This window comes from Thermobia domestica, chromosome 3 (genome assembly GCF_964235325.1).
Source record: "Thermobia domestica chromosome 3, izTheDome1.hap1.1, whole genome shotgun sequence".
Classification (NCBI taxonomy): Eukaryota; Metazoa; Arthropoda; class Insecta; order Zygentoma; family Lepismatidae; genus Thermobia; species Thermobia domestica.
The window spans coordinates 67705680-67908796 of NC_137456.1; the positions used below are offsets into that span (position 1 = coordinate 67705680).

Sequence of the window (203117 nt, forward strand, 5' to 3'; positions counted from 1 at the left end):
ATTCTTGGAACGATACATCGATTCCAAGAAAAACTGCATCTTGCTTTCTTATGGCTTTTACTCTATACAGATCAATATTGAAACCGGAAGTTGTATAGGTTTTATCACTTCCGGTTTCAGTAAAGAGTTAAGGATAGAGATGAAATTCATTCTTGGGACGCTTAATCGATTTCAGGAAACCAGTTATCGTTATCTATTACCATTTTTGTTCCATACTGATCAACGTTGAAAACTGGAAGTGGTTTATTTCTACCACTTTTACCCTGTGCATCCTGGCCGAAATTAATGGTGATCCATCAAATAGTTCTTGAGTTTTTGTGACTCCTGAACGGACGGACAAGCGTACAACGGTACGTTGTATACTTATACTTGTATATTTGTATTATCTTCGAGCAATAGTTGGTTTATAAATAAGTACAAGCCAGTTTATTTTATAGAGGAAGAAAATAATATAAGATTAATATAGCTATAAATTTTTAATATATAATTCAGGGGCGTCATTTAGGGGGGCAGGGAGGGGCATTTGCCCCCATGAGTTTCAGATGTATATATATATTTTATCAATAGAATAGTAGTAAATCAGTGAAACACGCGAAATTTTACTTATATCAAGTCCGATTTTACTTGCCCCCCCCCCCCAAGCAAAATCTGAAATGACGATCCTGATATAATTGAATTTTGTTACGAAGAACGACGAACTGAAGGTTGTTTCCATAGAAACAAACAAACAAGATATAATGTAATGTAATGTCATAATTTCGCTATTATGTTGTATATGAGTTAATGTTTTACGAAGCTTGAAAAGATAATAAAAGATTTGAGAAGGCAATTTAGAGTCTGTCAATTTTTACTAATTTACGAACCAGTGCGTTTATTGTGATAGATATATATTTTGTTATACGCGGACAGTGTAAATACAAAGGAATTTTGGTGAAACAAACTCCTTAAAACAAAGCAAAAAAAAAAAACGTTTTTTTTTTACTTTATTAGTCATAAAATAAAATACATTTTTAATTTCACTGTTTTTGACGACAAAAATGGCATTAATTAAATATATAATAATGAGAATGAGTCATGAGAGCTTATTGTTGCAATACCAATTGTTGATTGGACACGTTGAATAAAATAATAATGAAATCCATCTACGATGAGAACTTATTGAAGAAATCTTTCAATTGGTCTCTCGCGCCATTCACTTGTTTTTCAAAACCTTCCATGGCAGACTGAAACAGAACAAGTAAAGAATGAGGTAATAAGAACATTATATTATTATTATTATTATTATTATTATTATTATTATTATTATTATTATTATTATTATTATTGTATTTTATTATTATGTATAAAGCTCCATGAAATGTGGTGCCAATGTATGGAATGAGTAATGAATGGTTTATTGGTGTTTAGCCCCCATTTTCAGTATGAGACAGAATCTATCATTTAGAATGGCATTTGAACGACTACCTGAGATGAACCCGGGGCCATGAAGATAGGAAGTACATGTGTTAACTATTAAGCCGCTAAGAGTACTAAACTAAATTCAATGATTGCAAGTCCGCGGTGGCTCAGTGGTAGAGCGTTCACCTGTGGTGCATGTGGTCCTTGGTTCGATCCCAGCTCTCGCAAAGTAAGCTTTGTGGTGGACAAACACCGTGTGTGTGGGTTTTCTCAGGGTTGTCTCGTTTCCTCCTATGTTCTTCATTCCCCCATTTCATTCATTTCTCATCATCACCGTCTCCTTTAGCCTAGCTGGCATAAATGTGAGACGTAAAACTTAAAAGAGAGAGAGATTTCAATGACTGAAGGATGTCTCCCCGTCTGCCTAATGGCCTTCCAGCACCTTGTAACATTTTTTGACAATCTAATCTAATATTTACGCAGAATGAAAATTTCTGTTCTGCCTAATCTTCGCAAATAAAGATATTTAGATATGAGGGAATTTTATTAGTCATTCCTTTTTCCCGTCACTTGAAGTTCTTTCCCAAGCCCCTTGATTTTGTAATAGACTACTAATGATCCGTACAGCTTTCAGTTTTGATTAGCTTTCTTTTATAATTCCCTAATTCGTTTTGCTTTGTTATGTGTATAAATTGTAATATTTAAAAAAATGGTCATATGTAATGGGTATAGACTATAGCTTTTCTATTATTTTGTATCTTACATATTTTATATATTTTATATGACTAGCATTTATTTTTTGTTTACAATGTCAATATTCTTGATTACGATTAATGTCAATATTCTCGATTACGATTTAATCTTGCAGTGTTATTTTGTATCCAAATGTATTCATTTGAAAATGCTAACAGTACGCGTATGATTTTGGCACGCAAGACGCAGAGAGCTGTGTCATTTTTCTTTCTCTGTTATATCTTAAAAGTTTGTGTTATAAAACGTTTCCAGAAATAAAAATCTTAAAGTCCATGAAAATGAACTTTGACTGCAATTGCTTATTAATTAGCATTAAAGCTCAACGTTAATTACCTTTTCCAAGCCTTAGTTAAATTTTTATCTGCAATAATAAACGTGCTGAATTAAATAATGAAATTCTATCCCTGAAAAATTGGTTACAATGTTTCTAGGAAACGAAATTGTAGGCCTATGTATGAAGTGTTATATATTTAAGTATCCATACGCACTAGTATAATTTGAAGGTAATAATATTAAGTTAATACGGTAACAAACATAACATCTAATTAACTTGCTATGCAATGATGAGAATGGAGCGAGTTTGAAGATCGTGTGGGGTTATTTTACTTCAGTCTTTAGCTGAAGAATAATTAATGTTATTAAACATATTATTATCCTACTAAGTAGCTGACGCTGTAAAGACTAAATAAACTGTAATGATATTATAAATAGATAGCCAATGCAGCTATGACTTCATTTAACAGCTTTATATTATGATATATAGCTAGTAATAAATAAATATTTGAATTAATAATCTACTCATTCCATTGACCAACATTATTGGAAATTAGAACGTTGATGCTAATTGCCTATCACAATCACATTTCTGTATATATATGATTGTGATACGCATTTGAATAATATATATATCGCATACCCGGTGAAAGAGCTTTAGAATTCAAAAAGATGGGAATTTTGAGTTATCATCGCTCAAAAGAGAATAGAGAAAGAGAAGCGAGCTCTATCTGGTGGTATTTTTGCATAAATGAAACTAAACGTATTAACCCCTAGATGGCAGAAATACCAGTCTTCCAGGGAGCGAGTTTGATAGAATAACAAACTTTAAAAGTCATGTTCCCAGAAATGTGTATTTTTGACTTGTAACAGTCTTCCACAAGGTGTGCGATCTAGACCTTGGGTGTAGAAGGTGATAACCCACATATCACAAAAATTTCAGCTCTGTGAATGAACAAGGCGACAAGCCGTCTGTTTAAGGTGAAACATATATAGATGGCATGGAAGGGCACGCTGGCAGGCAAATCTAGCGAATTTTACACACTTATAAGGTGACAACTTGTAGTTCATCCACAGAACTAAAATTTTTCTGAAATGTGGGTTATCACCTTCTGCACCCGAGATCTAGATTATAATGGGACGTTAATTATCCCGTTACTTCCCGCACTGCACTATATTACTTGCCTTAAAAGCACTTTGAGCGTCTTGTCCAAAGTTTTGAAATGTGTCCGATGTTTTTGATGCAGCGTCTTGGAATGTCTTAGAAACAGAACTGAGTAATCCTGAATCGGAAGACTGAAAGAAAGTAAAAGTAACGATAGTTGACAAAAATAAATAAGTAAATGAAAATACACCTTGTTTTCACATAAAAATAATTTTATAACTGAAGTTTAAAGAGATAATAATAATAATAATAATAATAATAATAATAATAATAATAATAATAATAATAATAATAATATGTGTTTTCGAATAACCTTCAAAGAGATACTTTGAAATATTAATATAAATTATTCAATATATATATATATATATATATATATATATATATATATATATATATATATATATATATATATATTGAATAATTTATATTAATCATGATATATATATATATATATCATCCCGCAATACATGGTATGTACAGTCAGCGACAAAAGGTCTTTCGATTTGGTAAAATTTATTTTGGAAATAACGGTGGTATAGCTGGAACGTACAACGGTGATATGGCTGGAACATATAGAAAATTGCATTCTTTTTAATTTACTGAAAACTGTCCTCAATTTCTCCTTCCATTCTGAAGTTATTTATGAAACTAATTCCATCAAACGGAAATAACTTTTGTCGCTGACTGTATAAACATGAGTTATAACTAATTCAATTATTACTTTCTCTCTTAGTTTTGGAGTATATCCGTAGGACAATAAACTAAAAGAGTTAAAGAGGAAAGGTCAACTGTCAAATTTGTTAGGAGTTAGTTTTGACTTATTCTCTTGGATTCAGCTAGGAATACAGATTGACGTGAGGAAACGTTTCTGAGCTATAGTACATTGAAAGTAGGTTAGTATTCGAAGTATAGCTTCTTGTGTTGGATAGTCTGCAATCATCTTCCTCAGTTCCTCGATTACTCACGATACCACATATTGTCCTTAGAGGCAAAGAAGCCAGTTACTGCTGTTTCCATCTTCTGGTAGTTGGTGAGGCATTATGATTTCAGGAAGTGCGTCATACACTGAAACAGGCAGTAATACGAAGCACCAGGGGTAGAAATATATGCTGAGTGTGGCATCAGTTCAATACCATTTTGTTGCGTTTCTCAAGCCGATTCTGGTCTAGAGTTATCCTGTTCCAACAGAACGTGCTTTCGGTTCACCAATGTGCGGGATATTATGGCATGGTGCAGCACTCATCCTCCCAACTGTTCGTAATAAAGATCGGTATTGATGTTACGACCGTTATTATCGAACTCAAAGTGAATTATTCCTCATAGTTCCATCAAACACAGAGTACGTATTTGTGCTCGAAACGATCCTGTTTGATGACAGGTTCTACAAGTTGATCCTTGTTCAACCACTGTTCTCTCATATTCCGATTTTGGAAAAATATTCACTTTTCGTCACATGTAACAATCCGTTTCAGGCAACGCAAATCACGTGGATATTGCAGCAGTTGTCACTTTCCTCTAGACCTGAGCTCATGTGATACAACAGCAGCTTCTGATGGTTTCCTCAAATTCGTGGATGTTACGCACTACAGTGGACTGAGACATGCCAGGTTTGTTTGACAATCATCGTGTGTTGCACTGCTGGTGGATGGATTTTGCTCAGTGGTGTGTCGTATGGCTTCAGAATCTGTTACCGTGGGACGGCCGGACTTTGACTGATCTGCAACATCTTTATAGTCTACATAACATTTCTGGAAACAACAAGTTGCAGCGCTATGGTTCACTGCACTTTCCCCTTTCGCATGACAAATGTTTTGGATTGCTGTAGTCTCATTATGACCAAGTTCGAGCTTGTATGGTAACAGTTTACGTATCAGACATTAATAAGCATTTATCATCAATGCAGCTAAGCTCTGAGTGAAGATTCTGACGGAGTGTGGCTTCGGTGTTGAAGAGTCCACTTGCCACACTCCTCTTGGACCAGTTTGATCTTGTACTTACGATCAACTAAGGCATAAACACGCTCCTGTTGTTTGGGTTCTGGAAATCTTGCAAAATTTATGACATCCTTGTACTAAATATGGTTTAAAACAGTGTTTCTTAAACTTTTCTTGTCTGATAATATACTTTATTGAATTTCCTCAACATCGTGACACATTTAGCTTAGGTTAGAAGTTAGTATTGTTGATGTTATCGTAGGGGTTAGTTGATACAATCTGTTTCAAAACTGATTTTAACTTATCGTTAAAGCCATCAAACGTCTGTGAAGTTGTCCCGCCCACCTAATGAATTTTTCTTTTTCTTATCTACATCGTTAGTTTATCGTTAGTTTACGTTAGTTTTGCTAAAATTATCGTTAGTTTTGCAAAAATGACGATTTTATTCGAGAAATAAATGGGCAGGCCAACTTCACGGTTCCCCGCCCACAAACGAATTTCAAAAGTTTTTCATATCACATCGTTAGTTTATCGTTAGTTTACGTTAGTTTTGCTAAAACTATCGTTAGTTTCGCAAAAATGACGATTTTATTCGAGAAATAAAGTTTCCCGCCAACTGTGAATTAGCCCGCCCATATTGAATTCTCATAAAATTCCAACTCATATCGTTAGTTTATCGTTAGTTTACGTTAGTTTTGCTAAAACTATCGTTAGTTTCGCAAAAATAACGATTTTATTCAAGAAATAAAGTTTCCCGCCAAATGTGAATTAGCCCGCCCATATTGAATTCTCATAAAATTTCAAGTCACATCGTTAGTTTATCGTTAGTTTACGTTAGTTTTACTAAAACTATCGTTAGTTTCGCAAAAATAACGATTTTATTCGAGAAATAAATGGGCAGGCCAACTTCACGGTTCCCCGCCCACAAACGAATTTCAAAAGTTTTTCATATCACATCGTTAGTTTATCGTTAGTTTACGTTAGTTTTGCTAAAACTATCGTTAGTTTCGCAAAAATGACGATTTTATTCGAAAAATAAAGTTTCCCGCCAACTGTGAATTAGCCCGCCCATATTGAATTCTCATAAAATTCCAACTCATATCGTTAGTTTATCGTTAGTTTACGTTAGTTTTGCTAAAACTATCGTTAGTTTCGCAAAAATAACGATTTTATTCGAGAAATAAATGGGCAGGCCAACTTCACGGTTCCCCGCCCACAAACGAATTTCAAAAGTTTTTCATATCACATCGTTAGTTTATCGTTAGTTTACGTTAGTTTTGCTAAAACTATCGTTAGTTTCGCAAAAATAACGATTTTATTCGAGAAATAAAGTTTCCCGATAACTGTGAATTAGCCCGCCCATATTGAATTCTCATAAAATTCCAAGTCACATCGTTAGTTAATCTTTAGTTTACGTTAGTTTTGCTAAAACTATCGTTAGTTTCGCAAAAATAACGATTTTATTCGAGAAATAAAGTTTCCCGCCAACTGTGAATTAGCCCGCCCATATTGAATTCTCATAAAATTCCAACTCACATCGTTATTTTATCGTTAGTTTAAGTAAGTTTTACTAAAACTATCGTTACTTTTGCAAAAATAACGATTTTATTCGAGAAATAAATGGGCAGGCCAACTTCACGGTTCCCCGCCCACAAACGAAATTCAAAAGTTTTTCAAATCACATCGTTAGTTTATCGTTAGTTTACGTTAGTTTTGCTAAAACTATCGTTAGTTTCGCAAAAATAACGATTTAATCGAGAAATAAAAGGTCCCGCCAAATGTAAACAATTACATAGCAGGCATACGCCTATCATGTTCCCTCAGATACAGTACATGAGAATGTGTCCAGTATATGCCTTATATACTTCTTACGTATGCCTGTTATGCAAATGTGCTGTTAGGGTTTACATTTGGCGGGAACTTTTATTTGTCGAATAAAATCGTTATTTTTCGAAAGCAAACGTTAATTTTAGCAAAACTAATGTAAACTAACGTTAAACTAACGATATGAGTAGGAAGTTTAAGGGAATTCAATATGGATTGGCTAATTCACAGTTGGAGGGAAAATTTATTTCTCGAATAAAATCATTATTTTTGCGAAACTAACGATAGTTCTAGTAAAACTAACGTAAACTAACGATAAACTAACGATGTGATAGAAAAAAGTTTTGAAATTCATTTGCGGGTAGGGAACCGTGAAGTTGGCCTGCCCATTTATTTCTAAAATAAAATCGTTATTTTTGCAAAACTAACGATAGTTTTAGTAAAACTAACGTAAACTAACGATAAACTAACGATGTGATATGAAAAACTTTTGAAATTCGTTTGTGGACGGGAAACCGTGAAGTTGGCCTGCCCATTTATTTCTCGAATAAAATCGTTATTTTTGCGAAACTAACGATAGTTTTAGTAAACTAACGTAAACTAACGATAAACTAACGATGTGACTTGGAATTTTATGAGAATTCAATATGGGCGGGCTAATTCACAGTTGGCGGGAAACTTTATTTCTCGAATAAAATCGTTATTTTTGCGAAACTAACGATAGTTTTAGCAAAACTAACGTAAACTAACGATAAGCTAACGATGTGATATGAAAAACTTTTGAAATTCGTTTGTGGGCGGGGAACCGTGAAGTTGGCCTGCCCATTTATTTCTCGAATAAAATCGTTATTTTTGCGAAACTAACGATAGTTTTAGTAAAACTAACGTAAACTAACGATAAACTAACGATGTGACTTGGAATTTTATGAGAATTCAATATGAGCGGGCTAATTCACATTTGGCGGGAAACTTTATTTCTTGAATAAAATCGTTATTTTTGCGAAACTAACGATAGTTTTAGCAAAACTAACGTAAACTAACGATAAACTAACGATATGAGTTGGAATTTTATGAGAATTCAATATGGGCGGGCTAATTCACAGTTGGCGGGAAACTTTATTTCTCGAATAAAATCGTTATTTTTGCGAAACTAACGATAGTTTTAGCAAAACTAACGTAAACTAACGATAAACTAACGATGTGATATGAAAAACTTTTGAAATTCGTTTGTGGGCGGGGAACCGTGAAGTTGGCCTGCCCATTTATTTCTCGAATAAAATCGTTATTTTTGCAAAACTAACGATAATTTTAGCAAAACTAACGTAAACTAACGATAAACTAACGATGTAGATAAAAAAAATGAAAAATTCGTTAGGTGGGCGGGACAACTTCACAGACGTAGCCATCAAAGTAAAAATAAATCGTTTATTTTATTCATTTTATCATAAAAATAAAGTGTTTCTGTTTTATTCATTTTCACATAAAAGGTAGTGTTTCTGTTTTATTCATTTTTACGTAACAACAAAGTGTTTCTGTTTTATTCATTTTTACATAAAAATAAAGAGGGGTTTCTTTTTTGTTCATTTTTACGTAAAAATAAAGGGTTTTTGTTTTATTCATTTTTACGTAAAAATAAGGAGGAGTTTCTATTTCATTCACTTTTACGTAAAAATAAAGAGGAGTTTCTGTTTTATTCATTTTCACGTAAAAATAAAGAGGAGTTTCTATTTCATTCACTTTTACGCAAAAATAAAGAGGAGTTTCTGTTTTATTCATTTTCACGTAAAAATAAAGAGGAGTTTCTATTTCATTCACTTTTACGTAAAAATAAAGAGGGGTTTCTGTTTTGTTCATTTTTACGTAAAAATAAAGCGTTTTTGTTTTTATTCATTTTTACGTAAATTAAGTGTTTCTGTTTTTATTCATTTTTACGTAAAAATAAAGTGTTTCTGTTTTATTCATTTGTACAAGATCCTACATGAAAATAAACTGTCACAATTATGGATGTGAAGATCGGGATCAGATAATATAGCAATTCGCACACAAGATAGGCAACAATGTTGGCTCTTAAGGCGGAACCGAAGAAGTATGTGTTCAAATTTGGAGGGCGTCTTCCTCCAAGTGCTGAATCCTTGAAACTTACTGAAGAATATATTGTGATGGATGTAAAACCAAACTCATGGCCTAAGGCATTAGATACATTTCGATTTGAAATTAAGAATCAAAGCAGTCTTCATAGCTTGTTTGACGTGCACCAATTCTTCATTACAGGGTCACCTGAAGAGATCCTTTTATATGGTGTGATCATACTCTGTTGTTAAACATAGGAGAACCATTATATCCAAGGGCGCCCATCAGGGGGGCAAGGTGAGGCGCTTGCCTTCCCTAAGAGGAAATCGTACTTGGGAATATCGAAAGCCCAATAGAATTTTTACATTAGTTATAGCAAAATTTGAAACTATATTTGAAACCTCGCTTATATTTGCCCCCCCTAGGAAACCACAACATGGGCGCCCTGGATTATATCTAACGGATTTTGGATGAATTCAATGCTGATGACTCATCATTGATATCGGATAATAGCATTAATGAGCTATAAGAATATGCTATTCTTATCTTTACCTGTACGAGCTGTTCCACAAAATAATACAAAAGCCTCAAAAACTTTATTAGTTATTCGACCTTCTATAAGTGCAAAATGATTCGTAATAATCAGGCACTGTCATGCAATCCCTGTATAACAAAATACATAATCGAACTTTATCACATCCTTTTAGTGACTCTCAAAAAGGACCAAAAAATATTCCATCTCTAAGGATTATAACAAATCCAAAATCAAGTACATTTTGATAAAGCTTTACTTATTGTAAATTGTTACACCACTCAACACCTATGTAGTCCCAACTAGTGATGTAAAGGCCTGGAAAAAACTGGAAATTTGGGTAAAAATCCAGTTTTCTACCGTTTTTTTCTCCAACTTGGAAGAAACAGAAAAATTGGGAAAATTGAAATTTTTAAATATTATGTTTTTAAAAAGAAAACTATTTTATATTTAGTAGTTTACACTTAAGATCATTGATTATTTATATTTCTTGTATTAGAATAGGGAAATTTTGTGGCAACAAATATATTTGTACCTCTCCTTTAAAGTTAGCAGCGTGATAGAATGGAGTTATCTCTACAAAAGATACTAAAGTATAATCTTAGTTAGATTAATTAATATAGACGCATTTAAATTATCTTAAGTAATGTTATAAAGTTACCGTTTTATAGCATGAAAGTGTTAAAATAAAAGGGACAGAATCATTTTAATTTAATACCAGTATGTTAAAATGAAATATATATTTTATGGAGATACGAATCTTCCTTTTGCTATGTAAAATTTCCGGGAATTTTGAAGCCATTAGAAAAAAAAATCTTTTATTCGGAAATATTGGCAAAACCCGGAAAATATAATTTAGAAACTATTTATTCGCCTGATGCTAATCTCATTTGCTGTAACGTCTCTGAAGCATATATACAACGTATTTCGCTAGCAGGAAAAATACTTAAAGCAACAGCTTTTAATTTTAGCTTTTAGTTTTCTGATTTACAAAAAAAAAAAAAAAAAAAAAAAAACTATTATTTGTATATTTTTCGAACAACTCAAAAAGAGAGATGATCATATTTACACATACATAAATACACCGCACAAGTGCGTAAATTTGAGCAGCGACAAATATATTAAAGAATTTAACATGTGAAATTTCCGTTCGTTATTATTAAAGACTAGCAGAATACCCGTTCTTTGCACGGGGAGAATCCGTTTCATTTTGGTTATAAAGGGCATCATAAAAACCGTCACCAATGAACTTAGGGAGCCCAAAAAGTATGAACTGGACACTAGTATCAGTCATTTTCAATTACTTTTACATGTCACTCTACCACCTTTAGGAGTACTAATAAGGGCTGAAATTGGATTTAAACGGCATCGGAAGTGTTACTGTTCATTTCAGCGACCCCAAAAACTATGGATTCGACACTAGTATCAGCCTTTTTCAATCGTTTTATATATATCTCCTCTTGCCCCTCCCCTAAGTTGCGGACTTGAATTTTTATTTAAACAGCATCGGAAGTGTTACTGTTCATTCAACAATCCCGAAAACTATGGATTTGACACTAATATCGGTCATTTTCGATCATATATATATATATATATATATATATATATATATATATATATATATATATATATATATATATATATATATATATATATGTCTCCTCTCCCCATCCCCCAAGTTGTAGTGCTGAATTTGAATTTGAGCTTCATCGGTATATATCACTGTTCATCTCAGCAACCCTGAAAACAATGGGTTCGACACTAAGATCGGTAATTCTCAACATATATCCACATTTCCTCCAAGTTGCACCTTCAAAGTCAAATGGTAAAATCCATCCTAGGCTCCAACCTCATCTATGTTGAAAATTTTTATCGAGATCAGTCTGGTGGTTCAAAAGTTGTTAAGTTACAAACATAGTCACTTTCATTTTTATATATATAGATAATTTGTCACACTGGAAAACAGGTATTTGTTTACATACAAGTTTTTGTACATAAAGTTTATATTAAAGAATGTATTTGAATATTAATGATAGTAATTATATGTCTAAGTGCACGAGTAGGGTCTATTTGTGAAATTTACCTACTGCTCTTTCTTTTAAGAAGTAATTTGGTTAAAACTAACAAAATTTCACTAGATTAAAGAGTATATTAAGAAATCAGTTTCATTCAAGAGCCCTATTTGTTGTGTGCATGCAACTGTAAAAGTTCTGTAATTAATGCACATTCAGAAGTAAACGACTAAAAGGCACATAAAGAAAATGATTGCAGACTATTAATTTTCATAAATCAAGAATAATTACAACAATTTTATTTTCGAATGTTTTTTTTTTTTTTTAATTCACAATATTGAAATTTCCCACCTTTCATTTTTCACGCTTTCGAAAAAGAAACGGTTCCATTACTAGCAAAACTAACATAATACAATACAAAGATTTTTGTTATTTCCCAATTTTTCCAATTTTTCCGGAAAGAATCTTTGGAACCATTTTTTGTATAGATTTTTTGTTCAAGTTTTCGGTAACAATTTCAAATACTTGCTTGCATTTTCGCCAGTCCCACCTCCTCTGCAATCACCTGGAAACTTAAACGCCTGTTTTTTGTCTAAAAGAACTTTCAAGCGAGCCACATTTTCCTCTGTTTGTGATGCGGACGGCCTTAGCATTGTTCGTCCTCGACCACCTCCCTTCTTCTTTGAACGCCGTGTAGCAAGTGTAAACTTTGATGCGGGACATCACTTTCTTGCCGTAAGACTCCCGCAGCAAAGTCTCCTTAAACGTTTTTCTTTAACACAAACATTTTTTTTAAACACAAATACTTTTTTATTTTTATTTTTTTTCTTTTTTTAAAGGAAAAACAAGTGAAGGCCTAATAATGAGAAATGATATAGAAAGATAAATTATATAACATCATAAAATATTGCAAGGATCCCCACATCACAACAGACGCACGTGTCAGCTCAACACGTGCTAATGATTACAAACAACCTAGCAGACAACAGGCCAACACGGAAGACACCGAGGAATATCGAAAACAGACGGACTTCACGGAAGGACTCGAGGAGGACAAATAAAAGGAGGACCACTGAAGGAGGAGACAAATAAAAGGAGGAAGGGACATTGAATTAGAGACACTTGTATTTATTATATTATATTTTGTAATAAAACTTGGTGAAGGAGAAAAGACATCCGGTCTATCATTTGACTCTACCAAACATTACAATATCAATAGAATTAAACAGAAGTAGATAAGAAATCAGATAAAAATATAAAATAGAATAACGGCAAGGCATTGTCGGATCTAGTCTGGGCCCGGGGCGCCTAGTCCCCCCAGTTTTTTGAGTGACAAAAATAATTTAAGCTATTATTTATGTATTTTTGAAAGATGATAGTAAACTCATGATATACCTATTATAGTCTTGGTTCTGGCTGCCCTCCTCCTGGTTTTTACCTTCTAGATTCACCACTGCGACAAGGCATGATATTTCCGATTGCCTAGTCATCATTAGCGAACAAATATTTTAGTTTTGGTGATAGATATTTGACCTTGACTTTATTTACCATGCAACTGAAAAGAAAAATGGCCACCAGACTTTCTGATCTTTCTGCTGAATTCAGTCCTAAAATTTCGTGCCTTGATAGTGATATATTGAAAATAGTGAACATTTAATTTACGAATATCCTACATAAATTGGTATAAAGATTTAGCAGTCCTTTGGTGAAAGACAAGACAATGTTATTGTTCCCGTTGCCAAGCACCATAGTGACTTTGAGGTACCATACTTTGTGCAGAAACCGACCCCAAAAACGCGACCATGCCATTTACTGAAATGTACTGAGTGATATTCAAAGTTAAATCAATTGACATTTGACAAGACGAATGAAATCTCAAGAACAGGGACGTTTTTTGCTAATTTAAAATAACCTTTGTCTCTAATAGGGACCTTAACAATCCATTTGTCCCTCTCATGGCTATGAGAAAAAAAAATGTCAGAATTGAAGGATACAGTATTATACTTACTGTTTTCTCTTCTCCCACTTAATATTGCACAAGATTAATTTGACCATTTTGCATCGCACATTGCGTAACGAGTAAATAAATAAATAAAAAATTAGAAGGTATGGAGAGGAAGGCAACAGGGTTACAGGAAATGTACAGGGTTTTTACAAAAATGCGGAAGAAGTTTATGGAGGCTGATTCTTTCCCAAAGGACAGAAAGTGAAAAGAAAATCCGTTTCAGTAAATAAGTTGGCCATGAAATATTTGGCTTAGCCGAACACAATGAGTTCAAAAATGAAATGATTTCTTTTTAGTTTAGCGTCCCACGATTATGCCCTTTAAACTAAGAGAGACGATGATTAAGACAAATGAATGATGATGGAAGAATTGGTGGAATGAGAAAGTGGAAGGAAACAGGAGTAACCCAGAGAAAACCCACGAACACGATGTTGTCCACCACAAACTTATTTGACCGGGGTTCGAACCAGGGACACCACGAACCAGAGATAAGCAGAGCCACCGTGCCCCCCGTATTTAAGAAAGGTAAGCTTCCAAGAAACATTTTTTCCTTTAAATCTCTTACAAATGAAATAGTGCCCGTGACAATTTCTAACCAATGCTACCTGTTAAAACTGCAATGTCAAACATTGTTCGCTGAGCATCTAACAAGTAAAGTTGCCCACGAATATTAAGAGTCTTCACTACAGCGAAATTAAACTACCGCTAATTTTAGAGTTTTTCTGTAATATCTTCAAAACAAATAAAAAATATTCGAAAAGTGGAAACGTAGTGAACTAGACAACACGATTTTGCATGTGATACCGTTATCACAACTCATCTATCTGCTTTCGATTTGCAACTGGAGATAGATTTAGCATTTTTTGCGGATTCTGTAAATAGCGGCATACGAAAAGCAGATAGGTGAATTGTGGTAAAGGTATCACATGTAAAATTGTATTGTCTGGTTCACTACGTTTCTACTTTTCGAATATTTTTATTTGTTTTGAAGATTTTACAGAAAAATTCTAAAATTAGCAGTAGTTTAATTTCGCTGTAGTGAAGACCCTTAAGGGTTGTCTCGTCTCGAAAAACATGTTTTGCTTTTCGTTTCGTCTCGATTTTCGAATATTTTTTTCACACCTCGTCTCGAATCCAGGAAAGCTTTCCTCGTCTTGCCTCATTTTGTAAATTCATGTACACAATTTATGATCTGATGTTCGGCTTTCACTCAGAAGTTATCAGAATCATTTCGTGCACTGTTAAAAATGATTTCTTAAATTTGAGAAACCGCTTCTTATCTGTGCACCGAGACAATATTTTCTTAGAAATGAGATTTGGCAATTCTCATTCAAAGGAAAGTAACAGTATATTTTTCATTTCGCTTTGTACAATCTTAGATCACTTCTCATTAATGAGAGTTTCAAACTCTTGTTTCTAAGAAAAGATATTCTCGGTGCACAGATAAGAAACGGTTTCTCAGATTGAAGAAAGTATTTTTAACAGTGTGTCACGAGAGGTTACGAAATGTGTGATATAACCATATGTAAACGTTATATATTATTGTAGTATATTGTGTAATGACTTGTGTATCTTTAAACGTTGGAAGTGTTCTTCATTATGTTCGTACAATGAATTTATCAATTTATAGTTTTTTTTTTAAAATATTATGAATCATTTAATATCAGAACACTATTAGAGACATATGACTCGTCTCGTCTCGTTTTCGAGACAAATTATTTCTTCTCTAGTGGGCAATACTAGCTCGTCTCAAAAATATATGTTTCTATTAAAAAGGTTTTTTCTTGTCTCGAAAATTTTCTCTTGTGGACAACACTAGTCATAACCGAAATCGGAACCTATAAAACTCAAATGAAATATGTACTTGAAACCAGGAGTAAAAGTGCGGGGAACGCGGGGGGACGCCGTCCCCCATCTCGAAAAATTATGTACTGTGTCCCCCCAGTTCCTAAAAAAATTACAATAGGCAAAGATAGGCAGGGAGAACGGTGTGGCGTCATGCTGCTACCTACCGTTCCCCCACCTTTTCAGATTCACTTTTACCCCTGCTTGTAACCCAGGGATTCATTGAATATAGTATTTTCTCCATAATCCGGTAACTCATGGTAGACAGAGTGGATAGTAGAGTACTTATCTCTGGTACGAAAAATCGTAGGTTCAATCTAACTACGATGTCATCTTTTAGATCAATTATTTTCAACTAGATAACCTGTGACGTCATAATTTGCAGCTCCCATTCTCAGAAGCACTATAGCATGAGCAGATGGCAGATGCATCTTGTTCTATGCTTCAACAAGGTAGACAGCGTGTGGCAACATCACAAACCTCCCATTTACTATAGCGTATAAAGGGAACTCAGAGCACCGCCATAAATTCTATCCCTTAGCACAAGTAAATCGCATCAGTAAAGTTTATATAACATCAACAACAACGAGAAAAATGACGTTACGAGATACCTAGTCCAATGGTAGCTACTATTCATCTACATTTAAAAAAATGCTAGGAGTATTGAAAAAGTCCAGTTGAAGTGGATTACTATCTGTCTACAACATTGCTTATGACCAGAGTTTGGACTTTTAGGGCCAGTTATGGCGGATATGGTGGCTCAGTGGTAGAGCGCTTACCTCTGGAGCGAGGGGTCTGTGGTTTGACCCCCGGCCAAGTAAGTTTGTGGTGTGTCTGTGGGTTTTCTCGGGTACCCTCGTTTCCTTCCCCTTTCTCATTACAGTAACTCTTCCATCATCATTCTCTTGCCTTAATCATCGTCTCCCTTAGCTTAAAAAGGATTAACGTGGGACGTTAAACTGAAATATTTCATTTCATTTCATTTTTATGGGAGTTTTCAAGTTAAGAAGCGGAAGAGAAAAAATGCTTTAAAAAGGTAAGGGGAAAAAGAGGCCAAGAGACAGTTCAACTTCACTCTTATTGAAAATAATGTTAGAAACTACTTATATCTCAATATAGTTTACTATACAAGAGATAAGCTCTTTTGATATTTCGAGTTGCAAGTGTGTTATTGTATGAGTCTTGTTGATGTGTATTTTGTCCACAGTGTCCCTGAATACCAGACAGTGTATCCTGGTTTAATAGTTTCAATGATTCCCTAATCCAATTGCTGCTCAAGGGCGAAATACCTCGGTTTATTCCTTTTGGCATTGCTTATACTTCTCTAAATTGCGAAGCTGAAAATTTGCAACACTAACAGTAAAAGACTACATTACAATAAAAGAAAGAAACCAACTTTGAACTAAGAATAATTATACGTAATATTACATAAATTGACAGTAACAATAGCAATGCCCCTATATAAGAGTTGCAGTTTCTATTATTATTTGTACAGCTAGAGTAGGGTTAATACCTAGGTAGATAATAAATTAATTAAAATGAAAAATATTTTTGATTAAAATCATATTTTTTTTAGAAAATAGCAGAGAAAATGAAATTAAATCTTTCAGTTTTACGTCCCACGATTATGCCATCTAGGCTAAAGTAGACAGTATTGATGAAAAATGAATGCAATGGTGGAATAAATAAAGTGGGAGGACAAACAGGAGAATCCCAAGAAAACTCACGCACACGGTGTTTATCCACCACAAATTTCACTTGGCACGAGCTGAGCTCTAACTAGGGATCACACGAATCAGAGGTGAACGTTCTACCATTGAGTCACCGCGGGGAAGAGGATTAGGGGCATCTTAAGGGGATAAAGGAATAAAGGTTTTAAAAAAATGGGAAGTAGGTGCTGGAAAATTACCTTTCATCCCATCTGGAGATATTTCACACATTGAGAATTTTCTGAGAGCTTCTTTTTCTCGTCTCTAATAGAAAAATGTGTGAACCTAAAAATCCTAACCCTATTTAGACCAAGTAGATCTACTAAGTTACAATCAACCGTTTCTTAATTACGAAAGCAAAATGTTCGTTTTTCTCCGTTATCATTATAATAATAAAATTTTAGCTCGATTGAAAAATATCAAATGTATTGTTAGACATTTACTTGATATTGTTGTGGTGTTTTAATACTTACACTATCACCATCTGGTGTAGGATATCCAAGAACCAAACTCAGAATCACCAAAAATATCACAACAGATAACTTCCTCATGATGCTTTGCCTGAAAATAAATATTCAAGTAAATTTAATTAGAGAATTATATAACTATACGGGATCTGTCCGGAAAATAATGTCATACATTTTATTGTGAAGCGACTGTACGTTGAAGCATGCTCTATCCGCCGGAATCGATAATGGTGTAAGTCAACTGCCATGAATGAGTGTATGTTCAGTTCTCTCCGTGCTCTCGGAGGGAAAGGACGAGATTACAGAACAGCTGTTAACGTGAAAGCAGCCAGTCTTCCATGATACCTTCGCAGATTGGAAATCCCACTGGAAAAGATGCATCGAAATAGGAGGGCAATATTTCGAAGAATTTTAATGTACAGGTATCATTATTCTTATTATTATGTAAATAAATGTTTTTTCTTCATGTTTATAGACTTGGTGACATTACTTTCCGGACAGACCTTGTCGTTATACAGGGCGTTTCAAAACATCACCGACAACGTTTGGGATGTGATTCCTGACAGCAAGATAAGACAAAAAGTATCGATCATTTTGGGTGCACAAATGCTTCCTTTCGGAGTTATAGGCTGCCGAAATCATGAAAAATTGAACTTTAAATATCGATAGCTCTAAAGCTATGGAAGCTACCGCAGTCGGGTCAAGACTTCACTTAGGAAAATACTTTCTGCCCTATCCAAATATCCATGTTTCAGAATCCTGTGGTACTTACCCAACAATTTTTATAGAGGTAGTTGGTGAGTACTTCAAATTATATGGCAGTAGCCAAACTCTCTCTATAAAAACTGTTGTGAAAGTACCGCAGGATTTTGAAATATTGATTTTTGGATAGGGTACATAGTAGTTCCTAAGTGAAGTCTTCGCCTGACTACGGTAGGTCCCATAGTTTTGGAGCTATGGACTTTCAAAGTTCATTTTTTCATGATTTCGGCAGCCTAAAACTCCGAAAGGAAGCATTTGTGCACCCAGGTTAGTCTATACTTTTTGTCTTATCTTGGTGTCATGAATCACCTCCCAAACGTTGTCGGTGTTGTTTTGAAACACCCTGCATAGTCATAGTAAGTTCATATTCTATCACATAAACTAGAGAAAATTTATTTCCACTAAATGAAAAATCAGCGTTACCAAGTTCAGCAGATTGTTCCGTTGGGCCATCATCATACTAACAACAAAGTATTACTAGGAAACGGATTCCAGGTGTTCTAAGTTCCTTCACATAATAATATGTCAGTTCTCCATGTCATTTTTTTTATATGCCCTTACACAGGGCCGCACGCAGGATGTCCAACGGGTCCGGATCCGCCCCTAAAATTTTAAAATTCTACATACATTTGAAATTCACTTCCTAGAACTCACTAGTACAGAAATGATCGATGTATTGAAAATGTGATCTTACACAACCCTCTTTTCCTACAAAAAAAAATCTAGTTCTATAATTTTCTCTGTTGAGAATATAAATGGCGTTACTTAACAATTAATTATCATGTATTAGCTTATAGATAAAGTGGATACTTTCAAATATTTAGGATCAATATTAACAGACGAAAATCATATTCACGAAGAAATTAAATGTCGACTAAAAGCAGGGAATTCGTGTTACTATTCGGTTCAAAATCTCTTGTCGTCGCGAATTCTGTCGAGGAATTTGAAGCTTAAAATATATAAAACGATAATCATGCCTGTTGTTCTGTATGGTTGCGAAACATGGTCGCTTACTCTGAGGGAAGAACATAGACTGAAAGTATTTGAGAACAGGATCCTGAGAAGAATATTCGGACCCAAGAGGAACGAGAATGGGGAATGGCGAAAGCTTCATAACGAGGAACTACATACTTTATACGGTTTACCCAACATTGTTAGGGTCGTCAAGTCTAGGAGGCTTAGGTGGGCAGGTCATGTAGCTAGAATGGAAGAAAGTAGAAACGCTTTCAAAGTCTTGACTGGTAGACCCATAGGAAAACGACCATTAGGAAGACCTAGGCGCAGATGGGAGGATAATATTAAGATGGATCTCGCAGAGATAGGAATACAAAGTAGAAACTGGATCCAATTAGCTAAGGATAGAAGTCAGTGGAGAGCTTTTGTGAACGCGGCACTGAAGCTCCGGGTTCCATAGGCCATAGAGTTAGTTAGTTAGTATTAGCTTATAGAATAACACCGATTCAATCCTACATGGACATAGTGTCTTGTGGAATTAAACCCCTTCTAACAAGAATTTCTGAGTCCGCGCCTGCCCTTGCGTTCCGTTCGAAGAGCCTGCTGAACTTAAAACAAGTTTTTCATTTGACATAGAGCGCGCCTTAACCAGTGTGGAGTCCAAACGGCACCAGCTCCAACTCGAAAAAACAAAAAAAGAATCCGCCATTTTTGATTGAAAGCCAACTGTTTCCGACAAGTTTTCTCTCTTTCCATACTATTTTTTTTAAATATTTACTCCAGTGGCGGTTCTAGAAGGTAAAAACTAGGTTGCCAGCCAAAACCCAAACTACGATAGGTAGCGTATATCATGAGTTTAATATAAACTTATAAAAAATATATATGAATAATAGTTTAAATTATTTTAGTCATTCAAAAAACTGGGAGAGCCTAGACACCCTTGGTCCCGACCTAGATCCGCCACTGCTTTACTCACACTGTTAAAAATGATTTCTTAAATTTGAGAAACCGTTTCTTATCTGTTCACCTTGACAACATTTTCTTAGAAATGAGATTCGGCAATTCTCATTCATAAGGAAAGTAACAGTATATTTTCTCTTTCCGTTTTATACAACATCATCTACTTTTCTTCATTTCTCATTAATGAGAGTTTCCAACTCTTGTTTCTAAGAAAAGATATTCTCGGTGCACAGGTAAGACACGGTTTCTCAGATTTAAGAAACTATTTTTAACAGTGCATAATGGTAAAAAGGATTTTTTTGACAGATCCTGTATAATAGATACAAAGATAAATTATAAGTCTAATTTTCCATGCAGTGGATATGTCTGGTGTAGTTCACAGGAAATCATGAGTGACCAAGAATTCTTTTATGTTATTTATTACTGTATTTCTAAACTATATTATGCATAAATATGAGAAGTATTGTAGCATAAAGGTGTACACTCGCCAGACATTTGCACACATATAGCAGAGATAAAATAGTAAGAGAAAGTGTGATTTAAAAAAAATAACGTGGACTTAATGTCCCCAAAATATGCTCCATATTCTTTGTAACCCTTTATTCAAACTGGGGGTGCGGTGGCTCAGTGGTAGAGCGTTCACCTCCGCTGCTTGGGGTCCCTGGTTCGATCCTAGCTCGCGCCGTGTGGACTTTGTGGTGGATAAACACCGTGCTCGTGGGTTTTCTCGGGGTTCTCCCGTTTCCTCCCACTTTCTTCATTCCACCATTTCACTCATCTCTCATCATCACCGTCTTCTTTAACCTAACCGGCATAACCGTAGGACGTAAAACTTAAAGATTTCATTTCATTTCCTTTATTCAAACTGAGAACGGTAAAAAAAAAAAAAAAGCTTTCATTTCTGGTTTCAGCATTGGTCATGAAGGCAAAAATAGTAAAAAGTAACGAGAAACTATTCTGAATATGGATTCAGTATCCGAAGTACATTCACCGTCAAAAGTTCTTCTCGTTTGTTGAAAATTATTTTAGGAATAACGGTGGTATGGCTAAAACTTACAGAAAATTACATGATTTACGTTTTTAATTTACTGAAAACTATACTCAAATTGTCCTTCCATATTGAATTTATTTATGAAACTAAGTCATCAAGCGAAAAATAACTTTTTCGCTGACTGTACAAGTTTCGTCTTTGATGTTATCTGGAAGTGATTGAATTCCCGTGGAAATTTACCGTGCTTTCAAAGTATAAAATGAAACTCGTCTGTCTTATTCCCTACATTTTGGGAGTATGCCTACAGCAGGTATGGTCAACGTGTCGACCGCAGTACTGTCATTTCAGACTTTATCACAAGGAGGTGGACAAGATTGTCCATCGACATAAATGTTTCACCTTTTTTTATTAGTATTTTAGTATACAAGTTATTAAAATGCATATGATTCTCAAACCCAGGAAAAGCAGTTGCCCTCCTGCCCTCTCCAAATGACGTCTATTTGTCTAATCGATTATTGTTATTATCTCATGATTCCCTCTAGCGGGCTAGTAAACAGACAAATAGACTCGCCACTTATTTCTGAAATGACAAGTAGCTCTCAAATCTAAAAAGGTTGACCATCCATGGCCTACATATCATAAAATGAGTTTTTTTTTTTTTTTTTTTTTTTTTAACGTATTCCAGTCACTATTCTAAAGTAAAACTGGAAGAAGACGGTTTCAGCCTCTAATCGGGGTTACTTTGCACAGGTCAAAAATACCTCTTAGATAGGAAATTATTACTACTGGAACCTCCTGCATTCTAAATTTAGGTAAATTTCCTATTAGGTAAATGCCGGAATGAATTTCTTGGAAAATAAAGTATGAACAGTGGCGGATCCAGAAGAATAGTTTGAGAGGGGCTTCACTCATAAAGGCTTTGTTTACTTTTAGAGGGGCTTGAAGCTTATACTCATAGGAATGACTAACATTAGATTTAAAAAAAAAAAGAAATCATGCAATTTAGGTGGATTTCAGCCTGAAAGTCCCAAACTCCGTAAATCTTCCACTTATTACGGTTGGGATGATATTCTTGGACATAAGGAATAACCAAGGCAAATCAGTTCACGGGGATTTATTTTCTGTTCCTCAGTTGGCATTTGTGTGGGACATACGCTAAACCATTGGAATGTAGTTCCTGTGCCGGTACCAGAAAATACATAATTTTCTTCACAAATATTGGTAATTCATACTAAGTATCGATACCAATCAAGGGCGCCCATCAGGGGGGGCAAGGTGGGGCGCTCGCCCCCCTTAAGAGAAAATCGTACTTGGGAATATCGAAAGCCCAATAGAATTTTTACATTAGTTATAGCAACATTTGAGACTATATTTGAAACCTAGCTTATATTTGCCCCCCTTGGAAACCACAACATGGGCGCCTTTGTGTAGAAAGTAAAATGTATAAATACTGAAGGGAAAACTTTGCACAGAAACGTTATATTCGTATATTAACATACTTGTTTGTATGTTATGCAAAGTAACCCCAACTTATGGGGTTACTTTGCACCAAAGTTTATATTTCAATAACTGTGGTCATACTGAATGTTTACTAATGAACTAGCACTAATGTTTTCCAAATATATATAGCAATTATATATTTAAAATACAATGTTCTAAATCATTACGTTTGTAAGTTACATGCAATTTTCTTTAAAATTCCTTAAATCGTGTGCAAAGTAACCCCGTCTTACGGTACATCATTGTATAATCTAAACTAAAATTTGAACGTAGGCCTAATTTCGAGTTGAATTTCAGTTCACAAGTCTAGTGGAAAAATACATCAGTAATTTATCAAGAATAAAATTAGCTCATAAATTTTATTCAATAAGTGAAAACAAGCAGTATATATTACCTGTAATGAGTACCGGTGTGTAAAGAGTTTCTGGGTTGTTAAAAAACTTCAAGTCGAAAAGGAACGTATCCGAACGATGTCCTCTGACCAATGCCACTACAACGATTGAACTTATACGCTGCTTCTCATGCAATAAATAGTGGACATTGCTATAGGTGACGCCATCAGACACAACTTAGGCGCGGAGGGAGAAATGATAACAAATTGTTGTTAACAAGCCGGTAGCTGTGCAATCACAGAAGATAAAAATTGGATCCTTGTTGCTCGTGGTAATACTAAGAGGGTGTGTTGATGACCTTATGAAAATCTCTAACCTTCATTGCGTTCTTGGGAGAAATATATCATGGACTATATTTTTGGTTCAAATTCTCAGAAGTTATAACAGTAGGGGGTTTTCCCATTCAGTTTTTCGTATTATTCCAGCCATGAAGATTTTTTTTTTTTTTTTTTGCATTGTTCTAACCTTGAGGAAGACAAAATAGAAAGAAAAAGGATACCTGATGCCCTTCTTCCAGCCCTTGAAGCATCATTCCTTCTCAAGTGAAACTAACTTCCAATTTAAACTATGTTGATGTCTCTCACGATGTCCAGTGACCGTGACGATTCAGATCGAAGTAAAAACTTCCTATTTCCGTTGCTTCATTCATGATATCAATGAATGGCGGCTGTATCACCAAGTTAAAAGAAAAGTGGTAATAAAGCTTAGGAATTAATTGAACACATTTCAAATTCTGATAACGAAGTTATATTAAAGGGAATATTCACACATAAACCGGATTCAAAACTTGTATAATATGCACTGTAGAATACTTTCCGTACTCGTTGTGTTGGGTTCAAGACCCATTGTGGAACTTGCCTCGGATACAAATGCGAGTTCAGCGCAGGAGACTTGAGTTCGATTTCCACCGGGATCCCATTTGGTTCGGATTTCACACGAAGCTGTAGGTCCACGTCTTATATAACTCGCTGCTGAAGGGGATGCTAAACTTCAAACTCAATTTGAAAAATCCAAGAATATCTTCATTTCAAGCAATAGGTCTCGTCTAACATAAACTCTTAAGATTTATACCTAGGCGCCGACGCACGAAAAAGAACATTAGGGAAGGGAAGCTGCAGGGTTCCCATGAGATGAGACGAAGCACAATACTTGTGACGTGACAAAGGTCTTCTAATGGAAACATATACACTTTTCGAGGCGAGATATCACTTTCACGGCAATTTTCGAGACGAGACAGTATTAACACTTGCCATATAGGTAACCGTAGTCTCGTACTTTGTCACGAAAATTATGTCGCGACTCATTTCCTGATCAGTTCAAACCCTGCTCCCGCCAAGTGAACTTTGTGGTGGACAAACACCGTGTGCGTGGGTTTTCTCGGGGTTCTCCCGTTTCCTCCCACTTTCTTCATTCCACCATTTCATTCATCTCTCATCATCACCGTCTCCTTTAGCCTAACCGGCATATCCGTGGGACGTAAAACTCAAAGATTTCCTTTCATTTCTCATTTCCTGATTAATTCTACTGATTGTTGTCGCTCACTCGGGATAAGATCTTTTGCTAGGTAACTCTGCACTTTCATGTTCTATACTCGCTTCGATAACAATTCTCAGAGTTCTTACTCGAACAATGCATCCTTTTCTATTATTTTTATCTAGTGGTAATATATTCGGTCTTTTTTAAATTTCAGTTACATATAATTTTTCTATTATCGCACCGAAAAAATTATTGCGCCAATTCTTTTAATACTTTCGTTTTCCTCTTCAATTACAAAACACGCCTCCCACAATGATCTACACCATATTAGATCAATAACAACTAAAAATGCAGCAAACAAATGGATTAACATTTACTGCTGCACTTGACTTGCAACTCGACAGTAATGCAGAAATCCACCCACGTCTGACCCGCTAACGATTTCTCACCGTTTCAAATCCGTGTAAACAGAACAACAGCGCAAGGGCACCGATCTTGAAGGAGCCAGGCCCTCCCCCCCCCCCAAAGCTCATGTAGGCCCCCTATTGTATTTATGAATGTACAATATTTGGCATAATTTGAATGCAACTTGTTTTAAAATCCTTATATATATATACCTTTTGCATCTGAATGCCCCCCCCCCCCCAATTTACAAAGAAATCGACGCCCTTTCAACAGCGGTTCTATAAATCTAACTCATTTATTCATTACACAGAAAAACAAGAAAATTCTTAGTAAATAGTTTGAAAGTGAATGGGTATTGATTTACCTGCACAATACATTGTGAACATTTTCTGTAAAGTTACAACGAATCGACTTCAAACGTGCTGGTATTCCATGGTTAAGTTGTAGTGATGCAAAGCATGAGAAAAACGATTGATATTCCAACATTCAACAGCCAGTTAAATTAGAATTCGCTACTATGCTGTTCGTTGCCCAGGGACGTACACAAAGGGTGGGTCCTGGAGGCTCGGACACCCCTAAAATCGTGACTTTTCTGTAAAGTTTTATCTAATTTTAGGGGTGATCTTAGAAATTTTAATATAATTTATTTTCATATTGCATTTGGACCGCTCCCGAAATAAAGTCATCCATACATGCCTGTCGTGGGAATTATTTTCTTCATAGCGTTGTTGTATTTGTATTCTTGAACAACATACTACCTATCAGCGCTGTAACTTAGATTTTTTCAGGGTGGGACAAGCATTAACACGTGTAATTGTGCCCGCAGAAAAAGTTGTTTTTCTAATTCTTGGGCCCCCTCTTTCCATCTTACTCTTTATGGGCCCCGGAGAATGTGGGCCTCCCGCACACAAGGTCTGCGGGGCCGTTAGTTACACCCCTGGGCCCGTTTCATACATGACAAATCAATTAAGAGGACAATATTGACAAATCTCAAAACCATACGAACAAATATTATTTCTAGGGCCCCTAATACTAGACATTTTTTTACTGAAGTGGGCCCACGACTCATTTTTATTTTAGTTTGCTTTTGTGTGCTGTTTTATTTATGTAATGTAGTGAACGTGTTTTATGCTTCATTTATAATTTCATGTTCGTATCGTATATTATGGAATAAGAAAATTTTGTCTTAACATGGGCCCCCCTCTAAGGGCGGGGAACTTCCCCGGGGAACCTCCATGACCCCCACAAGTTACGGGCCCGCTACTTATAAAAGTCCCAGTGATCTGACATGTGCTAAGCCCATCATTTTGTAAAAAAAAAATATGGACGAAGAGACACCTTTTACGTTTTTTTTTTATTATTATTATTATTATTTCTCTAACTTGAGAAAAAATAACTTGAACCGATTTGCAAAAGCAAGAACATTTCCTATTAAGCAGAGTTTTTAGCTTATACGCAGGGTTACTATTCGTAAGAATGATATTCACTTCCCGGAAAAATTAACTTTAAAAATATCTTATAGTAATCAGTTTTATCGGAATACTTTTTGGATTAACGGCCAGCATGGATCTGCAAACGATATTTTGTTATTAAAGGTGAATTTTAGGAGATTTCTTAACGATCGGTTCTCCTTGAACTACATCTACGAGTAAAACTGCTTATATTTTGAGCTTCGTTATTTCTCTTCAATGAAACTGCTAATGCTGTTTCTTTGTCTTTTAAAACAATTCGTATCCTCCTGTCATTAATATCAGGGCTATACCAAAGGGACCCAAGGAACCATTGCCTCTCAGTAGCACCATTTCAGGTTTGGTTTCGGGGCTAAGAGTTGGCAAGATTCTCTGTTATAGAAATACATAGTTTCAAGTTGTTCATTAGTATATTATTATAGTCTTACTATTGATTAACGTGTATGTATATACATATATACAGCTGAAACCATGGGCGCCCGAAAAAAATTTCTTGGGGGGTCCATCTCCCTGGTTGCTATATTACGTTTGGTAATTTTTTTCTTTGTATTAAGAAAATCTTAAGAAATTTAAGTTGTTTTCGTGAGTCAGAGGGAGGCCCGGGCTCCGCCCTGCCACCACCTTCGGGCGCGCCATGTCTCAAGCTCAGGAGGGCAATTGTTCCCTGCCCTTTTCAAATGACACCCCTGTGGCCTCTACTCAACTAATGATTTGAAATTTAAAAAAAAAAAAAAAAAATACTCACAGCTCAAAAGTGCTAACATGCTAACGTGGCATAACACTGAAGATCACAACATTATTGCAACAATATATTTAGTATTCTCTATGTATGTTAGTAGAGTCTGGGGACGAAGCGGGTAATGGAATGAAGAGAGTATTACTAAGATATAGTAAAACCAACTGGGAACACAATGATTGTTTGCATTTTTTAAGTCGACTAAAACCAGAAGCTAATTGATGTGTGTAGTCGAGTTGTTTCTGAAATCTGGTAAACTCCGTATGCAGCAGGTATCTTTCTATGTGGGTAGAGAGGTGAACATGTATCACTGCCAATGGCTCTTGTAACTTTGGAATCGTGAACGCTAAGTAATGTCTATCAATTGAGAACAAAGGTACTGTCATAGAGTTATCCAGGAAGGATTTCGATCCTACCTAGGTAATAAGATGTAGTGACAATTGTCTTTAATACGTACGTTGTATCGTAGAAACAGTCTCAAAACAAAAAACATGTAATGGGGTGAAGTGGGTAACCCTTGATCGAGTGTTGTGGGTACAGATAGTGATGACTTTAGCGGGTGACCTCAGTGGCATATCTTGCCAAGGGCCAAGGGGCCTAATTCTCCCCGTTTTTTGAGTGACAAAAGTAATTTAAGCTATTATTTACATATTTTTGAAAATTAATAGTACATTCATGATATACCTATCATAATATGGGGTCTAGCTGCTCCCCCCAGTTTTTGCGTTCTAGATCCGCCATTGGGTGACCCAGAGATTCCTTCTTGAGCATATTTATGGTCATGCTCACGTACCGATAGGTTACTACTTTCACTCCCTCCTATATTGAAATCCTGACTGGAGAAAATCTTCCGAAATCCTCAGTGGGTATGAATAGAAACACCTGATGGAAACGAACTAACGTGTTTCAACATACCAAGTCCTTGGCATCATGGATATTGTGTTGATGTTGATGCTCACAAAGATGAATTCGTTTGTAAAAAGTGTTGAAAGTGAGTTTACATATGTAGTCAATTGATGCTTAATTGCTGTCATTGAAAGAAATTACTAATTGAAACCTTGAAGAAAAAGGATAGAAAAGCCATTTTTCTACTTTCCAAACAAGCATGTTTTTATTTTACTTCAATCTATCACAATGTACCTGCCGTTTGGCTGACAGATGGAGTTGGAGGTCCACAAAAAGGGTTGTTACGCCACGTTTTTTTTTTTTTTTTTCCTGTATGGTGAAAATAGACTATATCTGGGCTTTTACATTTCTATACATTATCTGGCAAAGCATATAGATTGTTTTCCATTAAGATAGCATTTTTTATAAAAATGAACTCTTTACTTTATGTCTAAAAATGTATTTTCCTAGATTCCCTAGAGTTCCTATTGTGTTTAAACCTGAGTAAAATAAAGATCTTAATGTTACATATAACAATCTAGATTACACAGAAAAAGATTCTAAAGTTAAATTTTTGGGATTTGAACTTGATTCAAAATTAAACTGGTATAATCACATGGAAATCACGGCAGCTAGTGTAACAAAGGGTATATACATGTTGAGAAAATTTAAGAAGTTGCGTTAGTTTGAAAATCTTACGAATTATTTACTTTGCCCAAATCCACAGGTTTCTATCATATTGTACTATTCTTTGGGGTGGATCTAGTAACACTTATAAGCTTTTAAAGCTGCAAAAGAAAGCTGTCAGATTGTTATGTAGTCTTCCTTCTCGCAGTCACTGCAAACCTACCTTTAAGTTACTCAAAATAATGACTCTTACTGCTATTTTTGTTTTTCAATGTTTAATGTATGTAAAAGAGAACAGAAATTCCCGGTATCATTCATATGACAAAAGATACAAAAATAATGTAGTGACAGTGTATTACAATTATACCAAAACACAAAAAAGTTTTATTGGCACATCCGCAAAATTATTCAACTCTCTCCCTAAAGCACTGAGAGATGCCGAAGTGGGTACTTTTAAAAGTAAACTCAAATCACTCTTATTAGATAATCCAATATATTATATAGAAGAGTTTTACGCAATTACAAAGCAGTTAAAGTGAAATATAACATAGCATTGAAGAACTATGAGAAAAATGAATAGACATGTATAGTAGTTATCTATTGTATTGTGTTATAATCGTTATTCTTTGTATTGTATTGGAATTACAATCGAGAATTTATATACAGTAGGGCGTCGATTATCCGAACGTCGGTCAACCGAACGACCGCTTAACCGAACTGTGTACTCGCTCGCACCTGTTACTCTCCCACCCTACCGTCCATCATCCCCCTCACTCCCAAACCAAGTTTCCCACAGTAGTCGCCGCACTGAGCCACCGCTGGCGGAACATTGCTTCTAATGGGGCCTTCATAAGGCGCTGCTGACCGGCCAAGCCGCCAGTCGCTGTGTTTCAACAATCAGCACACTTCTGTCGGTTTGGCACTGGCTGTAGAAGTAGTGGCAGTATCAAAGCTGTTCACAGCAACAGCTGTGCCAGCTTAGAGTTGAGGTGTGCCGCTCCGCGCATGGCAAATAAACATGTACAGTTCGATTATCCGAACAAAGCAGTTTTCCGAACACCCATGTCCCCCAATTACTTCGGATAATCGACGCTCTACTGTATATTAGATTATGTATTACAGTTATATCTTTATATTTAACTAACTAACTACCTCTATGGTCTATGGAACCCGGAGGTTCAACGCCGCGTTGACAAAACCTCTCCACTGACTTCTATCCTTAGCTAACTGCATCCAGTTTCTACTTTGTATTCCTATCTCTGCGAGATCCATCTTAATATTGTCCTCCCATCTGCGCCTAGGTCTTCCTAATGGTCGTTTTTAATTGGTCTTCCATTCAAAACTTTGAAAGCGTTTCTACTTTCTTCCATTCTAGCTACATGACCTGCCCACCTAAGCTTCCTAGACTTGACGACCCTAACAATGTTGGGTAAACCGTATAAACTAATATTATGTAGTTCCTCGTTATGAAGTTTCCGCCATTCCCCATTCCCGTTCCTCTCGGGTCCGAATATTCGTCTCAGGATTTTGTTCTCAAATACTTTAAGTCTATGTTCTTTCCTCAGTGTAAGCGACCATGTTTCGCATCCATATAGAACAACAGTCATGATTATCGATTTATATATTTTAAGGTTCAAATTCCTCGACAGAATCCGCGACGACAAGAGATTTTGAACCAAATAGTAACACGAATTCCCTGCTTTTAGTCGACATTTAATTTCTTCGTGGATATGATTTTCCTCTGTTAATATTTTCTATTGATCCTAGATATTTGAAACTATCCATTTTATTAAAAGTATTATTTAATATATATATATATATATATATATATATATATATATATATATATATATATATATATATATATATATATATATATATATATATATATATATATATATATATATATACTAGCAGCGTTCACCCCGCTTCGCTGCGGTCACCCCGGAACGCAATAAACTTTGTTACTTAGATAATTTTTACTTTTTCGCTTTCAAGTGATATGATAAAAACCATAGAAGATTGCAGTAAATGTTAACATTATATCGCCTGTCATTTATGTTAACCCGCCCCGCTTCGCTGCGGTCACCCCCGAACGCAATAAACTTTGTTACTTAGATAATTTTTACTTTTTCGCTTTCAAGTGATATGATAAAAACCATTATAACGCCTGTCATGTATGTTAACCCGCCGAGTGACACGGTCATGCGGGTTGCATATAAATACGTTTTATTTTTATACCTATGATGAACTAACAAAGGATTTGTACGTAATGGACACCTGAATGGTCAATTATCTCAAGACACTGGTAATTGAAAATTAAAGTGATATGATAAAAACCATCTAGGGTCCAAATCCTAATAACCCCCCAAAAATAAAAGAAATTGGTTCAGCCGTATTAGCGTGATGAGCGGACAAAGGATTTGTACGTTCACTTTTATATATATAGACTAGCAGCGTTCACCCCGCTTCGCTGCGGTCACCCCAGAACGCAATAAACTTTGTTACTTAGATAATTTTTACTTTTTCGCTTTCAAGTGATATGATAAAAACCATAGAAGATTGCAGTAAATGTTAACATTATATCGCCTGTCATTTATGTTAACCCGCCCCGCTTCGCTGCGGTCACCCCCGAACGCAATAAACTTTGTTACTTAGATAATTTTTACTTTTTCGCTTTCAATGATATGATAAAAACCATTATAACGCCTGTCATTTATGTTAACCCGCCGAGTGACACGGTCATGCGGGTTGCATATACATACGTTTATTTTTATACCTATGATGAACTAACAAAGGATTTGTACGTAATGGACACCTGAATGGTCAATTATCTCAAGACACTGGTAACTGAAAATTAAAGTGATATGATAAAAACCATCTAGGGTCCAAATCCTAATAACCCCCCAAAAATAAAAGAAATTGGTTCAGCCGTATTAGCGTGATGAGCGGACAAAGGATTTGTACGTTCTCTTTTATATATATATATATATATATATATATATATATATATATATATATATATATATATATATATATATATATATATATATATACATATATATATATATATATATATATATATATATATATTCTGTATCCATATTTGTAAATAATCTGTATGCATGTTAATCTGTAACTTTAAGATCTGACGATTGTAATGCTTTGCATGTCCTCTGAAGTTTCTGCAATAAAGACGATATGAATATGAATATGTTTAGCAGTAGTAGAGTCTGTTATTATAATGTTATTATACTGTAGCAACTTCACCTCATAGGTTTATCCGTTTGCCCTTACTGTTGGGGTCGAAGTGGGCAGTGTTGCCACACTTGGTACAATTGTACCAAATTCAGCCCTTTTTGTCATTCATCGGCCCGTTGGTCAGCCCCTTTTGTGAAAAAATTGGTACAATTCTACCCAATTCAACACCATTTAGCAAATACTTGTCACATTTTCAAAAGTGTCAGTAAGACTTTCCTTACATCCCACGTTCCGTGATGTTGCACAGCACAACGCTACGAACTTTGTGTGGAAAGTTCGTAATTCGAACTATACCGGAAAACAAATGAGACTAGATGAGCGCATCCGTGCCGCGCATGAAGAAGACGAGAAAAAAGCAGTATGAAGGAAATTTTTGGTTGAAATCTTAAAAAGAAGAAGAAGAAGAAGCACACACACGTTGAATCAAGTGCTGAATATTCCGAAAACCAGGTGTGCTCAAGTAAATCTATAATTTATGTCATTGCAAAGATTCTACACCAAAACAATAATAATACAAAAGATATATTGACGTAGTTGCAGGCTTACCGGGTTAAGTTATTTACCCCAAGAAAGTTTTATCTATTTCCTAGGTTGTTCGGGGTCCTTCTATTTGGATGTTTTTAAAAAGAGCGCTTTCTTGATTTGGACTCTTGAAAGAGGGCGGGGGGAGGGAGTTCTAGAACTTTAAATCTTTTAGTTTCATGATATAGAGCTATGTATTGCGCTGGTATAAAATAATGAATTCAGCACTTTTCAATGTTTCAATTTGGTACTATTTTTCAGCCCACTCCAGAGCTAGTACTGTGGCAACACTGGAAGTGGGTAATACTCATATCCGGTGGCGGCGATTGGACGTTAAAAGTGGATGGGCAAGACATGATCTGAATATTTGTATATCAATGTTAATATACAAATTTCCCTGGTTGAAACTATATATATTAATAGGCCATTTCAGAAAAGTGGGGGGCAACTGCCCCCTTTGGCCCCCCTAATCGCCGCCCATGCTCATATCTTTAGATCCATATTTGCATTATTTCACTTGTGATAGTTAATAACTGAATGAACACAATGTCTGTATGAAAAAAAACAAAGTTCCCAATAGATGCTACCTCTATGTTATGTTATCTTGAAAGCATCTTCCAATAGAAATACTTCATCCTATTTACTACATAAAGTTTAGGTATTCTCCCGTTGAAAATAACCTGAAGATAATGTTCGAGTGCAACTCTTAACAGCTTCTGTAGTCATTCATTATTTAAAATTTCAAAACATAACATTAACGGTTTTCTTCATATGATGTAATAAGTTGATAATAAGGCTGCGTAAACGGGAATGCGGCGTAGGATCGAAACTGCGTAGCATCGAAACTGCGTACGATCGAAAAATTCAGCTCAAAACCTGTTTCGATCCTACGCAGTTTCGATCGTACGCAGTTTCGACGCTACGCAGTTTCGACGCTACGCAGTTTCGACCGTACGCAGTTTCGATCCTACGCAGTTGCCCTGAAATAATTTAAGTTTTAATCATGCGCTCAAAAAATATATTTTTTTTCTCTCTCTTTAATTTGTTTAACCTGTGCAGCTATAAATTAGGGTTATATTCATGGACTCCACACGACCTAAACTGCGTAGGATCGAAACTGCGTACGGTCGAAACTGCGTAGCGTCGAAACTGCGTAGGATCGAAACTGCGTACGGTCGAAACTGCGTAGCGTCGAAACTGCGTACGATCGAAACTGCGTACGATCGAAACTGCGTACGGTCGAAACTGCGTAGCGTCGAAACTGCGTAGGATCCACACTGCAGGTAGGATGGACAAGTTACAGGCGTATGGATTGAGAATCAATTATGATTTGTAATGATGACTATGTCAGAAGTGTAATACTAACTTTGAAACAGCTTCGACGGAATATAATGTAAAATAGTTATGTAATATGAAGAATTTAAAGTAATGAAGAATATGATGTATAATGAATATTGAAGGATAATAATAATAATAATGTTTAACGAATATTTCGATTGTAAAGATATTATTTCTAAAGGCTATCACAAAGTTAGAGAAACAAAAGTCAGATAAAGATTCATATGTTGTTCTGTGTGTACTTGTCTGCGTAATATGAATGAAAATTTATATGATTTTATGTACAGCTTAACGACCTAATCACCAGTTATTCATATGTATGTCAACAACATTACAATATTGTACTTCGCTTTGGGAGTTTCTCATTTGTACGCTGAACCTCAAATCGATTTATAATTGGAACACGTACCCGTGGGGGTAGGAGCATTTCAATGTATTCCGTTACATTTCACAAAAATATTTTTAACCGTAAAAGATTCGAAATTAAACTACTATTCAAATAGAGAATAAAATTACGAAAGTTTACAACTATTACTGGAAATCAATGCTGTCATCCATTTTGAACATTTTAAAAGAACATAGTTTCTAATGTATTGAAATTTCATTTCTTATGAATAGTTTGAAACGTTGTAAATAGTTGTAAAGAACCTGCAGAAAATTCGTCAAAATCCTCCTACAATGGGGAAGCCGTGTTAGACATGGAGTTAGTGGATGCAGATGGTGGCATTGGAAAAGTCCGGGTCTCCCGAGCACAGTGGTGATATCAGAAACCGGGCCCCAGCCATGAGGCTCCAGAAAAATGGGGTCCCGAAGTTTTGGGCGCGGGTTCTTTCTATACGCCTATTAAACATGGAATTGTATGTGGGTGGGTGGTGAAGTTTTTAAATGTTCGGGTCGTCTGAGCACAGTGTTAACGTCAGAAATTGGGCCCTTGTCTCAAAGGTCCAAAAATGGTGTCCCGAAATTTTGAGCTTGGCTTCATTATATTTTTCTTTTAAGCATGGAGTTATTGGATACATATTGTGGTGTTGGAAAGCTCCGGGACCTGAGACTCCAGAAATGAGATCCCAAAAGTTTGGGTTCAGGTCTCTTTTATTTGCCTATTTAACATGGTGTTGTACTATAGTGTTAGCGTTTGAAAGGTCGGGGTCGATTAACGAAAGCGGTAATGTCAGAAATTGGGCCCTGGCCTCGAAGCTCCAGAAAATGTGGTTCCGAAATGTTGGGCTTGAGTCCACTCTATTTCTCGTTTCAGCATGGAGTTGTTGCATACAGATGGTGACGTTGGAAAGATCCGATTCCCCTCAGCACAGTGGTGGTCAGGAACCGGGCCCCCAACATGGGGCCCCAGAAATGGAGTCCCAATGTTTTGGGCATGAGCCCCTTCTATACGCCTATTAAACATGAATTGTTGTACGAAGGTGAAAAACTTGTATCTTCGTAAAAAAAAAAAAAAAAAAAAAAACTTGTATCTTCCTTATAATTATTAGATAATAATCTCAGCTCCTAAACACGTATAAAAGATACCGAAGTTATATTTCAGCAAAAAACAATTACCATAAAACATCTCTTTGCATGTGTAATGACTGAAATGTATTATACTTTGCTTCCCTCCCAAATAAATAAATAAATAAATAAACGATTACAGTCGATAAGCGTAAATCTGGCAGAACCTATTTTCCGAAATCTAAAACAAATCACGCAGATTGTTTATTGCTTGTTCGCGATTGTCCACATCACATTTTCGGTTTTTCATTGTATGTAATTAACTATACCATAACAGAAATTCCCGCTACGAACAAATTACACGTTAGGTATACGCCTATGTGTCTCGTCTCGAGGACTTCCGGGCCGCAGTGGCTTAGTGGCAGAGGGTTCACACATGCTGCGGGGCCCTGGTTCTATACCAAATTGCGCAAAGTGGGGTTTGTGGTGAACAAACACCGTGTGTGAGGGTTTTCTTGGAGTTTCCCTTTCCCACAACTCTTTCATTTCACCATTCCATTTATTCTCATCATCTGCGTCTCCTTTAGTGTACCCAGGATGACAGTCGGACATAAAACTTAAAGATTGCATTTTCATTTTCACATTTGGAGACCCTGTATCTGTGTTCCTTGAGTGCCCCAAATGCTAAATAATAATGGGTTGGAAGGCCCATGAAGTTTAGTACCTGGTACACTCATTATCTCAACTTGCCCAAAAAGTTAAGGGCTCACGTTAAGTTAACGCCCCAAAACTTTGATTTTCACACCTTATTAACTATATTGGCCCAAAAGATGAAATTTGTTAGCCCATCGATCTTTATCTCGACTAGCCCAGAAAGTTGGGAGGCTCTGGTGAAGTTAGCCCCCAAATTTTCGGCGCCTATATCACATTAACTATGGGAGAACGAAAGCTGAAATTTGGTAGCCTATCCAGCCCGTAGACAGTACTATGTAGGCCATTCATTCTCTGGACCAGCCCAGAAACTTTGGGGGGGGGGGCTCACGTTAAATTAGAGCCCGAAATCTTTGGCGCGCATATCTCATTAACCCTTTCGGGACAAAATCGATTTTGGGGTTTTTGGTAGACTTTCAGTTAATGATTTATTGCCCAAACACTGTTATCCCGATTGTTATCGTTTACGTCTTGTATTTTAGAAGAGGGACATGGCTATTTTTTGGTGTAAGTTAGATTGCAGTGTTGCTAACGGGAGGGATTATTGAAAAAATGTAGGAGTGAAATTTAAAAAAAAAAAATCCCTAGCCGAATTTCATGATTTTTTCTAGCTGGGAACACCGAAGCCACAGGGGTTCAAGTCACCTAAAAAGAATTTTCTGGTATGTTGACAAGGTACAGTAAAAACCTGAAGTCGCTGGCTGCCATACAAAGAGAGAAAGAAAAAAACTCTCTCATAATACACATCAAATTTTGGCACTTCTTACGCGTCAGAAGCAAAAATCAGCATACATGGTGGTTCAACGTCTTCCCTAATTATTCAATCGTGCTCCTCTATGGTGCGTTTTGTAGGCCAAGAATGATTCCAGACAGTTGTACGTTGGTTTGAATATAGCCAAGGACACTGAAATAATAGGGGGGAAAGGATAAACTTCCCAAATTTTTTACAAACAATTACAATTAACATTTTCTGTAGCTGGCAACATTGCTACCACTCAGAAGCAAACAATTTTAAAGTAATCTTTGGCCCACCAATAATATATTCAGCTAGTATCATGATGATATCTCTCAAATTAAGAGGGAGAAGGAGTGCGCCACAGCGGCCGGAATATTGGTGTTCAACTTAACATGGGATCTCAACCATTTTTTAGGCAAATCACGGTTTCATTTCATTCTTTCGCAAAAATGTCTCAGTAGCGCACTAAATATGATGCATCTCATTTTAAAGGTGCAATTTGAACGCTGTGCGTGATATTTTCTTCTTATAAATACAGATAATTATAATCCAAATTCCCATAAGAAAATGATCAAAATCAGACGGAAAAGTCTTCTGTTTTTTTACAGTAAGGAAAAGAGCTAAAAACTCCGGACTTTTTGAGAATGGAGTACAATCTTTGTATTTGTGCGCTACTGTACTATTTTTTCGCTGTTTCCAAAGACATCCATTTCACAATCGATGAGAAATTATATCCTTCATAATTGAATCTACAGAAATCAAAAATCAGATTTTTTCGTGTTCACGTACTTGGCCGTATAACTGCTAGATGGCACTATAGTCATTCCTCATCCCACTTTCCTTCTCAGCGGGAGCCAGTCCTTTTGAAAATCTACTTTGAACTTCTTAACAGGGGCGGGAGGAAGGAAATCATTGTGAAGAACGGGAACTTCAAACACGAGGAATGGCAAAATTTATGACCTCTTTGGTTGATGGTTTCTGTTTCAGCAGTACAGTGTGTTTGTAGATGGTTTCTGTGAGAAGAAGTAATTTGTGTTTGTAGCGATAAAGTCAACCTTTCGACAAAAATTTGTGAAGGAGAAGCCGACAAGAGACCAAAGTCTTCGTTTATCTATTCCAAGAAAGAAATGAAAACTTTCTGCAGGACTAAGAATATACATGCAAGAGAAAAAATAAGATACATTATTATAATCTTTAGGATAGATTAATTCCCAAAATATTCTTTGTTTACCTGTCAAAAAATCAAGAATAATATGGTATAAAGCTCTTTCATCAGCTTCCATCGTACAACATACTAGACACACACATTTATACACATACATACATGTATATATATATATATATATATATATATATATATATATATATATATATATAGTGGCGGATCCATGGAGGAGGTAAACCATAGTTTGCCTCTTTATCCAGAGTAAACAGGATTGAAGCCCATTTTATCCAGTGTATACCTGAGCGTCAAGGGGGGGGGGGCTATAGCCTCTATAGCCACCCTTGGATCCGCGCCTGTATATGTATATTATTTACAGTGCCGGAGTTACGTGTAAGCGAAACAAGCTATAGCTTAGGGCCTCGATCTCTTGGGGACTCCAAAATCTAAAGAAAAATTGGATTTCTAAAATATAAGAAAATTTTAAAAAATAAAGTAAAATTTATATATACGTAGCAACCGTGCTTCCTGCTGTGTAGCCTACGTTCGTGTAATTAATAGGGCTCCTTCTACGAGTCTGCTTCCTAAATTATCTCTAGTTTCTTCATTGCTGTATGTAGGGTGCGTATGTTCATCTGGACACATAAAGGACCCCATTACCTTCAACAGCTTGGGGCCCCACTAAACCTAAATCCGACTCTGACTATTTATGCATGTTTGCTCCCTCTTTTTTCGAAGCAGTGCTTCTTTGATATTGCTTCCAATTTCGGCAGGTTTTATCAAGGGGGAAAGAGTCCTTACTCATTCCAGGCATTCAAACTAGGGACTGGACTACTTGCTTCCAACATTCTGTCCCCCATGTTTCCCGGTCTGAATCAATTGTCTAAAGCCCATAAAACATTCAAATTCATATGTAGATGTTGCTCATCAGTGTCGACACCTAAATATTTCTCAATCAACGGTAGGGGTGTTTGGTATCCTCAATCTGTCTCCCTCTTATTAGCGGAGCGGTAGTAATATTCGGTAGTAATTCTTTAAAAAAAATGTTTTTTAATGTATGTAGTAACGCATAGGAAACTAAATTTTAATATACCCTAGTAGTATAGAAACGTACCATACGGTACCTTACCAAAATAAACACCCTATGCCAAGGACGCAAACATTAACAATAATAAAAAAAAAGATAATAATAAACATTTTAAAGATATTCTTTCATTAATCAAGTCGCACTTAAAAGTTTAAAAAAAAATGTTTATGCGTGACTAAAAAAAAAAAAAGGGATGCGCTCTCATATAGGCTTACAGTTACTTTATAAATTCTTAAAATGACGCACTCCATTTTTTTTTATTTAGTCTTGTATAAACAAAATTATTTTTAACTTTTTAGTGGGAATTTATTAACAAAAGAATTGTCTTTAAAAGGTGTCTTATCTTTTTTTTTTAATTCGTTGGACACCTTTTCCAAATCCTAAAGTGATATGCAACCAGGGATACCAGGGCTGGTTAAAGGCTAGTATTTATTTTAGGATAAGGAAGTTGAAAATAAAAACATATTAAAATTTGCTTTTAAAATAAATAGATATATTGCAAAGTATGAAAGTAAGAATGGAATATTGTATTGTCACCGGACTTACATCGCTCTGCAACAGTTCTTAGTTCTATGACGTCAGGAAATAAGTTCAATTTATACGAACACTTATTTAATGTTTGAAACAAACACCTGTTACATCCTTGTACACTCATGTCCAAAATGATTGTCGCATTTCTATAACTGTCTTCTTGTAAAAATATCATGTAATAATGATTTAATACTGATACTATGTGTACAATCGGGAAATATATGTGGTAAATTTCATAGGAAAATACAGTAATTATAAATACGAAGATTAGAATGAGTAAAATAAAATGTTGCTAAATGGACACGAAAGTTTTGTTTTCGTTTTATTGTTCTTATTTACTGTTCTTTTGACATGAAATTTGCCACATACATGTCTTTGCCGATTGTACGCATACTAACATTATAAGAAATACCGGGTGAATTCGTTATCAAATTATATTCCTACAATAACATATTTATAGACATGCGATAATAATTTTGGACATGAGTGACACATCTTTTAATTATATTGTTAATGAAGTGATCTATTTCCCCCCAATAAAAACCAACATCAAGCAGGGCATGTGCTCCCTCCTGTCCTTCTATGCCGGCCCCCAAGGCTGAATGTAGCATTGCGGCTTTTTCCTGTTATAATAGGAAAAACTCAGGATGGTCAGCAACTGGTATCGAACCCAGGACCATTCGAATGTGAAGGCGAGAGAGAGGGTAAATCTGGTGGTCATATTTTGAAAAGAAAATAAGGAAATGGATTCCACTAAAAAAATGATTCACATTGTCAATACATTTCAAATCTTTGTCTGGGTTTTCTGCCTTTCAATTCCAAGTTAAAAAAAACAAAAAACACGAAGGCCCTAAATAAATTAGAATATCGACTCTCCCGTGTGTGTGTGTGTGTGTGTTTTTTTTAATATTGGCATGGTTCTTCATTTTATATCAGATTCTTCCCGCACTATTCTGTTATTTACCATAGGTAGAATCCTTTGAGAAAGAGACAGGCGACAAGTGTTTTAGTTCTCTATGGTATGTTTGTGACCGTTGTAAATATTTGAGTGGCTCTCTGACAGGGAGCTGACGGCTGATATCATGTTGGTCCCTCTTATTTATTTGTTTCTGCAGTTCTGTTTCTCTTTTAGCCAAAAGAAAAGAATTTCACTCTTCTGTCCCATTTACAGCCGTAACCATCCCCCTCCTACGCTGTCCAACTTTGACCACATGCAGGGGAAAACGAAGGAAAAGGACGGGTGCATTTGCTTTGACGGCATTTCAGCGACAACCCCATCTGTTGCCAAAATAAGGAAACACTTTGAACTGCAAGGAGAAACTGTATCCTCGATTTGTCAAGGTCACTTGACTCCCACCGGCTCTTAAGCATGTAATTTTAAAAAGTATATCATTTTTCCTAGAAAGTCACTATTATCCTTAAAATTATGTAATATGGTATACTGTAAGACCGGAATTGTAGTGTCCCCAATTATCCAAGTGAAACTTTTTATAGTGCGTTGTGTAAGTCAAGGATGAGGCTTCCAGAATCTGGTATGTTCGTTCCAATGTAGCCAATAGAAGAGAAGGAAATAAGAGGCAAATTTTAGAAGGGAAAAAAGAAAATTTTTACCAAAAAAAGTCTGGAAATAAATAGTTCTATGGCTGGAAATACTGCTAAGAGACAGATGCAACTACCTTCAAATAAACCTTAGCCCACCACTAATATATCCTGAAAGTATCATGTCGATATTGAATAAACGAAGCTAGTAATTAAAAATTAATAGATTATGGTAAATATAAAAGTGAGAAAAATCAAGGATTAGAACCTTAATACGAAAATGAAATGAAATGAAATCTTTTAGTTTCACGTCCTACGGTTATGCCGGTTAGGCTAAAGTAGACGCTGATGATGAGAAATGAATGAAATGGTGGAATGAAAAAAGTGGAAGGAAACGGGAGAACCCCGATAAAACCCACACACACGATGTTTAGAACCTAAATACGAATTTATGGTGCGCCTCCTAATTACGCAATTGCAACGATCTGTGCCCAAGTTTGTTCAGTAAGGACCGATGTTTGACTGACGTAGTTCACTTGCGCTCGGACGTATAGGTACGGAATTATAAACATAAACTTCGAAAATTGACAAATCTGAAAATACTTTATCTTCGCATTGAATTTGGACCCCTCCTCCAAAGTAAGTTCATGCGTATGGTACGTACCACCATACTACGATTTTTAATTTCAGTAAAAATCCCTTTGTTTTCTTGCCCCCAGGATAACTATATACTCTGCCAGTTAATATGTTTAAAACATTTGGAGTGATGTATCGTCATGTGTATAGATTAACCTCTTGCACACAGAGAATGTTTCTTTTCCAAGATTTAAATAAAACTGAAATGTTTTCCATTTCCATACAGAATTCAATTCACCTAAGATGTCCAAAGTTCACCTAAGATGTCCAAAATTCAATTCACCTAAGATGTCCACAACAATTTTTATGGAGGTAGTTGGAGAATACTTTATATCATAGGCCCGTAGTTAAACTCCCTCTATAAAAATTGTTGTGGAAGCACCTAAGGATTCTGACATACGCATTTTTGGATAGGGCACATACTAGTTCCTAAGTTAAGTCTTGACCCGACTGCGGTAGGTCCCATAGTTTTGGAGCTATGGACCTTTAAAATTCCTTTTTTCATGTTTTTGGCAGCCTATAACACGTAAACCGTCGCTTGTAGAGGGATAAATTCTTAAGGTCTTTTGAATTTGGCTAATCAGAGTGCTCCTTTAACCCGCGTATATTCGACGATAACCGTTCGGGATAAAATCTGCTCGCCATGTAGACCTAATTTTATTACAAAATGACGACTGTCTATTTACTTTATTTTGTAGTTCTTCCATATTCACTTTCAAATGATCGGCGCCAGTTGCCATCTAATAAAGTTGATGCGTTTGTTGCTTCTAGTACACAACCGCTTTGAAAAAGAAGCAATAAATGCATCAAATGTGGGAGATGAATTTAGGACACCAAAATGGTACATGCCTAGCACATCTTGTGCTATTAGGGTTTCTTCAGAAACATTTTGTAAAACAATTGAAAACACATCGCGCGGTTTGTATTTTGAAATTTTGCGTGTACTTGGATTTGTTTAAGTATTTCTTTCTACTGTGTTTGCCTGTAGCTTCAGTTCATAAGCCTTTATAATTAGATACCCAACATATATGGCAATCACGCAGAAAACAACACCGAAGATTCTACACTTGTGTTAACACACAGGCTGTGTGTTATTTCAACTAGCGGCATTTGACACACAACTCCAAACGGAGAGTGAGTTGTTCTAACCACTTGTTTGTGTTATATTTTAACACAATCGTGCTAACACATAGGCATGTCGTTGAAATAATACAACGATTTTTTACAGTATAGGCACTTCCAGTAGAACTACAAGGATTAAATTTGGCAAAGTTTTTAGCCTCCTGGGACTATATAGAAAATTTCCAAAAGTGAATATTTTCCATTTTTAGCAGCTTTAAAGAGACAAAAAACTGTGTAATTTAAATAGACTTTTTGGATGTACAAAATCTCATATTTTAGGTACCGTAATTGAAATCGGAATAAAAACTAGGAATTTTGGTATGTTAGTAGGTTTATGAGGCGCGAGGCCGTAGGATGAGAAATTTTGTATCTGGCGACAAATTCCCACCTACTTAAAACTAAACTGATTATATAAACATTCAATTTTGCCAATTGCCAAGTTCATAAAGAAATTGAAAATCACAGCAACTGGGTAAGTAAGAAAATGCTAATCCAAATGTCAATTGAAAGAAACGGAAGTCTTTTAAGTAAATATTGGCAGCAACGCATTCTAATTTTCCAACTTGGTCAAAAGTTAGCAGGGTTGGAAAAAATACAGTTTAAAAAAAGAACAAAACGCGTGTTTAAAACATGAAAAAAGTGTTTAAAATGTTTTAAAGATGTTTTAAAAAAACACACAAAAAAGTAAAAGTACATGTTTTAAACATTTTGAACAGTTTAAAATATTATTTTAAACATATTTCAAAATCGTGTAATCACGTATTTATTAAGACTTTTTGCTCTTTCAACCGATCTTTTCATTTATTTTATTCTCTTTAAGACTACACAGTGTTGGGTACAGAACATTTCCGTATAGATTAGTAATTTTCAACTTATTTCATATAACGACCCCTTTTATTACACCCTCTTGCCAGTGACTCTCATACAGTAAGTATTTTCTTGGATATAGTAAGCTTTTAAGGTAGATTTTAAAATTTACCAACTATAGAGGTTTCACACAATCTATGAATATACATGGCAAAACAAAAGTCCTCACCATCCTTGTGCGTTGACAACGGGTTGAGGGAGAATGATGAATCTTGGAAGTGGTCTGACACATCAGATGGTGCTATCAAGCATCATGGCGAACATCTGTGCTTAGTATTCGAAATTTCAAATGCAAATGGTGTCATGTTACATGAGGGCTAGAATTTTACCAGAAATGCTGTTGTGCGGTTATTTTAACCATAAAGAAAATCATTTCGAGTTACCGCTTCTAAAAGTTTTGTAGTTATGCCTTTAGGGGCCAAGCTAGCGTTTCGTGGAGGCGGGTGAGATTTTTGTTGCAAAATTTGATTACTACTTCATAACACTGGTGCTAATAAAATTATTTTATAATAATAGGGCTACGTTTTCGAAAAGTAATGTTTGAAGCACACTTCATATTGTGCTAACTTTATATTTTCTGCAAGTCTATGTAATTGGTTGTTTTTTGAGTCAAAAATTTATTGACGAAAGGTAATATTTGGGGCGTTCAGAGTACAATAGATCCAAATCCATTTTCAATAAACTTCAGTTTTCCTCAGCAAATGAATTCTATTTCAAAAAATAATACTTCGCAGTCAAGAATCCAAAACAAATGTAACTAAAACCATGCGAAAAGGCGTGGGATAGTTTCATATGACAGCCGCTAGTAAGGGCGTCAGTGGAACAGGAGGGCAACCACCCTCATCCGCACCCTGCATTTCAGATTTTGGGGACGGTAAGACAGTTTTAGAAATCTTTTGATAAGCAAAGTCCAACAGAATAAGCCTGAGGTAATTACACCGAATAAATACGAAGAACATACAGATGATTAAAACTGGGAAGTTGCTTAGGTCCAATTTTCTGAATTTTAAGCAGGCCCGAAACTCGAAAGTAGAGCCACCTTTGAAATCCTTGGGTAAAAAAATTATACAAGAAAGCAATATAGGCCTGTAGCTCCTTACGGCCAATGATCAAAATCCGTATTTATTCGGTGCAAGGACTTCAATTTTTAAATGTTGGACTTTGCTAAGCAAAATGTTTCTAAATCTGCATTACTGCCCCAAAAATCTGAAATTCAGGGTAGAAGACGGATGATTTCTAAACGAACGCCCCTATCTAGCGGCAATCATACAAAATTCTAGATTCCTTTTTTTCAGGTAGTTTTTCTTTCTTTCATCTCGGATTCGTGGTTGTGAAAATATGACATTTTACGTCGATGTATTCTTTTGGACACATTCTGCATTTATGTAAAGTAATTATGCATCATTGACTATGACATTCGGAGCTTGACTTGTTAATCATTCCAACGCTGCAACATACACAATACAAGTATAATGTTAATATCTTAAATGTATGAGCAAGGAGGGGGAAGGGAAAATTAGCTCTCCTCCCCATTCCGTCAACGCCCTTGTCTAGCGGTTGTCCTATGAAACTCTAGTCCACACGCTTTCCCGTGGTTTTTGTTTCATTTATTTCATACCCTATGCTACGAAGATATTACGTTTGCTGAGCAAAAGTGAACCTTTCTGAAAATGAACTTGGGTCCCTTGTGCTCTAAATGTTGAGTTGAAGCCAAATTTATCCTGCAACCCAAGTTTGTTCGAAACATATAAAATTAGTTTGTTTAGTTTGATTGATTATATCTTGCATCAGTAGCAAGGCTATATTAGACAGGGCTTTTTGTTTAAAGTGGGATCTGACCCACTAATTTTGAAATTTTACGTGGGATCGCAGTCAAAATCTATACAGCAAATTCCGACGCCTCGTGTCTCTATCCTCAAAAATTAATGTTAAAAGACTGAATATTGCACCCTGTAGCGTGGTACATACATACAAACAAACAAATTGAGATCAAATTGTCCCAGACCTTGACGTTCAGCACTAACGTTATAATAAGTATCCCACTTGGTTAGTTACGTGATCGACTGCCATACCTTGCGTTTCTCACCTGGTCTCTTCATACAAGCTATGCCAAGTTGTAAAGTTTCAAAGAAAATTTAGAACTGTGGTGGGGAAGAGGTACGAAATAAAATTTTCATAATATAATGAAAAAGATATTGTTGATACAAAATTAGTTGTTACCTGAAGTTTCCAGTTGCATCTCAGCCACACCACTGACGTTAGATTCATCAGAAGCAATTTTCGGATCAACATTTTTACCATTTGTTTGGGTTTCCATTTTTACCAAGCATTGCATTTTTTATAATGATTTTCGTTCTTGGAACTAAACCACCCATTTCTTTCTTACACGTTTTGTGACAAACTCGTTTGATCGTTTACTTACCTGATTGAGTTTGAGTTACTTTAATAAATTTGTATCAAATCATGTCCTTCTTTTCTTCACGCATAATCCATGTTAAACGATTCCATGTTGTACGGAGACAGAACTAACATGTACTGTACAAACGAATGCTTGCGATATTTTAATTTCAGAACCTCAACGTCGCAATGAATACAACACAACAGTTTGTTTCCGTGATAATTATTTTATTTATTTTTTAATATCAGTTCTATAAGTAGTCCAACCTTCGACTACGACACTTTCTCGCAAGTTAACTGAGAAGCATTTAAACAATACAATATACGTTAAAAATAAGGGGGAAAAGAGACAAAATAAATTGTAGATCACCACATTGACCTGCTGTAGCCACGAGAAATCAAACCATTCACATGGGAAGAAAATAGTCTTCTGATTGGGGAGCACTTTTGGACAGTTCTCTTGCTCTGGAAGATTTCCTTTTTTTACGAACATAAAATAAAATGCAAATAAACATATGTTTAAGACAAGTCTTCAAAATAAACGTGTTTAAAACAAAATGTTTAAAACATAAACAAAATTTGTTTTAAACAAAATCAATTGTTAAAAAAAAGTTTTAATCATTTGTTTTAAATATTGTTTTAAACAAAACAGCCCTGGAAGTTAGTAAATTTGGGACGAAGCCCAAACTAGCAAAAACTTGAACTAATTACATGAACCTTCGATTGTGCCACCTGCAAAGTCTATAAAAGAAGTGACAATTCACAGCAACTAGGTAACTAAGAAAATGTTAAGCTAAGTCAATTGAACTTAACGGCAATCTTCTGAACAAGGAATTTGCCAACTTGATCAGAAGTAGTGGCTTTTGGGGGGAGGATTCTCCTTTCTCCCTGCTGAGACAAGACCTAGCTTTTTTGGTCCTCCTGAATAAGTCATAGTCCCCCAAGAAAAACTTCCTGGGTACACCCCTGTATGATTATTTAATTATATTTGTCACTATTTTATTTCTCAGTTTCGTATCTATGCACTTTCGATCGTACGCAGTTTCGACCGTACGCAGTTTCGATCGTACGCAGTTTCGATCCTACGCAGTTTCGACGCTACGCAGTTTCGATCGTACGCAGTTTCGATCGTACGCAGTTTCGACCGTACGCAGTTTCGATCGTACGCAGTTTCGACGCTACGCAGTTTCGGTCGTATACAGTTTTGATCCTACTCCGATTTTTCCCTATATAACTTCAAAAAAATACTATTACTTAATATTCTGTGATTATAAAATAATTGTTTTTTTATTGTTCGATCATAAGACCTTATCTGTTTTCGATCCTACGCCGGTTTTAGTTTCGATCGTACGCAGTTTCGATCGTACGCAGTTTCGGTCGTACGCAGTTTCGGTCGTACGCAGTTTCGATCGTACGCAGTTTCGATGCTACGCAGTTTCGATCCTACGCAGTTTCGATCCTACGCATGTAACCCGCGTAAACAGAGGTAAGCAGGTAGGTAAACATGTTATTATTGTGTTCATTTGTAGAAAGTGCAAGGTTTCCGAGAGGGCACTCACATCTCAGGACGGAAAATTTTTAATCAATTCTGTTAACGTTACAAATTGTATCTATAGTAATCACAGAGGACTTCTTCGAATACATATACATGTACAAAATAACTACAATTAGATTTAGATTATATTAGGAAAATCCCACTTATTTAATTGCTTACGTTAATTATTTATAACTGTTTTTTTTTTTTTTTTTTTTTTTTTTTTTAAGATAAATTTTGACGTGTCAACCTTGTGAACATTTGAAATCAGTGTTTGGGGATCGATGAAAGCATCAATTATACAGGATGATCCGAAAGACCCGTCACACTCCTTTCGTATTTATGTATTTTGCGATGAGGTAAAGTTGTGGATCAGAAAAAAGAATACAATCTGATAAAAGACGAAATAGTAATTTAATTCAGAGTGTCTGTGTGCAAGGGCGCCGATCTCTTTGTAAATTTGAGGGGGGGGGGCATTCAGATGCAGAAGGTATATGAGGATTTTAAGACAACTTGCAATCAAATTATGCCAAATATTATATATTCATAAACACAATAGGAAGGCCCACATGAGCTCTAGGGGGGCCTGGGCCCTCCCAGCCCCCAGGATCAGCGCCCTTGTCTATGTGGACACCACAATTTTCGCAACAAATATTTATGCCTCTTCAGCTACATTCTGAAATTCTACGCAGAATAGAACTCGTGATCGTGGATTATGCATGCCAAACAGATTCTTTTAGTTCGTTAGTTGTGTGGTAACGCATACTGGCAACTTGCTGTTTGATATAACCTCACAATGTATTATCACATGATAAAAGATCGGGATTTTGAGGAGGCCAGTCCAGAGATTCTGGTAACTTTGGAACCCACATCCAATCCACTTTGTTCAGATATTCTCGCAACTGAATAATGAGCTGGTGTACAATTTCGCTGAAACAAAAACCAATTGATAAGCCTTTCAGCTTGCAGTTGAGAGACATACCAATCTCGCAACATAGTGCGGTAGATTTGACTGTTGAAGTTCAAGGTGTTTCGTCCTATACATGGGTGTAACGGGACTTTTAGATCTATCTATCTATCTGTCTATCTGTCTATATATATATATATATATATATATATATATATATATATATATATATATATATATATATATATATGTGTGTGTGTGTGTGTGTGTGTGTGTGTGTGTGCCAGCTGATATGATCGAGTGGTAACTTGACCATAGCAAGACCTGTCTTTCGCGAATTCGAGTCTCGCTCAAGAGACACATGGATATTATGTGTTTTCATTTTTCTATTCATTATAATTATTCATATCTTTCACGCTAAAGAAGAAAAATTAAAGCACGGTGCTTCAGTGATAGAATGTTTGCCTCTGGTACCAGGGGTCCATTAATCGAGCTCAAACAATGTATGTTTGTGCTGAGCAATGTTCTATTCGTAAGTTTTCTCGTGATTCTGCCCATTTCACTAACATGCTTATTCTATTAATTGTATTAATTTCATTCTATAATCATTCTCTTCCATTAATCATCCGACTAATTTATCCTACAAGGTCTGTGCGACGTAAAACTGAAAAAAAATCATTGTTTCAAAAGAACGAAGGCGTGGTACATAAAACTTTAACCTAGTGTATATATACACAGTTTAGTTCAAAAATGTGTTTCTGAAATACAATTGAGACAGTCCTTTAAAAAAATGGTGCAAAAGCAAAGGGTCTAGAAATATGTTATGAAGCAAGATAAAATCTGATAAGCCATAAAGTAATGATGGTGACCACCTTGAAAGACACTATCGTCGATAGAGTTTAAGATTCTTTTTTGTTCTATACGGCGGTCGAAAAGTAGGTATACACCCATGCATTGATCAAGTATAACATTCTACCTTATGGGTTTACTTGCTTCGGCTTTTCAAGCTTAAGGTATAAGTAAAAAGGTTTTAAGAACAAACAATAAAGAAACTGATGGATAACAATAAGAAATGATATGAAATACAGCGAGCTGATCAGTACGGGACTGTATACCTGCTTTTGGGCCATCCTAATATTCTTAATTTCCCATTTTGTATTAATAAAATTGCCAAAGTGAGATTAATGCTTGAACTGTTTAATGTTTCTTTCTATACTAGTTAACATTTTTTTTTACGTTGATCTGGGTTTTTATAGTTTCATTTTGATTAAAATCTGTTTCCTAAGTGGTTATATTTTTTTTCGCGAAGAATAACGGATGCGCTGTTTGAAATGGATTTTTAAGTTGGATTTTTATAATTTCACTTTGGTCCCAAAAGGGGACTCAAAGATGTCCAAATTCAAATATTTTCCATAAACTTGTTCTTCCCGTGCGAGTAACGAGCGTTTAGCTAATCTCCCTATATACAGGATGGTAAGAAACTATTTGAACAAACTTCAGGAGCTGATTCCCGACACCGAAGCCAGGAAAAAAGTCCTCTGTAACTTTCGTTAGTGAGGTATAGTTTCGGCGATATAAGGTGCTGAAAGCATGGGAAAATGAACTTCAGAGGGCTGTGATTCCAAAAAAAAAAAAAAAAAAGCGCAACATAGAGAGTGCGGTTTAGAACACGACACCCGAAGTAATACCTGATCAATTGAAAAATGTATGTTTCAAACCTCTGCAAGATGTCTGCGAGGTATTCAACAAATTAACTTAGGGATTCCCTATAACCTGGCAAGTAATCCCTATGTTCGTTTGGGCAATCCCTCGCACACATCTTGCGGAAATTTGAAACATACATTTTTCAATCGATCACGTATGACTTCGAGTGTCATGTTCTAAACCGCACTCTATATGTTGCGCAGTTTTTGAATTACATCCCTCTGAAGTTCATTTTCCCACCCTTTCGGCATCTTATATCGCCGAAACTATACCTCACTGACGAAAGTTACAGAGGATTTTTTTCCTGGTATCGGTGTCGGGAATCAGCTCCTGAACTTTGTTCAAATTGTTTCTTGCCACCCTGTATAAAGGAAGTCTTCCTGAAAGACTAACGTATTGATCAACACCCAGGACAAACTGCTTAAGCTAGAAATTTGAAATTTGGACAGAACATAGGATGTAAAGTCACACAAAGGAAGGATTTTTAGAAAATCAACGGGACAGGAGGAAAGAGGGATAGCAATTCTTATATTAAAAATATTCCTGAAGGTCAAAAACATGAAATTTGGTATATGGACTTCTCATTTAAAGTCTGTGCCAAGTTAAACAAATTAATGGCTAATATAAAATTAGTTTTAGGGCAATATTATGAGAAATTAATTTGTTTGGCTTGGCACAGATTTCACTTTCTTCTAGATAATGGTAATAAATTATTTTCAGCTTTTAAGCTTTTATTATTATTATTTTAAATTTATATCAATATTTATATTTATTATTATGAATAGCTGGTATTGTTATTGAACCAATATTGATATTGATCAACACTAATATCATCTCTCTATGACTTACGGTTCCCGAGATGTCTCCTTAAATCTCCCGAAATCGGAACTTTTTTTTGGCCAATACCTCGGGAACCGTAAAAGTGACGCGAAAAATCCCATCACTTCTTTGACATACTTTTTGATGCTTTATCGACTGGAGAGCTCAAAACTGAAAAAATCGAAGAAAAAAAGACACACACACACACACTGAGAGAGAGAGAGAGAGAGAGAGAGAGAGAGAGAGAGAGAGAGAGAGAGAGAATTCAGTAATGAACTTTTCACATTCTTTGAAAATATATATTTACAAGTTTCTGAAATAGAACAACCACTGAATTCAATGATGGGACAAGTTAAAATAGATTGTCGCATTTAATAGCGGCAATGAGCCATAGGCTCTCAAATTATGAAGTTGGCCTGCCACTATTCACCATTCAGTAGTATCTTTCCTTTTGTGCAATTTTATAGTCTTATTTAATGCAAATTAGGCATGGACCAAGCATGAAACTAAGAATGCCGCGATTCATTGTGTAATCATTTGTTCTGCTTTAAGGTTTCATAAATGAAGAAGTAAGCATAGCGAAACAAACAAAAAAATTACGTAAGAAATAATTAGTTTCGCTCACACAGGGTGGTCTTCTCATTTCACACTAACACGACACAATTCGAGGAACGAGTGAGATAAAAGAAAAAAAAACACAGAATTCTTATTTTATTTTTCTTGGTATTTGTAAATTCATTCTCTTCACAACATATATACACCAAAAACGCCTTAAATTGCTTAAGCATACTTTGAATTGTATACTATAGTAAGGTAGGCGTTTCTTTCTTTTCTTATCTTTTTTTTTTTTTTTTTTTGAGACCTTGAATTTTTCATCTGATTTGTTATGGCATTAGTAATTTTCCACATTAAAACGTAAATAAATTATTTTGATTCTAAATAATATTCCTCCGCCTAAGAAATCCTTGTCTCTGAATTCAAAGTGGAACTACTTTCAATTCTTCTTCGTTGTCTTATCCTCACCTTCATCCTTATACAGGGTGTTTCAAAAGTCGCCTGACATAGGGGAGGGTCATAATAATAAGTCTCCTGTTATAATCAGCGTGACAACAAAATATATAAGTGGAAACCGTCTCCAAATATGATCTTTTCAATCTAAAGTGAAGGATTTTTTTAAATCGGACGTTTCGTTTGGGCTGTGCACTCTTTATGCGACCAATGTTAAATGAGAATGCAACGTTGCCACTTACCGGGAGGTGGATAAATTTTGTAAGAGTATAGTGAATGGGGGCATGTTTGAAATGGGTGCTGGCCATCTACACGTTAGCGTAAAAGACAGTATCTTCATTAACTTATGTTGTGGGTACCGGTAAATGGCAACGTTGCATTTTCATTTAACATTGGGCGCATAAAGAATGTACAGCCCAAACGGCTCTTCCGATTTAAAAAAAAAAAAAATCTTTACTTTAGATTGAAAATATCATATTTGGAGACGGTTTATACTCTTACATTTTGTTCTAACTCTGATAATAACAGTTACCCTATGTCAGGGAACTTTTGAGACAAGTGTCTCAAAAGTTCCCTGACATAGGAAATGAAATGAAATCTTTGAGTTTAACGTCCCACGGTTATGGCGGTTAGGCTAAAGGAGACGGTGATGATGAGTGATGAATGAAATGGTGGAATGAAGAAAGTGGGAGGAAACGGGAGAACCCCGAGGAAACCCACGCACACGGTGTTTGTCCACCACAAAGTTCACTTGGTGGGGGCTGGGATTGAACCTGGGACCCCAAGCACCAGAGGTGAACGCTCTACCATGGAGCCACCGCGGCCCTTCCCTGACATAGAGTAACTGTTATTATCAGAGTTAGAACAAAATGTTAATATATATATAAAGGTATTAGTTGTACCTACCTGTTTAATGGAGAATTAAATTGACGTGCAAAACAAATAATTCCATAAATGAAATGAAACGAAGACTTCATTCCACCATCTTAGTTTCATGCACGGAAAGGTTTGTGATTGATTTTTTTTTCTTGAGTTTAACGTCTCTTTCAGCAGCGAAGCTATATGAGACATGGACCCACAGCTTAACGTGGGATCCGAACCATCTGAGCTCTCGCCAGGAATCGAACCCAGGTTTTCCATGCCAAAGGCGCTAGTACTACCCGACACCACGAACGTGCTCTGTACTAAAAGGTGATGGATGATAAATAAAATTGAAAATTATGAAAGAATGAGATAAATGAAGAATATAAAGATTCCCGAGAAAACTCACATTCAACAGTTATAAAGTACACATAGTATTGAATATTCTGTAAATATTTAAAGTGTATTTACAGTAGGAGCGCACTCACCGAGGGTTCGGGCCCCCCCAAAACTTCCTAAGTCAACATACATTTACACATTTTTGGAATACAACTATACTATACTTGTTTAACAGGAAAATGATTGGAAAATCTGAAGAAAACACCAGAGGTGCAAGAAGTGTAGCCAAATTCGTCAGCCTCAAAAAGTGTTGAGATGAGGATGGATGAGCCAAGTTCCTTGGCCAGTGCATCTGAAACGAACATTGGAACTTGACGCGATTTGTCTAAGTTATTCGAATACAGTAAGATATCTGTTCCTAGCTTCACCGCCTTGACATTTCTGCTCTAAGGCTGGTGGTGGGCTTCAAATCCACCACGCTGAGAAGCACCACACCTAAGGCTCGTCAACATCATTTTTCTTGATACCTCGTGGTAGATTATAAGTTTTCCTGGTCTAGGATTCGAACCACCTACCTTACTGCAATATATACGCGCCTTAGCCCACTCTAGAAGTTGATATTCCTAAGGTTAGTGGTGTCTACAAACCCATCACCAATATCTCTAAGGGTCCTTAACATCATTTTCCTCAACAAATTTTCTTTGTTCTACTCTGATCCGTAAGGGTGTGTTTCCATAGGATATTTTTATGACTTTCGATTTCTTGATGTTGATATCCGTTCTACTATTAACGATATTGTCCATCATCTCCTGTAGTCCTTCGGTTCTAGTTATAACAACCCTGTCACCCGCATACCTGACCTTGTTAATGATCTCTCCTTCAATCTTGAAATCTCCAGTTCCCATCAATACTTCTTTCTTTAAACATTCACTGAAAATGTTGAATAATTGAGGTGACATACTACATCCTTGTGTAACTCCTCTTCCAATCTCCACACTATAGGCTTCTCCTTCTTTCAAGCGTAATTTCACTCGTTGTCCTCTGTATCTTCAATTGACTCCAATTGCTTTAAGTATTTTCAGAAGTTTGGTCCAATCTATCAGGTCGAAGGCTTTTTGCCAGTCAATGAAAAAGCGCGAACACAATTCTTCCTCTGAGTAGTACCTCTAGTCATTTCTCCTTTCCAGAATCCAAACTGATCTTCTTCCAACTTCTCTTCTATCTTACCTTCCAGTCGCCTATTCAGTATGCGCGCAATAATATTTTAAGTGTGGGAAATAAGGCTAATGATTCTGTGGTCACTGCATTTATTTGTCTAATTTTTCGTTGGTAATGCAACCATTGTAAAATCTAAAAAAATCCTTTGGACATTCTGCACTCAGGTATATGTTGTGAATAAATGAAGTCGGTACTTTCATTGCATTGTCTCCTACTCTATTGAACAAATAAGCTGGTGTGTCGTCGTCGTCATCTCTAGTAGTCTTCTTCTTCTTCTTCTTTTGCATATCCTTGAAGGCATGTGCTACATTACTTTTCCATAAACTGGTTCCTTTTTCTTCATCATCAACTTATTCCTCTGTATCGATAGCAACATCTTTTCGGCGGTTCTTCTGGTCATATAAATTCTTTATGTAGTCCTCCCAGATTCTAAGGATTCTTTGATGGTCAGTGACTACTCGAACTTTTTTATCTTTGAGTCCAAATATGTGTACATTTTGTTAGTTTTTCCTTCTAGTTCTTCTGCTTTCTGATATATTGAATCATACCTGCCTCTCCGTTGAAGTTCCATTATTTCTTCATATATCTCTTCCATGTACTTCTCTCCAGCCTTATCAATTTCTCTTCCTGCTTCTTTATTTAGCCTTCTGTATTCTTTGAGGTAGTGGTTTTTCCTTTCCGTGTTTCTCCATGTTATTAAACCTTGCTTCAGTTACCCGCAGTTTCCTTGGTGCTCTTTCCATCTTGTTGTTGTGAAATGTATCTAATATAGAATCTACGTAACTTACACCAGTTGTTTTTTTTACGCTGTCTATCATACCGTCCATTGCACAGAATTTTTCTTCTCTCTCTTCTTTCATACTCCTGTCAATACTTTTTATTCGTTCTAAATTCCATTTCGATATCTCCTCCCATTTTTCTTGATCGGCTTTAGCCATATTTGCATTTCCATCACTAGGAGATTGTGGTCCGAACGAATGTCCAAGCCTGGTAGTATCTTCACTTCTCATACATTACTCCTGAAATGTTGCATGACAAGAATGTAATCGATTTGGTAATTATCTTATCTCCTGGACTCTTCCACGTGTACAGCTTGGTTTCTCTTTTCTTAAACCACATATTTGTCATCATCATATCATGTTATTATATCATACTTAAAATTCAATAAGTATCTGGACCCATGCGTTTCTCCTACCTAGTCCAAATAATCCCACTATGCTGTTGAAGTCTCCCATTATTATGACAATCATCTTACCTCTTTCCTCCTGATGAAATATATATCTTTAATCTCGTCATATATTATTTCTATTTCATTGTCATCAGGGTCGTTTATTGGCATATGCAATTATATTATTGCAATATCCATTGGCTTTGCACCTTAGCTTCACAAACCGTTAGCTGTCATTACAGCATTCCACTTTGGTCACATTTTTTGCAATTTCGTTTCACATTGCTATCACGATACCATTCTTGGCCTCAGAGCTACCTGAATTGATTATAGAGTAATTTCCCGATACTATCTCATCTTTTTTGACCATCGCATTTCACTCAAACCCACTATATTCATTTTACATTCATCTATTTTCACTTTAAAATTTTCAAGTTTGTCTGCCCACAGTGAAGTCCGTACGTTCCAGGTTCCTATGCTGAAATAAAATATATTATTATTTTCTTCTTTGATGATTTTTCCCAGGAGTAGATCTCATCTGGAGATTTAAACGAGGGACTATTTTGCCTCCGGAATGTTTTACCTCAGGAAGAACCATCATTGTATTTATTCTCCTCATTTGTCCCTCGTGAAAACCAAGTAATGAGGTAATTTCCTATAAATTTCCTTTCCATATCTTCATGCCGTTGACCTTGTGGTTCTTCCGCCTTTTAGGGCGGTTTCCCATCCTAAGTACAAGAAGGTGTCCTAACTTTCACTCGCTCATCCGTCTTCTGAGACTACTCATGACACCTGTAGAGGCTGACTCCTTATTTCGGGAGTCTCAGTTGGTTTTCTACTGAGTTACCCACTCTCTCCCACGAGGAGATGTAGATTTGAATTTTCCTTCGTTTACGATGTGGCCCGAAGCCATTACTGAAATCTCTCCAGTACTTTTAGAAAACCGTGACCCATGCTGATCCATGCGTAAATACGAAAGTTCGATGCTTGTCAGCCATAATAGCGTCCCGATAACAAGAAGGTATCCTGACATCTACTCACTCATTCGCCCTCTGAGAAGGCTGTTGTCTCCTGGTGGAGCCTGACTCTTTATTGTGGGAGTCATTTGGTCCCTAAGGCATTGCCTGCTCTCTCTCTCTCTCTCTCTCTCTCTCTCTCTCGAGGAGATGTAGATTGGGATATTTCTTCGTTTAGGACGGGGTCCGAAGACATTACTCAAAAGGCAGTACTTTTAGAAAGCAGTGGTTCGTATTAGTCAATGCTTAAATATCTTGCTTTGTTTTTATTTGTAAGGTCGACACTTGTACCCACAATAACGTCCTAATAACAAACAGAAGCTCAGTACACCATGTTTTTTGTATTCATTACGCTAATGCTTGTCTTTAAAACTGACCATTCATTTCTTGTTATTACTAGTCTCTTTCACATTTGTCTTTCTTCTCTTTACTTTTTATATCTGTTGATATTTACTTTTGTCTAAAACATAGCAACACGGTATGTAGTGGCGATACGTACAACAAAGAGTACCATTGTAAAGAGAATCCTTTAACATCTTTTCAAACTAGAATAAATATGCCTCCTAAGCTTTCCATCTTATTTGTCACTCATGAAATACTCCCAATAACACTCAGAACAAGCGGTTGGTGAGTTGAGCTTTGCATATGTACGTGTGTTGGCATCTCTGTTCTTTAGAAACTTTGCATTGTCAACTCCTTATAGTAACAAATGAATATTTCTTTTTAAAAACATTGGAGTTTAGCAGATAGGCATATCATTAGAATTATCTACTCTAAGAATGAGTAACTTCAGTTTAATCTAACGATTTGGAACAGAAAGTGTGTATAAGGAAGTGTATTGTTTCATATTTATTGGTTGTTTAGTGATTATAAGACGTTGAGGAATGAAGTTTCTGAAATTACGCCAAATTCGATTTTAAAACAAAAAAGCTTGTGTAGTTAGACAATGAAATCTAACTACTCTAGAAAACAAAGTAGAGCTGTACCTGTGAAAACTCCAGCAAAGTCTTTCGAAGCTTTATAAAAGTCTCAAGACGCTACTTCAACAAACTAGATGTGAATGATGTCCGGTGAATTTTGTCCTACCACCAGAGTCATGACAATCTATGGTTACCGGTACCGCTAAGCACTGAGGCTCCCGGACGAAAGGGTCCTGCAACCACTGTCTGAGGCTCATTGTTGAATATTTAAATTAGCATGTTATTCATTTTCTGTACGTAAGATACATAAAGTAGATTATAAAATGTAATATTGGCTCAAACTTGATTTGACATCTCCCCTTGTTTAAAGTGCAAGTAATGTTCAAAATTTTAAAATTATTTTAAAAAGCTTCTCCTTTCTCATCTCAGCCATAGGTTGGTGGTCAACATGGAAACTTTTTTCTCCCCTGGGAAGTTTTTTCTTATACTTTGATAAGGTCTCTTCTTCGTAACTGCATCAAGATATTCTATTCTTGGTCTTCCTCATCCTGGTTTTCCTTCTGCCTTTCCTTCTATCAACACGGTGATCCAATCAGAGTGCCGAATAAGATGGCCAAGCATGCTGTTTCTTCTTTTTCCTATCATCTTAACGATCTGTCGTCATTCATTAGCTTCCTTTACTACGTCTTCATTTCTTTTCCTTTTGGTCCATGTACAGCATTCTGCGCCAACAACACATTTCAAATGCTTTCAGCTTGGACATTTCAGCTTTTCTCAATGCCCATGTCTCTGACCAGCAAAGCGCTACGCTCTATGAAAGAGTCTTAATAAAGCGTTTATGAACGTCCAATGACACATTTCTTGATGTTAGCAATACTCTTTCTCTATTGAATGCTTGTTTAGCCTTGCTATTCTGGAACTTACGTCTTTTTCACTTCTTCCGTCCGAGGATATTAGACTACCTAAATAGCGAAGATATTTAAAAAGTAAAAGGATTAAAACAGCTCGGATTGCAGATCTTGCACAGTATCTTGCAGATAACCAGCTTAGGCTGGGCCTCTGAACGCAAAATATTAAAAGTCATTGAAACAACGCCAAAACTAATCATTACTAATTTTATCATGATAATTATTAAAACTTTATATATAATATGTCTTTGTTAAAATCGAAAGATCCAGTAGACTTGCTCTTTTTCTTTCTTTAACGGTATTATTACCAAATCAAAGCTTCCAAACCTTTACCCAATGACTGACTAATGTGACTAACGCAAAAGCAAACCTATTTTTTCGTAAGTTCGTAACTTTAAAATGTCTTGCTTTGTTAAAGTGTTTCAGTAGCAACTTTGCAATATGGAAGTCGTTTATCCCAAAGGATGCATTCAGTATATGAAAACAATCTACGTTTTGCCTGTATATCGTCCCGGAGTTCACTAAACAATAGGGGGTACGGTCGTACCAATGTTGATTTCAACCCTGGAGCTTCCACTGTCCAGGAGGGAAACAACAGCATGAAGTGCCGAGGGTAGAAGGCCACAAAGAACTACCCAGGATACCATAAATAGATTCAAAAGACGCTTTGTTGCATGGATGGGAAAGGAAATTGTCTATCGTGTTTCAAGCTTCAACTATTAGATCTTCAAAATAACTCGCTGATAGAGAAGAGGTGTCACCAATACCCTCCCGCACCGGGCCTTGAAGAAGATCTGTCACATTAGATTACGAAGGTAGACCCAATTTGAAAGGTGTCATACGTAGGGGGTAAAATCAATCGAGTCTAATTTGATGGAAGGACTTTGCAAGAGAATCAGGCAATTGTGGTAGTGGTGACACCGAGCACATACCAATTACAAAGCTACTGATGTGGGGCCTAGAGTTGCGATACCAAGCTGTGGAGTCAAGAGTTGTGGAGGTTTAGTTACAAAAAAAGTCCTTGTGTAGGTTTATGAGGAATTTAATGGTCCCATAGAAACTGAAATTTTACAAATTCTTGAAGAGCAAATAATTAATAAAATAAAGAAGAAAAGGCCTGGGATTATGCAATAAAGGAGCAATCTGAGAAGCAGGTCTCATTCTGTATCAGTTTACGTCAATTGTTTTATATTTTTTTTTTTAATTTGCTATATTCGAGATTACGTACTGATTATGCTATTTGACATCACAGTCGTTTTGTCTTTTGCAATCATCTATCCTCCACATTTTTTCACTGTGCTACCGGTAAGTGTCAACACAAGACTTATTGAAAACCAGAATATTGTGGATCACATTATTACAGAGCTGCTGCCACGTTTCACGGTTCGGCAGAGACACTGCAGATCGTACGCTTCTTTGTGTATTCGTCAGACATAAACACAATCTCTGCTTTGAAATACGCTGAACGATGACTCGTCCAACTATATCACTCGTTTCCAGCCATCAGCATTCCACGTTACATGTTCAAGACACCATTGCCATAATGCTAAAGCGATATGATCCCTTATCAGCGGTTTCTCCCGTGCAACCCGCTCCCGTATGTTCATGTCATATAATTGTCAGCGGAATGTGATTGCTGACAGCTTGTGGGAGGTGGTTCTTGTGTTCCGCACAACAATTCTGAGTAATAATCCACTTTTAATGCTCAGTCAGTGGGACTTATCACTGAAGGTTATCTCCCGACCTCCGATCCTCTTCGCCGATATAGTTTTGCCGTGAGTTTTGTAGGCTGTCAAAACTTTGGACACTGTTCCATGCGGCACATTCAACACATCTACTCCTTTTATTACATTCGCACCACATAACAGAGTATTAACAATTTTCCCTCTTTGAAAATCAGAGAAATCGCACATTTTACATTATAACGGTCTACTTAGTTCACTATACACCGCCATTCCACTGCTCCCCACCTAGTATGAAGTTTGCTGTAACTCACTGGCTCTGCGGTCGTCACTTCACTGTTGTCAACTCGAGACATCTGACTTGTTTCCAACTACAGGCATTTGTATTATTTTCATAACCATTAGAATTACTACAGTTCATTTGACACATCTTGTCCCTTCTGACAGTTGCTTTCCTCTGTCTTTTTTTTCTTCCCGCACGTGGTCACAACAATCAGACAAGAACCGTTGCTATGGTAACAGCACGTTCAGCCAATTGTAGTGGCTCATTTCTCTCGCTCTACAATGGTAAACATTCTACCCTTTCCGCACGTTGCCACTTTGAATATGAACAAATGCAAATTGTTTTAGTTTAAATGTCAACATGAGTGACGGACCTGCTAGTTATTGAGAAAAATCTTTCTAGTTCTCTTAATTTTATAAAACTGAGATTCATGTTTCAACACCAGACGGAAAAGCTGGCAACACAGCATTGAGCACCACGTGAGCGCAGCGAGCTGTCAGAAGGGCACTGTTGCCACACTTGGTACAATTGTACCAAATTCAGCCCTTTTTGTCATTCATCGGCCCGTTGGTACTACGCTGGCATTTTCAGCACCTTTTGTGAAAAAATTGGTACAATTCTACCCAATTCAGCACCATTTAATAATACTTGTCATGTTTTCAAAAATTTCAGTAAGACTTTCCCTATATCTCTTTCTTTTGATGTCTTTCAGGGAAGGTTCTAGGACCCTGGACCTCTTTTACATTTTTTCTTTTTCTTTTCTTTTCTTTTCTTTTTTTTTAACAAATGTCAGTTTACTTACCTTATATTCTTCTTACATTCTATTATTCTCCTTCGGTCGTGAAATAAGCAAAAATAAGATGCAATAATTTATATTTTAATATTTTATTATAACGTACTGTTTACACACAAACTCGGAGATGATTGTTTTCTTCCTCGTTTTATATGTTTTTCATATATGGTCATAATACCGTTTTAATTTATTGGTTACTTTGAAATAAAGGCGCGTTTGATTTCCTTACAATTGTGCAGTACGTACCGGAAATAACTGTTTTCCCTCTGATTTGCAGATCTCTGTTATACTTCCTACGTGCAAGAAAAGGTTCATCTACTTTCAAGGTTGTTCGGGTTCCTCCTATTTGGATGTTTTTAAAAAGTAATTTTTAAAAAGAGTACTTTCTTGATTTGCACTCTTGGAAAACGGTGGGTGGTAGTGTTCTAGAACTTCACCTCTTTTAGTTTCGTGTTATAGAGCCATGTATTACACTGGTATAAAATAATGAATTCAGCCCTTTTTGTTTCAATTTGGTACTATTTTTCAGCCCACTCCAGGGATAGGACTGTGGCAACACTGCAGAAGGGGCAAGTAGTATCAATTACAGTATATTCCGCAATCCCCAAATATTCCATAACCTCCTCCTTTTTGCTATCGTAAAATAAATTCAACACAAATTATCTTCCTTGATTCTTGAAGTTTGAATATCTAATAGTACATTATCGAGACTGCTTTTCTGTTTACTGATGGTGCTTCTACAGACAAGTAATTGCATTCTAGATAATGACTTGTAAATAATTTAATTAAAATAATTAATCTAAAGCCTCACACGGTTGTGCTCGTTATATTAAAGGAAAGAATTATTGATGAAAGTGAATGATAGTAAAGAAATTGATTTAATGAGAATGTAGAAGAAAACGGAAGAAGGCCGACAAAACCAAAAGAAGAAAGGAAGGGCATGCTGTCCACCACAAAACTTAACATAGCGTGGAACCAGAAGTGACTACTCTATCGCAGAGCCAATGTGTACCTGTATTATTTGTAATTTACAAATATTAATAGGCCTTTAAATTCTCTTGTGCTGTGAGGATGGATGGATAAGATTTTGGATGGATTCCTTCTTGTCGAAATACACTACAGCATCACTGAAAGAACATGTTTCTGTGTTGTATATCTGAAATTACCTCTTAGTTTATTTTAAGATACTAGAGGGCACTAATTTTCAAATGTTTGATATTGTTCATAGTTTTAATAATATTCAACAATTAAAAGTAAATGGTTGAGTACGTAATAAAAGAAAACATTAAGTTTCTGGCAAATTCTCTGAACTGAAGGCAAATTTTATTAAGTTGACAAACTTTCCTCAGTTGTATGAAATGAATCACAGGCATATGAGAAATTTTTAAATGTTTACTTTGAAGAAATTCTTCTCACTTAAGTGGTTCCATTTTGCTGGTATTATGGGAGCCAGGTTTAAAACATCTACCTTATGAGTACGCTTACAGACCACAACACCTAAAACCCTTCCGAACAGAAATTCATATGCTCACTTACGTCCCGGAAACAGGACTTCCTTCTCTGGGTCATTTCAAGGCACTTGGCGAGATAATCATAACACATATGTAAATATTATCCTGTGAACATCACATTAAAATCCAAGGGAAACTTCATGCATATTTCATCTAATTTTTAAGTTTCAATTGCAAGCCAGAATGTCTCGGAACCTGTGGGAGACGTTCCTGGACATGTATGAGACGACCCGGTTTAGCCGTACAGATCCGGATTTATATCATGTTCTCCCAGGAATTGTTCAAGGTCTTCAAATGTCCCGGTTCCCCTTTGAAGCATAAGTTAATATCATTCGCGCGTTATATATATATATATATATATATATATATATATATATATATCGATATCTATCTCTCTCTCTCTCTCTCTCTCTCTCTATATATATATATATATATATATATATATATATATATATATATATATATACAGGGTGGGCCATTTTAATCAATCCACGGAAATATCTGAAAAATGATAAAACATAGAAGAAATGTTTGAAGTACACGTTATATATTGCTAAGGGGGAAAACCAATTCCGCCAAAAGTATCCCTCCCCGCCCCCCGTAAATGGGGGTAACGAGGGGTAACTTTGAAATGTCAAATGGGAACATGGATCGAGTAATACCTCGTTCGAAAGGTCTTGGAAAACTAAGTAACGCTGTACCAAAAGATGTTTCATATGGAGCACCAGTTTCAAAATGGCCGCCATGATATAGTTCGGAAACTCCAGTACCCGTAGTATGAAAACTATGGAAGGTAAATGAATGGAACAAAATTGAAATACGTAAATATCATAGGGCATATTGAATGGTGTGGTCCCTGTGATCCCAGTGGCCTCCCTGAAGGGGTCTTGGGGCCTAACTTCAAAATTTTAGTGTCCGACCGGACAACGGTTCGGGCGTACGCTTGACCTACCCAATGCTGTTTGGAAGGCAGACTTCATGGATAGAGAATTGGTGCACTGAGTTAATACGGATGGCCTTCATCATTTACATTTACATTTTGATTAACTATTAGCACTCATGTCATATTGTGAGCTTCAGGGATGAAACGGTGCGTACGTATATCCCCGAAATGCTTTCCGAATAACCAGCACGCATCGCATAAAAGTTTCTGGTACGACGGAGATTAGCAAATTCACACTTTTGTAAGTTCCAGCAACTGCATTATTCGACAACTTCTTTCGTATAACGTTCCTTCTGTTTTCGCATCAAATCATACTCAACCATACAGATATGCATTACCATTCAAATAAAATTTCACCTTTTTTTAGTCACTACAGCGTCATCCTTACAAACAAATGTTTCAACCACACCATACCTATTTGTAAGGTAGCCTTAATTTGCGAATTAAAGTAGAGTTCTCATTTGAACTTTCACTGTTACTTTCCACCCCACTCACATATAGAGCGCAGAGAGAATATTTTGCAGGACTTGGATTTCTCTATATATATTATGGCAATTTTACTCTAATATTTTTATCTCTGCTGTATTATTCTCGAGCCTTGGAACGCCTTCGTGGTTTTCCTATTTAATATTTGTTATTTTCATTTATGTCTAACCGTATTCATGCTATGGGCACTAGACGTTTTCTTAAACACAGTCACCATGTCTTGGCGATCATTTTGAAAACGGTGTCTCATGTCGAAAATATTCTTACAGAAGCTGTTTGATATTAATTTGTCTATGTAACGTGATGTTACTCGCTTTACGTTGTTATTTGAAATTTTCAAGTTGGCCCCGGAAACCTTTCAGTTGGCCCTTGGAGTCACCCCGACAACACCTCTCGATGTGCCTTACGTCAGTTAGCTACTCCAGTTTTTCTTCTGTTGATTTATCTCCAATCGCTTTCATACTACGGGTACTAAACCTTTTCTCTGACATGGATACTATGTTTCGGCGGCCTTTTGCGATCACTGCCATTTCACCTCAATCGTTTTCTCCTGCAAGATGTTTGATTTTGCATGATTTATCGAACGAGGTACCACTCGACTCATGTTACTATTTGAAATTTTGAAGTTAGCCCACAAGACCCCTTCAGGGAGGCCACTGGGATCACAGGGACCACGCCATTCGATATTTCCTATCATATTTACGTATTTCAATTTTGTTCCATTCATTTACCTTCCATGGTTTTCATACTACGGGTACTGGAGTTTCCAAACCATATCATGGCGGCCATTTTGAAACTAGTGCACAATATGAAACATCTTTTGGTACAGCGTTACTTAGTTTTCCAAGACCTTTCGAACGAGGTATTACTCGATCCATGTTCCCATTTGACATTTCAAAGTTACCCCCGTTACCCCCATTTACGGGGGGCGGAGAGGGATACTTTTGGCGGAATTGGTTTTCCCTCTTAGTAATATATAACTTGCACATCAAAAATTTCTTCTATTTCCGTGGATTGATTAAAATGGCCCACCCTGTATATATATATATATATATATATATATATATATATATATATATATATATATAAGACCTGTACGGGCCGAATTTTCGGCCCAAACCAAATCCAACCCGAATGTACAGTACCTAGGCCTAGTAGTCCAGTAAAGATAGGATTGAGAAAGGAACAAATTAGTGACAAGCTAAAGATTGGTATGGAAGTAGGGGGATATGTTAGGAATAACATACTAAAGGTCCCCTAAAATCCCACTCTAGCTTTTCCCGCAATTTTGAAAAATGTCCGCCATCTTTAGACGACGACAAGGAATTTATGGAAATCGTCACTCTTTATGTTTATTACCCTAGCCACCGTTCTAATTATCACAAAGCCATGAATCATATGTGATTGGAAAGCTTGAAATACACAAAATCTAAGTGTATAACATATATGCCCATCGTGCTAAATTTCTAGAAGAAGAGGAAGAAGAAAACAGCTTTTTTATTTAAAAAAGATATATTTTCAGAAATCATGAGAAGTTTGCAACACTCACTGTTATTGTACACCAACGAAACAACACCAACAGATGACCTTGATATTTATCTCAATCATAGCCAACAATGACACAAATCGGTACAATACAAACCGAGAAAACAAATATAACTAATGTTACTTTCTGACCTCTTTGTACAAAAGTGCATAACGTGACATACACTTTCAGGGTTCTAGTCACCTTCTTTTATCACATAGGACCAAGAGTTATATATCATTGGAAATATTAAGAAACGTAAATTCGAACGAGGTAACACATACTAATCAAGCCCAATTTGTGTAAGAAACGGAAAATCCAAAATTTCGGGACAAAGCGTGATTTTCACATAAATTCTTTAAAACTTGCAACACTGACAATTATCGTATGTTAACAAAACTCAGCCATCGTTTTTACTATCATCATTATTAAATTTACTTTTAAAATGACCAACGTATTCCCCAATGGAGTAAACTTTTATGACACATAGTTTTACATCAGTTAAATATAGCACAACAATTATTTATTGACAGCATTAGAAAGTAGCAGAAAGTAGCATTCTCCTATTCATAGGAAAATCGTAATTCACACACTTAAAATCACTCAATTACAATAGTCATTTAAATGTATTTTTTTAAAATGTCTTGTTTAAACTAGAATGCAATGTTCCTCCTAGTATTCTTCAAATCCACTTAATATTTACATTAGACGTTAGTATGCACTTTAAGAACATTTTTTGTAACTAGTCCATTCGGACTTATTTTATTAGAAATCATTGAGGTTATCGTTATCTCGTTCATCTCCATGGTTTTCATCATTTGGTTTTGCATTCACACATCCAATTCCTGGACAATGACATAAATTAGAGCAGACAATTCCCGGTTTCCGACAACCGTACATACTTTCACAGCCCTTTTTACAGTTACAGGATATTACACGGAGCGAGTTCCTTGGTCATTCTTGCTGGTACGCAAGTACCTCCTAATGCTGTCCATTCATATTCAGTTTTTCGCATGTCATTGAGGAATACCTTAACTCAAAAAACCTACACTGTCAAAGAATGAATGGAATATACCACTTTTAACGTACACACGCAATGGTAATGGCCTTTCGGATTTAATCATTTAAGATATAAGATATCTTCGTGTTCTGAATATCCAAAATGAAATCCACCTTCTGTACGATGTAACATGGATGATTCTCAAGTGGTTGAAGACACCAACTTGCCCGAATTGGAATGGATTTATGCAGCTGTTGACGAGCAACAACCATAAATACTAAACATATCAAGTAGTATTTCAACCTTTCATCAATCTTCAGCCAATAAGCATGGATGCTGTATACTCGGCGCTTATGTTTGCCAGCAAAGAATGTTCAGGAAAGAAGCAAAAAGAGCGTGCTTAGTCACGTTGAATCAACCTTTGTACTCTAAAGCATGTGACATTGTAGCAGCATATAGAAATTCTGGTGAATTACCGTCAGTGGTTGTTAGACTTGGGGATTTCCACACTATGTCATTTATGGAAACGGTTGCATATATAATGAAAGGTAGTGGCATTGAAAAACTTTGGTCTTGTGTGTATGCTAGTAACTCCATGCCACAGATGAAGTCAGGCCATTTTTTATTGCTCGTGCTTTGCGAGCTCATTTTTTTAAACACAGTTAGCAATTGCAATATTTGATGTATATTTACTGAATCAGACGCCACTGAGGAGTTTGTGCGTCAATTGCGATGTGTTTGTATTCCTCTGATGACTGAAGAAGATATCGATACTGATATAGTTGTTCAACATTCAAACATAGTCAATCAAGATTGCAAATGACCTGAAATTATTCATTGACGCTGCTGCAGAAACAAGCCGAATCTGTAAGTTATTCGCTCAGTACTTTCAGCTTGTAGAAATTACGCGTCTTTTAATTCGAAAGAACTGGAGACTTGAATCATCATCTTCACTGCATGTGAGAAATGTTACCATACTTATATGCAGCTGGGCATCTTTTGTATGCCAAATACGCACATCTGTACTTACAAGAAATGTTACGGTTGAAAGATGAAATGGACCTTCATGAGTTCCAGCTATTTACAGGAGACGGTTACTTCACTATTCGTAGGAAAGATATATTTTGGAGTGTTACATTGTCTGATATGACGATTGAGCAGGTTTTAGCGAGAGCAATGAAGAGCAGCGGTGGACTGATCCATGGGAGAGGCATGACTCATAAGATAATATTTAGGTGTGTGTGTCAAGTATGCCAGTAGCGTGCCACTTACGAGAATGTCTTGAAAAATTATTAAATAAAGATAGGCATGAACTTCACACTGGTCGGCATGTGGACCTGTACCAAAGCGGTCAATCGCGTGATATATTACATCTAAAGAAATTCTTGCGTTTGTTTTGCCAGCATTCTCCTTTTTCTTCATATCCGGAGCTCTAGTCCCTGTGAAGAGCATGAGATAGGTGGGAGGTGCTTTCAATACCCATCTCATCCTCTCACCACAGGAATGTACGACATATGCAAATATGTAAATGTTGTAAATAATTAATAAAAATTTAGATTAGCCAAAATAAAAATATAAAAAAATAATTTAGTGTCGGTAGAGCCAAAATACCAATAAAGTCAGAATTTACATTCCTGTAAACATGAGTTCTATATTAACGTCCCATTGCCCCGTTAGGGACAGTAATGCTGCTTGAAGCTCTGACTTAGATAAGATATTATCTTAATATTAAGAAAATGTGAATTTATCATCAAATTGCATTAGTTAAATCTGGCAGACACAACATATTCTGAAATGCCTGAAAAGTAAAAAAAAATTACAAGTTATTTTGTACTCACCCTGCGGCTAAGTATTCAAATAAAAACTCCACACACTTTCTAGAAAATGCACACATATTTATTTTTAATTTCAATAATGAACACACAACAACACCACACGCAATATATAGATAAATACACACTAAATATTCAATAGATATATTTTTTTATCAACTTGATAACTGCTTAAATGTGTTTCTTTTTTATAAAAAAAAGAATGATAAATAGAATACAGATCTCTCTCAAATTCGATTGTTCACTGTCACTAAACCGTTTTAAACAAGATATTTCAATTCACAGTCACTGTAATTACACTTCACTCCAGATGATTCTCCGGGAGAGGTCCAATTATCCTTCTTTGGGAGTCACTGTCTTTAGATGTTATCTTCTATTGAGAATAAAGTTTCAGTTTCAGAGAAACTGCTGATAAAACACATTGGCATCTTTAACACAGTTTTATACCTTCCGTTTAATAAAATAATTCAATGATGTCAAAATGAAGTTCAGCTATGAACACATAGTGTTTTCACTTTTGGGACGCAAAACTGATATTCGTTTACTTGTCGGACATTTTCAGTTGTAACTTTTATGTCAATAAAGATTAATCACTTTATCACCAAAATAAATGTAGTTCTTCATTTTAATTATCTTTATATAACAAATATCCAAATAACCTGTGTTCCATTATTTACTGCTGAAGTTATGTATGTATGAACACTATGACTTCAACTCTCAGTTTTTATAAGTCTAATATGTCTAATATTGGCGACAGTCGATCTTCAACTAACTGAATGTTTTACTCTCATTTGCTTTTGTTACACACACTAAAGCTAGTTTTTTTTTACCAAAACTCGCCTCTTTCGCGGCTTTCAAAAGTTTTTTTTTCATTGTCAGAGTATAGCGGGACTTTCTTTCACAATAAGGGTTGCTTGCGAAAGGCCTGACAGGTGTATCCCTCTAGCGGTTACTGTTTCTTTTTCGAATGTAAACAACCTCTCTCAGTAACCGATATTCTTTTCTGTTTACATTTATAATTAATGATATTACCGATTAACGACTCACAATTGACATGTAACAAAAGTTGAAAACCAATATTTAAATACCCTATTTTACATTTCTAAACTTAGGTGGAGTTGTCATTGTTATAAAAAAGAAAAAAAATACAAAATAACTTGGTGGTAGACAATTGTCTTCTGCTACCCTCCATCACACTCCAAGGCATGCCGGGAGTGCCAGAATCAACATACTGAGTTTAAAATTAAGCAAAGAATAGCAAACTGCCAAAATAGCTATTCTACAAAGAAAATACGGTAAGGATCGCGATTCTATATACTAATATAACTTTATCGGATCTGTCCAAGAATTGTTATCGGTTGGAATTTTTATTCAAAAATACATTTCATATATCAGTACCTTCTGGTAACCCTGGAACAATATGAAAATTGAATTGATGAAGGTTCGCTGACTGGGCACTCAGAACTGTTGAACCACCCCCACCGGAGAGGTAGCGGTTCCATTAAAAGTGTGAAAATCGCGGTCAGTGAAACAATTTCTCACGTATTGTATTTGAAAATTCGTATCTAGGTGTGTATAGTTCAACAAAAGATTGCTCAGCGACTTCCTGTCGCCAATTTTGTTTTGTCCATCCTTAGAATTTCTTTCATTTTCTTATAATATATTTCTATAATAGTTATAACACATTAAGAGAATCTAGTTTATAGTATTTTCTAGATACTATAGGTTGGCAATATTTGGTACTGAAGAGGTCACTAACCTCTATCTCCCTGAAGTTTCTAAAATCATATGGAACTTTCCAACAAATATACAAAAGAAAAGCAGTTTTCTGTTATGCCACTAAACTTAATGAAATTTTAAATAAAATAAAATAATATCAGAATGATTGCTTGAAATCTAATGTATAAAGAATAACTAAACTAATTAAATATATATATTAAATCTGAATATAAAATTTAGATTGCATATGAAAATTTTATGAATAATAAAAATAAAAATAAATAAAATATCCCTGTTAAGCTTGCTCATAACAAATCCCCCTTTTGAGAAGGTTGGGATATACTTGTGAAAAGATATCACAACGTTCTCACTATGCTAATTTAACATGAATAGAATTACCTAGAGTGAATACTATATATGACACTTTTGATTAAAATTAATAAAATACAACTATTCTAAGAAAATTTAAGCGTATGTGTATAACTATCTATCTATAGACTTGTATGAAAAACTATATTACTAACAATACTATATATAGAAATATGCTTTAATTTAATGTGATTATGAGTGTCAATATAATTATATAAATACTAATTAATTAATATCTACCTTTCCATGATACGTTGGAGTTACCATCTTCAGAATTTATGTTTCTGCATTCTCCTTTTCAGCTGTATCATTTTCTCGCATGTTATATTTTTTTAATAGAAAAGAATTTCTCTTAATTATCTCCTTGCCAGTCTTGAGGTCTGCAAGTGTATAGACATTGGTATCTGTCTTGTGGACTACTTTCCAGGGGTATAATATCCTCTTGCGGTGAACTTCCATTACAATTTAAATTTTTCTTTAACAACTACAGTAGTATAGCGGATACAGGACATCCGAATATTCTTATTTTTTCATTTCCCAGAACTCGATCGAGTGCTCTGATGCACGATGACAGACTTGCTTTAGTTCCAAAAAGGTAATTTCATGAAACAGTGTGATATTCATTCATATATGAAATTTAGAAAGTATTGGTCATTTTCCCTGTTTGATGTTATAATTAACTGTAACCACCTTCAGTATCTGATGATCTTGTATGCGAGCCGTCTGTGAATTTCATTTCGAATTTGATTCTGAAATTTCATGGGAAAATTGTACATTTTTGACCTAATGGGTGTGGGATCAGTTATTTCAATACAGTGTTCATACCCTTTGATTGTTCCAGGTCTCTCGTCAAAAATATCACGATGTTTAATTAACAAAGAAGCTAACATGGCCTTTTGATCATTATTAAGTTCTACATAAGCGTTTACATGTTCGTGGATTTCTTCTACAGTGGTTTTCGTATCCACCCGTAACCATTCTGAGGGTGACAATACTCTTTCTTGCAGTTCCTTGATTGTTGGAAACTTTCTACGCTTCAACTGTGGCTTGGGGTCAGTCTCATTTAGCTGCTCCCTTGAATTGCCATAAACCATTTGCTGCAATTCATCATGTCTCTCTAGTTCACTAAAATTCTCTACCGTGATTGCATTATCAGCATCACAATTAATTGTCTCCTCTATATATCTCAATACTAAATCTTGGTTATCTACTTCCACGTCTCGAAAATTTATTTCTACAGTGTGTGGCTTATGTAATACTAATAATCCTCTAGAATAATCTAACACAGCATGTGCTTCTACAAAGAACTGAGATCCAAGGATTAAATCACGATTAAGGTTTTTCACTATGATCCCTACTGTGTGAAATAGTTTCCCATTAATGTACAATGCTAACAGAGTTTGCCCCAATATGACAGCTACCTTTCTACCAAACGCAGAAGTAACTTTCATATTATTACTTTTCAAAAAAGGTGGTGCGGGATTACTGTCCTTAACTGTATTCCAAAGATTTTCACGCAATGCTGAGATAGATGATCCACTGTCCAGCAATGCATTGATTGACTGCGCATAAATTATCACATTAATTTCAGGTAAATGTATAATATTGTTTCGAGTCACAGGCTCGTCTCGAATATCAAGCAAATCATCAAATATCCCGTTTGCTTGTTCAAATACTGGTTTACTAATTAACACACTTTTACCATCTTTTAATACTAACTTAACTAAGTTATTTTCTATGTCACTACTTTGATCAAAATATTTCTTTCCTATTATCTTTGTACATGTGACACAATTTTCTTTTTCTTCTAATGACCTATATTCTAAAATCTTCAATGAAGTTTCTTTTTCATTGTGTATCACACTACCATTATTACTCTTTTGACTGTCATCGAGCACGCACTGGGGTTGAACCACTAGTTGGATACTGGGTTCGTTATTTCGGATGTCAAGTATCAACTCTTCCTCAGTGCATGCTGGAAATTCTCATTGTTCATTGCGATTGTTTTCCCTTGCACTGGTTGTATTTCCTTGTGCTGTGTAAGTATTGGAAGTTTGTCTGCTGTCATATGTTTCTAATACTTGAATTTGTTCTGTGTCATCATATGTGTTCCTGTTATTATTATTATTACTACTACGGCTTTAAAAATTTCTTGAATTTACACCCCGTGTACCTCTCTGTGGTCTCGTGTTTTGATGAGATGCGTTTTGAGAATTGTGTCTGTTATTTCTGGATGATTGATTTTCAGTATTTCGGCCACGCCCTCTTGAGGTCTCTTCATTTGCATTGGAATTTCTTTCAGTCCTTTCTACGCGACCTCTTGCATTTCTAGTGTAAGGACCACGGTTTTGTCTGTGAACACGATTATTCCGTTGTGGCTGAGTGGTCTCGTGTTGTTCACGTGTGACCTCTAGCATATTAATGCTCCTCCTCTAAGGGACATTAATCCTATCGTGGTATGAATACTGAACTTCAGTCACAAGCGTGAGTAATTCTGAAATAGTTTCTGGTTTTGCGGCTATTATAATTCTGAAAAGAGAAGGTGAAAGTTGGCGCGGAAGAACGTTTAACAGGATTTTCTCTTCAAGGGGAGGGTCTAAGACCGCATTTAAGTGTAGCAAGTGGAGCAAGTACTCGGATGCGCTTTTGTGTACTTTTGGATTGAATTGACTTGTCAATATGTTTACTCTTAAAGCAGCTAATCTTTCTTGGTTCAAATATGTGGCTTTAAATGCTGTTATAAAGTCTGAATATGTAACAATCTTGCTTCTCATGACTTTAAAGCATTGTAAGGCGCTACCTTTTAATGTGCGGGAGATAAAGGACAGACGTGCTTCAGTGTTGACACCAGTTAGTTCAAAATAATTATCTAGGTCAACAAGGAAGCTATAAGTCTGTGCTTCATCTTCTAATCCTTGAAAACATGGTAACTTTAAATCTCTATGTAAAAAGGAATTCATAGCCGTTGCCAAGGCAACCTGACTATCCATCTGAGTTAATGACTGTGCAGGTGGTGAGCTTATTGGTTGGAACGTATTATCACCTACTGCCCTTGAACATGATGGCAATTCCTGCTCTAATTGAAAGGTTACACTGTCTGACCTATTGCCATTGCCTGTATTTTCATTATTGACATGCATTCCCCTACATTCTACGCCTTGTGTCCTATCTTGTAACCTACTTATTGAATTACATAATTCTTGCACTTTCTTGTTGGTAACATTATCTAATGCAATAAGTTTTCCTTCTAAATTTTGCACTTTTTCTATTACATCTTGTTTGAACACAGTATTGGCCTCACTAATTTTTTCTCTATATCTTCTTGCAAAATGACCTGTCCTGCGATTACATTTTCTAACTTATCTTCAAATTCTGATCTTGTGTGAACTATTTCATTTTGAATAGTGTTATTTTTCTCTTCTAATGTGACTAATTTTGAACCTATTTCTGTTCTAACACTTACAATTGAATTTTCAGTGGCCTCAATCCTATCGTTTACCTTTCCTAATGCACCATCTACTTGATTCACTGTTTTCTCAAGATCATTATGTAACTGTTGCTTTGTATTTTCGAGAGCTTTAGATAGTCTTTCTTCTAAATCCTTGTGAGCATTTTCAAAATCCCTACGGGCATTTCTAATTTCTGTATTTGTATTCTCTAATTTTTCTTCAACCTGCAAAAGTTTACTTTCTATTTCTTTTTGGCAAGCGTTCGTTTGATCTAACTTAGGATTTGTACAATCTATTTTCCTTTCAGTATTATCAATTTTCTGTTCTATTTCCTTCTGTGAAGCAACAATAGTTAATTTTATAAATTCCATTAGATTTCTCATTTCCTCATTATTAACTCCTAATGGTTTTACTACTGGATTACTTGGCCTAGCTTTCCCTTTATCTCCTGTCTCTTCTTGACTACGTTCTACTTTATCACCTTGTGATTGCCTAACTTCTAATGTTTCTCTCCTATCACCTGTTGATACTTCACCTATTTCTTGGACATTTATTATGTCTTCCTCTGAAGGACTCAACCTTTGTGCATAATCTAAGAATACCATATTTTCATCCATCTTTCTCTTTTGTGACCGAGTCAATACCATTAACTTTCTCTAAAAATTCTCAAAATTATCTCTAAAATTCGATTTTTGAAATCCTAAAAAAATTATCTCCCCCTTTATTGTTTACATCTAAAACATAACTTTTGTATCAATGAGCTTCATACTTAATTATGTAACAATTCTTGGACCAGATATGGGAAAATATTTTCGCGAACAGTTAATTTTGACTTGTGATGATAAATTCTCATTTGCAATGACAGATGCAGCATTTAGTCTAGCAACACGCTGGAGTGATTGTATGTAACACAATGACCAGCGTAATCAAGCTTACACGCATGGGCGCCAAATTCTTGTGAAGAGCATGAGATAGGTGGGAGGTGCTTTCAATACCCATCTCATCCTCTCACCACAGGAATGTACGACATATGCAAATGATATGTAAATGTTGTAAATAATTAATAAAAATTTAGATTAGCCAAAATAAAAAATATAAAAAAAATAATTTAGTGTCGGTAGAGCCAAAATACCAATAAAGTCAGAATTTACATTCCTGTAAACATGAGTTCTATATTAACGTCCCATTGCCCCGTTAGGGACAGTAATGCTGCTTGAAGCTCTGACTTAGGTCAGATAATATCTTAATATTAAGAAAACGTGAATTTATCATCAAATTGCATTAGTTAAATCTGGCAGACACAACATATCCTGAAATGCCTGAAAAGTAAAAAAAAATTACAAGTTATTTTGTACTCACCCTGCGGCTAAGTATTCAAATAAAAACTCCACACACTTTCTAGAAAATGCACACATATTTATTTTTAATTTCACTAATGAACACACAACAACACCACACGCAATATATAGATATACACACACTAGATATTCAATAGATATATTTTTTTTATCAACATGATAACTGCTTAAATGTGTTTCTTTTTTATAAAAAAAAGAATAATAAATAGAATAGAGATCTCTCTCAAATTCGATTGTTCACTGTCACTAAACCGTTTTAAACAAGATATTTCAATTCACAGTCACTGTAATTACACTTCACTCCAGATGATTCTCCGGGAGAGGTCCAATTATCCTTCTTTGGGAGTCACTGTCTTTAGATGTTATCTTCTATTGAGAATAAAGTTTCAGTTTCAGAGAAACTGCTGATAAAACACATTGGCATCTTTAACACAGTCTTATACCTTCCGTTTAATAAAATAATTTAATGATGTCAAAATGAAGTTCAGCTATGAACACATAGTGTTTTCACTTTTGGTACGCAAAACTGATATTCGTTTACTTGTCAGACATTTTCAGTTGTAACTTTTATGTCAATAAAGATTATTCACTTTACCACCAAAATAAATGTAGTTCTTCATTATAATTATCTTTATATAACAGATATCCAAATAACCTGTGTTCCATTATTTACTGCTGAAGTTATGTATGTATGAACACTATGACTTCAACTCTCAGTTTTTATTAAAAAAAAATGTCTGATATTGGCGACAGTCGATCTTCAACTAACTGAATGTTTTACTCTCATTTGCTTTTGTTACACACACTAAAGCTAGTTTTTACCAAAACTCGCCTCCTTCGCGGCTTTCAAAAGTTTTTTTTTTTCATTGTCAGAGTATAGCGGGACTTTCTTTCACAATAAGGGTTGCTTGCGAGAAGCCTGACAGGTGTATCCCTCTAGCGGTTACTGTTTCTTTTTCGAATGTAAACAACCTCTCTCAGTGACCGATATTCTTTTCTGTTTACATTTATAATTAATGACTTACAATTGACATGTAACAAAAGTTGAAAACCAATATTTAAATATCCTATTTTACATTTCTAAACTTAGGTGGAGTTGTCATTGTTATAAAAAAAAAAGAAAAAAATACAAAATAACTTGGTGGTAGACAATTGTTTTCTGCTACCCTCCATCACACTCCAAGGCATGCCGGGAGTGCCAGAATCAACATACTGAGTTTAAAATTAAGCAAAGAATAGCAAACTGCCAAAATAGCTATTCTATAAAGAAAATACGGTAAGGATCGCGATTCTATATACTAATATAACTTTATCGGATCTGTCCAAGAATTGTTATCGGTTGGAATTTTTATTCAAAAATATATTTCATATATCAGTATGTTGTCTTATATTATGTAGTAATATTTTCTAAGAACTGGAAACACTGTTTCTATGAAATTTAGATTTCATTTGTTATTCAAGATGGAAAAGTGTTGAAGAGAGAAGGTGCATAAGGCACGTGGCACGAACATTTCTTCCAGAATTTTTAAGTTAAGTTTGTTATTTAAGTGCAATGAACACAATGCAATTATTATATGTATTTTGTGGTTTATTTTAAGTTTTAGTTAAAAACCAGCGATTAGTAAGGTACAATAAAAACTAAAAAGAAGTATTAGAAGTTTCCATTGTTAGACGACAGTCCATTACCAGTTAAGTAAATCGCGAACGTTTAAGAACATAAGCATAAACAGTTTTTTCTCCTCCAGTGCCGAATGGAGGAAGTGTTGTGCCAAGAAAAAGAATAAGTGAATCATTCAAACATTCATATTGACTATGTGTGTGTAAAGACAGTGAGTGTTAAGGAACTGAAGCAAAATTGACCTAGTGGACTTATCACGTAAGCGCCCACGCATTCAGCTGTGCATTGCAATCTGAAGAAAAACAAAGGCGACATATAGCAGTCACGTAGCTAAGTATATTTTTTTGTTTCTTTTTCTTGTGTAAAGGTCTGTTGTTATAAGGACTTCAGATAGAAATATCACAAGCAATGGATCCAAATACAAATTCTCTTATAAAGGCAAGAGGCCTAGCTAAAGCTTCCCTTACAAGAATGAAAACATTTGTTGAACAATTTGGAGCAGACGGTGATGTAATGCAAATTAAAGTTAGGTGTGCACGTTTACCCAATATATTCAAAGAATATGATGAAGTACAAAAACAGCTTGAATTAAAGGACGAAAACAATGAATACACATAGGATAGAGAGTTGTTTGAAGCTTCTTACTACGATACTTTCGCAAAAATGACGTCAATTGTTGAAACAGCTGAGAAGGCTAGTAGTAGCAATAGAATTTCGTCAGCTGATTCAACCGCGAATACAGGGTGTCTAAAATTACCAGTCATAAAGCTACCAACATTTAAAGGTCAAGTTATAGATTTCAGACATTTTCATGATACTTTCAGTAGTTGGGTTGTAAACAATCAGAGTTTAGATGATATTCAGAAATTTCATTATTTGTTGTCCTCATTATCAGGTGAAGCAAGCAAATTAGTTGAGAATATACCAGTAACAGGTGAAATTTTCAAACTTGCTTGGGAAATGATATGCAAGAGGTATAATAATCCAAAGCTAATAGCAACTGCTCATGTAAAGGCATTGTTTTCATTACCGACTGTCAATAAAGATTCAGTGGTGGACTTAAGGACATTATTAAATCAAACTATAAGTAATGTAAATGCACTTAAGGCGTTACAGTTAGATACTCCTTTGGAGGATATATTGTTATCGCACCTAGTTTTGGAAAAGCTAGATGAACAAACACGTAAAGACTTTAAAAATCAAACAAATAGGGAACAGTTTGCTAGTTTAGAAGAACTTCATGTCTTTTTAGAAAATAAATGCCAGGCCTTAGAATTGGTAAAATCAACGCAATCAAAGTCTCATCTCAGTAAATCTAATGTTGTTAAGGATGTAAAAAATGCTAGACAATCTTATGTGAGTACTAATGTTTTGTGTTCGTTTTGTCAACAAAGTCATGCGTTACACAAGTGTAATGAGTTTCAGAAATTAAGTGTATCCAAAAAATTAAGTTTTGCGAAACAGAACAAACTTTGTTTTAATTGTTTGAAAGTTGTCAACCATGTAGCGAAAGATTGTTCGCTAAGTGCATGCAAAATATGTAATCTCAAGCATAACACGTTATTGCATAGTGATTTTAAGAAGTCACAGCCTAATCATGCTGCAAGTGTTGAAAATGATTCTGTTACGGAACCTGTAGGGGAAAAGTCAATGTCTCAAGGACAGGAAGTTGTTAATACTAGTACTTATTGCTCTGTGAAGCCTAAAAGTAATGTGCGTGTTTTACTTTCAACTGCAGTTGTTCAAGTTAAAGATTGCAATGGTAAATTACATATGGTTAGGGCTTTGCTTGATAGTTGTTCCCAGTCTCATTTTGCAACAGAATCTCTCATTCAAAGGTTAAAATTAAAGAAATTCCCTATCAATGTTCCTGTACAAGGTATTAATAATGTAAGTTGCAACGTTAAATACGGAAGTAAGTTACAAGTATTCTCTGCCGTAAGTGATTTTAGTGTAGATGTTGAGTGTTTTGTATTGCCCAAAATAGCGGGAAATTTACCTGATGCTGATATTGACATTAAAGAATGGAACTTTCCACCGAATTTACAGTTAGCGGATCCTAATTTCAACAAGTCTGGTAAGATTGATTTGTTGCTAGGTGCTGGAATTTTCTTTAGTCTACTCAAAGCAGGACAACAGGTGCGTCCAGGAGCATATCCAGTTCTCCAAAATACAGAGCTAGGATGGATAGTTTCAGGACAATATCAGATACCAAAGCACAACAACTTCACGCCAGAACATCGAACATTTTTTTTTGCACAACAACGATTATTTAAGCCATCAGCTGCAGAAGTCTTGGAAAATAGAAGATATTCAAGAAACTCCTCTATCCAAAGAAGAAAGGGAGTGCGAAGAACATTTTATCGCAAACACTAGAAGACATTCAACAGGACGCTTTATAGTGAGACTGCCATTCAAACAAGAAGTGACCCAGTTAGGTGATTCTTATAAGACAGCTGTTCAGCGTTTACAACAACTAGAAAAAAGGTTAAATAGATGCCCCAAGTTACGCACAGATTATGTGGCATTCCTTGAAGAGTATGAAGCTTTGGAACATATGAAGGAAGTGGAAGGCAACTCTAATATTACTCAAGGATATTACTTGCCTCATCATCCAGTTATTAAGGAAGCTAGTACTACTACGAAGACTAGAGTAGTATTTGATGCATCCGCATGCTCAACTAGTGGCATTTCACTGAACGATGTTCTCAAAGTTGGTCCAACTGTGCAAGACGATTTGCAGTCAATTATATTAAGATTTCGCACCTACCCTATAGCTTTTACTGCAGATATAGAGAAGATGTATCGACAGATTTTGATTGATGAGCGTGACTGTAAATTCCAGAAGATCTTGTGGAGAAGATCAGAAGAAGAACCCATTAAGGTATATGAATTAAAGACTGTCACATACGGAACAACCTCAGCGCCTTTCCTTGCTACTCGCTGTTTCCAGCAATTAAGTGCAGAAGAAGCTTGTGAATATCCGAAGGCAGCACAAATTTTCAAGAATGACTTCTATATTGACGATTGTATTTCAGGGGTTGAAAGTTTGGAGGAAGCTTTAAAGATAAAGGACGAATTAATACAAATGCTACAAAAGGGTGGTTTTTGCTAAGAAAGTGGTGTTCCAACAGTACTGAATTATTGGAATCCATCTCTGAAGAATTGAGAGAAACACAACTTCCATTACGCTTAGACAATAAGGGTCAAGTCAAAACATTAGGATTACTTTGGCATCCAGCAACTGATCAACTTCAAGTGATGAATGGATTCACTCTAAATCAAAGGTCGAATAATAATTTAACAAAACGCTAGATGCTGGGTATTATTGCTTCAATCTTTGATCCGTTGGGAATTGTTAGTCCAATAACAATCGTATGTAAGATAATTCTTCAAGATCTGTGGCAAGCAGGATTGGAGTGGGATGAAACACTTCCTAAAGAACTACAGCGAAGATGCAAGACAGTACTTGAATTCATTCCTTCATTATCAGATATCAGTGTAGACAGAATGGTTCTTCAGTCGGGTACCTTGATAGACATTCAAGTTCACGCTTTCTCAGACGCTTCACAAAAGGCTTATGGGACATGTGTGTATTTAAGATCTGTCAACAAGGATGGTGAAGTTACTTCGAAGCTATTATGTGCTAAGTCCAAAGTGGCGCCCATAAAGAAGATTTCCCTGCCTCGCTTAGAGTTATGTGCAGCAGCGTTGTCATCAAAACTTGTCAAGAAGGTAACTAAGGCATTAAAACAACGAATATCCCAGGTATACATGTGGACAGATTCTATGGTGGTCTTAGCATGGATAAGAGCAAGTCCAAATAGATGGAAAACATTTGTTGGCAATCGAGTTGCTGAGGTACAAGAAGTGGGAGGAGAATGGAGACACGTCGCTTCAAGTGAAAATCCTGCAGATATTATATCAAGGGGAACAAGTCCTGACAAGATAATACATAATAATTTGTGGTGGAACGGTCCTCAATGGTTACAGTGTTCTTCACTTGATTGGCCTAAGATGGAGCCTGCCCCACTCAGAGAGATTCCTGAACAGAAGAAATTAAAATTAAGTTACTTAGTGACAACTCAAGACAATAGTATGATCGAAAGATTCTCTACTTTGAACAAACTTCAGAGAGTCTTGGCTTATTGCATGCGGTTCTCCAAGAATGCTAAAGTAGAAGCATCAAGAAGAAATGTAGACGCTCTTACTTTGGAAGAAATTGAAGAAGTTTTATTCAGACTAATACGAGAAGTTCAAAACTCAGTTTATGCTAAGGAAATGGCTGATCTTAAAGAAAGTGGAAGAGTTAGCAATAAGAGCAAACTCTTGTCTCTCAATCCTTTCATATGTGATCAACAATTACTAAGAGTTGGTGGAAGATTAAAGATGTCTGAACTTGAATTTGATGCTAAACATCAAATCATTCTACCACCAGATCATCACCTAACAAGACTAATTATAGAACATGAACACAGGCAATTGCTACATTCTGGATGTAAGTTAATGCTAGCATCACTAAGGCAAAGGTATTGGATACCTAATGGTAAAAATGCCATCAAGAAAGTTATTAGAAGGTGTATTACATGTCAAAGATTAAAGGCTTCTGGATCAGAACAATTAATGGGACAACTACCAAAACATAGAGTAGAACTAACAAGACCTTTCACAAATTCTGGAATTGACTTTGTCGGTCCTATTTATATCAAAACTGGTACCAGAAAATCAAAAACAAAGGTGTAGTGCTTCATTGCAGTGTTTGTGTGTTTAGCAACAAATGCTATCCATCTCGAAGTTGTGAGTGATCTTACTAGTCAGGCACTTTTAGCTGGTTTGAGAAGATTCATATCTCGTCGAGGTAAATGCAAGCATATCTATAGCGACAATGGAACTACGTTCATTGGTGCCAACAAGGAACTTCAAGAAGTCGCAAAGTTGTTGCATACAGCTGACCATCAAGAAAGGATTAAGAATTTTGCAACTACTGAAGGAATCCAATGGCATTTTATTCCACCATATTCGCTCAACGTCGGTGGTCTTTGGGAGGCTGCAGTTAAATCCTTTAAATACCACTTAAGGAGAGTCATGGAAATGTCATATCTCACGTTTGAAGAATTAACAACATTAACCACACAAATAGAAGCTTGCTTAAATTCGAGACCTCTTGTAGCATTATCCAATGATCCTAATGATCCAGTAGCATTAACTCCTGGTCATTTTCTTATTGGTCAACCATTGACAGCACTACCAGAACGTGCCTTACATCAGGAGAAGATTCGTTCAATTCAAAGATGGCAAAGGATCCAACAACAATTTCAACAGTTTTGGAGAAGATGGTATATGGAATATTTGTCACAACTACAAGGAAGAAATAAGTGGAAGAGAAGCTGTGTCAACATACAGCCAGGTCAATTGGTGGTTCTCAAAGAAGATACCTCCTCTATCGTGGAAATTGGGAGTCATCACTGAAGTGCATTCTGGACCTGACGGTTTGGTTCGAGTGGCTACAGTTAAAACTTCCAATGGTTTATATAAACGCTCAATTAGAGGACTTTGTGTTTTACCAAATAAGGATGAATCGTAATGTCATCACATGTTAAAGTAGCCTATATTTATTTCCTGGTTTAGTCTATTTTATTTGTTGTTAAGTTGTTATGTAAAGTTTGTTTTCTTTTTCTTTTTTCTAAAAAAAAGGTCACTAGCCCTTTTTTGGCGGGCGGCATGTTAAGTTTTATATTATGTAGTAATATTTTTTAAGAACTGGAAACACTGTTTCTATGAAATTTAGATTTCATTTGTTATTCAAGATGGAAAAGTGTTGAAGAGAGATGGTGCATAAGGCACGTGGCACGAACATTTCTTCCAGAATTTTTAACTTAAGTTTGTTATTTAAGTGCAATGAACACAATGCAGTTAATATATGTATTTTGTGGTTTATTTTAAGTTTTAGTTAAAAACCAGCGATTAGTAAGGTACAATAAAAACTAAAAGGAAGTATTGGAAGTTCCCATTGTTAGACGACAGTCCATTACCAGTTAAGTAAATTTCATTTCATTTCATTTCATTTCATTTCATTTATTTGCCTGTTTCATTAGCCTACAAAGCATGAGAAATTCTCATGTAAGCATTACAGTTGTCAGAAAGAAAGAAAAAAAACATACAATATTATCAAGTACCAGAAGTATACATCATGCAATCTTTCTAAAAAATACAAAAGCACATAATTAGGTAACTGTTTCTACCACACCAGGCATGTACTCACGGGTAAGTATCTGTTTCCAAGTCTTCGGTTAATGAGTCATTTAAATATTCTTTAATTGTGTAATAGCACTTTTCAGTGAGTAGATTATATAAAGTCTTACCAAGAATGGAAACATTGGTCATATTTTTCAAATACAGAGGAAGTTTATTATACAATCTGACACAATTCATGTACACGGTTTTGCTTATATTAGCATATTTTTGATGCATCACAAATATGTCACTACCTTGTCTTGTATTGTGGCTATGAACATTTTTATTAAAGATAAAAAGATGCTTGTTTTTCACAGTAAAAAGAATAGATTTATAGATGTATAAGCTGGGGAGTGTTAAAATTTTTGCTTCTATGAAAACCTTTTTACATGACGATTTTGTGGGTAACCCAAAAATTATTCTAATCGCTTTCTTTTGCAATCGGAAAGTGCTTAAATCGCGAACGTTTAAGAACATAAGCATAAACACAGTACCTTCTGGTAACCCTGGAACAATATGAAAATTGAATTGATGAAGGTTCGCTGACTGGGCACTCAGAACTGTTGAACCACCCCCACCGGAGAGGTAGCGGTTCCGTTAAAAGTGTGAAAATCGCGGTCAGTGAAACAATTTCTCACGTATTGTATTTGAAAATTCGTATCTAGGTGCGTATAGTTCAACAAAAGATTGCTCAGCGACTTTCTGTCGCCAATTTTGTTTTGTCCATCCTTAGAATTTCTTTCATTTTCTTATAATATATTTCTATAATAGTTATAACACATTAAGAGAATCTAGTTTATAGTATTTTCTAGATACTATAGGTTGGCAATATTTGGTACTGAAGAGGTCACTAACCTCTATTTCCCTGAAGTTTCTAAAATCATATGGAACTTTCCAACAAATATACAAAAGAAAAGCAGTTTTCTGTTATGCCACTAAACTTAATGAAATTTTAAATAAAATAAAATAATATCAGAATGATTGCTTGAAATCTAATGTATAAAGAATAACTAAACTAATTAAATATATATATTAAATCTGAATATAAAATTTAGATTGCATATGCAAATTTTATGAATAATAAGAATAAAAATAAATAAAATATCTCTGTTAAGCTTGCTCATAACATCCCTAAGCACTGGCATGGTATGTAATGAAATGGTCAACTGATAAATCTAAGGAAATCGGATTGGCTGCTATGGAAGGAATGTTTGGACAGACGTTTGGAAATGTGGAACTTAAACAAAAAAGATAAAGTCATCCCACTATCCGTAATGCACAATGTAGTGCGTATCCGTGATGAGCTACTGGCTGTAAACACCATACTTCAACTGAATCATATGAGTAGAAGTCCGAAAAAGAACTCCAGCAGTGTTTTGCTTAGGAGCTTGCACCCTATTCACTTTCTCTCTTCACAGAAATGTCCATGAGAAAAATGAAAAAGTCCGCTTTGTACGACATGTTTGAATATTGGACAAATTTTAAAACTCAAATTGAAAACACTGTGTACGTTATATAGTGGCTGGCTTCTACACCATGTTGTTTGGCCACAACATGGAACATACCTTGGCGTGTACAACTCGTATGTGTCCTATGTACTCACAAACTCAGGAACAAAAGCAACAATTATTTTTTATGGGTATTGCACTGAAAACTGTACAACAGCCGATGAGCGGGAGCAACGTGAGTCAAAGGTTCAATCAGCTTTGGTGTTATTCACAAATGAAACTGCATTATTAACAAAAAAAAAAAAAAAAAAAAAGATAAATTCTTAGGTAATTTAAAAAATAAGGATTGTTTCGCCCGTGAGTTGATGGTTCATTTGGCACAAGCTGGAATTCAAACCCAGCAAGCAAGAAGTGATGCTGATGCACTTATAGCTAAAACTGCTGTAGCCAAGTCTTTAAATCCTTGTAGGCACGTCGTAGTAATTGGCGAGGATGTTGACATTTTAATCATTTTGCTTGAATAAGGTGCGTGATCAGTACGACATCACATTTCGAAAACTTGGACGTGGACAAGACGTGGATAAAGAATTTAGTACTAAGAAGTTGTAAGATACACAGACAAATATACTAACTGCTTTGCTCAGTTACCATGCTTTAACTGGATGTGACACATCGTGTGGTTTGTATCGACAGACAAAGAAAAAGCCATTGCGATTACTTCAAAAACGGGAAGATTTATCCGATCACTTGAAGTTTTGAACCATGATAATGCTAGTGTACACTCTATGAAGCTGGCACATCATTCCTACTAACACACTACGATTCTCCAGCAATAGTAACCTTACTGGATGAATTCCAGTATCATTCATACATCCTTGCAGTAAGTCGCTCCCCATTCAGAACGAAATACAATTGGCAACATTGCCACCCACCAGTGATGCTGCGAAACACCATATCATCAGGTTCAATTGTACCGTGGAAATGATTTGCGAGCGACTGAATATGAATGGAAAACATTAGGAGGTATTCTCGTACCAGCAAGAATGACCAAGGAACCCGCTCCGTGTAATATTCTGTAACTGTAAAAAGGGCTGTGAAAGTATGTACGGTTGTCGGAAAGCGGGAATTGTCTGCTCTAATTTATGTCATTGTCCAGGAATTGGATGTGTGAATGCAAAAAAAAAAAAAAAAAAAAAAAAAAAAAAAAAAAGGAGATGAAAACCATGCAGATGAACGAGATAATGATAACCTCATTGATTTCTAATAAAATAAGTCCGAATGGACTAGTTACAAAAATGTTCTTAAAGTGCATACTAACGTCTAATGTAAATATTAAGTGGATTTGAAGAATACTAGGAGGAACGTTGCATTCTAGTTTAAGACATTTTTAAAAAATTACATTTAAATGACTATTGTAATTGAGTGATTTTAAGTGTGTGAATTACAATTTTCCTATGAATAGGAGAATGCTACTTTCTGCTACTTTCTAATGCTGTCAATAAATAATTGTTGTGCTATATTTAACTGATGTAAAACTATGTGTCATAAAAGTTTACTCCATTGGGGAAAAACGTTGGTCATTTTAAAAGTAAATTTAATAATGATGATAGTAAAAACGGTGGCTGAGTTTTGTTAACATACGATAATTGTCAGTGTTGCAAGTTTTAAAGAATTTATGTGAAAATCGCGTTTTATCCCGAAATTTTGGATTTTCCGTTTCTTACACAAATTGGGCTTGATTAGTATAAGTATTACCTCGTTCGAATTTACGTTTCTTAATATTTCCAATGATATATAACTCTTGGTCCTATGTGATAAAAGAAGGTGACTAGAACCGTGAAAGTGTATGTCACGTTATGCGCTTTTGTACAAAGAGGTCAGAAAGTAACATTAGTTATATTTGTTTTCTCGGCTTGTATTGCACCGATTTGTGTCATTGTTGGCTATGATTGAGATACATATCAAGGTCATCTGTTGGTGTTGTTTCGTTGGTGTGCAATAACTGTCAGTGTTGCAAACTTCTCATGATTTCTGAAAATATATCTTTTTTAAATAAAAAAGCTGTTTTCTTCTTCCTCTTCTTCTAGAAATTTAGCACGATGGGCATATATGTTATATACTTAGATTTTGTAGAAATAATAAACACTTCTGACCAGAGTATATACACTTGTTTATTAAAAACTAAATTCCAGTGTAACAGTTTCGACAACGTAACGTTGTCTTCATCAGACACTAACTCTTGTCTAATGAAGACAACGTTACGTTGTCGAAACTGTTACACTGGAATTTAGTTTTTAATAAACAAGTGTATATACTCTGGTCAGAAGTGTTTATTATTTCTTTAGTGAGTCCAGAGTCGTGATGGATAGAGTTAGATTTTGTGTATTTCAAGATTTCGAACCATATATGATTCATGGCTTTGTGATAATTAGAACGGTGGCTAGAGTAATAAACATAAAGGGTGACGATTTCCATAAATTCCTTGTCGTCGTCTAAAGATGGCGGACATTTTTCAAAATTGCGGGAAAAGCTACAGTGGGATTTTAGGAGACTTTTAGTATGATATTCCTGACACATCCCTCGACTTCCATCCAATTTTCCGTTTGTTACTGATTTGTTCCTTTCTTGTCAGAAAAATAGGCTATCTTTACTGGACTATAGTCCAGCTCGAAAACTTTGGAACATTTCTGGCCCGAGTCCGACCCGGACCGATAAGTTTTATAAGTTCTTGGCCTAAGTCTATTCTCCGTAATAGCGAAAATGGAGCAGCCGCTAAGCAACTCGAACTGTAAATGTTGCATTGTTTGTAATATCTTTCACTCCACACCTGCGTGAACATAAACTTAATGTTAGGTTTTATTCCAAATATTATTTAACGAAAGTCAGAGGCAGATCCAGAAAGTAAGAACTGGGAGGCAGTCAGAACCTAGATTATGATAGGTATATCATGTTTACTATAAACTTTCAAAAAGCTCAAGTTATTTTTGTCGCTCAGAAAACTGGACGCCTAGGCCCTCCCAGCACCGGACGAGATCCGCCACTGACGAAAGTAAGTAATCATTAAAGAAATGTAACATAGCTTGCGATGGAAAAAGTGTTTAGAACTAATAAGTGATTCTTATAGATTTCGGGGTGCTGATTTCAATGGAATATAATCGAAAAAGCTCTATCACGTAAAGATTTTTCCATAAACTCACATCTTGTTATATATATGCTTTGGCTCTTTTTCTAAACGGCGTAGAGAGCACATTAAATACATTTTTGCTAGATGGCAGGAGAACTAATGACAATGTAGTTTCCAATTTACAAGGTAAACGAAACAAATATAATATGCTTCTTGTTAATTAAAATTACTTTTGCTAAGCAAAATTCAAAAAATGAAATGAAATGAAATCTTTAAGTTTTACGTCCCACGGTTATGCCGACTATGCTAAAGTCAGTCACCACTCTTGATCAAATGTGCTATAAACTTGCAATGTTCGTAAATAGTTCCAATGGGTTGTCGGAATTTATCAGATTTGTTTGGTTAATGTTTGTGGGAGAATATTTAATGAAGAAATAGCTATTCAGCAAACTTTGTCAAAAAATGGATTTCGTTTACTTTGGTATGAAGCTAGGTGACCAATATAAATCCTGTGTAACCCACAAAGTGTGTTATCCATGTGGAGAAGAGCTTCAAAAGTGGTGGAAGAGCACAAAACAATATTTTCGTTTGGTGTGCATATGATCTGGAACGAGCCTCAAAATCATACCGACGACAGTTCTTTGTGTTCGTGCAACATACAGGGGTTCAAGAAAGAAAATAAGAAGCACATTGTTTATCCAAATCCACCTGTTCTTCCACATCCCGGTTTGCATTGCTCAGAAATAACTATTCCAGCCCGTCCAGAAACATTAGAGGATACCAACTTAAGTTCTGAGGAAGATGATGATCAGGATACAGACGAGTTTGAAGCTATTGCAGGAAACAGTGAACCTGAACTATTTAAGCAGGCAGAACTCAATGATTTACTTAAAAATTTGGGCTTTACAAAGGAATGGGCAGAGCTACTGGGTTCTCGACTGTAGGAAAAAATCTTTTACCACCAGGTACTTTTTTTTCTTGGTTTTATTCCCTACCTCAGTGAAGAAGATAGCCTAGTATATTGTTGCAACGTCACCGAACTGATGAAGAAGTTGAATATAACATATGAGGTTAAGGACTGGAGATTGTTCATAGACCCCTCGAAAAGATGCATTAAAGTGGTGTTGCTACATAATGGCAGTATATACGCCTCAATCCCAGTCGCTCACTCTGTTTTTCTAAAAGAAACTTACGAAAATCTATATGTAATCCTCACAAACTTAAGTACAATGAACATGGCTGGTAAATATGTTGTGATTTAAAAGTTATTTTCATGATTCTAGGACAACAGGCAGGTTACACAAAATATCCATGATTTCTCTGCGAATGGGAAAGCAAGAATAAAGTTCCTCATTAGACCCAGAAAGTTTAGTCAGCTCGAACATTCCTACAACCTGGAGATAAAAATATAATACCGGAAAGTTTAGTTGATCTTAGTGGAATCCTGCTCTTGCCACTTCATATTAAACTTGGCGTCATGAAGCATTTGTAAAAGCTCTTTCAAAAAAAGAGAACATTTTAGATTCTTGACTGAAAAGTTTCCAGAACTTTCAGAAGCTAAATTGAAAGATGGTGTATTTATTGATCCAAACATCAGAAAACTAATGAAAGATAAGGAGTTCGATGATACGATGACCGTTCCTGAGCAAGAGGCTTGAAAAGCACTTAAGGAAGTTCAAAAATTTCTTGGTTACTTTAAGGACCCTAACCTCAAACCAATTGTAGAAAACACGTTAGTAAAATTCAGATTTGGGATGCTCAATGAGTTTAAAACTGCACTTCCTTAATTTTCATTTAGACTACTTCCCGGTGCAGTAAATGACGAGCAGGGAGAGCAATTCCGTCAAAGTATCAAAGATATGGACCGATGGTAGCAGGGAAGATGGAACGTCAAAATGCTAGCAGATTACTGCTGGATACTTCAGAGAGACTTTCCACAACCAGCCCACAAAATAAAATGCCGAAGACGGAGTTTTCACTCAAAAGGGCAACGTGAGGACCTGTAAACATATTTGTTCGAGTTTTATTTAAAAAACTAAAAGGTAAGTTTTGCATAAAGTATGTTCATAAAGTAGGAATATATATATAAGCTGATTTTCCTTGCAGCTATGACTCTCTATTACACAGAAACCTTACGTTATACAGAAATATAAATGTTATTTTTTGGAATTAGCATACCAAAATACATAAAGATCAGCAATTAACACATTTTAGTGACTTTAATTTTGTAGCCTAGTTTAATTAATCTACCGCATCACGGTCCGACTTGAAGAGTGAACAGTGTCGGCCCAAGCCCGGCCCGTGCAGATGTCTAATATATATATATATATATATAATCCCGATTTCTTTGGCTCAGGGGTATTAGTAGTTAAGAGGGCAGGTGAAGCTTGAGAAAAACATGCTTTTTTTTAAAAAAAAAATGTATACTAATATACTAATAGGAAGACAAAATTGTTAGATCTACTTTAATGGATAGTCTTTCCCCCCTAGCGGCAAAATCTGAAATGACAGTACTGCATCAATAATCGAAACTCAATTTATTTAGCAACATCTATTTTATGTCACTCAATTTTAGTGAGCGTTGGCTTGTTATTTAATTAATACTGGTATTTCACAAGAAGAAAGTGCACAACTATGACTATCACAGAGAAAAAACGCACGTAGTGTACGTAAAAACGTAGGTTACATGCCTATTTCCTGTAGTTTTTGGACTTAAGAGTCTTCATCCCGGCGAAATTAAAATACCGCTAATTTTATAGTAATTATGTGATATCTTCAAATAGATAAAACATAATTGAAATATGGAACAAGAGCGCCCTAGACAATATTATTTTGCGTGAAGTACCGTTATCACAAGTCACCTAGTGGCTTTCCGTTTTCAGCTGTTTAGAAACGCGAAAATAAATGCCGATTTTCAAAATGACTCGAAATCGTAAGCAGATAAGTGAGTCGTGATAACGGTTTCTCATGTCAAATATTTTTGTCTAGGGCGCTCTTGTTCCACATTTCGATTATCTTTTATCTATTTGAAGATATCACATAATTAGTGTAAAATTAACGGTATTTTAATTTTGCCGGGGCAGCAAATGTATAACTGAAACCGTATGTTTTATACATACTTTGCGTAAAAGTGTTTCGAATAAATGTAATTTCCGATACGAAAGAAAGAACTGTATATAGGCTGTAAAGGTCTTATATACAGATGGACGTATATAACATATAGCTGACGTAGGTAACATACATATATGTATGTAATATTCCGAAGAGTGTTAGATGTTAGATATCCTGCAGCGGCATCTAACTAATAAGTGCGGAAAGGACAGTACGTAAGTAGCATAAGGATAACGCATGCTTCGTACAGATTTCCGCACTAAACATAATGATTCCGTATATTTACACAATATATCACTGTCCGGATAACGGATTTTTCTCAGTGTATACTGTAAATTTTCATAGAACGTCCCGGATTTTTAGTTAAAGAAGTGTGTAGAAGGTTGCATAAGTAGCCACAGAACTTGGCTTTCTTGAAAAAACTTTGGAGTACCTTCGAGTTGCATAATCGCGTATGGAAAATGATTCATATTGGCAATAGCCTTAGATATAAATTCAAAATCAACATAAAATCTATTATTTACATAAAGAAACCAAAAACAACTATGCTATTGCTATTACGAGTACTTCCAGCTATAAGACATGACATTAATACTTCTAAGAAATAACTTACAGAGAGATATGCTATCCACAAAAAACCCCGAATTGTATGCAAGGAAAATAATGGAATTTCCATACAGGTATTGAAAGCAAGCAATAAACAGCGTTAACAATCCATGAGGAGAATTTCAAAAATGCTTACATTCACTTTATTTCAAAATATGATCTCTATCTCAACTTCCAGAAGATTTTAATCATCTCCTGAATATGTTTGACATGCTTATCACTTCCTAGTGTGCTAGGGAACAATAACTGATTCTTTTAAGTTTTCAAACACATAAAAATGTTTACAGTTTACAATACAAGCCCCACGCAGAAGCTTGATCTGTTCCATACTTCCTTTATAATTGATTTTGAAAAGACGAAAGCTTATATTGCCTATTGTGAAATGACTTCGGTCAATATTTGATGCTAAAAAAAATAGTTCATTCAACACATTAGTGATATCAGCATGAGAAAAAAAAAAATTGGTTTGAGAGGGAGGATTGAGTTGAACGTTTCATTGACTAAACACAACTATCCTAAATACTTAAACGTTCTCTTATTTGGATCCGAGTCCAAGGTTGTTAAGATAACGTCAATTTATCATGTATGTACTGTACTGTCTTCATCATGCATCAACTACACGTATGTTACTTTGCTTGTATATACAAGTGGAACACTTACAATTAGATAATTGTCCTATTATCATATCTATTAGATAATCTAACTTATTTGTTTTCATTTGCCTCCTTTGATCTGGTGGTTTGCAATTCTCTAAACGTAATTTCCGGTTATAATGTTACGGTAGTACATTCCCAAATTCTCTGGCACAAAAGAACAGCTATGGGCGTCCAGATGACTCACGTTCCACTGATTGATGCATGGTAAGAGCTTCGGCATGCAACACACTTATTTTCGCCTTTCTAGACTGCACATCGCTACCTTTTAGTTTAACTAGTACACCAATTGCTTCACTGCATGAGTTGAAACAAAACGTATATATATACCTAGGTATACAGGGCTAGCATAAATGATTCATGCATTTTGAAAAGGCTATATTTCCAAAAATATTACAGTACATATATGAAAGATATATGAAAAGAATCACAAACTCACCAAGTTTATACACCATCTATAAATGTTCAATATGTGCTCCTTTGGTGACACGACACACGTTCAAACGATACTCAAGCTCATTCCATACATTTTGTAGCATAATCCTGTCAATTGTCTGCACTGCAGATCTGATGCGTTATTTGGCTCGACTAAGGATTGCGGTAGTGTGGTGGTACGTAAATAAGGTCCTTATTGTACCCCATAGGAAGAAGTCGTAGGGCGTTAAATCAGTAGGTCTGGGAGGCCAGGTGCTTTTCCCTTTAAATAAGCAACCAGTGTCCTTGAATTGCCGATACCACCGCAAAATGCTTTGTTTACGTGACGGTTCTTTACCATACTCTCTTCTGAAAGCGTGTTGCATAGCTATAACAGATGAACATCTAGCATATTCAAGCACACAATACTTTTTTTTTTTTTGGGGGGGGTTTCCCTCCATTTTCGACAGGTACTAACCTCGTACTGCCGCACTGCCACACCTGATCGGAAAGATAATGAACTCATGATGCAACATAGTACAAACTTGGTGAGATTGTGGTTCTTTTCATATATATTTCATGTGTGTACGTGTAACATTTTTGAAAATAAAACCTTTCCAAAGCGAAAGAATCGTTTATACCAAAACCGTATATAATGTCCCCACACGGAATTCAAACTGAAATTACATATACTAAAGACGAACGACTTACTTTTACGCCATGAAAATTAGTTCTCCTCGATTATCTTGAAAACCACACATGATAATTTACTTTCCATAATGTCATCTTTTTCAGCTCGATGTGGGTTATCGGCTGACATATAGGAGCATGTCCTATATTTGAACAATAGTGTAGTTAAACGTCTTCATGTTAACACAATCTTTAATAATTATAAAACAGTGTGTCTGTCATAAGTTTTTCACATAGAAATGATCCATCTAAAACCACCAAAATTGGTTCACAGTTAGATTTTCAACGAATCAAATCTCGTACGAAGCCTTTTTTCGATTTTTGGCTGAGAACAATCGGGGGATATTAAACGTTATGGACGTTTCTTTTCTGGTTATTTGTGAAAAACACCTTGTCCGTATGCACATTATTTATCTCTGTGTTGTGCGGGTTTACATAACAGTATAGGATAAATGCGTGGGGGAGGAAGTGGTTGTGGAAACATTCTTCTTCCTGTATTTTTATCCCAGGTTAGAATTAAGATCCGGCAACAAAGTATTAATTATTAGTTATGCTGTCTCTAACTTTATGTACAGTTTGTTTCAAAATTATTTGAACGGTAACGAATAGTTTCATGAGCGTTAAAACTCTCTCGATGATTAAAATTGGATTGAAAGATTTAGCGAACACATTCTCGAACTCTGGATGGTCGTAGTAGTTCGAAATTCTCCCGCCAGGTAGCAGATTGACAAGTTGCATGGTGGCTGCCAGAAAAAATGAAATGAAATTTTTGAATTTACGTCCCACGATTATAACGACTAGGCTAAAGGAGACGGTGATGATGAGAAATGAATGAAATGGTGGAATGAAGAAACTGGGAGGAAACGGGATAACCCCAAAGAATCCCACCACAAAGTTCACTTGGCGGGAGTGGTGGCTGTCAGAGGATATTACAAAGACATATGTTATAAAATAGATGATCTGCCCATACAAGAAAATCGTGAAGCAATACGTCACAGTTTCGTTACCCCCACTCTGTCCACTCCGCCCAATATGATCGCAATGTTCTGAGCCAACGTTCGTGACGGAAACGAGAGTAGCGAATCAGACTCGGCGCTCTGAGATGCTCGGTTGTTTTTTGGCTTCATTGAGTTACTAGGATGAAGATACGTATGGACAGATCCTCTATTTTATAACATCCTTGGTTATAAAGGCATCTGTCTTTTTGGAGATGCCTATAAAAGCGACTGGGCCCTTTCCAGAGGATGAACATGTATTTTGACGTAGGGAATTGTTCGGACCGTTTTATAGTAAGATCCCTCAATGGTGTTATATTAATTTGCAGGAAATATTAGGGTCCCTAGAACGTTCAATTTGAAAGAACTCAGATGGGTGATTCTGGGTTTAGGAATCTCAGTGCTCTAATGGGATTCTATGCTCTTTTAAGATAGGATTTGAAAGGGATTATCCATGAGTTGGGATTTCTTTGATTTAGAGAATTATTTAGGATATTTAGATATTTTGATTTTAAATCCTATTCCGTTTATGGGCATTGGATTTCGTTTCTGTTCTGAGAGTAATTAAGCTCTCTATTGAGTTTGGTCTATAGTGAGATCAGCTGTAGGTGATTTGTATGAGGAATCCAGTGGTCCTGGGTTCATGTCTTCTCGAAAGACAGGTGACAAGTACGTCCTGTCTGATAGAATGTAATAGGTCTTGCTATTGAGTAACAGAATTTAAAGGCCTATTTATATCCTTTGTTTGTGATATGCCTATAAGATTACCTATTCCGTAGTGAGGAACATATTTCCCTATTTGAGGGAAATTTCCTACCCAAGAGCAAAAATATCTCTTTAATATGATTTTAGATATAAGGCTTATTTAGTAGCCCAGCCTTATTAGGATGTGTTACGATTAGGTATGAAGCCAGTTTCTGGATCAGGGGCGTCATTTAGGGAGGGCAGGAGAGGGCAATTGCCCCCCCAAGACTTTGAGGAATACATATACTTTAATAGATTGTCTACTAATATACTAGTACAAAATGTGAAAGTCTTATGTCGGTGGTGATCTTGCCCCTCAAGCGAAGTCTGCAATGACGCCCCTGTTCTGGATGAGTGCTGAAGAGACTTTTAGAAATTAATAGAATACTGGAAGGTCTGAAAATAAACACAAAGAAAATATGACCCACAGACCCAAACGTTAGATAAGTATTAGTAAAATTAATGTTCGATTTCTAATAACTTAGGGAAAGATTATGAACTATAAACTCCAAAGGGAGCTAAAGGTTTACTTTCATTATGAGATCTATCTCAAGTTAACCTCAATTACAGAAAGAATCTTCAATTAGTCTGATCTTTTTTAAAAAGTAAAACTTTAAGAGTCAAGATTTCGAGATTTTTAATTAACAGGATATATATATATATACCGTATATATATATCTTCAGGGGTAAAAGTGGGGGGACGGTAGATAGCTGCATGACGTCACGCTGACCCCATGACCCCACAGCCTATCTTTGCCCATTGTAATTTTTTATGAACTGAGGGGAAGCCTTACATATTTTTGGAGGTGGGGAGACGGCGTCCCACTGCGTTCCCCCGCACTTTTATTCCTGTATATATATATATATATATATATATATATATATATATATATATATATATGTGTGTGTGTGTGTGTGTGTGTGTGTGTGTGTGTGTGTTTTGTTTTTGAATTATTATACCTAGGCACTATATATACTTAGATATTCTCTAGGTAATGGGATATCTATACATTTATATATCTACACGGTGTATTATATTTTCCCTATTAAAATATAAAAGGTCATATAAAAAGTCTCCGCGGATTTTTGGTACATTTTTGAACAAAAAATTTCTTTATTGAAAATCAATTTTAATCAACTACATATTAACTATTATTATCTATGACATTTTGCCATTATTCAGGTAGCTGTAGAACTTTGGTGGTTTATCGTCTAAAATGTTGGCCAAGTGATTTTTAGCGGCGCTTTGGTCGGCCAATTTGTAATGCGCCGCTATTATATAGCTGAGCGACGCATTTCAAAACATTCCTGATGATGTTTTAAGGGATATCGACCGTAAGGGATTCGAAAATTAAAAAATCTAAAAGAAAGTACAATTTTTCGAATCGATTTTGATAAACAAATTGGTATAATATGTATAGTGAAAGAAACATTTTGTGAATAAATAAATAAATAAATAAATATGTATTTTAGAAATATATATCTTTAGAAATATGTTAACCTCGGATCGAACATCGAAGCTACACTACTGTGGTTTGTATTTTATATTTTGAGTAAAATTAATCTACCAAATAATACGATATGCAGTTCCATAGAAAAAAAAGAAAGAGTAGCCAATAAATTGTTACAGCCCTCTATAAAATATAATGGGACATGATTTTAATAATATAGATAGCTATATAAATATGGAAAATGAATGCATATATAAATAATATAAAGATATGTGATGTTTATATGTTAATTATAATATGTAAAATTAATGAAAAGGCTGTTAGAAGACTTCAATTAAACTATATATATTAACATGTTGTTTTATTGAAAATGCATAATCAAGTTGATATTACAAGGAGTCGTAGGCTGTCATGTACGTTTGATATGGATACAAGAGAGGATAGTATTCTTTACTGTGGAAAGCATCATCAGCACAAAGAACCTAATATATGAGAAGCTATGGAATTGTAATACCTTTCTACAGAGTAGTGAAAGTGGGTGTTTTACAATTTTTTTACCATCAAGAGAGTTTTGCAGAGACCGAAACAAATGGTAGCCAGACGGTGCAAGGTCCGGGCTATACGGTGGATGTATCAAAACTTCGCAACCAATTTCCGTCAATTTGTTCTTAAGCATGAAAGATGTGTGTGGCCGCGCATTGTCATGATGGAACACAACTCCCTTTCTGTTGGCCAATTCTCGGATAATCTTTGATGACTCGGAAGAAATTGACGGAACTTGGTTGGGAAGTTTTGATGCATCCACCGTATAGGGTCTAACCCGGACATTGTACGGTCTGACTATCATTTCTTACGGTCCCTGCAAAATTCTCTTGATGGTAAAAAATTGGCCGACTGAATTGCCGCTGAAAATCACTTGGCCAAGTTTTTCGATGATAAACCACAAAAGTTCTACAGCGATGGAATTATGAAGCAACCCGAAAAATAGCAAAACGTCGTAGATAATGATGGTCAACATGTACTTGATAAAATTGATTTTCAACAAAGAAATTTTTTGTTCAAAAATGTACCCCAAAAATCGCGGAGACCTTTTTATATGAGCCTATATATGTCTCTGGATTATGATTTGGACTTCTTGTGCTTGCGATTGAACTTCTGAATCCAATGATTGTTTGTGAACGGTTGCATAAGCAGCAAGTCAGAATTTCCTGAGCAATGCATGATCAGAATAAGAAGTTCCGAAAGTGGAGAAACAGTGCCTCAATCTTGTACTTTAGTAGAGTTAAAAAAGACAAAAATCAAGACAAAAATCTAATACATAAAATTGACAGCGGGTATGTTTACGACTTCGTAATTCTTGAACCACCCGACCGATCTCGGTACAATTTTCAACATAGATAAGGTTCGGATCTGGGATGCTTCTTATCTGGGGTACAACTTAGGGGAGGAGATATGTAAAGATACATAAAAATGAAAGTTACTACCTTTGTGACTTAATAACTCTTGAAGCATCCGACCGATCTCGATCAAATTTTCAACATAGATTAGGTTCGGTCCTGGGTGTTTCATCATTTCACTTTCATTTCAAATGGATAAAATTTAGAGGAAGAGAAGGAAGAGGAGGGGAGGAAGATATATAAAAATAAATAACACTTAATAACACTTAATAACTCTTGAACCACCCGACCGATCTCGATAAAATTTTCATTCAACATACATTATGTTGCTCCTGGGATGGTTTCTATCATTTCATTTTCAAGGTGCAACTTAGGGGAGGAAGAGATATATAAAAATGATCGAAAATGACCGATAATAGTGTCGAATCCACAGTTTCGGGATCGCTAAGATGAACAGTGACACTTCCGATGCCGTTTAAATACAAATTCAGCCCTCCAGCCAGGGATGTGCACAAGAGAGTTCGAGCGAGTTTTCATTGAAATTCGACTCGACTCGAAACATACATCTTTGAGCTCGACTCGAAAAATTTCCTCCAACTCGACTCGAAACTCGACTCGAGTTTCGAGTGAAGTCGGGCCAAAACGAGCCAAATCAACCCAAATGCTGTGTATAGTTTCAAGTAGACTACTTTCTTCAAGTATCCTATATAGATAATTATTATCAGCGATACTTACTACTACTACAAGTTATTATTATTATTATTATTATTATTATTATTATTATTATTATTATTATTATTATTATTATTATTATTATTATTATTATTATTATTACAACACCGTGTATAAACATGAAAGATAAGCGGATTGTATCTGAATACTAAAAACTAGTTGACTGCTGACCTCGGTAGTCGTGAAGTCTAGGAGGCAAGGACATTGTTTACGATGTTCTGGGTTTGAGTTCCGGAGGAGCAAGTATCCGGGCTCGAACCAAAAATCGTTAGAAGTTAGAGGGCGCCGGCTAAACATGTTGAAGGGTCTTCAACATCTCGAGTGGCTCGGACCACAGCTCATTCACTATCGAGCCGAGCCGACAGCTCACTGAACCGAACCGGCTCCAGCCGAAACAAACCGAGACAAAGGGTCATCTCAACTGAGCCGGCTCGACCTGTTCACTCAGTTGAACCGAGCTGAGTCGGTTAACATCACTACCCTGGTTGAGCTTTTGCTTCGGCTCAAAACTTTTACCGTGCAGGTCTCAGCCTTGGTGGTAAGACCTGCAGTATATATTTATATTGCTGCTGTTAACATTTGAGGCTGTCTTGTTATAAAAATCCATTGTCTTCTTGTTAATCGAGACGAAACGAGATGCGAGCAGTATCCCATCTCGTGGGCAACACTAAAAATATTCTACATTCCCTCTTACATTTCTCATAACTTTCGCTTTCCAGTCTAGTCAAGGCATAATTCAAAACGAGTTAAAACGAGCTAAACGAGAGAGCTATTTATCAAACTCGACTTGGCTCGAAACTCGACCTCAAAACAGTGACTCGGCTCGGAACTTGACTCGACAAAATTACCTTTGACTCGACTCGAATTCGCTTTGAGTTTCGAGTCGAGTCGAGTTTTAGCTCGACTCGTGCCCATTCCTACCAGCAGCTTAGGAGAGGGGGAGGAGGAGATATATATAAAAAATGATCGAAAATGGACGATATCACAGAATACTTCAATAATAGTAAAAAGTGACTAAATAGCGAAACATATTACTAATTTTTTCTTATCGAAGCGGTTAAGTGACGCTTCAAAATAAGTTTAAAATAAGTTCTGATGTATGATATCAAGAACTAAGAAGAAACAAAATAAAATGAATCTGAATATGCGATTTCCTAGTAAAATGGGGAACCTCTTTTTTTTTTTCTGGTGGTAGAACGTCGACTAAAAGCAGGGAATTCGTGTTACTATTCGGTTCAAAATCTCTTGTCATCGCGAATTCTGTCGAAGAATTTGAAGCTTAAAATATATAAAACGATAATCATGCCTGTTGTTCTGTATGGTTGTGAAACATGGTCACTTAGTCTGAGGGAAGAACATAGACTGAAAGTATTTGAGAACAGGATCCTGAGAAGAATATTCGGACCCAAGAGGAACGAGAATGGGGAATGGCGGAAACTTCATAACGAGGAACTACATAGTTTATACGGTTTACCCAACATTGTTAGGGTCGTCAAGTCTAGGAGGCTTAGGTGGGCAGGTCATGTAGCTAGAATGGAAGAAAGTAGAAACGCTTTCAAAGTCTTGACTGGTAGACCCATAGGAAAACGACCATTAGGAAGACCTAGGCGCAGATGGGAGGACAATATTAAGATGGATCTCGCAGAGATAGGAATACAAAGTAGAAACTGGATGCAATTAGCTAAGGATAGAAGTCAGTGGAGAGCTTTTGTGAACGCGGCACTGAACCTCCGGGTTCCATAGGCCATAGAGTTAGTTAGTTAGTTTTTTGGTGGTAGAACATGTGCAATAGAAAAATTTAAGATAACATAGAAGAAGAAATGCCAAAATAGTAAGCAAGGAGAGTGAAAAATACTGTAGAAACCAACATTAACCTTGTTTAACTTTTACTAATTATATTTTTTCAGTCTTTTCAGCTTTTTTTTTCAGATTATTTGATTCTGTGTTGCTGTCTGCTGTTTATTTTGTATAAAAAAATGTAATAAATAAATAAAAAGAAAATAGAATATGATGTAAAATTAAAAGGTGTCATGCTAAGAAAAACTAGTAAGTCTCGCCTCACTCTGCCTGAAGGCTAAAACACTGAAAAAAGGAGAGAAATCAAACGAAAACATCGAAGTACTAGAGAGAGAACTAGTGTCAAAGAAATAGTTGAGTCTGCCCTAATGAAAACCATATGAAACGCCTAAGGCAGGGGAAAGTGGAGACAAACAATGAAAGAACAAAAATAAAACATTAAAACAATGTTTGAGATCTAAGACTTAGGTGAACAGGTGTTGTCAGCGACACTTGTGATATTACTTGTCTCATTTCGAAAACGAGACGAGAATTGCTATGTAAAAACGAATTTAGAAAGGTACTCCTCGACTCGATGGGAACACCGTAATCTAGTGATTTGAGCGTTCGACTTATGTCCGCGTGGTTCCGGGTTCGATTCCCGACCGGAGCTTCCCAATTTTGGCGTCAATTCAGCGTCGTGAGGCAAACTGGGAAGACATGTGAAAAAAATACGTGACGGCCACTAGGTTTAGAAAGCTCCTGATGCGCCTGTTAGAGACCACGTGCTCGCCCCTAGGGTGGACGTAGCTTCAGCCGGTCGCTAGCAGATGGCGCTGGAGTAGGCTTAGGCTCACAAAATGGACTGTTACGACAAGTGGTTTGGTTTTTGACTCTTCGAATCAACTCTCGTTTCGTTTTCGAAAGGAGAAATCTCTCGCCTCGTTGGCAATGTCATGTAAGCATGCCCGTATCCAGGGGGGTCTAGGGGGCGGGCTCCCCTAAATTTTTACTCGCCCCATAAAATTTTCACGATAGGCTTGCAAATGAACTATAATATGGTGATGAACTATAATATTGTTGTATCTGGCCCCCTCTAACTTCAGCTCCCCCCCCCCTAAATTTTTGGGCTGACTACTGGCCTGCATATAAGCCATGTTTTGTGCTATTATAAACTTATATTTTCTTCTTCGCACAATAGTTCAGTATTATCTGTTACTATACTATGGTGTCATTCGTGAAAATACTCCGCCACTGATAACAATGGCCTACTTACAACAATGGAATTGGAAAGTAAATAAGTTTTTGGTGTATTAAAATGTAATGGAATTCGTTAGGTAGTGCACAGATCACAAACATCACCACAACCCAACTCGCTTAGCAAGAAGCAGGAAACTATTTTTGATTTCGTTGTATGATTGGTTTTATTATGGATCTACTTATGTGAACGTCCATGAAGTTGGCTCAACCACTTTCTCCGATTCGAAAAATTTTCGCAACAGAAATTAAGTGCTAATTAGTTTCGGATCGCCAGAATTAGTGCTGGCCTCTTTGAGAAATTAGAGCCTACCAAAATTAGTTGGGCCAACTTCACACTGGCCCAATCCCTTTCTCGAAATCGAGAAATTTTCGAGCCCCAGAATTAGTGCTTGTCCAGTTGAAAATAGCTGGGCCAACTTTACGCTAGCCCAACCACTTTATCCGAATCGAAACATTTTCGCGCCAGGAATTAGTGTTGGATTAGAGCTCATTAGTGACTGATTTCCAAAATTAGTGCTATTTTTTTTTTTTGAGAAATTAGGATCCAGCAAATGTAGCAGGGCCAAATTCACACCGTCTTAATTTGACACAAAAAATATTGAAGATGTAGACATTCTTTAAATAGGCATTATAGACTATTGCCGTTTATTATTAGGATTTATTTTTACACATGCATATAGTACAAGGTGGGCACGATGGCTCAGTGGTACAGCCCTTATCTCTGGTGGGTGGGGTCCCTGGTTCGATTCCAGGCCAAGTAAGCTTGTGGTGGACAACACCGTGTCCGTGGATTTTCTCTGGTTACTCTCGTTTCCTCCCTCTTTCTCATTCCACCAATTCTTCCATCATCATTCACTTGCTTTAATCATCGGCTCCCTTAGCTTAAAGAGCATAATCGTGGGGCGTTAAATTCAAAGATTTCATTTTTTCATCTCTTTCATATACATGATTGGACTTGCGTAGGCACACGTACCTAAAATTTATTTTAGCGTCTACAACCTGCTATCACTCTTTCTCTCATTTCTTAACACAGAGGACGAGCAATATGTACTGAAGCCAAAACACTCTCGGATCATTTTGCCTTGTAATATGCCTTCCATTAAGTGTCGTTTCTGTGTGACAATTCATCGAAAGACTTCCGTCCTCATTGCTCAGTGAAGAACATAAAGCGCTGACTTTCTAACAATTACCGTAGCATTTACATAATAATTAATACGTTTGAACAAAAACAGCTAATAGTAGTAATTGCTTTGTAAGAAATATGCGTAAAATGCAATTTGTGTCTTCTACAGTAAAACAAATAGCTATTCTTTCAACTTTCGCTGTGCAACTAGGTGAACCTTTGGTATGTGACATAGCAAGCACGTGATATGACAGGCAGCGCTACTAGTTTTCACTATAAGGGAGGATCATTTTATCTTGAGGGTTCATATTATCGACCTTTCTCCTACATAGGATAAATTCGTCGAAAAACGTCACCGATCCAATGGTTATCTCTAGAGCCGAGGAATTTACGTAGGCAACAGACTGAATGCTCTGTTATAATGCAATGAGAATACAAAAATATTATATGCACAAGAACAGCAACGTACCAATAATCTGAGTGAATACAAGATGGCGCTATAACCAGACGCGTCGGAAAATAACACAACTATGTTTTTAATTACATGAGAAAGTGTTATTGCCTTCAGTAAGTATACTTTCAAATGCAAATTAATTAGCGTTGTTGACAATGCTCAACACTCAGAATGAGTGGCAGAGATTGTAACTCAGTCACATGCAGCGTTACTCATCATAGTCAGATAACATTGCTTAACCAGCATGACACAATACGTACACGCCAAATTTAAGAATGTTACCTGAATTACAAGTTTAGTGAAACCTAAGATCGCATTCAATACATTCAATCCAATTTTTATACCTCCTGTGATCGTAATAATATTCCTTACAGTCCGCTAAAACAACTCTCTATCTTCTTCTTAGTTCAAGATTATTAATTCTCCGTGCTAGAAGGTAAAGGTCAGTTTTTGTAAATATGACACTCGTTGCCAACACTTCCTTGGTAGTTAGAGAACTACCATGACAAACCTGCTCCTAATTATTAATATTTTAAGATAAGCAATAGCTCATGCATGGAGTAAGCACTGGGTGATATTGATGGAGATTCAGTAACGGATCGTGTACCTCAGTGGCGGCGCTACAGGGGGGCGAGGAGGGGCAACCGCCACCCCAAATTTTTCTTGCCCATCCTTCGCCCTCCTATTTTTCTATGTACAACCGGTGAACTCATGATCACGAACTGCTGCTGTAGAATTTGCCACTGAAATATATATGACATTGAAATCTTTGTTATTCATTGACATGTTTACAGATATAGAAGCTATCTTTGTACATTAATGCTGGTTCTGATCCTTAATTAATTAAGGTCTTTTGAATATGTCTAACCACTGACACTGAGTATTTCATGTTTTCATGTTTTACGTTGAACATTTTACAATCTCTTTGTACTTCTGTGAATTATATTAAAAATACATTGTCTGAGTGTGACATCAACATATCGACATAAATAACTGTATTGCACAAAGTTACGACAGTACATCAGTGATAAGTGAGCATTTAGGAGATGTGCAAAATCTCTAACGGCAAGAAATACCTGAAGCTTTTATGTTCACTGTTACAACCACAGATTAAATTTTATGATAGTGGACGTATGGCGGGAATAGAAGTTGACGCTTTCTTCACTGTTCTTTAGCAGTTGTATGTCTTAATATCTCATTCTACTGTACATTCAGTTTTCATTCAACTACAGAAACGACACGCTTCCAAGGTTATAGAACTAAAACGAATCTCCGACACAAGATGGATTTGTCAGATTTCATCATGTATTATTATTATTAAGTATTCTGCCTTTTGGCAGGTCCTGAGACTAATGAGGGTTTTTTTCCTTTTCTTCTTAATTTTCAGTTTGGGCCTAGAAATGTTTCTTCCACGTTTCTTGATTTTCAGCTTCTTCTTTCAACTCCCAATATTTTCTTCTAATTTTCAAGTCATCGATCAATTGTGTTCTTCTTCTCTCTACTCCTCGCTTTCCTTCCATCTTTCCTTCTATGGCGGTATGAAGAAGACAATTTCTTCGCAAGATGTGTCCAATCCAATTGGAATTCCTACGAAGGATGCTGGTTAGAAGCGTCCTCTTCTCTCCTATTCGTTTTAAAACGTCTTCGTTTGTTACTCTTTCTGTTCATTTTATCTTTTCCACCTTCCTCCAACACCACATTTCGAAGCTCTCTAAATATTTCTTCTCTAACTTCTGTAATATCCAAGTCTCTGAACCATAAAGTCCAATACTCCATATACTGTATAGCACTTGACCAATTTCTTACTTAGTCCAAGTTTAAGGCTACTAGTTAAGAGTGAGCTTTTCTTGTTGAATGCTTCTTTGACTATGGCAATTCTCGGCCTGATCTCTCTGGTGAAATACGTGTCTTTCGTCCAAATACTTCCCAGATATTTGAAATAGTTGACCTCTTCAAGTATCCTTTGTTCTACTCTGACCCGTAAGGGCGAATTTCTACTTGATATTCTCACGACTTTCGATTTTTCGATGTTGATTTTCATTCCATATAGTTTCCCAGTGTCAACTACTTTGTCAATCATCTCCTGTAGTCCTTCGGTTCTAGCTATAATAACCGTATCATCTGCATACCTGATCTTGTTCATGATCTGCCCTCCAATCATGAAATCTCCAATTCCCATTAATGCTTCCTTCATTAACCATTCACTGTAAATGTTGAATAATTGTGGCGACATACTACATCCTTGTCTGACTCCTCTTCCAATCTCCACACTATTGGTTTCTCCTTCATTCAAGCGCATCTTCACTCGTTGTCCCATGCACAGGTTGTGAATGAACCGTCGGTCTTTCCAGTTGACCCCTATTTCTTTAAGTATTTCCAAAAGTTTCGTCCAATTGACCCTGTCTATGAAACACAAACACAACTCTTCCTTTATGTCCAGAACTCGTTCTGAGATAATTCTCATCAACCCAGTGGCATCTCTGGTGCCTTTTCCTTTCCGGAATCCGAACTGATCTTCCTCCAAAATCTCTTCTATCCTATTTTCCAACCGTCAGTCCAGTGTGCGCGCAATTATCTTTCTAGTGTGGAAAATAAGGCTAATGATTCTATGATCGCTGCACTTCTTTGCTTCCTTTTTCTTGGGTAATGCAATCATTGTAACATCAAGAAAATCCTTCTCCACTCAGGTAGCTCTTGTTAATAGGGGAAGTCAGTACTTTCAACGCATTGTCTCCTAATCCCTTGAGCAAATCTACTATGTCGTCGTCTCCATTGCCCTTTCTCCTTTGCATGTCCTTGATGGTTTGTACTACTTCACTTTTCAATATACTGGGGTTCTTTTTCATCATCATCCACTTCTTCCTCTGTTTCAAACGCAATATCTTTTTGGCGGTTCTTCTGGTCTTACAGATCTTTTATGTATTCCTCCCAAACTCTCAGAATTCTTTGGTGGTCATTGACTTCATGACCTTGTTGATCATCTATTCCAGATGTGCATATGCATTTGTTGGCTTCCATAATATATAGCTGTAAAGGAAACATTTCCTATTATTTTGGTAAGGTTGCATCAAATGGCTGGAGATAAGGACTCAGAGAAGAAATTGAAAGCTCGGTCACTAATTGAAAGACTTGATTTTATTTTCATCTTTTGCCTTCATTTTTTCTGCGCCCCGTGAAGGACATCCTGAAGATCGTATCAGATTACCTGCAAAAGTCAGACTGATCTAGCAACAACAATTACGATTGTTGAAGTTCAAGTTTTTCATTTAAGTGATCTCAGGAAAAAAAAAGTATGGAATATTTTATGAAATTTTACCAAAATCAAGAGCATTTGCGGAATATAATGGCATTTATTTTTCGGCTATATACAGGCCCAAAACCAACCACAGAGGTTTAGGAGGGTCATGAATATGTTAGGAAGGTCAAGTCATTAAAAATTCTCTTACAAACATCTAAATTATGATTTTTGCTCTAATAATAGCATTTTGTATTCAAATCTGGAGGGACCACGAAAAGTTTAGGGGAGCAGGCCCCCACTAGCTCCTCCTCTGGTTGCGGGCCTGGCTATAGAGCTACCTGCTGATCGTGCTCGAAAACTCACCAAGAAGTTTGCAACCTTTGTTACGGAGCTGAAAAGCAGAGAAAAAAGAAATTTTAGTACTGACGACGATCTGAAAACAATGATTTATTTTCCCATATTAGACAGAATTATTAGTGAACTAAAAGCCAGGTTCACTGATATTGGTTCGATTCTGAAAGGAGTAAGTGCTTTGAATCCCAGTAGTGACTACTTTTTTAAAACCTGTAATCCTTTTGCCGTTAGCAGCACACTATACTGTAAATGCGACGTAGTGACTGGAAACTGAGGTCAAATTGCTTTCAAAAGTAATTAAAAGTTGTGAAAAGGAAAACCAAATCAAAGTTTCCACCTTGTCGAAACTGCTGCTTATGCTGGAATCCTATAAGCTCGCCTTCAATGAAATTCACAAACTATGCATAATCGCAATGTGCATTTCTCCATCAACAGCAGAGTGCGAAAGGACTTTCTTTTGACTAGGAATCCTGAAGTCGTATTTCAAAAACACGATTGGTGATATTAAGCTAACTTCATTTGCTGTTCTTTCAATTGAAAAACGAATTTCTAAAGTTCTGGATTTGCAAAAGTTGTAAAAAAAAAAAAAAAAAAAAAAAAAATCGCAGCTATACAAAAAACAGAAGAATTTTGTTGTAGCTAAGATCCATTCCAGTTTCGTTAGGTATTTGTTAGTTTTCACTTTTTTATAATTGCCATTACAATGAATAGAACCTTATATAAAAACGAAAAAACTTACAGTAGTGGACATTAATGTTTCTTTATATGTAATTGCTTTCATAATACTGTTGCATGCCTTATAAAATTCATAGAATGTTATCTCTTGTTTCGAGTACATTCCTATCCAGAATGATTGTCGCATAGGAAAAATAATTATAAATACGAATATTAGACTGAGTGAAACAAAATGTTGCTAAATGGACAAGAAAGGTTTTTTCGTTATATTGTTCTTATTTACTGCCCTTTTGATACGAAATTTACCACATACATGTCTTTACAGATTATACACATACTAACATTATAAGAAATACCGAGAGAAATTGTTAGCAAATTATATTCCTATAATAACATATTTATAAACATGCGACAACCATTTTGGGCATGACTGTGCATTTTATTAGCATATAGGCTGAAGGTATACGTGCTTCTAACAATTACAATTTACTTTTCTGAATTTGTGTGGTATGCTTCTTTCAATATTTGTTGTAAGTTTATGTTCCTGTGTTGTACTTACATTAAAGTGTGTCCAGAAACATGTATGTCGATGTTCATTTGCTACCTGCAAGCATAAAGCTGTGCAGTCAGAAATAAGTTGGATTAGTAGAAGTTCAGAATTATATAATAATAATAATAATAATAATAATAATAATAATAATAATAATAATAATAATAATAATAATAATAAAAGCAAAACAAATGTGGTTACCTCGCCTCCCCAAAATATTTCTTGTCTCCCCTCTTGCTCCCCCTACTGTTACGAGCCTAGCGCCGCCACTGTTGTACTTGTATGCGTTGTTGAGGGGTGCTCTTGGTTTGGGAAACAATTTGGGACGAAGGTGTCATCGGGAAAACGTTTCTGTTGAAAATGTAGATGCCTATAGCGCTTAAGCCAGAAATTGTAAAACCAAATCCAATCTCTTTAAACGAATTAATTTTTTATTTTAATTCTAGCGCCTGGGGCAATCCAGAACGGCTACCAAGTTTTCGTATGGACTTTTTTTTTTTTTTTTTTTTTTTTTTTTTTTTTTTTTTTTTTTTTTTTAGTGCTTTCGTTTCACAATGTTCCAGTCCAGCTAGTAAGTTGGACATATATGCTGCACGTGCGATGATGAAATCACTTTCAGACTATCTGGCCCGAAATTTTTGACATTTTCTTCCCATTTGGAAAATAAAATGCACAACACATGAGACTTTCCACATTTCATAGCCACTTTGGCAGAAAATACGTTTTCGAAACCTATTATTTTACATTACCTATTAAATGAAATTAATTTATTTCCCGGAAAGATGAGGACTTTATTTCCCGGAACGGTGAGGACTTTATTTCCCGAAATAGACTTGAGTTTCGAATATACTGTACTTTCCAGTCCTAAGACAGTGGTTATTCACATAATATCTATGTCCTACTCTTACGTATCGACTATTTTACTTAGCAATATTTGGAAACTTGTCATTACTCTTTCGATGTAATGAAGATCTGGAAATGCTTTCCACTTCATTCCCACGGAATGAAGGCTTTTTCCACTGATACACGGCTTTTACCACTTCTTTTCCTCAACAAATGTTTCGTTGATCACTGTTCCTTGTATATTCAAAGACACATGCTATAGTATACCACACAACTATGAGTGACCGACTTACGACATATGCATTCATGGTACCAGCGTTTACAGTTTTAAGTGGCGTTAATATCCGACAGGTGTTATTTGCCGTAGTTACCCTACAATTTATTTCTTAATTATTTTTTTAAGAAAAATAATAAATGGATGTCTTTCTTGCTATTGTTCGTGAAAATGGTATGTGAATCATTGAAAAAATAATCTAGCACTGAGCACTTCGATCAAGAGTTGGAAAAGTAGCTGTTAACTCACTTTCCCGTGTTTTGTGTTTACTGAAGTTAACTGTTTTCAATATTAACTTCGGGGAGGGTACGAGAGCTTAGTGGTAAAGCGCTTACCTTTGGTGCTTGGGGTCTCTGGTTCGATTTCCAGCCAACCGATTTGTGGTGGACAACATCGTGTCAGTAGGATTTCTCGGGGTATTTGTTTCCTCCCACATTCTCATTCCACCAAGTCGTCCGTCATCATTCATTTGTCTTAATCATCCGTCTCCCTTAGCGTAAAGAGCATAATCTTGTAACATTAAACTGAAATTGTTTTCATTTCATTTCATTTTTCTCAACATTAACTTTAATACGTAGACCCCTCGAGCAATAACGAGAATTTGGAAATTATTTTTTTTATTACAAAGAATTTCTTTTATTATCTATGAAAAATACTTTTACATATTCCATTTCCATCCTCAAGGACAAATATTGTTTTAAAATCTTATTAGATTATGGAATACAGGATCTCTTAAAATAAAAAGTTACTTTTGGTTGTACTGTATACTTACGGACACTAACCAGGCTAATTTCCCAACCAATTGTCCTTTCATTTTCCTATGCTTATTACATCGCATTTCTTGGCCACGAGTGGAGAAAACAGTCTGTAGTTTATGGTGAAATAAATGCAAGTACAAGTATTATAATTTCGACTACATATTTTATTAATAGGTAATATTGAATGGGTTCCAACACATTTTTAACAACAATTTACCGTGTATAAAAATACCATATTTATTATTTTACAATTTGTAAACGTAACGTAACATGGAAACAATTTTAAACATACAAACAAATTCATAGCATTTAAAAAAATGCTTTTGATCACTGAATCACACAATTTCGTCTTAATCTTTCAAGATCTGTTAAATTGCTCTCACTTTGGCAACTAATATTATCACATTCAAACACTTTTAAACATGTTTGGCACTTGTGCTTACATCCTTCATATTTCTGTTTGTATTTCTTGCCACAATGTTCACACAGTTTGATTCCCATTATTTATCAAAACGTTTTCTCCTGGAAGCCACAAGTAATTTGTTTCACCTGAAATCGAGAAGAGAATAATAATAAATTAATCGAAACTATATACTACAGGCTCTATAAATATGCACAGGACGGAATACATAATAACAAATAAAGTACGAAAATATTACAGTAAAAGTGAGGGGAGTACATATAAGTATTTAAAAAACATGTTTTAGAATACATAATACAACCTGAAAGAACCGCACAATTAGTAAAAAATCATCACTAATTGATACTTAACCTCTTCACGTCCACTCCCAGAAGTTTTTATGTTTTTCTATATGTGATTAATTATTACCATTTAGTACTAAAAATTCACTAAAGTTAACTTCATGTCCACTCCCAGAAGCTTTTATGTTTTTCTATATGTGATTAATTATTACCATTTAGTACTAAAATTCACTTAAGTTAACTTCACTGTCACCGCCCTATAGCTCATTTTCGTCGAATCTAAAAGAAACATTGAGAAAATAGATTTATTCTGAACTTTATTAACCAACCCTCGTATAGTTCCAAATGTTCTAGAAACTCTTATCTCATCGCTCTGGTATGTCTCTTCGACTGTGTTGGTAAGCCAGGGTAAGATTTTGTGACCAAATATGGGCATACATCGCAGAGACAATAATTTCCTTTGTGAACGCTCTCAGTCCGGAAAAAACGGGAAAGTTGCAAAGACATTTTACTTCTTGTTATCACCCAACGCTGATTCGATTATTTAAAATATCCGCACTTCTTCAGCCAAAGAGGGTGAACCTGTTATTATACGTCACCACCGGAGAGCTCCAGCCCCGAGAACATATACACAATAGCGAACTGAACAAAGGAGGCAGTTGCCCTGTGTCTGATCGACGAGGAGCTCGTCGACGTTGGTCCGCGCATAGTGCGCCTTTTCTAAAAGCAGCATTCAGGCTGCCTATAATTATAGTACTACTAAATGGTTACGCGCATATAAACGTTCTGTGTTAAGTTAGAAGTGATGAAGTTTGATATATATACAAAAGTGACAGTGCCCATTTTCTCACAGTGATTTTTTACATGAGCGAACTTGTCTGATAGTGCGTCGATAACGACCCCACGGAACTCTTACCGAGGAAGTAGCAGCTGGGATTCAAACTTGGGACTTCAACTTCAGGAACAGCGTATATATTTGAATTCAGGACGTCGAGGGAGCAATTCGTAAGGCTAGAAGAAGAAACATGTGAGTTACCTACTAGTTTAAGCCACCACGTTACTTGCTATTTAAGCCACCACACCGCCGCGTTATTAATACTAAATTGTTAATAGTAGATGTATTTGAAACGTACATGCATGTAATACTTGTGTTTATACAGTAATATTACAGTTTTTCTACAAAAGGTCATTTTGTCATTTGTTATATACTTAACATTTAACTCTATTATATGTGTAGCTTAACAAAAATTTTACGTTGTCTACATTTTCATCTGCCGTGCTCCCAGTCATCGCAAGTTGAAATTGTAGGCATGGGTAGTAATCATAATCGTCGTGGCGTAACTGGGAATCACGACTAAGAAAAGGGGGAATATATGAGAAATAAAAGTCACTCCGAACCACGACGTAAATAACGATCACATCACGTCCACTCCCAGAAGCTTTTATGTTACCATTTAGTACTAAAAATTCACTAAAGTTAAAATTTTAAAAATTGAAACTCGAGAATTGCGTGTGTCGTATGTGATACATTGGCTTTGCGAGCATACACTTCAGTCTTACAATTCAGCTTACTGAAATACGTTATATTTAAGTGTCGTATACGACACACAGAACCTGAAGAGGTTGAGAGCCTGACATACTAAAAAATAGTACAAAATTGGCCATTTTTCTTCTGCTTCTTTATTCATAAGTGAAAGGAAATAATGAAATGCAACTTACCACAATCATAGATAATGTTATTCTATAACAGAAAATATTATGAACCTGAAGAATTTTCAGTGTTGCCATCTATAGAAATTACAGTGTTGCCAGAATAATATTTGCTCCAAAATCCAAGTTAATGCATCGACTAGAGGAACTTACTCAACTGCATTTGGTTACGTATCATGTTGTCTTGGAATCCTGTGAACTACTTTTTAAATAATAGTTGTATTTAATTTGTAATAGACAAAATATTTTTAACATACTTATTGAAATTAAATTACAATGTTATTTAAAAAGAAGTTCAGAAGATACCAAGACAACATGATATGTAATAAAATACAGTTAAGTTTATTCCTCTGGTCGTTGCCTTATCTTAGATTTTGGGGAAAATTTTATTCTCGTAACACTGTAATTTCTATGGATGGTAACACTAAAAATTCTTCATGTTCATATTTTCTGTAATAGAATAACATTATCTATGATTGTGGTCAGTTGCATTTCATTATCTCCTTTCACTTATGGAAAACAAGCAAAAGAAAAATGGTAAATTTTGTCATGTTCTAAAGTGACTTCGCCTTTCGCTTCTGTCTTGTTTACAGTGTTGCCAGATCATAATTTGTGTCTTCTCATACTACTAATTCGTGTCTTCTCATACTACTAATTCGTGTCTTCTCATACTAGTAATTCACCCATTAGCTCAGTAGAGGCGTGAAACACATGTTACTTACATTTAAATACAGCTCATTATAGCTGTGGAGCTACGTCTACCTTAGATCTGACCAAACTAAACACTTAAGAGTCTTCATCCTGTCGAAATTAAAATACCGCTAATTTTACAGAAATTATGTGATATCTTCAAATAGATAAAAGATAATCGAAATGTGGAACAAGAGCGCCCTAGACAATATTATTTTACATGAGAAACTGTTATCACGACTCACTTATCTGCTTTCGATTTTCGAGCCATTTTGAAAATCAGCATTTATTTTCGCGTTTCTAAACAGCTGAAAACGGAAAGCCACTAGGTGACTTGTGGTAACGGTACACCATGCAAAATAATATTGTCTAGGGCGGTCTTGTTCCACATTTCGATTATCTTTTATCTATTTGAAGATATCACATAATTACTGTAAAATTAGCGGTATTTTAATTTCGCCGGGATGAAGACTCTTAATAATAAGAGCCTGTGTTACAGCTACAGCGATTTGTCTGTGCCTTCATCAGACATATTATCTGATCAAGACAATGATACGTTGCTGAAACTGTAATACATATAATATTATAAGACATAGGTGCATAGGTGGCTGCTTTGATCAGATTTTATATTTACCTACATATAAGGTGTTACAGAAATGTGTCACAATATTTTGGGAACAGATTTCTCATACCAAAACAACAACAACAACAATGTTCATATGGACCTGTGTTCAAAAGTAAATAGTTTCGGAGTTATAGTGTGCCGTAAATGTGAAACAAGTGGACTTTAAAAGTTCAAAACTCCACTACTATGGGGCCAATCGTATTCGGGTCAAGACATCACTGAAGGATAGTATGTCAACTAACCAAATATCCATGTTTAAGAATGCTCCAGTGCTTGCACACCAATTTTTCGAGAGTAGGTGGAGAGTGATCAAGTACTTCCACACAGCCTCTTTAAAAATGATTGTGCAACTACCGGAGGTTCTGGAAGATGGATATTTGGATAGTTCACATACTAGTTCCTCAGTGATGTCTTAATCCGACTACGATCGGTCCTATAGTAGTGAAACTATGGACCTTTAAAGTTCATTTGCTTTCACGTTTTCGGCGCCCTATAATTACGAAACTATGCACTTTCGACCACAAATCCATATGAACTATTTTTTCTTATTTTGATGTGAGGAACCTATTCCCAAAATCTGTGGCAAATTTTTGTAACACCCTGTATATGTTAGTTATATATAATAATAATTAATTTTCAAACTTCCTATAATACTGTCACTTTATTCATCCCGAATAACTTATTAGTGGAGGCAGATACGTACTCAGAAATTTGTTTGGGGAGGGGTCCAAAGCTTCTGTGGAGTCAAAATACTATATAAGGATAAATAAGTTCTATTAAAATTTTTAAGGTTACTATTAAAATTACTTGTAGATTACATTTACAGAAAAGTCAGGATTTCAGAGTAGGGAGTTTGGATCCCCAGCATCCACTCTCTGTGTACGTTTCTGAGTGAAGGGGATTTTCCTCTTTTCCTAGGATTTTGAAATCTGATAATAAACTGAGACAATTATCCACGAAAACATCATAATCAATGCACTACTGAACAGTAAGATTGCAACACCAAGAAGGAAGTATCAGATTGACCCTTCATTTGCAAAATATAAAGTGGAAAAAAATAGCAGTGCAACTCCGCGACGCACATGAACTGACCACGCACGTACTCTAGAAACAGTACTCGAACACAGGCCCCAGAAAGCTACAGTTCAATATTGGCCGAGTATCGACGTGATGTGAATATTTCTTGACGATCGAACTATGTATCATCGTCGAATGCAACAGCAATTCGAATACGTTTCCGCCTTTGATCGTGCAAGAATTGCAGTATATTGCAACCCCAACTCTTCTCTCAAATGGTAATCTATTATATTATTTTTTCACTTTACAGTCACTATAATAACAAGAGTGCTATTAAGAACCCCCACGCTTCTCTTGCCCAGGTTAAGAAAAAGATAGTTTAATTATTTTTGGTGTGAAAGAAATTGAGGCAAAAGAAAAACTTGAATGGTTAATCAAGAAAATTATTAGCTTCATTAAGCTATTAAAACGTTGAACTAATTACATACTTCAATAAATAGAATTTCATCATAGGAAGCCTCTTAAGCATCCAATAGGTATTAGTCTTTGTACTGTACATTTTATATGTACGGTATAATGAATTAATGAACATAAATAAAACATACGTAACGATTCGAAGCACTGTTCAACATTTTTTCACTTTTTGTTTTTTACAGAATCGAAAGTAGCCGTTCTTTATTGATTTTTGGCCACAGAACGTGAAAATACTTAAAATTCTCTCTTGACTCAGGTTTCTGAGTAATTTTGCGTTTTATATTTTGCATATAATGCTATGGGACATTATAAGTACATGATTTGAAATTGTTGTTTTACACGATACGAAGTATCGTTCTCGACAAGTATTTGCTGCATATTCGACTTGGCAACGTTGTACGTTATCAACAGTTAGTGCGAGCGTCTCATGAGTCACGTGAGGCAATGATTGGAATTTGCAACTACCTCCAGTTAACGTTTCTAATCGTATTCGTGGCGTGCTTCAAGCAGTAGTTTGGCAGACTGTTTGTGTTACTGGGAACCAGCAGTTTGAAAGTAGTGAGTGAGGAGATTATCGCTGTTGTACATATTGTTTTCATTGTGAAGTGTCAGTGATTCAAAGGAAAATGCAGCAATCCCCCACATTTGTAAAAATTCAGCAGTGTGATACAGTGAATGCTACATATGTAAGGACGTGATTTGTGGTTCCAGGAAGCGGCCATTGACTGCTGCAGTGCGAAGAGCATATTTACTATACTTCGGGTGTCGTGTTGGAGACCAGGATAAATCATGGGCTCCCCACGTTTGTTGTACGAGTTGTCCATCTACTCTCAATGCCTGGATGCACGTGAAGAACGTTTCCATGTGCTTTGCTGTGCCCGCCATTTAGCGTGAACCAACAAACCATAGTACAGACTGCTACTTTTACATGCTACCCTGCTTGAAGAAAGGTATAAATAAGAAGAGGAAGAGGAAGAGAAGAGGAAGATATCATCCGTCATTCGTCCAGTGGCCCATGGAGAAGGATTGCCTGTTCCCGATCCCCCGGCTACCTTTTCGACAGAAGGTGATACAGAGAATGAAAGTGAATGTGAACCTGCTCCACATACCAGTGACATTGATCCTTCATTTCAGCCGAAAACCAACTGTCCTGAACCATACCGACTCACACAAGCGGAGCTTCATGAACTGATTAGAGATTTGGAACTGCCAAAAATAAATCTGCGCTCTTAGCATCTAGATTACAGCAATGGAACCTTCTGGAGGATACAGTTAGGGTATCAAGTCTACGCGATCGTCAAAGAGACCTTGCAAAATATTTATGTTGCGTCGATGAGTTAGTATTTTACAATGATGTTTCACTGAAGCAGAAACTGAAGATTCCGTACAAAGTAGAAGATTGGAGACTGTTTATAGACGCCTCCAAAACAAGCCTTAAGGCTGTACTCCTGTACAACAGTAAGGAGATATCAGCATCAATCCCTGTTGCTTATGCACCCCTAGGTAAAGAAAGTTATCCCTTGTTGGAACGCGTTCTGGATCTAATAAAATATCGTGAACACAAGCGATTAGTTTGTGGTGATTTTAAGGTGATCTCAATTTTGCTTGGTCTATAGGGTGGCTAGACAAAGTACAGTTGTTACATATGAGAGTGGGATAGTCGTGCAAAGAATGACCATTACACTCAAAAGGAATGGCCGCGACGAACAGCTTTGTTGCCAGCGAAAAATATATTTCAAATGTACCTCTCGTGAACCCAGAAAGCATTGTGCTACCACCATTGCACATCAAACTTGAACTCAAATGAAATGAAATGAAATCTTTGAGTTTTACGTCCCACGAGTATGCTAAATGAATGAAAAAAGATGATGAGAAATGAATGAAATAAAGAAAGTGGGAGGAAACGGGACAACCGCGAGAAAACCAACGCACAAGGTGTTTGTCCACCACAAAGTTCACTTGGCGGGAGAAGGTTTTGAATCCGGGACCCCATGCACCAGAGGTGAACGCTCTACCACTGAGCCACCGAAACTTAGACTCATGAAGGCATTTGTGAAGGCCATGAACAGGAATGAAAGTGCATTGGCATACTTGTGCCGAAAGTTTCCGCATCTAAGTACAGAAAATATTAAGCAGGGAGTCTTTATTGGTCCACAAATACGCAAGCTATTGCAAGACGAGATATTAAAGAATCTATTCTCAGTGCTGATGAGCTCCATGCTTGGCATTGTTTCCACAATGTTTGTATCAGATTTTTGGGCAACCACTGAGCCGAAAATTACAAAGAATTAGTAGAAAAATTGCTATCTGCCTACGAGAAACTGGGGTGTAATATGTCACTCAAAATGCACTTCCTCCATTCCCACCTTGATGTCTTTCCAGTGAATTGTGGATCTTTCGGTGACGAACAAGGAGAGTGATTTCACCAGGACATTTCTGCGATGGAACAACACTATAAAGAAAAGCGGTCAGTTAGCGAATTTCTACTGGATGATTCCAAGAGATGCTCCAGATGTTCCTCACAAGAAACAATTAAAAAGATAGCGTGCTTAAAACAGATACTTTAGGTAACTTTTACCAATACAGTTCTTGTCCTGTAGCGCTATATGCAAAACGTTAAGAGTGCTATTACACCGATAGTGTGCCAGGAGGACGTTAGTCAGTGTCCAAACATTTATAAGAGACAGCTATTTTTATTTCCCTAATTATGTCAATGTTTGTTACTTTTATTTTTACACTTTTATTATCATAGCGATATATGCAAAATTAAATTATGCAATTACCACTAAATCTGAGCTAGGAGCACATTATCATTGTTATTTTATTGTTCAGCGTTGAAAAAATTATAAAGAGTAGCTATTTTTATTTCCGTAATCATATCATGGTTTTGTGACTTTTACCTTTACAATTTCATTATTATAGCGTTATATGTAACATGGAAATTGTGTAATTACAAGTAAATCTTAGCCAGGAGCACATTTTTATTGTCAGTTTCGTGTTCAGCGCCCAAAAATCAATAAAGGATGTCCTTTTACATTCCTGTAAAAAATTCACTGTTGCACATATCTATTGAATCAATGGCCTTCTTTTTGTCAACTGGATACGCACTGTATATACTTTCATTCAAATTGTTAGTAAGGTCAAAGTTAGAATACGCATCAATAGTCTGTAATAGCTCAACACAGACACTTAAAATGTTTCAAAAATGTCTTTTTAGAATGTTATGTTTTAAGTTAGGTTTTGGTTATTATTCCAATTCATCAGACCTCTAGGGAAAATATTTTAAACTTGAACCATTAGAAGACAAGAGGAAATTGCTGAATTCGAATTCTTTAGAAAACAATATTTGACAACCGCTGTTATGTGGACTATATATATATATATATATATATATATATATATATATATATATATATATATATATATATATATATATATAAATGTTGAATTAGGAATCCGAAAATTTGGTACAAAGGCCAGAAAATTGTTTAACCGAATGGCAGAAAACATATTTTAATCACAAAGCTTTTAACTACAAGGCGTATTTCTTTTAAGTAAGTACCGTTTTGAAATAAAGTATAGTTTCCTTAACAATTTTATTGTTACATGAAAGCCTAAACTTTAATCTACTTGTCTACATAGTTTCCACCAATATTAAGGCACTTATCCTATCGTACAACAAGCTTGTGAATACCATTCTCATAGAAAGCCGGCGTCTAATTTGACAACCGCTGCAACACGGCCGTTTCGACTCGTCATCGTCGTCGTGGCGCTGACCTTCAAACTTAGGAAAACTTATCAGATAACAACGAAAACGTAAACCGCCTGTACTTTTTCGTCAACTTTCTGCACGAAGTCTTCAGTGATGACAGAAGGTCAGCGTTCGTTCGAAGATCACTTCGTTCCTCATCATGAACATTCGTGCGGCTGTCTTTAAAAGCTCTAACCTATTTCTGTACCATTCCATCGCTCATAATATTTTCACCATACACTTCACTAATCTGGCCATGAATTTCAGCCGCTTTTACGCCTTTAACACTAAGAAAACGCATCAAAGCGCGCACTTTACAGTCAGTGGAATTCTCAATCGATGGAGGCATTTTAACTACTCGCAAACAAACGTAAACATAGTCGACTGTTTCCGTAATGGTGTCTGTGGCTTGCGAACCGATGTAGGTACACAGCGCACATGCGCGGAATACCGACAGCAACGCTGCAGCGGTCGAATTTCAAAACGGTGCTTACCTTTTAAAAAAATACGCCTCGTAATTATCTATTATATAAAAGAGAACGCACAAATCCTTTGTTACCTCATCACGCTAATACGGCTGAACCAATTTCTTTTATTTTTGGGGGGTTATTAGGATTTGGACCCTAGTAATCTATATATATAAAAGAGAACGCACAAATCCTTTGTTACCTCATCACGCTAATACGGCTGAACCAATTTCTTTTATTTTTGGGGGTTTATTAGGATTTGGACCCTAGATGGTTTTTATCATATCACTTTAATTTTTAATTACCAGTGTCTTGAGATAATTGACCATTCAAGTGTCCATTCCTTTGTTAGTTCATCATAGCTAAATCTAACCGTATTTATATGCAACCCGCATGACCGTGTAACTCGGCGGGTTAACATAAATGACAGGCGATAGAATGTTAACATTTACTGCAATCTACTATGGTTTTTATCATATCACTTGAAAGCGAAAACTTCCGGGGTGACCGCAGCGAAGCGGGGCGGGTTAACATAAATGACAGGCGATATAATGTTAACATTTAATGCAATCTTCTATGGTTTTTATCATATCACTTGAAAGCGAAAAAGTAAAAATTATCTAAGTAACAAAGTTTATTGCGTTCCGGGGTGACCGCAGCGAAGCGGGGTGAACGCTGCTAGTAATTATATATATTAAAATTATATTTGATTTTATTTCCTAATGTGTTTTAGAAATTGATGCTGACAATATTGTCGGAGCTTAGGCTTACACAGGGTATTTCAAAACAACACCGACAACGTTTGTGAGGTGATTCCTGACAAAAAGTATAGACCAACCTGGATGCACAAATGCTTCCTTTCGGAGTTATAGGCTGCCGAAAACATGAAATATGAACTTTAAAGGTCCCTAGCTCCAAAACTAAGGGACCTACCGTAGTCGGGTCAAGACTTCACTTAGGAACTAGTATGTGCCCTATCTAAATATCCAAGTTTCAGAATCCTGCGGTACTTCCGCAATATTTTTTTAGGTAGTCGGTAAATCCTTCAAACTATATGCCCGTAGCCAAACTCCCTGTATAAAAATTGTTGTCTGAGTACTTTAGAATTCTGAAACATTGATTTTTGGATATGGCACACATTAGTTCCTAAGTGAAGTCTTGACCCGACTACGGTAAGTCCCATAGTTTTGGAGCTATGGACCTTTAAAGTTCATTTTTTCATGTTTTTGGCAGCCTATAACTCCGAAAGGAAGCATTTGTGCACCCAGGTTGGTTATACTTTTTCTCTTGTCTTGGTGTCAGGAATCACCTCCCAAGCGTTGTCGGTGTTGTTTTGAAACATCCTATATTTTTATTTCTGTATAGTATTATAACATTGAATTCTAAGACTAGATGCTGTACTTTTGCTGTACGTGTCTTTACACACGTACACTCATGTCCAAAATGATTGTCGCATATCTATAACTGTTTTCTTGTAAGAATATAATTTGATAATGATTTTGCAGGGTACTTTTAATACTGATACTATGTGTGTAATCGGGAAATGTATATTTGTGGTAAATTTCATAGGAAAAGAATTATAAATACGAAAATTAGAATGAGTAAAACAAAATGTTGCTAAATGGACAAGAAAGTTTTATTTTCGTTTTATTATTCTTATTTACCTGTTTTTTGACATGAAATTTGCCACATACATGTTTTTGCCGATTATACACATACTAACAGTATAAGAAATACCGGGCGAATTCGTTATCAAATTATATTCCTACAAAAACAATTTATAGACATGCTACAATAATTTTGGACATGTGTGTACATAAATAACTGATATTCCATTTTCAAGAAAATTCTATTTTGAGCCCGAAAATTAACGAAAATCTCGAATTTTGGATCTTGGATCTTCGTTAATTTTCCGAATCGAAATTGAATTTTCGGGAAAATGACATAAATTATTCATGTATGTGTGAATACGAATCAAATGAACCCATTTCGTGCCAGTTGGTCAGTGGTCTGCATTGTCCAAATGGTCCCACTTTTTATTTTCGCCCCCATAATTTGATCTAGAACTAGTGAATGGGGTCATGGTGACACCCTCCCAAAATGGTGGTCCTGTGTGCACTTTTCTCTGTTAATATAAATGATATACTGTACCTATGCGAATAATGTTGCCACAGCCCTAGCTCTGAAGTGGGCTGAAAAATAGTACCAAATTGAAACAAAAAGGGCTGAATTTCACAACACGAAACTAAAAGAGGTAAAGTTTTAGAACATTTCAACCCCCCTCTTCCAAGAGTCCAGATGAACGCGTCGATATAGATCTATAAAACGCAGAAATGTTCGAGTATCTTTATATTTGTCAATATGGCGTCACTACTAAACAACTTAGCCCGGTAAGCCAGCAATGATGTCAACGTATTTGTCGTGCTATTATATATCGTTTTGGTGTAGAATCTTTGCAACGACACATAAATTCTAGACTTACTTGAGCACACGCTGGTCTTCTTCAGGATATTCAACACTTGATTCAACACATGTGTGTGTGTGTGTGCCTTTTTTTTTTTTTTTAATGATTTCAACAATATTTCCATTACACTGCTTCTCTCTCGTCTTCTTCATGCGCGGCGCAGGTGCGACCATCTAACGTCATTTGTTTTCCGGTATAGTTCGATTTACGAATTTTCCATACAAAGTTCCTAACCTGAAGCGGTGCAACGTCACAGAATGAATGTTCAACAGCATTTTTTAACTGTTCGAGCCAGGATGGATATCTACGGGTTTCCCATTGAAATACCTTTTTTTATGCAGTATATTAATAGGTTTGGAAGTTCGCTTGCTGCAAAGCACGTTATTACAGAAAACACTTTGATACAAAACTGAGAGCGTAGTGATTTGGGAATCATGATTTCAAGCGACATTATAATTTTTAACAAGAAATTGAAAGGATTGAACACTTGTTTTGGTAGGAGCCGAACAAAATTAAATAAATACCAATTTTTTTTACGAGGTAACATCTATTATGCAATAAGAGTAACAATTTTTTTTAAAAAAATCAATATAATTAAAATGTACAAGAATTGTAAATCTTACTAAACAATATTTGCATAAATTATCTTCTTAAAATAGTTTTAAAATCATCTTAATAACCCTTATCATTCTTGATTGAGAAACTTGCTTATAGCAATAAATACTGTTCTCTATTTTTAGATTGTTCCTCAAAATAATCATTCTGAATATCGCAATACACACATATTTCTCTTTAAGAATAGTCTACCCGCCCGCTGGAAATTTGCTCTGAGATAATATTGCTATCTTCAGTGTCCTCAAATATTAGCTTAGGTGTTTTAATCACCAATTGATAATACGTTTCTACCATCTTGTCTGCAAATGCGGCATTGCGTGAAAATATTTTAAGAGAATTCTCCTTTTCATTCTCTTCCTGTCTACGCAGTCCTGTCTAGACCTAACTAAACTAGATTAAATTTTGTAGTCTTTATGCCTATTCCAATGGGCATCCTAGTTTATTAGAATCATGCAAGGAGGTTTATAAAGAGGCCTTGTCACTTTACAAGAACTTGTAGCTGTCATTTAAAAAAATCTTGAAGTCCAATCTTTCTACTTACTGTGTACATATTACAACTTCTTGAAAGCAAGAAAGGTATTTCCACCTATGCAGCACTGCACTAAAAGTGCACAAACAGTGCACAAAGTGGACAAACAGTGAACCTCTTCATTAAAAACGTGTATTTTGGCGTACTCTCCCTAACTGTCCAAAAGAATCCGTTGTTTCGGAAGCGGCGAAACTGTTTTTTCCTTTATGTCAGCGGGAGGGCGATAGCAGGTAGCAAGCAAGACGTCCCAGAAAGTTGCACACTGTTCAACTCCTTGCAAGATGGAAAAAAAATGTTTTATGACCCTTTCAAGACTATGTGTACATGGTGAAATATGGTAGAGTTTCAAGATTATTATTATTATTTATTTTTTTTTAATGACAGCTGCAAGTTCTTCTAACGTGGCAACCCCCTTTAAGAGAGTCATCCAGAAATAAAGACCATTTAGTTATACAAAATGAAAGAGACAATAGTTAATGGACAAAACAATTCTGTTACATACCTGTAGCTTCCTTCATTTCTCTACATAATCACCACTTTCATTTAAACGTTTGTTGTATCTGTTTAGGAGCTTCAGAATTCCCGTGTTATACTTTTCTGCCGCGAATACAATAAGCCAGGTGGTCACTGCATTCAAACAAAAGACCGCTCATGTATTTCCGCCTGTGCTCAGCAAGAGCCGATCACTTGAGTGGTATCATGTCTCATCACCCAAAAAACCGAGAAAAATCAAACAGACTCTCTCAACACGAAAGGTCATGGCAACCGTCTTTTGGGGGTTGTAAATTTGTTCTTTTTGTGGGACACTACGATTAATGCAAATCCTTGTTGTGAGTTAAAAAAAAAAAAAAAAAAAACTACATTCAAAACAGGAGGCGAGGAATGCTTTCTGGAGGAATTGTGCTTCTTCACAACAATGCCTGCGATCATACTGCTGCTGTAACTCAAGAATTTCTGGATCAATTTGGATGGAAAATTTTTGATCATAAACTCTATAGTCTGGACCTTGCTCCTAGCAATTTCCGCCGTTTCCGTAACTTGAAAGAATTTCTGGCCGGTAAACTTTTTGGAAGTGATGTGGAATTGAAGAATGCAGTGATCAACTGGCTTAATGAACTCATAGCAGAAGAGTATACGTGGGAATTATTTAGCTCGTGAACAAATACGACAAATGTTTTAATGTAGAAAGTTATTATATAGAGTAGTGAAGGAATCTTCAGGTATGTAACAGATTTTTTTAAAAAAATAAATATTGTGTTTTTTCATTTTGTATAACTAAACGATCTTTATTTTCTGAATAACCCTCGTAATATTATAAATGTTAGTATGCCCATTACTCCTTACGATAACTCTTAAACGGAAGCCAATGTATTATTATTATTACTATTTTTTGCAATAGATGCCTAGAACGATATTTTCGGCCGCATGCGTTTAATGGAGTCAAATGTGAAATACTTTTGTCCGTTAGTACACACGATAACCCTTAAACGAAAGCAAGAATTTTTAAATTCTGATATTTTCGCAACACCGTAGATATCTAAGGCAATTATCTCGTTTGAGTTCGTTATTGAAGTCAATCTGTTAACATTTTAACGGGTAAACGGCAGCATAACGTTTGGGCGTTAATGATTACGGTAACTTTTGAACGAAAGCGATATTTTATATTTTTTTCTGCAATATATGGCAAGGGCAATTATCTCAGCCGACTTAGGTAATTAAATCTATCCGCTAACAGTACGTGCCGTGGGGGGAGAGCGGGGCACCGGCCCCGGGCGCCGAGGTAAGGGGGCGCAAAATTCGGCGGAAAAAGGAAAAAGAGAGGAAAAATTACTTGAAATATATGTATGGGGGCGCCCTTGTATACTCTCGTCCCGGGCGCTGATTTCCCACAGCACGGTGCTGTCCGCTAACAACTTCACGGACAGCGATGACTTTAAAAGTAGTTATTCCTATCCAACAAAGGTTGTAGAAGTTACATAATCTCGCCTTTAGGTGCCAATGAGAGATCCTTCAGCCGTTGACATCTACCGGACAAAATTGAAACTTCTAGTGAGTGATGATTCTCTTCACTGTTACTAGAATTTATTTTTTATAGGTAATGAAATATTTCAGTAGAGAACATCTGCTACCCTAGATGGACACTAGATAATGTTATCAATAGGGTAACTTTAATTTGGTAATTTACATTCTTTCAACTCCATCAAATATAGAAATATTTCTTAAAGAATTAAAGGAAAATCAGGTTTAAAAGAGTTAACTATGTCAAAATTGTAGTCAGCCACAGAAGTTTTGAGAAGAGGACACAAGTCTTTAAGAATTCTAAAGCACTGTACATCAATAATTACGCAGATCTTGCCATGATTCTTATTGCATCACTTCACTCTAGTTCTCTACAATATAATAATAATAATAATAATAATAATAATAATAATAATAATAATAATAATAATAATAATAATAATAATAATAATCATCATCATCATCATCATCATCATCTTTACTAATGTGCTGTCTTTACATGAGTGTACCTGTGAATGCGAATTGAATGACACACATTTCTCTCCAGTCGGTCACTGGTCCGCATAACCCAAATGGCTCCACTTTTTATTTTTGACCCCTAATTTGACCTTGAAATGGTTGGTTCCAGAAATCAAAAGTAGTGCCATTGCACACAGCTCATTAAAATCTACATTTTAACCTCCCCCCAAAAAAGTTTAAAAATACAGGGCCACGGTAACTACCTTTTAAACCCATTTTTCATATTACATATTAGGGTTGAACTAAATCATCTTATATATTGGTGTTAAATCTTACTTATACACGGCAAATGTCTCAGTGTGTCACGCAAATAACTCATAATAAAGCCAGCTATAACAGAGGTCACTACTTGCGCTGTCGCAAGCTTGCAGTAGTTTGCAGATTTAAGATTATTTTGACGATTTCATTGCGACTTAAAACTTCAATTTAATTGACTAATGATTGCAGGAAGGACCTGAATCCGTCTAATTTTCATTTTATTTATTTATTTATTTATTTTACGAAATTGATTTTTGAAGATTTTCCGATAATACGCAACTTTATATATAAAAGATTGAAATTGAAGATTTTACACCATTGTAAATGCAACGTTGAATTATAGGCTGAATGCAGAAAGCTAGCTATTTTGAAGAGATTTAACGTTTTTTTTTTTTTTTTTTTTTACATCTGAAAGTTACAAAAAAAAAAACGAAATTAGGTTTTAACATGTGTCAGATTGGGCTAAAAGTAGTGAATTGAGCAATCTTTTTTAAGTGCACTCGCTACCAGAATTTCAAGTTGGATGACACACTTCTTTTTGGAGTACTCTTATTGGCGGGATATATAACTTAACCTCTTCACGGATATGGCATTAAATGATGCCACATATTTATCGGGAAAATAATCCGATTTTTTTTTTCACGAAGAAGAGTGCGAACTGAAGGTAAGTAAAAAATAATATTTTGAAGCACTTGTTTTTCATTGTAGGCAACACTAGTTCACTTCTCATTACTCTTTTAGTGTCATTTAGTGTTATGTGATTGAAAGTGATTGTCCAAATATAATGAAGAGCATTTATAAACGTTTAAAGACACGCAAGTCATTACACAATGTATTTCAATAATAAATATAGTTTCAATGCTTGTTATACCACACTCTTCGTGAACCTCCCGTGGCGCGCAAGGGTTCTCATAACTTCTAGATGGAATTAATAAAAAAATAAAAACAGGACACCAATGTTGTACATATATTTACAAATCGAAATGACTAAAACTTCTTAAAAATTAAGACGAGTCGAAACGATAAAGAATCGTTCGAAAATCGAGAGAAGACGATACTTCTATAAAATGTATGAAACAAGACGAGAAATTATTATTATTATTATTATTATTATTATTATTATTATTATTATTGTTGTTGTTGTTGTTGTTGTTGTTTCGTAGGCAACAATAATTATGACATCATAATACACCTGATATCTATGCTCATCAATTTTTTATTCTACAGGGTGTTTCAAAGCAACGACGTTAACATTTAGGAGATGATTCCTGACGCCAAGATAAGACAAAAAAAGTACAGACAAACATGGGTGTACAAATCCCTCCTTTTGGCTCCATGGCTCCTCCGAGAGTTTGTTCTGTACTCAGACAAAGTAGACCAATCAAATGCATATATCTCTTTTTCTTTTGAATTTGACGATATTTCTTCTAACTAAAATGATGTTCTATGATTTTTTTATTCGTTATAATATCATATTTGATTGATGTTTATTTTCGCGTCATTCAACTTTTGATAAAAAAAACTCGAGAAATTCTCCAGTTTCTTTGATGGTCACCCTTGCATTGCCCCCTGCAACACTTCAAATTGTGCATTAATGGAATCTACGACTCAAAATAACGGACATTCCCCTTTACCTGACTTCGATTCGACATTTTGTGCTCGAGTTATGGCTGTTTTTGTATTTTTCCGACAAATTTTCGAGCCAAAAGGAAATATTTGTACACCCAGGTTGGCCTGTACTTTTTGTCTTATCTTGGTGTCAAAAGTCATCTCCAAACCTTGTCGGTCTTGTTTCAAACACCCTGTATATCTTTCTTTCTTCTGCTGCTATAACCGTTTTCTATTACCAGTAACTTCTACCTGCAAAACCATACCAACCCCTGTCCTCTCTTATTCCAATATTCTAAATTGCATTTACTGGATCCTTTTCCCACAACAGCATTAAAACATCTTATTACTAGAATGATGTGCAAGTTGGAGCAGGGGGGTAGGCCAGTAACAATGAACTTACTGGCGTCGAGGCCCGCACAAGACAATATGTATCATTTTCGAAAGAATTGTCGTTCATTGTACACTAACATCTCTTGAACACATAAACTGTTATTATAGTAACTATAATATTTAATTTAAAAAAGCATAAAAAGGTTTATTTATTTATCATTGTAGTGGAAAATTTGACCTTTCATGTTTTGAACCAATTTGAATAAGTTTTACACTGCGTGGTCGAGGGTTGGATTTTTTTTTTCTATTCAGTTTAAGATATTACGTAAGAAATTCATTTCCAACAACAAATTAGGCTAGCCGGATAAAAGGGTTTAGTGGGCCGGAGTTGCCCAAGGGGACTCGCTCTTGCACATGGCTACTATGATTCTTTTACCACTACCGACGATTTCTTCTAATTTTTTCTAATGCTTTTTCATTTCTTCTTTTGAGTACGACGTGACTTGGTGGATGTCTGGTGGGGTGCTGATTGCCACACCCAATTATTGGTGCTGATTGCCACAATTGGCGCTGATGAAATAACAGATAGACTCGACAGGACAAGATTTAAGAAATATATCCAAACTGTTGCGAAAAAAAAGACCAAATTATATCATAAACCTCGCAAGCCTCCCTCCGAGTTTCGCTGCAGCACGCTAGCATAGTTTTCGAGTGTACCATCAGATACAAGAGTGGAAGGAAATCACCTTTCGCCTGAGGAATGAGGATGAAAAATAGAAGTGGGACAGTACGTACCCATGACATCAACTTTGCCACCAGCGCCACATAATCTACTGCATTTCGTACGGTGTGGATGCAAAAGTGACTATTCCAGAAATTGTGAATTCCGAAAAGGAGGACTCCACTGCACATCTGGGGCCACGGTGGCTCAGTGGTAGAGCGTTCACCTCTGGTGTTTGGGATCCCTGGTTCGGTCCTAGCTTGCGCCAACTGAACTTCGTGGTGGACAAACACGTGTGCGTGGGTTTCCTCGGGGTTCTCCCGTTTCCTCCCACTTTCTTCATTCCACCATTTCATTCATTTCTCATCATCACCGTTTCCTTTAGCCTAACCGGCATAACCATGGGACGTAAAACAAAGGTTTCTACTGCACATCAGTGTGTGGAGAATGTGTGAAGAATGCATCAAATAAACTAGTATTAAATTCATTAGAAGACGATGATTATATTTGTGATGATATTGAAGAAACTTCAAAACCATCTTCTAAACGATTTAAAAACTCTAATGAATAAAAGAGTTAAAATGCAATTGTAGACAGCTAGGATATGTAATTTGCAATGCAGTAAATGATTTCTAAATTTTGATTAAATATGTATGTTATGTTCTTAAACAAAATTTTAAATGTTTATTATTTTATAACAGTAAAATGTTTAATATTTGCTATTTTAAATAATAATTTTGTTCGATAATATCATAATGCAGAATGCAGAATTTTTTCAGAATGCAGGGTTTTAAAAAATGTATTAAAATTTGTTTCACAAACGTTTTTCCGCCTTTAATTGTAAAAATATTCTCGCATGTTTAGCGTAATCTAAGTGCTGAAAATTCAATACCTTGCGCTACAGAAAATGGACTAGTTCGCTTAAGGGCCTTCACTAGTCGGGCCGAAGATTGTTGAACACGCATATCTTTGACGAAGTAGTGCTCACTTATGGAGGGATGTGCGTTAATCAAATTTTCACAAAGTACTACTATAGTATGATTGTACTTCACTACGTTTTCGAATTTGGTTTATCGTTATAATTACGTGAGTAATAATACGTAAAAGTTCGGAAATCTTGAACATGTTTGCATGTAAATATTACGATAACATTTCTGTAAAACGGAAAAATAAGAACGTAGTAAAGTAAATTAGACTTTTCTCTACTCGTTTTGGTAGTTTGTTTTGTTTTATATGTTAACAGCAACGCATACTAAGAGAAAAAATACGATTATGCATTTTAAATTTTGTTGCTGTTTGCTCGCTAATACACTACCGCCATCTGTCGACTTTCTTGCGAGTCGACATGATTGACAGCTCGTCGCAGAATCGCTCCACCTCCCTCTGCGATCGTTCTACTTACTGCGCGTGTGCCTGAGTAACAAGCACTGTAGAAGCGGGAAAAACGAAATGTGTGGCACCTCTCGAACTACTGTTTGTCTGTAGTGTTCGAAAAAGAAAATAATGGGAAATAAAACGAAGATGTTTGGAGTGGGTCGACGTAATAGGAGAAAAAGATCAAAATTTCTAGTTGATTGCAGGAGAAGGAAGGCGAGAGAAAGGTAAGTTAAATTTATTTTTAATAATTTATTATGTTTGAAATCCGACAGTCATTGGCCAGGGAGATGATATGTGTTCATCATTATACTAACGATGATTTCTAAATTGAAAGGAAGAAGAAAAAGCTTTATGTAAAACCCCATTTTCATTGTTTTGTTTCAAAGTAATTTTGTATTCCGAGTTCTTGCTAGCTTTCGAAGTACAGTAATGCAGAATACAACATTCAGGCAATCGTTTCTTTCATATAAACACAGACTGAAGAATGAAATGGTGGTTTGCATAGAACAGTGCATCACAGAGTCCGCACCTCAAGATAAATCGGGCTAGCAGACAGATCGCGGCCAGCTTATCAGTATATCTGGGTCCGTAGACTAAATGCAAAATTACTTCAACCAATATGAATTTTGAAGAAGCATTCTGCTGTACAAAGATTTCCAAAGTTTTTACTAGTAGCGCAGAATAAGGTGGGTTATGCAGGCTGAGGTGGATAGGTCATGTAACCAGGCCGGTAGCCAGCCCAAAAATGTAAGGGGGTGGGCCGGTAGAAATTACGGGGGGGCGATCTAACCATGTTATATTTCATCACCATATAGTTGATTTGCAAGCCTACCGTGAAAATTTTAGGGGGGGCCCGGCCCCCTAGACCCCCGTGGATATGGCCCTGTAAGTAACTCGAATTAGTTGCAAACCCAGGACCCAGGTCTCTATACCGGTACAATGCCATTTCCAAACCGGCCTACACCGCAATCTCGAATTTCTTGAATGTTGAATGTGCCTTGCCGACGGAATTCTGTTCTTGTCTAATAATAATAATAATAATAATAATAATAATAATAATAATAATAATAATAATAATAATAATAATAGCGGTATTAAAATCTCAAAAAGTTAATTATAATTTCATTTGTAGAATGTGTAATAAAGAAATATGCAATTGATTTTGAAGATGAAATGGCTAATCCCCACATTGGCAATTGTTTTTCGTTCGCTTTATGTTTAGGCATACGAAGATCTGCATACCCTTGGTGTCAACTTGGTATCGCACCAACTGTCAAGGTAACTTTCCCTCGTTAGTAAATTGGTGATTCATGCCATATGGTTTCGTATTTCAAGCTGGACGCGCGATCACCATCATTAGTCTTCGTTTGGAACTTTTATCATTTACGACTCAGATCGAGTTACGAGGAGGTCTATTAATTTCACAAGGCGGTGGCCAAGCCCTGCACGTGAGTACCATCTCTTTATTCAGATGGTGTAACTGTGAAAGTTCCTGGAAAGAAGCAGGATGGCACCACTCTCTCTGTCTCCATATTATACTATAATATACTATATATATATATATATATATATATATATATATATATATATATATATATATATATATGTGTGTGTGTGTGTGTGTGTGTGTGTGTGTGTGTGTGTATAGGTAGTTGGATTACTACAATTACTGCAGCGCAAAATTTTTTCTCAACATCACGGTGGATTTATAACACCCGAATAACAAGCAAATGAATGACCACGTTCCTACGTGACAAGACATGCAAGCTGCCTGAGTCAGTCACAGGGTTATATATAAACGATTCCTAGAATATGAGTGATATGATTCATTCGTCTGGTGTTCAGCAAACGCTCTGTTGGCAAATCCTGAGAGGACAATTGCAAAACAGGTGCAGCAAAACAAAACAACAACAACAACAACAACAACAACAACAAATGATCCAACCGTACGGCATTGATAAAACATGACCAGTGTTCAGAGCTGTGTATCGCTATGCATTGATCCTTAAAAAAAAAAAAAAAAAAAAAATCTTTCGATGCACTATTTCTTTAGATTTCCTTTAGTATAGAGGAACAAAATTGACGTAAATAGTATTAGATAGAGTGACCAGATAGGCCTATGTTCTTTGTATGTATTATCTAATGTGTGTTTTCCTTCTAATACTGTATGTTCCGTTATATTTTACTATTTTTAGGCGTCACTCAGAATCTGTAGTTGCTGCATCCTCCTCACATGAAGAGCCGCAAACCGAAAATGTTGATGAGCAAAAGTCAATTCCGGATGATAAGCCTGTAAGAACGGAACATGATCCAGATTTCAGTGAACCAGCTTTCGTAGAGCCTAATGATTATGAAGATGAGAGTAACTTAATATTGTGCAAAAGTGAACAGCTTATGAATTCCGTAAAACTTGTAGGAAGACGAATTGTTGACATTAGTTACTTATTTCAAAGACTGAAAGAAATTGGTCGACACCACCCATTTGATTGCGGTTTTTCAGATATGTATCTTATTAAAGAAAGAAGACGAGGCTTCATGTCTTTCTTTACGTTTAAATGCAAAATGTGTAACATAGAAATTGACGTTACAACTGAAGATCCAGAAAGGACTACGTCGTATTTAGAGGTAAATTCCGCAGCAGTTACTGGAACCATTTCTATTGGATGCGGGTATTCCCAGCTTGAAGAATTTGTCTCATCTATGGATATTCCATGTATGGCATCTGATACATATGCAAGAAAACATCAGCAATTAGCTGAAGCAATTCATAAATCTTCGTGGCAGGAGATGGAGAAAGCAGGATTTGAAGAGGCACGATTAGCAAGAGAAAATGGAGAAGTAGACATTCATTCATTCATTCATTTATTTGCCTGTTTCATTAGCTTACAAAGCATGAGAAATTCTCATGTAAGCATTACAGTTGTCAGAAGGAAAAAAAAACACAATATTGTCAAGTACCAGAGGTATACATCATGCATCTTTCTAAAATATAAAACCACATAAATAAAATACACTAAGTATAAAAACATGACAATTTACATCTAATTAGGTAACTGTTTGTACCACACCAGGCATGTACTCATGGGTAAGTATCTGTTACCAACTCTTCAGTTAATGAGTCATTTAAATATTCTTTAATTGTATAATAGCACTTTTCAGTGAGTAGATTATATAAAGTCTTACCAAGAATGGAAACATTGGTCATATTTTTCAAGTACAGAGGAAGTTTATTATACATTCTGACACAATTCATGTACACGGTTTTGCCTATATTAGCATATTTTTGATGCATCACAAATAGGTCACTACCTTGCCTTGTATTATGGCTATGAACATTTTTGTTAAAGATAAAAAAAATGCTTGTTTTTCACAGTAAAAAGAATAGATTTATAGATGTATAAACTGGGGAGTGTTAAAATTTTTGCTTCTCTGAAAACCTTTTTACATGTCGATTTTGTGGGTAACCCAAAAATTATTCTAATCGCTTTCTTTTGCAATCGGAAAGTGCTTAAACTATTTTCAGCAGATCCCCAGTGTATTATGCCGAAGTTAATTAATGAATTAAACTTGGCGTAGTAAAAGCTAAGAAGTGCTTCTCTCGATACAGTACCTTGAAGTTTGTATAAGGCAAAACACACGCTACTTAGTTTCTTGTTTAAAGTGGAGATATGAGCAGACCATGAAAGATCATCACTTATGATTACACCTAAAAGCTTTGTTATGCAAGAATATTGGAGTAAGTTAGAAGATATTTTTATTCTAGGTGATATACGCGGTTTTCCTGGAAAATGAAAATGTAAGAGAATCGACTTATCATGATTTATAATTAACCTATTCGCTGTTAACCATTTTACTAATTTGTCCGTAAAAATGTCAGATTTTTTCTCAACTTCTTCTATTGATTTTCCTGATACTATCATACTGATGTCATCAGCATATAGAATACATTTTGCTGGATGCATAAATTCTAACAAGTCATTTATATATATCAGGAAGAGAATAGGACCCAAAATGGAACCTTGAGGAACACCTCTAGTTACAGCTGATAAAGACGAACAAGTTGTTTGAAACCCATCTGCAGCTAATTTTGATATTTGTACCGCTTGTTGCCTACTGGATAAATAAGAGAGAAACCAGTTGTGAGCTACTCCTCTAATACCATAAGCATACAACTTGCTTAAAAGAATAGCATGATCAATTGTATCAAAAGCTTTGGATAAGTCGATGAATAGACCAACAACATATTTACTGTTTTTTAATTCAAGAGCTATATTGGACATGTAATCAAACAAGGCTGTTTCAATACTTTTCTTATTTTGGAATCCATGTTGTGATGGTGATAGTAAGTTACATGACTTCAAAAAATTGCAGAGTCGTGACTTCATCACATATTCAAAAATTTTGGAAAACGTGGAAAGAATGGAGACTGGGCGATAGTTTCTTACATCATGTATACTCCCCTTTTTATGGAGAGGAATTACTTTTGCCACTTTTGATGACATTCCCTTTATAACCGTGGTAGCAGACGGTGCGTGGTCTAGGAGATCTTATAAGTCAAACTACAATGCTCCTTCTGGCGTGGTAGGTTTGCATTATTTTTAATAACACATTTACAGTTTTTAGAGTAAGCTAATGGGGGCAAGCCAAAAAAGTAGTGAATCTGTAAGGAAGGGAAATAATTAAGCGAAAGAAAAAAAGAAGAACCAGGTAGCTCCAATATTAGTCAGAAATGAGTTATGTATGTCCAGTGCAGAAGTCTGTCTTCAACATGGGAGGGGGAGACGAAGTAAGACCGTTCCTATATTTTTTTTTCTTTTTTTTAAAGGGATGTTCAAAATATTTATGAAGTTGAAAAACTGCTGTGGGGGATCAGGGGAGCAGAGTTGTCTTCGACATTGGGAGACGGGCAGATTTGTGGCTTATTCATCCCCCCGGTATTTGCACCAGTATATCTTTATATATAGCAGATGGATAGATATAACTCTTTTAGAATTATCCAAGATAGATGGTTGTCAAAAAGTATTGGAAATACCCTAATCCAGCAATGGATCAACAATTGCTGATAATATGCATTTAAAGTATAAATAACCCTCACCACTACATTTATGTAATCACAGTTCTCATTCTTGATGTCTGCGCATTTGAAATTAAGAAGTAAATGATTATATCCACTTCTGAGAGATTATGAGCCTTAAGCAGAATCGTTCTGACGCACGATTAGTGCCATACTAAAGAGTTCGACTAACATGTTTCCTGCAGTAGTCAGGCCTTTAGTATGACGCTAATCATACGTCAAAACGACTCTGCATAAGGCCTCATATGTTTAACTCTGTAGCTGTAAGAATTTTTCAAAGATAGTTAAACTAAAATTTACTGCTATATCTGCGTATAACAACGGTTCTGCGAACTCGAAATATTTTAACAATCGGTTGTAACAGACCTGTATGAACTGCCTGAATATCACCACTGTATATCATGTTATAGGGAGAAAACTTGTTTGCTTTGAAAACCACGTAGGTACAAAGCTGTACTAAATAAGAAATTATGTTATTATTTAATTTGTGATCATTTAGGGTCTTTTCGATTATCTCGAAAAAGTAAAAATTAGATCTGCCTGTTTTTTCCACCAAAGCCTTCAATTGTAAAGTTATACTAAAATCCTCAAATAGGGTGACTCGGGTTACTTATTGCAAACAGAAACTCCGGGTAATTATTGAACGAGATAACAATAAGTGTGGTATTCTCCAACCATATCCACCGATGCATTGATTAATTATTGAGATGGTATTAGCAAAATTACTCAAGAAATTAATTAATGCCAAAAACGCTTGAAAAAAGGTTTGAACTTTTTCCCAAATGATGCAAAATTTTGCTTATTGTTTTGTTAATTTATTTGATGTTAAATTTTGCGATGTCCAATGTTGGATATGTGTAATGAAGATGGTTTGTGTTGAAAAATGTCATTGCATGATGAACACTAACTATGAGATGCGCGTTGATGCCACGGTGGTTCAGTGGTAGAGCGTTCACCTCTGGTACGTGGCGTCCCTGGTTCGATCCCAGCTCGCGTTAAGTCTTAGTAAAGAAGAAAAAGATAATTTGCAGAAGGAAACAGCTGGGCAGAGCCAATGTCACAAATGGAAGCAGGAAAGATTAAAACGTTTGACAGCATCCTGGTTTGGGCGCATCTGCAAGATGAAGTCCACTACATCTTGTTCAAATACGGTAAAACAAATGCTGTATACAGAGTTCTCTAGTGCGGCTACATCCTACGGAATCCAGAAAGAACCACTGGCGATACGGCAGTTTGAAGAGGAATACAGGATGAAGGTTGAACCCTGTGGTTTGTTCATCGATGATAAAATATGTTATTTAGGTGCTAGCCCGGATGGAATGGTAGGAACGGAAGCAATCATTGAGGTGAAGTGTCCTTTTTCCTGTAGAAATGTAAAACCTGAGGAGGCCATTGAAAAGAAAGTAATCAAATTCGCCATTTTAACAGCAAATGGTATGGAACTTCTTGTAACCCATGATTACATGTATCAGATTCAGGGACAACTTCATATAACAGGAAGAAAAATATGTTACTTTGTGTTTTGGACACCACACGGGATGCTGGTACAAAAGATCTTCAAGAAGGACGAATTTTGGAAGGAAAAGATGGAAGAAAAATTACAGAAATTTTATCTCGATTGCGTGCTTCCTGAATTAATCGACCCGAGACACAAACGAAATATGAAAATTAGAGATCCTGTTTACGTTACGGAGGCCCAACAGAAGAAAGAAACATGCAAGCACTCAAGCAAATCTTGATTATACAACGACGATGAATATTACTATTGTGTTGAGAGAATTACCTAAATGTAACATTATCTAGACAGTTATTTTTGTGTAAGGTATGTGTATCACTATTTCATGAAATATGGAAATTTAAATTCTCCCTTAGAGTGTGCCTCAATATTTCGTATAATACGCAAATTTAAGTTTTTGGTATATTTTAACTATGTATCGTTATATCATGGATTGTCGAAAATGAATGTTTGCCTTATTATATGTATCAATTTTTACTGAAATGTACAAATTTAATTTTTTGCATTGTTTTGTAATTACATTTATCAATCTTTCATGAAATGTTGAAATTTCGATATTGAGAATTTTATAATTATGTGTATCAATTTTTCACGTTATATGATAATTTAGTTTTTCCCTTATGTTATAATTGTGTATAACTATTTCTAAGAAATGAGTTTTTTTTCGTTATGTTTTAATAATGTTTATCAATTTCATGGATTATGCAAATTTATATTTTGCTTGTATTTTAACTATGTGCATCAATATTGTGTGGAATATGACAATTGATAGATAGCAAATAGCAAAAAACTATTCCGGCGGCTACTAGTTCCTTTACCCTATACTCTTTCGCTTCATGAATGTCTGTTATGTAAAATAATGTACTTTCAAAAAAAAAATGTGTAATGTTTACTTTACAAACATTTGTTTCTTTCTAACTTTTACAAACATGTACTTTTTCACAATTAAAATATTCTTTTGTGTGTGAAGAAATTTTCCTAAAAACTGTATTACGGCATACATAAATGTACAGTGATCGATTGTTTCAAACAATATTTTTAGGAGCTTTTCTCAAAAATTTACTGGTTTATGAACATAGGCATGACTAAAAATACATTGCGAATTGGAAATTTTGTAGATGGTAGGCTGCCATTCTGCAATTGACTTTATGGGATTGAGGAAAACCTTTGTCAGCATGGCCGGCAAGATCTTGGTTCGTGCCCACGCTCGGCCTATCTAGTGGCGCTTGACAGGTAGGCACGTTGCTCCTACACCACTGACTGGGCATATATTATTATTATTATTATTATTATTATTATTATTATTATTATTATTATTATTAGTCGTATGATAGAGTTTGGGGAAAATGCAGTAGTTTTGAGGGCTCCTTATGATCCTCCAAAAATGTACGCCACTGGTGTTATTTGGGTGGAGAATATCCTCCTGTGGCCAGAAACTTATGTATATACAAATTGATAAGAACCAATGAAGAGCTAAAACGCCAATAAAATGGACAAACCACGTATTAATCCCTCTACTCCGTTCTCTTGGGGAGGAACTGAACGTGAGTTTCAAATTGCAACATGGGTCGAGTGATATCTTGTGCGATACACCGAGGAAAACCAAACTGTTCCGTAGGGAAACAATTTTGACAGGGACACTATTTTCAAAATGGTTTTAGGTTCACACCTCAGATACAACGTCCATTGTCCAAATTGAGTTTTACATGTTAATGTCCTGCGAAGAATGCGTTATAAAAGCAAATTGATAAGAACCAATAAACAGCGCAGAGACCAGAGAGGCCTCTAACATAGAATTCAACCCGACCTCCATTTAAAGGAGGGGGATGAACGTGAAAGTTTCAATATTCATTATGATTCTTATTCATGTTTACATTATTCTTTTATATTATCACTATTGTAAACTTGGATCACCCCTTATTTGTTTTTCATAAACACTAAATTCTGAACATGTAAAAATTATCCCAATGTATTGTGTGGAAAAAATGAAGAACCTTATGTGTGTATGAGAGTGAATGAGACTCGGATATATCAATAACCTTTTTTATTTTCTCCCAAATGGTACGTTAGTCCTGAACGTAATGTTTTGGCTTTCCGAAAAAGGGCAAAAAGGAATTCTTCACTTGTTGACAGCAAGGTACAGAGAAGTGTGGGTGTGTGTGTGTGTCACGGAAAGAGGGAGCAGTCAGATCGTGTACGTGTGTTCTGCGACGTGACACAGCAGACGCACGGCGGACTTTATAAAGTCCGCCGTGGCAGACGGCTTCACTCACGGCATGGAGCTGGTCACTGATATTTTTTTAATCAGAGAAAAGAGAGACATGCGCAGTTTCAAGCAGGAATAAACGTGTCACGCCCAAGGTAGTCTGTGGTCACGCCCCCTACTCTTGCCCACTAGATGGCGCAGACATCGAATCTGAACTTTCCCTCAACCCTTGAACGGCCTTAATTGTTAAGATACAGAAATAATATTGGTATCTTTAGAAAGGTAAGACTCTAATCTATAACGTTTACTTCGAGGTGTTTTTTCCGTTTATCTGATAGTTTCATAGTAATCTACGATAAAACAAATAAAAAGAAACGGAAAAAATTAATTTTTAAGACAATGACCGCCATATTTAAAAATGGCGGCAACATTTAAGAACGATATTAGCTAAAATCACTTAAACAGTGCTTTATCTTTAATACGGTACCAGAACGATGTTCGTATCTCAGTTCTGTGATATTACCGGATAAGTATAAATAGTCGTAGTTGCGTGGCCGCCATATTGATGACGTCATTTCAGGTGGTTGCCCATGTAGGATTTTTATGTGGAGTATCAGGGGAGTCCATAGAACGTGTTAAAATGAAAATTTGCTTTCTAATATTTTTTCCCCGTCTCCAACCCTTATTTGCCTATACTAAAACTATTAGGTAACTGATTGTATTTGTTGATGTTTGTTTTATCCTAACGGTGAGAAACATACCCTTGATAGTATAACAGAATGCCTTTAATGCATTTATTTATTGCATAATACTTTATACGCACAACCGCTTTATTCGATTGATCAAAGCATTTATTTGGTTAAGATACTTATAATTATATGTTATTTCTTTCTTTCTTATTTTTTTAATTTCAGAATTAGCTGTCACTGTAAGCAGTCATGCTCTACACAAAAATGCTTCAACTTACGCATATCCGTGCATCAAATAAAGTAAAACATTGTTAATCAGGACCCGAAAAGCTGGACTTCGCTCAATCCGGACAGGCAAACAAACCAAAAATAAATAAATAAATAAATAAATAAATAAATGTGGCTAGAATTCCACAATCGTATTCGTCACATAGCTCCGTGGCGGTTAAGAATACTCTACTGTATTTGCTAATGTACACTCATGTCCAAAATTATTGCCGCATGTCTATAAAAGTTGTTGTAGAAATATAATTTGATAACGAATTCGCCCGGTATTTCTTGTAATGTTAGTATGTGTATAATCTTTAAAGACAAGTATGTGGCAAATTTCATGTCAAAAGAGCAGTAAATAAGAACAATATAACGAAAACATCTTTCTTGTCCATTTAGCAACATTTTGTTTTACTCATTCTAATATTCGTATTTATAATTCTTTTCCTATGTAATTTACCACAAATATACATTTTCCGATTATACACATGGTATAAGTATTACAAGTACCCTGTAAAATTATTATCAAATTATATTCTTAGAAGTAGCTATAGCAAGTGTGTTGTGTAAGCGTCGAAGTTAGATCATCGGTTAAAGTTTATGTGATTCACTGTTGAATTCAGACTTTTGTACAAGGGGGGCAATAACAATTTAAGGGAGCTGCTCTGTTCTAGATTGCAATAGAGCAGCACGAATATGTCACAGGAATTACACATGTAACCTATCTTTTTAAGTACGCCACCTACATTTTTTTCAGTGTAATATGAGCTTTATCTTCCCCTAAAATAAGTTTCAAATTTGGCCAACTCCCAACGTTAAATACAACTCTGCTCTCCTGATGCTCCACAGCATTGTTTTCAACCTTATAAATATTTTGAACCAGGTCCGTATCCACGGGGTGTCTGGGGGAAGCCGCCTCCCCTAAAATTTTCGCAAATAAACTATAACATGGTTGGATCGCCCTTCCCCTAAATTCTACCGGTCCCCCTGTCTACCGGCCTGTTTTGAACAACGCTTTAAAAATATATGGGAATGGACCTACCCGTCCCCTCCAGCGTTAAAGACAGATTTGCGCCGCTGGTCATAGAGCTAGTTATTTGGGGGGGGGGGATATATCATTTATTACAGTACTGATTATGTTTGAAACTCGAGTTAACAGTTTGATTTGCATCAGAAAAAGATACGTAGAAAATAAATATTGTACGTTCGGAGCAGGAACATCATTTTAGGGTAGGGTGACCAACTGTCCCGTAAAAACGGGATTGTCGATTGTCCCGTTTTTTCACTATCATTCCCGGTGTCCCGAAAAATTCTCCCGGGACGCCAAAATGTCCGGTATTTACTTACATTGGGTACAAAAAACCTTTCGAATCGCTAACATTTCCTAATTTATATGATTATTTTCTAAGCTATGTGATTATATTCGAATATGTCTAATTACTGAGCAACGTTATTACGACGTTTGCGATATTAGATGTGGTAGCTGCACTGTTTTCCCTCCTAGGCTTCCCCACTTCGCAGACGACAGTGCAGGGAGCTGAAAGTCTTATGAAGAACAAATGTAAGCTGTTTTTACTCTCTGTTTTGGGCGGTGGAAGATTGAGGCGCTGTCATTAGTACAGTACAGTGTTTCCGTGATTTTGACTAACGAGGGAACCTATCCAAGTGCAACTCTGACTTCGAGTCGAGACTATGGTCGTTGGATACCTTGTAGCAAAAGAACATAACACGAAAAGTGATACATCCTCGATCGCAACCGTTGCGGAGATATAAGCGTGAAAAGTTAGAAATTGAGCTCCATACTATACATTAAAAAGTCAGCTTCCGGGTCAGATTTTTCGGAAACGGTTAGGTAAGGAAACTCAGCGAATACATATCAAATTAGTGTTGGGAGCCCACCACCTTTTGAATGAAAAAATGTTGCCCCCGGGGCACTCGCAGGGTCCCAGGCGGGGTCCAACTCAAAATTGGCAAATGGAACCGGGGGTCAAGTAGCATATTGTATGAAAGCTATTGTTAAATAAAAGAAGATAGAACAAATCTCAACTCTCTATGATGACTCTGTGCAAACGGGCAACTGGTCAAAATGTCAATACAACCTACATCAGAAAATATACGGCCACTCTTCTAAATCCGTTAAGTTGTGACAATAACAAAACAGAAACTTTTGCCTTTTGAACTTTTCACCCTCCACGACGCTTGCGATTGACAATGCATCCTTACTCTTCTAGGACACGCAATCCAATGACCATGGTCATTCTATGGTCTATTGGTCATTCGAAGTCACACTTACACTTGGATAAGGTCCGTTGTGTAACTCTGTGAGAGACTCTGCAACAATTTGTTTAACTTCAATACCTTGCACTTTTAAACGTGTTTTTCTGTTTTGTTATTGTCACAACTTAACGGATTTAGAAGAGTGGCCATATATTTTCTGATGTAGGTTGTATTGGCATTTTGGTCAGTTGCCCGTTTGCACAGAGTCATCATAGAGAGTTGAAATTTGTTCTATCTTCTTTTATTTAACAATAGCTTTCATACAATATGCTACTTGACCCCCGGTTCCATTTGCCAATTTTGAGTTGGACCCCGCCTGGGACCCTGCGAGTGCCCCCGGGGCAACATTTTTTCATTCAAAAGGTGGTGGGCTCCCAACACTAATTTGATATGTATTCGCTGAGTTTCCTTACCTGACCGTTTCCGAAAAATCTGACCCGGAAGCTGACTTTGTAATGTATAGTATGGAGCTCAATTTCTAACTTCTCACGCTTATATCTCCGCAACGGTTGCGATCGAGGATGTATCACTTTTCGTGTTATGTTCTTTTGCTACAAGGTATCCAGCGACCACAGTCTCGACTCGAAGTCAGAGTTGCACTTGGATAGGTTCCCTCGTAAGATGTAACACACTACGAAAGGGGAACAAAGCTACAGAACTATAAAAGTGAAAGTAAAAAGAAAACTAGTTATAAGGGAAATAATGTTTAAAAGTAACAAAATGCAAATAAAAGGAGTTGGAATCTGATGCTGAGAGTAATTATAAATCCTGTCGGTGACAGATTTGAGCGTTCATATATTTTTAGTAATGTTTTCAAATATTTCATTTTTTGTTAGCTGCTGATAGTTACTTGTTATCTAATTAATTCCACAACCTTTTCAATAGGTTTTAAAACGAAAAAGTGTAAATTTGCCCTTTTTTGTGAGAAATAATAAAAAAAAATGAGAGAGAGAGAGAGAGAGAATGGAGAGGCTAAAAACTATATTTAGGGGAGCAACCTATCCAGAAGTAAAAGGTGTCCCGTTTTTTATAGTTGACGATTTGGTCACCCTATTTTAGGGTTTTCTTGAGATTAGGGATGCATTCGAGTCGAGTCGAGTCGAGATTTAAGCCTGTCTCGACTCGACTCGAGAAAATGTTGTCTCGACTCGTGTCTCGACTCGAAAATATGTTTTTGTCTCGACTCGTGTCTCGACTCGACAGTCTCTGTCTCGACTCAACTCGAATTCGAGTCGAGACGTCTCGAAATTCGAGTCGAGACAAAATGTACGAGTTAAAATATACGCACACATCATCCAGACCATCATGACTACCTACCTAATTGTCAGTATGTCGACTTTTGGCATGGATAAAAACGGCGACACGTCTTGGCATACACGCAATGATCCTTGATAGGTCGCTGGAGAGAGCTGGCACCACATGTGCTCACTCAGTTCACCTAATTCCCGTAAATTTCGGGAAGGGGGGCGATGTGTTCTGACGTGACGTTCAATCACATCCCACAAGGGACATCACTCAAATGTCCGGCTCCAGTTTCAATGAAACTTTTTTTGCTGATAGAAGGCATGTATGCATCATTACTTGTGATGACAAATTTTTGCCATGGTGCATGTTTTCTATTTTTTTTTTTTTTTTAATAACTTTTAAGAGTTGTGATGTGGTTATTAGAGATTACTACAGAAGTCCCTTACTACCCTTTGTAAACGGAGCGTTAATGAAGAAAAGTGAAGAAAAACCATGTTGATACATATAAGTCCTGGGGGGAAGTCGTATGGTAGATATGACCTTGATGGCAGCCATCTTGAAATCCGAAATTTTGAATTAAGGTCAAGTTTTCAAAATGGGAATAGGGTAATATGATACATAATTTCGGGCTAAAATTTAATTAGAAAAATAATGGTGAGGTTAGCTTTAAGATACACCCATTTGGGGGAAAGTTACAGGCATATTAATTGTTTTTACTTACTGTGTGCGTAAGTCCCTTCTTACTTTCGTCTCAAGACCTGTAAATCGATCGCAACGGCAGAGCCCGGTTTCGCACTAATGTTTAGAAATCTTTAAACTCACTTGAGGCAATATTTGAGGATTATTGTATTGTATTTTGCCTTTAATTAAATTTGAACCCACTTCATGATCTTGTGTAAAGCATCACTAAAAGAGAATTTCTGTTTTTATGGAGAACGTAAGCATAGCAATTATAAAAGGTGAGTAAGGTGCGTATGTATTTATAAGAAAGTTTATTTTACGAGTCTTTTGTGGTTCCGCCAACCTATTCTTTAGTTGTTTTTTTTTAAAATACTCATATCTCATAAATAAAAGAGCTATTATAAAATCTCTTACCACTATTCTTTAATACTTATAAAATTTTAGTTATTGTAAAAGCACTGGCGAGATATTTCTTATCGCCCACTAAAATTATGGTGGAGCTCCTTCGTGGCTAACGGTTAGCATACTTGCCTTTGGCGTGGGAAACCTGGGCTTGATTCCCGGTGGGAGTTCATGTGGTTCGGATTCCACGTTAATCAGTAGGTCCACGTCTCACATAGCCTCGCTGCTGAACGGGACGTTAAACTCAGAATCAATTCAACTCAAAATTATGGTTTTGATTTTATTATGATGTCATTAGTTTAAACGCCCAACTGTCCAGTAATTATAGACATTTACTACATTATAAAATTGTAATTTGTGACGACTAAAATATCAGAAATTAAAGATTATTCTTTGGGTTTTGGAACATTTTGAAAAACGTGAAAAACTGGCACTGCACCGATACAACACACCTTTTGGATTTGTCATTGTGTAAAGTGATACAAACTAAAGAAGAATTACAACTTTATGAAGTTGTATTAGGACTTATTATTTAGAAATAAACACCAAATAAGTGTAATAGTTCATATCCGTATCAAATACCAAGTTTATGATGAATCAACTACACAAAGTAGGATCCAAAAACGCTCATTGCAATTTGTTCCTCCTTCAGTCGAACCAGGAACTGAAACATAAAGAGTGACATTTTCTTTTTAAAGATACTTTGTCCAGCTAAGTATTGTGAAGGTTTATGTCAGTAGAAGGAATTGCATTCCATTATACAAGCGCAATTTCACAACTTTATGTACACATTACTAAATATCGAACACCCTTGTCCATATGATTAGCGTACGCGTCTTTGGTGCGGGAGACGTAGGTTCGATTTCCGATGGGAACTTCTGTGGTTCTGAACCCACGTTAATTTGTAAGTTCACGTCTCATATAGCCTTGATGCTGAAACGGACACTAAACTCTAATCTAATACTAAATACAAATATTTAAAGAAAAATGATGACGCACCAAGATGACGTGAATTTGGCTATCAAATCCATTTTGTGTTTTCAGTTATTTTCTAGTAGTATTTTTTGTAGGCATCCTTTCAAAAGACAGTGATGCAAATTTCGTAACTGCGAATTCCTGTTAGAAGCCATGAAATTATCCGATTAGATGCAAAAATTTCTCGTCCACTAAAATAGATACCGTAAATTTACAATATCTAACAATAAATAATTTTGAAACATATCGCTTTCGAGGGAAAAAATGAAGTGAAATCTTTGAGTTTTACGTCCCACGATTATGCCGGTTAGGCTAAAGGAGAGGGGTGATGATGAGAAATAAGTGAAATCGTGGAATGAAGAAAGTGGGAGGAACGGAAGAACCCCGAGGAAACCCACGCACACGGTGTTTGTCCACCACAAAGTTCACTTGGTGCGAGCTAGGATCGAACCAGGGTCACCAAGCACCAGGGGTGAACGATCTACCACTGAGCCACCGCGGCCCCGCTTTAGAGGGGCCATGACGTATAGTTGAACTCATTCTCGTAGTATGAAAGGCATTAACGTTATTTATGATTATGCATGATAGGATCACAAACAAAATTTAAAAATATTATGTGCACTTTCTTTTAACAAACATTATATTGTCTTTTATGGTGTGGAAGGGAATGTTATGTTCGAAAAAAAAGTCCTTAACCCTTAACGAGTTTTCGTAATCATTTGATTACACATGTTTTGATCTTGCCTATTGCGTTTGAAGACTATTATTTTTAGGTATTATTCCTTGTGGTTATTTGTGTACATGTTTTCCGCGATCCAGAGAAGCTATTGCTTCCTGGTGACAACTCTGGTAAATTTTACGCGGAAGGTAGTCTGTGGATATATTGTTTTGCAAGCAGTGCCGGAAACAGACAGAAAATATAGTGAACCGTTAAGGGTTAACACGATTCTTGTTGCTACACACTGCATGTTCCTAGCCACAGAAAAGATGCAGCGATAGGTAGGCTATTTTTCAATTGCTTTACATTAGCTTGATGTTTCAAGTCTTTTGTGTGTTTCTGAAGTTCACTTTTACCACAAAAGTGCTCAATATTAACATGTCTTACATAGCTTTGGTTCGATTCTCAACACGGACTGCAACTACCCGTTAAATTGTGCATCCGAAAGGCACTCTTTGTTAAACCTAGCTTATCACCGCTCATCTTAATAATATATATAACTTCACCGCGAAGCAAATGTTGCATTTCTCTCTTTCATCCTAACACAAAACAAAACTAACCACAGCTGTGACACGAAGGAGCTATTTCGAAAAGAAACAAGCTGTGTTTCATAGAGATGTGTACCAAATGATAGAAGTATAAAGTATTGTTTTCTTTCCTGTTTATTGATATCAGTTGGTGTTCTTAATGAGTTTACTCATTAGTTTAAAAAGAGGATATATGAATTTGGACATATGTTGTACGTATTCTCCTGAGAAATTGATGAGACCAGAAAAATTATAAGGACAGATGGAATAGGTTTAAGCGCATCTACGTGACTTTATCAAATATTTATTCTCCATAATGGTACCACGCGGAAAACTTGGTATAGGCCTACTTTTATCTTTGCCTCCCTCTGTTAGCTGTTTTGTATCATATATATCAGATGGTTTTGATATTTCTTCTGATCATTAAAGAACAATGGTACCTATGTGCGTGCAGAAATGCAAAAGCACAAGGTAACTTCCTATTTGTTTTGGAAACAACAAACCCATTTCACGTGTGCGAGAGAAATTGAGCACAGCGAGATCGGGTGTTTACTCACGGTCAGTTCGCAGGAGGAGTCCATGGTAAAAGATTTGACTATCTCGAAAACACTCGCAAAACCTTACAAATACAAAAGACTGCGCTTCTAAGAAAGTTTAGACACAGATGTTTCAATTTTCCTTTAGCATCTTTCTTCAGCAAAAGAGTCGGTTCATTGTATTCGAAAAAGAAAAGGGAGAAAGGGTGAATTTATATTTTATGTGGGGGGTAACGTTGTAAGTAGTATAAACAATACATACCGCTTCCGACTCTGTACTGAAGCACTTCCTTTAGCGGTATATCACTAGATCTATCTTGACCCTCATCCTACCTCAAGTTGTAAAGTAGAAAGGGACAGAAGTATTCAACATGACTGCGCACTTGAGTTTCAGTTCACAATACTAAAACCAGTGAGCAAGTAAACAGTCTTTTGTAGGATCGTGTTTTACTTCTTGAATTTATTTTTGAACATTTCTGTGAATTCAACAACAGAACGCAGTAGAAATACGGACTACTTTTTACTCCAACCATTACTTTCGCTCTAACCCAGGGATGCCACATTTATGATTTCGTACTAGATTTAGTGATTTTACTATTGAACTAGTGATCTAGTACGTACTTTGGGTAAATAGGCACATTCTAGTGATTTTTTTGCATTTTTTTCTAATGCAGACAAGTGAGAAGGAAATGGTTCTTAAAATAAAAGGAAGAAGTATATTCACTTCAAAACAAATGTAGAAACCTTAAATTATTTTTTCTTTTCCCTCTGACTGAATGAAACCCCTGCTGTGTAACGACCTTAGGTAAACAACGGCTATCTTTGGTCCGCTACCTCCTTTTGTTAGCCGACATGAGATGGGTTACTTTTTTTTCTGGAAGAAAGTGAAGAAATAATTATCCAGTACATTTACGTTTTGTCAGGCACACAGGCGCAGTCTGTACTTGTTTCCTAACGAATTTTTTTGCAACCTAACATAAATGAAACATATGTACCAGAAAATAGAGGCAGTACAAACGGAAATTTTCATCTGTGACACATTTGATGAGAAATATAGTTAGATGTCACGTGCAAGCACTCTAAACGTGTCCTATCCTGTAATTCTATTCGTATGTTTATGTAGGTGAGACTGAGAAATCAAGAAACAATAATAACCGGTTTTCTTCCAGGGGAAAAATCTAAATGTGAAGGGGTGTTACACTGGGACTTTAATTGCGTCCTTTGTACAAGATTAACAAGTAATAGCAATTTTTTAATTTATTTTAGTTCTTGGGGAGAGGAAGATGGAAGCGAACCCTCGTAAGGACCTCTGCAAGGAAACATGAATACTATCCGCCACTGTTTGTTACATTACACAAAATAGTTTTATATATATATATATATATATATATATATATATATATATATATATATATATATATTGAGTTTTAGTCAGGGTTTTCATTCTGCAGGAGAGGGGGGATAGTAATACCTGACGAACATTTTCTATTCTCAGAGTGTTGCAATGATAGCATTTCCTCCATTATAACTTGGCCAAGCTAGTTGCATTATATGTAAGGATTAAGTTAGCCTAAAAAGCTTAAATTTCTATGGCTGTTTTACTCTGTAGCCATGTTTCTCATTTTCGGTCTACGGGACTCTGTGTCCGGAAATTTTCGATGGCTTCCAAGTCGGAAAATAAGTCTATCAAAGGCATATATATTATATCTATGGTTATATGAGGCATGGATCTACAGTTTAACGTGGGATACCGGTAACAACTTCATGAGCTTCCACAGTATATCGAACCAGAGTCTCCCGCGATCAAGGGGTATGTGTTAACCATACAGCCACGAGGAAATTCACATAAGCACACACACATATATATTGTTGAGTTGATTTTGACTTTACCGTCTCTTTCAGCAGCGAGCATATATGAAATGTAGACCTACTGATTAACGTGGAATCCGAACTACATGAGCTCGCGCCGGGAATTGAACCCGAGTCTTCCACGGCAAAGACGTGTACACTAGCCGCGGAGTTCACACACACACACAGAATCAGAGTCCTCACACACCAAGGGTGAGAGCTGTGCCACTGAGTCACAGCGGCCACGGGGCTAGGTCGAGTCCACTTTACGTTCATAGTTTCTTAGTACATAAATGTTACGATTATGAAATAGATTTTCCTTAATGAGCTGCATAAAAACAAAAGCTTTCGAAATGCATTAAACAATTAGCTCGATTTGAGTGTGAACTTAAAGTTATATCAGAGTGTAAATACGGATACGCACCAAAGCTCGAAACTTAATACACTATTTCTCCTATATAGTCAGCATGTATCAAGCAATCGTTCAGCTTTCATTTGAGAGGATGGAAATCGAAGGCCCCTGAACAACTATGTTACTAATGTGCGGAATGTATTTATCTTACAGTGAACTGCTTTGATGCCAAGTGGCCTAACTCCAAAATTGAAATTTTCCAGGAGTGAAAGTTGAAGTTCAATATCTCATGAACAATCCATATTTCTTTTATGTTGGGAACCAAAACCATAACGACTGTATGTAGTTCATTGTTTTATAACTTAGTGTTTACAAAAATTCTTTTAAAAAATACCTATTCATAGAAGTGAATGGTACTTATCTGCACTAGTTCTTGGCATCCAAGCAGTCCATTTATTGTAATACTAGCTTAATATACCCATTCTTCGCATGGGGGCTGTATTTGGAAGTCAACACCTGTGGAAGTATCGCCATTCATTTCAGTGACCGCGAAAACTATGGATTTGACACTAGTATAATCAATATGAGCTATTTATACATGTCTCGGTATTCCTCACCCGCTGACACCCGGCCCGCATACAGTAGTAGCTGAATTTGCAAGTCATCGCTGATGGAAGTGTCACCATTGATCTCAGCGACCGTGAAAACTATGGATTTGACACTAATGTCGATCAATTTGGATTACTTTTACTACATGTCTCGCTAAACGCCACCCTGAGACCCCCTGGTTCCAATTTTGACAAAAACGCTTCGCCTTAGACTGGGACCTGGACCAAGGTATCCGTGACCAAAATTTGGTAACTCTCGGTCAACTTGTCTGATCCCCATGTCGGTCCCAGTAAACGCCCCCCCCCCCCCCGAGACCCTCTGGTTCGAAATTAAAAAAAAATGCTTCGTCTTGATCTGGGGCCTGGACTAAGGTACCCGTGACCAAATTTTGGGAACTCTCGGTCCACTCGTCTGGTCCCCACGTCGCACACAAACAGACAGACAAACACACAAACAAACTCTTTATTTTATTTATATTAGGTAAGATATACTATGTAAAATAGTCTCGTATCATAATATGTGATGTATATACAACAAATGTTACATTATATATTATCCGTAGCTCGTGATATGCTGCAACATATTAAAGCCTCAGAATAGTTGGGCAAGCGAATAATCCAGAAGTTACGTAACCCTATTGCGTTCATGGGAACGAAAACACAATAATTATAACTATGCTAAATTACTATAGACTACCAACTGCTCATTCAGAGAATTTATGAAGTTCACTTTATCGCAATAGTTTTATACAAACTAGATTTAGACTACGGATAATAGTTTTATACAAACTAGATAATCAATTATTATTATTATTATCATTATATTTGCAGTACAACCAAATACAACGACATTAACTATTAGTCCTAATTAACTGAATTGAGCTGAAAATTAAATCTTGATCTTTAAAGATTAACTATTAATTTTATGCGTTCTGTACCTTTCTGAAGGAATAAATGCTGGAATTGGTTTCAAGGCTGTTTCTGAGTGAATACTTTCTTCAAAATAATATTAAAAATTATAGAAAGATTTTCGAGACATTCGAGTCGAGAAATACGTTTGTCTCGACTCGTCTCGAATTTTACAGTGTCTCGACTCGAATCTCGACTCGAATTCGAGTCGAGTCGAGTCGAGATTCGAGACATGTCTCGACTCGAGCGCATCCCTACTTGAGATTAATGGGGTTAGATTTTCCACCGAATTTTCACAATTAATGGAAACAAATGTGGAAAGATGACTTGTACTAATCGATAATATGGGTGAGCATTATTCTTCAGGTGTAAGTTTTAAGATTTTTTTTTAACCTAGCAATTAATACTGTTAGATAACCATGCTATTAGAAGCTCTCAGAGGGAACTGTCAGAGGGAGCAATTAGGACAAAGCGTAGATCCATTTTTAAATGCTGATATGCGCATAACGTCACGATAGTAGTAGACGTGTACCCTATAACAAAAATTAAAAGGACGTTATGTGTCGCCTTTTTACAAGAAGATAGTTGAACCGATTGAAATTAATTTTTGATTACAGTTAACCCCCAACTCAGCCAAGTTTATATCACATTATTTTAGTTCATATATATGTCTTAAGATAGAACCAAGAAGGTTCTAATTATATCCCAAAAATTTAGTATCTCACCAGCACTCCAAATTAGCAAGTTGAACCTTTGTGTTAAATTTATTAACCTTGGGTATTCCCCACACCTTAAATAAACATTGAAATAAACATTTATTACAGTGTTTGCGAACATTTAAGTGCTGTGACGAACTCTAGTGACTGTGAAAGTGCGGTGCAGTGTGCATGTTGCATGCGTAGCTAGCAGTAGAGTTGGTAGTTAGCAACAAAGCACGGCAGCACTATAACCGCCATTTCGACGAACAAGAACAGTTTTGTTCAGCAAGTTGCGTGGCCCCGAGACGACAGAAACCAAGAACCTGCTTCTGATTGGTCGGAGAGACGCAGATGCGAGAGCCAATCAGAAGCCAGCATTCGCAAGCAGCACACATAAAAGAGCAGGACCATCGTCAACTAGCTCAGATCATCACATGACTTTCCCAGAGCTTGCTCTAAAGCGCCACTGAGAGAACAGTGACGAGTTTTGCAAATAACCTTCCTTTTCCTGATCCTGAGCTTTTTCCCTGTCTCTTTTGCGCGAACCGTCTGTCAGACTGATCAAGCCAAGGGCAGCCGGTTCTACAGATCGAGGCAGGGGACCTGCTCCCCCTGGACAACTATCCGAACGGGTTGTCCCACCTACTCATCAACACATATCATCATCCATCTTCTCGAGTGAAGTTCAGCTCTCGTGGCAATAGCTCGTTATTTGCGATGGCAGACCCAGGCTCAGGCAGTGGAGCATCTTCAGAAAGTCGACATGGAGGCTTACCACCAGTCTTCGTTAGCCCACCTGCTATCTCCACGAAGGTGGAGAAGCAGAAGAACTATGCCGAGAGACAAAGACGAGCTTCTGAACGCTCAACCGCCTCCACTACATCAGCCTGTTCTAGATCTCGATCTCGATCTCCACGGAGCCAACCCAGCTACTCTGATAGGGTCAAAAACTCGCCTCCTGCTAAGAAGCACCATATCGATGTTTCAGAATCATCTGACATGGAAGCCGACGTTTCACCGACCGCACGCCGATCCTCAACATCTGTTCATCCTGTTTCTTCTACACCTCACTGCTTTTTGCTTCAAAACTTTGACGCTAAATTCACCAATGAAAAATTCATCATCCTTCAACTCCGAAAATACCTGCCAAGCATTCCACTCACTGAAGTTGTAAAAACCCGCAATGGATTTATCTTCAAATCATCCGATGCTAACTTCTTATCTACAGTCCGTAATAAAGCCTCGTTCGAGATTTGCGCCTACGCTTGTCTCCTTGAACTCTACTCGTCGTAAGACACCACCTCCTCCAAAACGTTCTCCGATGTTATCTGTAGTCATCAGGGGAGTCGATCCATCATATTCTGATGATGAAATACACGAGGAATTGCGCAACGAGGGGCACACCATTGATAAAATTATTCGCATTCGTAATAACACTGGGCCTACTTACATGGTGCGAATCCTAACTGTATCTCAAGAGACGATCGACCATCTGCTTACTCATGGTGCCTTCATTTACAAGCGCAAACATCGCGTTGAACCCTCTCGCTCGTCGGCGCCATTGCCATTGCGATGCGAAAAATGTCAAACATACAACAATCATGCAACAGCGCACTGCACAAACCCCACTGTATGCGGGTATTGCTCTGGTCCCCATTTAACTCGTGTTTGCCCTAATATGAACCTTCCACCTCAATGTTCTGCGTGCGCGGAGCGCCACCCTACATATAGTTATAAATGTAAACGCAAACCATCACCAGACCAAACACACCCAGAGTTAGTAGTCCCATTACGTACTCAGTCTACCTCCACCAACACAGAAACTTCAGTAAATGATCCAGTCACCATTGGTAAACTGTTAGAATTTCTCACATTAACCCTGCAGAATATTCATCCTTTCCATCGTCCACACATCCTTCAGCAACTCACTCTTGCCGCTAAAGCCACTTTTCATGTAGCTCTGTATGCCACTTACTCAAACAATTATGTTCACTTCCATACTACACCACTCGAAACATCTGTTTAATATCTTGGTCGTCATGGATATCAGCTTTCTGTTTCTCAATATTCGTTCAATCACCAAGAATAAAACTCTTTTCAAGCACTCCTGCAAGAAGAACACATCACTGCTTTTCTTCTGAATGAAACTTTTTTGACTCAGTCCATGCAATGCAGATTTCCTAACTACACGTTGCTTCGCCATGATAACATGACACCAGCGTTAAGAGCGAACGGTGGAGTTGCTATGGGCTTTCGCCATAATCTACCATTCAGACAGCATAGCTGCCCTGCACTAGCCTTACCAGAGCATATCGTAGCTACTTTGTATTTTAAATCCATCGCTCTTACTTTCGCTACCATCTACGTCAGACCCGGCACTCCAATTCCGTTAGATTTTTTCACTCACATCTCTAATAACTTCAAACATTTTACCATCCTCGCAGACGTAAATTTTCATAGTCGCTCTGCTCATGAACGCACCCAATTTCAAGATCATATAGCATCTCAGACTTCAGGAATTCTTCTCAACCTTCCTTCGCCCACACGTCCAGTTTCCAATACCACACCCGATATTGCAATTACATCCAATACAATAGTTACACGTTGTACCGTGGCAGTCTTAGACTTACTAGGTAGTGATCACGCTCCCATTAAAATCACATATCATACTGGTCTCGTCCCTTCACAAGCAGCATTATCACCTCATCTCACACCACGCTATGATAAAGCAGATTGGGCCAATTATCGCACTTACATCTCTTCTACCATCGACCATTATCGTTCACCAACCACTCCTGACGAGCTTTCGACGCAAGTCACCACTATAACCAATGCTATTCAGCAAGCTTGAGCTCTGTACATTCCACAAACCGAATCAGTACCTTATCGACCTAAACTACCACCTCACTATCTCGCTATGATCCGTCGTTCTCGTCAGTGTTATCGGGAATACCTGCACACTCGAAACCCTGATACTTTACGTCTTCACCATCAACTCCAGAGAACTGTTCGCAACTATATTACAGCTTATAAGCAACGCCAATGGATCAAAACATGTAATCATCTTTCTGAAACATCGCATCCCACGCTCTACTGGAAACGCTTTAATGCACTCTGTGGAAAAATCACTAAGACTCCTTACCCCCTTCTACTGGATAATACAGCCATTCATTCCGACCAGGATAAAGCGAACGCTTTCGCCAATTATCTTCAAGCTATATTTACACCGTCTCCACCTGATCATATGTTCCACCCTCACCCTGCTGAGGCAGTAAATACTCAATCTAAATCTCTTCAACCTGCTGTGACTCATAGACTTCCTGAACATGTTCTCACTGCTCCGATTACAGTCGAAGAAATTACTTCTGTTGTCCGGCGAAAACGCAACACAGCTCCAGGATTCGATCGTATCACCTATCGCCATATTAACGAAAGCCCCATCACACTACTCCTACTTCTATCACTGATATACACCTTCATACTTCGCACTGGCTTTTTCCCGATAGATTGGAAGGTATCAAAAACTCTTATGTTTCCAAAACCGAATAAACCACCATCCGACACTTCATCCTACAGACCGATTCAGTTAACCTCCACTTTCAGCAAGATTTTCGAACGCATTCTTGTCAAACGCTTACATCCATACCTAACAGATCGAAACATTATTCCCTCTCATCAGGCTGGTTTTCGACCTTTCTATTCAATAAATGACCAATTACTCCGCCTTTCTACACTTATTACCAATCATTATAACTCCGTTCAACCGTCATGTATGGTTCTCTTTGATCTTGAAAAAGCCTTTGATAAAGTTTGGCATTTGGCACTTATCTATAAACTCATCAAACTCAAACTTCCTCTCACAATCATCCGCCTCATCTATCATTTTCTCGTCTGCCGTTTGTCATATGTCGCTATCAATGATGCACTCTCTCATCCTATTTTTCTACTGTGCGGTGTGCCACAAGGATCTGCCTTATCACCTTTATTGTATGTTCTCTTTGTCGCAGATTTTCCCGAATTACCTCCTAATGTTCACCTGTTACAATATGCGGACGACACAGCCTTTCTGGCACTCTGCCGAACTATCCAACAAATCAATGTCTGTCTTCAGGAAGCTATTAATCGCTTTAAAGCCTGGTGTCGCAAATGGAATTTAACAATAAATGCTGCCAAAACCCAAACAATAGTTTTTATTCCGCCACGCAAACGCACCAAAGTTCATCGAAATCCTTCTTTACTTTCCCTTACAGTTAACCAGGTTCCCCTCCGGCCTTCAAAAACAGTAACCTATCTTGGGATAGTTTTTGACCACCGTCTGACTTGGACCCCACATCTCAAATCAGTGACCACCAAAGTACGAAACAGACTTAATTTATTGAAACGTCTCACCGGCACTACCTGGGGCCTATCTCCAAGTCTAGTTCTTAATACTTACAAAGTTTTTCTCCGACCAGTCATCACATATGGTTTTCCCGCTTGGATCGCCGCTCCACTATCCTATTATAAGCAACTTGATATTTTCGAACGGATGCGTTCCGTCTTGCCTTTCGCATATTTCTACCTAGTCCTACTCGTGACCTGTATTCACTCATCACATTTCCTATTCTCAAATTTCACCTGGAGACACTCCGTCACAGATTTATCACCACACGTTACACTGGACATCATCCTCTTCTTTTTGCCACTATGCACCATCTCGCACTCCATCCCTCTCGACCCCGATATTATTACACACCGTTACATTTACTGTATACTCTTTATTGCTACTCGCTTCCCCCTGATCACCTGGACCTCACACTTCTGGAGGATTATCGTCTGCATGCTCATCTACCTCATGTTTTTCCTTCATATAGTGCACAGTAAACCCTCTTGTAACTAACAGGGCTCCTCCTGTCTTCATTAGCCTAGCGTCGCCCCTAGGCAGAAGATAACTGCATTCGTCTTCCTAACATTTCCCTTGTGTTGTCCTGTGCTTGCACCTCATCTCATCTTTCACGCTCATCCTTTTATCACGATTTAACATAATAACATAATATCATTGAAGCTTATGTACGTCCTTTTCTCTGTCACCATATTCATTTGTCACCCAGGATCTATGCCTGCATTTCCATACAGATATCTTCATATTTTTCCATTTTCTATTATTATCTATATGTATCTGTGTTCCTATCATTCATTTTTTATATATATATTTTGTTTTATCATTTTGTATTATGTAATTTCTATGTGTTTATTAAGTTATATATTTGTGTAGTTTTCCTCTTCACATCCTAATGATTATGATCGCAAAGATCATAATGGCTTACACAATGATTTAAGAAAGTTAATAAAGTAAATAAATAAATAATTTACCTTCACTTAGACCAGCCACCCTTAAGCCAATCCTACTTTTCCGTCACATCTTCTCCTGAAAGAGGGTGTAGCCCTCTCAGAGGTAGCTAGCCTCGTGCTAGCAATTAAAAAAAATCAACTAGCTCAGTTGCCCGCTGGAGCGGAAGCCCGGCTCATAGGCTGGGGAAAAATAAAAATTAGGTCCTGTTCCCATAAATAATAAAAGATCCCAGCAATACGGCTAAAAGAAAAACTGGCCGCTAGGAGCTCGTCCAATACGTTCCTAGACAGCGTTTAGACGTCAGCCAAGAAATGAAGCAAAACACTCAGGTCGCCTCCCCCCCAAGAAGCAGTGATCCACATACCAACCAAGTGCCTCCCGTCAGGAAACCACCCGCAGGACCGGAAACAAGCCTTGCGAAACAACTAAAAGCTATGAGTTTTAGTAACTTAGGCTCTGTTCAACGCCGCAGAACAACCCGTCAGGCTAAATTGGTTCCTATGAGTCTCGAGGAACTCCACGCCGTCACGGCTCAAACCACTTCTACCCCTCACATGAACGAAACAGCTGACAGTGCAACCGTCCACGCGGATGCCCCCCAGATCCAAGATCAGTCCATCGAGATGGCAGGGTCCAGTGATGAAGAATACGACCCTACCGATAGCGCAGGAGAGTTCCAACACCCCAAGAAGAAAGCGAAAAGAAGACCAGAAAGTAGCATTACGCCACTTGTAGAATTCAGGAACTCTTTCTCGGCGCTGGACACCACCAACGACCCATCCAACGCTGGGGGTGGTCAAACACCCACCAAATATGCAGAAGAAAATGCGGAGGACACCGTCCGCAGCAGGAAGATACCCCCCTCTTCATATATGACGTCGAGAAAAGACACACTTTCATAAAAACGCTAACCGCAAACTGCAAGGATCCCTACAAAATTCTGCAACCGAGTGCATACATAAAAATCCACTGCACCACCTGGCGCGACTTTGAAATGATGGAAGCCTTCTGCATCCAGACCGGACAATCATTTGCCACAGAACTTCCGAAACAAACACGCCCAATCAAAGTAGTCATCCGGAAGATGCCACTCGACACTCCAACGGCTGACATACTACAGGACTTGAAGGACCAGGGGTTCACCCCAACCAATGTGGTCCAGATGAGGGGACGCAGTGACCCGTCTGGCAACAGGCCCCTGTTTCCGCTATTCCTTGTTACTTTACCCAAGGACCCAACGAACAACAAGATTTACGATCTCAAATACCTTCTTAGTTACAGAGTGGCAGTGGAACCCTACAAGTGTCAGTCAATTCTCCAATGCTACCGATGCCAACGAGTAGGGCACACCACGCAAACATGCAGGGCGACCCCTCGCTGCATCAAATGCGAAGAATCCCATCTCTCCACGGAATGTCCGAAGAAAACGAGGGACACTCCGGCAAAATGTTGTAACTGCGGAGGCGAACACCCCGCCAACTACATGGGCTGTCCCACGCTCAAGGCGGCCAAAGCCAAGAGGAAACAGCCAACCCAACCACCAGCTAAGTCGGACCCTCCCTCAAAATCTGATACCAGCCGCAGAAGAAACAACGCTACATCTTACGCAGGAGCAGTCACGCCGGAAGACAAGAACAACACCAACCAGAAAACCAGGAGGCACCCCAACCAAGAAACAAAGCAAAATCAAACAACCCAGGACAACTCCCAATCCAGAGAAGAAGACACCGAGGACAAACGCACTGAACCATCATTGGCAGACACATTCAAAGAGATCCGAGAACTCTTCTCGGGCCTCAATCTCCGTTCAATGCTAGAAAAGCTGCGAGTAGGACTCCGGAAGGTGAAAGAAACGACAGACCCACTAAGCAAAATCACCATCATGTTTGAGGTAGTCGCGTCCATCCTTGACGATGGCACCGACTAAAAGAAGAATCAACAGACAAGTCAAAGTGCTGCACTGGAACGCAGAAGGAATCCAAAAGAAGAAGAACAACCTGGAGGACTTTCTCCGCAGAGAAGAAGTGGACATAGCCCTATTGTCAGAGACCCACCTAAAACCACACCTTACCCTAAAAATCCGCAACTACTCCACCATCCGTACCGACCGCCCCGACCGACCCCTTGGAGGAACAGCAATTCTAATCAAAGACAGTATCCCGTACGACCCTCTCCCTCTGCCACCTCTACAATCCCTGGAAGCTACAGGGATCACCCTCCACTCAGCTAATGGACCGATAATAATAATAGCAGCCTACAAGCCTCACAACAACAACCTCAACGCAACAGATCTGCAAGCCCTGCGACAGCTAGGACACCGGATTCTACTAGGGGGAGACCTCAACAGTAAACATCCGGCGTGGAACTCCAATGTGTCAAACGCAAACGGAAGGATCCTCCACCACGCTCTCACCACCATAGACTTCACTCCCACGGCTCCAACGGAACCCACGCATTATCCAAGAAACGGCGGGATGCCTGATGTACTGGACATGGTACTGACAGCGAACCTGGCAATCCTAGGTGTACCTCAGGTTATCCACGGCCTCGACTCGGATCATCTACCCGTTCTACAAACGATCGCAATCAGCTACCACTTCACAACTCGAACCCTTCCAACTCTGCGCACAACAGACTGGGACCACTACAGATCCTTGCTCAGCGACATGTTAGATCCACGCCGGATAATTGAAACAACGGAAGACATAGAGGCCACCACTGCGTCCCTGACCGCAGCCATCAACTCAGCCATAGCCATCGCCTCAACCACCTCAACAACGACTCATCCATCACACCAGACCACTCCAGAAGAACGACGCACCTCAGCCTTGATCCACTTGAAGCGTTGGGCCCGGAAGCAGTGGCAACGTACCAGAATTCCCCAGTTCAAAACACTTTGGAACCACCTAGTATCCAGAGTCAGGAAAAGGCTCCTTCGAATCAAAATCAGAAACTGGAACCTCCACCTCCAGGAGCTAGATGCACCCAGCAGGCAATTCTGGAAGTTAGTGAAAAACATCACAAGACCAGAAGCAAACTCCAGAACACTCACATTTCAAACTCCACAAGGAACAATACACGAACCGGAAGAACAGGCAGAACTTTTCGCCCAGACCCTGGAAACCACCTTCCAGATCAACACTACCAACACGCCAGCAACCACCACTGCAGCAGTACATAGATCCTACCACCACTCCCGAATAGAAGACCCACCTCCTCCAGAAGCCCTCACAACACCGCGGGAGATACAAGCAATCATCAAGAGGATCAATGCACACCGGGCTCCAGGTCAAGACCGAGTGACGCCGCAAGCACTGAAGCACCTCCCGAGAAAGGCCCTGGTCCTACTCTGTAAGTTGTGCAACGCCATTATGAGAACCGGACACTACCCAGAAGCCTGGAAAGAAGCAAAAGTCATAATGCTGGCCAAACCAGGAAAGAAAAGATCAAATCCGGCCAACTACCGCCCTATCAGCCTGCTCTCGCATACCAGCAAGGTGTTTGAAAGAGTACTGCAGAGCAGACTTCAGCAATTCATAGAAGATCATGACATCATCCCGGACCATCAGTTCGGCTTCAGGAAAGGACACTGCGCGGATCAGCAGCTGGTACGGGTGGTAGAGAAGATATGTGACAGATTCAACGAGGGAGGCCACACCTTGGGGCTTTTTCTCGACATAGAAAAAGCATTCGACAAGGTGTGGCACGAAGGCCTCTTTCACAAGATGATGCTCCAGGGCACTCCGCACTACCTTCTGAGAATCATCAAATCCTTTCTTCAAGGAAGAACCTTTCGTGTTGCCCATGCAGGACACCTAACACCCTCCAGACCTATCCTAGCAGGAGTCCCCCAAGGATCCTGCCTATCCCCAACCCTCTACGCCATGTACACGGCGGACATTCCCACAACCCCGAACACAGCGGTAGCAACATTCGCAGACGACACGGCAATCTTTGCCAGCCATGGAAACATCCGATACGCTGAACTATACCTCAGACGACACGCCGAACTTCTCCACCGATGGTCTGAAGAGTGGAAGATCAAAGTCAGCGAACAGAAAACCTCAGTAGTAAACTTCACAAGAAACAGAAGAAGGATTCACGTCAGGATCACCATGGCTGGAACACCCCTCCAGAACCGAGATGATGCCAAATACCTCGGAATAATACTGGACAGGAAACTTACATTTGCTCACCACATACATTCCACCGCCAAGAAAGCCAGTCAACGCCATCAAGCCTTGCTACCGCTACTCCTCTCCCCATCCCTCACCCTGAAAACCAAACGCCATATATATCAGATGAGCATTCGTCCCATCCTGATGTATGCCCACCCTGCATGGCAACACGCAGCAAAAACGCACCTCAGCCAACTACAAGTCATCCAGAACAGAGTAGCCAGGGCCATCACTGGACACCCGAGAGACACTCGCCTCGAGCAAATACATGAAGATTTGGACCTCCCATTTCTACATGACTACAGAATTTACAGATCAGCCAACTTCTGGAGGACAATCAGAGCCTCGCCACACCAACACATAGCCACCATAGGAACGGCCAACCCAAGAAGACGAACTTACAAGATGCCGCACCCCTAAAACGCACACCCACTAAACTGACATAGGAACAGCAAAAGAGGAGCGCGACAGTTGCGTCCTCTCTCACAACAAATACGCACGCAAAACAAACGACAGTCAACAACACAAATGGAAGGCAAGGGCCCAAGCCCGGTACTTAAATCAACCACAAAAACCGCCAAGAAATCTCTGCTCTGCTCTGCTGAAACTAATACAGAAATACACTTTCTCCTAACGTTTCTACTCTCGGAAAAGCAAGATGAAAGTACACAGAATTGTTACTTAAATATGGCCGAAAACGATGTTTAACACATAAAATACAGGGTGGCCAAAAAGTAGCTATACAGTCCCGTACTGATCATCTCACTGTATTTCATATTTCTTATTGTTATTAAACAGGTAGACGTAGGTTCTTTATTATTTGTTCTTAATGTCTTTATTACTTATATCTTAAGCCAGGAACAGCCGAAGCAAATATACCCATAAGCTAGAATGTTATACTTGATCAATGGAGGGGTGTATACCTACTTTTGGTCCACCCTGTATAATTTCTGTTTAATATTGTGCAAAATCGATAAATTCTATAGAGCTATAAAAAAAGTTAAATATTTGAGGTTAAATTCTTATGCGTAGTTCTCGAGAAAATCGACGAAAAAGTTTTTAATTTTTCATGGCGCTAAGAAGTATGTTATTCATTGCCAATCACAAGTTAGTTTCGTTTCGTAGTGTGAAACTACGTTAGACTTCCAAACTATAGGCACTTAATACTCAGATTTGAGTTGAGTTGAGTTGATTTTGAGTTTAACGTCCCGTTCAGCAGCGAGGCTATATGAGACGTGGACCTACTGATTAACGTGGAATCCGAACCACATGAGCTCCCGCCGGGAATCGAACCCGGGTCTCCCACGCCAAAGGCGTACTCAGATTTGAAGTGGTACGTACATCTATAACTACTGGTTGCAATAACGGAATAAGATCAAACATAAAATCTGTTTCTCGAACGCTGAATCTGTATCAAAAAGCTATTACTCGCTCTCCCTTACTTTTTTTTTCGGCTTTAAGCAGATTAGCATTAAACCCGAAAGTGCTAATTGATATAATTACTTCCTATTGCAATAAAAAGAATAAAATCAGAGGTTAAAACAGATTCTTAGTACTGAATCCATATCAAACAATGACTGGTCACTAGCTATTTCCGTTTTATCCATTACGCAGTGTTATAAGCGAAAAACCGTAGATTTTCGCCACTTTGGGTTTCAACAAATAGATAAAGTCCAAATAAAACTCATGCTTGGGATACTAAATCTATGTCAAAATTCGCATTATGATATACCTTACCATTTTAGCTCTGTGGAAATAAGTATTGAAAAAAAAAGTACCGGTACTATTTAATGCCAACAACTTCTACTCTTGGTACAGAATCTTTCAGTTTAATGTCCCGCAATTATTTCTATTAGGTTAAAAGAGAGGATGGTTAAGGTAAGTTAACGGTAATGAAAGAATTTGTGGAGTGAAACGTGGGAGGAAACGGGATTACCCCGAGAAAACCCACGGACGCGATTTTGTCCACCACAAACTTACTTGGCCGGGGTTCGAACGAGGGACCCCACACACTAGAGGTAAGTGCTCCACTACTGAGGCATCTTGCCCTTATCGGTCTTGGTACAGTGTTGCGGATAGCGATAGTAGGCTTATATTCACTTGAAACATTCAATCGATTGCTAAACACAGCTTGTCAATATCAACTACCCTTCTTGTTCTATGGCTATCAACATTAAAACCAGAAACTGTTTAATTTTACCGCTTGTGGTTTGAATAGAGGGTTAAGGAAAGCAGATAGAATCTTTCTTGGAACTCTGTATCGATTGCAACATACCGCTTCTCCATATATCTCTCATAATGCTTGCTCTATGGGAATAAGATTCGAAATCTTTGAGTTTTACGTCCCACGTTTATGCCGTGTGGGGGTAAAGAAAACTGTTATGATAGGAAATGAATGAAATAGTGGAATGAACAAAGTGGGAGGAAATGGAAAAACTCCAAGAAAACCCACGCTCACGGCGACTTTCCACCGGAAAGCCCACTTGGCGCAAGCTGGCATCGAACCAGAAACCCCACGCACCAGAGGTGAACGCACTACCACTGAGTCGCCGCGGCCCATAAGACAATAAGTTCTGAAACCAAAACTTCTAGTAAGTTTCAGCTACCTATGGTTTCAGCAATGTTGCGGATTGTGACGATATAGGACGTATTGTTTCGTAACTAAAATAGAGAGGTTTGTTTATTAATTTGAATAAATTATTGTAGGGCATTGTTTATTATTATTATATTTAGATATGTATAGTTTATGAGAATAATTGAAATGCTTTTAGCGTTTTTGGTAAAAAAAAAAATGAAAAAGAAAGAAATACTAATTTAGATGTATTTTAATTATTATTATTATTATAACAAGTTACATAGAATTGAAAAAAGGTTATAAAATAATAATTATAGAAATTATAAATGAGAACAATTAAGCCTGGTTTGGAGGACGATTTTTATATATGGAACTTTTTGTGTGTGTGTGTGTGTGTGTGTGTGTGTGTTTATTTTTTTTTTTTTTAGTATAATTAAATGAAAGTTACTTAGAGGATAATTTGATGGTATAAGGTGAGGTTTATTTTGATAAGGTTGTAAATGTCATCATCATCACAGGTATTCTGCCTTTATTGGCAGGTCACTTGCCGCAGCTGAGAAGCTTCCATGCTCCACGGTCCTCCGCTAAGCTTTTCGTCTTCGCGTATGATCTTACTGTTTTAATATCATCCATTAATTGTAGTCTCCTTCGTCCCCTCCCTCTCTTTCCCGCCACCATATCCTCTAGGACGTCCTTCATTATACAATCTCTTCTTAGGCAATGTCCCAACCAGTTTCTCTTCCTCTTCCTAATAATATCTAAAAGTATTCGTTTCTCACCCACCATTTCCAACACTCTCTCATTCGTTTTCCGCTCGACCCAACTAATCCTTTCCATTCTTTTCCACACCCACATTTCGAAGGCTTCCAGTCCATTTTCGTCACCTTTACGTAATGTCCACGTTTCCGCCCCATACAGTACAACACTCCACACGAAGCATTTTATGAGTCTTTTTCTCAACTCTTTGTTCAAGGTCCCACAAAACAGACTTTTCTTTCTTTTAAAGGCTTCTTTCGCCCTTCCTATTCTTGCTTTTATTTCACGTTCGCATTTCATGCCATTACTAAGAATACTACCCAGGTATCGAAAAGTATTCACTTGTTCTATTTTCTCCCCTCCTACTTTTATATTTGACAGAGACCCCTTCGTTCCAATCACCATGGCTTTTGTCTTTCTAACATTTATTTTCATCCCATATTCTTCAAAGCCCTTTCTCATTTTTTCTAACATTTTATTGATTTTCTTTTCAGATTCTGCAACAAGCGCCATATCGTCTGCAAATCTTATGCATCTAATCATTCTACCTCCTACCGAAATGCCATCATCATCATGTAGGCTCTTTTTTACTATCTCTTCTAGATAGACATTAAATAGTGTTGGCGAGAGGCAGCATCCTTATCGAACTCCCCTTCCAATTGCACTCTCTTCCGTCAGTTCTTCCCCTATCCTAACACTTACTTGTTGGTTCATGTATAAGTTTCTTATGAGTCTTCTATCTTTCCATTCCAACCCTATTTTTGTTAGAACTCCCAACAACAATGCCCTATTCATGCGGTCAAAAGCGTTTTCCAGATCAATAAATACAACATACACCTCTTTCCCATTTTCTATAAATCTTTCACCGATCACCCTTAATAATCCAATAGCATCTCTTGTGCCCTTGGCTCTTCTGAACCCGAACTGCTCTTCCTCAACATCTTTATTTGTTCTTCCATATAACCTTCTGTTCAGTATTCGGAGCAAAATTTTAGATATGAGACTAATAGTTCTATAATCCTCACATCTCTTTGGGTTCGATTTCCTAGCCATCGGTATCACGATTGTTTTCAGAAAGTCTCTTGGCCATTCTCCTGTTTCATATATTTCATTGCATAGTCGCCACAATTCTTTCTTTCCCTTGTCTCCTATATTTTTAATGAATTCGATTGGTATGTTATCTATTCCGGTTGCCTTTCCATTCCTAATCTCGGATATAGCCTTTTCAAACTCATCCCTAAGAATACTAAATCCTTTATCATCCTCGCCTACTTCATTCTCCAATTCAACATTTAGGCTACATGGTCTATCCCTACTCTCATATAAGTCTTCAACGTATTCTTTCCACCTTCCTATGACCTCATTTCTCTCGCTGACTACCTTCCCATTCTTATTTTCTACTGCCATCATAATACCCCCTTGTTTCCTCCTAAATTCCATAGATTTCACCTCCTTGTACATTTCCTCATATTTCCCAACTCTTTCTAATTCTTCTATGTCCTCGCATTTTCTTTTGTAAAACTCTTCCCTCGCTCTATCTGTTTCTCTTCGTAATTCATTATTTAACTTTCTGTACATCTTTCTGCCCTCTTCTGTATCAACCTGTTTCCACATCTTCCTCTCCCTCATTTTCTGCAACATCTGCTCTGTAACCCATGGTTTCTTAGCAGTTTTGTGTTCGCGGTAATTTACTGCTTCTTCTGCAGCCTGCTGTAAGCAACGTTTAATATGTTCCCACCGTGCGTTACTACCTGCGCCTAACCTTTCCTCGTTTGAACATTTTTCTTCGAATTTTTCAGCGAAAAGATTTCTTATTTCCTCGTTTTTCAACTTTTCAGTATTCAACACTTTGTTACCTACTTTTCTTCTGCCTACATTTTTCAGTTGAATATCTACTTCGGCCAGCACAAGATTATGATCAGAGAAAATATCAGCCCCGGGAAGGGTCTTCGCGTTCTTTAAGCTATTCCGATACCTGTCCTGAATCATAATATAGTCTATCTGATATCTTCCGCCGTCTATTGGTGATTTCCATGTATATCTTCTTCTCTTGTGCTGATTGAACCAAGTGTTCCCAATTACTAGTGAATTCTGTCTACAGAAATTCACCAGTCCCTCTCCCCTTTCATTTCTTTCGCCTAAACCATATTTGCCTACGATACTACCTTCCTGTTTTTCTCCCACAACTGCATTGAAATCTCCCATTAGAATTATGCATGCACCCTTCTTCTCCCTATCTATAATTTCTTCTATTTTCTCATAATTTTCCTCTACTTCTTCATTTGCATGCGAAGTCGTCGGTGCATATGTCTGTATCACCGCTAGATCCTTCGTTTTCCCTTTAAGTCTTAACATCATAACTCTATCATCAATAAAATCTACTTTCACTACCTTCTCCTTTAAGCGCTTTCCAAGAATTATTCCTACGCCATTATGACCGCCCTTTTCATTACCTGAGTAAAACATTCTATATCCTTCGCTGTTTAATACCCCATTACCTTCCCATCTAACTTCACAAACGCCTACCAAATCTAAATTATTTTGTTTCATTTCTTCTTTAAGATTTTCTAATTTTCCTCCCTGTAACATAGTACGTACGTTCCATGTCCCTATCCTAAACCTTTTGCTTTTCCTTGTCTTTCTTTCTCTTTTTGTCTTCCCCCCATTATTACTTTCTCATCCAATTGTCCTTCCCAAGACATCCCCCTCCCGGAGATCCGAATGGGGGGATATTTTACCTCCGGAACTACATTTTGACCTGCAAAAGACCATTGTTCATATGTTCTCTTTTTGCTGCCAGAAAATTAGGGAAAATAGAGTGGTGGTTTCCCATTGCCTTACACCCCGCAGTATCCCAGCCGTTAAAGTCACTCTGACCACGCCTGGGACTAATGTCCAAGTTGCCGTACCAATCACTTGGCTACTGGAGAACTGCTGCCTTCTTCCAGAACACTCTTCGTCTGGCTACTCCATTTAGACCAATTCGGTAGGGGTGGCCCTTCTGGTAGTGAACTACCACCGACACAGCTCTAAATTTCACTGTAGCACGCAATCCTCCCCACCCGACACATAAGTGTCTTCGTAAAGGTGGTGTTTATCGGAGAGGGTTGTAAATGTAATGGTTGATTATTTTCACTATTGCAACGCTATTGATAACTTTACCCGTTCTGATCATTTATTTACTTATTGTTTAGTTTAAATACCTTTGGTTTTTGGCTTTCCACTTGTATCAGTTTCTTGTTTTGTTTTTGTGTTTATGTTATTTTTACTTTTATCTTTTAATTTCATTTCCTACTTTTATCTTTTAATTTCATTTCCTAGTTTTATCTTTTGATTTCATTTCCTACTTTTATCTTTTGATTTCATTTCCTACTTTTATCTTTTAATTTCACTTCCTACTTTTATCTTTTAATTTCATTTCCTACTTTTATCTTTTAATTTCACTTCCTACTTTTATCTTTTAATTTCATTTCCTACTTTTATCTTTTAATTTCACTTCCTACTTTTAATTTCCTTTCCTACTTTTATCTTTTGATTTCATTTCCTACTTTTATCTTTTAATTTCACTTCCTACTTTTATCTTTTATTAATTTCATTTCCTACTTTTATCTTTTGATTTCATTTCCTACTTTTATCTTTTAATTTTACTTCCTACTTTTATCTTTTAATTTCACTTCCTACTTTTATCTTTTAATTTCACTTCCTTAAAAGTGAACTTGTTTATAAAAACTCAGTTTATATATTTTATTTTTAATTTTATAAGTTTCAAATATACATTAATATGTTTAAAATTACATTATAGTATATATCCTTGAGACTCCATATTTGATTGCCAAAAAAACTGTTTGTCGCTATCTATTACGTTTCTATTCTATAGCGATAAGTGTTGAAACCGGAAATGGCTAATTTCAACTACTTCCGGTATGAACAGAGAGTTAACGGAGGGAATGGAACCTATGTTCGGGAAGTTGAATCGATTACAAAAAACTGCACCTCGATATCTCTTACAGGTTTGTTCTATGAAAATCACTATTGAAACCGGAAGTGCTAGTAAATTTCAACCACTTCTACACTCGTTCGGGTGCCGCGGGTTATAATAATATATTATCTTGAGACACTATGTCGATTGTGGAAAAGCTTTTGTTGCTGTCAATTACCGTTTCTATTCTATAGCGGTAAATGTTGAAACACGAAATGGTTAATTTAAACCACTTTTGATTTGAATATAGGGTTAACGGAAGAGATGAAACCTATTCTTGGTATGCTCAATCGATTGCAAAAACTGCTTCTTTTATCGTTTTTGCTCTATCCTCTATTAAAACTGCTTCCGGTTTTGATATAGAGTGTTGCGGTTGTGATGATATGTTCTCTTGAGAACCTGACTCGGTTGCAGAAAATCACTTGTCACTATTACAAGTTTTGGCGATAAGTGTTCAAACCGAAAATATTTATTTTGAATCACTTCCAGTTTGAATAGTCTAGAACAGGGATGGCCAACTACAGGACCGCGAGACCTTCTCGTGCGGTCCTCGAGAAGATAACATGTATGTACACAAAAATTTTAGAAATATATTTCAGATGTAATGATTTGGACTAATACACTATGTATGGCCGGATCCGGATCTGGCCGGATCCGAAGATCCGGATTTGATTCTGTCCGGATCTCGGATCTGGATCCGGATCTTGAATCTCGGATCTGGGTCCGGATCTCGAATTTCGGATCTGGGTCCGAAATTCGAATCTGGATCTCAGATCTTGATTCTTATTCAAACCCGCATCCCAAATTGTGATAAACTTGAATAACTAAAATTCGCCGAAAGTAATTTCACGAAGTCCTGACAGTGAAGAAAGAGAAGAAAATTAAGACGAATATTGCCAAGTCTATTTGTCTCCCTCAGTTTACTCTAAAGATCAAATGCTTACCTTACTTAAAAAAAAAAAAAAAGATTTGATCTGGATGAGAGTTCGAATGTCGAATCTAAGTCGGTACTCTCTTCCAGGACAGAGATACACACCTGGTATTTGGAACACCTGAAACTAGTATACATTTGAAACCGGAATACAATACTCGAATATTTAAAATTCCTGAAGAGACCTATTTAATTGACAGTTAAGAAAATATAAACTATTAAGACAAGTATTGACTAGTTTTTACATCTATTTATCTTGCTCAGTCTGCTCAAAATATCAAATGTATACCTTACAATTAGATTTAACAATTATTTAGTAGATCACAATGTGAGCACCGAGAATAAAGCATGAATTTTGGTGCCCCTTATCTAGATTTGAAATTTCGGATTCATACATAAAGATAGCAATAAAATTCCTTATGTAACAGTTTAAAAGCTAAGATTAACAGTTAATCTTCTTGAGGGTTTACGACAACACAGAAAATTATAAATCCAATTATTATAAGTAGTACTTCTAACAGCCCCGGACTTCACATCAGGAGCGCCCTCCATTCGAACAAGTGGGCAATTCACCTACCCACTTATTCGAAGAATGTGTTAACATTTACATCAGTTCTTTCAAATAGTTAGGTTTGCTATACTCTGAAACGGGAAGAAGTCCAACTTGGAAACATTTTACTAAAGACTTCCACAGAAAGTACAACACGTAAATATTGCAAGGTTAAAATAAAATAAAGAACAAAGGTAGAACAAACGTATTATGGAAACATTTAAAATTACAGCATCCTACTATATTAGTAAATCCGAAAAAAGTTTTGACGAATTTTAGATATTCAAATTTATCACCACAATTTCAGATATAGGTTTGGATACGAATCAAAATCTGAGATCCGGATTTCGGATCCAAATCCGAAAATTTTTGGCCATCCCTATAATACATTAATACCAACTTAGAAATGTGATTTTTCCTATGTGTTTTGGTTGTTGATTGTTTAATAGATACCCGATAACAGAATAATTTATTTCTGGGCTAGGGTGTAATGAGTGTATAGTATAAACGTAAAGAAAAGTATCACATGAATTTGCGGCCCTCGCCATATAGAAATTTCTATTATGCGGCCCCTTAGTTTAAAGAAGTTGGCGATCACTGGTCTAGAGGTTAACAGAGGAGATGTAACCTATTCTAGAGACGCAGAATCAATTGAACAAAAAAAGAAAAAAGAAAAAAAGAAAAAAGAAAAAAAAGAAAAAGGCCGCATCTTGATACCTCTTGTCAGTTTTGTTATATGAAAATCAGTATTGAAATTGGAAGTGGTAGTAAATTTCAACCAGTTCCGGTTTCAGTAGAGAGTGTTGCGGGTTATGATAATATGTCTTTTTGAGACGCTGAATTGACCACAGAAAACCGCTTGTCACTATCTGTTGCAATTTTTGTTCTACAGCGATAAATATTGAAACAGGAAATGGTTGCTTTGAACCACTTCAGGTTTGAATGGAATATTAACGGAGGAGATGGAATCCATTCTTAGGACGCTGAATCGATTACAAAAAGTCACATCTCGATATATTTTACCGTTTACTTTCTATGGAAATCAGCATTAAAACCGGAAGTAATAGTAAATTTGAACCACTTACGATTTTCATAGTGTTGTGGATAGTCATGGTGTATTGCCTCGAAGAGCTGAATCATTTGCAAAAGGAAAACTTTTCTCGCTGTCAGTTACCGTTTTCGTTCTATGGTGATAAACGAGAGGTTGAAACCGAAAAGGCTAATTTTGAACCACTTCCGGTTTGAATAGGATGTTATCGGAGGAGTTGAAACCTATTCCTGGCACACAGAATAGATTGCAAGAAACTACACCTCGGTATTTCTTACCATTTTTCTCTGATACTTGTTGATAGACAAACGGACGGACAGAGAAAGCTGTTCGGTAAGACTTCTGATACTTATACATAGCAGAGTTTGAAAGTCTAATGATTGACAGTTTTAATTCTATTGAAGCAGATTGTTTAATTATGTAGGTATAGCATATGTTAAAAAATGCCATGTCAAGTAGGCCAATGTAAGTTCTACAAAACAAGTCTTATTATTCATTAATATGATTAATATTATCATTTCTATTTATTTGTTTTGCAAATTTGTTATTAAATAATCTGATCACACAATTTTCCAGGCAGAATTTTAAGATGTTTATGAGCAAGGAATCAAATCTCTTCTCACACTTTCGTTGCTTAAGTGTTCAAAGAGCTAGTACCTACTTCTGTTGCTCTTGTCAATTTACTTAATAAAATATGAAATACGGTATTTTAACTGTAAAAGATAGTATCCTATTAGTTATACAACCTTTCGGCAAATAAAGTGTTAGAAACAACCAGGGAAACAATATTGATACACAAATATTTAAATCATGTCTTGTCCCCCCCCACTTTTAACGTCCAATCGCCGCCACTGTTTGGAGAGCATAATCATCATTGAAAATGGTACAATCAAATGTAAATTTGAAAAGGAAAAATGTAAATTGGGGGGAAGAGAATAGTTAATTTAAAAGGAGAAAGATAAATTCCGAGGAGAATCCAGTGGTGGATCTTGTCCGGGGTAGTGGGCCTAGATCCCCATTTTTTTAAGAGACAAAAATAATTAAAGCTACTATTTTTTTAAAAATTTATGGCTATATTTTTGAAAGTTTATAGCAAACATTCCCGTTTATTCTTTATTGGAAAATTTTTGAAACACTAGATAAAGTTATAGATGCAATTATTTTGTTATGCAATATGTAAAAAATGAAATGAAATCTTTAAGTTTTACGTCCCACGGTTATGCCGGTTAGGCTAAAGGAGACGGTGATAATGAGTAATGAATGAAATGGTGGAATTAAAAATGTGGGAGGAAACGGGAGAACCCCGAGAAAACACACGCACACGGTGTTTGTCCACCACAAAGTTCACTTGGCGGGGGCTGGGATCGAACCCGGGATCCCAAGCACCAGAGGTGAATGCTCTACCACTGAGCCACCGCAGCCCCACAAAACAATACATGAGGTCAAGAATGTTAACATTCAATCTAGTTATAATATCCATCAAGGGAGAGTTAAGTTAGAGAAACTTCTGCAGGACTCATGAGAAACTGTAATAAACTTGTGATACTCTGCGTTCTGGCTGGTCCTTCTCCACCCCCACCCCCCCAGTTGTTACCTCCTTGATGCGCCACTGGGAGAGTGGTAAATTTGTGGGGTAATTTGGTAAATTTTGGAAGGATGAGCACCTTGGGAACATGAGCACCCTGACCACACATACACTTTACTTTAAACGGAGGCCCTGGTTCGATTCCCGGCGGGAGCTCATGTGGTTCGGATTCCACGTTAATCAGTAAGTCCACGTCTTATATAGCCTCGCTGCTGAACGAGACGTTGTTAAACTCAAAATCAACTCAACTTTGAACGGAAATTGAACCCAGATCTTCTGCACTAGAATGGAATGTTAATTACACATTTAAAATTATTTAAAAAAGAAAAAAAAATACTGTCACTTACCAATATTTCTTCTTGTGCTGTTACTGTAATAAAACTTACGTCAACTGCTGGTTATTTCTGTGCAGATCACAATGTTTTTACTCAGCTTATCCATCAATACACATCGGAAGGTTTCAGCTGATTGCACCAGACAAACTGTTTCTCCGTTTTCACTAGTCATGAGCTGTCCAAAGCCTGTCCATCTCTTTCAATATGCCTACGTAAGAATGACCATGCCTGTTCGACAAAAGGCATTTTAACGCTATGCAGAATATCCCAACAATAAAAACACAATTTCTCACTCACTTCTCACTGTCGCTAAACTATTTCCCATCAAAACAGCTTGTTTCTGGCTTTGAAAACGGCGGAGTCATCGTCTACCAGTGTTGCCAGTCTTATAGTGATAACATTTTTTAACTGTTTATTAGCGGTTCGGGCGTGCTGTTATGACGCCTTTATAGCGACTTGATAAAGCGAGAATGGCGACCGCAGAAAATATTTCTTCAGCACGACAGGCAACATTTGTTGTTGTTTCGTAAGGTCATTAGCAGCTCTGTAGATGACCTTCACACATGCAAAATATTATACGATATATATACAAAAGAAAGTATGTGATACATTTATGTCCTTGCATCTATTGATTTGCAGGAATGAAGACAAGATTACATCATAGCTTAAAGTTCCATAGCGGAGGAGCTAAAGGAGTTACAGCCTATTACATTTCCAGTAGACAGATTTACAATTGACTTAATAAATATGGATATATACGAACCTGTTAACTGATACTGCCTGTCGATTCAAGCTTTCTAAATATCTTAATAATAATATAGGGTCCACGTTAAATAGGCTTTTCATCATACTAAGTTATGAACTAGGTTAAAATGAAATGAAATAAAATATTTCAGTTTAACGTCACACGATTATGCCCTAGACTAAGGGGGACGGATGATTAAGGTAAGTGAACAATGATAGAAGAATTGGTGGAATGAAACGTGGGAGGAAACGGGAGTATCCCGAGAAAACCCACGAACACGATGTTGTTCATCACAAACTTATTTGGTCGGGACTCGAACCACGGATCCCACACACCAGTGATAAGCACTCTATCACTAACCTAGTGAACTTTGTGGTGGACTTGTACATGGATTTTCTCGGGGTTCTCCCGTTTCCTCCCACTTTCTTCATTCAACCATTTCATTCATTTCTCTCCATCACCGTCTCCTTTAGCCTAACCGGCATAACCATGGGACGTAAAGCTCAAAGATTTCATTTCATTTCATTTCATTTTTCTATCACTAACCCACCGTGCACCCCATGAACTAGATTATTAAATCCATTGGAACATCAGTTAAGATATACCTTTTTGCATACTATATATCACCAGCATTTTTTCTTAAAATCAATAATTATATAAGGACATTGGTCTGCTACAACAATAAAAAATGAAATGAAATCTTTGAGTTTTACGTCCCACGGTTTTGCCAAAGGAGACAGTGATGATGAGCAATGAATGGAATGAAGAAAGTGGGAGAACCCCGAGAAAATCCACGCACACGGTGTTTATCCACCACAAAGTTCACTTGGCGAGGACTGGGATTGAACCCGGGACCCAAAGCACCAGAGGTGAACGCTCTACCACTGAGCCACCGCGGCTCCTGCTACAACAATAGTATTGCACGGTGGATCAACTCTGATGCAACGGGATCTTGATTCAAAACCAGTTCGTGCGAGAGTTTATACTGGATAACATTCTTTCCGAGGGTTCCTAAGGGGTTTACTCCCATTTTCCGTTCAGATCTTCATATATGTACGGTATTTCATCATACCGCCTTCAGTTTACAGGACATAATCGTAGAACAGGGCATAACCGTAGAACTTTACGGTTATTATATACTGAAATCCATTCATCTATTTTCTTCGGCGAAAGTAATATACTTTTTTTTTTTTTTTTTTTTTTTTAAGGATAGTCTTTTGGGGCTATGGAGAAAATTTATGTGTAACCGCATTCGATGCAGCTAATGATAGATTTTTTTTCTAATTTGTAAACGTCATTTGCGGTCATGTAAAATCGTTAGTTTCAATTCAATCAGATTTCGATTTTACTAATTATTAATCCAGCTTAATTGGACACACACATATGTGAATCGAGAAAGAAAAAGTTTTCACGAGTTTGAAATTTTAATATCCTTAAAACGTAGCTTCTTTTCCCTTATTACAAAAAGAAAGAAAAACAGTGTTTTATCATTCCCCTAACCTCGTTTCAAGTTTTGCGAACTAGTATTTTTTTTTTTTTTAATGTGGGGAAATTTGTCAGATTAATTGAGTTGAGTTGAGTTGATTTTGAGTTTAACGTCCCTATCAGCAACGAGGCTATATGAGACGGGACATAATGATTAACGTTTAATCCGAACCACATGAGCTCCCGCCGGGAATCTGTTAACATGTCTAAAATCTCATGGGTTACTGCTCCTACATGTTACTTATGCAGTATCATCTACTTATATCAGTAGGCTTATTTTTTAAACCTAATGACACCTAAACTTTATCCTATATAAATAATAAGCACCAAATAATGTAACACATTAGCTAATACCGGACGTGCACTTTAATACCATTTTGTATTCCCACATATACTGATATAAATTATAACATATATATAAAATTTAGATATTAGAACCAATACATTTTATAACTCAGTAAAAGTTTCAAAAACTACAATATAAACAAGAACATTATATAACGTTCTTTTTCTTCTTTTAACAACAATTTTATATTGCAATGATCTGGTACGTATTATTGCAATTAATACTTCTTTCTAATCTCCCAACATTTCCCCCCGGTATTCGCAAGACAATGTTTTGTACCATCTCCTTGATGTTGGAAGATTAGAAAGATGTATTAATTGCAATAATACGTAGCAGATCATTGGAATATAAAAGTGTCGTTAAAAGAAGAAAAAGAACGTTATATAATGTTCTTGTTTATATTGTTGTTTTTGAAACTGTTACAGAGTTATACAATGTATTGGTTCTAATCAAGGATCTTATAAAATAGAGGACCTGCCCTTAAAATAAAATCTTGAAGCCATATGTCACAGTTTCGCCACCTCTACTCTGCCCATTCCGCCCAATAGGATCGCAATGTTTTGAGCCAATCATGGCGGAAACGAAAGTAGCCAATCAGACGATGGTAGAAACGAGAAGAGCCAATCAGACGTGCCGATGCTCGGTTGCTTTTTGGCTTCACCGATTTAACAGGATGAAGATACACATGGGCAGATCCTCTATTTATAAAATCCTTGGTTCTAATATCTAAATTATATATATATATATATATATATATATATATATATATATATATATATATATATATATATATATATATATATATATATATATATATATATATATTATAATTTATATCAGTATATGTGGGAATACAAAATGGTATTAAAGTGCAAGTTCGGTATTATCTAATGTGTTAAATTATTTGGTGCTTATTATTTATATAGGATAAAGTTTAGGTGTCGTTAGGCTTAAAAAAATAAGCCTACTGATATAAGCAGATGATTCTGCATAAGTAACATTTAGGAGCAGTAACCCATGAAATTTTATACATGTTAACAGAATCGAACCCGGGTCTGCCACGCCATAGGCACGTACGTTAACCGCTTAGCTGTCCTTGGATTAACAGGTCTAATATAAACTGTTATAGTTGATTTGGCATTTAAAATATTTTTTGTATAAATTCTTCTTCTTTTTCACCTCAACCATAGGTTGGTGGGCAACATGGAAATTTTAAAACTTTTCTCTCCTTGGGAGAGCTGTTTTATATTTTGATAAGGCCTCTTCTTCCAACTGCATCTAGATATTCTATCTTTGGTCTTCCTCTTTCTGGTTTTCCTTCTTCTTTCCCCTCTATCAGCACAGTGATCCAATCGGAGTGTCGAATAAGATGGCCAAGCATGTTGTTTCTTCTTTTTCCTATTATCTTCATGATCTGTCGTCCTTCATTTGCTTAGGCCTGTAATACACTTCGAGAAAGAGTTTTTTCTAGTAAGGATGTATAAGGCAACTTTTCTTTAGAAGCATTAAAATATTAAATATTAAAAAAAAAAACTTTTCTGATCCACCCTAACTTATTTTTTTTTTATCCACCAATCTGACAGGAATTTAAGTTCTGTTGTCTAGTTGCTAGCGCGCACACCTTTGATATACGAGGTTCCAGGTTCGATTCCCGGTGGGAGAACCATGAAATTTAAACGCATTATAGTGGTTCGTATTCCATCTTAAACTGGAGGTCTACGTCTCGTATAGTCTCTGTGCTGGAAAGGGACACTATACTAAAACTAACCAATTATACTGGAAATTTTTTAATGCCTTCAAATGATCTTGGCCGCAAAAAGCGTTGAACAGCCTTTCGGTCACCAAATGCAATAACAGTGGGTATAAAAGAAAGTTCGTTGTATTTACTTCGATTTTTAAGGCGGGTTGGACATGGACAACTGTTGTGATCGAAAATCTGCCAGATAAAAATGGATAATTTGGTAAAGTGGGACGAATTTAGTTTTTTTTTTCTTTATTGCAGATTATACAACAGCTTGTAAGAGTGTTACATTATGTTACATAAATGGAAAGGAAGAAGTAGACCAATTAGTTTTCATTATTTAATTTAGTTGGTCTTTCGCAAAGAAAGATCGTTGAATGCTTTAATAAGTGTAGAACAACATAACAAACAATAAAAGAAAAATAATGAGAGCTGATTGGATTTTTCAAGTCTTATTTGTTTTAATGGATAACACAGTAGTGATAGATTATTAATTTTTATTCATAAATAAACAACACACACAGAAAACAAAAACATAAACACTTTATACGTAACTGACCGCTGATTATCGATTATCTGTAATAGTCAATAGTCAGTTTGATATGTATTTAGTCTGACGATGTGATTCAAAAATTCACATCTATTTATAATATGATGTGAATCACTGGTAGACTATCGGCAGTTCAAGTATGGTCGGATTTACGTAGAAACGATCTCCATTCCAAGGCGAACCCAGTCAGCTATTGATGAAAACACCATTGGACAATTGGAAGTCTCCATTTTGGAGGATCGCCACATAACTTTTCACCAACTAGCTGAAGACAAGATAAGTGTGGGGTCCATGGAGAAAATAATCCGTACGAATTTTTGCATGCATAAGGTGCCTTCCCGATGGATTCTTGGGCTAATTGACATCTTTTCAAAAACAGGAACAAGTCACTTGATCCCTGGAAATTTTGACCCTGTATCATGAAACCCAGGAGGACATTTTTGACAGACTAATAACTCAGGATGAAACGTGAGTATATCACTATGGTCCAGAGATTAAGTTCAGGTCAAAGCAGTGAAAGTTTACTTCAAAGTAGGACCGTGTCCAAATCTCAGCTTGCAAGGTCATGCACACAGTTTTTGTTGATCAGCATAAAGTAGTAACGGTGGATTTCCTGGCGAAGGAGTTACAATTACAGCAACATACTGTGCTTCACTGCTCCAGAAATTACAGAATTCCTTCAAGACAACGCGCTCCAGTTCAGTACTCGTATGTCGCCAGGACAGAAGCACAATCCTGAAATCCTTCCTCATCCTCCGTACTCTCCTGACTTCGTATCATCTGACTTTCATCTTCCTAATCATTGTCATTTTTGAAAAGAAAACATTTCAAAGATGAAGAAATATTGATTTCTGACGTTAGGCAATGGCTTCTGAAACAAGGATTTCACAATGGCATAAAACTATGGGAAAGTATTGTATGTGGCTATTGGAGGTACCTAGCGAATTTCATTCATCTCAGTCAACTGTAAATGAATTAGGGGAAATATGTAATGAATATCACTCTTACATAGATTTTCCATTATTCTCGCTATTTTTTTCCTCTATAACTTCGAAACAAGAACAAATTTCGCTTTTCCATTGTCATTTTCGTGTTTAGCTCCTTGAAATTATCCAAGATATGATATTGTCTCCATTACACAACACTTCCTTAAATTTGTTGAGCAGTGTAAATTAGTACAACCCTCACTATTCCTTTCTAAAATCGAGGGAAACGAGTTTTGCCAAAATATTAAATTATGTGATAACAAAATTCTGAATGATTTATTAAATGATGAAATTTTGAGCTTACAAAACACACTGAGGCATAATCACACCGGAAGTTTATTTTTTAAAAAAAACAATGAGAATGTTTCCTTTTTTAAAAATCCGAACTATATATAAAACTACATGAACTGACATAAAATAAATGAGTACTTCTGGTTGACATGGAAAGTTGAAATTTGGCATGATTGTAGATATTCGGAACTAACCTACACGAAAATTGTCAAAAGTGAATATTTTTAATTTTCAAGGAGTCTAAAGGATTGATGAAAAAAGCCCCATGTTATTTAAATAAGCCTTTTCTTTTGGACATATAATCTCAAATTTTAGGTACTTGGAATTGTACACCACATGGAGGAATTTGGTTTACATGATGTGATAAGTGGGAGTAGATTTCTACCACTTCCGGTTTTAGTAGAGACATTAGAGTCCAGATGGAATATATTTTTAAACTGAGAGGTTACCCCCCCCCCAGTCAATAAGCTGAAACAGCATAATTAGGTTTCATCCTTAATTGTACCCTCGAAAGGAAAACTGTAGGGTCTGATCATTTTGGAGGAATATTATGTAATTGATTCTGTTTGTTTGAATTACTTGGAATGTCTGATTTTGTGACTGATGGGAAACAGTCGTCTGTAACGCTACCAATGGATGAACAGAGGTCACACGTATGACGTCACAAACACCATATATGTTGAGAAAACAGGATGAAGTGCCCAGTTTGTCACGAGGTAGTGTATTGTCGAATCAAGTGCTATGAATGTGCAACACAGGAAACGCGCAATTGCGAATGAATTGCGAGCCAAATCTTTCTCTCGCATCTCAAACACGAATCTATCCAAATCATTAAGCAAAATCCTTAAACAATCTCCATCCCAAAGATTTTTTTTTTTTTTTTTTTGACAAGGATTTGTGTTGAGGTCGAAGTTGACACCAAATTATATTTCTTCTTCGTAACCGAAATAGGAAGGTTCTTCTCATTTCATGGAAATTGTTGCTCAAAATTGTTAGCCCTCCAAAATGAATTTTTCAAGAGTCACATCTAAATGTCTTTTTCCAGTCTTGGGATCAACCAAATTGACTTCTTACATGACACGTTCGTATTATATTTGTTAAATTACATAGTATATAAATTTCGTTGCTGTGTGATGACAGTTCTAGAAGAAATTTGTATACCATACATACCCTCTTCAGTCCCAAGCTGTTAGTTGGAATCGCAGAGATAGGAGTTTTATATATTATGAAATTGGGGTGCTATGAAACACATAAATGACAGTTTCGTTGGGGTAGGGTTGACGGGGTGGGGTGGGGGGCCTGTTCAGCCGGCTGAACATTTGTAACAAGGCACTACATTTCTGTCCATAATCGGATACTTATTTTTGGAAGAACAGTGAGATTCACCTTCTTAAATTTTGAGTAAATTTATTCCTATATTTATCGTACATTCAGTTATGTATGTTGACTATGTTAAACTAATATAGAATGTGTACCAGGGGCGGATCCAGGACTTACTTTTGAGGGGGCGGTGGGAGGTCATACCGCAACTTTTAAGTGCTCCGAACTTTGGGATGGGTTATATATATATATATATATATATATATATATATATATATATATATATATATATATATATATATAAAAGAAAGTTTCGTCTTCTGGGGGACGATCGATCCCCTGGATCCGCCCCTGATGTGTACAATATTTATAATGTGTTTATATTGATAATTTGTGAACTATTAGTTCATTCCATTTCATTTCCCTTTCTGCACTCCATTATCCGGTTCACTTTCCATAGAAATCATAGAAATAGTTCCTGTTTTCCTGAATGCAGTATAATATTGCACTAGATACATTTGGGACCTGTTGATTTTGAACACCCTTGTTTATTGTTTACATGTCCACTCGCTCTTCTCTGGTGAAACAACTAGAAAGAGTTCTTTACCTGGACATTCGACTAGCTACTGGCGCGCTTCGTACTAGTCCTGTTGCCAGCCCTTGTGTTGAAGCCAACGAACATTCATTAATATATCGTCGTAGGAGGCTTCTCTTTAATTATTCTGCACACGTGCTCTGTATTTCTAATCACCTCTGTAGATTTTCTTGTGTGATGGCCGGATTTACGACCTCTATGCTGCACGTCGTCGCTGTACACATGGTCCGTCCATGGTATATCCATGTGTGTGAGAGTCTCCTTTTTGACGAATTTGTGTGGCCCTCTCTTTCGTTGCTTCAATTTTTTGTTGTCCCAACAAGGCTGCTTCGATCACCATGGTTTGAATTACGCTTGTCTTCACACCCCAAGCAGCATACTAATTCCCAGCTGTACCAGCAACAGTTTACAACACTCTTAGAACAGTACCCTTATTTTAATGTGTTCTATACGGATTGTTTAAAGAGGGAAATTCTGTTGGCTGTGCCTTTGTCATTGACGAGAGCAACTCAGAATATAGCTTACATCGCATGTGTTCCGTATATACTGCTTAATTTACTGCCATTATGCTTGCCCGTGAACATGCTCTCACGCTCTCGTTCCGTCGTGAGCTGGTTTGCATCGATTCTCAGAGCATAATTAGAGGCCTCCACAAGTCTTCATTAAGCACGCCTTCGTTGAAGACATTCTTCTGAGATCCAGCCATCAGCTCTAACACCAGGACTGTGTCATCGTTGTCTCTTGGGTGCGGGGTCATGTTGGCATCCGGGGAAACGAACGTGCTGCCACAATCGCCAAGAACGGCGCCTTGGCTGAGTTGCATTGGAGCATATTCTTCCTTACTGCGATCTTTACTAATTTTTCCACCTTGATACGCACTCATTGGCAAGCAGTTTGGGACCAGCCTAATGAAAATGTACGCAGTTAAGCCGCTCCTAGGAAAGTGACATACATCTTCTCACTCTAGTCATCTAGATGAAGTATCTTCTGACGTGTTTTCGTATCGGACATTCTCACCTGACACATGAGTATTTGCTGCGTGATTTGCGCCGTCCATATTGTGAGGAGTGTATTGTCCATCTGAGTATTCAGCACATTCTTCTGGAATGTCCTGAATATTCAGATCTCAGAGAACGTCACGGATTGCCTTGTACCTTTACCCGCGCTTTGGTGGATGATGATGGTATTGTTAGCTTGGCACTTCATTTTCTTCATGCTTCTGAGGTTGCTTACATTCTCTGTGCTTTCTAGTCTCTTTATTCTTTTAATTGCTGCTACGCTTTTAGCTATTGTTCTATCTTTTTATTTTTTCTATATTTATTGTTCTTGTTATCTATTTTTATTCCATATATTTATTCTTTTATCATTATTTTTTGTTTTTAATTTTGCAGCACTTTTTGTTTTTGATATATTCGTATTAGCTTTCCTTTGCTCTTCTATTGATACAGTACTTGTGCGAGCAGCCGTGTCGATCGTGACATGGACATACGGCCTCAATGCTGATGTCCCCATACGCCCCCCGTAACTCAGTCATACATACAAATTACTAAACTGGTAAATTACAAATATTAATAAGCTGGGTACACTCATCCCCTCAATGAATGCAGCCTAAATTCAAAAATTAAAAAATGTGGAGCAACATTATTTTTTCATCTTCCTCTTCAGAGCTTAATACTTAAATTCTAACTCTTTCATTCTCGATACATCACTTTCATAAGCGTCAATATCGCTTTCATCAATCATTTGAAGTACATCATCTTGGTCAAGGCTTCGACCTGAAATAGAAATCGAAAAGAGTTTTCTCTTTAATTAACCAGAATTGTCAAGTTCTAGAGTTAATTCGTTGAAAAGAAACGCCAAATTAACATTTAAAATAATTCATACAACATTAAATAAGTACAGCAACAATTCCAGCTAGTTAAGCACCCAACCCTAACTACAAGCCTAAACAATTATACAAACAATTGTTCAATGTTTCTAGGAAGTAACAATAAAAATGAAATACGACGCAGTAGTACAAAGATTAGCCAGAATTTTATCAGTTGCGTACGATTGTTCAGCCGGCTGAACACGCCAACAATGACGTCTTATATTTACAGACTTTAGTTCATATCAATGAAATTTCTTACTAATAATACACACCAGACATTTCTTGATAAGAAAGAAGCGAAATGTATTCCCTAAAATAGGTTTTATAATGAATAGACGTACCTTTGTGTAAGGACGATGCAGCTTCCCGCTTCTCTGGACGTCCAGCCATACTCCCGAACACAAAACGAACAAAAGAAAAGCGACACTCGCACTACTCATACATACAGATAAAGTACAATGTTCAACGAGCTCGATGACGGAACTTGAATGCATTTGCCCCGTTTGCGATAATACAACGTGACCTTGAAATTTGTTCAGCGGGCTCGACAAGGGGACTGAAGAGGATACCATTCGGAGCGAAATTTGTCAAAATTTCGTCTTACCCATAGTTTACGGTATATAGAGAACATTTTTATAAAATTTTAATTTTCTACGGCAAGGAAACATTTGACACCCCTTTCCCATTCTCTTAGATGTTAAGTTTCACTAAATTCCATCATTCAGTGGCGTATTTGGGATTTTGTTTCGGGAGGGACTATGTACAACATGTGAATAAGCACTTACATTTTTCATTTTGGGTACCACAAATTCTTATGAAGTTGTTCATATAACAAGTTTATTTCGGGGAGGGGGCTTGAGCCTGATAGTAACCCCCTAAATACGCCACTGTCCTTAATCAAAATTCTTAGGAGAGCATTTCTACAATATGTCAATTCTTTACGTGTAACAGTTTCAGAGATATCCTGAAAGGCAAAATATACAAAAGAGGATCGGAAACTAAGGTTACAAGACCGATATTTCTGGAGTTTCGTTTGTTATAGAGGAATGAGGGGTGTGCGGTAATTTTACTACATGGAGTTGGCAACTCTGCAGAGTTTCATCTATCCGCCACCTCCGGCGCTAGTTGTTAGTAAACTCAAATGGCGACTCGTTTGGAAAACTGATCTCGCCAAGAAGTTCGCTCAGTTATTCGATTTCTGTGGGCAAACATGTAACCGCGGCTGAAATTCACCGGCAGTTGGTACTGTACAAGTTTACGGAGAGAAGTCAGCATGTCGCAGAGTTGTTTCAAAGACCACCACGCTGTTGAAGCAGTTTCGCTGGGACATCATCGATCACCCTAGCTATAATCTGAACCTCACTTCAAGCAACTTTCACCTTTTCCCGTACTTGAAGGAGTGCCTAGGAGGCTGTCGGTTTGCTTCAGATGAGAAGGTGAGACACTTCGTAATAACGTGCCTGAACACGCAAGGACAGGATTTTTACCAGGAGAGAATGTTCAAGCTCATCCCACGATGTGACAAGTGATTCAACCAGTTTGGAAATTATATCGAAAAATAACCTAATGTATACACTATCTATTGACTGCATTGGTTGTATGAAATAATATATACATATTTTACTGCATATTTTGTAACCTTACTTTCTGATCACTCCTCGTATCTAAGGACATCTTTTTTTTTTTTTTTTTTCTTTGAGGTCCATTTCGTAAAGATCAATCTTTTCCTTAGCCTAGGACTCACCAAGAAGATCTGCACAAATTTTCAAGTTTCTACCCCAATAGTTTTTAAGACAGTAAACGGTGAAAATGCTTCCCTTTTTTTCTCCTTAGCGGTCACATTGGGCGAAACTCAGTCTTATGTTCAACGTATTGTTTAATCAGAACGTTGTTAAAAAAAAAAAAAAAAGTCAAGCTCCTACGCCCAACAGTTTCGGAGATCTATGAACGCCGAAAACAGTTGAAGCCCTTTTTCGCTCACAAGTCAATATTGGTAGCATTTTTATATTGGCCACGATAGCTCAATGATAGCGCTCAACTCTGATGCATGGGGTCTCTGGTTCGATCCCAGTTCGCGCCATGTGAACTTTGTGTTGGACAAACACCGATGTGAGTGGGTTTCTTCGGGGTTGTCCCGTTTCCTCCCACTTTCTTCATTCCACCTTTTCATTCATTTCTCATCGCCGTCTCCTTTAGCCTAGCTGGCGCACAGTGGTCGGAAACAGAAAAAGCGGTCAAAAATCGATTTTGTCAACTTCGCCTCCTATGAAATCGGTATTGATATTTGATTACAAGAATATCTCCTGCTTCCAAATCCGGAGTTTCAGGACATAGGTATATTTTCGCTGTCTATAAAATGCATGTAAACATGAACAAATAAAAGTGCCTAAAAATCAGTAAAATATTAACCAAATAATATGTTATGTTTTAATCATTTATATCGTTTCAGAGCACTGGCGGATCCACGTGGGGGGTGGAGGGGGCGATCGCGTTGTTTTTTTTCTTCATTGATATTCACTGTTAAATAATTTATATTGTTACAAAAATTTCCACTATACTACCATTGTAAGTCAGTTGTTTCATTAATAAAATATTGCCATTTTATGACAATAAGAGGTTGCAACCATTAGTTTAATTGAACTCTTAATTTGATTTAAGAATTTACTGTTCCTTTAGTTATTTATTTCAAACAATTTATTTTGATTTTTTTATTTCTTTAATATTAATTTTTTTGACTTACGGTACAGTATATTACACGTCAGTGCAGTAGTATACAAGATTCTATGCTGAATCTTTTATTACTGAAAGAACGTAATCCTGAACTAAATTACATTCCATTTTTTCGAAGATGGTGCGAGTGCAAAATCGCGAACTTTTAATTTTGTATCCTAAGGCCAAACACACATTTGTTTTACACCTTCTATTTATTAGCTGCACATACAATCAGAGGGAAAGCACATTGAACGTGTAACCGCTTCTTGAATGTATATTAACATCTGTCATAACTTCGTACCTGCTAGCGACGTCCAATTCACATAATGCGTCAACATGTTACGTTCTCAGTTTATAAACTATATGTATGGTTCACGATGGTGGATTTCAAGAGGGCGGTTTTCATTGTTTTGTGTCCTCCCCAATTTCTCCTTACTTTTATTACTCCTCTACAGTGTTCCTTTGGTTATATTTTGTAGTATTTAACATTTATGCGAAGGGTTTCCACACTTTTGGACCACCCTGTATATATATAAAACTGCACATATTGCAGCATGGTTTCTTCGAATCACTTTCACAGTAGTTAAAATCGATTTAGAAAGGACAATTACGTATAGAACGATAAGAGACGTCCATCATCTTCCATAGTTTCGGAATAAACTATTTTTGTCCGCTTTTTTCAAGTTTTCCACCACTGTGCGGCGTAACCGAGAGACGTAAAACTCAAATATTTCATTTCATTTCATTTTTGTCTTATTCTATCTAGACCCAGAGTTCAAGTTAAAAATGTGTGAAAAATTACAAGCTTCAACAACTGTTAGTTTCGGAATTCTGACAAACGACAAAAAAAATTTCGAAGCCACTTTTTCACTCCACCTATTTCCAAAATCGAATTTCGAGAAAATCCTGGCTTCTACATAGCCTAGGGTTTAAGAACAAGTCGTATAAAATTTTCAGATTTTTAAACTCATTAATTTCTGAGTGAAGGTGGATGAAGAGCGAGAAAATTCGTAGTTGTCAAGCCTCCCTTATGGGTTCAATTTCTAAAAACGGAGCGTTATCCACAGTTGACAGTTTGGAAAGAATATTTCTGCAAATTTTCAATTTCCTAAGGTCCACAGATTTGGATATCTGAAAGGGTTATATAGAGTTTGAAGATACAGTATAACCTCGTTAACACGAACTCGCTTAAGCCGAACACTCGGTTAGGACGAACAAAATTTCGGTCCCGGCATCGCTGTACGTTATCTTATAGGAAGTTTTATCGGTTAACACGAATTTCGGTTAGCACGAATTACGAACTAATTTTTAGTCCCTTGAGTCAGTAAATGTTTTCATTTAACACGAACTTTCAATCGTTTGTTGTTGTTTTTTTTTTTAGATCATTTTTCTTATTTCAGATTTCACTCCAGATCAGTTTTTGTCATACACTATTTATACAGACGAAAATTTCTTTGTAAATAAGAGAAAAACCACAAACAGGTATCTTTCCTCTCTTATGAGGTGTTCATTCTGTCCTCCGTCAAGCGCTGAACATGCAGGTGCTTGGCAGACGAGCTGCTGGCGACAGCTCGAGACAAAACATCTTCTCTCCCCTGTAACTCCAAACTGGTGACAGCAGTCATAAATACCTTTCCGTTACTAGCGATACCCAACCTGCTAGCGGAGTTATCAATTTTATAACTTGACCTGGATTTTCTGCGTGGAAACTTTTTTTTTTTTTTTTAAAAATCTTCGAAGATAGGATAATAAACTTACTATAGTGTTTTCACTTTTCAGAGGATGGTACCGAGACCGAAACTAGTCTCAATCTCGATCTTAACTCGAATTTGAGACCCAGGAGTGCTTTTCAAAATTGAGACGAGACCAAAACTCTCAGTCTCGTCTCGATACAATTCTGTGGATGGTATCAAGACCGAGACTACTCAGTCTCGTCTCGATACCATCTCTAGTGTTTTCTATGACATACATAATATACTGTAGTGGTATGTATAGTCTGTATACTGTAGTGCGTATGTATGAATAAAACGTATTCGAATAATAAAATTTGAGTCCCCGGTTATAGTGCGACACAGATGACAAATGCGACGGAAAATATGCGAACTAAAAACAGTGTTGCAAATTTATGAACTCTAGTAGTTACTGTTGCTATAAGAACTATATTGTGCTATTAATGCAGAAAGAAAAAAAAATGTTCAATTTTGTTGTTCATGTTATTCCCTTCCGCTTCATTGTCGAGTCGTACTCGAGAAATATATCCTTTTACTTTTCGGTTGAACGATCTGCAGGCCCATATGTCATATAAGGAGTATAAATAGAGCGAGTTATGAATAAAATTAATTCCTTGTCTATTTAAAATCTCTTGATCTATTAATCACTTTTTTCTTTTAAATTTCGCTTAGTATGTTTGAACAAGATTTGATTCGTAACTCAGTTGCTAGAGAGGGAACTGAGCGAGCGTTGGCGACGTAAGGCAGTTTAACTTAGAAGTAGAAAACATAAGCTCCCACTGGAAATCGAACCCAGGCCTCATAAAAAATGTGAGAAGACAGAACCATATCACCATGATGGAGTATGTTACTTCTCTGAAAGAACTATTTCAGTTACCGCATCTCTCGTATGTGGAGTTCCTAGTTCGATTCCAACTCGCACCAAGTCTGTTTTGTGTAGGACGCACACAAAACACCATATGCGGGGTTTTCTCATGGTTCTTCTGCTTCCTCTCGCTTTCTTTATTTGATCATTTTTTAAATTTTTATCAATCTTCCTTAGTCTCGGACCATAACCGTGGAACGTTAAACTAAAAAATAAAAAAAACTGATGCAGCTAAATAGATATAAAATAACCTGTTTATTATAATGATTTTTTCTGAGTATAGTAATATATTATTTTCAGCCTTATGTCAGGAGGGGCACGGTGGATTAGTGGTAGAGCGTTTACCTCTTAATCATGGGGTCCCTTTTCCAATTCCCGGCCAAGTAAGTTTGTGGTGGACAACATCGTGTCCGTGGGTTTTGAGTACTCCCGTTTCCTCCCAGATTCTCATTCCACCAATTCTATCGTTATTCACTTGCCTAAACCACCGTTTCCTATATATATAAGCATTCTTGGTTCTTTATCTGATGATCCCATGTTCAAGTCCGTTTATCGTGTCTGAGGTTTTTCAAGATGTTTTCTTCAAGCTTCATTAGACGAATGAAACGTTTCAGTAAGTAGTGATCAACTTTCTTCCACATCGTTTTATGCTGTTGATTGTTGCTTTTTTCCAGTATAAATGACCGTCTCAGAATGTATCAGGAACTTGATTAAGTATATAAATAAACATTAGTGTTCGATATAAGCTCAATATATGCAAAAAGATATGAGGTGTTATGGTCAACTCAACAAAAATTTACTTTGGTGAAAGCGCATTTTAAAATGTCTTCATAAGAGCATATTCAACAAAATGTTCAGCTATCAATTAGTTATTATTATTGGTGGTGATTTGAGTTTAGCGTCCTTTTCAGCACCAAAGTTAAGTGAAACGTGAACCTACAATTTAGCATAGGATCAATATTACATGAGCTTCCACTAGAATCGAATCCTGATCTACCGCGCCAAATAGCTAATAGTTTGTTTAAGTTCTGTTTTTATTAATTCTTTGAGTAAATAAGGAGGTCACGGTGGCTCAGTGGTAGAGCGCTTACCTATAGTGTGTAAGGTCCCTGGTTCGATGCTCGGGCAAGTAAGCTTGTGGTGAACAACATCGCGCTCTTGGGGTTTCTCGGGGTACTCCCGTTTCCTCCTACTTTCTCATTCAACCAATTTCCCATTATTCATTTCCTTTAATCATAGTCTCCCTTAGCCTAACAGGCATAATCGCGGGTCGTTAAACTAGAAGATTTTATTTCATTTCATTTTGAGTAAATAAAAAAGCAGACCCAATGTTGTTTGATCTTACTACCCGAAACACATTATAAATACAAAAGTTGTTTGAAATTAAAATAGGCCTATATTGAAAATAATAGTCCTTTTTCGATTTGATAAAGAGTATATGTGTAAATAAGAAGTTTTGTTAAAATACCGGTCAGTGTTTAAATGTACTATGAAATTCATCGTAAATTTGTAGCTTTGTCAGTATCACTCTATATCAGAGTAGTGAAATGTTCTCAGTTATTGCAACGCTCTTCTTCAAGACGACAAGAAAGTTTCAACCAATAGGGGTTGTAAACACATTACACACCCCCAGAGCGACTGTCAACAGAGCTAAGTTGCCATGCTTCACATCTGCCTTCGACTCCACTCTGCTTCATTTCTTAAGATTCGCGCGGGCTGATTTACCTCGCGCTCTTCTTAACACATGAAAAGAAAAGAGAGGGAAAAAAAATGTTCAGAGAGGCGGAGTACTCCGTAACCATAAAAATCAAGGCGTGCGATGATATTATATTATATGAAGCAAATCGACATCCATATTGTGTTGCCCTAAAGTAACCATTTCTCCATTCTTTCCTCAGATCGATTCTTTATCACTACATAAACTAAACAAATAGGGCTATGCCTTTTGAAAGTTATTTTGCAAACATAATTCATTTTTCTTTATATCACAAATTAGCCTTTCCCGGTGGTCTAGTGGTTAGCGCGTATGGCTTTGGTGCACGTAGCCCCTTGTTCCATTTCCGGTGGGACGGCAAAAAAATAATTTGTCAAATATTCATTTTAATCAATCATCTGTTTCTTTTAGCCTAAAGGGCATAGGTGTGGGACGTTAAACTAAAAAAGTCATCCTTTTTTTCAATATAAATTGTCCACTTTGTCCCTTGGGGGGTTTCTCAACTTGGGATCGCGAAGGGAAATGAAAACGATACTTGTAATTAGGACCTAGTAGCAGAAAAATATGTATTTTAAAAAATATATATGTTAAACTTCTTATTTTGATAGACATATTTTTATTTGTATACTTTGTTACCAAATACAGCAAAGAATATTAAACAAATAAAGATTAGTTAAAAAAAAAACATTTGGAATAAAAGGAGGAGAAACTGGTGACTCACCAGTTTCTCCTTCTTTTATTCCAAATGTGGTGAGAAACTGCAAATTGAAACACCAGAAGCAAAAAAATACAACTTACAACTGTAAGCGATTGGCAGCAATAATGAAAAAACTTATTGGAAACCGGAAATTAATTATGGGGATTACAGGCAAGAGGATGTGATAAAAGGGGTCGTGCTATAAAATGAGATGAGAAAGCCCAGTTTATTGTATCGTTAGTAAGTCTTTCGTAGTATTTTATCTTCAGTGATTATTGTGTTAAGGAATCAAAGTGCATGAGAATTTAAATTCATTATTATAATAAAAGAATAGCAGAATGTATACCTAAATGTGCCGGTATATATCCTTAACGTGCAAAAAACTCATACAGATCCTAAATACTAACAGACACATGTAATTTGCAGTTTTACAAAACAAACTGAAATTAAATTTTGTATCCACTACGAACACAATATCAAATGATCTTTCGCCCTTTCAATTTTTGGCGTTTGGGTAAAAGGAAGAGCGAAGGTTGGAGAGGGAGGGTAGGGTGAGAACATGGCAACACCGCCTTGTCAGAGAGAAAGTGGGGAGTATACAGAGTGCGTAACTGACCCTAGCGCCACGTAGAAATTGGTGTTCAGACATAACGTCATCTGTGTCGCACTATATAAAATTAGATGAGTAAGCCCAGTATATTGTATCGTTAGCAAGTCTTTCGTAGTATTTTATCTTTAGTGATTATTGTGTTAAGGAATCAAAGTGCACGAGAATTTAAATTCATTATTATAATAAAAGAATAGCAGAATGTATACCTAAATGTGCCGGTGCACTTAACGTGCAAAAAACTCATACAGATCCTAAATACTAACAGACACATGTAATTTGCAAACAGTTTTACAAAACAAACTGAAATTAAATTTCGTATCCACTACAAACACAATATCAAATGATCCTGAATGAACAGAATCTTTCGCCCTTCTAATTTTTGGCGTTTGGGTAAAAGGAAGAGCGAAGTTTGGAGAGGGAGCGTAGGGTGAGAACATGGCAACACCGCCTTGTCAGAGAGAAAGTGGGGAGTATACAGAGTGCTTAACTGACCCTAGCGCCACGTAGAAATTGGTGTTCAGACATAACGTCATTTGTGTCGCACTATAACACGAATTCTTTTAACACGAACTCCTGATTTTTCAGTCCCTTGGAATTCGAGTTAACGAGGGTTTACTGTATTATAGTTCAGAAGGTATAACGTTGTTGGCTTCCCGCGCTTGGACCTATTCGTCACTGGGTATGTGGTAAGAGGGTAACCAATCACCACCAACCGTCTACTGCGCTCAGCGAGCCATGAGCACCCAAACTGTCCACTCCCCATAAACGTCACTACAACTTTTCGCTGGAAGCCAATGACGTTATACCTTCCGTACTTTAAATAAAATAAATTCTTTAGATTAACGTCCCGAGATTCTGTAATTTTGGGATGAAAGAGTATCAACGAAAGTGAATGCTTATGAAAAGTGGTGGAATGAGAAGATGGAAGAAAAAAGGAGGAAACAACCCACTTAAACTCATATGAGTTAGGATCGAATTAGGATCATCTATACCAGAAGTGAGTGCTCAACGTTGAGCAGTCGTAACCTCGGCTAGATTTTCTCCAAACCATTAGCTAAAAAGGTATTTAATCTATGGATAAAATCTTTCTTTTTTTCTCTCTCTCTCTGTGTTTCTTTTCTTTTTCTTTCTTTCCGTTTCTCCTTCTTGCTTTTATTTTTCTTTCTTTCCTTCTTTCATTTTTCTTTTGTGAGAAAGAAGGAAAAGATAGAGAGAGACGGAAAAAGAAAAATAAAAGGGAAAAACTTAGAGAATACAGTAATTAAAAAACTTTTTTTTTTACAAAAGAATATATTTTTAATTATTTTTTGTAAACAAAGTATCAAAAAATATACATTATAAGTTTTATACTTTAAAATTTTACATTCAATCTTATAATTACATAAATTATTTTTTCCAATTAATGAATAAAAAAAAGAAACATTTCATGTCTTACCATGAAGGATTTCTGTATCTTAAGTCTATAATATGCTGTTATACATAGTTGCTCTATAGTGTGAAGTAGAGAACGTGCGATAATACAATGTTACTGTATATAGAGAGAGTTTATAAGGCTTGAGATCACTTAACTTTATATACTGTATATTAAATTCCTCATTCTATGTTTTGTAACAGTGGCGTACGCAAGGGGAGATTTCTGGGTTTTAACCTCCCTTGAATTAAGATATGTATACAAACACCTGAAATGATATAAACTTGAGAGCTTCAACCCCCTTGAGGAAATTCTTCGTACATCACTGCCTTATATAGGCTATAAGAGCGGCTCAGGGAAACATAATGGTATGTTGCAATTTCTAAGTTTCTAAATAAGTTAGAGCAGAAAATTCAATATTCCCCGTGTAATTCAATGCAATAGCACATACTAAACAAGGTTCTCCTGCCATCTGCAAGTACCCGAAATAAAAGTACCTACATACTGTTCTGTGGTTCGGTGCCAACCCATTGCACCTAGTAATTCAATTTCACCGGAACTGATGGTTACCATTATGTTTGGCCGAGCCGCTCATATTTACCGTATTCAAAATATCTTCCATTGCTTTTCAATTGCTACTGTATCTTATACATAATATGAAGATTACATTCTTCAGAGCTTCATAAAGCTATTAAGTTTTGACCTAGAAATGGTATACAGGAATACCTCGATTTTACCTTCGAATTATTGTTGCTATGAAAACTACCACAATAATCAATTCCTTAAAAAATATCGGGAGTTAAATAATGCGTGTAAAATAAGTTATTGTCAAAGATTATCCACAGTGTTTACTATGTTTTATAAGGGAGGTTTTTAAAAAGGGAAGGAAGTACGAATGAAAGGAAGAAAATAATATATTAAACAAGTTAAGGAGGAAGTGAAGGATTATTTAGATAAACAAATTGTTTTTTTAATATTTATTTATATGTCAACTTTCAATTGTTCTCGTTCCTGGTCATTGGGTAGAAAGGAAAGGCTATCTGGGGAGTGAAAACTAGGGATGGGCAAAACCGGTTTTTATAAAAACCGAAAACCGGTTTCTATAAAAACCGAAATCCGAAAAACCGACATTTCGGTTTTCTCCAAAACCGGTTCGGTTTTCTCCAAAACCGGTTCGGTTTTCACCGAAACTGGTTTCAGTGAAAACTTTTCGAAAACAAGTAAGACTATTTCTGTGGAAACGGATTCGGTTTCCGGAGAACAACGAAACACCATTCTGGTCAGAAATAGAACAAATTTTGAAAAAAAAACCGGAATCGGTTTTGAAGAAAATCGAAACCGGATCTGGGGAAAACCAAACCGGTTTTGGAGAAAACCGATAACCGGTTTCGAAGAAAACCGAACCGGTTTTGAAGAAAACCGAAACCGGTTTCGGTGAAAAACCGAAACCGTTTTTTTTTGAAAATTTTCAAAAACCGGTTTCGGTTTTTCTAAAAACCGAAAACCGAAAAACCGGTTTTTGTGCCCACCACTAGTGAAAACTCAAACTAAATGTAATTCTGATTGTAGGTACTGGGTTACATCTTACGACTGCGATAACTCTAATTTGGAGCGCAATAATTAGAATTTTGGTATCAAAGTTATAAACCGCGTAACTCAATCATCAAATTATTCTTTATAAAATTTTAATAACTTACATCTGAAATCCTTATTCTATTTTAAACATTGATGTATGTCTTCCTTTGTACAGCGTAATGGAATAACTTCAAGAATGACTTGTTGATTGAGTTACGCCTAATAAATCAAGAATTTAATAGGAATGAACAATAACAATCAAGGTGGATATATATAGCGTTTATTGGTTTAGAGAAGTCCTTGTCAACGAAGTTCACAACTATGTTAAGGGACAACGTTTATGACGTTTGAAGGCGGAGCTTCAAAAGCTGTTACCTTTAAACACTATTAGCAAATCAGAGGGTTGCAGTGTTGTCACATCTTGTCCTGTTAAAACAGTGAACGAGACGAATCTGTCACTTGCTCGTGCTGCAGTGCATCTACTTTTCCACCCAAGCCCTTTTCCACTTGGCAACGTCGCTTCACACTCTTCATTTCATTCGCCTCGCTCATATGCCATCGATTGTATCCCACGCTTTAGAATGTTGATGGAAACGCTGAACAAGGTTGCAATTTAATATAATGATCGAAGGGTAATAAGAATTATGTGTATGAATCAAATTTTACGTTCTACATTTATAGCTTGTAAAATAAAGGTAAGGTTAAAGAATTGATGAAACCAACATAATAATAAAAAAGAATGAAACATCGAGAGAAAACTAAAGCTTTCTTGCGGTTAGCATACGTGTCTGTGCGCAGTAAACTTGGATTTGAAACCCAAGGTGCCCTGATGCTTTTGTATTCCACGTTAACCTGTAGACCCACGTCTTAAATAGCCTCAGTGTGAGAAAGAAACAGAGATATGTTATTGTTCAACACAAACTCACATAGCGTGATATCGAACTAGGGAATTTTATTATAAAAAGAAATAACACTCTACCAACTATCTACTACGACCCAGAATGGCGAAATAAATGACAGATGAAAGTGTAATTGGAAAGAAGTGTAAAAGAAGTACTTAGAAAAGATAGCAAAGTTTAATTATGTACAGGAGATGATATTTCTACAAAGGTAGGAGAAAAATATGCAAATAGTTTAAACGATGTAGTTCTTCATGTAGAGTCCGAATGGGAAATAAACTTGGTGAGAAGAAAAAATGAAGAAATGCTGTAAAGAATATTAAATGAAAACAAAACAAATAGAAAGGCAAAAGCAGTTAGAATTAAGATAAAGGAAACTACGTCAAGAATTGAGAGAAACGGGAAGCACCTAGTAGAGCACAAAATAGCTATGTTGCAGTATTTCGATTAATGAAGATATTAAGTTTGAATAAGAAAAGCTGAGAAGATAGAATTGAAGCATTCCCCCTAATATCACTGTATGGCACATTCCAGCGAAATAATAATAAAAAAGAGACGAAGATTCTACAGTGCAGCCAAAATGTCTTGAGCCGTGGCAAAAATGCGAACTAAACCTCACTCTCAACACACCCACGCGTTAAGCCAATAAGGGTTCAGCTGTTGCTAAGCGCGAGAGCCTTAGCGAAAGGGAGTGGAATTTCTTCAGTCGACAGCAGCGCTCGGAACGGAAGACTAGGTGTCAACTCAATGTGGTATATCTATAGTATGCTTGCATATACAGCAATGCTTCGCGCAGTTTGTTAGTAAACTATACTCCGAGTCACCCGTATTGGCGTATGGAACCAGCCAATAAGCTAGCAGTGCGCTGTTACCAAACCTTCAGTGATGAATCTAATCATTCTTAAATGTCCACAAATACGAACAAAATCAATTATGAATGATTAGATTCGTCACTGAAGATTTAGTAACAACGCACTGTGAGCTTATTGTCTGATGCCAGACCCCAATTCGGGTAGCACGGAGGGTTTTTTTTTTTCTTATAGTGCCATATCTTGGGCAATGAAGACACGAGCCGTTAATGTTCTGTAAAGAATGAGTTCACTGGTAACTTTCAAAATGTGCTATACAGCGTTATTCAGGGGGAATGCTTCAATTGGAAAAAGAAGCCTTTATAAAGTACAGTATCATATTTCTGTTAGAAAGAAAATAATAAAATATTTTAACTGCTCTTTATGCAACAGAAAAAGCACGGATATTTCTCAAGGTTAAGAAAAACAGAACAGTGAAAAATAATATTGACGATCATTAGAAGAATGAATTTGGTTAAAACAGTTTTGGGGAAGAAACTATTTTCTGAATGATCATGGGAGGTGTGGTAGGATTATACCAACTAGATGCTGAAAGTTTTGCCATTTTTCTTTTTAAACAACGGTTCACAATACAAGGTGGGCACAAAGTCGCTTTCCCCAATATGTGAAGAATACTTGTTTTTTGGGGAAAGCGACTTAAGCTGGTGTAAACTGTTTACCGTTGGTTGCATATAATACTGGCAACACTATATCTAACTACACAAATGTCTTAAAACAACAAATACTTATTTGTTTGATGTTTAATATATAGATGAAATACTTAAGTAAGCAGTCAAGTCACGAAGGAGAAAGTGAAAATATTGAAAAGCGTTGCTATAAGCTGTAATTATATATTATGATTATATTATAATACGTTGCATTATGTGTGACACTTTTTATGTTATATGTAACAACTTCGTTAATAATATATTGTAACAATATGTGTATTAAATGTCTCCTTTGACGATTGAACACTAGGGTACCACTACCTTTACATCTAAACAAAAAAGAGAGAACAAAGGAAAGGATAGAAAGAAAGAAAGGAAAGGAAAGATAAAGAAAAAACAGCTCTACAGAACCTTAACATTAAAACTGGAGATACCACTTATTGATTTGACCCTATACAATTAAGCATTTAGATTTTCATTCAAGATTAATTGTTGTTTCCATAAATTATCCTCATAATTATGATGGAACAAAGTAGAACACTGGCCGTTCTGTTAATGCATATATATATATATATATATATATATATATATATATATATATATATATATATATATATATATATATATATATATATATATATATATATTGTTAATTTTCATTTATTATGTGTAGGTAACAAATAAAGTATTCTCTTGTATTGTGTAGTTGTGAAAGTTGATCGCCTATCAGTAGAGGAGAATAGAAGCTGAGATTTTTTTGAAAGTGAAACTTTGAGGAAAATAGTTGGTGCAAAAAGAGTCGAATGAATAGATTAATAAGGAAAGAGACATAATGCGGAACACATCAGGGATATGTATGGTGTATTTTTTTAAAAGTGACTTAACAGGATTAAGCCAAAAAGTAGTGAGCTAAGAAACTCGAACAATTACGAATCAGAGGGATACAGATCGACCAAAAATAAAAGAAGTTTGATTACAAGTGCATCGTAGGTTCTAAAGTGCAATGAATACGAAAATACAGGAGAAGGGAGTAAAAAAAAAAAAAAAAGATTTATGAATTTGTAAAGAGATTTGATTTCATATAAGCTGCATGAAAAACTGTTACAAATGGAAAGAAAATTCGGAAAATACAGTTAGAGATGTTAAGGAAATGTAAGGTAAGGAGTTAGACTAATCACTGTTTGAAGAATTCGAGGAGAGTTCCCGAAAGGACCTGAGCGCCAAGTTTTGAGGTTGGCGACAATGCTTAATGGAATTTGTAACAGACCTTATTAATCTACGGTTTATATTCTGTTGCTGTTTGTAATTGTCAGATTTATCTAGCTATGGGTAGTTTTCAGGTAAACCTTTGTGTTATAATTATATTGCTTGTTTAAGTTTAGCGTCTTTTTTGAGCATCGAGACTATGAGAAACGTGGAACTGCAGTTTGAGGTTTAACTTGAACAACTCTAATGCATTCAATGCTCTTCCAAGGGAAACCGAACCTGTGGCCATATAATCACTAGACCAGCGGTGAGAGCTTTGTACTACAATAATCGATATACAGTATATTCAGAGCAAGAACGCTTAGGAGTTGTATAGTACTGATAGAATATTAATCTCTTGAAAGGCATAATTAATGATTATTTCGTTTAGGCTTACCCCAGCACTATAAGCATAAATCATGTATCATAAGAGGTGATATGGAGTTAATTGGTAGGAAGAATTTATAAGCCTAACAGAAGTTCATATCGAATTCTAGTCGGGAACTTTATCGGAAAGAAACCTTTAGTTGGACCAAGGAGAAAATGAGACGATAGCATAAAACAGAATCTTAGTGAAATGGATAACATTAATTTTAACTGACTTGATTTGCGATAGGCACAGTATTAAATGACAAAGTTCTTTATCTGTGCCCATGAATTTTCTTGCTCCGTGGTAAGCCGTAGACAAAGTAAGTCAGTTAATGGATATTGGAACAAACTTTTACTAATAATACTAATGGTGGTAAAGAGAAAACACGAAGCAAAATAGCAACACAAAGTAGGATAAAATGAATGTACAAACAAAACATGAACCGATTAGACCGTACTATGAACTTTTATTTAACAATTTGAGTATGAATGGAAAACATGTGAGAAAGAAAATTAGCTACATAATAAAACAGGAAGATAATTAGGAATGATGGTAATTGTGATAAAGAGAAAAGAAGACTATTAGGAACCACTCACAGAAAAAGAAGATGGTTAGAATATTTTGTGTGAAGAAATCTTATTCTGAGGAACAGAAAAAAAAAGTATGATTGAAGAAATAAGACAAAAAGACTGAAATTCAATTAGTATAAGATTTTATGTCAAGATGAAAAGGCTGACGAAAAACCACAGGCTGCCAAAATTATCACTTTGTCGCAAGTGACCTTCCGGTGCCGTATGATGATAATACGTGAACAAAACAGAGGTATTATAAAATAAAAGAGAATATTAAAAGAAATTGGAATTATGTGTATATGTATAATAATTATGCATGTATGGAAAAGAAACTTTAGAAAGAGAAGAAGAAATTATAAATGCAAATAGACATGAAAGTGTTGATGGACGAATCTATGTATGGAATTAAAGAAAAAGAAGGTGCAGATTAAGGAAAATATTTATGTGAGGAAATCAACTAGGTGGTGATTGCAATGTATATAGAATATTGAATAGATGAAAGGAAAGAACAGTAAAAACGTGTTATAAAGATAGATATTGACATTTCTGGATCATTGATGTATAGGTTAAGGAGGTTAGGTTCTAGAGAGAAAAAGTCGTTAGAAGAAATACTGTGCGTTATTGATGAACATGTACATTTTTGAGTGACTTCATGTTTGAAAAAAAGTAAATCATGCAAAGAGAGAAACCACAAAAAAGAACAGCAAAGAAAATAATGTTATTTGTAAGTGACTACAGAAGCAGAGAAAGAAAATGTTTATTTATTTGCTTCTTAATGTTCTTTTCAACACCAAAGTTAGGCATAAACCATTGAACAGCAGGTTTACATGGGATCGGAAACATACACACTTCTGCAGAAAATCGACCCCAGATCTTCAACAGTATGGAAGAAGAAGTAAAGATATATATATATATATATAAAAGTAAGAACATTGAAAGAGATTAAATTAAATATTTAGTGTAGCATCCCGCGTTATCGCTCTCTACATCAAAGCACACGGATAAATAAATGAATAGCTATAGAAGAATTGTTCGAATGAAAATGTGAAAGTGAACAGAAATTTTGGAGAAAACTAATGTATATAATGCTGTTCATCACAGTCACATGGTCTGCGATCGAACCAAGGATGTATTCAAAGAATTTAATTATTATAAAACAATCAGAAAGGTAGTAGGAATCAATGTGTATTGGTGTATGTATAAGTACAAGAAAGAAACAAACAATATTAAAATAAGAAGTAAGAATCTAGGTAAATATCAACTTTTCAATATGGCTGTATCTATAGATAAATATTGAACGAGTATAAAGACAGTTAAACTAAAAGAATTTGCAATATACACTTAAACTTTTCAGGGTGACCCCAATTATCACGGAAAAATGGTATTATCGAAGGGAAAGAAGTGTTAATAGGAATAAATAATATAAAAGAATAGAAAAGCAAAAGTAACATTCTACCAGTTTTAAAAACAAAAGAGATGTGCAAGAATGTGGCAACTACAGAGGGAAAAACTTATGAGCCATGCAATGAAGCTCTAGTAAAGAGTGCTAGAAGCAAGATTCAAGGAAAAGAGAGAAGTAACAGAGAACCAATTTGGTTTCATGCCAGGACGATCGACAACGGATTCAATATTTGGACTTAAAAAGTTAATGGAAAAAGTACAGAGAATACCAGAAGGACTTTCATATGGTTTTCATCGACCTAGAGAAAGCGTATGATAGAGTGTTACGAGATCTTATTTGTTGGGCAATGAAGAAGTGTGTTCCGAACTCATACATTTATATAATTCAAGATATGTATAATGGATGTAGGACACGAGTGAAGAGCGCGTGCGGAATAACAGAATAATTCACATCTTAGCCCATACCTTTTTGCAATTGTGATGAACGAACTTACAAAGGATATCCAAGAGTTAGCACCTTGGAATATGCTATTTGCGGATGGCATCGTGCTGATGAGTGAGACCAAGGCAGCTCTACTAGAGAAATTAGTTGCTGGAGATGAGCATTGGAGAACATAGAGCTTAGAATTAGTGAAACTATGGCAGAATATTTACATTGTCCTTTCAGGAAAAATTAAATGTACAATACAAAAATACGACTCGACGAAAAAGGGGTGATAATGACTAGGAAATTCAAGTACTTGGAATCAATACTGCAGGGAAATGAAGGAATAGAAGAAGATGTAAAGAGCATAATTAGCAGTAGTTGGACAAAATGGAGAGAAGCTGCAGAAGTATTATGTGATCGGAGGATATCAATACACCTTTAAAATAAACGTTAGCAAAACAGTAGTGAGTCCTGTCGTATTATAATGAACGGAATGTTGAACGACGAATAAGAGAAAGAGAGGAACATCAGTTGAATGTTACGGAAGATTAAGTTACTGTGGTGGATGTGTGGAGTGATGCGGAAGGACAAAATTAAGAATGAAGTAAGCCAAGGAATAGTGAGACCAGTAGTAGAAAGACTATAAGAAAGTAAACTGAGATGGTTTGGGCATGTAAGAAGAATACCTTGGTAATATGTATCTCACCGAGTTGATACTATACAACTGAAGGGGAAACAATCCAAGTGCCGATCAAAGAAGAAGTGGGGAGATTGTGTTAAGACCGATATGATGCAGTGGTCACAGTGGTTATGACATAAGACAGAAACTGGTGGAGGATAGCGATCCGTAAAGGCGATTCCAGCTAGCTTAAAAAAAAAAAAAAACTTAGAAGAAGAGGAAAATGAATATGAAATTTATATATGTATTAAACATATAGAGAGGTGGAATAAATCATTACAAAAATTAAGAAAGTAGGCATCTAATTTTCGGTACAGCTGCGTATGCGAAGAAGAAAAAAACATTATACTCTTTTTTGAGCTGATTCTATATCTATAAGGGAAAAGTAGAGATGCATGTAAAAGAAATAAATATTAAAACAAATATACGTATCACTATGTATAGAGTAAAAATACGTACAAAATAAAGAACAATCATAAGATATATGTTAAAAGCATCAACTTTTCTGTATTGCTATTCGACCCATAGAGAGGAAAGAAATATTGCATGCAGTAAGAAATTAAAGTATTACTAAAGTAAAATCTTCTAAAAAATCTAATGCCGAATAGCTAAAGTACAATATATACGTGTGTCAGGTCCTATAACCTATCTAAAAATCAGTACAGAAACAAAACTGAAATACTCAATAAAAATGTGAAAAGTGTTCTCTTATACCGACAAGAGAGACATGGAAAACAACAAGAAGTATAATTAACAAACTACAAACATTTATCAAAACATGTTTAAGACATATATTACATATAACATGGTACGTTGAATAAAGAATTGTGTTGAAAATCAAATCAATAGCTTATATGGAAGACTATTCATAGAAAAAGACAGAAATGAATAGGTTATACTTCAATGAAAGCTCCAGAAAATATAAGGAGACAAAATTACTAGAGTGGAACCATGCAAAAAAGAAATAAAGGAAGGAAGAGCAATGGTAACAGGAGAAGAAGTATCCACAAAATAAAAGAAAAGAGTAAAGAGAACATGCTATAAAACAAAAAAGTAATGCAGAACTGAGTGAGATGAAACCATATGTTGGTATATGGTTTATGTTACAGTGAAAAAGAAGAGAATTAATATAAGGTAAGGAAAGATATTCCGGATGATTGTTAGTGTGTAGAAAGTACTGAAATGTGCACAATATGAAAATAAACTTTCTCTTGGTGATACTAGGTCGAAGGGTCTGCGAGAAAGGAAAAAATAATGTTGTATTGAAACACAGTACTTTTTTTTTTTTTTTTACAGGTGATTGCATGTTATAAGAAGTGAGTGACTATTTAAATAGAGGAGTTTCCAATGAAATAAATTACAGAAGAAACTAAAATATAGTCATTGGCTATTATTGATAATTCTATGTGTGGTATATGATGTATATAAATGCAAAAACCGTTTTTAAAATATATGTGTTTTAAAAAGCAGTTGCAGTCATCGAAAAGAACATTTAAAGAATGGCAAAATGAACATTCATGTCTATCTTTGTCCATCGTAATTTTTAGGAAGTAGCGGGACGCCATAGCAAGTTTTTGGAAGTGGGGTAACGGCGTTGTCCCGCGTTGCCCCTCACTTTTACTCCTGTATGAGTTATAAATGAAGCGGGCGTCATAAGTTTGTAGCATGACTGTGTGCAGACCTAAAGCGATAGATTAACACAAAATAAAG

At 36.5% G+C, this 203117-nt stretch overlaps 3 protein-coding genes and 1 long non-coding RNA gene across 5 annotated transcripts; 3 read left to right on the forward strand and 1 right to left on the reverse strand.

The window, feature by feature from the left end:
• Positions 1 to 975: 975 nt before the first annotated feature.
• LOC145680471 (uncharacterized) lies at positions 976 to 173516 on the reverse strand. 2 transcript variants are annotated; one of them, XR_014130650.1, is made up of 4 exons: positions 173068 to 173516; positions 17997 to 18084; positions 3610 to 3720; positions 976 to 1223 (listed from the first exon to the last, which is right to left on the reverse strand). It is a non-coding gene; the product is annotated as an uncharacterized LOC145680471 (long non-coding RNA). The 2 variants fall into 2 exon arrangements; XR_014130649.1 differs by lacking the exon at positions 173068 to 173516 and adding an exon at positions 23552 to 23801.
• LOC145681822 (uncharacterized) lies at positions 78136 to 79848 on the forward strand. Its single transcript, XM_081753430.1, has one exon. It carries the CDS (start codon positions 78136 to 78138, stop codon positions 79846 to 79848), a length of 1713 nt encoding a protein of 570 aa, XP_081609556.1.
• Positions 80030 to 80587, forward strand: LOC145681823 (uncharacterized). The gene has a single exon (XM_081753431.1). It carries the CDS (start codon positions 80030 to 80032, stop codon positions 80585 to 80587), a length of 558 nt encoding a protein of 185 aa, XP_081609557.1.
• LOC145681824 (uncharacterized) lies at positions 80788 to 82941 on the forward strand. The gene is made up of 2 exons (XM_081753432.1): positions 80788 to 81970; positions 82229 to 82941. The coding sequence occupies exons 1-2, from the start codon at positions 80788 to 80790 to the stop codon at positions 82939 to 82941; spliced, it is 1896 nt and encodes a 631-aa protein (XP_081609558.1).
• Positions 173517 to 203117: the final 29601 nt, after the last annotated feature.

Excerpts from the sequence above, each read along its gene's own strand:
- LOC145681822 (XM_081753430.1), top strand. The coding sequence starts at position 78,136 with ATGACGTCAATTGTTGAAACAGCTGAGAAGGCTAGTAGTAGCAATAGA.
- LOC145681823 (XM_081753431.1), top strand. The coding sequence starts at position 80,030 with ATGAAGGAAGTGGAAGGCAACTCTAATATTACTCAAGGATATTACTTG.
- LOC145681824 (XM_081753432.1), top strand. The coding sequence starts at position 80,788 with ATGCTGGGTATTATTGCTTCAATCTTTGATCCGTTGGGAATTGTTAGT. Across the intron at positions 81,971-82,228 it reads GCAATTGCTACATTCTGGAT|TGTTTGTGTGTTTAGCAACA; the intron begins GTAAGTTAATGC and ends GCTTCATTGCAG.